The sequence below is a fragment of the Vulpes vulpes genome, chromosome 1 (assembly GCF_048418805.1).
Source record: "Vulpes vulpes isolate BD-2025 chromosome 1, VulVul3, whole genome shotgun sequence".
In the NCBI taxonomy this organism is placed as follows: domain Eukaryota; kingdom Metazoa; phylum Chordata; class Mammalia; order Carnivora; family Canidae; genus Vulpes; species Vulpes vulpes.
In genome coordinates, this window is record NC_132780.1 from 189,164,130 (window position 1) to 189,452,487 (window position 288,358).

Genomic DNA, 288,358 nt, shown 5'->3' on the forward strand with positions numbered 1-288,358 from the left:
TGAAATTAAAATCTAATAATCCAAAAACTAAAAAAAAAAAAAAAAAAATCTAATCATCCCTCTCTGGAAATGTGAAAACATACATGTAGGCTAGCTGGGTATATTTTTTGAGCCGAACTTTGTATTAATTATTTAAAAGCTAGAAAGGTAGTGTTATAAAAGTAAATCCTACAAACAAACAAAACAAAACAAATATTTGAAGGAAGCTTCTTACTGGAGAGAAATAAAGATGAGATGTTCTGCATTTGTGTAGTTTTTGTGAATAGTATCTACTGACTGTGAAGACAAAAATTGAAAGAGCTTACACTAAATAGTAGGTTACAAGAAAAAACTTGTAATTTTGAAAAATACCTTTGTTCATGTTTTGACACAGATATCCAGAAAATAATTCGTTTAGAAAGCATTAGTAGTCTTGCCATAAAATAGAAAGTAGCTAGGAATCAATATACATCTATTATAAGATAAGAGAAAGTACACCCTTACTGCTTTGCCTTGCTTAGTCATTCATTACTTATCCATTTATTGTTGTTTCTTCTGCTTTCTTTAAACATATGGTGAATGAAGTTTGGCAAAGTCACAAAATAGATATATATTTATTTTTACCTCAATTCGTACAGTTGCATTGTAAGTGTTGTTTCTAATTACAAAAATAAAATCAATTTCTTTTTTAATGGGAAAATTCAATAGGATATTTACATAGAATGTAGCTAAAACCTTTAATAAAAATTTAATATGAGAAGCAAATCTAATTTAAAAGAGATATTGAAGATCTACCAAAAAAAGTAAATGTCTGAAAGAAAGACTCAAATAATGGAAATTAAAAAGGAAATTTTATCAGAAATTAATAAAGTTAAATCTTGAGTTTTTAAAATTTCCATACCTGAGGACTCCTGGGTTGCTCGGTGGTTGAGCTTCTCCTTTTGGCTTAGGTTGTGATCCTGGGGTCCTGAGATTGATGCAGATTGAGTCCTGCATCAAGCTTCACAGAGGGAGCCTGCTTCTCCCTCTGCCTATGTCTCTGCCTCTCTCTGGGTGTCTCTCATGAATAAATAAATAAAATGCTAAAAAATGGATAATTTTAATATGTAAATCAGCAAAAAGCTACATAAAAGAAAGAGAGTCACTAAAGTGGATCAGGCCTCCAAATTTCTGTCATGGAATTCTAACATAACTTTAAGAAGCAGGAAACGAATATGTAAACTAAATCATGTAAGTATTTTGTAAATGTTGTAGAGGAATGTCTGTGCCATGGACCTCTTTTGTAATTTGGATAGCTATAAGATTTTATCTTTCTTAAGTATAAAATAAAATTCATAAGATTATAAACAAGCAATTATACCAAGTTACAAATATATTTTTAAAACTGTGATAAATTATGTGTTAACATATCACATAAATATCTAACATTTAATTTAGTAACTCCTGTTATTTTAATATTATAAAGTTAATCATAATTCAAAATATCTGTAGTATGTATAATTTCATATGAAACTATCTGCAATATCTATTAGTGGCAGGTCAGATTTATAGCTAATACTGCTACCTATTGCTGTCTACTTTCATGATTAACGGAAATACTAAATTTCAGGTTAGTGGAGATAAGATGTCATTTTTTTCCAGTCAAGTTTATGAACTCTCTGATATCTCAATGTAAGCTTCTTTACATCATAGAAGGGAAATAAAAGTTTTTAATTTTTAATATATTAGCACTAATATACAATATAGAGGGTATGTAAGACTATCTCATGTATAAGATAGCAATAACTAATCTAAGTAAGCATTACCCATCATAGTATCTGTCATTAAAGGCATACTGCACATACTATACTGATATGGAAAGATTGCTGTGAGCTGCAGAACATTGTATAGAATATCCCACCATGTGTGTAAAACACTAATGTGAGCACATATTCATATATATGAATTATTCATATATACATATATATCCACATATACATATATCTCAAAGTAGATACACAAGGAGGGAGAGGGGAACCTGGTGACTGGGGCATTAAAAGATAAACTGAGGGGATCCCTGGGTGGCACAGCGGTTTGGCGCCTGCCTTTGGCCTGGGGCGCGATCCTGGAGACCCGGGATCAATCCCACATCGGGCTCCCGGTGCATGGAGCCTGCTTCTCCCTCTGCCTGTGTCTCTGCCCCTCTGTCTCTCTCTGTGTAACTATCATGAATAAACAAATAAAAAATTAAAAAAAAAAAAGATAAACTGAGGCAAATTAAATTTTTTACAAATTTATTTGGGCAAACATAGACTCAAATATGGTAGCACGAAATTGAAGGTGCTTAGGAATGCTTCACTGACAAGAGCTAAAGGAGAGGTTTTTATTGGAACAAAGCAAGGAAAGCATCTGACTAGCTATAACTTAAATAGTTACTTTATTTCAGAAGGCCTTTTTAGCTATTTGTGATTGATTGGTCTTAAATTTCATTTTCTCGGATTCAGGTGCATTGACTGTGGCTTAGGTTTTGATTTGTTTACATAGGATACCAAAGCATTAGAGCAACTTCAGTCTAGTGGCCTCTCTGTTTAATTACTTAAAGAGGGAGGTGAGAGTAGACAATACATTCCTCATGTACCTTTCTTTTTTTCTTTTTCTTTTTGTTTTTTAAGGATTTAATTTATTTATTCATGAGAGATACCCAGAGAGAGGCAGAGACATAGGCAGAGGGAGAAGCAGGGTCCCCATGCGGAGCCTAAGATGGGACTGGATGCCAGGACCCCCGGATCATGACTTGAGCCAAAGGCAAACGCTCAACTACTGAGCCACCCAGGTGCCTTCTTCGTGTACCTTTCTTACCAAATGTCTAATTGTTCCTACTTTAAAAACTTACAAAACAATTAAAAAGCAAACAAATCATTACTGAAATCATAAGAGCCATTCTTCATTAAAAATAAAGGAATCGTCCTAATTATTGGAAATTTTATTTTTTATTTTTTATTTTTTTTTATTATTTTTATTTTTTTTCTTTTTTTTTTTTTTTTTTTCATTTATGATAGTCACAGAGAGAGAGAGAGAGAGGCAGAGACACAGGCGGAGGGAGAAGCAGGCTCCATGCACCAGGAGCCCAACGTGGGATTCGATCCCGGGTCTCCAGGATCGCGCCCTGGGCCAAAGGCAGGCGCCAAACCGCTGCGCCACCCAGGGATCCCAATTATTGGAAATTTTAAAGCAAAATATTAGGTATACATATGCTTCTAAAAATGTCTGAGTATTTTCTTTCACTTTGCTGAAGATTCTATAGGTATAACATATATATAATTCTCAAGCAAACTGATATGCCAGGGCATGTAGGATGGACAGTTTTGAAAAGGATAAGTAGTCCAAAAAAATTTTTTTTTAAGTTTTCATCAACAAAGCATTTGACAGTCCAGTAATAGCTGAGAGTGTGGCCTTGGGATATGTAAATATCTCCGTATGTCACTTTTTTGCAAGCCTACAGATTTCAGGCTAGTGACAGTATTAGGCAGCTGGACTTGTCGATAGCTTTCTGACAAAAATAAAACATGGCAAAGTACATGTTTCATCTATGTCTGTTCTGTCAAAGTCCAGTGTGTCACACTGCACAGGAAAGATGCTGCTTGGCTTTGGATTATGTTCATACCCACCAGTTTATAGGTGCCTGGAATAGAGTATTACAGTGAAAAACTGGTGGAAGCAATAGCATACACACTTTAGTTTTCTTCTGCTTAACGGTAGAAAATTAACTGTTCCAGCATGAGCCAAATTTCATTGAATGTCTTCCTTTTTTTTTTTTAAGCAGAAAAGTATACCAAAGGATTCATTAGCAGCAGACCAGTCCAACAGATACAGTTTTATATCACAACTGTGCACTACATAGGTGTGAGACATTTCAAAAATTATTGAAACTCCCTAAGCCTCAATAATCTCCTTTCTAAAATAAGGATAATTATATGTACCTCATGTTGTGGTAATGAGAATTAAATGATATAATATGCATAATCTACTTAACAGAGTGGCTGACACTTTGTGAGCTTTCAAGAAATGAACTATGTAGATTAAAGAATGTATCCTACCCTGAGACGAGCAGAATTTAAATCCTTGCTTCACTACTTACTAGCTATGTCACTATTATTCAGTTGGTTAACCTTTTTCTGACTCAGTTTACTTCTCTGCCTTACAGGTACAATAAAAGCATATGTCTCTAGGGAATTGAAAGATTTAGAGATTATACACACACACATGCACACACAATGATTAAATCAAGGTCTGACTTAGTAAATGCTCACCAAATGTTATCTATTATTATACCTCAAAGCACAATATTAAATCCTCAATTCATATTTCCATTTTAGTTATATATATCTGATTCAGACTTTTGACTCATCAGTCCCACAACGAAGACTCAAATAAATTAATATTTTCCAATTATTGCCAAAGTTTAAGCAGTTAAAATAGTTTTCTAGTTATTGCTAAAATTTAGGAACAAAGTATTTAAATTTAAGATTAAAGAATAGTAGACAGTTAGACATTAGAAAGATAATGCTTCAAGGAAAAGTTACAATTATGATTGCCAATATTTTTTTTTGCTATTATACAAAATATTTACCTGAGAAATCCAGTAAGAATAGTTTTCCAACTTCAGGTTCAATAAAGAGAAATAAAAGTGGTACAGTGCTATATCAATAATTGAGTGGTCTCCCAACATGTAATTTATTAACAGATATTTTCTTCAGCCAAAAATATGACTATATATATATATATATATATATATATATATATATATAGGCTTCTTTATATTTTTTCTACCATTCTTACCATGCAACAAATTTTATATTATCACTAGGTAAAATTCCATATTGCACATAAAGAAATGCCTCTCATTATTTGTGTCTTCATTACAAAGGACAATTATCTACTTTCAGAGATCCTACTTAAAGTTATTTTTCTTATTTTAAAAAGAAATGATCACTTTGCCAAGTTCCCCAAATAAGTACTATAACTTAGTATGTTATGCCGCTTATAAATTATTTTTATATTTAAAATAACATAGAAGTGAAAACCTTACTTACAACAAAGTCCTCACCAATCGCATGGGGAAGTATGAAATTGGGATGGCTCTCCAGAGTTGTTCCAGATTGAAAAAGTAGGCAGGGCCTTTTGGCAGCCCTCTCTCATGTTGACTAGACATTTATTATGGGCATTCAGAGGTAAAGGGTATATAACCATGAGCAAGACACCTCCGATTAGACAAGAGCAATTCATAGGGATACCTGACAATTAAGAGCATTAGTATCTAGATCTTGAAGCATGAATCTGGAGACACACAAATAGCATTCACGTTGTGGAATTCATCTGTTGAGAATATGGACCTTAACATACATACCTATGTACCTGAAAATGGTGGCCACCAAAGCAGTTCTGCAAAAGGTGGCATGAATTTTGAGATTGGGCAGCAGGTGATAAGAAAGCCATTAGTGGGGCGCCTGGGTGGCTCAATGGTTGAGCACCTGCCTTTGGCTCAGGATGTGATCCCGAGCTGGGGATCAAGTCCCGCATCGGGCTCCCTGCACGAAGCCTGCTTCTCCCCCTGCCTGTGTCTCTGCCTCTCTTTCTCTCTGTGTCTCTCATGAATAAATAAATGAATAAAATCTGAAAAAAAAGAAAGCCATTGGAGATTATATATGATTCTTTCCTTCTGTGCTAAAACTCATGGCAAGATTTCATCTGCTGTAATTTACAAAGCAGACACTTGTGGCTATAGTTCTGAGGGAAGAGTTTGAAAATGCTAAATAGGTAGTAGATGTTGTCTATTATTGGGGGAATTTTAGAAGCTAGAAGAAGGAGATGGACTCAGGGAAGGACTTGCCGGTTTTTAAGCAGGCATGAAAGATAATAGAGGGAATCTAGAATATAAAGTTTTTATAGGACTGAAGAATTCAAGTAATTTTAGATCCTAAATCAGAACAAATGGAATTACGAAAAGACTTCTATAGACAAAAATCCAGTAGAACTTGTAACTAAAATTAGTGTTTTAATACAAAGATCTGACTAAGGGTGCTGTTGAACCATAGGAAAAAATGGAACTTGGTTAGGAATATATGAACTTTGGGACACCTGGGTGGCTTACCAGTTGAGCATCTGCCTTTGGCACAGGGCGTGATCCCTGGATCCTGGATCTAGTCCTGCATCGGCTCCCTATGGGAAGACTGCTTCTCCCTCTACCTATGTCTCTGCCTCTCTCTCTGTGTGTGTCTCTCATGAATAAATAAATAAATCTTTTTAAAAAAGGAAAACTATGAACTATTTAAGAAAAGAGCATTACCAATACTATTGACTAAAAATGTTGTAATTGTGTTAGAAATAATAAAGTTCTCTTATTCTACTTGCACAGGTGACAAGTTGCTAAACTATGCTATCCTGCAAGAGTGGCCTAATCAACAACCTCCAATAATAGATGATGATGATAGATGATAGATTAGATAGATAGATAGATAGATAGATAGATAGATAGATAGATGAAAAATAGATGATAGCCTTTATTGCAGAATTTTTGTAATAGGAAAATATTGAAAAAATTGGTTGAATAAAATATAAAACATGCTTAAATGTTGAATGTTAGGAGATGGTTAAAAAAATGAAACATCCTGGTAAGAAAGGACATAAAAAGGTCACCAAAATAAATTCTTCAATAAAAAAATATGAGATGCTGTATTGGTATACTAAAAATAATTATTTGCTTTCTTCTATAATCTGTTCTTGAAAATATGTTGTATAGCAAATTTTTAGATAAAGTGAGTCTATAATCGATGCTTTTAAATGAGCAAATGATAAACTATCACACATTCAGAAATTACATTAGTATATTTATTACTTTTAAAATGCATTTCACTTCATACTTTTTTATCTATATATGTATATCATTAAACTGTGGGCCTGTAGCATATTTTTAAACTGTTCATCTATATGACAGAGAAACTCCAATGGCTTAATTGATGTTTTTAAATATTTAAGGAAAAACTTGTAATCTTTTACAAAATCTTCTATGTAATAGAGAAAGAGCAACTGCTTCCCAGCAGTTTTTGAGGCCAGCAGAATTTTGATGCCCAAATTGTCAAGTAAAGGAAAATTATATAATGAGAAAATCACAGGAAAATCTCTTTCATGCAAAATATCAAAGAAAATTTATGCAAAAATATTAAGGAAAATAGTAGATTTAATTTAGTAATATATAAAAAGTTAATACTTCAAGAGTAGTTGGGATTTGTTATGTATACTGTAGATTACATGAACATTCAAATAATCAACTAACATAATTTACCATGTTAACTTAATAAAGGAAAATATACAATCATCTCAACAGATTGAGGGAAGCCATCTGATAAAATTTCAGCACGTTTGTGATAATTTTCTTCAAATTATGAATGATATTTTCTTAATCTGATAAATAATACACCCATATGTGCATACACAGACAAAACCTTAGCAATGTTATTTTAGTGATAAAATATCAAATGATTTCCTGAAAGTTCTGAAATGAGATAAAGTCTTTTACCGTCACTTACATTTAACATTGAAATAAAACTCTTTCTAAAAGTGCAATAGGCAATAGAAAGAAATAAATGATATGTGTTTCAGAAAGGACAGATTAAAGTTGTCATTTACAGATGGCATGATTGTTTATATAGAGATCCAGAAGAATCTACAGATGTTCTATTAGAATCAATGAATTAATTTATCATGGTCACTGGGTACAAAGTACACATAAAAATGAATTTTACTTATACAAGAAACATAGCTTTTCTAAATCATACAATTTACAATAGTGTAAGAAATCTGTTGTCTAGGAATGAATCTGAAAATTAACCCTAAAAAGTCTATTCTGAAAACTATAACTTTATTAAGAAAAATTAAGAATACTGTACAAATAAGTGAATAAGGAACATAATATATTTATGGATTGGAATAATCCATATTGTTAAGATGTCATTTCTTCATAAGTACTGTATATGCTCTAATACCATTTGAAATCTCAGAAAATGGAGGTGCTGAAATTGACAACCTCATTTTACAATTGGTATGGAAATGTAATATTCAAGAATAGCCAAGACAATAATGAAAAGGAAAAAGAAACTGAGGCTTATAATACCAGGAATCAAGACCTAATTTTAAGATATGGTAATAAAGACTGTATTTTCATGAGTGAATAAATAAATTCATTAATTTATCATAATTCAGAAATACCCTCTCTTGCATCCATTGTTGCTACACACACATGATACCAACTGTACAGTGTAGTTGGGGAAAAGATGGCGTTTTCAATAAAAATGTTTAGGGCCAAGTATTAAAAAAAAGTAAAGCTTGGCTTCTGCCTTATCTTATACATAAAAATCAATTTCAAGCATATGAAAATGATTATTTCAAAAATGTATATCAGAAAACAGAGCATCTCCTCAATTTTGCAAGAACCGCCAACACACACACTCACACACACACACACGTACACACACATAACCACTATCTATAAAAAGATATGTTGAACTTCATTAATATTAAGAACTAGAGTTCATCCAAAAGAACCATTAAAACATTAAAAACTATAATCATAAGGTGGGACAAAATATTTGCAATATACATTTATGACAAAACATTTGTATCCAGAGTAGATACCTAAATCTAAGTAAAGGAAATACAAGACCCAACTAAGCCCAACTAAGAAAAATACTAGAAAAATATCCAAAGGACTAGAAAGACCTTCTACAAAAGAGACTATTTAAGTGGGTAATAAATACAGGAAAAGTGCTCAACTTCCTTAATCATCAAGAGAATGCAAATGAAAACTCTGAAATACCACACTACGAGTACTAGAATGGCTAAAATTAAAAATGATAGAAAACTGCAAAATAAGGCAAGGATGTGGAATAAAATAATTCATAATGATACATTAACCAATAAAATAGAACTTTTTAAAAGGATTTTAGCAATAGACTAGAAATGATATATTAAAAAAAGAAATTAGATACATATATATGTATATATGTATATGTGTATATATATATGTATATATATATATATACATGTATAATTTCCCTTTAACAAGTGACATAAATGAGTTCAGGATATTGACTTATGAGAAAAAAAGTGATATGCCATCTTTTTAAATATGAGACATTGAAAAAAAACAAATATTTAAGCCAAAAGTTTTATGCAGAAATTGAATATATTATTTGTTATAATTTTCTCTCACAGATGTAGATTGTCTTTTAGCATCTTTTGACTTACCATTGTAAGGCTCATAACCAGTAGAAGTGTCCCATGTCAACAAAGTTCATTAGACTTATGTTCCATTGAAAAATAAATGTTCACTGGGGGGGACACTTGACGGGATGAGCACTGGGTGTTATTCTGTATGTTGGTAAATTGAACACCAATAAAAAATTAATTTATTAAAAAAAAGAAAAAGAAATGTTGAAATATAAGGGCATATTTTGTTGAAATCCATCTGAACAATTTTTTTCTAAACTTTTAACCACATGGTATACCTTTTAAAAATCTATGAGACATGGTATAATCAAGTTGTTGGAAGAACAACAATATTTTCTGCAAGAAAAACTTTGAGGTGAGGGAAAAAAAAGTTTCAATGATGAAAAGCAAGAGCAAATAATTTGAAGGATTAGAATTTTCTCCCTCACAATTTTGATGAAGGTCCCAATGTTATTTTTTCTTTAAATCTGTAATTTTTAAATTTCCTATAATATTTTCTACTTAATATTTTCATTAACAAGAAAAACAAGATAAGAGTATTTCAGTTTATCACACAGACTATGCCTTTGTAGTACCTTTATCAATATATAACTAGAACTAATTACAGCTCTAGTAAGTTTAGCTAGTGAAGTCTCTGAAAGGGAGGAGATGCCTAAGCAAAACTTATTTAATAAATGCAATTGTCCTCCAATTAAAGATAACTAGGTACTGTAACATTTTTCCCCTAGGTCAATTTTCCTAGCTAAGTAATCACAGAAACCTTCCTAAATTTTCCTTATTCCTCTTGAAATTTCTATCTTTTATTTCCATTTCCTACTTCTTGCTACACACTTCTTTGGAGCCCATGATCTCTGTAACCTCAGTGCCCACTCATTACTGTATCGCTAAGTCCAGATTTGATGATAGGGGATCCTCAGGAGGCAGGAAAGTCAGTAAAGAGATAAACTTTAAACACATCCACAGTTCCTCATTTCCTATCTTAATCATGTTTCTCTTTGGGGGTAGACTTTTCTATTTGGGACTACTTCATATTCCTAGTATTATTGGTTTCTACTAAAGCTCCAATAGTGAAATCCTCAGAGTAGCCTTTTGAAACTAAGGAAAATGCTATTGTTTGTATTTTCTGTGATATTATGATGGCTATATCAGTCTTCTTATATACAAATAGATCTTAACACTGGCTGCTCAATAAATAACTCATGGAGCTCTATCACACATATACACCTCCCACCAAGAAAGAAAGATAATAAGAGTAAATAGCCCCCCAAATAAAGATAAATCTTATTCAATGAGTGGGCTCCAGGCATTTATGTTTATTTAAAAAGCAACAGGTGATTTTGGTAAAATAAAATGAAAATAAAGTACATGTAAAAATAATATATAAACATATAACATTATGTAGAATAAATATACATGCAAGTGAGTATACACATACTACATATGTAAATAAAATTAAGTTTATAATTCCTTCTTACAAAAGTAAGGAGAAAATAAGTACTAAAAATTAAAGAAGAAATCAATGAAATTGAAAATAGGAAATCAATAAGTAAAATAAAATAAAAAGCTAGTTCTTTGAAAAAATCAAAAAAAGTAATGAGTTTCTAGCCAGACTAAATTAAAAAGAGAGAGAGGATGAAAATTATTGGGTTATCTAATTAATATCAGAAATGATTGAAGGGACATCACAACAGATACTGTGGACATTAAAAGGATAATAGACAAACACGAGTGGGGCGGGGCAAGAAGGCGGGAGGAGTAGGTTCCCCAAGTCACCCGGCCCCACCAACTTACCTAGATTACTTTCAAATCATCCTGAAAACCTACGAATTCGACCTGAGATTTAAAGAGAGAACAGTTGGAACATTACAAGAGAGAAGAGTTTGCGTTTCTTTTTATTTTATTTTTTTAAATTTATTTATGAGAGTCACAGAGAGAGAGAGAGAGAGAGAGAGGCAGAGACACAGGCAGAGGGAGAAGCAGGCTCCATGCCGGGAGCCCGACGTGGGATTCGATCCCGGGTCTCCAGGATCGCGCCCTGGGCCAAAGGCAGGCGCCAAACCGCTGCGCCACCCAGGGATCCCAGAGTTGGAAGGTTGGAAGATGGAAAAAAAATAAAAAAGAATCAAGAGGGGAAGAGGACCCCGCAAGGAGCTGGGCTAAGACCAGGCACCGAGAGCCTCCAGGACAGCAAAGACTAGACCCGGAGAGGCGGGAACTTTAAAAATTCCCACCGGATTCTTCCCAGAAGGAAAGGCACTTAGCAGGGAACTGAGGGAGAACCGCAGGAGGGGCGGGGGAGCCTCGGGTCTCCGGGGTCACTAACAGAGGAGATGCGCCCCAGGGGTGAGCTTGGTAAAGGGCTGGAGGACACCTGGGGTGCCTTGGGGAGAAGCTCAGGATGCGGCTCCGGGGGAGGGGGCTGCACCCTGCTGCCTTCGGAGTCGGGGCGGGAGCGGGAGCGGGATTCCAGCAGCACAGGCCCCAGATCCCAGGGCGCTGGGGACATAGCCCAGGATCCTGTGCTCCCCCAGGACAGATGAAGGTGGGGAGGGCACAGGAGAGGACTGTCCTGCCACAGGGCGCCTCCAAGCTGTGTAGGTCAGTGCCCCCCACCGCCCTGGGAGCATCCAGGCCAATGGGGACAGCGGTAGTTACTTGGGAGCTGACTCCGGAGCTGGAGAGCTGGCCGCGGCCAATGTGGTTGTTCCTCCTGGCATCACCCTGTGCCTGGAATGGAGTGGGGCCACCAGGGAACAGTGGCCTCACGGGGTAAACAGCTCCCACTGAGCCATGCACCTGGCGGGGTTGGGGGGGCAGCTCCCAGGTGCATACACCTGAAAGTCAGGCAGCAGGCCCCTCCCCCAGAAGACAATCCTCAGATAAATTAGTTTATCCCAAAGACTGTAGTAAGAGATGAAGAGGGACACTATATCATACTTAAAGGATCTATCCAACAAGAAGACCTAACAATTATGAATATTTATGACCCAATGTGGGAGCTGCCAAGTATATCAATTAATAACCAAAGTAAACATACATAGATAATACACTAATACTGGGAGACTTCAACACAGCACTTTCTGCAAATGACAGATATTCTAAGCACAACATCTCCAAAGAAACAAGAGCTTTAAATGATACACTGGACCAGGTGGATTTCACACATATTTACAGAACTTTACATCCTAATGTGACTGACTACACATTCTTCTCAAGTGCAGTGGAACTTTCTCCAGAATAGACTACATACTGGGTCACAAATCAGGTCTCAACTGATACCAAAAGATAGGGATTTTCCAGGGCCAGATCGCTTCCCAGGGGAATCCTATAAAATGTTTAAAGAAGAAACAGTACCTATTCTACTAAAGCTGTTGCAAAAGATAGAAAGGGACAGAATACTTCCCAACTTGTTTTATGAGTCCAGCATCACCTTATTCCAAAACCAGATAAAGACCCCACCAAAAAGGAGAATTATAGACCAATATCACTGATGAACACAGATGCAAAATTCTCAACAAGATACTAACCAATAGAATCCAACAGTACATTAAGAAGATTATTCACCATGACCAAGTGGGATTTATCCCCAGGATGCAAGGCTGGTTCAGCACTCATAAAGCAATCAACATGATAGATCATATCAGCAAGAGAAAAAACAAGAACCATAGGATCCTCTCAATAGATGCAGAGAAAGCATTTGACAAAATACAGCATCCATCCCTGATCAAAACTCTTCAGAGTGTAGGGATAGAGGGAACATTCCTCATCATCTTAAAAGCCATCTATGATGGGGTGAGTGTCCCAAAAGGCCACAGTGGGAACTCCAGCCGTGGTCCAGGAGACGGAGGGAACAAAGACCACTGGAAGGAGCCGGATAGGAAAGACGGCAAAAAGGATCAAGACTCCCGATCTGCACCTGAGCCAAAGAAACCTGAAGAAAATCCAGCTTCCAAGTTCAGTTCTGCAAGCAAGTATGCTGCTCTCTCCATTGACGGTGAAGATGAGAACGAGGGAGAAGATTACACCGAATAGACCTCTGCATCCTGTGCTTTCTCCTAGTCTCTCCACCCTGGAACATTCGAGAGCAAATCAAACCTCTATCCAGACAAGACAATAAAACTCACCATCTCCTGGAAAAAAAAAAAAAGCCATCTATGAAAAGCCCACAGCAAATATCATTCTCAATGGGAAACAATGAGAGCCTTTCCCCTAAGATCAGGAACACGGCAGGGATGTCCACTCTCACCACTGCTATTCAACATAGTACTAGAAGTCCTAGCCTCAGCAATCAGGCAACAAAAAGAAATAAAAGGCATTCAAATTGGCAAAGAAGAAGTGAAACTCTTCCTCTTTGCAGATGACATGATACTATACTTAGAAAATCCAAAAGACTCCACCCCAAGATTGCTAGAACTCATACAGCAATTCGGCAGTGTGGCTGGATACAAAATCAATGCCCAGAAATCAGTGGCATTTCTATATACTAACAATGGAACTGAAGAAAGAAATTACGGAGCCATTCCCATTTACAATTGCACCCAAAAGTATAAGATACCTAGGAATAAACCTAACCAAAGAGGTAAAGGATTTATACCCTAAAAACTACAGAACACTTCTGAAAGAAATCGAGGAAGACACAAAGAAATGGAAAAATATTTCATGCTCATGGATTGGAAAAATTTATATTGTGAAAATGTCAATGCTACCCAGGACAATTTACCATTTAATGCAATCCCTATCAAAATACCATGGACTTCCTTCAGAGAGTTGGAACAAATCATCTTAAGATTTGTGTGGAGTCAGAAAAGACCCCGAATAGCAAGGGGAATATTGAAAATGAAAACCAGAAAAAGAAAAAAAATGAAAACCAGAGCCGGGGGCATCATATGTGGGATTTCAGGTTGCATTACAAAGCTGTGATCATCAAGACAGTGTGGTACGGCACAAAAACAGACACATAGATCAATGGAACGGAATAGAGAACCCAGAAACGTGCCCTTAACTCTATGATCAACTAATATTCGACAAAGCAGTAAACACTGTCTACTAGAAAAAGGACAGTCTCTTCAATAAATTGTGCTGGGGAAATTGGACAGCCATGTGCAAAAGAATGAAACTAAACCATTCTCTTATACCATACACAAAGATAAACTCAAAATGGATGAAAGATCTAAATGTGAGACAAGAATCCATCAAAATCCTAGAGGAGAACACAGGCAACACCCTTTTTGAACTTGGCCACAGCAACTTCTTGCAAGATACATCTATAAAAATGAACTATTGAGACTTCATCAAGATAAGAAGTAAGAAGCTTTTGCACAGCAAAAGAAACAGTCAACAAAACTAAAATACAACCTATGGAATGGGAGAAGATATCTGCAAATGACCTATCAGATAAAGGGCTAATATCCAAGATCTATAAAGAACTTATTAAACTCAACAGAAAAGAAGCAATCCAATCATGAAATGGGAAAAAGACATGAACAGAAATTTCACAGAGGAAGACATAGACCTGGCCAACAAGCACATGAGAAAATGCTCCATGTCACTGGCCATCAGGGAAATACAAATCAAAACCACAATGAGATACCACCTCATCCCAGTGAGAATGGCGAAAATTAACAAGACAGGAAACAACACATGTTGAAGAGGATATGGAGAAAGAGGAACTCTCTTGCCCTGTTGGTGGGAATGTGAACTGGTGCAGCCACCCTGGAAAACTCTGTGGGGGTTCCTCAAAGAGTTAAAAATAGAGCGATACAGATTCAGTGAAATGTCGGGACACCTGCACCCAATGTTTATATGAGCAATGTCCACAATAGCCAAACTGTGGAAGGAGCCTTGATGTCCACTGAAGGATGAGCAAATTAAGAAGATGCGATCTGTGTATACAATGGAATATTCCTCAGCTAGTAGAAACAACAAATACCCACCATTTGCTTCAACATGGATGGAACTGGAGGATATTATGCTGAGTGAAGTAAGTCAATCGGTGAAGAACAAACATTATATGGTTTCATTCATTTGGGGGATATAAAAAATAGTGAAAAGGATTAAAGGGATAAGGAGAGAAAATGAGTGGGAAATATCAGTGAGGGTGACAGAACATGTGAGACTCCTAATTCTGGGAAAGAACAAGGGGTGGTGGAAAGGGAGGTGGGGGGGATTGGGGTGACTGGGTGACGGGCACTAAGGGGGGGCTTGACGAGATGAGCACTGGGTGTTATACTATATGTTGGCAAATCAAACTCCAATAAAAATATATATAAAAAAAGATAATAGACAAATTCTATAAACAACTCTCTGTCCACTTATTTGACTAGCCAAGGTAAAATGGACCAAATCTTTGAAAGACACTGTATATCATAAATACACATAAAGTAACAATTTGTATAGGCTTGCATCTATTAAATAAATTAAATCAACAATTTATAACTTTGCAAAGGAGAGAATACCAAGGTCATTCAAGTTTACTGATGAATTCTAACATGTGATGAAAACATTAAGCCAGCTCTCTACAATTTTTGTCAGTAGATAGAAGCAGTGGAAATGTTACCTAACTCATTTGATCATGTCCATATTAACTGCTACCAAAACTAGACCAAGACATTTTAAGAGAACTATAGTCCAATATTGCTGATGACTATAGATATAAAAATCCTCACCAAAATATTACCAAATTGAATCCAAAACTGTATAAAAATAATTATAAATTGCGACTGAGTGGGGTTTATCTCAAGTGTGCAAGTCTGAGTAAACATTCAAATGTTGATTAAATGTTGAAGAAACACTTACAGACATGTTGAAAAGCACTGAAATTGTTCGTGCCCATTCCAGATTGGTGAGTTACAAAATTTAGAAGCTGTGTCTAGAATCAGCTGTTTAGAAATCAAAAGGGAATATGTTTTAACTAGCAAGAATGATCTACTGTGATATTTTGGGGGGAAAAGGAAGAGAAATTTTTCACTTGTGCACTTGTATGTGAGAAGAGTTTATAAACAGTTTATATGACATGTTACAGAACTTTTAAAGAAAAAAATTGATTAATGTAATCCATTTCATTAACAGGTCAAAGAAGAAAAATTGCATGATCATATTAATACATTGCAGAAAAAGTGGTTAATAAATTTGACACCCATTTCCCAAGAGACCTCTTGGTAAACTAGGAATAGAAGGTACCCTCCTTGCTTTGATAAAGACGATTTACAACAAAACAAAACAAAAACAGCTGACATCATATTCAATAGTGAGAAGGTGAAAACTTTCCTACTAAGATCAGGAACAAGGTAAGGATGACCCCTCATCACAGCTTTTCAACAATTTTTGCTAATGCAATAAGACAAGAAAAGGAAATAAAAGGGATACAGATAGGGAAGGAAAAATTAAAAATGTTTTTCTTCACTGATAACATGAACTTCTGTATAGACAATATGCAAGAATCAATCCAAAAAACTCACAGGACTAATAAGTTATAGCAAGATTGGAGGATACAAGATTTATATATAAACACAATCACTTCCCTACATATCCGCAGTGAACAGTTTAATCTGAAATTAAAAACACAATACCATTCACATTAGCACCTCCCAAAATAAATAATTAGGATGAATCTAACAATATATTTAGAAGATATATAAGAGGAACACTATAAAAATCTGATGAATTTTGTCAGGTAAGAATGAAATAAATGGAGAGATATTCCACATTCATGAGTAGGAAGGATCAAGGTCAAATCTATAGATGCAATGCAATCCCAAGGAAAATATCAGCTCATTATTTTGTGGATAATAAAAAACTGAAATTCTAAAATTTATGTGGAGAAGAAAATACCCTGAACAACGAACACAATATTGAAAAACAAAGCTAGAAGACTAAGATCATTTCAGTTCAAGACTTACTAAAAAAACTACAGTAATCATAACAGGGTGATCTTGGTGAAAGAATAGGCAAATTGATTCATGGAACAGAACAGAGAGCCCCAAAACACATCTGCCTACAGTCAACTTATCTTTGATAAAGAAGCAAAGGTAATAGAGTGAAGCAAAGCATCTTTCAAAAAATGGCACTAGGGGGGCTCCTGAGTGGCTCAGTGGTTGAGAGTCTGCCTTTGGCTCAGTCGTGATCCCAGGGTTCTAGGATCGAGTCCTGTGGGAAGCCTGCTTCTCCCTCTATCTATGTCTTCTGCCTCTCTAGGTCTCTCATGAGTAAATAAATAAAATCTTTTAAAAAACGATGCTGGAATTACCTGACATCCAGATGCATTACTATAAAGCAGAACTTTCAGACTTCACAAACATTAATTTAAAATAAAGCACAAACCTAAATATAAATATAAAATTATGAACTTCTTAGAAGATAATATTGGAAAGTATCCGGCTGTCCAAGTGTTTCATAATGAGTTTTAGATACAACACCAACAGCATGATCCATCAAAAAAATTACTAATCTAGGATGTATTTGTTTTAAAAAAATATTTTATTTATTCATTTAGAAAGAAAGCGTGTGTGTGAATGGGGGGAGGGACAAAGAGAGAGGGAGAGAGAGTATCTCAAGAAAGAGAGAATGCCTTCAAAATATTCTCTATTCTATTTTTTTACAATAAAATCTAAGTTGTAATGCTTTAGTTTGCCTGCCACTAATTTAAACTGAAGTTTCCAACATCTGATACAAAATACTTTTCAATTTTACAGTTTTTATAAAGAAATTTTTAAAATTATGTCAAGTTTTCTTAGTCTGAAGAAATAAAAAGTGCTGAAGACACTTGGATAATAATTTAAAGAAAGAAGTGGACTCACATTTCGTACTTTTAAATAAATCTAAAGTCTAGATAAAAATAATTATAAATATTTATTAGTAAACAAATTACATTTTTAATATAATAGAAAAGAGCACATTTAGTTTTAATGGTAAAGTCTTTGAAGACTCAAAATCTAGAAACCATTAAATTAAGTATTAATAAGTTGGCCTACATTTTTAAAAATAAAAATTATTTTAGAGGAACTGCATATGCACAGAGTCAGGGCCAACTTTCATATATGTATTTTTTTTTCAAAGAGCCAAGCCAATGAAGAAAGATAAATTACTGGTAATGATAGTAAAGTTTTTAATATTACTTTCTTATTAGCATTTTTGAAATCCTTCTGCTTTGCTAAGCTTTATTCTAAATGGGTTGAATATATTCATTTATATAATCTTTTATAGAAAAGTAAAGAGTGGGACAAAGGGGTTAACTTTTATTTCCAAAATCTTGCAATATTATTTGAAGTGTAGTAGAGGTAAATTCAAGATTAGATTCTTTTTGATAACTAAAATATAATATGCTTGTATGTGTGTTTATACATATATATGTGTATATATATATATAAACATATGATTCTAAAGATTCTTACCTTATGTACTGATGCAAATAAGTAAAAAATATAAGGCCTAAAAAGTAATTCACAGGAAGTGTGAATAAATGAATCATTGTCATAAGATAAATATAACTTAGAAAATAATGTATTGACATCTTTCATTTAATCAACACATTTAAAAAAATCAATAATATTTATTATCTCAACAAAAATATAGGCTAAAAGGAAACTTTCATGGATTATTTTTGGAATTGTAATATGAGGCACCCCTTGGGAGGCAATTGATAATACATACAAAAATATTTTTTCATGCATATTTTTTTTCTTTAGAAACCTTACATGTACAAATGTTCTCTACTAAAGAGTCAGGTAGTTAATGTAAGGTTCTTTGAAGTTGAATAGAGATGGAGTCAAGACTAAATAAACAAGTTTACTTTGATAAAAAGAGGTAAAGTTGTTTCCTTGAGTTCAGGGGGAAAAGAAAACGAGTAGAATTAAGTATTGACAGTGATAAACTGAGCATCTAAGGCATCTTCCTTCTGAGGAGAACTTTTCTCTTTTACTTTTTAGAAATTAAGAATGGCATGAAAATTTTTCCCTGAAAATCATCTACTTTTAGCATTTATGTCTACATGTATGAAATCTTGTGTTTTTTTGTGTGTATTTTGCAATATTCCAGGTCCAAACCATGAAAAAAAATACAAATATGTCATTAGTGCCATGACCCAAAAGGTATTCCTTTTGCAATAATTACTTGTAACCAATGTTCATTGAACCAAGATAAAAACCCTCCTATGGTGATGACTCCTTAGGCCTACAGTCTGCAGGGAGTGATTCTTGTGTGCTCTGCCTGAATGAAGGGATAGAGTCAAAGGCATTCATCTCTGCTGCCCTCTTGAAGAAAAAGAAGTGACTAATATTCAGTATAATATTCATCTTCACCCATGAAGGTTTTTTAAGAACACTTGCCAACATTGAGGAATGGCATCCTCTATATTAACTATCTTTTATAAAGCACTATTTCAGGGCCATAGTAATCATCAGTAAATGATGATCAAAGTCTTCCAACTGTAGTGAGATTCAAAACCATTAGGTAAATTTTATGGAAGAACTGCAGCTAGTTCTCTTTTTTGTAAAATGAATAATCATAACTCTTTCATTTTTTAACTATTTTAATCTGGGGTTCAACAAGTATGCAACAATAGCTGTATCCTATATATACAGACCATTCCACATCTCTGTTATTTGGGGACTATATTATTAGGACTTATTATTTTATTGTTAGACTACCTTTTGTCAATGTCATTAAGTAAATTTAACAGAGTTTACAATTCATTTGTCACATTAAAGGTTTTATATTCTCTCCAAAACACATATTAAAATACAAATATAACTACAGCATATACTATCTTACATTTTTTCTTGTTTTTCTTTACTATTGCTGAATTTCACCTCAGATTTCATGGAATGATGAATTACCAAAAGATTATAAAAAATAATGCATTGAAGAGTCATAGATTTTTGCAAATATACTTTTGAAAGTTTTTCACTTTCTCCTCAGCCAATTCTTAACCCAGCAGTCAAATATCAATTATATATATTAAATTATATTATCAGATCACACACCTGACCCTTATTCTCCTTGCCTTAAGGCTGTATATTAAGACCCCCATTCCTTTACACCTACTCAGATCATCCTTGGATCTCCTAGATCGTAGCTTCACCTACGCCCATCTTTCCTACTTCAGGAAGAATGGTGTACTATGAAATGACTCCTTGAAGAGAAGGGCTCTGCCTATCTAGATTGCTGCATCTGAAAATCTATCAGCTTTTAGTGATGATTAATAACAATTAAAAATAAGGAAACCATGACTAATTTAGAGAATATAGCCTTTCTGAACATTGAATGACATCAGCGTTGGTTTACAAACTCCAAGACATATAAAATGTAGTGATAAATCCAAAGGTAAGCCAGCAATAAATTAGTATTCATAGTATCATACTAAGAAAATATATCAAATGAATTAAAAGATTAATTTTTATCAGGATTCCAATAAAACTTGAAGCTCTCAAGATTTTGGCATCGTGCTTTGTAGGAATAAGTGCTTAATTTCTTTCTTTTGATTGAGCAATTGCATTCCTCATAAATACCTTATAATCTTTTGATAACTGTCCTCATAGGATGATTTCACTAATCACATATTTCATCATTTGATTTGCTTCTTATTTGCATCTTATAGCTGACTTTTCGTGACCATCTATTTATGTTTAGTTATCTCTCATAAACACTAGTCCATGATTAAGAGATTTTTCACAAGTAATAAACAAATACATCAAAAAAGAAAACATTTGCTTAATATCAAACAGACTCTGAGAGTTCATGCATTTATTATTTTTTTTAAGATTTTATTTATTTATTCATGATAGAGACAGAGAGAGAGAAGCAGACACACAGGCAGAGGGAGAAGCAGGCTCCATGCTGGGAACCCGACGTGGGACTCGATACCAGGACTCCAGGATCACGTCCTGGGCCAAAGGCAGGCACTGAACCGTTGAGCCACCCAGGGATCCCCAAGTTCATGCCTTTAAAGTGTTTTCTTTCCAGCATTAGGCTTATTTTCAGATTTTACCCCGTTGATCATACACAAACTTCCTGGCTGATGTGCAGTTGTTTTTATTATCTGAATTTCTAGGCTTATCAATGGGAAATTGTGGAGAAATTCCAGGAAATTTTAGATCAAAATGTCTCAACTGATCCTAGCATATACGCCAACAATGTTTAGGTCTACTGCTTTGACACTTAAGCAGATCTGTCTCCAACAATAGATCTGAGATATACTATATCATTGCATCCAGTGAGTTGTAACAGAGATGTGTCTAGGACACTTTGCCTACTTTTTTGTTCCTTCTAAATTATTCTGTTTCTAGTTCCTGAACTGCCTAAGAAAACGTTGGTTACTGTATTCTGCCTTTGGTCTTATATAACAGTATCCACATTCTATTATAATAACAAATTATCAAATTTAGTGGCATAAAAAATACTCACTTACTATCTATTAGTTCTGTAAGTCTGAAGTTCAGCATGGTCTCACTAGGATAAAATCAAAATGTAGGCAGGGCTATGTTTCCTAATGGAGGCTTTGAGTATGAACCCAGTCCCAAGCTCAGATTGTTAACAGAATCTGCTCTGTGTGGATGTAAGGCTGAGGTCCCTGTTTCCTTACTAGTTGTCAGCTGAGGGCTACTCCTACCTAGCTCCTTGAGCTTTCTGTTATTTCCACAAGGGCCCCTCCATCTAAGGACCCATGATAGCACACTGACTCTTACTAGGAATAGTTCTGACTTTACTTTCTGAGCATTTCACTGACTTCCTCCTATTTAAAAGGTCATGGAACTAGATTTGGTCCTTCTGGATAATCCACTATAACCTTCCTATTATAACCTTCCGGTAACGTTAATGACATCTGCAAAGTCTCTTTTTCCATGTAATGTTACATTTTCACAAATGCCAAGGCTTCAGTCATAGACATCTTTCAGAGGGATCATTCTGCCTATCGCAATTATATAAGGTCTCATTATACATTCGAACTTTTCTCTATAGTGTAGGGAAAGAAAAAGACACACTGTTGGTAACATTTCTTCCAAGTAGCATAGTGATTCTGAAACAAAATTCAATTAACTTACATTGGATGAATTGTCAGGATCTTTTACCTAAAGTGATTTAAGATTTCAGAATATTTTTCTTTGTTTTTTCTAATTAGTCACTACATTAAAAATTGTATTTTAATTTTATTTCTCAATAGCTGAATTATGTTCTCTGATTAAATGGTATTTTCCATGAAAATCCTTATATTCACATTATTTGCTGGAAACCATTTTTATATTGATTGAACATCTTCCAATTCGTTAATTATATGGGAGAAGTTTTCATTTAAACAGAAACTTAAAATCGTGAAAATATTGAGCATCATTTGTCATTTGTCATGATTAGAAAATTTTAATCATACGTATTTTATTCAGATCTTATCCTATGACTGAAGAAGGCTGAAAAATTATAGGTTATGTTATTGAAAATTGTATGTTATATTTAATGTATTGGTTTGATTCATAAGGAACAGGGAGATTTATATCTGAGTGATTTTCAAATACATGTCATTCATCTTATTTCTTTCTATAAATTAAAAGTGCAGAAGAATATTATTTTATGGGGATTATTATATTAATTTTTAGAAATTTTTCTATGCACAATAAGCTTAAGAATAAAGAAGCTAGAAATGCATTATACACCATAAAATATCGTTTTTACTCCCTGTGTGTACATACAAACAGACAAAACCACTCTTTATTTTTTGTACATCTAATCTTCTACATGAGCCCCAGTAAACTCTTATTCCTCCCTCAAAGACAAATATCCAAAAAAGATGCTAAATAAATGAAAAATACTTGCAATTCCCTATCTAAAGTATTATATTTAATGGTGGCATTTTTTTTCTGACTGCTTGTCCAGACCCAAAAGACAAACACAAGCATGTCAGCCCTCACCACTTAGACAAATGTCACCATTACTAAAATATACAATAAAGAAATTCAGTTCAGATTGAAAGAAAGAAAGGAAACTGTTCATCCATACCTGACATTATCATGTGTTTATAAAATCCAAGTTGGGAGTGGGGGAAGCTACTACTAAGGTTCCAGACATAAACATAAACATACATAAACACACACATTCAAAAGTAGGTTTTCAATTCACATTCCAATGCATTGCATTTTTGTTGTTGTTGTTGTTGTTGTTTGTTATGTCTGTGTTCTCATTTAGTTGAGGGGAAAATAGTTTGTATGGCATAAAAAAAATTGTGAGGCCAAAATACAGATGAGGAGCGTGAAGAAGGCAGGGTGTATTTTATCTTCAATTGGACCTTGTGGACTGGATATGAGCCCCTGTTGTTAATGAGAAGATCAAACATCCCAAGGGATCTTTCCTAGAGATAGTGAGATTTGGAGCATGAGCAGAAAATGGGATTTTGATGCTACCTTGCTTAATGTCTTTATATTTCTTGTATCTCAGATAGACTTTGATAAAATTATTTAGACCTATGTCATGATCAAAAATTGCTGAAACTACTAGTTTTGATATATGAGAAAGGATATCATTCATTCTTCAATTTTTTTTTTTTAATCTAAATCTTTACTACAAATGCTATTTGGAAGTGTCTCTCTCTAATTCCATATATATGTCATTTCCATAAACCTAATCATTCAAGCTCTTACACCACCTAATTTAACCAATAATATTTTGGAAAATTGGAAAATAGGAATACAGATTCCACTTGATATACTAATATTTTAGGTAGCTTCAGTAATTTCTTTTTTAGATTTTTTTTCAGTTGGCTACATTCATCACTTTGCTTAGCTGGGCTAGAAAGTCCTTGAACTTGATTTGCCCATCTGACTTCTGGTGCTCCACTTTTCACTCTATCCTGTAGTCTATTTGCTGCAGAGTTATAGGCTTTCCTAAAGAGAAAGTGGAAGCTATCAGGTCTCTTAGCATCTAGGTCTATACCAATCACAGTATAATATCCAGCACATTTCACATTTTATGAACTGTAGGATTTTTTACTAGATATAAGAAAATATAGACAGTGATTAAGAGCACTGGTACTGGAATCAGACAAATATGTAAATTTTGCTCTGGCATTGTTATTACTGTCTGGGTCATCTCCAACAATTATCTAAAATTTCTAAGGTTCATTTTCCTCTATTTTTAAAAAGATATTATTTATTTATTCATGAGAGACACACAGAGAGAGGCAGAGACACAGGCAGAGGGAGAAGCAGGCTCCATGCAGGGAGCCCGAGGCGGGACTCCATCCTGTGATCCCAGGATCACGCCCTAAGCTGAAGGCATACCTCAACTGCTGAGCCACCCAGGCATCCTTCATTTTTCTCTGTTATAAAATGAGATTTCAAACAGTTGATGTTAAAAGGAATTTGGATAGCTTCATCCATAATGGTTTATGGCAAATATACCTTTATATAAAATATTTTATTGTAAAAGCCATCATCAATAGTTTGTTTTAGCAAATTAGCATTGTTTAAATCAATTGGTCTGAAATGAATAATGTGAATAATGTGTCTGTATATTCCCTTCCTCTTTAAAAGGTGAGACCCATAGTCATTTCTTTGCAGTCCCATCATTTAAAGTTACTTAAAATGATGAAATGATCAGGGATAACTAAATTATTACTACCATAATCTATAAGACTTTAAATAAATAAGCAGCACTGTCATTTTATCCTACCTGACTAAATTGAAAAATAATACAAAATAGCATTCATTTAGTTCTCTGAATATTTTTGCTGTTGCTTAATTTTGAGTTGGAAAATCAGCACTTGAGAGCACAAATAGTACTGTATTTTCATTCAGTTCTGTGGGTTAATATGAGTGTGTCTTATATATATATGTATAAAGAAATGGAGACATTTAGTATTGTGCTGATGACATTCTACGCATTCACCCTTAAATATTTCAGAATACATTTTCCAAGAATCTATAACCCTGGAACAATTATCAAAATTATTAATTAGAACACTGACATGGTAATTTTATTAAATCAATTGTATACCTTCAAATTTCATAAATTTCTCCAATAATGTAATTATTAGTAATTTTTGTTTTCCTAGTGTTGGTTCCAGGTCAGACCATTTATACTTATTGCTATCTTTCTTCCGTCTTCTTCAACCTGTAAGTGTTCATTAGCCTTTCTTTAGCTTTTGTGAACTTGACACTAAAAAAAAATTACAAACCAGTTATTTTATTTTAAAGATTTTATTTATTTATTCATGAGACACACACACACAGAGAGAGAGAGAGAGAGAGAGAGAGAGAGAGACAAGCAGGCTCCATGCAGGGAGACCGATGTGGGACTGGATCCCGCGCTCCAGGACCACGCCCAGGGCGGAAGGCAGGCACTAAACCGCTGAGCCACCCAGGGATCCCCCAAACCAGTTATTTTGTAGAATGTCCCTCATTTTAGTTTTGATTCATTCTTACTAATGATCTCATTCAAATGATGTATTTTTGACAGCAGTATCACAGAAGTGATGCTGTATCTTTCTCAGTGGCTGGTAAGAGGGCACATACTGTCAGCTTGTTCTGTTACTGCTGATGTTAACTTTGATGATTTGCCTAAGGTGATAACAACTAGGTTAATCCACTGTAAAATTGCTAATTCCTACTTGTAAAAAAAAAAGAAAGAAAGAAAAGAAAAGTAATTAGAGAGGAATTACTTGGAGAGTATGTAAATATCCTGCTCCTCATCAAATTTTACCCTTGAGGTTAGTTCCCACTCATGATTTTGTCTCCTTTAATTATTATGATAGTTGCTAAATGGTGTTATTTTTAACTCTATCATTCCTTCCATAGATCAGGACTAGGACAGCTCTTTTTTTTTTTTTTTTTTTAATGTCCAGGAATACCTGGAAGTATGGAACTGACTTTTGGCCACAAGATGGGTGAGAATTCTAACTACTGATTTATAATATGATTTTTATTTTTTTTTATTTTTTTTTTTTAAGGATTTTATTTTTTTTAATTTTTTTTTTATTATTTATTTATGATAGGCACACAGTGAGAGAGAGAGAGGCAGAGATATAGGCAGAGGGAGAAGCAGGCTCCATGCACTGGGAGCCCGACGTGGGATTCGATCCCGGGTCTCCAGGATCGCGCCCTGGGCTAAAGGCAGGCGCCAAACCGCTGCGCCACCCAGGGATCCCTATAATATGATTTTTAAAGTTGGAAACTTTTCTGGTGTCACCAGGCCGGTTGGCATATTGATCACTTACACCTGGTGTAACCAGTTACAAGTTTGGCTCGGTTATGTGACTAGAAAGGCATGAAAGATCCCACTGGGAACATTTGGAAAGCTCTTATAAAACCAAGAAGACACACAAATTGTAGTGACACACAAATTCATATTCCAGAAATGCAGTATATCATATATGAATAATTCTAAAGAACTGTGCCTGGAAGTTTCTCAGGCTATTAATGCTTGTCTACATACTTTCCATATACTTTAACTTTATTAAGATACTTGTGAACATTCACTCTGAAGTCTATGAGTCTTCAATTATCTAGCCATGTGAAATCATTATAGCACTTTACAGCAGGGGAGATCTATACCCTCACTCCCACTTATTTATTTATTCCTATCAGTATGCACTCATAGATTCTTTATTTTACAAAAATTCTGTTACTATTACTATTTCTTTTGATACTCAGATTTTCTGCAGTCTATTGGGAGTTCTTCAAGTTAGTTCCACTGTATTATTGATATACTATTATTTTATATGCATTTCCCTATTTCTTTTGTTTTATGTGGTAGGAAGATGCCCATATTTATGTGTGTATATGTGTATGTGTATACAAAGTTTTTTCAATATTCCAATTAAACTCACAAAATCATTTATTCTTATATTTTCCTTCTTTCTAACAGTCTCTTTTCCACAATGAAAAACCAGCTTCTGATTATCCTCAATGCATTTACTCAATTGCCAAATCCTTAAATACACAGCACTTTCTTGATTGTTATCCCATACCTCTCTGAAAACAAATTTGTAACTAGATTTCCATATTTGCTTGTGGACATTTTTCTCTTTAGTCTGGACATACATAGAAAATTATTGTGTTTAATATGCAGGGTAGGTCTTTTTCCCCTTTTATGTCCTGTTATTTTTTGTTTTGTTTTTGTATTCTATATTAGTATTTATTTCATTTTTAATGCTTTAATTTGCTTATTTTTAAGATTGATAATCACATGGATCCAAAAGTCAGGATCTTTTATCCTGAAAGAAATGTTCACTTCCCTTTTAATTTCTCCCCTCCTATTCACACCCATCTTATAACTGTTGCACCATTTTGAATTCCAATCAGCCCATTTGCCCACAGCCTTGCCAATAGAGTTTGTTGTCAGGTTTTGCAAATTTTGGCAATCTAATAGGTGATAAATGATAATTCTTTTAGTTTTGCCTTTTCATTTCTCTTATATACATAGCAAAGTTGAACATTTTAAATTACTAAATGACCTGTATATAATTTTGCTTTGTTTATTATTGATTGTTGACTATTTTCTCAGTTTTTCTCCATTTTCCAAGATTTTAAAGGATATTTATATATTAAAGATGTCATATTTATCTGTGCTTTATGTTGTAAATATCTTTTACAATTGATTGTCAGGGCTCCTAGGTGGCTCAGTGTGTTAAGCGTCTGATTCTTGATTTAAGCTCAGGTCATGATCTCAAGTCATGATCGCAGGGTCATGGGACCAGCCATGTGTTAGGCTCTGTGCTCAGCAGGAAGATGCTTCTCTCCCTCTCCCTCTCCCTCTACTCCTTCCCTTGCTCTCTCTCTGTCTCTCAAATAAATAAATCTTAAAAAAATTATTGTTTGCCTTTAGAATTATGGCATCAAAACGTTATTCTTTTTCATTGTGTAATATTTTTAAATCATATTTGGATATATTAATTTTTTTCTTTTATTCCTTCTGGATTTTAAGTCATATAAACTCTTTCCCTACACCTAGAATATTCAAAACCTTATGTATGTTTTCTTTTGCTATGTGTGGTATTTGTTTTGTTATAGCTGTATAATATTTAGAGATTATTCTTATAAATTGTAACATATATTATCTTTTTCCAACCGGCTATGCAGTGTTCTGGACACCACTTATTAAAAAGTCAATCTATGCCTTAGTAATTTCAGATGTTATCTTTATAATATATCAAATGTCCCTTGACAATTCAGATCAATTTCTGGACTTCCTATTATATTTCATTGCTTTTTTTGTCTGTTTATGCATCAATACCACATTATTTTGAATAACATGGTTTTAGAGAATATTTAATTTTATGCCAGTCTTGCTCCTCATGTTTCTAGTTATACTAGTTATTCTAATAAAAGTATAATCAATGTGTTAATGCCCATAAAAGTTTGTAGGTTTATTTATTGGGATTATGCTAAATTAATAAAATTAATTAGGGAGAAGAGTTATCTTAGTATGTTGAGTCATTCTATTAAAGAATGACAGACATATTTCTTTATATTTGTGCAAGTCTGATTTGTTTCATTGAGAAGTACTTTAACTTCATAAACAGTTTCCATGTTTCTTTTTAAGTGTATTTATGTTTTCTCATCTTTTTCTTCTTCTTCCTCTTCTTTTTTTTTTTTTTTTTTTTTTTAGAGGGAGGAGAGACTGAAGAAGAGGGAGAGAAAGAATCTTAAGCAGGCTCCACACTCAGTACCAAGTCCAATGGAGGGCACAATCCTATGTCCCTGAAAATCATGACCTGAGCTGAAATCCGGTGTGGGATGCTTAACCAACTGAGCCAGCCCAGGTACCCTAGTTTTCTCATTTTTGATATTGCTATAGTGAATAGATTTTTCTCTACCATTGTGTCTTAGAACTGGTTGTTGTTCATGAGTAAGTAGGCTTTTTAAATTCTATATGTTAGTGTTTTCTGCTACTTTAGTGTATAATTTTACATTTATTTATTTATTATTTATTTATTTATCTATTTATTTTTAAAGATTGTATGTATTTACTCATGAGAGACACAGAGACATAGGCAGGGAGGGAAGAAGTCTCTGCAGAGGCAGGCCAGTGCAGGACTCAATCCCAGGAACCTAGGATCATGCCCTGAGCCAAAGGCAAACACGCAACTACTGAGTCACCCAGGCATCCCTATAATTTTATTTTTTAATCAAAATTTTGATTTCAGCTTTGCAGGTATACTATCCTAGAGTGTACAAATAGAAAGAGTTGTACTTCCTATTTTACAACTTATTGTTTTTAATTTGTCAGGTAATTTCAATATAGTGTTAAATACTGGGGGTCTTAGTTGGCATCTTTAATTTGTGTCTGGTATTAATGGAAATCCTACTGTTTCCTTATTAAACAAAATACTGATTTTACAACTAATTTGTTTTTATTTAGTTAAGGATGTATCAATATGTATCTTCTTAGCTATATTTTTATGAAGAGTGAAAATTTAAATTTTTTGTAATTATCATCTTTAGAGGTAATCACATGATTCTTCAACACACTGGTAGTATATTATTTAATAGATTTATAAATATTGAACCAACCTTGCAGTACTATAATAAATGCCAATTGCTCATGGTGAATTGCTTTCTTAAAGTGATGTTGAATACTGGTTGCCAAAAATTTCTTTAGGATTTATAATTAATATGGTAATTTTTTTTAATATGGTAATTGTTAATTTTATAGCAGTTGGGGAAAGAGATGGCCAGATGGTTGGTAAAACATTATTTCTGGATCTGTTTGTGAGGATGTTTCTAGAAGATAATAACATTTGAATCAGCAAACTGAGTAAAGATTCACCCCCACCCTCACCCTCATCATCTAATCTGTTGAGATCTCATATAGAACAAGTGGAAAAAGGGTGAATTCTTTTTATCTCCTCTTGGACCAAGATATTCATTTTTACCACCCTCTCATAACATGGCTTGTGTTTCGGGGTCCTTTGGACTTGGGACTTGCATCAACATTCCTACTCTGGGAAATATCTTTGGTCTTTGATCTTGGACTCGTAGTTACACCAATGACTCCCCTCATTCTCAGGCCTTTGGACTTGGACTGAATTATATAGCACCTGTATTCTTGGTTCTCTAGCTTGCAGACACCATTTCATGACATATGTCAGCTTCTATAATCATGTGAGTCAATTCTCATCATAAATCTCATCTATCATCTATCTATTTATCTATCTCTATCATCTATCTAATCTATCACCTCCTATTGGTTATGTTTCTGAGAACACTAACACAAATATTAAATCATTCATTGTAATTTTAATTTTTGTTCTCATTCATATTGGGAGGAGGAATTTATCAACTCTGATCTTTGTGCTTTTTTTTTTGTCCTCTTTTTTTTCCCTGCAGAGCCTTAAATTTCCCATTTTTGTCTCTCATTACCATTACAATTGGATATGGAAACAAATATCTCTCCTTTCCTTACACTTTTTCTTCCTTAGTCATGATGCTTTGTAAACTTACCAATAGGAACCATGCCTACTGTGTTCAGTCCTCTGAAAAAAAACATGTTTCTTTTTCAGAATTTTGACAGTTATGGTGGGATTTTTCTTCCTGGCAACTTTTTAAGTCGATCTTCTACTTGCTATCCTTTTTCCCCTGGACAGCAATGCTTTTTATAGTGGTATGACCAAAGGATGTGAGAAATAGCTGCTTATTTGGCATTTTTTTTCACTTACAGGTATTTTAATTGTAGTTTTCATGTCTTTCAGATGTTCTGAGTGTGAGGATTTTGTGTAGTTGTACAGGTTCTTATGGGGGATCTATATTGTTTTTTTGAGAATGTGGAGAGAGATGCAGATATTAGAGCCACCATTTTCCTTGGCCATCAACATTCTCCTATTTTTGCATGAGTAATTGGTGTATTCAGTTGAAAAAAAAACATTTCTTAAGGAGAGAATTGTTTTTATTTTGTCTATAGTTATCCCAGCTAATGTGCTCTCATGAACACATTATTATCATATAACCTAAAGGAGCCAAAATAGAGGTTATGAGGACAATTATAGTAATCTTAAGAGGTGAAAATTTTCACTGTAGTGTTGGAATAAAAGTCAGCAAATTAAATTCCTAGAACATCAGCTTGAGTTCTTTCATAGAAAAAAGTTCCAAAGCAAGTTTATTGAGTTTTCCTCTGGGACTTCTCCCAGATGTGCACTAAATTGGTGTTTATTGAGGAAACATGTTCCATGAAATCAGTTCCCCTTCTCCAAATTTTTCTATTTTTATTAAAATGACTACTAAATTGAAGGTAGAAATCAAATTGTTTGAGAGTTGTATATTTATTCATATTTACTCCTTATTTGGACCACCCATCTGCTTCATCTACCCACTTTTTAATATATGGCACTCAAATGTTGAGAGCAATGACAACTATATTCATGAACTCCATCTATGTATAAATGTGTAAATAACCATTTAACCTTTAAATATCTTGATAATCATTCAGCAAGCCAAAGGCATAGATGTCACCAGTTTTAATGCACACACTGATTTGTTCTTGGGTTTTATCACTTACAACCATTAAGAATTGAAAGGATAATTTATCTTGAAGGTTGAAGCATGTGTCTTTTAACAAAGTGTTATCTAGGGACAAAAAAAGGAACCATAAACAGATGGATTAGTTCTCTGTGCACTAAATCTAAAGGGTACTGAGCTGCATGATATGTTCTTTTTCGCTTTTTCTTTAGCTCAAGGTCACAAGTGGAAAATAGTAATTCTTCTCTGAAAGCCTCATACCCTATGAGGGTAAATTTTATTATGAGTATGCGAGCTTTATATTAATTGTTTTGTTTTTCTGCAATTATGCATAAAATTGTATTAATTATATTTATATTAGCTTATTGCTTTTCCCATGCTTTATATATTTTTAAAGGGTTACTTTATTAAAATAATATCCAATAAACCCAGGCAAGCATATAGTGCTGGACAGAATAAAGAACAAAAAGAAATAACATTTACTGAGAATATATATTAAATGTTATTTACTTTAAATAGCTAGCTCATTTAATACCTACAATACTCTTATAATTTAGATAATTTATGGCAATTTTATATATGAGGAAATGGAAGTTATATCCTCTATGCAAGTTGTACAGAGTCACAGTTTCTCTGTTAAGTAGCACAGCCTAGAATAAATATCAGGGTTATGTGACATTTTCTATAACATGATACTTGGTAGAATATTAAAGGATCTATACAAAATCTATATATAGCATTAGTATTTATAAAAATAGTTATTATGCACTATAAACTATTTTGAATGTGCTATTGGCAAAGAGTTGATACACAGATCAGTAGAACAAAATGGACAATCCAGAAATAGACCCACATATGAGTGGCAAAGGATTTTGGAAGGAGATAAAGGATAAAGTGTACCTTTTCAACAGTTTTGCGGGAATAAATGGACATCCTTAAGCTTATAATTAAATTCAACCTAAATATTACAACTTATACTCTTAACAAAAGTCTATTATAAATATAAATATAAAATTATAAAACTTTGAAGGAAGAAATGGAAGAAAAATCTTTGTGCCCTGGTGTTGGAGAGTTCTTAAATGTGATAGGAAGGAACAGACTAGGAGAGAATGTTTGCAAATCACATATCTAGCTAAAATAATTTTATCTGAATATATAAAGAGCTCTTAGTACTCACCAGTAGGAAAACAAAAACCCCAATTAATAAAAACACATAGAAGACCTGAAAGGACACTTCATCAAAGATGATATATAAATGTTTAAAAAAAGGACATAAAAATTGTTCAACATTATTAGTGAATATGAGTATGCAAATTAAAACCATAATAAAATACCAGTAAAACAACTTGTAGGATGGCCAAAAATAATTGACAATATCAATTGATAATAAGGATACTGAACATTTGAAACTCTCATGAATTGCCAGTGGTTATAGAAAATGGTACACCTACTCTGAAAAGAGCTTGACAATTTCTTATAAATACATAATTACTATATGGTCTAGAAAGCACTCTCCTTTGTATTCACCCTAAAGAAAGAAAAACTTATCTTAAAACAAAAACTTGTACATGATTATTTATGAAATTTATAATTCCCCCAAACTAGAGACAACCTAAATATTCTTCAACTTGGATGAATTGCAGAAGTGTTTTATGCAAATGAGAGAAGTCAATCTCAAAAGTTCACAAACTATTAGATCTCATTTATATGACATTCTCCAGAGGATAAATCTATAGTGGCAGAGAAGAGATAGTTTCCAGTGACCAGTAGTAGGAGGACAGTATTACTTAAGGATATCACAAGAGTGTTTGGGGGTAATGGGTCTCTTCTGCATTCAGATTATTATATGGTTATATACCTATACATGTGTTAAAATCCATAGAACCATTCACCAAAAAATATATTACAAAAGACCTATTGCAGTACTCAGGAAAGGTCAGTAATAGTGTCAGTGGTTTCAATGTTATTCATAAAATGCAATTTTGAATGATATTGCAGGTTATTATATGAAAACATAATTCCGTATGGAAAAAAATACCGTTCTCTGAAATATATCAATGATAAGGCCATAGGGACACATGAACCTAAGAAACAAATTAAGTATGTAAACATAAACCAATAGAAATTATCCTTATGATAATTTTTGATGTTTAAATGATCAATATTTCAATTTTCCTGTAATGTATTTGATTTTCCCATAAGATATTATTAATATTTAATATTTCTAAGTTCACAATACCAGCTATTAATATGTCTCACTTGAATAACAGACACTCTTTTAAAGAAGTTTGTTTTTGAAAATAATTTTAAATATACAATTTTTTTAATAAGTTCACATCATCATAAGATCAATTTTGCGACAATAAAAACTAACTTAAAAATAATATATTGGACAGCCCCGGTGGCTTAGCCGTTTAGCGCCACCTTCAGCCCAGGGTGTGATCCTAGAGATCCAGGATCGAGTCCCACGTCGGGCTTCCTGTGTGGAGCCTGCTTCTGCCTCTGCCTGTGTCTCTGCCTCTCTCTCTCTCTCTCTCTCCCTCTCTCTCTCTCCTCTCTCTGATGTGTCTCCATGAATAAATAAATAAAATTTAATTAATAATAATAATAATAATAATATATTATTTCAGCTTAGCACCACCTTTCACTTCCAAATGAATCTCAGTTTGGTTAGCATAATGTTTTCTTAATCTGTCTTTAAAGAAGTTAGTAAGGCTCTCAATTTCTTACTGGAACACAGAGCATTCATTTTCATACCTAATAAGATGCTTCCTTCCTTTCCTCCAAGTAGCTAAGTTCTCTCTTAATTTGGTTGAAATCCAGCTCCACTTTCTTTCGTACTTTTTTTCTTTGCTCTTATCCCCTATAGATCTTGTTTGAATGACCTTTTTAGCAATAGTCCATTGTTGCCTGATATTGTTCTATTCCATCATTTCTTATTAAATAATTCAAAAATTTCTTCAGAGAAAGAAAAATCTTTTATTTCCTTTGTACAGAGGCACAGTGTGCATATAGCATGGTGTTATTTTCTATGTGATGTTTGATGAATTTATGATGATACACCAATAACAGCAGGATAATAAGATTAACTTTTATTCCCCTAGGATGCCAGTCTGTTAATTAGGGGGGAAAAAAGATAAGATGATGTAGAGAAAATGCTACTACTGATACTCAAAATGTGTATCTCTTCCAAAAATAGGTTATGATATTTAAAAGAAACAGGTGAACTTAGAAAGTTAAGCTGCTTGAGAGCTGACAGCTGCCCTGTCTTATTATAGAGATATTTCCTGGGCTTGCTCAAATAAGCCCTAAGTGTCAGCACTGACTTGCTCTTATGGAGCAATTGAACAAGCTCTGAGTTATAAGACACGTGTCAAATTACCAGGGTACGCAGAGAGCACCCACATTCCAAGGTTACCACTGTAGGATGACCATGGAAACCAATGAGAAATGGCCCATGTCTATACATGTGTATGAGTTTTAGTTTGAACAAAGAAGAGAGTCTTGATGGGGGTGGGGAGACGAGTTTTCATATTTGGATAAGAAATCCCATAAATCCATTAGGATTAACACATTCTGAAGATAAATTAAGAGCTGTATTGCTTAAGATACTCAGCCTTATCCTTGGTTGTGAATGTGTACCTTTTGTTAGTAAGCAGCTGACTCAGCAGTAGTTAAGCGTTTACTAAGAAAGGTCTCCAGTTGTTTGAGACAGTCTATATATATATATATATACACACACACACACATATATATCTAAATGTTACTTCTTTTATTTATTTATTTTTTTAATTTTTATTTATGATAGTCACAGAGAGAGAGAGAGAGGCAGAGACACAGGCAGAGGGAGAAGCAGGCTCCATGCACCCGGAGCCTGACGTGGGATTTGATCCCGGGTCTCCAGGATCGCGCCCTGGGCCAAAGGCAAGCGCTAAACCGCTGTGCCACCCCGGGTTCCCCATGTTACTTCTTTTAAAAGCTCCTAAAAACAAACAAACAACCAAATAAATAAATAAATAAATAAATAAATAAATAAATAAATAAGTTCCTTGATGCTGATACTTATCTTTAAGTCTTTCGATACCTTGCAATATTATCTGTAGAGTAGATTGCAAATTTTATTGTGTGGAAGTTAAATAAATAAAGTGTAATTTATAGGAGTTGATTTTTAAAAATATTTTATTTATTTATTTGAGAGAGAGAGCGCGCGAGCATGTGGAAATGAACTGGGGGAGGAGCAGAAGGAGAAGGAGAAGCAGACTCCCCATTGAACAGAGAGCCAGAGGTGGGGCTGGATTCAGGGTTCCATGATCAGGACCTGAGGCAAAGGCAGAGGCTTAACTGACTGAGCCACCTAGATACCTTTCTAGGAGTTGAATTTTAAGACAGGAAATATCTTAGACATATAAGTAAATTTTAGCTCCTGCTTTTCATATCAAAGTGTAAGCATACCCTGAGTTACCTGCTATACTAAGGTAGGTCTGAAAAAGTAGAAAACTAGTTGAGATCAAGCAGAATTCATGATGTAACAGTTTTGTTATTGGTGGACACAATAAGATAAGGGTTTTGAAGAGAGACTTGAATAGTAAGCTGTTAGGCTTGTGAAACATGCTATTTTAGTTGGTTAAATATTTAGCCATATTTCCCAGGCCCACCTATTTTCTAGAGGAAGTAGTTACTTTGCCGAGAAGCAGATTATTCAATACAAATACATGCTTTCCTAAGTATCCCTGGTCACAGAATCACTTAACCCAAGGACAGGAAAATATATTTGGTCCTAGTATTGGTTTGGATAGGGACAGGAGGTTATGTTGTTTTCAGTTTTCATTATTATTTTTATGTTGTTGCTTCTTACTCCTCTGCTGAGCACTCATTTTTTGAATCTCCATTACACTTGTATTGAATCTTTCCATCCATTCCCCCGTGTCTAACCTTTCACTTACCATCTTTTTCTGTGACTCATTCTTGTGTTCTGATAGGATTTCTTGAGCTAATGCTCTCAATCAGTATATCTATTTTCTACAGAATTCAGTCTTTTATCTGCTGTCTTTGTAGATTTTTAAACCCTGTAATCATGTTTCAGTTTTGTATTTTTATGTTTTATTAGTTAAGCAATATTTTCTGATCTCATGCATCCTAACATTTTATATAACAGTATCATGTGATTAACCAGCCAAAGTATGTACTTTGTGTTAAGACTATGTTAAGATAATTATGTGGATATGAGATCATATCTGAATTTTTAAGGAAATAATAAATTTAGGCTTATGAAAATGCTGCATTTTCATGTGTTAGTAATTACATTTCCATTTTTGAAATATGAGACCTGTAAACTTAAAAGGTATTGTTTCTAGACATTAATTATCTGTCTAAATGAAAATTCGAAGGTACTTTTTTTTAAAAAAAAGAGTTGTTTCTTTTTCTGCAGGTAGGAAACTAGAAAAAGAATGAACAAAATGCTAGAGAACAGATGACTTCCCACAAATGTTCTATAGGGAAAAATGATAGTAATTTGATCTTATTTTAATATTATACTAATAAATATATTTAACAAAGTATTACGCAAAGACTTTGAAACATTCTGTTAAATTAGTTAATGGTGTTCTCTAGAACTAATACTTAATTTCAGATGTGTTTCAAATGTATCTACCCAACATCATTGATTGCTTTGAATTTTTTAATGCACTCTTTTTAAGTGCTGAGGGAAAAAATATTGCTTAATCTGGCACTGTTACATTTCCATTGCACTGAATTTTACTGCTTTCCAGCTTCATTTTGTCCCAATAGAACATTTCATTTTATGGCAGGTGAAACTTGTGTCACTATTTTTCTACCCCTGAAGCTTACTAGCTTTGTAATGCAGCATGTTCATCCTCCTGGGAAAGAGGACATACCTTACTTAATTGCTTTACTTCTAGGGAAAGCAAACAAGACCTGCTTTTTGAACTTACTCAATTGTGTGTAAAAGCAGAACGAAAGCAACAATATCCAGAATTATAAAATCATATTCTCAGAATTATCAGGTCACACGAGTATAAAGTTATACTCAACTAGAAAGTTTCTAAAATAAGACAACAGCTGGAATGTTTTCCTCCTGTAAAATCTGTAAAATTGGGAATCTAATTCTAAAAACTACTAGACTTGCAAAAAAGCAGGAAAATATGATTAAAATGAGGAGAGAAAGAGTTAATTGAAACTGACCCCAAACTGAACCACATATATATACATCTGAGCTCCATTTAGTGGGTAGTTATTATAATACAGAGAAGGCAAGAAGAAGCTGGGGCAGGAGAGATGAAAAATAATCATTTTGCCTTAGGCATGTTTTTAAATTGCAGGGTCATAAAATGAACATCCATTGAGAAATATTAAGTATCAATTTATAAAAGAAAATACACTAGAGGTTACCAAGGAGGTTTAAACATGAAGTCAGGCATCTGGGATCCAAGTTCTGAATATTAGAATTTTACTTATGCAGAGACTTGATAAGTGGAGCCCATATTTGGGACCCAAAAAGAAACAATTATATTTTTTCACTTCAATAATAACAAAGAACAGCCAAAGGAATAGTGAAAGGTCAATGATGTAGCCCAGGATGGGTTAGATGTAGGCCCAAAGTTTTGCCTTTCCTAAGTAAGATTAGAACAGAAGAAAACTCCAAGGAAAGTTGTGCCGACACCAACACCTAAAGCATTCATCTGACTTGAGTGGGATTTGTTACATAGTGATGAGGCTATAAAATCCAAAAAAGAAAATTATTTGCTATATCATAATCAGGAAAACATTAAATTGCAAGATTGCATTGATGCTCTGTGTGCTTAATAGATAATATTAGGAACGTTTTTTAACCAAAGGAGCAGATATAATTTTGATCTTACAGGAAATTACAAATTTCCACCTAGTACAAAATTAAGTTTAAATACCTATTTAAAGAAAATCAATAAAATAAAGGCAATATATTCAATAGAAATAAAAATAAGATAAGTCAAACATATGATTTGAAGAGGTAAAAAAGAAACAGGAAACCAAATGCTATTAATATGTGAAGAAATCCTCAACTTTCATAGAACTCGGAGAAATAAACACTAAAATTATACCACTTAATATCCATACAATGGTAAAAATTAGAACTTTCTAGGATTGAGGGGAAAAGATACCCTTCATATGTAGCTGAAGGTAGTATAAATTGATCAAACCATTCTGAAGACCAATTTAGAAGTACTGTTGAAATTTACTATACCTATAACCTCTGGACTATCTATTTAACTCTATGACACATTTAATTTATAACACAAGTAATCTATCACATGAGTCCATTAACAGATATCTAACTATTATCAATCTACTGTTTTCTATAATGGAATATAATTTGAAATTAAATACATATAATACAAGGTAATGCTAAGAAGTAATAAAATAATTCAAATGTAAATTACTGAGTGAATGGGCAAATATAACAAAATAATTTTTCCCAAAAATATGCATGTTTTTGGGAAACTATTACAAATCTAATAGTAGTTATTAGACGTGCAGAAATTAAATACACTAAAACTGGGCATCTAATATGTTGAGATGATAGGAAATTAAATGTGGAGAATGAAATGAATGGAACTGAAAGAAAATATATTTAGAAAAATAAAATAAAGGTTCTTATAAACACAGATGGTGATAGGGTGCTATGGAATAAAAAGTAAAATCAGTTTAACTTAAAGAATTTGAAGTAGATATTTAAAGATATATCATGGTTTCATACCTAAATAAACAAATTAGTAAATATTAAATGATAATTACTATCATTGTCATAATTATTTTGAAAGAAAATTTAAGGGTTGTCGTACTGATTTGGCAGAAATTGATGCCTGTGTTATCTATAATTATCTAGAGACAGCAAAACTTTATAGTTAAGAAGATGGGCTTTGTAGCTAAATTATTTAGGTTTCACTTTTACCTTGGGCGAATTAAATAATGCCTTTGACACTCATTTCCTCAATTTGAAAAATGCACCTAATATGATCATTTTGGCAGCTTATTGCCAAGATGGTCACCACCGATGCCTTCATTCTCAGTATCTGCTTTGTATTTTGTCAAATGAGAATGGAATATGTTCTTCCACCTTTGAATTTGAATTAGTCTATGATGGCTCTCACCATAAAATTTCCAAGAAGTGAAGTTATACCAGTTCCAAGTTTAGCCTTAAGGAAACTGGTAACGTCCACCTGTTTTGTTTTTGTTTTTGTTTTTGTTTTTGTTTTTGTTTTTTTAACTTACTCTGGAGAAAGGCAACTACAAATAAATTCATTTTGAGATTTCCCGCTGGAAGTCAAAGGTAGCAACTTGAAGAAGCTACCTGGCGGAAGGAAATCCTGACAACCTGTAGCTGTTCATCTATTCTTGGCTAGACTACAGACAGGTGAGTAAAGAAATGTTTATATAATTCCAGCTGCAGTTGTCCTCAGACTATAATATGAGAAATAACCAAAAGAATATTATCAACCACCAAACAAGTTATAATAAAATGATATGAATAGCTGAAGCAAAAGTGGGTGTCTTTGTATTTCTTGTTTCTGACATTAGAGGGAAAGCAAACCAGCTAGCAGAGAAAATTCAGAGAGAGCAAACTGAGAAGATAGATACATCATCATCATAACAGCATATACTAATAAGGCAACAGAAGTCATATACTAATAAGGAGCATGGAGAAAGGGGATTTTTAGGAATAATTTTTGCTAAAATAAGATTATTGACAGTAAACTTAACCAAAGAGGTGAAAGACTTGTACAATGAAAACTCTGGAACATTGATGAAAGAAACCAAAGCTGGTACAAATAAATGTGAATACATCCTGTGTTCATGGATTAAAAGAACATTAAAATTCCAGTCACAATATTCCTTTAAGCTAAAGCCTAATTCGGAGCAAAGTCTCTAACTCCATTCAATTCTATAAAGGCTGGAAGAGATGAGGTAGCTGCAGAAGAAAAGTTTGAAGCTAGCAGAGGTTGGTTTGTGAGGCTTAAGGAAAGAAGTCATCTTGATAACAGAAATGTGCCAAATAAAGCAACAAATGCTTATAAAGAGACTGTAAGAAGTTATCCATATGATGTAGCTAGGATATTTAAGGAATGTGACTACACTAAACAACAGGTTTTCAATGTGGATGACACAAACTTCTATTGGAAGATGCCATCTAGGACTTTCATAGCCAGAGAGAAGTCAATACCTGACTCTAAAGCTTCAGAGGATAGTCTGTCCAATAGTAGGAGCTAATGTAGCTCGTGACTTTTAAGTTGAAGCCAGTGCTCACTTACTGTTCTAAAAATCCTTAAGAATTATGCTAAATTTACTCTACTGTAGCCTAATCTAAGATTATGCTAAATCCACCTGTGCTCTATAATGGAAGAACAAAGCCTGGATGACAGCACATCTGTTTACAACATGGTTTACTGAATGTTTTAAGCCCACTATTGAGATCCACTGCTCAGAGGAAAAAAAAAAAAAACTTTAATTATATTACTGTTTGTTCATTGACAATGCACCTGGTCACCCAAGAACTCTGGTGGAGATGTACAATGAGATTAGTGTTGTTTTCATGCCTGCTAACACAACATTCATTTTGAAATCCATGGATCAAGGAGTAATATCATCTTCCAAGTCTTAATATTTAATAAATACATAAGACTATAGCTGGCATATATAATGATTACTCTGATGGATCTGGAAAAGGACATTTAAAACCTTTAGGAAAAATTCACCATTCTAGAAGCCATTAAGATTATTCATGTTTTGGGATCCCTGGGTGGCGCAGCGGTTTGGCGCCTGCCTTTGGCCCAGGGCGCGATCCTGGAGACCCGGGATCGAATCCCACGTCAGGCTCCCCGGTGCATGGAGCCTGCTTCTCCCTCCGCCTGTGTCTCTGCCTCTCTCTCTCTCTCTCTCTGTGACTATCATAAATAAAAAAATAAAAAAAAAATTAAAAAAAAAATTAAAAAAAAAAAAAAGATTATTCATGTTTTATGGGAAAAGAGCACAGTATCCACATGAACAGGAATTTGGAAAAAGTTGACTCTGACTCTAATGGATGACTGAGGGGTTCAAGACACCAGTGGAGGAAGTCTCTGAAGATGAGGTGGAAATAGTAAGAGAACTAGAATTAGAGGTGGTGCCTGAGGTTGTGACTGAATTGCTGCAACCTCATGAGAAACTTTGAACAGGTGAGGAGTTGCTTCCAATGGGTGAACAAAAAAAGTAGCTTTGTGAAACAGAATCTGCTCCTGTTGAAGATGTGAAAATTATTGAAATGACGACAAAGTATTCAGAATATGAAATAAACAGTTAGCAAAGTAGTGACAGGTTTGAAAGGATTGACCTCAATTTTGAAAGAAATTCTGCTATGGGTAAAATGCTATCAAATACAATACATGCTGCAGAGAAATCAGTCATGAAAGATAAAGTCGATGATGCTGTAAACTTCACTGTTGTCGTCTCTTAAGAAATTGCCAAAGCCACCTCAGCCCTCAGCCACCAGGATCCTGATCAGTCAGCGGCTGTCAACATTTAGACAAGACCCTCCTCCAGTACAAAGATTAAGACATACTAAAAAAGTTCAGATGAAGGTTAGCAATTTTTTAGCAATATAATATTTTGTTATGGTATAGATATTGTTATTTTAGGCAGAATGCTTTTGCTTACTTACTAGATTATATAGTATAGTGTAAATATAATTTTTATATGAACTAGAAAACCAAAAAATTCCTTTGACTTGCTTTATTGTGATATTTGCTTGGTTATGGTGGTCTGGATCCAAACCCACAATATCTCTAAGGTATACTTATATTGGTAACACTTTTTTTGAATGTCCCAGTTGAAACAAGTGAAAAATAGATATAAGTCAGCTATAATATAAGTAATACAAGAATTAATTATGTACATCTGCACATATCTATACACATACACACTCAAATACAAAATATCCTGATACATATTTATATCTAAAACACAATCATTTGAGATTAAAATATGCTTAATATATATGGAAGTATATTTTAAAGGAATACAGAGTTCAAGAAAATCAGAATGATTGATACTCATTGCTTCTATTTCTGTATTCTCTGTTTTTAGGTAATCATATCTTCAAAAGCTACAGGATATTTTATCTTTGGCCTCATTCTTTTTTTAACCAACTTGAACCTTATTCTGTCTGCCCAACACACCTCATTTTACCTCTTCCTTTTATATGCTCTCAGAAATTTGCTAGAGTATCAGGTCTCTTATGCTATATTCCAGTTTTCATACATAGGCTATTAAGTTCAGTAAGAAAGAATGTTGAAGGGGGATGAAGAGTTAGCTCCTTTGTTCTACAGGCTTTACATTTTATACTGAAGGAAAATAGTCCAACGTTTCCTGTCTTTGAATTTATACTGTTTACTTTTCTTCCTTCAAAATGTTTCTTAAAAGTTTGTCATTGTAGGAACTCAACTTAAGACGATATTCTTCTCTATAATTGCTGGACAGTGAATGCTATATAAAAACTAAAATACAAAGAATTATTTCACCTACCAAATGTCAATTAACAATTTTGATTGTGTTTTTACTGAATCAGCTAAATTGTTACATGTGTTCAGATGATCCAAATACAGAATAAATGGATTTATTCCTTTCATTGACAATTTCTTTTGATTAATTAAAATGAAACAAACCACTCTATTTTTTTAGCAGATCTTTTTGTCAAAATATTGTGAGATCTACTTGGCATAACTGACAAAATTTCTGCAAATACTGGCCTCTACGGTCAAGAGTCCTTTGTCCAGCCACATTATTCTTTGACATCAATTAGATTCTAAAAACTTCAATTATTACAATGATTATGTGTAATTTTAATAGCTACTGTTAGATTACATTAAATATGATGAAGGTTTAAAACTACCTTCAGAAGCATATGACTTTACCTACTTTTCTATACATTTGTTATGAAGTGTCATTAGCAATATAATTCATCAGTTGGCTTTGCCTATAATTCTTTTTTAATACTAGATCTTTAAAATTTGTAGACATAAATAATATTAATAATGCCATACATTTAATGAAATTTTCTAAGAAAACATAAAAAATAAGAAAGTAACCCAAACCTTCTTTTCACCTATCAAATGTGTATAAGCTAAAGATATTGATACATTATTTATTAGCAAATTATACTCTGAAGCACCTGATAAAGTGTTAACATTTGTACTATTCAAATCATGCCATAATTTTTCAAGAAAGGAAACACAAGCAAATATTAAAAGGGCAAAAAAGAAAAGACATACTTCAAACCAAACAACTCAAAATGATTAATATTGGAAAAGATGCTCAAATTTATTAAGCCAGAAATGTGCATATTAAGTTATACCTAAGTTTGACAAAAATTATTGTTATATGACTTATTCCTTTAGTAAATGGGAGGAAAGAGACATTTTAACTTATAGAGACTTTTTTTAAAGGTTTATTTATTTATTCATGAGAGACACACACACACACACACAGAGAGGCAGAGACACAGGCAGAGGGAGAAGCAGGCTCCTCTTAGGGAGCCCGATGCGGGACCCTGGAATCATGGCCTGAGCCAAAGGCAGGCGCCTAACCATTGAGCCACCCAGGCATCCCTTAGAGACATTTTAATTATTTTTTTTTCAAATCAATCTGTAAATAAATATTAATATAAAATTATAAATATACTGAAGCAAACCAGCTTTTGAGGATCCATTCATTCTTATAAATGCCTAACAGCATCAGAATATTTATAGGAGGATGTTATCTTTATAACAAATTAAAGAAGTTAAAAAATCTTGGAATATATGAAATACTTATTATAGGGGAATGATTATATGTGGTCTTTTTATTCCATATGATAGTATGAAGGTAACAGAAATGAATAAATTCACTGTATGTCAATGACTTAAAGAATTTCCAAACATAATATATAATGATGAAAGCCAGAAGCAGATATATATTTATAACATAATAAAATTTTATAAAAGAAATAACAGGATCAATTTATGGGTATGTGTTTATCTTTGCACAACTCTGAGGAAATTATGTAGAAACACATCGGATACTTAAAATTTATTGATAGATAAAATAAAGGAGGTAAAAAACATATGTATAAAGGAAAAAAATTACCCATGATTTTAAAATAGTGTTCTAATGGAGTTATTTATTCCAAATTATATGTTAGCATGTATAAAACGTGTAAAAAATAAGATCACTGTAAATATCAATGCTGGTTTTCTTATGGTGGATAACTTCAAAGGCATTTAGATCCTTAAAATATTCTTTAATATCCTATTTACTTTAAATATGATATCAAGAGAACGCTCATCTCATTTATTCTATTGTCTTATGTTTTTTACTATTCCATCATCACTCCTACTGTTTTATTTATCTCATATATATTTAATTCAAATGTACTGAAGTTCTGTAATCTAAATCTATTTTTTTTGCTTGTGATAATACCTCCATTAAGTCATAGAGAGGATTTTAAAAATGAAAATAAATGGGGGGTTGCTGGAGGAGAGAGAGGAATGGTGTGACAGGATGATGGACATTGAGGAGAACACATGATGTGATGACCACAGAGTATTACATGAGATGGATGAATCACTGACCTCTACCTCTAAAAGTAATAATATATTATATGTTAATTAATTGAATTCAAATTTTAAAATGAAAAAAGTGAAAGTTATTTGAGTATAATTTAAATATGGTAAAATAAACACCTTTGAAGTAAACAATTCAATGACTTTTAACAGTATTTGACAACTGTGTTTTCCCAGTTTGGGGTCATTATGAAAACTATAAAGGCATCTGTATAATTGGGGTCCTGATCAACAATTTCAGATCACTGATAATACTGAAGGAATAAAAGAGATAAAAGAAAAATCTAGTCCACATTGTAAAAGAAATTTTGTGAATTCAACAAGATGTTTTAGAATATCTTCTAAAAGGCAATTCTTACTCATGTTTTTTTTTTTATTAAGTGAGTTATAGGATATTCTCACATATTTTGAATATTAACATCTTAGAAGAGAGATGGCTTGATTTAAGGAAGTTTTTAGAGATTATGAATATGTGTAGTATGTTGGTTGTGGCAGTGGTATTATAGATATATGCATGTGTTCAAACACATCAAGATGTATACATCAAATATACGCATTTATTTGTATATCAATTGTACCTAGATAAACCTTAAAAAATAGGAAGTGACCACATTATATTAAAATAAAAGAAAAGGACAAATGAGTGCAATGTACTTTAGATTGATACTGAAGAATATATAATACCAGCTAAAATAATTGCTAAAATTGATTTACATAATAGTTACTCTTTTTAATCAGTATGTGAGTTTTGTGATATGAAGAGTAACTCTGTTTCCCCCTGAGAAATATTCACAATTCTTTCCCTGAAATAAGTTAACATCCTCTTCTCAATATGATTTGGAGTAAAATTAATATGACAAACTATATGGCACTTTATACCTCCTCCATATAAAAATACCAAGTGATTTATGGTAACAACTTTGAAAACTTTTGCACATGATGTTCTCTTGTTCTTCAAGCTTAAATTCATCAATTCACATTTGATGCTTATCATGAAAAGTCTAGTCAGTGCTTGGGAACTTTTTGGGGACATATACTATATGTCTTAATTTTTCTTAGTAATAGAGTTAATAAAATTTTCAGTATTTTGATAAGTAAAAATCAGTAATTTTTAATTTTAGAATTTTATTTTCAGTTTTTTTTAAGATTTTATTTACTTATTTGACAGAGAGAGAGCACAAGCAGGGGGAATACCAGAAGAAGAAGGAGAAGCAGATCTCTACTGAGCAGGGAGCCCAATGTGAGGTTCTATCCCAGGACGCTGGGATCATGATTTGAGCTAAAGGCATACCCTTACTGAAGACTGAGCCACCCAGGTGCCCCTATTTTAAATTCAATAAAACTCAAATTTAATAGTTAATCAAGTGTGATCAAGTTTATCTTCCAAAAAACGGCTGCAATAATGTCTCCATCCCACATTTCCTCAAGAAACTTCCACTACTCTAGGAAGACCTGAAGTCTAATTTCTTTCCTTTGAATTTGGGCAAGCATGTAACTTGCTTGTAACTTAAAGAATATGGTAGATATGAAACTGCAAGACTTTCAAAGTTAAACTATAATAGATGAGGCAACACTTACCTTATTAAATAGGTTACTTGTTTTGGGGGCATTCCATTGGTATTCACAAATTTTACTACTCAGACTCATTTACTGGAGAGACCGTATTTGGGGTTCAGGCTGCTGAACTCCCACCTGACAGCTCACCACATGAGCGAGCATTTTTTTAAAGATTTTATTTATTTGAGAGGGAGAGAGAACAAAAGCAGGGGGAGTTGCAAGTAGAGGGAGAGGGAGAAGCAGGCTCCTGCTGAGCAGGTAGTTGGATGTGGAGCTTAATCTCAGGACCCTGAGATCATGACCTGAGCCCAAAGCAGATGCTTAACTGATTGATCCACCCAGGTGCTCCAAGTGAACATTTTGGGTGGCCAACCAAGTTGAGCCTTAAATGGACTACCACTCCGGGCAATATTTGACATAATCTCATGAGACTCAAGTGAGAATTGCCCAACCAAACCTTTCCTGAATCTTGACCTAAAAAAAATCATAGGTAATATAGAAATTGTTTAAGTTTTGGAGTAATTTGCAATGTAGCAATAATAAATGAAATATCATTCATTAAATAGAAAGTGTGAAATGCGTAGGCAATTTGAGTCAACCTCTCACTTATCTTGAGAGTCCTAATTAGACACATAAATATTAGCAACAAAAGGAACGGTAGGAATAAGTGTAATTTTTCATTTCAATATTGAGGTACATGGCCTAGAGAAGATAACTACTTATCAGTAGATTAGGGACCAGAACACATTTTCATGATTGCTAGTCTAGCATTTTTCAGCATTTCTAAATATCTTTACATTTAGAGAGTTTAAGTAACGATAGAATATTAATTGATATTTTATTAATTATTCCTATTTTCTTTCTTTTAAAGAAATAACCCCTGCATATCTTTCTTTGATTCTCAAACTCATTCCCAATACCTATATTTAAAGTTTACTTTGTACAAAGTACTATATTAAATACTGAGGGATTAAACATGAAAATCTCATGTAACTGAAGTGGAAGTTTATTATTTAATATAGAAGATATTTAACTCTTAAAATTATGAATAAAGTATGATTAGTTACATAAGAGTTCCATTTTAAATATTCTTATAAAATAAGGAAGAAAATTTGATTCAATAAAACATCAGATTTATGGCTACCAATGGTGTTTGAATTAGCTTTCAAAGAGTGGATTGTGTTTTAATAAATAGAGGTGTATAGTTACAGCTTTTCAAAAAGAGCATATGCTGAACAAAGGCATGAAAACAAGTTATATTAAAGAGATGATGACTGTCCTCACATGCCAGGATATAAAATATGTTTGTGTATACTGAGTGGCAAAATGGAGAAGAGGAATGAGTCCTGGAAGATGATAATGGACATGTTGATTGGCCATATGGAAAAGTGTCTCTGATACTAAACTGAAGGGATAGGAGGGCAGTATCATAAATTAATCATGGTCAAGATACTTCTCAAAATATGAAAAACTTTTATTACTAACTCACCAGCAATAATAGATTAAACTTTTGATTGTGCTGTTTAAAATGTATTACTCTCCAGTTACTCTTAGATTTTTTTAGAATAGATCCATTTTAATTGTGTTTTTAATTTAACATAACCCGCTATAATAGTCAGCTGTGATAATACTTATTACCACTTTGGGTAACTAGTAACTTTTGATTCACAAGCATCACTCAATAACAAATCTAGCTGCTCAAGCAAATAACTCAAATAAGTATCTAAAAGGTAGATATGACATAGTTGCAAATGATCCACCCTGTTCTAGGAAATAAATGAGTATTTCATTTCTATAAGGCATTATTTGTTTTTATAAAGCAATTATTCCAAGCCAGGGAGTTTTATCCTAGAAATTTTACTTTTTTCAGAGCACAATTCCTTTTCTTAAAGAGCCTACTTATAGCGACTGGACAATCAACTCTTGCAGTGGTTTATCTAGTCAATTATTCAGTCTTTTCAAGCAAATACTTGCTATGTGCTTGACCCTCTATTATGAGTTGGGAAAAAAAAAAAGGCCATAACATCCCCTCCTGCCCTGACTCTTTTTTCTTTCTGTAAAATAAGTATGCAAAATGAAGCTCAGTAGGAAGTCAAAGATCATCTATCCAATATTAGGGCCAATATTTATGGCCAAAAGTTACCCTGACACAACTGGAAAGCACAGAGCAGAATTAAAATTATAATGTTGTCATTTTATAGAGAAAACATTTATTTGACCACTAGTATGTAAATTCACCAAAAAAATCTGTTCTGACAATTTTAATTAACTCCATTCTCCTACTCACAGAAATACCGTGCTTTATTTTTCAAGCCCAGTATTCCAGAAAATTAGTATATTTAAGAAATAGCTAATGAATATAGTAACCATCTCAAGTGAAGGTACATTTGAGCAATTGAAAATGCCCAACCAAAGGGGATATCCTGGTATCAAGAAATAGAGAAAATAAAGAAGGAAAAAACCCATTTTACAGGATAAATACAATCATTTTACTATAGGTATTTAGCCAAGAACCAAGTTGGCTTTCAGTTCATTAGCTTCCATAGCCTAGGAAATAATTTGAAATTGTAAATCAGCTTGCCCTCTATCTGAAAAAGAGTATAATGGACTCAATGAGTCGCACATATAATAGCAGGTAAAGGGTGTCTCGAAAGCATGCATGAATCTATCATTGTTCATTAAATCAGAATTTTCAAAGTGAATCAAAAGGAAGATGCATTTTAAAAATATTATGTATTATTGCAAATTTAACTTAGAAACAGAACTATAGATTGCCCAGGGTCTCTCTTCTACAAATAACAATGTGCTACAGTATGGATTAGCTGCAACATATGGAAAAATTCGAAGCTAAAAAATAATAAGCCTTGTTGCTTACTTTCATTAATTTCCTAACAATGAAGTAGATACAATAAAGCTAGCTGAGATAACTTTCTTACTCTTTTAATGCATGTGAATACTTTAAAAGATTCTTGAAAACCTTTAGGAGAGATTTTTAGGGAGTGTAAGAATTACTGAGGGGTGGGGTAGGAGTGGGCAAGTCAAACATCCTGGGGAAGCTCATAATCAGAGCCAGCCCTATTGCACATCAGGGAGAGAAACAAGCTCAATATGGTTTACTCAGAGTTCATTTACATATATATTAAATATATATCACTGCTTTGGAGATAATCACAGTTTTCAATATTTATAGTTTAGAATCAATGGCAACATCACTTGCTGTATGTGGCATTAGGACAAAAAATACTAATTAGGTGGAGTATTCTCAAATTAGTTTTATTTCACTGACTAGCTACAGGATAATTGGAATATACATGATGGAAGGGAAATATCCATATTATGCGAGACATCTAATGTTGAAACACTGAGAAAAAATAAGCAGGGACAACAGAATGATAGCGCTATGACTTGCATCTTTGTTGTGGCACAAGCTTATCACCCATACCCATGAAACAGATAATGTAGCACTTATGGCAAAAGAACCCTAATTTTAATTTTCCTCCAAATTCCAAACACCCTTGAAGTACTGACTATGGTAAACCAACCTATTATGTAGTGATTAAAAGTGTGAGCTCTGGAGTTAGATCCTCTGCATCCTAAAATTACCCCCACCACTTACTATACATGTAGGATCTTGGGCAAGTTATTTCCTTCTCCATGCCTTCATTACTTCATTTGTAAAATAATGGTATCGACTGTACCTATTTCATATAGTTGTTCTGAGATTTAAATGGATTGACTCTTATTAAGGATTTATAATTGAACCTGGCAGGTAGTATGCACACAAGTAATGTAATCTACTAATGTTACACTCTAAAATGCATTTTATTCCATTTTACTTGCTTTATCACTGATTTTATCTATGTATCTATCTATATATCTATCTAATTTTATTCTGGTTCCAAAAAAAAAAGTAGTCATCACATGGTTTTTTGCTAACAGGAAACACAGAAATTTCCTTTATAAACATTGTCATGCCATTCTAAGCTTTCCATGTTTATTAGAACAGTCTTTTTGCTTTTTGATATAGCCATCTAGTAATTGTCTTAAACAATAAATGTAAATTCCACGCAAGACATCCACGCAATATTGAAGAGAACTCCATTTCATTTTACACAAGAATACTGTATTACCTACTTTGAGCAGAAATGTAATCATACACATTTTTAATGGTTGTATAAAGCTGGAGGAGTGAGTTTTAGTCCAGATCCCAGTGAAAAATTAACTTTCTGCAAAAGTCACTTAAAACAATTTAATTCAAACTTGGGGAAAGAAATAGATTTTGTTAGAGATCACAGAAGACAAACAACACTTTTATTAATGAGAGTCATAGAGCTGCAAGATAATGCACAGTTTCAATCTTGTAGGTTAGGTAAGCAGTAAGGCTCTTTATGCAGATACTTTTTATGCTGAAGAAGAAGTGTTGAAAACAATGCTATAAAAAATACTTGATGGTTGCTCTCCAGGAAAGATGGGAATATAAGGTCTCGCTCATTTGAATAGACTATTTCATGTATACTTCAGAGAGACAGCTCCAAACTCCAACACAAACTCTGAACAATAGCTGATAAATAACAGTGAAACTTCTATAATTTACAGCAGATACAGAAATTTGTACATAATAGTATGCAGTATGTACTTTATGCAGTGAAAGGGGCAGGAAATAGGTGGAAGAAGTTACAAAGGACCCCGCCGAACAGGTCCCTTCTGCAGGCTGAAGGGTGGAGCACCTATGAAAGGAATAGAACAAACCTTCTTCCAGAATGGAAGGAGTGCTTAGGAACTAGCTTGCTGTCTGCCATTTTCTCACAGTGTAATGGCTTCCCTATTATGAATAATGTTTAGAAATGATGCTCAGCCATAAATTGATATCTATCAGTAGTCACAAAATGTCTAGCACTGAAGATCAATACTGACAATACTGAGAAACTTGCTCAAAATAAAAACCCTTACTCCAAGACCATGTACAGGCATGAATTTTCAATGTATATTATCTATGTTATGAAAAAGTTAATGTGAGCACATTAACATGCAGACTACTCCAGAATCACTAAAATACCCAAAACTATTGGCAAACAAACCCTAAACCAGTATCTTCCAATATCTTCATAAGACCTTAGCATTGTGCTGTATGTATGTGTACATGTGTTTGTGCATATGAAATCTAGGAAGAAATGAAACAAGTGAATAAATTGATGACTGAGATATTATAGAGGAAAATAGTCACAAGTTATTTGCTAAGATTAGCATCAGTGATTTTCTCCAGTAAATTAAAACTCAATTGAATCAAATAAATCCTACTATATAATACCATCTTATAACAACTCATATAATCACATATTAATATTTGTATAAGAAAAACAGAAAACATAAAAGAGAATGCAGAACTTGGACCAAAATTAAATTAGTTTTTTTTTAAAATAAGCCTTACTAAAATAAACCAGAACTTACAAGATTATTTTAAAATTTCATTGGAATAATAAAGATCTATAAGAAGTGAAATCATTTTTTTTTCAAAAAGAAGTGATTTGAGGAAATGTATGTCCTTTAAGTTTTCTAAAAGGTATGATAGTAGTAATAGTAATAGTAATAGAAAGAAGCAAACACGGACTGAAAACAGTGACTAATGAAATAGAATTGATAACTCAAAGACCAAATAATGGAGTTTAAAGATGTGATTTTAAATAGATACGCAAAGTAAGATTTTGTATATGGTGTTAGAGTAAACTCTATGGAAAATAAAAGTAGATTTCAATTGAAAATTTTGTAACCTGTATTGTATAGATACAGAATTCAGATATGTTAAAGATCTAAATGTGAAAGTAAAAGTAATGTAGCTGCTAGTATTTATGATATAACTATTTAGAATATATTCAGCCTAGTAGTGTGGAGAATTTCAAAAAGGGCTCTAGCATAAGACTAAATAAATAAGTGAATATATTCGTAAAGAAATATGATTCATTTGATTTCATCAAAATTATGGATTTCTGTACAAAGGGTGACTACATAAACTCAGTAGGCCATTAATGGCTTGTAAAATAGAATTTTTAATATAGACAATAAATAAAAGCTAATATCAAGATGATTTAAGAAACTTGTGTAAATCACCCAGAAACACAATGGAAACATAGATAAGAACATGGATAGGTAACACTCAGGAATGGAAACCTGAATGATAGTAAATCTATGAAGAAATTCTCAAATCATTAGAAATAGAAAAAATAGTATTTAAGGCAACAGTGAGGTAGATCCCAGTTTTCTCCATCATATTTGCAATATTAGAAAATTGCATGATGCCAGAATCTAAACAGTCTTAGACAACATAATGATAAAAGTGACATTCTAGCATCTTGACTGTATTCTGTTGATTAGGAGCAAGTCAGAGCTCTTTCTCACACTTCTTGAGAAGGAGATTATAAAAGGAAATGAATACTGGAAAGTCAGGAGCATTTGTGGTCACCTTGGGACTTGTCTGTCACAGTCTGCCCTCTGGCTCCTGAAGATTTAAGTTCCCACATATAAAATGTAGTAACTTCCTCCTAAAGTTCTCAAAGGTGATGGTCAGTTTCATAAGTCCATTTGGCCAGGCTGCGATTCATAGGTATTCAATAAAACAGTAACCTCAGTGTTGCTGTAAAGGTGTTCTATAAATACGATCAATGTCTACAATCACTTGACTTTATGTAAAGATCAGTTTAAAATCTGAGTGGGCCTGATTCAGTCAATTGACAGGCCTTAAAAGCAGAACTGAGGTTTACCTGAAGACAAAATTCTGCCTGTGGACTGCAGCTTCAACTTTGTGCTTGAGAGTTCCAGCCTCCCCTGTGGATTCTGGAGTTGTATACAGCCCTCACAACCAAATAAGTCAATTCCATAAGATAATTTTCTTTATATAGAAAGATACCTACTACTGGTTCTATTTCTCTGATTGGCACATCAAGATACTCATCACAAAAGAACATGAGCTCAAAGATCAAAACCTCATCATCTCAACAGCATCGAGACTGATGAGTTTTCTGGTTTTAATTCATTAAATATAACTCCTAGGGAGCACTATTCCTCTCAAGTTTTGGACCCATGAAACCAAAGAGAGAACTTATCTGTTTCCAACATACCCACCACTATAATGGTGCAACACAGGATAAAATCTGTAGACATTTTTATTGAAAAGAAGAGTGAGTGCAAGGAAATTTCCTCTTAATCTTTTAACCCGTTAACTGCAACAAAGTGTCCCCTCTCAAAGTCCCCTCAGATGCTCTATTGTGGAGAACCATTCATTATAGTTATACTTCTGACTTCTTTTCATATCCTATATTGATCTTTATTTCTTAGCAACCCTTTTTTCTATGTTATGATTTGAGGTTACAGATACATACAAAATTTGTGTAAAACTAAATTGCATTGCAATTGTTCACTCATTGTGGTTACTGGGTTAATTTTTGAAAGGGAGAAACATTATAAAGATATTTACACTCTACTTATACTAAAACTATAAACCTTATGCATAAATTATGGAGAAAATGTTAAAAGGAGATCAGGTAATAGTGGGAGGAACACATCAATATCCTTTTTAGAGGACTTGTTAGGAGGAATGCTTCCAGCACAGTTTGTAAAGTGAAAGCAAACAAATACTATAATGCTAGACAAAAAGTCTACAGGAATAATTTTTTAAACAATTAAACAGCCTATAATAGATTATACAATAGAATTAATGTTCCTGAAATAAAATCTTGAAGATTCAGAGGTCAAAGCAGGTTTCAATGTAATCAATAAGGAATAAACAACACAGAGATTTGTTGTTGACATTTTGAACAGGGAGTTTATAGAAACCCATTTTAGTGAAGGAAGATGCTCTACAGAATTTTAACTTGTGATCTTTTATTTTTCCTTTATCTGCTGTTTTTAAAAAGCTCCAGAGAGTGACTTTAGATAACTAGAAGGATAAACACTTTTGATGCAGGGATAGTATTTTGACTTGTGTGTGGGTGAGAAGTCAACAGGGATGAAGGAGACAAACCTCTTAATCTTTGTAATCTTTGCACTACATCGAGGCAGTCAAGCTCCAGAGATGGAAGATGATTTAACATTTAGTAGTTAATGGTTTTATAGAAAATACTGCTTTTTAAAATTCAATCTTATTTGAAAATTATTTTTTATTATTTTTCCAGGAAAAAAGTGAGATAAGTCCTTTTCATTTCAAAAATTGAAAAAAGAAAACAGATAAATGCCATGGAAAGATTCCATGGACTGGAATGGCATAAGATCCCAACAAAAGAGTGCTGAGTGTTTTGGGGGTAACTAGAATGGTGAGGATCACAAAGATCATGCTGTGGTCCTCCTGAGAGCCCAAAGCTTCCCAACAGGAATTCATTTGGCTTGGGTGGTATGGAGTAGGAAGGTGGTGAGGTGGGAGGGATTAGTTTTATTAATTTTCTCATGTTTCATGGCAATAAAAAGAACTTGATTGTGAAGTTTAAAATATGGGTTTCTTCAGAAAGCTTAAGGTAATCACTAGAAGAAAAAAAAAAAAAAAAAGAAAGAAAGACACATATACCAAGTAGTTAGATGGGAAAAGATTTCACCAAGGAAACACACAAAATGCACAAAATCTGGAAGCACCATTCAATGAACACTCCCAAGCCAAATTCAATGGTCTAATCAGATAAAAGGAAAAACACCAAGGACATCATGTCTATACTGTATTCCTTTTGAACTCCTTAATTCAGCTACTATTTTAGTGGCACAAAATACTAAACTCCAAGGAAAAACCTTGTATGAACTATCAGGGCTTTACATCATTCTCGCATTTTAAATGCACATTAGCTAAAACACATTAGTGACTATTTACTGTTTTAATATCACATTTTAATGTTTTCTATTTTTTTCTTTTTCTTTTATATGCACATATACACACATGTGCACGTGGACAATCATCTCCTGTCTAACCCATCAGAATAATTTTCTAAATATCATTTCTGTGAGTCAACATCAATTGCCTGGACCAGTGCAGCAGCATTCATATTGTCTCCCTTTTGCCACCAAAATTGTATTTTCTACAAGTCGGTCAGTGAGATTTTGAAAACCTTAGATCATATTATTCCTTTCCTTAACACTTTTTAATGAGGATACCTGGGTAGCTCAGTCAGTTAACTGTCAAATCTTGATTTTGGCTCGGGTCATAATCTCCAGGGATTGGATCCCAGGTTCGGCTCCATTGTGGGAATGGAGCCTATTTAATATTGTCTCTCCTTCTCCCTCTACCCCACCTCCTCTACCATGCCTGGTACATGCACACATGCTCTCTCTCTTTCTCTCTCAAAAATAAGAAAATACAACATTTTAAATGATTTCACCATTTCAAGTAAAATAAAATAAAAATTCCATGACATGGCCTACAAGGCCCAACATAATTTGTTTTCATAATGTTTTCAATTTCTGATTTACTTTCCTCTTTATTATGAAAATAATAATATGACAGCCTGCTCCTCTAACACTTTTCTCAGTATTATTCCAGTTCCCACAGAGAACAATTGACAGTTTGGTATATATTTCTAGGCAAATTTTCTATTTCCAAGTGTTTTAGTTGCCTATTGCTAAAATAAATTAACGCAATCAAAATGGTTTGAGCAACACAGATATATTATTTTATATGTCAAAAGTTGGCCATGGGTTGCACAGAATGAAAATATAGGTATCAGCAGTACTGCTTATCTTTCTAGAGGCTCTGGAGAAAAAAAAAATTTTTTTTTCTTGCTTTTTCAACTTCTAGAGACTTCCTGCATTCTTTGGCTCCTGGCCCCCTTTCTCTGTCTTCAATGACAGCATTGAAGGGATATAGTTTTTCCACACTACCATCTCGTATTCAGAGAACCAGACAAAAACTGTTTTTTTTTTTAAAGACCTTTTAGGACTCAAGTGATTAGATTGGGCCACCTAAATAATCCAGTATATTCTATCTCAAACTCAGCTGATAAACAATCTTAATGGCATCTACAACCTTGATTCTCCATTGCTGTGCAAGGTAACAGTCACAGGTACTAGGGATTAAGATGTGAACATCTGAGGCTTTTATTCTGCTACTACAAATATTATTTTTGTTTTAGTCTTGTAAGAAAAAATCAGATCAAATTGCTTGGCTTTATTAATTTTATCTCCCTATAATAATAACTGTTGGTTTTTCTATTTCAATACACAGATTTGCTTCATTATGTTTAAAAATGTATTATTCCAGAGTATGGCTATCAACTAATTTAATTACCAGTCCCTCGTGATGATTGGACATTTTTATAAATTTTGCCATTATAAACAATGATGCAAACATCAACCTCATGCCTATTTATAGTTTGTACATGTATTATTATATTTATTGGGCAGATTCATAGACATAAAGTTTCTGGGTCACTAGCAAATTTACATCTAAAATTGCTTTAAAAATTCAAGGTGTTCAAATCACTTGACATCCATAAAAGTAACTATTATGAATCATTTATTTTCTTTATCTGATTATTTAAAATAACTTTTACTTCATTGTTTGATTTGCCTTGTGCCTAATTACTAATGCAGAGAGACTTTGGCTCATATGGTCATATAAGATAAACGCCTCCTTATAGTTTATTGGCCATTTGACACTTTTTTGTAGAGGAAAATTTGGAATTTAGCTCATTTCTTAATTATTTTTAATTATGTCAATAATTACTTTAATTATTTAATCCTATCACATATATTTTAATTTTGATTTTAGAGCCTTTTATCTTACATAAAGTAGGTAGTCAATTTTGGAAGTCTTACTTTTATGCTTTCTGAGTTTGTGTCTTCCTTAGAAAGTAGTATGTTTGTGTGAATGCATTTTGTTTGTTTTCCCACATCAGGCCTAACAGGTATTTTCTTATGTTATAAGATTGTTTTTATTTTATTCATTTACATTTGTTTACTTTGGTATGTTCACTATTTTAACTTGTATTTATTTTTGACAAAAAATTCTTAAATACTTAAGGTATATAATGTAATGTTCTGATATGTGTACACTTTGTGAAATAATTCCCACCATCAAACTAATTAATGTATTCATCACCTCCCACAGTTACCATTTCCATTTGTGTGAATGTTGTGGATGAACCTGGATAAACTTATGTTAGTTGAAATAAACAGATACAGAAAGACAAATACTGCATGGTTTTACTCATAAATTAAATTTAAAAAAAAGAAAAGAAAAAAGAAAACATGCCAAACTCTTAGTAACAGAGAATAGAATGTCAGTTACCAGAGGCTGGGAGGTGGTGGGAAAGGGGAGATATTTATCAAAAGTACAAATCTTTAGTTATAAAATTAATAAGTTCTGGAGACCCAATGTACAGTATGATGACTATGATTGACAGTAATGTATTGTATACTTGGAATTTGCTAAGAGAGTAGATTTTAAGTGTTCTCATCACACACACAAAAAGTTGTGTTTTCTTTTTATTTAATACTTTAGTCATGAGTATTTTCCTTGAATAATGTTCAATAACATGATTTAGAAATCTGTGGTTTTAGAGTCAATAACTAATTCCCATGGACAATATACATTCAGTTCTGCTATAACACAACATAGGCATTCCTAAAAATCATTATGGTATGCATAATTGTTAAATAAAAATACAATCTTACTGGAAAAATGAGGTAGGGGAAACATACTAAAAAAGTCTGATCAGCAACACATAGAAACCCAAAAGTAAGAATCTAAGGAAAAACAATGACAGATTTCATTATGTATTAAATGGTTAACAAGCATAAATCCTAATAAATATGATACTTAATCTAGAAAACAAACAGTTTGCAGAAGTGAGCATTGGAAGGATTACAGTTTATGAATAATTTGAAGGGTAAAAGGAGGAGAAAATTCCAACACCAGATGTGCATGGGTATGGCTCATAATATACACAATAAACTAAGTAGCTGGTAATTGAAATGTGAGTGTGTTTTGTATATTCCTATAAGGCTCCACTTTGCTGGGTGCAATTTGCTGCATTTGTTTAGTGCTTTTCTAGGATGAAATTACACATGAGCAAATGGGAAATTTACATTATATTTCTTTTTTTTTCCTGTGATCTATCAATTATATTAGAACAAAGTCATGTTGTAAAAACAGGCATTATAGCAGAACTGACTATAATTAGAAATGTGACCTGAATCATAGCCTATGTCTTTTTATATGCATGAGTCACTTTTTGTGTACTTCCTCTGATCTGTTTCCTAGACATTGTCAGTTATAGTAATTAATTGTATCAATTATTTTTTCTTATTTTTCTTTTTAAGTACATTATTGGCCATTATTACACATTTTATGTTCTACCCACAGTTTAGAATGTTTTTTAGAATTTCACAAAATCTGGATGTGCTTTATCAAGAGAGTGTTGAATGTATAAAATGAGAAGTACATACTTTTACAACATAATGGTGCAGCTTTGCTGTCTCAGGTTTTGCACAATGGAACCCTCTGGCCTCAATCAGGCTACTAACTCTGAGACACCAGTCTGTGCTCTTGATTTACTTCAGTAGAGCATATTTCCATGTTGCCTTGGAAAATTTTTATTCACCCTACTATCATTTAAGAGCTAGAACTAGGCTGTTCTAGTACATCTCTGGGAAAATTCTGTGAATTGGGTTGAACTGGAGGGTAATTCATTCTAGAGTCTTCTTCTCATAACCCGTGGACAGTGAGTGCTCCTGAAAAAAGCATGACAATTCAGGGTCTGAATCTGTAGTTGGCTATATTAAATTTGTTCCAAGACAACAAAGTGAAAACTCCAAGGATATTTGATAACTTTCGAACTTAGGGATTTAAAGATTTAATTATGATCAAAGAAGAATAAAACAAATACAATAATAAGGATATAAGATGATAAGCTAGAATCAGAAAAGGAAAAACTAAATCTGACACAGGTGTCTAGAAAAAAATTTAGGGGAATAACAACTGTGCTAAATTAAGTAGTAAGTTATGCTTTGATAAGCAGAATGGAAACTGACATGATAGAATGAAAGAATATTATGAATGTATGTTTCAAGTAGTCATATCCATCCATTTTTCAGGAACACAGAGTAGTCCAGAATGACTAAAGTGTTATATATTTAGAAGAAAGTATTGAGATACAAGTCTCAAGTGCTGGACAGGGCTTGATAGTAGAGATCATGTGGCAAGCATCTTGCTTTGGAAGGCACTAGAACAAAATATGTTGGAAGTCATTAAATACACACATATGGCTATAAGACTTTTGTGAAAGTGGGACAGAGAAAGCTTTATTTGTTAATAAAGAAAAGCATAATACCCTATAAACAAATTATAAAACCAAGAAATGGGAATCGATGCATCATAGTGGTAAGACTGAGACTCACAGTGAACTTCATGGGCTCAAAGCCTTGTTCTACTATATCCTAGATGTTGTTAAGATCATAAGCAAGTTAGTCAATATTTCTATGCTCATGTTTCTTTATCTTTAAAGTGAGGGTGAAGATAACAATACTTTTTAGATTATTTTGAAAATTAGAATTGTATCCTCCAAAGCAGCTAAGAATATACAATGGGAAGAAAGGGAGTCTCTTAATAGATTATATTAGAAAAAGTAGACCACTCCATTCAAAAGAATGAAACTAGATCCCTATTTTGCACCATACACCCCCCATACACACACACACACACAAATTCAAAATGGGTTGAAGACTTGAATGTAAGATGTGAAACGAACTCATAAATTACCTAAAATATAGGAGGTACATTTGATGTTGGTCTTGGCAAAGGTTTTTTTGGATTTGACACCAAAAGCAAAGGCAAAAACCTCAAAAAATGAACAAGCATGACTACATCAAACCAAAACCACTTTGCATGGCAAAGGAAACCATCAACACAATGCTATCAAAAAGAACAGAGATAACAAGTATTGGTAAGGATATGGAGAAAAGGGAACCTTTGTGCATTGTTGATGGCAATGTAAGTTGGTGTAGCCCCAATAGAGGAAAGTATGGAAGCTTCTCAAAAAATTGATAATTTAATCACCTTATGATCCAAAAGTTCCATCTCTGAGTATATATCTAAAGAAAAGAAGATCACTATGTCAAGGAGACACCTGTTTATTCCAGGAGGCAATTTACAATGGGCAAGACATGGAAACAATCTATGTCCATTGAATGGATAAAGAAAAATATATCTATATCATAGAATATTGTATAAAACAGATGGAGGACAGGGAAGGGAAAGGGATGCCTGGGTGGCTCAGTGGTTGAGCATCTGCCTTCGGCTCAGTGCATGGTCCTGGAGTTCTGGGATCCAATCATACATCAGGTTCCCTGTGTGGACCTTCCATCTCCCTCTGCCTATGTTTCTAACTCTGCCTGTGTCTCCCATGAATAGAAAACAAAAAATAAAACAAAACAAAAAAACCCCAGAAGGTTGGAGGAAATCCTCCCATTTGGGACGACATAGATGTACCTTGAAGACATTATGCTAAGTGAAAAAAAAGTCAAACAAAGATATACATCTCACTTATACATAAATTCTAAACAAACAAACAACTCATGGAAACAGAATTGTTAAATGTGGTGGTATGGGGTGAAGGCATATGTAAAGGTGGTCAAATGTCTGAACTTCCAATTATTAGATAAACAAGTTCAGGGGATATAAGGCTCATCATTTTTATTATTGTTAACAGCGCTGTATTATATATTTGAAAACTGCTAAGAGAGTAGATCTGAAAAAGCTTTCATCACACACAAATGCAAGATTTGTAACTGTGAAGTGATGGTTGTTACCTAAACTTATACATATATAATATCATTATGTTGTATACTTTAAACTGATAAAACATAATATGTCAATTATGTCTCAATAAAACTGGAAAGATAAACAGTTAATGCACGTGAAATAGAAAAGTTTCTGGCACATAGTGATTCATAAATATTAATATGTATTTTTATTACCATTATCATTCCTGCAGTTTGTTTTCATAATGTCATTCTAAGGAAGAGGGCAACCACTTCACTTCTGTATTAATGACTCACATTCACTTAACCTCTTTGTAGATCCCTTCTATAATATTCATATTCATTCATTTCCTATTTCATCTTACTTTAGGTAACTACAAATGCAGGGCATGCTTATACAATAAGAATAAAATCTATTTACACATAAAACTTTAAAAGTATTATTTAAAAAAAATATTTGTATCTAGTTGGTTTGATTTGGAATACCCTGTTGCTTACCATCACACAACCTAAAGAAACCCTCTAGAGTCTTTCCCATAATAAAAATAAAGCCCTTCTTTATATAATTCATACACAATTTATGCTCAAATGTGATTTCCTGAGAGCCCTGTGTAATTTCTTTCTTAAATTTAATTCATCATTTCTCTGATATATTTAAATGAAGGAAAACTTTTAGACACTGGCTTGGATGAATAAACTTCAAAGGTATTTATGATAAATGTAAAATTGAACAAATACAAATCTTAGCTTTGGTTTAAATATACTGTAGTAATCAGGATAACTTAAAATATGACTGTCACTGTCACATTTAGATGCCCTTTGTTTCCTTTCTCCATACTCCCACTCTCTCAGATTATCCACATGAAAGCTTTGACTGTATTCCTTAATCTTTTCCCTACCTGAATCCAAAATGCCGTCTCCTATCACAATTGGCTTCAGAAAATGATAATAAAATTACAAAGAAAGGATTAGGATAATATGCTGAGAATAAGAAACAGACAGAAGGACCATCAAGAACTGAAACTCCTGTTTATTCTTATGTGTTGGCAATCACAATAGGGAGACCAACAAAGAAGGGGTGAAAAACAGTTTAAGCTGGCACACAGATATATAAGTACAATGTTTTTCATATTATATCTACATTGAATGCAGTTGGAAACTTTTGGTGGACTGTAAGCTTCAGCTTTCTAATTGCCCACTAGAATTTAATCGTATTAAACTTATTCATTATTCAGGAAACATCTAATGCATTAGAGTTTGTTATTGGAGTAATAGATAAATGGATATATTAGAATTCCTATTATATCTTTGTAAACATACTCATTAGTTTTTTTGTTTACTATTTGTGACCTACAAACTGAGAAAAATCTCCCTAGTAAGATTAAGTTACATAGAAATTAGTAAAGTTCTATGATTTTTTTTGTTTTTATTAATGATGTTGAAGAATTTTTTGCACATAACTGATTACTTAATATCAAGAAGTAGCAAGAATGTGATGGCATATACTTATTTTTTGAAGGAGATTTTGTGAAATGCTTTACTTTTGGATAAAAAATTGTTATTTTTTTAAGGTTAATTTTTTTCATAATGGGCCTTTAGTGGGGATAGACCATTTCCTTCTGAAACAGAACATCAAAATATATATCATAAAACAATGTAATATTACTAAATGAAAATTTTAAAAGAAAAACCTTTCTAAAGGAAAAAATTACATTGGACCAAACTTCTGAAATACAGTACACGTGTATATGCTATTTAACCTTACCTGCATCTTAATGTTTTATACATACACACGTACTCACACAGATTTGTCACAAATAGGAAATGTCTTTAATGTAGGTACTTAAAGATAGGAGTAAATGTATACTGCTCAAATGTAGAGTATTTAACAGTGTTGTCTAATGGGATGTCAAATTGTGACAGTTACAATGGACATTTTTATAAGTTGTCACAAAAATCTTGAATAATCTTGATTTTCCCGTTTTTTTTAAAGATTTTATTTATTCATGAGAGACACAGAAAGAGAGAGAGACAGAGAGAGGCAGAGGCACAGGCAGAGGGAGAAGCAGGCTCCATGCAGGGAGCCTATGTGGTACTCGATCCCTGGTCTCCAGGGTCACGCCTTGGGCTGAAGGTAGTGCTAAATTGCTGAGCCACCCAGGCTGCCCTATACCAAAATTTGGCTTTAATTCTGTATTCTTTTTTTTTTTTTTTAGGTATTTTTTATTTTTATTTATTTTTTATTTTTATTTTATTTTATTTTATTTTTTTAATAATAAATTTATTTTTTTATTGGTGTTCAATTTGCCAACATACAGAATAACACCCAGTGCTCATCCCGTCAAGTACCCCTCTTAGTGCCTGCCACCCAGTCATCCCCACCCCCCACCCTCCTCCCCTTCCACCAACCCTAGTTCGTTTCCTAGAATTAGGAGTCTTCCATGTTCTGTCTCCCTTTCTACTATTTCCTACCCATTTCTTCTCCCTTCCCCTCTATTCCCTTTCATTATTATTTATATTCCCCAAATGAATGAGACCATATAATGTTTGTCCTTCTCTGACTGACTTATTTCACTCAGCATAATACCCTCCAGTTCCATCCACGTTGAAGCAAATGGTGGGTTTTTGTCATTTCTTTTTTTTTTTTTTGTATTTGTCATTTCTAATGGCTGAGTAATATTCTATTGTATACATAGACCACATCTTCTTTATCCATTCATCTTTCGATGGACATCGAAGCTCCTTCCACAGTTTGGCTATTGTGGACTTTGCTGCTAGAAACATCGGGGTGCAGGTGTCCCGGCGTTTCACTGCATCTGTATCTTTGGGGTAAATCCCCAGCAGTGCAATTGCTGAGTCGTAGGGCAGGTCTATTTTTAATTCTTTGAGGAACCTCCACATAGTTTTCCAGAGTGGCTGCACCAGTTCACATTTCCACCAACAGTGCAAGAGGGTTCCCTTTTCTCTGCATCCTCTCCAACATTTGTGGTCTTCCACCCACAGTCCTGAGTTGTTTCCTATTTCCTCCTATCCTATAGCTCACAAAAACATCATTTTTACTTGCTTAATATGTGTTGAATTTGTCCCCTCCTTATGATCATCACTGCTGTTTCATTTATGTGGGACTTTATCCATTATTTCAAGTATGTATTTATATCCATACTGGATAATTACTTCAAGTCTCATCATTCCCTGTCTTACTTCATGAGGCAGAAGATAATTCTAAAATTAAAAGTTGATCATGTATTTCTTACTTACACTATTTCCATGACTCCTCCACCAAATTCTTAAAAATTTCCCTTGTTCCATACCTTAGGGAGATATATAAACAAAATGCATATTGAAATATATAAATTTATCTGATGATAAAGAAGCAGAATCTTTTTCTCTGACCTCTTGCTCCAACTCCATTTCTACTATACACAGAAATGACCCTCTTGGAATCTTCGGGGCTTCTTGGAATTAAACTTTGAAATCAATAGTAAAAACCATACTAATGCTAAATGCCGGTAACAGTATGACATAAAGCACAAATTAGACATAGCACATGTCACTTTTCATTGTCCAGCTTTGCTTTATTTTTATGTCTTGTCTTTACTACGTAGGACATTTAGCACTTATTTTTAGTTTCATTTGTTATTTTGTCAGCCTAAAGTGCATTCTCTCTTGGTATTATTCCTGGTTTACTTTTGCTAGAATTAATTAAAGTTAGTTGAAAGCTTTGCTATTGGATCTATACTAGAGGTTGTTGTATGTACAGTTCCTGTCCTTCTCACTATTTTTTCCATGTGGCTATTTTAAAATAGATTAATCAAAATCTTAGTTCAATATCACAGGCTGCAATATTCAAAGCCTTCCCTGCAATTTTTGAAGTTGGTTATAAAGAGAGCAAAAAAGAATGCCCCTTATTATTTAAGATAAAAAACTCTTGAGCTGTTAGATTTCATTCATTTTCTGTGAAACATTCTGCAACAAAAGAAAATAAACTGACATGTACGGCAATGAATGATGGTAAGAGAATTGTGGAAGCACTTGAAACCTGCTCTAGTGGTTCCTGGGTTTTGCTGCATCTTTGCCCTACCCATGAATTGAAAAGATTGAGTGTTCAGTCTTTTCTACACTCAATCTTTTCTTCTACTGTGTAAATTGCTTCAAATGTCCCTAGAATAAATACCCTTTTGCATTAGCTAATTTGAATTGGGTTTACTTACATCTAAAATATTTTCACATCTACACTATACCCACAGAACGTGGTAATATATTTAACAAAGTTAAAAATTTCCCTAGACCCTACTCAAGGATCTCAACTCGAGGAAATCTCTGCCAAAGTTCATCCACCTTTCCTCTGTGTTCCCATAGTTCTTCATTCAGAAGACATTTGTAGTTCAAACATGCTTTAACTCAGTTTACAGTTTGTCATTACTCCCCTACATACCCTCATCCTTGATTGGAAGGAATTGTGTTTTATTCATTTTATTTAATTCTCTTTATGATTATTATTTAATGTTTGAATATAGAATACAATAGAGCAAATTTAACATATGTGATACTCTGAAGATTACTCAAGATTTTTGAAAGTTAAGGAGAACATTAGAGGTTGGGTCATTTTGTGTCCTATCTGTATAAATATTTTCTATTCTTGAGATCCATTAACAGCTGGTTATGCACATCTGTTTAAATTATGGGGCTGATTTATGAGATAGTTTGTTCTATCAATGGATAACTATAGTTGATATAGATTAATACATATTTTCAATGCCAATTTTTAATTTCCATAAACACAGAAGATACACTTTGAAATTACTTTTATCACTTAGGGTTGCCATAACAAAATACCACACAAACTGTGTGGCTCCAACAATAAAAATTTATTTTCTCACAGTTCTAGAGGCGGGAGGCCAAGATCAAGGTGTCAACAGGGTTGGTTTCTCCTGAGTCCTATATCCTTGGCCTGTTTGTTTCTCTGTCCTCATATGGTCTTTGCACTGTGCATGTACACTTCTGATGTCTTTTTTCTCTTCTTAGAAGAAATCCAGTCATATTGGATTAGACTTCATTTAACTTTAATTACTTCCTTTCCTATTTCCAAATTGGGGGCTAAAACTTCAACATACAAATTTAGTGAGGAATGCAATTCAATCTATAAGAGTAACAAAAAGAATTATGTTTAGCTTAATTCCTGCTAACATAATTAGGAAGCCATATTGATATTTTGATTTTGAATTATGATCCTGAAAAATTTCACTTGGTTTATAAGTTTCATGTTGGTCTTTTTAAAATGATCTGTTGCTATTAGTAAGCCATTTCATGTCTGAATAACTTACAAATATCCTGATTAATCAGAACCAAATAAAGATTATTGTTTCCCTTATCACTTTTGTCACATTTTCTTCAGTCATCTTTAGGAAGCATGATCCATTTCCTACTAAATGATACAAATTTTATAAGTTTAAGTAAAGTAAAGCAGGAGAGCAATTTCTCTGAAAAGTCACTTCAATGTTAACAGAAAACCAGTCAGTGCACAAAGCACAACTGCTTAAGTTTCCACTGAAATCATTTTGGTTATAAATTACACAGAGTGTTTATTTGAAATCAAATATGCATATTTCATATTATTCTGAATGACAGTGACCATATGCAGCTTTTCAACCACATAAATTATATTAGATATGAATACACTAGCATGTCCAACTTAATGACATATGGTTAGAATCCTATTTCTTTCATTTTCAAAACTTGAATGTTTTTTATAATAACTAAAATGAATTTCATAATAATCTAAGGCTTTATTTGAATATATACCAGTAATGATCTCTTAACATTTATCCTATAGTGACTAAATTGATGCTTTTTGTATATATTTTTGGAAGTTGTTGGTAGGAATAACAAAAGAAATTTATGGTAAGCTATTTTAATGTAATTGATAAGGTGATTATAATGTTTTATTACTCATAATATTTATCATCCTCACAATTTAGAAACTACTGTTACTTCTGTATGCGTTAGTCACAGTACTAATTTCTACCTGAGTGCTGTGATACAATGATAGAAACTCCGAATTGAAGAAACTTTTCCCCAAAATGTATTGATAAACCTCTGCACCATTTGAGTCTAAAATAAGCCAAGGGTTCAAAATAATAGTTTAGATAAGAAAATCATTTTCACATAGAAAAAATGAAAAAGATTTTCTTTAAATTTTGAGAAATGATGTATAGTTACTATAATTTTTATATAGTTTTGAGTAATGCAGTACCCTTTGTGATTATGCAAAAGTTCATTTGAATTACATATTGCTGTATATTATCTTTTATATAATAATTTTTTACTATTTAGGTAAAAACCAACTTTATTATTATATAAGTAAATAAAGTTGAATAAGTGGGTTCTATAGTTAATATAAAGAATAAGGTTCTTATTTTTAACTTATTGGTACAAATTAGGTATGAAGCATTATTTGAAAAATAATGCATAAAGTGTATGTCATATAATTGAAAAAAACTTCTTTTTCATATAGAAATTCTATTAAAATAGAGACAATCCTTAATGATATATAATTAACACCTAAGTAATTCTTTAGCAATAAAGAATCTCTATTTTATCACAACCTGCCTCACAGTCTTGGAATTCTGAGCCTTTCCGAGTTACAGAAACAGTCTTTATGAGAGGAACCCTTTACACTGAGACTAGAAGGAAAACAAGTGGGCGAGAGTATTCAAATGGCTTCAAATCTTTGCTCCTCTCAGATGTTTACTAAAATAAAAATTGTTGGTAGAGGGCACGTTTACCTTTGGCTAAGACAATAACGCTAGAGATGTCTTTCTCCAGATTTTAGCTCCTAAGTATCTGTGTAAAAAAGTTAAAATAACCTTGAGAAGTCAGGTAAATATGTATACTTTTGGAGATCTTCTGGCTACTTGAGATCAAATAGATACACTCCCTGTTACAAATAAAATAATCAAGAGTTTCTTTTCAGTCAATGATATTATAATAGTCTTGTATGGTGCCAGATGGTAGCTACACTTGTAATGAGCATAGAATAATGTATAAACCTGTAGGATTACCATGATGTATACCTGAAACAATGTAATATCGTGTGTCAATCATACTCAATTTTTTTTCATACTCAATTTTTTAAACAACTATTTCTTCTCAATTTTTTTCTAGATATTTTTCAATGATGTTTTTTGGTGTTTTCCAATGAACTACACATTATATATATTTACAAATGTTAAAAAAATTTAATACTCTCCATTATCGTAGGTTATATGTATGTTGGCTTCAAAAAGTTTAAAAATTGTTATAGCAGGGAAAGAACAATGTTTTGGTTGTTTTTACTAAGGCAAAAGTTTAAGCTCTTTCTGAAAATTATTCCCACATGTAGGTTAAACTAGGTTACCTTTTCTGATACATATTTCTACAATTTCATTTAACCATTTAAAACTATTTTTTTTCTGAAGGGAAATCTAATCCAATATTATATTCAGACATGTTTTCATTTCTTGCTGGTAATTTTTACTAAACATTGAAATGAATCTATTGTTTGTGTAGTATAAATATTTTTATGTACTGTGCTCATGTTATTTGCTAATCAAGGGTTTAGTACACTTAACAAATACATGTTCTAAGAAAGCAGCTTTCCTTTCCCAATAAGAAGTATTCATGTGCTATTTTAAAATAAAATGGATAAAAACAAAAATTAAGTGAACATGATGAATGACTGCTTTTCAGTATGTTTTCTATAGATTCCAGATATGTAATGTCTAGCAGTTTTCCTTCTTTAGTGTTAAGTTCACTTTTTTTATTTTTATTATACAATAATCTGAACTTATCCTTATCCTTTACTTGAAGTAAATTGAAGAAAAACTAAGATAAGTAGTATGCCTGTAAGATATGGAGTATAACTTCTGAATATGTTTATATCTGATAGATTAAGAACATTAGCCAATTGTGAGAACATCTAAAATTTATTTTTAAATATTGTATATATATGCTATATATATTATGTATATTAATATTTATAATCAAGCCTGTAAAAACAAAATTCACATGAAGAAAAACAAAATAAGTTATTCAGAATATTTTTCATTACTCTTAGTGTCATTAAATATTTTTGTAAAGATTTATCATTTTCTGATTTTTTTTTCTGACTATTCTAAGCTTCTGAACCTATTCTGAACCTAAAATGTAATTCTAAATGAGATTCTGTGTAATAATATTAATTTACATAATCACAATTTTAAAAATAGCAATAGGATATTTACCTAAATTAACCAATGCGTTCAAACTTGTCTATAAGTACCTACGCAAACCCAAGCCAATAATAACTGTTCTAAATAAAATTAAAAATTTTAATAGAAAAACCCTAGAATTAGTGAAAGAGTGAAAAAAGGTTTATATTTTTTAGACATATTATTTATCTTTGGTTCAAACATTGCTTTCTGTAAACAGAATCTCTTTGGAGTCAATAATATAATGAATAATAGTCATTAGTATCAGCCTGCATTTATATGTGCTGACACATTTTTCATGTCACTGGTAATCTGCTAGTATTTTGCAACACAATGAAAACCTATTTGGTTAGAAAATTACAGAGGCATAGAAAAGTAGATTATCATCTTTCTGGGCAGCCTTTATTTATAAGGCAATTCCTTTAGCAGTATTTCTCATTTGATTAGTTTAATGTAGGAGTAGAAGTATAAATATTTAAGTACATTATGAAAACAAGATGGTAGGCAATTATTGGTAAGGCTTTTATTTTTATGATTAATTTCTAAAAGGGAATCGTTTACAGAATAATTTTTGAAGGATACAGAAAGACTGAGGTTAATAGGGCATGGTACTTTCTGCCTTATCAAGAGAAACCAAATAAAGAAAAAAATGTTGCTGTATGAGGAAAACATACCTTAGAAGCAGTCAAACTATCATCCTTCATTAACTTGGAAACTCTGAGTGGAAGAAAACAATGTCTAGTTCATGGGATATGAGCAATTGTGAAACACTGTGCAAATTAGAAACATAAGGTATTTTTTATAGGATTGCATATTAATATTCAAGTAACTTTTATACTTGTAATAAATCATGATTTTTATTTTAGTTAATATACATCAACTAATTTGCTCTTCACACCATCCTATGAACATCTTTGGTCTGTTTGAAGAATTATGTGGGAGAAAAATATCAGAGAGATGATTACATTTATAGGGAATTTTCTGAGAGCTAGTTCAGTTTTCTTTTACTCATGCCAGGATTAGAACTTCTACACCCTCTAGAGAGGGTGATAAGAGCTTTACTTGGGTACAACACCAAGAAATAAATATGTAAATTTGAACAAAAGGCAGAATTTTTGTTAGTAAATCAGAATGAACCATACTAGGAACCCAGAAGTAGCAGGCTTGTTCACTTAGCAATTTTCATTCATTGTCTATGAACATGGTTCATAGATACAAAACACTTCTTTGAGTTAAAAAATCAGGAAAATGAGATTGATATACCTTTTTATGCCAGTGGAAAGCATTTTTAGTCTCTTATTGCATTCTCTTTTTAAAACTCTGTAATATATAGTATAATCACCCTTTCTTACACAAGTGAAAAAAGTAAATAATATAGATGAAATGTCCAGTCTTAACTTCATGTAAATAGTGTTACAAATTTTCTCAATAGCTCCAGGATTGGGGGAAAAACAGAGAATTGTGAACTTCTGAATTTAGTTTTTATTTTTGTATGTAAACCCAAACTTTCAAGAATTCTTCAAAGATCTGGATATCATTTACTTTTGTGTTGAATACTTCAATTAATAATTAACTCTATTGATGGATGCAGCAAGATGCAGCTTTTTTTGTTTGTTTGTTTGTTTGTTTGTTTGTTTGTTTTTGGAACAGGCTCACGATTCCGAATAGAAGAAAAGCTTCTGAAATGAAGTAATGAGAAAATAAAAGACATTGATCTGCTAGGATCTGGGGCACACAGTACACTGACACAGTTCTTTAGGAACTTCAAAGAATATACATGAGGGACATTTGTTCCTGCTTTAAAAGACAGTTATGTAGGGTGGGAGGGAAAAGATGAAGATATAATTTGTCAGAAAGCAAACCAAAAGCGAGATACAGCTTTGAAACTACTGGATAATGCAAAACTTCAAAAATAATCATTAATCAAAAAGAAAAAAAGCCATGGACTATTGACATTTTTCGAGCTTATCTAAAAGTCAAGTGATGTTATAAGAACTGAAAAAAAAATGAGGTTTTCAGGAAATTATGTGATAAAAACAAAAATTCTGGCTTTTAACTTTTACTCCAAAGTCCTCTTAAAATAAATTCTTGGTAAAAGTTCTGACAAATCATAGAAATCTCAAGCTGCTAAATTCCTGTTATTTATATACAAATTAGTAATTTTATAAAATTATTAAATACGCCAGAATAGCACATGGCTTGATAAATGGCTCCTGACACTTATCTAAATTTTAAAAACTGTGCTGCTAATATGATATGTCAAGGTTATCACTGTTTATTCAAACTATGCCTTGGGACAATATTTTTCATAATTAAATTATGTAGCTGATTAGTACAGGTGAGAGGTAACAGAGAAATTTATGTGGGCTGGCCATATTTATCGTTAATCTTTTATTTTTTAATACAAAATTTATGTGTTTTATTACCATAATGTAAGACCTAATATTAAGGCTCATCTTTCATTTTGTTGAATAGATATTTTCACACATTCTGTGTAACAAATTGATCAGAATTCAACTATAATGTAAAGTATCATAAGAGTCATATATGAATGTATTGGAATGAAATGTACATAAAATATTTTGTTGCTTTTAAAATAGGTTAAAATGCAACCATCCTTTCTTTTAATGTTACTATTTGTAATAAGAAAAGACCGATCTATTTATTTCCATGATTATGCACATATGTAAATACGTGAGAGATGAGTCTAAAATTAAAACAAAAAGCTTCCATATGCTCTTTCTTCATGTTTATTTCACTTTCATCTTTTCTTGCCCCACTCCTTTCTTTACATTTCAGGTAGTAAGTCTACTCAGTGCCTCATTTCTTATTTAAATTTGGGGCACCTGTTCTCATACATGTAACTTTCTCTTCCAGTTTTTTTTTAAGTAATTATATTACACAATGTTTTACACACACAAGCACATAGATCCTTGTGAGGCTACCACTCAACCTAGGATATTACCTATTATATGGCTGAAATTATCTTTACACTCCTCTCTAATTTCATTCTCCAGCTTCCTCCTTCCCACACCCAGTCATAAACACTATCCTACATTTTAAAAATTATCATTTGCATTAATTTATTAAAATGATTAATCATAGTTATATATGATCAGAACATATAAATTAGTTTTGTTTTAAATTTATATAAGTGGAATTATGTTGTACGCATGATTAGAAACAGCTTTTTTCACCCAACATCATGTACATACAAGATTTACCCATATTTAACCTATGCGTTCCTGGCTCATTCATTTTCATCAATATATTCTATTTTACTTTGTGAATAAATCCAATTTAAAATTTTCATTTTTCTTACATTGGTTATTTGGCTGTTTTTTTTATAGTGGATTGAATAGTACCCCCCCCCCCCAAATTCACATCCACCTGGAACCTCAGAATGTGATCTTAGCTGTAAATACGTTTTTGCAGGATGTAAATTGGTTACGGATCCTGAGAATTAATTATCCTGGATTTAGAGTGTACCATAAATCCAATGGTACCCTCATAAGAAGAGAAGAGGAGGCAGAGACAAGAGGGAAAAAAGCCATGCAAAGCCAGAGAGGTGGGTGCTGGAGTTATGCTGCCATAAACCAAGGAATGGCAGGAAATACCGCAAGCTGGAAGATCCAAAGGATGCTCCCTTGGTCTGGAGAGACCATGGTTCTGTGCACACTGTGATTTCAAGCTTCTAATCTCCAGAACTATGACTGTGCAAATGTCTCCTGTTTTAAGCTCTCGGTGTATCTTCTATATCTCTTTAATCTCAATTTTATATTGTCCACTTTTCTGAATCTCTGGGCTTCACCATGGTTAACACCTTCAGGTTCATCTTCTTGCTCAACAGATACTTTTAATCCTATCTTTAGAGATGTTTCATCTGCTGATAAACCCATCTACTGAGTTTTAAATTTCAATAATTTCATATATTGTGTAGTTCTCTTCAATTTGCCATGAATTTTTATTCTTTCTTTTTCTTGATAATGTTTCTTATTCTATGCATTATTTCTTTAAGCCTTAGAAACATGATCATTTAATATTCTGCATCTAATAATTTAAACATTTAATTCCTTGGGGATTTATTTCTTCTTTCTCCTGGCTCTTCAGTGTTACTTTGTATTATATAATTTGTGTGCCAAAAACAATAGTGGATTTCTAATTTTGCGTAAAGATCTTGCAAGATTTTAATTTGTCTATCTATGCCCTTACTTGTAGGGACTTTGGTGATGATATTTATTTATTTTATTTAAAAGACTGTAGATAGTCCATTCTCTCTTTCTGTCCTTTATGTACTTATTTATTTTGTTTGCAGAATGAAATTTAAGAATAATTATGCCAAAAAAAAAGAATAATTATGCCAACAAACCATAGAAATCTTAATCGTTGCTCTTTTATGTGATTGACTTCATTATTAACCATGGGATTTTTATATATATCTTTGTTATATATATCTTAACCCAAAAATATATTAATGTCATTGCGAACATTAATATTGATACAGATATATTTTATATGCAATTTACCCAGTAGTTTCTCTAGACTTAGCAAACTCTGATTTATGAATAACTTGAATTTTTTTGCATCTTTGGATTATCTTAATGGACTCTGTCCCAGATGGGGCAGAGTATACTAATATAGTATATTAGTATGCATGATCAATTTTTTTCTGTACCATTTACCTATTTTCCCCACTCCCAGCTCCTGCCAATCACTTTTGTACCATCTGCTTCTATGAGTAGGACTTTTTGTTGTTGTCATTGTTGCTGTTTGATATTTCACATATAAGTAATACCACGTGGTTGTCTTTTTCTGGTTTATTTCACTAAGCTTAATGTCTTCCAAATTCATCCATGTAATGGCAAATGACAGAATATATTTTTTAAGGCTTGATATATATATATATATATATATACACACACATATATTTACACATTTATACATATATGTATACATATATCAAAATTTATGTATACATTTTTTGATCCGTTCAATATTGATGAATACTTAGGTTGTTCCTATACCTAGACTATTGGAAATAATCCTGTTATGAACATGGGAGTACATATATCTCTTTGAAATAATGATTTTGTTTCCTTTGGATGTATATCCAAAGTGGGATATACACAGTGGGATTGCTGGATCATATACCAGTTCTATTTTTAGTTTTTTGAGGAATCTTCATATTGTTTTCCATAGTGACCACACCAATTTAAATTCCCACCAACAATGCACAAGGATTCCCTTTTCTCCATATCCTTGCCAACACTTATTTCTTGTCTTTTTGATAAGAGATATTCCTAACAATTGTGAGGTGATATATTATTGTGGTTTTGATTTGCATTTCCCTGATAGTGTTATTGAGCACTTCTTTGTGTATATGTTGGCCATTTGTATGTCTTCTTTGGAAAAATTGTCTATTTAGGCACTTCACCTATTTTTATATTGGGTTATTTTTTAAATTTTATTATTGAGTTGTATGAGATCCTTGTATGTTTTGGATATTAACTCCTTATCAGATATGCGGCTTACAAATATTTCTTCCCATTCCATAGGCTGACTTTCCACTTTGTTAACATTTTCCTTGTTGTGCAGAAGCTTTTTAGTTTGATATAGTCACACCTGTTGATTTTTGTTTTGGTGCTTTGCTTTTGTATCAAATCCAAAATATTATTGCCAAGATCAATGTCAAGAGTTTATTCCCCTTGCTCCATGTTTTCTTCTAGGAGTGCACCATGTAGGTCTTAGGTTCAACTCTTAATTCATTTGAGTTTATTTTTGTGTATGGTGTAAGGTAAGTGTCCACTTTCATTCTTTTGCATGTGGCTGTCCAGTTTTCCCAACATTTATTAAAGAGACCATCCTTTCCCCATTGTATATTCTTAGCTACTTTGTTGAAAATTAATAGACTATAAATGCTTGGGTTTATTTCTGGGTTCTCTGTTCTGTTCCATTGATCTATATATTTACTTTTATGCCAATAACAGACTGTTTTGCTTACTATCGCTTTGTAATGTAGGTTGAGATCAGAAAGTTCAACACATTCAACTTTGTTCTTCTTAAATTTGCCTTGGCTATTTGGAGTCTTCTGAGGTTTCATACAAAATTCAGTATGCTTCTTTCTTTCTTTCTTTCTTTCTTTCTTTCTTTCTTTCTTTCTTTCATTTCTTTGAAAAATGCCATAGAGATTGCACTGAATTTTTAGATTGCTTTGGATAGGAGGGATACTTTAACAATATTAATTCTTCCATCCATGAGCATAGAATATCTTTTCAATTATGTGTGTGTGTTTCTTATTCCTTTCATCAGTGTTTTATAGTTTTCAGTGTGCAGGTTTTTACCTCCTTTGTTAAAGTTTTCCCTAGGTATTTAATTATTTTTAATGCAATTGTATGTGGGATTATTTAAATTTCTCTTTCAGATAACTTGTAATTAGTGTATAAAAGCATTACAGATATCTGTATGTCATTTTGTATAGCGCTACTTCACTAAATTCATTTATTATTTCTACACATTTAAAAAAACATTTATTTATTTATTTATTCATGAGACACACATGGGGTGGCGGGGGGGAGACATAGGCAGAGGGAGAAGCAGGCTTCATACAGGAAGCCTGATGTGGGACTCGATCCTGGGACCCCAGGATCATGCCCTGAGCCAAAGGCAGACTCTCAGCTACTGAGCCACCCAAGCGTCCCTCTACTCATTTCTTTAATGCAGTCTTGCATTAAAATACTATATATAGTATCATATCATCTGAAAAGAGTGGCAGTTACTTCTACTCTAACCAGGATGACTTTAATTACTTTTTCTTACCCAATAGCTGTGGTTAAGACTTCCAATACTATGTTAAATAAACGTGGAAAGAGCAGTTATCCCTGTCTTGTTCCAGATCTAAGAGGAAAAGCTTTCATTGTCTGACCCTTACTGTGATGTTGTGATGATACCTCTATGCTTGTCATCTTTGGCCTTTATTATATTGAAGTATAACCCATTTACATCCCCTTTGTTAACAGTTTTATCATGAAAAATGTTGAATTTTGTCATATTCTTTTCTGTGTCTATTGAGATGTTCATATGATATGTATATATATATATATTAATAATTTGGTTTGCTAATATGTTGTTGAGGACTTTGGCATCCACTGTCATGTGGGATATTGCCCTGTAATTATCTTGTAGTGTCCTTGTCTGATTTGATATCAGGGTAATCTTGGCCTCATAAAATTATTTTTAGAAGTATCCCCTTCTGTTCTATTTTTTTGGAAAAGTTATAGAATATTGATATTAGTTATTCTTTAAACATTTGGTAAAATTTATCAGTAAAGCCATCTGGTTCAAGACTTTTGTTTTTTTGGGGGGGTTGATTACTTATGCAATCTCCTTACTAATAATTTATCTATTCAGAATTTCTATTTCCGCACAATTCAGTCTTGTTAGGTGGTATATTTTTAGCAATTTATCCATTTCTTCTTGGTTGTCTAACTTGTTGCACATATTTTTTCATAGTTGTCTCTGATGATCTCCGTATTTCTGTGATATTGACACAGAGAGGAAGAGATGCCTCTTCCTTCATTATAAATTTATTTATTTGAGTCTTCTGCCCCCCTCCCCTTATTTCATTTATCTCCACTCTGGTCTTTGTCATCCCTTCCTTCTCCTAACTTTTGGCTTAGTTTGTTCTTCTTTTTCTAGTCCCTTAAGGTATAAAGTTAGATTGTATGAGATTTTTCTTTATTATTAATGTAGGCATCTATTGCTATAAATTTCTCTCTTCAGACTGCTTTTTCTGCATCCCATAAAAATATAGGACTTAACCTACATGTTAAACCAGATGAACTTAATAGACAAATACAGAATATTCCAACAACCAGCAGAACACCTATTTTTCTCAAGCACACATGAAACATTCTCCAAGATACATCATGTTAAGCCACAAAATGTCTTAATAAATTTAAGAAGATTGCTATGTTATCAAACATCTTTTCTGATCACGATGGTATGAAAGGAGAAATCAATTACAAGAAGAAAAGTGAAAAAATAACAAATATGTGGAGAGTAAGCAATATGCTCATGAATAGCCAGTAGGTCAAAGAAGAAATTTAAAGATAATTCAATGGGTATCTTATGGTTTAAGCAGTTAAGTGACTGACTCATTTTCCACTCATGTCACGATCTAGTGAGATTCATGAGACTGAGCCCCAAATCCAGCTTTGCCCTCAATGCAGTTTGCTTCTCTCCCTCTTCCTGTGCCTCTCCCTCTGCCTCCTAACTGCTTGGGTGCCCTCTCCCCTTCTCTATCTCCAAAATCAATCTATCTACCTATCTATCTATCTATCTATCTATCTATCTATCTATCTATCTATCCTTTTTTTAAAAAATAAATTTAAAAAATCTTTAAACATATTTATTTCTCAGTCATTTTTACCCTTCTGTAAATCTTAGGTATTACAGATGTGAAATAACTGTCTTTTCCTCCCTTCTATCTTTGTGGAGGCAAACAAAAATGAATTTCCCTCACTTTAGGCTTCAAACCAGAATTGATTTTGTTATAGAAATAACTTTATGATTGATTGTTAGCTCCACTGAATGGTTAAATATATTATCATATCCATAGTAATTTTGTGGACAACACGAAAACTTAACAACAGTTCATAAAATCCTTTTCTAGTCAAAGTATTTTTCAAACTACAATTTGTATTTTGGGGAATATAATAAATACATATGTAAATGCAGTTTTGTTGAGTAATTATGAATGCAATAAACTTACTTATTGTATATAGTTCTAACTATTTATAATCTACACTTTAATGTAAACATGTATAAGTATTGTTAATAGTGTTAGTTCTACTTATTTGTCAAAAATTTTGGTTATATAAGAAATGAAGAGTACAAAAACTCGATATTTTGCTGGTAAATGTACTAAATATCAATCAATATACACTTACCTTTTCATTTCGATGATACTGCAATAAACAGTAATTTTTAATAAACCATAATAATGCATTGAAACCTATAGCAAGTGAAATATACATAAGCTAAATTAAAACTATTTTCCCACTCAAATTTATAGTAGAAAAACATCACCTTTTGATACTTAAAGTAACGAGGGATTCAAAAACATGCATATGGGACAATTTCAGTTCTTACTTGACTAATTTTAATCAATTAATCAAAACTGTAGTTATTATGTTTCGTGTGTCATGTAACTGAAACTCTGTTTATATAAACAAGCAACCATGGATCCCAGCTAGTATTTAATTTTATTTTATTTACTTAAATTTTTATATTTCTTATACTGTACAAGATCTTGTTTACATACATTATCAGATTTCATATAACAATAATTTTATATGGTAGAATTTATTTCCATGAAGCATATAACAAAATTTATGTTTAAATTTTTAAGCTTGTAAGTTATTTCCCAAGGAGTCACAGCATTAAGTTGAAGATCTAGGCCCCGAACCCATAGTTTCTGAAAACAAACCCAGGCATTTGGCCTCTACTTTCTAACTTTAAACATTTGTCACTTTATTAAATAATTAGTTTATAATATTATTCCTATAAATGTACTATGCAGGAATATTAAATGATATTTAAAACAAGCCAAGATTTTTAGTAACATCTAGAAACTTGGTCTATTTATTTTGACAAAATTACCACCTTAATTAATATAGAACTAGATAATAACTACATATTTTCTTTCAAACTGGTAATTATTATTATTATTTGGTAATAGCATCATAAAATTACTGCCTCTTACTGAAGTTCAGTTTCATTTCGCAACATAAACACAGTACATACACTTTTAAATTGTGAGTATATATAGTATGCACTTCTGATTTTATGGTGAATGGAGATAGCATAGCCAACATACATCTTTTATCAAAAATAGCTATTGTCTTTCAGATATCTTACTCTTTCAGAAGAGTAAGTGTTGAGAAAACTATATATATATCATTGGCATCCCCACTTGTGAATGACAAATAGACTTAGTTATATTTGTTATGAATATTATTCTGATACTAAGTACTTTATGCTTTAACTGTTCTCCTAAATGACAGGAAAAAAAAAAAACATTGTTACCTTTTTAAAATTCCATCTTAATTTTTTTTTGTTGTTGTTATATAGAAATGGATGACACTAGTGATAAGTTAAAAAGAAAGAGCTCCTGTTTCCAAGGTAACCAATCTAAATTAATAGCAGGCCTACAGAACTTCATGTTCAGAATATAATGTAAAAGGTTCAATCTGTAGTTCAGAAATGAAAGCCAAAATTATTATATTTTTGGATTGGTTTGGAAACATTTTTAAATTTCAAAGTTTCAGCTGAGAATTTTAATTTGGATTAGGCAGTAATATTTCTTTTCTAAGGGAGAAACATTTTCTTTCTTTTCCTTCTTTTTAGAGAGAGAGAGCATGTATGCTCTTGAATGGGACAAGGAAGGGCAAAGGAAGGAGAGAGAGAATCTTAAGCAGGCTTCATGCCCAGCACAGAGCCCTTTGAGGGGCTCAGTCTCAACTCCAAGATTATAACCTGAGCTGAAATCAAGAATCAGATGCTTAACCAACTGAGACACCCAGGTGTCCCAAAGGAGAAACACTTTTTGATACAATTTCAGATTGAGGCAGAAATGCCACTGGCTAATCTATAAATTCATTATCTATACAACATATTATGATATAAGCATATAATAATTTTCCATGAAATATTCTGATGAAGAACTAAACTAACTCATTGTCCCCATAGATCATGTGAACTTCTCTTACTCTCATGAACATTTTTCTCTTCTTTTTCTTTCTTTCCTTCCTTCCTTCCTTCCTTCCTTCCTTCCTTCCTTCCTTCCTTTTTCTTTTATCTATGTATCTATCATCCACACACCTACTATTATATGTATACTATAATATATATATATATATACTGTATATGTATATATATATGCAGAACTCTTAGCCTCTATGCTACAATGCCTCACAGAAGAGAGTGCAGAAGAGTGAGCATAAGAATTGGCAGAGGGCAGGAATCATTCAGTACACTTCTACTTACTAAAAGAGTGTTGCAGAGGAAAGCCTTAAAATTTCAGACACTTAGTATTAAGACAAAAGCAGAGAGAAAAATCAAATAGATGAAAAAGGTGGGCAATTAAGACTATAGAATTGAAACTCTAGTGGCTTCCAAGGTAATGATGGTCAATACTAAGCTTATATTTTATAGTTTACCTTTAAAAAAATGATATGTGTGTGTGTATGTTACTGAGAGAAACTTAGTTAATTCTGCACATATAAGTTCATTTATATGACTGAGGAAACAAAAGGGTAGTATGCAAATAATTGTGAGAATTCTTATACTTCTTTCATTCCATTTCATATTTCTCCACTTTTCTGACATAAAGAGTCACATGTGATGTTTCTTTCTCCTATGGCATATATCACAGTACCAAAATACTTGGGATAAGTTCACAAATAAATACCACATATAATGTATTTTATTTATAAGCCAAATTTTATCCTTTCATAATGTAGAAGAATAAATTTAACAATGTAAGTGCATGAAGGAGCCTAAACATTCTACTGTATGATGTGACTTTTAAAAATTTACTTTTAATATTTCTAAAAGAATATCATCGTGCAATGTAATTAAGATGCAAACTCCATTTTAATTTCTTGTGAAATATTTATGTAATGTTGTCATGAATATCCTGTAACTAATTTAAAGCTAATTGTTAAATTTATTATTCATTGATGAATTAATTATTAATAGACAGACATTCAAATGGCAATATATTTTTGAAAGAAAAAACATGAAAATTGCCAAAATTCAATTCACCATAAACATGGTAGCCTCTAATAAATCAAGCTTTCAGTGGGGAGGTAAGCGAGATGATCAACTGAGTACTAAGCTAGATACAATTAAAATAATTTAAAGGTTAATAATAGTACCAATTTTATTAGATGATATATTCTGAAGTTATGAATGATGTAAGAATTCATTCTATGAAATATTGCTTGACTTTAAGTATTTAAATTACTTTATTCTTTTGCAATAAAAAAATTGACAACCATCGGTGTTGGCAAATATGGAAACAGAATCTCATAAATTGCTGATGAGAGTATAAAACAGTACCACTTAAAAAATTATTTGTTGTTTTTTTAATTTTACACTTACTGTATGATTTGGAAATCCTACTTCTAGATGTTTTAGAAAGGGAAATAATAGTATATGTTTTGACAAATTATTGTACAAGAAAGTTCCTAACACCCTAATTTATGAAAATCCCAAACTGGAAACAACTGAAATGTCCACTAACAGATGAATGAAAAAAAATTATATATCCATACAATGGAATATGTTTAGCAATAGAAAGGTATTATTAATACAGATAAAAGAATGAATCTCAAAAGGAATATTGTATTGAGTAAAAGAAGCTACCACTGGATCAGAGTAGGGACATGAACCTCTGATTGACTGTAGGAGGCATAAGGAAACAATCCAGGTGAAACTAATACTCTACATGTTATTTTGGTTGGTAAATTCATGATGGGTATACAGCTACCAAGTCCTATGAAAGTGAACACTTAAGTTCCATGCTTTTATGTTATATAAATCATACCTCAACTAAAACAGTGATAAAGCTTCTTGATAGTAAAATCAAGTATCACACAAAATATATGTTCATTTCTATACATTGAAATATTTTTCAGATTAAACATGCTTATGAAATTTTGTTTATAGAGTGATTCTTCTTCAAATTACAAAAATAAATTGGAAAATATATTTAAGTAATACCAGTAAACCAATATTATACTAGATGAAAAATATTGAAATATAGAGCTTTAGTTTTTCATTTGTATATTCAATTCTACCTGTATATTGATGAAATTATAACTTTATTCTCTAACTTTCCTTTTTAGAAAAATGTATTTAATATTTCAACCTGTTCAAAGATTATTTGTCTTGAAGTAGATTTCATCTATTGGGAATGTGACTACTTCAAAAAATTTCAATTGTAGGGTAAAATGAACAATAACTGAATAAAAATAAACAAACCAATACAAATAGAAATGTGTATAGGGACTATTGCCCATTTAATTTAGTTGACTTCTGAAAAAAAAAGATGTCATGGTTTTAAAATATCAGTCCTCTATATTAGAGATACTACTGTATAATTTATTATGCATAAAGTAAATCTGAAATAAAAATAGTATTAACTTCTACTGTATAAAGAGTTATGGGAGACTACAGAAAAAAGAGCTTCATTTTCCATCTACAAAATTAAGAGACAGAAGGAAGCTTAGGTGACTATTGACTGATGCTTGGTGAAAAATATATTATAGAACTTACATTTATTTATTTTAATATGGGAAATAAGTGAGATTGGCAAATAAATATGTTGCCTTTGATGTAGGACCGAGCTGGCGTAGACAGGGCTAGGCACGGAATGATAAGGGAAAGGCCCCAGAGTCAGGCTGTTACCCATCCCAAGAAAACAGATAAGAGAGTAAAAGCAGAAAAAATAAACCTGGCTCCCTAGCTCCAAAATGTCAGGGATTATTCCCTCTTTAATGACTACTAAGTAATCATAATCACACAAACTAACCAGATCACAAATAAATATGTCATTAAGTTGTTATCAATTGTTCTTGCTCAAACCATGATGGCAGAAGAATCTCAAGGCCATGGGCTACCTGACTAGGCTCACAGAATTCCCAGATGTAGAGAAATGTTATGGAGGAGATATTAACTTGAGAGGAGGGAACACTTTGTTTGGGCTTATGATGTTTACAAAAACATCTGGTTTATTAATATGATAGTTACAAGTCCACCATGTTTGTTCTAAATATCCACCCTGATATTGACAAGAAATTTACCAAGTACCCTGATGAGTTTCCTATAAAAGATAGATCATAAAACCCCTCAGTGGCAACCCTGTCAGGACCCCCTCACTTTTGAGAGCTTTCTCTTGTCTCTCTGCTTAATAAACCTTTGTGAGCTTTGCTCACTGTCTGTTGTCCCCAATATTCATTCTTCCACTCCATGAAATAAGAACAAGCTCTTCTGTCACCTTCTGTTCTTATGCAAATAAAAATAAGATCCTTTATAGTACATACATTATATATACCTAAATGAGGAAAGTAACATGTTTGTCATATTTCTATGAGAAATCTCTTTTGATTAAAAAAAATTAAGCTTACTTTCACTTTGTTTCTCTTAAAAATAAAAGAAGTATCTATTAAAGACGTTTCAATGAAACCAGGAAGATGTGATGTGATTTCACCACAGTTCATCATTTCTTTTTTCCTACAGAAGCTAATAAATGGAGTTGCAAAACTTATGTTCTCTAAAGTGATAGAGCTTGGCAATAGTTGTTGGTCAAGTTCCATGTTTACTCTCCTTCTTCTCCAGGAGAGCAAGTTATTCTTGCAGTATCAGTAGGCCTGGGCTTCCATGGTGATAATAATAATACTTACTTGGCAGTTTGTGTCTAGTACTAAGACCTTTACAAATATTAGCTCATTGGTTCTTCCAACATTCCTAACCATAAGCACTTAGTTTCAGAGATGTCATGGGACCTGCCTCAGGACACCTCGTTAGTAAGTGGTGGATCCAGGCTTCAACCTGCTGACAGGATCCAGGTGTCTACACTATACTTTCTGTGTTGTATGGTACAAGGAAAGCAGTGCATGTAATAAGAGAATATGATTTGGCATTAACTTGATAAAGAGTAATGGAATATACAGTAATTTTTTGAGCAAATGCTGCTCTTATTCTTGTATAGATTTAATCTCATGGCTTTAAAAAGTATCATCAAGTAGGCCTGGTCCAAATCAGGAGCCATTCCTGCTTTAGATACAGTTCTAAAACATCTCCAAGTGTTCTGGCCACTCTCTCATTTTTTATTTCTCTGGATATCCTATTATTGGGCTTATTCTCCCATGTTGTGGAAAGTTGTTCTTGTGGTTAAAGATGATTAAGAACTTTTTTACTTCTGTAGTATTAGTGTTGACACTTTTCTTTAAAGAGAACCACCTTCAAGAAACAATCTACCAGTTTATAAGCATCCAGAAGAAAAGTGCTACCATCTGGTTTAGAACATCTTTTCTAGCATTTAGCATGGTGCTCAGTATGTAATAGGCCCTCAATAAATAATGTAAAATGAATCTATAAATTAAAGAAATGTATGAATCAATTAATTAAACAGTGTTTTTCATTTTAGAGTCAATGTTTAATCATAGCTGATTGGTTAGCTGATATCAATAAGGTGATTATTGGTCATCTTAAAGATCAGTGAGCTATTTCCTTAAAAACAAATTGTTTCAGTCACAATTATCTCTTACTTTTCCAGTATTTCATATATCATGAATAACTGCACTAAAATTTACTTCCAATGAATTGATAATATAATAAATAGAAAAACTTGGAGTAAGGTTCATGTGTATATGTTACTTTGTGCAGTCTTTTGTTAAAAAAAGAAATATTGATATATGCTTGACTATAATAAGCTGTGAATATTAAAGTTTATAATTTGGTAAATATTTATACATGCATACCTCACGAAATGAATCTAAAAAAATTGGGGGCTTTAGTGATTATATGATAATGAAGACAGAGTAGTTGTAATAAAAGTAATTTGTCTCACAACACAAAGGATATCCTCTGGATGGTGAGAAATTCTAATGTAAAGCTTGTAGAGGATGTGAAAACTTGGGTGCCTGGCTGGCTCAATGGGAAGAGCATGTGACTCTTGATCTTGAGGTTATACCTTAAAGCCCCACATTGGATACAGAGATTACTAAAAAAAAAAAAAAAAAAGGAATAAGCTTTTTAAAAAATGTAAAAGCTGAAGACTCTTTAGGGAAAGGTTGAAGATCATGAAGTGAGGAAGATTGTTAAAAAGCAATGTTTGATGACAGAAAAACTGCTAAGGATGAAACTGTGAGAAATATTAGTTTTAGAAAATTGGCAAGAGGAGGAATACTACCATCAAGGGATTGAGAATGAGTGTCTAAGAAGGGTAGGTAATGATCCAAAAATAAATTATGTGCTGGAAACCAAAAAGGTGGGAGTCCAAAGAGGAAGAATGAATATTGGAGAAAACATGAATAAGATGAAGTTTGAAAAAGATTGATTGGCTTTGTCAGGAAGAAGCTTATCAAGCAGTTTATTAGAGTTCCATTTTGGAAATCATGGTGCAAGATCGATTTCAGTTGTCTAAGAAGTAAAAGGAAAGCCAGAAAGGATGAAAATTATTATAACTCTCAAATAATGAACAATGATGAACAAAGGAAAGACATAAGAGAGATGAGACTCTACTCTTTGAATAATTGATTTGTCATATCAAGTAAACACTCTAAGATAGTTTTATATATCATAAAAATGAATGGAACTTACCAAATGGTTGTGTCAGTAAGGATGGGCTAACATAGACTGCAGCTGTAGAATTTCCACAGATCTCTGTAGCTTAAAAAACATAGGTAGAAAGCTAGAAGCACCACAATTACAGAATTGAAGTTATACTATAAAATTGTAGTAATCAAAACAGTATGGTACTGGCACAAAATAGACACATAGAAAACCAAGAAAGGAACCCACAACTGTATGGTCAATTAATCTACAAAGAAGAAAAGAATATGCAATAAGAAAAAGTCCCTTCAGCAAACGGTGTTGGGAAAACTGGACAGTAATAAGCAAAAGAATAAAACTGGACTACTTTCTTACACCATACACAAAAATAAACTCAAAATGGATTAAAGGCCTAAATGGAAACCTGAAACCTAGTTTAAAATCCTAGAAGAGAACACAGGTAGCAAACACTTTGACATTAAGTATAGCATTTTTTTTCTAGATATGTCTCCTGAGACAAGGGAAACAAAAGCAAAAATAAACGACCGGGACTACATCAAAATAAAAAGATTCTGCACAGCAGAAGTAACTAAAAGGCGACCTATGGAATGGAAGAAGATGTTTTCAAACGACATTTCCAATAAAGGGTTTCTATCTAAAATATATAAGGAACTTAGAAAACACAACAGCAAAAAAAATAATAATAATAATAATAATCCAATTTTAAAATGGGCAGAAGACATGAACAGACATTTCTCCAAAGAAGACATACAGATGGCCACAGGTCACTTATCATCAGGAAAATAAATGTAAATCAAAACTACAGTGAGATATCAGTTCACACCTGTCAGAATGGCTAAAATCAACAACCTAAGAAACAATAGGTTTTGGTGAGGATGTAGAGAAAAAGGAACATTCAGGTACTGCCGGTGGGAATGCAAACTGGTGCAGCCACTGTAGAAAACAGCATGAAGGTTTCTCAAAAAGTTAGAAATAGCACTGTGTCATGATCCAGCAATTGCACTACTAGATATTTACCCAAAGGATACAAAAGTACAGATTTGAAATGGTATATGCACCCCAATGTTGATAGCTGCATTATCAACAGTAGCCAAATTATGGAAAGAGCCCAAATGTCCATAGACTGATGAACAGAAAAAGAAGATATCATATATATAATATGTATATATATATATACATATATATACATATTATATATATACTATTCAGATACTATTTATCCATAAAATAAATGAAATCTTGCCATTTGTATTAACATGGATGGAGGTAAAAAGAATAATGCTAAGTTAAATAAGTCAGAGAAAGACAAATGCTGTATGATTTAAGTCATACGTGAAATTTAAGAAACAAAACAGATAAGCAAAGGGAGAAGAAAGAGAAAGAGTGAGATCCTCCAAGATGACAGTGGAGTAAGAGAACTTTAGGCTTCTTTCATCCCAGGAACACAACTAGATAACTATCAAATCATCCTAAATACTCTAGAATGTAGTCTGAAGACAGAACAAACTCCATAACAAAAGGGAGAGAAGAGTCCATATCAAAGAAGATAGGAAGTGTGGAGACATGGTTTAGGGGAGAAGTGGATCACAGCTGCTGTGGAGAGGAGGTACCTGTGGCCAAGGAGAAGGGAGAGAGAGAGAAGCACACAGGGGAATGAACAAGAGAACATTTCCCCAAAACCATTGGCTTAGAAAATGAGAGGGACTGAATTTTGTGAGTTCTTGCAACCAGAGGGACTTAAAGTCTGGAGTTTTAAAGGTCAATGGGCTTGGCAGAGATAGAGCACTGAGGACACTGCCCGGCTCCTGGAGAGAAGGCAGGCAAGGCTCCTGGAGAGAAGGCAGGCAAACAACCGGGGGAGATGATCATGGAAAAAGCAATCGAAGAACATCTGGGAAACACAGTGGGGAAGATAATTCACTCATCTAGGAGAGTAATCCTGGGGGCTATGTTCACATAGATGCTTCTTTTTAAACAGGGGAGCTCACCTACACCATTTCCCTTTCCTGCCTCTCAGCATAAACACAGCCACTGATGGGAGGCAGTGCAGCACCAATGCTAGCTGCCTGACTTGCTTATGCCAAGTCCCACTATCCTGCACTCTGGCAAGACTGCCCTTTTAGGTCAAGCTTGTCTCAGTCCCAGTGTGGTAGGTCCCTCCCACAGAAGATCAGTGCAGGCCCATGTCTACACCATGACTCTAAAGCCTTGAAATTTAAATTAAAATTTAGTAGGTTTGACTGAGATAGAGCCAGGAGGGCACTGTGCTGCTTCTGGAGAGAAGGCAGACAAACAACCTGGGGCAGACAGTGTGGAAACAGCATCTGAAAAATGCCTGGGGCACACAGTAGGGGAAATTATTTGCTCTTCTCTGTGTGCTTCCCTAAGGGGAAGCATTCACAGAGACATTTCCCTGGAGCAAAGGAGATGACAATGAGCAACAGGATGGAAGAAACAGAGGAATTAAAAATGTGGAAGACAAAACAATGGAAAATAATAAAGCTGAACAAAAGAGAGAAAGAATTATGCAATGTGAGAATAGACTTGGGAATTCAGTGTCTCCATCAAATACAATAACATTCGTATTACAGGAGTTCCAGAAGAGAGAGAAAATGGAGCAGAACATTTATTTCAAGAAATAATAGTAGAAAATTGCCCCAATCTGGGGAAGGAAACATACCTAGATTAGGAGATGCAAAGAGAACTCCCATCAAAATCAACTCCCATTAAAAGCAGGCCAACACCAAGACATAATACAGTGATATAGCAAAATATAGTGATAAATCTTAAAAGCAGCAAGTTAAAGAAGTCCTTAATTTACAAGAGAATACTCATAAGGCTAGCTGGAGATTTCTCAGTGGAAGTTTGACAATCCAGGAGGGAGAAGCATGATGTATCTATTCAAAGTGCTGAATACAAAAAGCCTGCAGCCAAGAACACTCTATCTACGAAGGCTATCATCCAGAATAGAAGGAGAGAGATCTTTCCAGACAAAACTAAAGGAGTTTATGGCTACTAAACTAGCCCTGTGAGAAATATTAAAGGGGACTCTTTAAGTGCAATGGAGAGACCAAAAGTAACAAAGACAAGAAAGGACCAGAGAAAATCTCCAGAAACAATGACAAAACAAATAATAAAATGGCAATAAATATACATATGAATCAAATATTCTGAATGTAAATGGACTAAACATTCCAATCAAAATGTCAGAATGGATTTTAAAAAGACCCATGTATATGCTGCCTACAAGAGATTCATTTTAGACCTGAAGACACCCGCAGATTGAAAGTGAGAGGATGGAGAAACATGCAAATTGATGTCAAAATAAAGTTGAAGTAGCGATACTCAAATCAGACAAACTAGCCTTTTTTGACCTTGTATTGTTTTTATACTGCTTTGGTATCAGGATACTACTGGCCTTGTGGAATGATTTCAAATATATTCTCTGTATTCCATTATTTTTAAGATTTTGGCAAAGATTGCCATTAATTATTATTATTTTTTGATTGCCATTAATTTTTATTTTTTAAATGCTTGGTGGAATTCACCAGTGAAACCAGGGGGTCCCAGGCTTTTCTGTGCTGGGAGATTTTTGATTCCTAATTCAATATCCATTCTCATTATTGGTCTAAGATTTCCTCTTTCTTGGATTCAAGATTTTCTTGGATTCAAGATTCATGACACTTGTGGTAACCTGTGCATTTTTGGGAATTATTATTTTTTTTCTAAGTTTGTTGGTATGTAAGAGTTAATAGTAATCTGTTATCACACTACACATTTCTGTGTTTATCTGTTGTTTTCTTTTCCATTTCTCATTTTGATTTTTGAGATTTCTTTCTTTTTTCTTAGTTAATGTAAAGCATTGCCAATTTTGTTTATTTTTTAAGCTCATTATTACTTTCAATGCTATCTCATTGTTTATTCTGGCCTCTGTTTTATTTCTGATTTTTCCTTGTTATTTCTGCTTCTACTAAATTTCAGCTTTCTTCTTTTTCTAGCTCCTTGTGGTATAATATTAAGTTGTTAATTTGAACATGTTTTCTTAATATAAGTCTTGATAGCATATATTTCACTCTAACACCTGCTTTTGCTATATCCCATAGGTTTTGGAATATTGTTTTCTTTTTCTTTTGTTTTGAGACGTATTTTGATTAGGCACTTGATTTCTAATTTAGCCTATTGCTTGAGCAGTAGTGTGTTTAATATTTACATATTAAATATTTAATATTAAAAGAGAGAGAGAGACAAATCAAGAGAAAGGCTCTTAACTATAGAGAACAAGCTGATGGTTACCAGAGGGGAGAGGTGTGGGGGTGGGTGAAATAGGTGTTGGGGATTAAGGAGTGCACTTGTCCTGTTGAACACAGGGTGATGAATGGAATGGTTGAATCATTATATTGCATACTGGAAATTAATATAACACTGTATACTAACTAACTGGAATTAAAATAAAAACTTAAAAAAATAAAAAAAATAGGTGGATCTGTAATTTGAATTACACATACATTTCAGGGATACAAACTGAGTAATTCCAAATGAGTACCAAATTGCCACCTAAAAGTGGAAGGACCATTAGATTATACAGTTTAGAGTATGCCTAAGACAAAGAAAGGTCAATTTTTCCCTTGATATAAATACCAGACACCACACTGTACCAGATTTTTTGTGGCTCCAACAATGAAGTTCAAAGCTGTGTTATTGAGCTAAATTAGGTTTGCGACCTTCCCTTAAATTGTGTATCTCAAGCTTTAAGAGAGCTTAAATATTATTTTTGCCTATTAGAGACACAATAAATGCATATCACTCAGGTTTAGATTATCTTTCCAAGGTTATATTTTTAAAGATTTTATTTATTTATTTGAGAGAGAGAGCTTGTGCAAGAGAAAGCACAAGTGGGGAGAGGGGCAAAAGGAGAGGGAGAAGAAGGCTCCCTGCTGAGAAGGGAAGTTGATGCTATGCTAGATCCCAGGACCCTGGGATCATGACCAAGGTCAAAAGTAGACACTTAAGGAGCTAAGCCACCCAGGCACCCATTTCCAAGGCTATTTTGAAAAGTTGAGAAGCATCCTTATATGAAGTCCACCAACATCCCTAATATTGGCTCCATATTATCTTCAAATAATACATTAGAGGCAGAATTTTCAGTGAAATTGAACTTTAGGAAAGCTCTTAATATTGGAAATTGACATATGTAGAATTTTAATGACTTAAGGCTGGACCAGAAAATCAGTGGATTTAGGGCAAAGGGGAAGAGGTATTTAGAAATCAACTGAGTACCACAACAACATAGAAATGAAGTAAATAGATTCATTCATAGCTACACAAAAAAAATGCTGTCACGGTGACAAATTTCATCAAAAGGATTTAAATTATATATACAATGAATGAAAATTCATTCACTGTGACAAATTTCATCAAAAGGATTTAAATTATATATACAATGAATGAAAATTCATACTGTAGTAAAATAGTAATATGACACCTAGTATTTATAATGATTTACACACTTTTGTAGCTTTCAAATTCAAAGATCTCATGTGGGCACATGACCATAAATCACAAAAGCTTTAAAAAATATGTGATTATATATGACTTTTTTAAATAAATAAGTTTATTTAGTAATTAAGAATTCTAAGATAAGCATTTGGAAGTACCCAAAATAAGTCATGGTAGATAAGCTACTCTATTATAAATTATAGTTAATTCAAGAACTATGTTCAAGGAAAGATTTATTGTCATAGACATACTCATTATAAGAAACCACAGAGAAGCGAAATTACAGAGCAAAGCAAAGGTCAAACCCAGCACATCAGTTGAAAATAAATGGAGAAAATAGATGGAGAAATGCAGCAAGGTTTGGCACCAGATCAATAGCCTTAGGGGCTGAACAATTCTAGGAGAAATGTTCCTAGTAATCACAAGTTCTGAACATGAACAGAAGCTGGTTGGTGTTAGGATTATAGTTCAATGTATAAAAATGTGCTGAGACTGCTTCTAAATGCAGTATGAATTGCATGTACATTGAAAGGAGTGTGAATTTAATGGGAATTGTTGACTAGTGAATTATATAAAATTATTCACTGAACAATAAGAAGGAGTATTTTCCATTAAATAATTTGATTATTTTTCACGTCAATATTTTCTCTTTAAAACTGGATGACTGGATTTACTGACCCTGATATTGCTGCTGGAAAACAGGCTGACTGATTTCCGGCCTTTCAAGTTGGCAATTCCAGTTTATAGTTTTTAGAAATTGGGATTGGTCCTTAGCTCGAATAGCCCTAAATCTTAATATTACCACACAGAAAGTTTCTAAAACCTGCTGTTGATCTGGTTGTATAATGTATATGCTGATTTGTACTTATATATAAAGTAAGCCTAGAATACTATCTAAAAACTATTCTTTTAACTGTAAGAAGATCTACATGAAAAATAATTATGAAAAGATAAATCTGAAAAATTTAGAAGCTTAAACCTATTCATTGGCCTCTGTACATGGTAATCTTTGAAATGTAGATTTGCATATAATAAACCTGATTAAAATTCTTCATTGCTCTAAAAAAAATATTGGTCCAAACCATTGACCAGCAATTGATCAAGCAAAGCTGAGTTATTGGACTGAATGTTATTCATGGAGAACATTACATGGAGCAAATAATAGTTTTGTCTCATCAGGATTTACAATATAATATATGCAGAGTTTCATGACCTGAGCTCAATGATTTTAAAATAGCTTATCCTAGGTAGAGGACTAGTTGGAATTGAGCAGAGTTTATACAAAGTAGCTTTGTATTGGTGGAAAAGCCTTAATATTCAAAACGTTCATATGGGCAACTGAGCTAATTTAATTTTCTCATAGTCTAATCTTCCAGGAACAAATATTTGCTGGAGCATGTAGCTAAATTATTTCCTCAGTTACAAGTATTATTGAGCTCAGAAACAGAGAAGTTTATTTGGTCACAGAATTGTTTAGCACAAAGAGAGAATATAATTGATCCCTAATTGTTTCATATGTTGGTTCATATTCTCAGTTTCTTTTTGATCATTCATGACTAAGCCGAACAGTAGATCATTTCCATCACAGGATGTCAGCAATATAGCTTTGTATTATTGTCTGATAAGTCTGGGTCATGCATGCAGTTTTTGACTGTACTGTTCTAAACAGATTTTCTTGTTTTTCTTTAGAAGATAATTTATTGAATCATTTAGAGGACAGTGACTGTGTAGCAGCAATAAAGATCCTGGAGAGGATGCACACTTAAGTAATATAATATAAACAGTATTAGGAGAAAGATTAGGATTATAGTTTGTCACTGATTTCCAAACAGGGAGCAAGAGTGCTAAATTTAAACCACAAGAACTGATCCCATCCCTAATCTAATAATTTTTAGACTAGCCAAAAGGGCATTATTTTTCTGTCTGGACTGTAGCTATGATTACTATATCTTTATAAGTCACTTTATGGTTGACTTCAACTAATCAGGTAAAATAATGATTTCTTACAAGAAAATGATATCAAAAGAAGCTGGGGAGCACCTCCGAGTAAAAAAATCTCAACAGTTGGTCAATATGTTGTATGGTGCACCAAATCAAGAATAAATAATAACCAAGTATTGCACAAGAGAACAATGGAATGAAAAAAACAATATTGAAACTAGAGACATTGGAGCACTGGGTGGCTCAGTCAATTAAGCATCTGCCTTCAGCTCAGATCATAATCCCAGGGTCCTGGGATCAAGCCTCACATTGGGCTCCCTGCTCAGTGGGTAGCTCTGCTTCTCCCTCACTCCTGTCCCTCTCCCTATTCATTCTCTCTCTCTCCCCACCCCCTCAAATAAATACATAAAAATTTTTAAAAACTACAGATATCACTGATTTCATAATTAAGCAGTAAAATGCATCAGTTATTCTAGAAACCTTAACCAGAGAGCCAGAAAAATAAAAAAGAAAAGCACAAAGATTAAACATTATAATTTGTCTCTTATGCAGATCTCATTCTTTGCTTCTTGAGTAACAGTGGTATACTTCTTAATAGCCTTCTTGATTAAAATTCTTGGGATGTATATTAGTCTGTTGAGTTGCTACAACAAAGTACTACAGACTAGATAAATAACAGACATCTGTTTTCTCACAGTTCTGGAAGTGAGAAGTCTGAGACTAGAGTATCATCAGAGTTGCTATCTACTGAGGGTCAAGGGGGAAAGATCCATCCAGGCTTTTCACTATGGTTTGTAGATGGTCATCTTCTCCCTTCATTTTTATGTTGTCTTCCCTTTGTTCATGTCTTTATCTAAATTTGCTCTTATAATGACACCAGTCATATTGGATTATGACCCACCCTAATTACTTCATTTTAACTTAATTACCTTTATAAAGAGTCTATCTCTAAAAAACAGTCACATTCTGAGGATGCATGGATTAGGATTTCAACATATGAATTATTGGGGAGGGACACAATTCAACCCGCACCATTCTACATTATAACTCCCCCAAATTTGTGTTCTTCTCACATCCAAAATATATTCATCCTATTACAAAAGTCTTAAGTCCTTCTATCATCAAATCTTAGTCCAAAATCTTTTCCAAAATATTAATCAGATGTGAGTGAGACTTGAGTTATGACTCATCCTAAACTGTGAACTTGTAAAACTAGACTAGATATGTTTTTCTAAAATACATGGATGAGATAGACAGGCATAGGTTAGACACACCCAAAATAAAAGGGATAAATCATAAAGAAGAAAGGGATCACAAGTGCCAAGTAAATTTAAAATATAGCAAGGTGGGGCACCTGGGTGGCTTAGTGGTTGAGCATCTGCCTTTGGTTCAGGTCATGATCCCGTGGTTCTGGGATCAAGGCCCCACATTATGCTTTCTGCAGGGAGTCTGCTTCTCCCTCTGCCTATGTCTCTGCCTCTCCCTCTGTGTCTCTCATGATTAAACAAATAAAATCTTTAAATAATAATAATAAAATACAGTAGGGCAAATATACTACAGGTTTTTAATTTTTATTAAGATAACTTTTTAGAGCACTTTAAGTTTCAGCAAAATTGAGAGAAAAGTAGAGATATTTCCCATGTAGTCCCTGCCCCTTCACATGCAAAGCCTCCCTCATTTTTAGCATCCCTGCATCAGAATGGCACGTTTGGTATAATTGATAAACCTACATTGATGGACATAGTTTATATCCGTAGTTTATATTAATTTATAAACCAAATTAATTTATTTGGTGTTGGACATTCTATGGGTTTGGACAAATTTATGACATGCATCCAGCATTACACAATTATACAAAATAGTTTCTCTGTCTAAAAATCCTCTGTGTTCTAACTTTTTATACCTCGTTTTTACTGTCCCACATATTTTTGCCTTTTTCAAATGCCTTAGAGTGAAAATCATACAGTATATATATTATCTTTTTATATTGGCTTTTTTTTTTCACTTAGAAATATGCATTTAAGATTTCTCCCTGTCAAAAAAAAAAAAAATTTCTCCCTGTCTTTTCATGGCTTGATAGCTCATTTCTTTTTAGCATTAAATGATATTCCATTGCCTGGATGTACCACAGCTTATGTATACATTATCTACTGAAGAACATCTTGATTGCTTCCAAGTTTTGTTTTTTTTAAACATTTGATTTTTGTTTTTTTTATTTTTTTGTTTTTTATTTTTTAAAAAGACGTTATTTATTTATGAGAAACACACAGAAAGAGAGAGGCAGAGGCACAGACAGAGGGAGAAGTAGGCTCCATGAAGGGAGCCTCTTGTGGGACTCTATCCTGGGACTCCAGGATTAAGTCCTGGGCTGAAGGCAGTCACTCAAACACTGAGCCACCCAGGTGTCCTGATTGCTTCCAAGTTTTGTCAATTAATGAGTAAAGCTGCTATCAACATCCATATGCAGGCTTTTGTGTGGCCATACATTTTCGGCTCCTTTGGGTGAATATCAAGGAGTATGTTTCCTGAATCACATGGCAAGAGTATATTCAGTTTTACAAGACACTGCCAAACTGTCTTCCAAAGTGGCATTACCATTTTGTATTCTCATTTTGTATTTACCACAATGAATGTGAATTTTTCTACATCCTTGTCAGCATTTAGTATTGTCAGTGTTCCTGATTTTGGCCATTCTAGTAGGCTAGTAATAGTATCTCATTGTTTTACTGTGTATTTCCCTGATAACAAATGATGTGGAGCAAATGGTGTGGAATATATTGTCATATGATTACTTGCAAGATGTATTTCTTTGTGTTGAGATCTCTATTTAGGCCTTTGTTCCATTTTTAAATATATATCATATATATATAATAGTAGCCCTTTATAATCTGTGTCTTTCACAAATACTTTCTCCTAATCTGTGACTTTAATTCTCATTTTCTGAATGTTGTCACAGAGCAGTTGTTTCTTTCTTTGTTCTTATATAATGTCATCTTGAGACTCATCTTGTTTGTTTTCCTTCTATCAAGGATCACAGTTCTGTGTTGCCTTTGTCCAATTTCTGAAGACAGTTATTTCATGTATTTTATGAAGCTGTTTATAGTCAGTGAGAGCTTCACTCCATATAGTTCAGCCCACCTACTCTAGTGGTCTAAGGAGAGAAGGTTATGGAAATCACCATCTTAAGCAGTCAAAACCCTTCCCTGTTTTTCCAGTTCTTCATATTTGAAAATCTTTGCACTACCTTGATTTTACACATTAGGTCAACTGGATCATTGGTTTGAACATCTGCAAGTATAGAAGACAACTCTGATTATCTCAAGTAAAGAGAAGCAAGAGCAGAACAGGAGCAGCCCTTTTCAGATTTTATTTTTTTCTCAAACAACTATGCCAGAAGCCTCCTGGTCAAGATTAATACAGGCAGCCTGGGTGGCTCAGAAGTTTAGTGCCACTTTCAGCCCAGGGTGTGGTCTGGGAGACCCAGGATAGAGTCCCTCATTAGGCTCCCTGCATGGAGCCTGCTTCTCCCTCTGCCTCTCTCTCTGTCTCTCTCTCTCTGTCTGTCTCTCATGAATAAATAAAATCTTTTTAAAAAGATTAATACTACTAGCTTATTTATGGTGGTTCAAAAGAACTTTCCACTCACTACTTCCTTATCTTGATCCCCCCCACACACACACACACTCTCATAGTGCTTTGGGATCTTGGTGAAATGAGCCAAGAACACACTCTACTTTAGTATCTTAGTAGGATCCTGGAATGAAACTGAATTAATAAGTGAGAAATTTGCTTATTGAGACCAGAGGGTGTGAAAAGACCAAATTTCTTATTAAGATTTATTCTGATTTAATCAATCAGATGGAGGTATACTTTTCCCTAAGAGTTTTCAAGATAATCACAGTTATAGATTTTCATTCATTGTCAAAATAATAACCATTAAGCAGTCATCAAATAAACTTTATGTATGGTTGCTACAGCTTTTTGTTGTTGCTATCTACTTCCCAATTTTCCTCCCAAAAGAAAACTGAAATCTCTCTCCCTAACTTGTTTACTAATAATGTTGCAAATTATGTCTTAGGGCTGGATTTAGACAAATGACTAATCTCAATCAATAAAGTGTTTTTATAATTTTAAATTTTATAAGGACATATTCCCAAGTCAGGGATAACTTTTGGCCTCTTTTTTAATGAATTTCACTGATATGTGTAAGGAAATTTTGCTTATCTGAATTTGATTCTCACATATTGTATTTTTAGAATATACCTTTCTTTATCTTATCCACAAGTATCTAGCTGCATGCTACGCTTGTTCTTTTCAGTTAGCACCTCCCACACCTCAGATGTATTCTCATCTCTTTCATTATTGTTCTATGCCTCAGAGGTTTACCCTAAGTCACTGCATTTCTTGTGCTCCTTGTTAGCTAGTATGTTATTGTGTTCTGCCAGTGGGAGATATTGACAAGAGATGGGGAGGTGAGAGAGACAAGGAGAGGCTGGGATAGTCTTCCCCCTCTTGCCCTCTGTTCCAGCCTCTGTTTGGCAGCAGCTGAATCTCTCTTGCACTAATTTTATTTCCTTTTGTCCACTACTCAATAATTTTAGCTCTCTCTGGATTCCAAAAGTATAATTTCCCAAATTTATCTCTTTATTCTTAGAGGTGATAGCAATTTTTAGATATTGTTAGTCTGATTGCTTTAATATCACTTATTGGATGTCTTAACTTTTCCCACATGTCTAAAAGTTGTCCTTTTATTATATTCTCTTGAATTATTTGAACCGGTTTCTATTTTCTAATGGGATCATAACAGATACCTATACATCATATAAGATTCTATTTTTAAAGGGAGTAAGAAAGCAGCTTATTTTTGGTAGATCTAGAGAAGGATGCACTATGTCAGGGAGCTGTGGGAGAAAACCCCATAGTTAATTGTTTCCTTGAGTGACTCAAAGGTTCTGGTTACAGTTCACTCATCACCTTTATGTTTTTTATTTGTTTTTAATTCAACCCATTTATTCTCTCTTAAGTGATTTTCATTTACAGTGCCTCCTATCTTCAACACTTTTTCTTTAGTTTTGGTTCATTTGTTTGCTTGTTTTGTGGATGGTTTCTCTTCATGGCAGTTTTTTTTTTTTTTTTTTTTTAAGGAAAGCTTTCCCTGATCCTTCTGTATAAAAAAAGCATCTGCCCTTATCACTCTCTACTACATCCACCTCTTTATTTTTTCATCTCATTTACAATTTCTTTCCTTCTCTTTTTATGTCTCCTTATTTATTATTCATCTCTCATCATCTTCTGAAGATGCATAGTTCATGAGAGCAGAGTCTTTCCTTTATGCTCTTATTCATCATTAAATTCCCAAGCATCTAAAATGCAAAGCCTGCCACATAATCATTGTTCAAGGGAAACAATAATGTTTCAGGATACAAATAAATACAGTGTTTGGAGAAAGGCAGTTATTACCAATGCAGGCTTACATTTTGGGACAAAAATTTTAAGTATCTACTTTAAGGGTATCAGAATGTCTTTAGTTAGTGACTGTGTGGCTCCTTTAAAGTGGCAAATAGAACAAAGATTTACAAGCTGAACCACAGGTGTGAAGACAAGAAAATGTACCATTGATGTTAAAATAATCCTCACATTATTTGTACCCACAGATTGGTGAGATATGAAGGTGAATTGTACACTCTTAAAAATTAATTTTGACATCTAATTTAAATAAAAATAAGATAACGTTAAAGCCCATTAGTAATTTTATTCACTGATTATTTCTGTGCATTCTAATTATGATATCCAAAAATCAGCTATAGACTTTAGATTACATTATTTAAATGAATTTTTTTCTTATTAGAACTCTGATAAAATACTTAAAATACTTTTTTTCTCAGAAGTAATGAGTAGAATTAGAAATGCCTCTTTATGCTGGGTACAGACCTTCCAAACAGAGATGAATTAGTCTCTATGCTATCTGGTCCCTGAGCTCTATTTAAAATGATCAAATGTACTTATGATCACAGAAACTCTCCAATGAAGTTTTGTAGTCCATCAGTGCACAAAATCAGCATTTTTTCAATTAGCGTAAAAGACTGAGTGGCTGCACAAATTTATCTAGTAAGAGGAAGATGACTGAATTAGTAAGAAAGCTGGTCTCTAGTGGGAAAGCCAGATCAGTAGATGGTATTAACTTCATTTTTTTCTATTCATATCACTGCATAGTGAATTGAATAATAAGCGAATTGGGATATTGAAACTAAACCATACTAAAAGTATTTGTCTTATGAAATTTAAAACAGGAATGTATCTGAATAGTACATTTATTCTTTCTCTCACCTTGAATATACTATTACATAAGCTGTGCCAACATATTCTATATTAAGAAGTAGAATTTAGTGGGAAAAGTACCAAAGGATTTGGAATAAGGGGTGCCTGGGTTTAATTTACTCTATTCTCATTGCCAGGTCAACATAGTTATACTGTGCATGCATGCAATCCTGGTAGACTTACAAAGACAATTTAATGATTCCATTTTAAATGTGATATCCAGAAGAATTTATAAGTGGTGCTAAAACTGTGGCCTCTGTAAAATGTCCTTAACTTAGATTCACAAAGGAGATTAGAAAACCATTGTCCTGAATAGCTGCCTTTTAGGAAATAGCAACTACTAGATTTTTGTCAGTATTTCTCTTTGCTCAGATAATAAAATTCACAAGCAGATTTTTTATGCACTGCCTTTAAGTTTCACATTGAACCCCCATTTTATCCTATATTCCCCACCCAGTTCCCAGAAATTGCTCTCTTTTGTCTCTCACTGTTTCTTTACCTATGCTCCTTATGTTTGAGTTTCATAACATAGGAATTAAATGAATTGTTTTATTTGTAGTTATTAATGAGAAATGAAAAATAGTTATTAGTTTTATTCACTCCTCCTTCTACTCTAGATTAGATCAGGAATCCTCACACAAAAAGATTACAGTGATCCTATATACAAAACTCTAAGCAGTGAACAAGAGGCACAATGCTTCAGCTAATAAGACCTTTGGCAGCACAAAGTCATGGAGGCCTTATGAGAGGAGTCATCACTAAGAAAATAAAGTATAGAGGGAGATTGGTAACTTTGGCAGCAGTATTTGGTATGAAAGGTAGATTAATGAGATTAAGTTAAGGAAAAGATGAAGTATTTGAGGGAGATATAACAAATATTGGCTCTAGAATAAGAAGACAATGTAAAGCCATAATCAAAAAAGAACAAAATACCTTTTGGGGGGATGGAATTGGAGTCCAATGACAGAGTACTAGGATAAGCAAATCTGATCAAATATGAATAAATTCTGAATTCATTACTTACTGATAAAAAGACTTGTTCAAAATCTGTATGCCTGATTCATAAATCTGTATAGATGCTATATTGGCCTCTAGGTTCTCAAAACTCCCAAACTTTTCCCCATTTCTGAAGGCAATATCCATTTTCTCATTTATTTCTCCTACCTTACTTCGTTTCTTCCCCTTCCACCATTTAAGTTCTCCAATATCTGTTTAATCAGTCTCTTAGATTAAATGTTCTCTGTTGCGATAGCTAATGTAGTTTGTTTTTCTAACTAAACTGTCACTGATACCAATCCTCCTTCATTCTTCATTCTCTTCTCAGTTACCTCAAGAAAAGACAAAGCAAGATTCTGATGCGTTTGTGGTGGCTCACTCAACTCTCTTCAATCTACCTGATAATCCTGAAAGAACCCAATTCATGTATAAAGGCCTTTTCTGTTTAGAAGAACTTCAGAACTACACCTAGCCTAATACAGAGTAGTTGATTCTGGAGAAAATAACTGAGATCAAGGGCTAAGAGAAAATACTAATAATAAGTCATTTTTATTTTATTCTATATGTTTCCTTTCTGTTAGTAATAATACCATTTTCTAGAAGCAGTTGCATAATAGTGTCTGTCTTTTCAGGAGTGATTCTTCACCCCTGACCTGGCTACTCAATTTCAACTGCAGAGTAAACTCTGGGTGTGTGTCTTCTGTCCTCTCTTGTCTATGTGATAAGTGCAGTAAAATTGATCATATATTAAGCACTGTAAAATGTGACTGAAATTTTAGAAAACAGACATATAATTCTAGATGATGGGTCATGTAGAACTGGAAGTCAGCTTAGGTCTAGTAACCACCCCCCCCCCCCCACCCAGAGGGGAGAGGTGGTGATGAGGATGGTTTGGAAAGAGCCAAACTATGCTAGGAATTAAAAACCACTGCTGCAGCCAGAGAAAACAACATTGATAAAGTGACACTGATAGGAACCACAGGCATTGACAAGTCCCTTCTTGCCTCCATTTGCCTCAGTCTCCTCCAGTGCCTGTATTGAAAAAGCATTATGAGGAATCCACATGACAAAGAATTATACATTACAGAATCCCCACTGCAGTATAAAAAAGCAAAATATAAAAGTGTAGATTTAAATCTGAGATTTAAATGGTTTTATAACCAGCATGAATAAGACACAATTTTAAACTCTAATTAGAACTCCTAACCCTGAGAAATAACCTAGCTTTATGGATCAGTGCATGATAGAGATAAAGCACATTTGGCTTTATAGCTGCAGAGAAGGTAAGCTAAGTAGTGATAATTAAGCACCAAATAACCTAATATACTAATTAACTTATTACATTACTGTGAGCTATTTTATAAGCCCACTTTATAACTTGCTCTTCTTGAAAAGGGTAGGGGGTGGGCAGAGGCAAACACTAAAAATGGAACAGTGATACTGTGATATATTAGGGATGATCACATAGTGTGCGCTACCCCTCCACACATAGGTAGACTCTGATTCCCCTCTCTTGAACCTGGGCTGGCTTTAATGTATTGACCAAACAAATTCAGTTACAATGGGATTCTGGGACATAAGAATCTCTCCAGCCTCCACCTGAGCCTCACTGTCTTAGGAATTTCTGAGTTGCCATGGAAGAAGTCTGATTACAGCACTGGTGAGGCTTATTGTAGATTCTCTAATTGAGAGTCCCAGCTGAGCCCAACCTTCGAAGTGTTTCTGCCAAAGCACAAAACATGGAAGGCCAGATATCTTAGATCATCCAAAGCAGCTTCGCTGTGAGCTAAAAACCACTTAGTGACATCTTTTAAGAACATGTGGAATGGAAGAGTCAGTCTGCCTAAATTCATGACCCAAACACTTATGAGACAGAATAAAATGGTCACTGTTTCAAGCCAATAAATTTTGAGATAGTTTGTTATGCAGCAATAGATAGTGAGACAGATCTACATAGGATCAGAGATAAACAGAAGTCCCATGACTTTTTTTGAGACAGCACATGCAAGATAGAGTATTCCTTTTCCAGCTTAGTCCAAATAGCCTTTTCCATGTTATTCAAAAGGAGCGTAGACACTAAAATAAGAGGAAATGATATAGAAGCAAGTAGCATAGAGTAAATAAAACAAAAATAAAAAAATAAACAAAATATAGAATATACTTCTCTGTACTCGCAGGAGAAAAATGGACTCAGAATAAAACAGAAATATGGGGTAATAAAATGACAGGAAGAATTGGAAAAGTGGAGGTATATAATTTCTTAGATACAGAATTAAGGTCTTCTGATTTACTGTGAGGTAAAAAAAAAATTTGAAAGACCAATATTTCTAGAAACAACTTCAAAATTGGGATAATGTTTAAAAACAGTTATGTAGTTTTATCAGAAACCTAGATCCAACAGGACTAGAGGGGCAAAGATTACAAGGAGGGGATAATTTAGGAAAGGCCAGCTAATGATCTGCAGCTTTTTGCCTGGGAACAGTTGGTGATGCAGAAGCTGTGCAGAGTGGGAGATTTAATATAAGCCTAAAAAGACCAAGTAAGTGGAGAAGTTTTTTTTTTTTTTTTTTTTTTTTTTTTTTTTTTTGTAGTCTTACAGTTCTAGGAAGAAAGATTAAAATATAGAACCCTTCCAGAAAGGGCCCCTGGCAAAACATCGGCTCATAGCTGAAAGCCCTGGAGTATACCCTATGAAAAGAAGCAAAGCAGATATAAAATGAGCCTTACACTAACTGAACCCAGCTTCGATTTATCTCAATCCTTGACCGGATTAAGATGATCAACCCCCACTTTTCTCTGGCTATCAGTGAAAAAAGTGAGCCATCTCTAGAGACAGATAACATCATAATAGGCCAAGTCATTCAAAATATACTTCAGCTCAGCTACTGAATAATTTTGATGCTAATTCAGGTTCTTATTTTAGCTTCAAAACTCTTACTGTATTTATCATTTGTGTACAGGACACTATAAAGTGTTGCTCATGTTCCCAGTCTCATGATGGTCATGCCTTTATGTATTTCCCCTTCCTGGACCTGTAGCTTTCTTTGCGGGCCAGAGAACATGGCACCCTTAATTATGCCACATTAAATAGCACTCTGTCTTGCTAGCAGTAGCTCTCTAGTGATTTTCCTTGCTCTTTTTTTTTCTTAATATTTATTTATTTATTCATGAGAGACACACAGAGAAAGGCAGAGACATAGGCAGAGGGAGAAGCAGGCTCCCTGCGGGGAGCCCCATGCAGGACTCAATCCCGGATCCCCTGATCACGACCTGAGCCGAAGGCAGTCGCCCAACCGCTGAGCCACCCAGGTATCCCTCTTTCCTCTTTTAATGAAGTAAGTCATGTGGCAAGAAATAACAGGTGGCCTCTAGGAGCTGAGAGTTGCCTATAGGAAGGAAGAAGACAGGGTCCTCAGTTTTATCAAAAACCAAAAACCAAAAAAAAAAGAAAAAAGAAAAGAAAGAAAGAGGCAGAAGGGAAGAAGCAGGAGGAGGAGAGGAAGGGGAAGAAGGAAGGGGAGGGGGAAAAGGAAGAAGAGAATTATGCCAGCAGTCTGAGTTTAGAAATAGATTTTTCCTCAGTTGACCCTTTACATAAGAATTCATCTCTGGAAAACACTTGGCTTGTTGTCTTGTAGAGAACCCAGGTAAGTTATGGCCAAGCTTTGATGCACAGAAATTTTGAGATAATAAGTATGTATGTTTTATGGTACAAAGTTGGTGATACTGATTATGCAACAATAGATAGCTAATGCATAGTCTTAAGCATTTTAATATTTATATTTATTTGTTTAATGAAAGAGTCTTCTGACTTCTCCAGGGGCTCCCAAAGGGTACATCTATGTTCTAATTCCGGCTGGTGGTCTTTGTCAGTGGTTGCTTTTATTTTTCAGCTCATTGAACTCAGTTCTACTCGTTGGAATACTCCAAGTGGGGCGGCACTACAATAAGGTAGAGAGCAAAGCCGTCTCTTGCTGTTTGGCAGAATTATGGCTTGGCCATTGGCCACTTGCTAATGCTCTGAGTAATTCATGTCTATTTTCTGATACTAAAGTAGGACACTAACAAGTATCCATAATTAAGGCCTAGAAAGGCCTGCCACCTTCAGAGCTATGGAGTCTTGAACTTGAGTTTTTAGGGTTTTTTTTTTTTCTGAAGAATCCTTAGTAGCTTGGAGTAGAATTATGGGGTTCTTACTAGAAATGCTGACAGTACTATTCTAAAAAGGGATGTCAGCACTTCATCTTCATAACAGGTTATCATACAAGATGGTGTCTTGAGGGTTGATAGACTAATGCACTGCAGTGCATATACACCAATGTCCTAAATGCCAGCCTTGCCACGGAGTCTGCAGTGCTAAAGGTGAAAATGCTGAAGTGCTGGTGGTGAGAAGGAAATGGTAGATACAAGCTTTCTGTACAAGGACCAGTTGGGTTGATTAATTATCTCTGAGCTAGAGGCATCCCTTCCCTAGCATGAGCCACTGTAGATGACACAGAAGATTTATACTGGGCTGGGCATGGCCCAACACTGTTGCAGGATCAGCCCGAGGTAAGGGCCTGTTCTGTGGCAGGAAAAGACCTCCACATAAATGGTATTGAAGTAACCATCACTGGGAAGTCATCAGCAGTCATGTTGCCTTTATCTTTGGCAGTCTGAAGTCCCAGAGTAGGAGATTCAGGCTAGATGTCTGGAAGGGGTGGTGGAAGAGTAAGAACCAGGACATTAACTAGAAGGATGCTGCTCCATACAGAGTTGCTATAGCTGACTCCAAAACTGATGATACTTTCATGAGTGATAGAACCGTGGCTCCATGTTTTCACATGGCTAGATGCAACCAGCTCATTTTCATTTACGGCCTGATCTGCGGTGATCCATCTGTGGATCCACAGGAAGTAAATGGAAACCAGAACAGAGCATGTTTTGCTATCATGAAGCTAAAGAGGAGTCGTCAGCTGCGTTCAAGTTAATTTCCTATGAAAATCTTCATTGGAAAAATAGTCTCTGTCTTAGGAACAAAAACATCGATCCTATTTTTCACAGACTTTTCTCTTCCCAAGTTTTTTTTTTTAATTTATTCATGAGAGACACACACACAGAGGCAGAGACATACGCAGAGGGAAAAGTGGACTCCTGTGGGGAGCCCGGAGGTTCCAGGATCACAACCTGAATTGAAGGCAGACACTCAACCATTGAGCCACCCAGGCATCCCTCTCTCCCCAAGTTTCTGATTCATATTTCTGTACCTTCTTGTAGACAAACTATTCAAAAGTCATTAGTTTTCTGCCTTTTTAATTTTTTTATCTTGAACTTTCTGTGCCGTTTATTTGCAACCTATTCTCTTCAATTAGGTTTGAGCCTTACCATTCTACCAAACTAGCTTCTGTCCAGGTCACCAATGATCTTCATCTTTCCAATATGGATGTGCTGAGAATTCTCATCTTATTCTCACAGTCAGCAATTCTTCCTTAAAACACATTATTCACTTCACTTCTAGATAACACAGAAATATGTAGTACATGGCCCATCCATTTTAGTCATTCTTGCCCAATCTTTTTCTTCCCATCTTTAATTGTTGGAATTCACCAGACCAAAGCACTTTATACACTCTTCATTTACATTAATATCTTGGTAGTTGTTTCTAGTTCCAAGGCCTTGAAGTTCCATCTATATAATGATGACTCCCATATTTTAATTCCATCCCATATTCTTATCTACACCTTAGATATGTATGTACAATTGTCTATTCAATATGTCCATTTTGGTGTCTAATAAGGATCTAAAATCCAAAATATTCAAAACCAAGCTTTGTTTCCCTCACCTAAACTGTTTCTTCTCTGTTATTTTTTTTTCTCAGTAAGTGATGGCACAGTTTACCTACTTGCTAAACTAATAAATCCAAGAATCTTTATTGCCTCTCTTCAATCGCTTGTTTATCAGATATTGTTGTTTCTACCTTCAAACCATATCTGACATCCACCAAATCCCCACCAACTACTCTCTACTTCTCTGACTTTGTGTCCCTGTATGTGATCTTGAATTTGCCCCTGCTAATATCTGCAAGCTCATTTCCTAATTCTTCTAATCTCACTCATTCTTCTCTTGCCACACTAATGACCACCAGGCTACTTTAGCAATGCCATTACACCTTTCTTCTTCAGGGGCTTTGAGATTGCTTGTTTTTTTTTAATGTGATACTCTTCCCCATATATTGTATAATTTGTATAGTTCAGTCCCTTGTTTCGTTTGTGTTTCTTTTCATATATCACATCTATATAATGATCCTTCTTCCACATTCTTTCTTCACTCTCTGTACTTTTGTTAAGCTTCACTTTTATACATAGCATTTTGTAAAATAGATTATGATCATCTTACATTTTTGTTCATTTACTGTTTTCTCCTCTACTACATTATAATATATAATTCACAAGAGCATGTTATTCACAAGGTCAGAATACTTTTTAATTGTGTCTGTAGTTCAGAAATGAGTTAGAAGCTCATTACATATCTATTAAATGAACCAAAAAAAAATGAGCACCACAGTAGGAATCGAATTCATTAAAGCATTATTTTTGAGTAGTCAATATCCTCATTTAAGGCTTTACAAATACCTAATGAAAAAATATGAAAGTCAACTGATTGAAAGTATGAATAAATTAAATGGTAAGAATTATTTAATGTAATAACTTAGCCAAATATAGGTAATTCCTTTTTAAGTTTTAAAAACATAATTTTTTGAAAGTGACTGTTTATGCTTTTCTTATAATTTCTGTAAAATCAAATTTGTTAGGCACAAATACTTGAAGATAAACATATTTACAAAAACATATTTTCTCTCTATAAATATATCATTTGACTGAATAGTCAGTGATAACTCATTAAGAACTTTTTCTAATATGCAAAAACACAAAGGCAAATTAATTACAATGAAATCAATATTGTATACCATATCTTATTTTTTCTTGTCTCCCAAATTAAATGTGAATTATAGTTTCCTTAATATTTCATGTTTAGTACTTTTTAGTACTTTCACTTATATTTAATTTGACAGATTTTGTTGTTAGCATCTCTTAAATATATAGGCCACATGGCATGTGTGTTAATGCTCCTTGTTGAGAATCATAATGATCTATCATTTATTAAATGTGTATTTTACCTTATATTTTATAAATTCCCTATGGGCAAAGGACAATATGTTCTATTAATCACAAATTCTTGATACTAAATTCTGGTCCCTATAGAAATGTTTTCTTCTAGAATGAAATACAGATAGTGCACTTTTACTCAAAGGACTTCACATCTGTTTTCTCATTTAATTCTAAAAACACCCATGAGAAGGCCCTGATATTGCCAAAGATGTCAAGTGTCACAGTCACTCTGAAAAGAGCTATGTGAATTTGTTAGTAGGGGATCCAGTCTATTCTGCTGATTAAACACCACTTTCACTTTACATCTAACACCATGTTCTGGAGTTTCCATTATCTCATAATCTTAGATACAAGAACAACATCGAAACAAACAATAATTTTAAAGTAATAATAACAGTTTCCATACTATCTTAGTCAGTTTGGGCTGTCATAACAATGTAACACAGACTAGGTGAATTAAATAACATATATTTGTTTTCTCACAGTTCTGGAGGCTAGAAGATCAAGATCAAGGTGTTGTCATGGTTGTTTTTGTGGTTTGTTGGTTTGTTGCGCATAGAGAGAAAGAGTGAACTCTGGTATCTCTTATTCTTCTTATAAGGACACCAGTCCTATTGTATCAAGGACCCCTCCCCCCTCCACCCCTTACCTTCTTAAGTAGCTCTGCAAAGGCCCTGTCTCCAACTATTGTGACACTGAGAGTCAGTGCTTCAATATTTAAATTGAGGAGGCACATAGTTCCAGCCATAACACATACTAGAACAACTTAAAAATTCTTCAAAAGAATATGAACATCTTTGATTCTTTCTTTAAAACAAAATTCAGGTCAGCAATAGATAACTAGAAAGTTCACCTCGGTTTGCTAATTGGCTTTAATCAAAGGAAAAGTCAACTTATATCTGTGTAAGAGAAGGTAGTTATGCAACTTTTAAAAAAAATTTTATTTTATTTAAATTTAATTAGTAAACATATAGTGTATTCTTAGTTTCAGAGGTAGAGCTCAGTGATTCATCACTTGCATGTAACACCCAGTGCTTATTACATCATGTGCCCTCCTTACTCCCCATCACTTAGGAACGTGAAGCAACACTCTTTGAAGTTAGGTTCCTACCCTCCTATAGAAAACTGGGATATAGGGGCTCTATTATCCTTGGTGATTACATTTCAAAGAGATGGTTTTCAGGTCTTTCTTTCTTTTTTTCTTCTCCAAATTTTAATTTAAATTCCAGTTAGTTAATGTACAGTGTAATACTAGTTGCAGGTATAGACTTTAGTGATTCATCACTTACATACAACACTCAGTGCTCATCACAAGTGCCCATCTTAATACCCATCATCCATTTGACACATTCCCCCACCTTCCTCCCTTCCAGAAGCCCTGTTTGTTCTATAGTTAAAAGTCTGTTTCCTGGTGCCTCTCTTTTTTTTTCCCAAATAAATCTGTTTTGTTTCTTAAATTCCACATATGAGTGAAATTATATGTATTTGTCCTCTCTGACTGACTTATTTTGCTTAACATAATACTCTCTAGTTCTATTCACATCATGGCAGGGGAATCCTGCCAAACATACGAAGAGTTAGGGCACCTGGGTGGCTTAGTGGGTTAAGCATCTGCCTGCAGCTCAGGTCATCATCTCCAGGTCCTGAGACTGAACCTCACTTTGCTTCGGGTTTCCTGCTCAGCAGAGTCTGCTTCTCTCTCTCTCTTTCTCTCTCTCTCTCTCTCTCCCTCTCCTTCTGCCTCTCCCCTCCTCGATCTTTCTCTTTCTCAAATAAATAAATAAAATATTTTTTAAAAAGAAAGAAAGAAGAGTTAATACTTGTACTTTTCAAACTATTACAAAAAATAGAAATGGAAGGAAAACTTCCAAATTCATTCTATAAGGCCAGCATTACCCTGATTCCAAAACCAGACAGACTCCACTAAAAAAAGAGAACTACAGGCCAATATCCCTGATGAACATGGATGCAAAAATTCTCAACAAAAAACTAGCAAACTGAATCTAATAACAAATTAAAAGAATCATTCACCATGATCAAGTGGAATTTATTCCTGGACCATAAGTGTAGTTCAATATTCACAAATCAATCAATCTGATACACCACACTAATAAAAGGATAGATAAGAACCATATGATCCTTTCAATAGGTTTTTAGGTTCTTGAAAAAGATATTTCTGGGTAGTAAAACTGGCAAAAGGTTTTTTAAGGCATTTACATATCAAAGGGTCAGAGAAAGAATTCACGATTATAAGTTATCTAAAATTTACCTAAAAGATGTGAAGTAAGTGCCTAGAATTAGGAAGAAGCCTGTTACAATGGTATAAAATTGGAAGAGGACCCCAAGCTATAGAAGGGAACTCAGCTAACACCTTGATCGAAGTCTTGTTAGACCCTGAGCATCATGAAGATAACTGCTCAAAACAAACAACAGAGAAAAGAAAAAGAAAAGAAAAGAAAAAAAAATAAAAGAAAAAGCAACTCTTTAGCTATGGAACCACACTTCAGGGAATTATTGTTCTAAACTACAACCTTGGAAATGTAGCTTTAAGATTAGAGCAAAAAGGGTAATATTACAGTAAATCATAAATTCACTAATTTGATCTCATTTCACCTTAAAATCTATAATTCCTTGAACTTTCAGGATGGGAAATAAATTATCCATTATTGGCTTAGAATTTATTGACTAATATATTTATCTAAAGATACTAGTATATCAAAGAGAACATCTATTTACTGAGTCACTATATGTAATTCTTCAAATATAAACAATCATTACTTATTTACATAAAACATTCTATTTATGTTAATTCCATCCTAAAAATGTCTATTACTATTCTTTGTACTTACACTATTCTTGATTAGTGCTGGCAACACTAAATTTGAATTATAACATGAAAAATTATGTGGTTACTTGTAGAAATGGTTCTCAAAAATGTGTTCTGAAGTGACTGGAGATTATTTAACTTAGTAAAGAAAACAGGTGAATTAAAAGCTTTGTTCAGTAGTTTATATTATTAACTGACTTCAATATCAAAATTAAATATGCAAGAACAAATAATATAAGATTATACCTGTGACATCTTCCATCTAATGTCAATCAGGAATATATATTTGCAGCATGAAATATTTTAAATTTTCAACCAGCATGTTCTGATGATTACCTTTTAGATAACTTGTGTTACCACTTTACTGAATTAAGATTATCACCTACCATGATGGCTAAATCCTAAGAGAAAAATGAGAAAATGCTGAAAAAAATAATTATAAAGAGAAATATTCACCTACTCTTCTATTTGATAGTTGCTTGAGATATGTTGAAGAGCATATGTTATCAGCTGCCAGTAATTGGAATTTGAGGACTGCTTTACAGTCAGCAATGATGATCTCAGAAACAGTTTCAAATTTTTATCGTCCACAAATTTATTTTTCCATCCAGAAATAGAAATCTTGAAGGAAAAATAATTCTGAGGAGTCAATCTTTTAAATTTCAAAGATAGCCAAATTGATAAATACTGTATATGGACTAAATCTAATTTTTCTTAATTTCCTCTTGTGGGACTGGAGTATTGAGTAATTATCAGGCAAAAGAATATTGAATTGAGGAAAAACAAAGCCAAAATAAGGCATTCTCTAGAAAAATTTAAGTAGTATCACTGAAGGGAAAACTGACTTTTCTAGAAGATGCAAATATTTTAGCCAGCATAGCAGTAACACATGTTAAACCAGAAATTAAAAGCAAGGGAAATGGCCACTCATCACAGCAGTCATGATATGTCGGGAATTCTAAGCAGACTGGTATAGGTTGAAGTTCAGGCCATGTTCACAAGGCCAGAATTGAGTTTGTCAACTGTCAAAATGGTCAAGGTTGAAGTAGTTGCTTAGTAGAACAAAGCCGAACCTAACAACTTTTATATGTCTTTTATCCGACTTTAATGACATAACATTTATTTTTTTTCTGGTATTCCATCAAGGAAGTTTGCAGGGAATCAATTTGACTGCTGTATAAAGGTTCAGGTAACTTTAGTGAAAAAGTCATCATTAAAGAAGTTGAGAGAGGCCAAAAGCACTGGTACTCCTCCATCAAAATATAACAAGAACAAAAATCAGCCCAAACAGAACATGTTACATCATGTACTTCACACATTTTTAACACAGCAATGAACTGTTCATGGCAGTCAAATTATGCCATTCAACAATCTGTTATGCCTAGATGATGTTGCTCAATATAGGTCAGATTGCTTCTAGGCTATTGCCAATACAAGGTCATCTTTGTCATGAATGACTGGATCAATTGGCAAGATATTATTCAAATTAAGATATCAATTTTTGGAAGCCAAATTTTTTTGTAATAACTCTTTGCAGTATTATTTGGAAATATTTAATTATGGTAGAGAGGGCAAAACCAAAACAAACAAAACAAAAAGTAATATTAAATTCCTAAAAGGGCTAATTATAGATAGTAAATGATCTAATACCTTGTGATATATGGGTAGAAATCATAAGATATATGAGATACAGAGACTAAGTCAAAAACTTGTAAGACTCATTAAAATAGAATAAATGGAATATATGGTTAAAAGGATAGAGCAAAGAAGAATGTTACATATAGATGGGAAGGGATGGGAAGACCTCATCATAAAGTACAGATGGTGTTACTTCCAGATTATAGCTTCTTCCTCCCTAAATTGCACCTCCCATCCCTGACTAGTGACAACTGGTATGATGTTCTAGCCCCATATGTGTTGTTCTCCATAAACAGTTAAAAAGTATGACAGATCCTTAGGCTGTGCAAGGAGATACACCTGTGGCAAGAAGTTGGCCCTCTGTTCAATATGTGGTTGCTTTGTGCGTCTTCTGTCTGCTGAACCCTTTTGTTCATCCACAACTTTGATATTATACATATATGATCACAGGGGAAGCCTGAGGTGATGGACAGAGACACAGGATATTAGACATATTGGTTAATATGGGATTAAGGTAGAGTGTTCTTTCTACCCACTTTCACCTTGTCCTAAGTGTTAGCCAACCCCTCATGTCTGCTTTGTTGTTTGCTATGTCATAAAGTAATGTAATAAGCCGCATGATCTCTGCATTCTAATATGGTTTATAGCCCTGTCTCTCAGATAACCTGCTCAGTAATGTTCTTGGAGGCTATGGCAACATCAAGGTAACTTTTCAAATGACACTTTGGTTGCCTAACCAAAGTAAAAGGAGCTCCAGCAGGATTGTCATTTTTGTCTTTTCAACTTTTGAAACAAATTTATCCTTCAAATATTCTATATCTATTTAGCAAGGAAAATTGAAAATGGAATTGCCATTTGGGTAGTGAACCTTCATAGGTAGACTGATATATTTATGGTTGATTGGACAGCTTTTCTTGAAGTGCCACAGGATATAAGAATTATCACATGTGGAAATATTTTGGAAGATAAAACTATTATTAGCCTACTCTACAAGGTCAGGATGGGTAGCACTGGATAATTTTTTTATTGGGATAATACTGCCTTTCTGAATATTGAACATAATGCATGTCAGTCACCATGGCATATTATATAATTAGACGTTTTTTAAAAAAAGAAAAAAGAATTGTTATAGAGCATGTGGCTATTGTGAAATTTTATAAAAAGGAGACATGTAAGGAGAAAAATGTATTTTTATGTTTCCCATGAATCTACCTTTAGATTTCCTTATAATCGAGACTTGTAGAAAACTGAAATACCTCATTTTATTTTTTATATGAATGTAGGTTTAAACAATTTAATTCTGCTAACTTAAACAATGTTAAATCATGGTGACTTTTAATACTAGATATAAAAATAACCCTGACTACAATATAAAACTATAATTGATTGAGCTCATTAACAATAAGAAGAAAAACATAATCTATTGCATAATATTTGGGAAAACCTTGGATGGTTGGTAAGTTGTGATCAAAGAAAGGTAATTACTTCAAAATCAAACAAAAATTGCAGAATGGCACATAGAAAAACCTGAAGTCATTTTCCATATTAGCAGTTAAATAAAATGGAATAAAAATGACCTTTATTATATGTAAACTCTGCTTACTGATTTGTAATAGGCAAAAACAATTTCTTTTAAACCAATAAAACTCAAGCTAAACTTACATATGTGCTACTCTACATAATTGATGGCAAATTGCTCCCCCAAATGTCAATTGTTCTGTTATTTTTCCAAATGTTTCCTGCCCTACCTCTGCCTATTATGACAAAGAGATGCTTAATACTCTCCATAGTGTGTTCTTGAAAATAAGAAAATTCTGGGGAAAATTGCCCGATTAGGACTTGCTGTTGCTACAATATGTAGAGCTCTCAGAAAGTGTATTTTCAGATATTTAATACAGTATTTTATGATCAAATGAAGGATTCTCAAGATGTGCAGTCTTTTGTTTTGAATTGCAGTTCCCTGTCACTTCACTGTGTTAAGAGAGAAATTTAAGGTGATTGTGCATATACAGGTGAGCAACAAAGCAGTGATCTTGGGGAAAGGGCAGGCTGTGGGATGTGGGACCAGTTTGATCTCTGGCAGATATTGCAGTATATTTGGGGATGAATCACTGCTTCCTACCACTTTTCCCTGTTTGGAAGTCAGAGGCAAAGCACAGCAAATAAAAGTAGCTTTTTTCATCTGTTCACTGCTTTGGGGGTAGGAATAGCACACTCTATGAGGAGGAACTACCTTAAATTTGCACTTACTATGGGAACTTTATACCTTAATAGTCTTTGTCCAATATGACGACTTTTAACAAACCACTTGTTTTAGTTCATAAGATGGTGATTTCTCAGAATAGAAAATCCTCTTGGAGGTGGTGGGCCATATCCAGTCACAATATATGCTAAACCAGAATTAACTGTCCCACTCTTTCTCCCAGGTGATCAAATCACTTCCAGAGATGAAGGAGTTAAACTCCTAAAGACAAAAGCAGCAACAACCACAAGGAAAAGAACAAAAAGCAAAGAAGATGTGATTATACCCTTTATCCAGGATAATAAATATACTTATTCTACTTACTTAAAAATAAATAATAGAAAATACTTGGAATGGTTTACAATCACCCCCTCCCCCCCCCCCCAAAAAAAACCAATAAAACCCAAAATGGAAAGATCTGATAAAAAGTTTTTTTTGGTCTAAGGAAGAACAGATCTAAGAGGGATCTCCAAAGTAATGTATCGTTTTTGTAAAATACTTTGGAGTCTTATCCTTATATGGGTCTTAAAAAGGAAACAAAGAGAGTAATTCTACCCAGAAAAGAAAGATATGTTTCAGTAGTATAATCAGTAAGTCAAAGTTAATTTGTGCCATTAAACAGAAGAAAATGCAAGAACATACACAAATTCAATTTTTCTCAAACCTATAACTGCTATGGTATTTATAAGTAAGCCACTGATTATTAACTTATTATGCATATTCTATTTAATATGCATATTCTTATATATTATCAAAAGCCTTGTAATTTATGTTAGCTTGAATATAGTATCACTTAAAAATCAGTATAGGGCAGCCCCGGTGGCTCAGTGGTTTAGCACCACCTTCAGCCTGGGATGTGATACTGGAGACCTGGGATCGAGTCCCACGTCAGGCTCCCTGCATGGAGCCTGCTTCTCCTCTGCCTGTGTCTCTGCCTCTCTCTCTCTCTCTCTGTCTCTCTGTGTTTCTCATAAATAAATAATAATAATAAATCTAAAAATCAGTATAATATTATATGATTAGTCAATATATAATTATTGATTAAAATGATCTCAACAATGTATTTTTATTTTATTCACAAGACGAGTAATGGAAATTCAAATGAATTATGGCAAGGAGGGATCTTCATTTAATGAGGAAAACCTTGAGGTTATTTACTTTATTTCCAAAGTCGTTTAATTTTTAACCCAACTTTTAGGTATTCTTTAGGCGTGTGGGCATAATTTTAATGAAAATAAATTCTGTACAAAGGTAATTTTTTTTTAATTAGAAAAGAAGTCATGACAAATTATTTTTTTCAGAGAGACATAATTGTAGGAACATACATAGAAAGGACTTATAGGAGAGGGTCACCCTCAAGCTTACACATCTTGGCAGTCAATCTCTAGTTGATAACCAGCAAGGTTAAAAGGAACCTCAACCCTAAAACCACAAGAAACTGCATTCTGCCAATGTTTGAATGACTGGGGAAATTAATCTTCCTCTAAACTTTTTAGAAAAGAATGCAGCCCTGATTAAATCTTAATTTTAGCTCTGTGAAACTGGTGTAGGACTTCTGATTTAGAGCACTGTAAGATAATAATTTGTGTTGTTTCAAGAAGCTGCTTAGTTCATGGTAATTTGTTATGCCACAGAGAAAACAAATATAATGCCTAGGAAAGTATATAAAACAAGTCAAAATTTGATGTGTGGTCAGTTCTTTTCAATAATATTAAATTAAAACACTAAAAAACAAAACTACCATTTAACAAAATTAAAATAAGTGAGACATACCTATAAAATTTGAATCAGAACATCGGAATTTGAACTGTTTTTCTGTATATGTATATGCCACGCATTGTATTTTTTACACTTACTTGTGAATCACTTTATTCTCTTTGATGGCAAATACATTTTTTGTCATAGTCCTTGGGAAGAAAGCTTCCTTTTGTGTAGTCTCTTGTGTGAAAGAACCTTAAGCCTTGATGCAGAACCTCAAAGAGTGCAATTTGTTTAAAAAGAATTTTGGGAAGATTATGCCACAGAGTTGTCCAAGTTACTGTATCAGCGCAGAGTACTAGGAGTCCTAAAAATAATTTTTTCATTACATTTTTTTACAAAGGAAATAAAATGAAAATACGGAAATTATTAATTTCATGGGTTTTTTTTGTTTTGTTTTACTTTTGTTTTTGTTTTTGTTTTACTTTACTTGTTTTACAAGGAAGGAAGGAAAGGAAGGAACGTTTCTAACATGTTTTAAGTAGTAATATATTTCAGGCCCTTTAGCAGAGTTGTTAAAAATGCCACCTCATTTATCACAGGGCACTCAGGTATGCATTTTATGGAGAAAACTGAGAATCAGAATGTTCACATAACTTGCCAAGGTCACACGCCTCATACCTGATGGTGGGGAAGCTGTGAATGCAATCCAGGTTGGTCAACCTGCTGACCCATTCTCAGTCCCTCTATTAATTTGATGGTTTTGGAGAAAATATGTAGAAACTTGAATAATATTGAATAAATTATCAATGCAAGAACTTTTCAATTGCTCATAGAAATAGAAAAAGAGTAAGTCAAGGCAACTAAACTTTATATTTATTCACCAAATTTAATTTACTTCTAATAACTTCTGTTCTTCCTTTTATCCAAGGCACAGAAGGATTTTGGTTTAATCTCCCTGCCTCGAGGGAACCCTGGGTGGCGCAGCGGTTTAGCACCTGCCTTTGGCCCAGGGCGCGATCCTGGAGACCCGGGATCGAATCCCACGTCGGGCTCCTGGTGCATGGAGCCCTCTTCTCCCTCTGCCTATGTCTCTGCCTGTCTCTCTCTCTCTCTCTCTCTTTCTGTGTGTGACTATCATAAATAAATAAAAATTTAAAAAAAATTAATCTCCCTGCCTTGAAATTTACCCATAGAGGTGAAAGTGTTAATGAGAGTGAAATGGCCCAAAGGCAGACATCAGGAAGAGGGAGAAAAAGAGGCAGGGGCCCTGGGTAATCCAACCAAAAAATCAGTCCCTTAAACATTTGAAATACAACGGTTTGTGACACTATCTGTATCTTGTCGCCTGAGCTAAAAAGAGAAATTGAAGTATGATTTATAGTTTTAAGCTTCATCAACTAGGGAGTCAAGTTAGACTTTCATTAATCACTCAAGCAAGAATATGTATCTGCAGTTGTTTCTGGGCTTTTAAAGTCAAAAGCAGTCACTGCAAAGTCTCCAACACGTGCATTCTTCCCTTCCTTCCTGCCTACCTTCTTTCCTTCTTTCCTTCCTTTCACCCCCTCCTTTCTCGAATGCATGTGTGCAGTGGAAATGCCTTGTTTCTTGAATCTTTCCTCCCTCCCTCCATTCCATTTTTCTGTCTTTTCTTGTTCTCTCCCTCTCTTAATTCTGACCATTGGTTGAGGAACACTTGTATTTGTTTTTAAGGGTCTTAAATCATCTGCATATCATAATCAAAAGTGTTCTCCCTTACTTCTTATCATGAAACTGGCATTTCTACCCTTTATAACTATCACTATTCACCCTCCCAATCTGCCCTCAACACTGTTTAGCTAAGTAGTAGCAAGTAGTTTGGGGGAATGTCAGTCTAAATCTTTGCTATAATTTATAGATATGAGTGTAAAACATATATATATATATATATATATATATATATATATATGCATGCAAATATGCACACTTAGAATTTCTTTTGGGAGGGGATCATTCCAACTCCTATTTCAAAGATCAGTGTAGAACAAAAGCTTCTCCACTCTGGATTTTAAAAGCTTTTCTTGGTTGGTAACTTCAGTTAGTGTAGTCATTGCCTCGGGCTATTTGTGATTGCCTTTTTGTCACAGTATGCCCTAATCTATCCTTCTGCTAGATTTATTAGTTTTCCTAGATCTTGAGCCAACCTATTAAAGAGCAATATGGTATAATATGAATTTTATTTAATTGGAAAGAAAATATATACTTGTCAAGCAAATATATTTTATTTTTGCATTGAAAAATACTTCCTTGGACCAATTTACTAGGTGATTTAAATGATCAATTTTACTCTATTAGCATTAGTTTTCTTATATTCCTGTTCTGTGGAGGGCACCATCAAAGCTGCAATAACAAATCTATTATATTATGATGACAAATGATAGGAGACGTTGCTGTTGATCTTCAGATGAAGGCATCTGTCATCTGAGAAATTACACCAATGGAACAGTAGCCGCCACATTTGCTCCCATCCAGGCTCTCCCATAGGTCACAGAAAAAAGGCTCACTCTGAATTAAGTAAGATACATGAATCACACAAGTTACTGAATTATAGCAAAAATCCAAGGGAATAGAGAAAGGTAACAAATAATAAGAGAACACACTGATAGCGTAGTGTGTAGAAGTGGTTTGCTACCTGGACCCTTGTTTCACTAGTCATGTTCATATGTCCTGTCTCTCTCTCTCTCTACCTCTCCATTCCTTTCATGGTGAGGTTGACAAAGGGCTTAGCAGATAAAAGGTGCCAGCAGCCAGTACACATTTTCTATATGGATGAGACACAGGCAAAAAATATCTGCTGATCAGCTATTGGTTTTGTAGGGCAAAGGCATTCGGGGCCAGAATCAATATGACCAGAGTGGGAGTCACAAGTGGAGAACACGTTTATGCTGAATATATGTATGACTCGTATCTTACTGTGTCATTGTCAACTTCTTCTTCATGTGTCTCATGTAAGTGTATCCTGGATGTTTGTTACTTCTTGGTCTTTTTTTCTGTCAGTTTGGTACCGACATACTCTACTTATATTATTTATGTTTAACATCTCTCAAGTGTTTTGCTTCTATACTTAGTTTTATCTATTGTCCTAGTGGTTTTTATGTTCTTCATTTATGTATATGTATTTTTTCTTAAATAAATTAATATTGGGATTCGATAAAGTTAACCCATTGACAAATGTGTGTTTCTAAACTCATCCCCTACTTAAATCTTTCTGAAATACTTTAGAAAGCAAAGAGCTGAGAATGTCCTTTATTTGCCTTGCTCCTGGCTGTCTGATGGGTTTGCTTATAAAGTTTACCACAGATAAATATTCCATGTTGCTAAAACTTCCTCACCACCCTTAATTCTAGATATTTTTCTGTATTCCATTTTTAAGTACATCTGGCCTTGAGTAATGCTATTATGCACCCCAGTCCTGACAGAAATATTGCCATCCTATTGAAGGAGAGAGATTCTAATCTATCTTGTTTGTTAGTATTGCAAAACTCACACAGAAAGGTTTGTTCCCTCAGTATCTTGCCTACGTTTTGTCACTATTATTGTTGTTATTCCTTTATTGTTGTTTTTCATTGCATCATTACCTTATAACAATTTTTTTCAATCCAACCCTTCTGTGCTCATGGGTAACATGTTCTCAATTGGGCTAGCTATTAATTAGATGAACCTATATTATTAAGAAAAGCAAAGAATTATTAGACTTAAAAGAGAGTGCAGGTTTGGAATAAATGCATCTAGGCTCTTTCTTTAATTGTGATAGACTTATAGTGCATAGCCATATTTTGGGACTAAACTTAGGGTGTGGTGTTTTCCTTTTTAACAAGAAGCAAAAGAGTAGAAGTGTTATGGAATTGAAATCACTAAGAGTGAACCAAAATGTCTCCTGATACTCTGTGTGTATGTATAATAATACATTGGGCCTCCAATATTTGAAGGCCTGTTCTGTAATCTATTTTTTTTATCAGTTGGCCCTTTTTATTACTTTTTTGTGTATCACTATTCCTTTTCACTTTCTTTATGTGTTCATGATTGGAGATTCCATATAAACATATATACATGTATAAATACTTCATATACACACATATATACATTTTAATGTATATATATATTTAAAAGAGTTTATTTATTTATTTGAGAGAGAAAGAGGAAGAGAGAGTACAAATGGGGAATGGCAGAAACAGAAGGAGAAGTAGGATCCCCACCGGCCCCCACTGAAGCACTTTATACAGAATAAGAAGTAACAACAAAGGAAGTTGAGAAATGGTTTCCAGTGAGATAGAAGGAAAACCGGGTAAGTGTGGCATTGAAATCCAGGTAAGTGTGGCATCTAAGAAATCAAGGAAGGAAAAAAAATTAAAAAAAAAAAAAAGAAATCAAAGAGCAGGGAGCCCGACTGTGGGGCTCCATCCCAGGACCCTGGGATCATGACCTAAGCAGAAGGCAGATGCTTAACTGACTGAGCTACCCATATGCCCCAGATTCCTCATATATTTATTCAAAAAGTATTGACTGTGCACCTATTATATGCTAGTTATCATTTTACAGCCTGGGTATACAAAAAGGAATAAGCACAAAGTACTTGCCTGTATAGATATTATATTATACTAAGAGATACTTTAGATAGAGGGATAAATGATGATAGAAGATAGATAGATAGATAGATAGATAGATAGATAGATAGATAGATAAGAGATAGATAGATGATAGATAGATTGATCGATCTTTGGAGATCACGTTTGAGCAGATCTTGAGTGAATGAACGAATGAGCTTCAGGGCAGAGGACCATTCTCTTTTGCAGAGGCCCTGAGATCGGAGTAAGTTTGGCCTATTCAGAATAGAAAAAGGATGCCAGTGTGGCTAGAAAGCAATGAAAAATGTCAAGGCCTCAAGAGAGCAGTCAGAGTAAGCCTTGGGCAAGATCACAAAGATTGTCATGGCAGTTTACAGACCATGACAAGGTTTTTGGTGATGTTCTGAATTTAAATGGAAGCCAGTGGAAACTATGAATAATGATATAATTTGTGAAACTATGATAATGACATAATTTGAATGATAGTTCTGGAGTCTTAGCCTAGCTGTTGTGTGGAGAATAGAGCAAGAGTGGACTACTGATGAGGCTATTGCAGCGTAGTGAATGAAGGATAGCTGTTCCTTGAATTAGAAGAAAGATGTTGAGATAATGAGGAGTGGTCAAAATGTGGATGCATTTTGCAAGTGGAGTCAGTAAGATTTTCTACTTTTTGTAGGTAGGCTTACTATAGAGGAATTTAAGGGTTTTGTCTAAACAACTGGGTATATAGTCTTGTCCTTTACTGAAATAGAACTATTAAAGGATACTCAGCTTTGAGTAGTAGGGATGGGAAAGAGTTAGAGTTTTATCATGTTATTTTGAGATTCCTAGTAGAGATACAAAAGGAGATGTCAAGTAACACTTGGATTCAACTCCAGAATCCAGGGAAGAGTCAGTATTGAAGATAGTAATTTGGAGTAATTAGCATATACAGTTGGTATTTAGAGACTTGTAACTCTATGACATCACTTTCAGGGTAAATCTAGATAGGGAAGAGAAGAAGGTCAAAGATTGAGTTTTAAGGCACTTCATACAGAATAAGAAGTATCAACAAAGGAAGTTGAGAAATGGCTTCCAGTGAGATAGAAAGAAAACCAGGTAAGTGTGGCATGTGGCATTGAAAACCAGGTAAGTATGGCATCTAAGAAATCAAATAGATAGTATTTTAATAGGGAGCTAGAAAGTAAGCAACTGTATTCGTGTAGCTTGAGACAGTGACTAAGTTTAAGTGTTAGAATACAACACAGATTTTGTATTGTGGAATGCACTGGTGACTGACAAGAGCAGCGTTAATGGATTGAGAATAAAGAAAGCACACTCCCTGCCACCCCTAGCATTTTCTTTCCCGTTTAGATTCTAAACAAGTTAAGAAATAAAATAAAGAGCATAGTGAATGCAGAACCAAAATAACATCTTTATTAATTCTGAAAGCTAAAGTGGACCATATATCTTTATATCTTTCAGCCAGATGAGTTTTCTAACTGAATCTCAGAATCATACACAGACTCAGCCCTAGGTTATTCTAGAAGGCCTTCCTCTGAAGGACCAGTGGAATGCAAACATCTTACAGGCCACTCTTCTCCAAGAAGACAAAAAGATAGTTATATTAAATGACTTACCAAATAAGATTAATCAGATTAATCTCCTGAAGTGGAATAAAAAAGGCAGAGTGAATCCAAAAATACTAGCAAAGCATCTTTCAGAGGAAGGAAGCATCAGGCACAAAAAAAAAATCATTTACCATTAATAATAATAATAATATTCAATTCTCTGAGGGACTATATTTTTTTTTTTACAAAAATGAGCAAAAATAGCATCTGGCTAAAAAAGGAGCTGAGCTAAAGGAAAAAAAATTTTAAGGTATGAAATACAATAATCAGTTTGTGTGTCGTTCCATTTTTCTTCTTAAGGTACACAAATCCATACTGTTTGGTTATAGATAAACTAGATCCTTAAGTACCTGCCTCCTCCACAAGAATATTAGTTCCGTAAGGGTAAGGATTTTGTTTTTATCTTTTGCGTAAACTCTATAAGTATGCCTAGCAGGCATTAAGTATTTATTGAATGTCTTAGTGATTTATTGAGTATGCTATTATATTAATAATTTAATCTATTTGAAGGCACAGGGTAGTGTAATAAACACTTGACATAGAGACACATGTCTCTAGTAGTCCACTAGAGACACATGGACTCTAGTCACAGCTCTAACATTTATGTTATTTGGGGTAAACTCTCTACCTATATGAGTTTCAATCTTTTATTTTTCTTCTGAAAACTGAGGATAAATATAATTATGTTCTTTCTGACTTCAGAGGAGTACTTTAAAAAGCAATTTGTGTAATAATTGTGAGAACTCTCTGAAAAGATCAGTTGTGGGATATTCTTTCCCTCTGTCTCTGTGCACACAACTCTCAATTTGCCTTTAAATCAGGCAATGTGTTGATGTTGCTCATTTTTTTATGTTACCCATTTTTAATCAATCAAGCTGGCACTGAAGTTCAAACATTATTTGCAAATGACTGATTGGGTTATAAAATATATTTCTTAACAAGAGGACATCTACTTAGTCATGGCATGCTCTATATGTTTTTCAGTTATCTCAGCTTTTAGAATTAATCTTCATTTAGTACATTTAATAATTACAATTTCAATATGATACAAAATAGAATTGTTACTTCCCCATCTTAAAATTTGAATAATAAATGATAAAGAAATTCCTGATGGTGATGTATAAGCAGAGAAAACTGGGCATCCGTTATCATGGAGCAGTGTAGTATCCAATGAAAAGCATAGCAAGTCAAGGTGTAATTGGACTTTCTGAATACTCAGGTCTTTGTCCCTGGATTATATTTTTATTATTATTTCTCTCACCAGTAAGCAACACTGACTACAAATGTAATTCTGACTTCATTACTTTATAAAGTGATAGTTAAGTAGTCTAGACTCATTTCCTTATTTCCTATTAACCTTCTTCATTTGAATCCTGCCAAAAGACACCAGGAAGCAAATTTCTCAAGCATTCTGTAATTCCTATTGATTCTCTGCACTATCACTTTACCATCACCTTCTGACTACAAATTGGTTTGTATCAGATGGGGTTAAGATAATGAGTCTGGATTAGAATAAAATCCTGTGGACAGCAGTCTGTTTCTTTGAATTGTAATTGTGATAACACAGTCATAATTACTATTGCTTGACCAAAAGAAAGCTATAACATGGGTAAACAGGAGTCAAACAGAAGTGTTTTCTTTATATTTCACACGCCTATAGTAAATAAATAAGTAATTAGCATTAACAAAAAAAAGTACTGAGTGGAATAACAAATCTATAAGATGTGAGAGCTTAACCTATTTTCTTGCCAAAATATCTTGACTTAGCTCTTGGAAGGAAATGTGTAGTGTCACAGCAAAGGATTTTCTGGTCAAAATAGCTAATGAATCATGCATACATAAAATAAAAATAAGCCATGACCTGAACTCATCACTGTATTTTTTCAGAGACTGCCAAAAAACATCTTTATACCATGGAGTGAAACACTAAGTTCTTAGGAAGCATAAGAAAAGGTTCTGGGATATGGATGAAAGATCCTCCCCACCAAAGAACTGATGAAGTAAGGTGATCTTGATTTTGCTTTTCCTCCTTTTCCTGTAGACTTTCCATGCCATATACCTTCATTCCTTTTTAGTATTTATCTTAAAGCTTGAATCCAGGAGTTGTTGACTCTAGTGCTGCTGGTTTGTCCTTTATTCTCTGACCAGAGAGGTACCAAAGTGCAGTGACCAGGATCATACACTGCAGCCCTAAATAAAGCTAATTATATGGCTTACTGGGTAACTTAAATCTTCCTATGCTTCATTTCTGCATCTGTAAGATAAGGTTAATTATACTATCTCTCTCAAAAGAAATTTGAGTATTAAATAGCATTATATTAAATTATACTTATGAAGTCTTTTAGAAGTGCCCAGGAAAGTGTGCTCTATATAACAGAATACAAAAACATATGCTGCTATGCATATGGTGAATCTGAAAGTTTGTAAGGCCTTTTAAAAATCCAGACCATACTCTTTAGACAGCAAAGGATTTTCTACATTATATTTGTATTGCATCTGCCACTTTAGACAGTATAATAAAGAGCAGCGTATATTGATGACATGGAGAAAAGCTTCTAAAATGAGGAAATATGTAAAGGAATAAAAATGTTGACTGATACAGTCTTTCATTAAAATAAAACTATTTAGCATGATCATCCAATAAACCTTGACAATATTGATTTTGATCACAGATTATGATGGTGAAGATTGTCTGTGAGATAAATTGCTTTCTGTTTTTCTCTTTTAGGAGAAGAAAGTAGCTTAATTTTAGCTGTTACAAATCTGTGTCCTTGTAGTTGGGACATAAATTCACTTTGTGAAAGAAATGAAAAGTCAAGGAATCAGAGATACTGAGAGACATGATTGATTTGTAATAGGCCCAGGTCCTCTACAGGAAAGACCTTAAACCACATGTACAATGTAGGTTCAGAAATCTGTTGGATTTTTTCAAGTGTCTGCTGTGGCCCAAGAGGTTATACCACATGAGCTTAGCTTGTCCAGAGATCATTGCATTAGTGAGCAGTTATGAGTTCTGATAATAGTAGCACATCATCCTGCTTAAGTGTGCAAGGCCTGTAAGTAATACCAGGAAGCATCTGTTACATAATGCACTGAAGCACAACATCCGTGGCGGCACTGGGCAGCAGTGTAGACAGCATTTGAACATTCAGTATTCTTCTAAATCTATATCCTCCTAAACACTGGTGGCTATGAGCAATGGCCAGTAATAATTAATAGAGAACATTATACATTAGAGAACATTAAAAAGTAAATTTAAGGTAAGTGATCTCTGAAAAATCCAAAGGTCCTAAGCCAAGTAAGTGAACTCATAATACAGCACCATTTATACTCAGAGACTGGTTATATTTTATTTGGAGAAAAGTGGTAGGCATAATTCTAAGAGGGCTGCATGATCACCACCTGATTTGCGAGTCTCCCTGAATATGACTGACTGTGAATATGACATAATTTGCACTTGTGATAAGTTTAGGCTTTATTACAAACTGTTTTGCAAATGTAACTAGTATCCCAAATCCATTGTCTTTGTGTTATTCATTAGGAAGATTTTACTGGGAAGACTTCTCTTGATCAAGTAAATGTTTAAAAAGGACTTAGTCTTTCCTAAAGGGAGAGATTTCAAAAAGAGAAATTCTCCGTCTGTACTTGAAGAAGCAAATATTCATGTTGTGAATTGGCTGTGGAGAATGGGTGCCACGTGGCAATGACCTGAGCGTGATCACCAGGAGCCAAGAGTGATCCTTAGCTGATAGCCAATAAGAAAACAGGGTCCTCAGTTCTACAGTGGCAGAAACTGAATTTCTCCATCAACTTGAGGGAGCTAAGAAGCAAATTTCTTCCTCATTAAGCCTCCAGTTCGATCCTCACTGGCCAACGCTCTGATCTCAACCTCATGAGACTGAACAGAAGATCCAGTTAGCCAGCTTTGGGTCCTCCTAAACCACAGACTGTGAAATAATAAATTTGTATTGTTTTAAGTTACTAAACTTGTAGTAATTTGTTATGCAGCAATAGAAAACTAATATAAGGAGTAGTAGAGGCAGCCATAAATCTCTACTGGAAAAGTAAATATACTAGTCAGTAGTGACCTAAGAAATTCAAACAAAAGACAAGAAAATGCTGTTTCATGCTTCAAAACTTATGCAGGATAAAACTGATTTTCAAAACCTCCATTGCTACCACCTAGTCCAAACTGTCATCACGTCTGGCCCAAATAACCACAATATTTTTTCCAATCTTACACCTAGATGTACTCTTTCCTTTTTTCGTAACATATTTTAACAAAATAGTGAAAGTGATCACATTAAAGTGGAATAATATTCTTTGTGCTTAAAATCCTCCAATGACTTCTTCTCAAGTAAAATCTAAAGCATCTAACACCTAAATGTCCTCTCATTTCATCTCCCAGGTAGTGGTCTGCCATTTGCATATTCTCATACTGCCTGTGTACCTTTCTATTTCTCTTTTCTATTTTCTTCCAGAGAAATATAAATTATCAGGCTTTTTTTAATCATTTATTTTGGTTTTTGTTTTCCCATCATGCCCCACCCCAGCCAGTTATAATGTATGCACCACAGGAGCAGAGAAGTTAGTCTGTTTCATTCACTAATATAGCTTTAAGTATCTAGAAGAGTATGGGTGACAAAACTGACACTACCAGTATTTGGTGAATGAATAGAAGTGAACATTTATTTTTTTCTAGGAAATATTCCTTTAGAGAGGAAACAAGACAGGGTCCAGTAGCATCCTGCTTAGCGAACAAATGATTATATGGACATTTACCCATGTACAGATGGAGCATATTTTCCTTTAAATGTTAAGAATGGAGGGGCCTAGGTGGCTCAGCAATTGAACGTCTGCATGAGTCCTGGGATCGAATCCCGCATCAGGCTTTTTGCATGGAGCCTGCTCTTCCCTCTGCCTTTGTCTCTGCCTCCATCTCTCTCTCCCTCTCTATCTATCTCTCTCTCTTTCTCTCTTTCTCTCTGTCATGAATAAATAATCTTTAAATAAATGAATAATAAATCTTTAAATAAATAATCTTTAAATAAATAATCTTTAAGTAAATAAATCTTTTTAAAAATGTTAAGAATGGAATGTCTGCATTCTCTATATGACAGAGAGGAGATATTTCAGAAAAATTAAAAGGAGACATAGTTACCCTGTAGTTATGTGGGTGTGACTTTGTTCTTTAAATCAGAACCAAATTCTGGAATAGCTTACTAGTGCTCATGGAAGGCACTAGTAAGCTATTCCAGAATTTGGTTCTGATTTAAATGTGAGTCACTCGCTAAGCCTATCATACTCACTCATATGCTAATTAGTGGAGGAAGAAATGTATCTCATGATCATACCATACAATAGCAAGCAGCCAGGGGGCTATTTTGAGTAATAATTTGCTCCAATTCTGCAAAATACCTAAAGATGATGTAAAGGAAGAAATTAATGGAATCACAAAGATTAAGGACTATATACCCAATATGTCAATTTACATTCAGATCATCACCTCTGTGATGCATCAAATTATGCAGATGGCAGACCACAGACAATTGTTCAGCACTGCCAAAGAGAGAGCAGTGCTGTCCAAAGACTGACAGACTGCTGAGTCAAACAATGCTGCTGTGTATAGTGCCACTATTCTAACAAGTCTTTTGGTTTAAAATAACAAATCCAAAAAACAAAAAACAAATCCCCTCTTAAAAAATAATAGATTCAGATTGTATTTTTTTTATTTTGTCAAATCCATAAAGAAGAACCATTCATTATATGTCAAATACACAGGTCAGATACTGTAGGACAGTAGACCTGTGTTATGGCATAGACACCCAGCTGGGGGTCACAATCAGATGCTGCAGCTACCCGTGTCTTGAAAAGCACTGCAGACTCCAATTTAAATGGAAATGAGTTAATCATAAATATTTTGACAAATATGTCAAACTGATAATCAGTGATGTTTGTTTTATATCTAAATAACTGTCAGTTGTCTTTATTTATTTAAATTCCTTTTGTGGTTTAAGTCTAAATGTTTCTAAATCAATACACCCGAAGAGGGATTTTACCTAATGGATGTGAATCTACCTAACGGGGAAATTTCTCCAAGATGCTCCTCAGAGGGGCATCTGGGTCCATTTTTCCTTAGGTCTATGTTAGAGCTGTGATAGAAAATGGACTTTACAATTCAAATCGATGCTGAGTCCTTTGTTAGCTACCAGTGAAAACAATTCAGTTGTTTGAATGTGAGTATAAAACAGGAAGTCTTTCTTGTATTTAGGTCACATTTGGTGTATGTTGCATTTTATCTTATATCCATACAAACAAATACTGTACATATATTCCTGAAAACAAATGAAAACTGTGTTCAAATAATTAAATCCAGTAAAATGTAGCCAAATTTAAGAATTGAAATGTGACCAAATTTAGAAGTTATTCTAAATACAGTTTCTAATACCCAGAGAAGACTCCATAGAGCTTGAGACTATTTTGCATGACTTTGTTTAATGTATATCATGATAAAATAGACAAAATTTTCTTTTTGTTACCACTCTTCATCATTTTAAGGAACACTACTTATAAATGCCAAAGTATTTGAATTAGAAAAAAATCCGGAAATGGATTTTAAATATATACTATCTTTTTTGTATACTCCCTGAAATTTATTGGAATTACAGCTTCATAGAAAGTCTCACAAATTTCAAAGCCTTAACCTTTCCTATTGAGATATTATTAGTAGTGTTAATCCAATGATAGAAAGGGGAATACAATGTATTATAACAATTCTGGTTATAATTCTCTTATGGAACTTAAAAGCTTATTTTCTAGCTATAGCTTTTGTCTTTATCAGCAAAATTAATATGAATGAAATGAGAACTTTAGCACTTTTGTGTACCTTTTCTGTAATTGAAGCATAGAGTAAACTAAAATGTAATCACACCCATTAATCTCAGAGTTTTAGACTTCTGGAATTTAAAAACAATATTTTTTACACTTTTGATTGAGTCATCTGAGTACTTATTGAGTACTTAGAAGAGATTAATGAAAAGCCAGCATGTGAAAAACTGAACTAACCTTCCACTAATTAGTTTTCCTAACCTCTACGACAGCCACAAAGAGAATAAATGCAAAGTATATGACAGATGTCTTCTTTTTCATTGCATAAAACTTGATTTATGTATTTTTGCTTTAAACTTTTTATATTTTCATGCAATCCATCACAATAAATATACAAATTAATCATAAATAGTTCTAACTAGGTCCAAAATAGGCAAAATTCCATGTTGTTAAGCTTGATAACTAAACTAAAAATTCCAAGTTTATGGTAATTTTCAAGGGCAAAGTAAACCAAAGTATCTCCTAAGACTTTTATCAAGTAGGAAGAATTTAAGAGTAATTCATAAAATTGTGGTACATTTTACCTAGAGATAACTATGACTCCATTTTAATCACCTTTGTAGAGAAATCTAAAAATACTGCTTTTCAAATGTTATATTTTGAGACTACTAATAATTCTTGTGTTTTTACTCTGTAGTTGATTCAAGTTTCCATATCATTCTCTAAGAAACGCACACACACACACACACATACACACATAAAATTCTATCCAGTAACACAAAACCCAAGTGAAAGTGAGGATTGGTAGTCTTCAAACCCTAGGGAAGAATTTGAGGATCATTTATTTTCTAACTTTTTATTAGCTCTTTCTTGTGAATACAAAATTATTATTTTTTATTTTTAATATAAATTTATTTTTTATTGGTGTTCAATTTGCCAACATATAGAATAACACCTAGTGCTCATCCCATCAAGTGCCCCCCTCAGTGACCTTCACCCAGTTACCCCCACCCCCCGCCCACCTCCCCTTCCATCCCCCCCTAGGGGATTTACCCCAAATATACAGATGCAGTGAAACGTGGGACACCTGCACCCCGATGTTTCTAGCAGCAATGTCCACAATAGCCAAACTGTTGAAGGAGCCTCGGTGTCCATTGAAAGATGAATGGATAAAGAAGATGTGGTTTATGTATACAATGGAATATTACTCAGCCATTAGAAACGACAAATACCCACCATTTGCTTTGACATGGATGGAACTGGAGGGTATTATGCTGAGTGAAGTAAGTCAGTTGGAGAAGGACAAACATTATATGGTCTCATTCATTTGGGGAATATAAAAAACAGTGAAAGGGAATAAAAGGGAAAGGAGAAAAAATGAGTGAAATATCAGAAAGGAAGACAGAACGTGAGAGACTACAAACTCCAGGAAGTGAATCCAAAATTATACACACGTCTAGCTAATCCTAAGAGAAATGCAAAAACGAGATTCCCCTCTCCTGTGTGTGTGTGTGTGTGTGTGTGTGTTTAACAGCATCTGATTCTTAAAACTTTTATACCCAAATATCTTCGTATCTTCACTTATTCTCAATTTTAGGTATCCTTAGGTTCTTTCCAGAACTTTACCATGATTAATTACTCTTACTATCTTTAAACTGTCTCTTCTATGGCTTTATAACAACACCATGATGATTCTCTGACCTCAAGGGTTAAGATTTAATTTCTTTTGGTGGCTCCACTCTGCCAATAATGACATGGACTTTCTTCACAGGAGGCGGTCTCTCCTTTCTTTCTCTCTTAGAAATTCAATTCATATCTACTCTTTCAACAATGATTTGTCATAAACCTGCTGCCAATTCCCTTATTGGAATTTCCTCATTCTCAGTATTTCTTATTTGACCATTACAAACTAATTTTTATTACACACCTATCCTGAGTTACGCCCAGATATTCAAAATTGGATATATCATTCTTATCATAAAATATTTTTATTTTTTAAAGATTTTATTTGTGAGAGACACACAGACACACACACACACACACACACAGAGAGAGAGAGAGAGAGAGAGAGAGAGAGAGAGAGAGAGAGGCAGAGACATAGGCAGAAGGAGAAGCAGGCTCCCCATGGAGAGAGCCTGATGCAGGACTCCATCCCAGGACCCCAGGATCAGGACCTAAGACAAAGGAAGGCACTCAACCACTGAGCTCCCCAGGTGCCCCCAAAATATTTTTATACTACACATTGAATTATTGTAAATTTTGTATTTATCAGTCTCTTTTTGTTGGATTAAAGTTTTTAATAGATGTGTGCCAATAGCTATTCAGTTTCTGGAAACTACTAAAAACCCATTAAATGTGTCTTGAATTTTTTACAATCATTATATAAAAGGTAATTATTCCATTTTCCTCAAATATCTCCTGCATTCTGTAGGCATCATTTCCTTTAATACTCAAATAAAATTACTCGTGTTCACATTCTGGAACCTGCTTCCCCTTAATATTTCTGAGTAAATGCAGTGTGAAGTTATTAGTTGGGTGGTAAATATTTTAAAATACTGTCTTTGTCAATCAGTACTCCAAATTCTGATACACTTGTAATATTTTTTTTTATTTTTACTATCTCATCTAAAATCTGATAAAAGCAATGCTTGCATTTCTGCATTTTTCACCAACTTATAAATAATGTAGTGTTTTGAAGGAAAACTAATTTTACTGAAGTTTTGTGGATAATGGAGGGTGACCAAAGCTCAGAATAGTATCCAACTTAAAATTCAACATTAATCATTATGGAATATAGACTTCTGAATTATTTCCTGCATAGCAAAAGTACTCACTGGTGGACTTCAGATTACTGGGGTTTCTTCCATTATGGACATCATTTATCTTCTGGGAAAAAACTCCAATATTTCTGTTAATCTATGTGACAGAAGAATTGTTCTTTTCTTTGTTTCCTCATCTTAATGTCAAATTTACAATTATGGGGTATTTTGAAACAATGTGCTAATGAGTAACCCTACTGGCCATGTAGCAGAAACTGTAAGCCGCATTTAAACTAGGGAATGAAGCTGTATTGCTTCCTAAATTTGACCCTCCTTATTAATCTAGAGCCAGGCCATTAAAACTGTAAGTGTGCATAACAAAAGCATCAAACACTTTGACTAGGACTCTGCCCAGTTACAGAGAATTATGGGAGTCACTGTGTTTTTTAGAAGACTCCAATTAAAATACACTGGAATGAAAAGAATAAGGATTACTTATACAACTCCTACATGAGAGTCTTTGTTCCTTAAATGAGCCTTTAATCGACAAATCTTGATTCAGATAGTGAAAATATTGTTCCCTTCATCTCCATTTTGAACTCATTCTTTAGTGCATTTGCCCTCCAATGACTTAGTTGGGATGAGTTACTTTATTATTTTTTAAGTAAACCAATGCCCAATGTGGGGCTCAAACTCACAACCCTGAGAGCAAAAGTTGTATGATCCACCAACTGATCCTGGTACGCCTAGGATGAGTTACTTTAATTTAGCATTCAGTTCAGTGTGCCTTTTGCATCTCATTATAACTCACATCTGTTTCCCAGAAATGAGAATTTTTCTGTGTAGCCTCCTTCCTTTTCTTGTAAGTGAAAAACATCATTGTAAACACAATATTAGGCCTTCTTACTGAATGCTTTCAATGGGCTACTACCAGTCAGTTCTCTTTCTCTTTATGGTAGATCTCATGCTTTTAAGAAGTGCACTTATTATGGGAATACACACAGATATTGATACATATAAAGGAAGCAACATTCATATATAAGAGCTTATATGTTTACTCCGTAAATATCAGAGTAAAAAAAGTCAACATTTGATAACAAGAGAAAATAGGTGCTTCTGTGACTCATTATACTAGTTACCAAGGGCTACAAAAACAAAATACCAGAAATGAGGTGACTGAAAATAATAGAAGTCACAGTTATGGGGGCTTTAAAAATCAAAATGCTGACACAGTTAGTTACTACTGGACTTCAGAGGCAGACTCTGTGGCATAATTCTCCCCTGGCTTCTGGTAGTTGCCAGTAAGCATTGGCATTCTCAGCTAGCTGCATCATTCCAATCTCTGTCTTTACTGTCACATGAAATTCATCTGTGTGTGTGTCACCTTAGTATCACTGTTCAAATCCTCCTCTTTTTTCTACTATAAAAACACCAGTCATTGGATTAGGGCTCGCTCAAATTCAGAATGACATCATATTAACTTGATTACAGATGGAAAGTCCCTATTTCCAGAAAACATTACATTCATAAAAATGCATACTGAAGTCACACTTTTCTACCTTTTACCTACTGGATTTCTACCTGGCTTTCATAGTAAATATAGGAGAAAAAAATCCCCTAGCAATTCCAGCAAGGACAGTGAAAAAGAACCATTTTGTAATATGCTAGAGCATTTTCTGCTTCTCAGGAGCAACTATTTAACCAGAGTATAACTGGTCAAGGTTTTATTAGACCCAACACTCACCAAGATAAGCCATATTCTGAGAAAAAAATTATCAAATTTTGGAATAGAAATTATACAAAGAATATTCTCAGGTCACTATGGAATTAAATCACAATGAAATTCTATCAGTAATGAAATGATATGTGAAAAATCTTAAAATATTTAAGCATTAAACAAGACACTTTGAAATAACCTATCAAAGAAATGTACAGATGGAGTTTTTTGGTTCTTTTTTTTTTTTTTTTTAAAGATTTTATTTATTTACTTGAGAGAAAGAGTGAACATGAGCAGGGGGAGAGGGAAAACTGCTGAGCCAAAGGCAGATGCTTAACCAACTGAACCACCCAGAACACCAAGACAAAGTTTTTAAAAATTGTTTTAAATTAAATGAAAATAAAAAAAATAATAATAATAAATATGTGATATAGTGAAAGCAGTGCTCAGAGAGAAATTTGTAGCATTGAATGAATATTGAGAAAAGAAGAATCCTAAAGTCAATAATTTAACTTTCCATCTTAGGATACCAGAAAAAATAGATAAAATTTAATCCAAGATAACTAGAGGAATAAAAATAAAAATTAGATCAGAAGTCATTTAAATTGAAAACATGAAATCAACAGGAAAGTTAACAAGGCAAAAATTGATTCTTTGAAATAATAATAAAGCTGATAGCTCTAGTCATGAAAAAAGACAGTATACACAAATTATTAATATCAGAAATGAAAAAATAGTGTTCACTACTGATCCCATGCACATTAAAAAGATAAAGAAATATTATGGACAATTCTCTACTCACACCCTTGATAATTTAGATGAAATGGACCAATTTGTTGAAAAACACTACCTACCAAAACTCATACAAAAATAAATAAATAATCTGAATAGATGTCTTTTTATGAAATGAATTCAAGCAGCAACTAAAAATCTTCCAAAACTGAAAGAACAAGACCCATATAGGTTACCCATAAATGACTGTTATTAAACAGTTAAGGAGAAATGATACTAGTTCTCATTATTGTCTTCTGGAAAATAGAAGCAGAAATAGCCCTTCCTAATGCATTCTATGAGGCCAGCATTAATCTAAAACCTGAACCATAGAAAGATATTACAAAAAGGAAAATACAGATTAAATCTTTCATAAACATAAATGTAAAAATTCTCACCAAAATATTAGCAAATAGAATCTAATAATGCATAATTGAATTACACACCATAATTATTGGGATTTATTACAGGTATGCAAGGCAGTTTCAACATTTGAAAATCAGTAAATGTAGTCATATTAACAAATTCATATTAAAGAAAAAATCACATGATCATTTCAATAATTTTTTTAAAAAGCATTTGATATATTCACCACCCATTTGTGATAAAAAAAAATCTCAGCAAACTAGTACAGAAAAATTTACTTAACTTGATAAAGAAAATATACAAAAAAATCTATACCTAACATTGCAGTTGATAGCAAGGGACTAGATGCCTTCTGCCTAAAACTGATAGCAAGGTAGAGATGTTCATCTTAACACTCTCATTCAACATACTGGGAAGTCTTAGCTAGTACAATAAGATGAAAAAAGAAAAGAAAAGGTATACAGATTGAGAAGGTAGAAACTAAAACTGTTCTTGTTCACAGAAGATATGATTGTTTATGTAGAAAACCCAAAGAATAAATAAAAAAAAAAACTCCTTGAACTTAAAAAGTGAATACAGCAAGGTGCAAGACACAAGGTTAATATATAAAAAAATTAGTTGTTTACTCAGTGAACATTTGGAATTTGGAATTAAAAATACAATGCAATTTACATTATGACCAAAAAATGAAATGTTTAGGTGTAAATATACCCATTGTAACCTGACCTGTATGAGGAGAACTATAACAATCTGATGACAGGAATGAAAGATCTAAGTAAATGGAGAGATATTCCATGCTCATGGAGAGGATTCCATGTTCATACTGAGAACTGAATTTTGCCAAAATATTAGTTCTTCACAACTTGATCTATAGATTCAACATAATCTCAATCAAAATCCCAGGGAAGCTATTTTGTGGATACCAGACTGATTACAAAGTTTGTATGGAAAGGCAAAAGACTCAGAATAGTAGACACAATACTGAAAATGAAGAAATTCAGAGGACTGAGACAACCTGATTTCGAGACTTACTATAAAGCTATAATCATAAAACTGTGGTATTGGTGAAAGAATAGACAAATTAGTAAAACAGAATAGAAAGCCAGATAGAAACCCAAACAAATATGGTCTACTTACTATATTTCAAATATACAGTTGAGTTCCTAATATGCATATGCCAAAATACTCCTAGACCCAAGTGGAAACTGAAATCTGTAAAACGTTCTTGAGAACTTTAGGTCCATGAAATCTACCAATTGCCTCTCTACTATGCTAAATCACTAATTGATAAAAATGTTGCTATTTTAGCAGTTTTGTGTAAGTAGTTTTATTTAAAAGAAAAAAAGAAAAATATGAGGAATACTTGGATCTACAAAATACACATTTATGGCAAAAAGTTTTCAAGCTTATCGAATAATTAGCATCCCATGTCCCCAATAAGATTTTTCTAGTAAAAATGGGTCATTTCTTTTCTTTTCTTGCCATTTTTTTAAATGATTCCACATAAGAATGTAGAATGTTTTTTGAGGTCACATATAAAATTTGAGTCCATTTTGTTAAATCAGGATCCATTTACTCAAGATTACACTGTCTTTAGAATAGAGAGTATTACCATCCTGTCCTATTTTATCTTATAAAACCAAGATACATTGTAAAATGAATATAGTTCCTTTTCTCCACAGATAGCATGTAATAAAATAAGAAAATATATCATACTGGCCAAGAACAGCTCAATTACAGGGCATTTTTCAACTAAAAAATTGCAGGACATTTACCTTATTACTTAATAGCATAGTACTATACAGCTGCCTTTAAAATAAACAATTGGCATAATGTTACATAGATTAATTCTGCCCAATTATAAAAATATAGATTTCTTTTAAAAATATTTTATTTATTAATTTTAGAAAGAGAGAGAGAGAGAGAGTGCATGAGCAGGGGGAGGGGTAGAGGAAGAGGGAGAAGCAGACTCCCCACTGAGCAGGAGCCCAATATGGGACCGGATGCCAGGACCCTGGGATCATGACCTGAGCCAAAGGCAGACACTCAACTAACTGACTGATCTACCCAGATACCCCCACATAAAAGCCTTCTTAAGTAAAACTACAAAATTTTGGTGACTTTGCATATCAGCTATTAATTGATTCAGCATTTGGATTATGTTATAGGCCAGGAAATCTGTTGGGACTGGAGTAAAAAGTTATCTTTGCCATGGGTACTTAGTAGTGTTATAGTGGAAAGAAAACCATCAAATATAATTATAATAATTCCAATAATACACAAAATATTACCAGTTTCCAATTTTGTCTGAGTGACAACTGTACTATCATATGTCCTATAAGTATATCATCAACAGAAAATAATATTCCATAAAATGCAAAAAACTTACAAATGTCTCGGAGCATAAAAGGTGTGTTCATTTCAGCTGAAGTACCAAGTTTAAGAGGGATGACAGCAGTGGATGAAGCTGAATGTGTAAACTGAGGCTAGATTATAAGGGTATTTATATCTGGCTACCATTGAGTCACTCCAGTAAGACTCAGGTATCTCAGTAAATGAACCATAAAAAAATAGCAGCTACATACATATAGCCTCTGAATATTCAATAAACTGTATTTAAAAAGCATTTGAGGAAAAATTTTAAGATACTACCCATACAGCTAAAACTATGAACAATATTTTTATATCAAAATAATACTACAGTTCAAAGGAATTATACTTACATGCATTGGGTCCATTAAAAAATATTTTTTTCCAGATATTTTGGAGTTTTTGTTTGCTCACTTGTTTAGTAACTATCTCCAGAGTTTTCTAAGCCCTATTATTCACCTACCTTGAATATAGTGGTTTGCTGCCTCCTTAAAAAAATGAAATCTATAATCTAATAGTTAAGATATAGACTCTAGCAAGATGTTTAAAAGAGGATGTTACAGTTTTTATGGCTAATTTTACCAAAAAGAGGGAATAACATGATTATCATTATAAAAAGTGTAAGATCCCTGCCTATTCCTAATTCAAAAGTCAGAGAACCAGTTACAACTTGAATGACTGTAACTATGTTTATTTAGTAATATGTGAAATATACATTTAGTAATAAAAATAAGATGATAATCCCTTCGTTCACCCTCAAAACTATAAATTTAAAATTTAAGTCAGTGATCTAATGCTTCAAAGAAACAAAAGATATCTAAATATCAAACTTATCTCACATTTTCTTTAGCTTTTTTCAAGAAGTTTTATTTTGAAATAATTACAGAACCACAAAAAGTTGCAAAAACCATATAGAGAGATGCCTTGTGTAATTTCAACAGTTTTCACCAATGTAACAGTTTCATAACTATAGTGCAATATCACACCCAGAAAATTACCATTCATTCTATCTACAAAATGTATTCGAATTTCCCCAGTTTTATATGTACTTATTTGTGTGTGGGGTGTGTTTGTGTGTGTGTGTGTGTGTGTGTGTTTGTATCTAGTTCTACACAATTTCATACCACAGTCAAGGTAAAGAAGTGCTCCATCACCATAAGGCTTCCCGAACTACCCTTGGGGTGCCTGGATGGCCGGGTCAGCTAAGTACCGGACTCTTGATTTCAGCTCAGATCGTGATCTCAAGGTCTTGAGATTGAGCCCTTTGCTGGGCCTTGAGCCTGCTTAAGCCTTTCTCTCTTCCTCTCCCTCTGCCCTTCCTGTCAAACTAAGAGAAAAAGAAAAGGCTCCCCATGCTATGCTTTATAGCCACACATACCCAATTCTTTAGGTGGCAGGACTGAAGTTAGAAGTCATATGCAACCTTTGAGACTGGCCTTTTTCACTTAACGTCTTTGAGCTTCCTCTAGGTTGTTGTATGTATCAGGAATTTGTACCTATTTCTTGCTACATAGTATTCCATAGTGCAGATGCCCCACACATTGTTTAATCATTCACTTGTTGCAGGATACTTGTTTGTTTTTGTTTAATCATTCACTTGTTGCAGGATACTTGTTTGTTTTTTTTTTTTTTTTCCTATCTGGGACATTACAAATAAACCTGCTATAAACATTTTTTGTGTAAGTTTTTGTGTGAATATAAGTTTTTGTGTCTCTGGGATAAATGCCCAAGAGTACAATATCTGGGTTGAAATAGTGACTATACATTTAATTTTGTTAAGAAAGTATCAAATTGTTTTTCTGAGTGGCTGTGCTGTTTCACATTCTTACCAGCACTATATAAATGATTCAGTCTCCCTGTAACCTCACCATTATTTTATATAAAAATACTGCTACAGGGGACACTTGGGTGGCTCAGCAGTTGAGCATCTGCCTTCGGCTCAGGGCATGATCCTAGTCTCAGGATCGAGTCCCACGACAGGCTCCCTGCGTGGAGCCTGCTTCTCCCTCTGCCTGTGTCTCTGCCCCTCTCTCTCTCTCTCTCTGTCTCTCATGAATAAATAAATAAAACAAAATCTTTAAAAAATACTGCTACAGGTATTAAAAATAAATAATTTTATTTTATAACTGTGCCTAATAATACTAGATTTATTTGGGGTGTCAGAGTGGCTCAGTTGGTTAAGTGGCTGCCTTTGGCTCAGGTCATGATCCTGGAGTCCTAGGATTGAGCCCTGCCCCCCAGGTCCCTGCTCGCTGGGGAGCCTGCTGCTCCCTCTCCTCTGCCTGTGTTCTCTTTCCCTCCTTGTCTCAAATAAATAAATAAAGCCTTTTAAAAAAAATACTAGGTTTATTCAACATAGTTCAACTTGAAAATTAGTATTATTATTATTAATAGTATAATTTATAATGTTTACTGGTTAGTTTTAATAGAAAAATTATCATAAAACCCTGCACTTAAATTCTCTGTTCTGAATTTTTTTACGTTTCACATACATGTCATCAATTTCTATAAAGCAGTACAAAATATAAGACACCATGTTAGTTAAGTTTATGTATGAAAAATACCTAAAGGGTGCCTGGATGGCTCAGTTGGTTAAGCATGAGACTCTTGGTTCAGGCTCAGGTTATGATCCCAGGGTGAAATTGAGCCCCAGGTGGGGCTTAGGGCTTAGCACAGGTAGCTTGAGATTTTTTCTCACTTCTTTTCTCTCCTCCTCTGCCTCTCCCCACTCTCTGGCCCACCCTTTTTTTCTGTCTGTCAAATCAATCAATCGATCAATCAATCTTTGAAAACATGAAAACTTAGAATAGCGACAGGATTACAGTATAACCATGATGACATTATGCTTCCTCATGTGATCATTCACCTTTATTCCCTCCCTCCTCTTTCTCAGCATGTCACTATTTATATCAGTGTCTATTTGCCTATGTTCCAGCATTCAAGATTTCTCTTAGGTTTCAACTATTCTATTAATCTAATCTATGTTAATTATTTTTGATATATTAATTTAGCATTGTATAAGAACAGTAAATCAATTGTTCTCTTTAGATAATATGATAACCCCCAATAATAACTCTGATAATTGGTATTGCAAAGAGACAGAACTTAGTATCTGTCAAACTGAGGTTAACATTATTCCTCACAGGACCTCCCTTGTAAATTAATTTTATTGAAATTGCAATAGATCAATAAAAGCAAAAGTGTACTTTAAAATTATATGGAAAACTAAGAAAATAAACATTTAATATATTACTGTACGTTTGTTGATATCTGTTATATAAGGCAATCCTATATAAATTAGTGAAAACAGATTAGACCCTAGAGATATACAACTTACATGTCAGTCATCAGATACAAAATTAATATATAAGTGATTACTTAGTTTCTCTAATTCTAGATGAATATTCATACTTGTGTAATACTGATATATTCTTATGTGGCTGAAATGGTTTATTTATTTACCATGTATCTTATAAAACCTAGATAAAATCTGATTTTGGAGATAAATTATGAAAAATTAAACCAAAATACAAAAATAGGTAAATATAGGAAATCGAACCAGATTTTAAAAGAACACCTCTATTATTGCTTTATGAACACAATTCAATTTAGAAAATAAAAGGTTAAATATCACCTTTCCCATTTGCCTTACTTGAATTACTACAGTGCAATGAAAAGGACACTGAATTTGAAGAAGACTGCTGGCTTACTTAATTAGAAGACTCGCTTGTTTTTTTCCCACTGATTGTGTGGCCTTTAAACAGGTACTATGCTAATTTTTGACTCCATATTCCCTGGATCTGTCTCTTCCACTCTTATCTGACTTTTGTGACCCTTTACCATTATTATGGGTCATAGCTTCCTTCCCTTCCAAAATATTATCAGATTATATCCATTATTCTGAGCTCTCTAATGTACTTTCTAAAACGTCTATAATTTAAAGTGCAGTATCTGTGTACAACTATTTATTTTCTACCATAGAACTTCAATGACAGAAGTATTTTGTTTAGAATCACATATTATACCCTCAAGCACCAGACACATGCAATGCTGGGAATGCATGATAAATAAAACATAATTCTTTCTCAATAAATTATAACGTAAATGTAAAATATAAGAATCCAAAACTTTTCATGGAAACACAAAAAGTACTTCAAATTATCATGTTGAAAGTAGAGGAGGGGTAGGCTTCTGGGAAAGATTGAATGAGAAGGTAAAGTGTGGGAGAGATGTTTTGAAGTACGAATCTAAATTCACCTGGCAAAGAGTCACTCCTGCAAACGTTATGATGTCACAACAGACAGCAACTTCTCTATGAATTGTTATTAGAATATGTCATAAAAATTATCCAAAGCTTAGAAATAGATATCTTTAAGTGAATTAGTGGATGTTTTTAAGTGAATTCTGAGCTTGACTTTCTATTGTCTGGGTTGATTTATGGCTCTGAAAGGGAAGACGTTAATTGATAGATTTTTGTCCTGTCAAGTTAAAAATAATTTATTTTCAATAAAAGCAAATACTCTGCAGGTTGTATTTTATGACCTTGTTAGTCATTAATTGGTTTTTAATTTAATCCAGCAATCTATTAAATTGCCTTATATGTACCTATTTTTTCAAATGCTCCTTGAAGCAATTTTTAACATCTTGCTGATTCTCATATCAATTAATGAGTTGAAGATAATATTTTTCATGAGTTTATTTTGTTTAAAAAGAATCACATTTTATCTTTTAAAAAATATACTCTAATAAATAAGACTATTTTGGTCTCACAAATCGTTAATACAATGCAACTTCTCTAAATACTGCCTCGTAAGCATTAGGTTTATAAACTATGAGGACAGGAATAATAACTTCTGAACAGAAATGACATGAACATTTTTACCTATCTTATTGACCAAATATTTAGAGCCAAGGGCAGATCAGAGATTTTACATTTAGTTATAAGAAGAACACAACAGCATTGTAATCTAAATCTTACCCTTACTCTGTCATTGAAATTTGTTAAAATTTAGCCTATCATTCAAGACTTCTTTCAAATGTTATAAATATTTCTTAGTGTATTAAAGTGAAAAGTAAGGCCAGAAAAGATGAGCCAAACATGCTTGAGTTTATATCTCTGTTCTATCAAAGAAAGCCCATATAACTTTGCACAAATTATTTAAATATAAAATTAGATTAAAAATTAGATTTGAAATAATACTTAGAATAATAGATAATCAAATTCTAACTTTTATGATTATTTCTGTTTTTAAAAGGCAAATTAGGAGACAAAGGCATATTTGCTTATATTTGAATCTGTCATTGATTCCCATGTTGTATTTTTTCTCCCATTCACTTACATTTCCACAGTATAGCCCATAGCATGAACTTACTATGTCTTTGTTGAATGATATAATAATTAGGACGATTTAGGGTGCAAGCAAATAAATAAAAAACAAAAACCTCAGTGAGTGAATCCAATATGATATTTTGCTACCTAACATAACAAATTCAGAAAGTTCCATGATGAGTTAATTCAGCAGCTCATTTACATGATGCTTAGAAATGCGTTTTATTAATATATAAAATAAATGAATTATGTAAATGACAGCTCAGTATTATAGCTTATCAAAAGTTGAAATGCTATTTCATAGTGTAAATATCATTTGGTTATTATTTTACAAGATTCAGTCAGTGTGGACATAAATATAACATCTGTATAACTAGTTCTAAGTTAATGTCTTTCTAGCTAAATTTCCCTTGTCTACCAAAAGAACAATTATACTCAATTACTCTTAACAACTATTTCAATTTCTAAATTATCTGATGTAGTTCATAATTGGTTAATATAAGTTAATAGACTTATTTTTCTCTTTCAGTAGAATTTAAATGGAAAAAACATTTATGATAAGACTCGACACTGTAAATAACCAAAAATATTGCAAATATTGTATATATTTTAGACTATCCCATAAAAGAAGGAATCTCTCAAAGAGTCGTATTTTGCATGTGCCAACTATTGACGAGGGATTATCTTGGTAAAGAAAGAAATCTGTGCTTCACTCAACCTATGCATTGTCTGTATGTGACACACATTTTCAGGTTACATGGTACCAGCTTTTCATTTTTTAAATGATACTAGCCTTATGAATAAATTTTCTTTTATTTTTTTACAAGCTATTTTGCATCTCTGTTAGTAGTAGTGGCTGAAAAGGATGCAAAGTCTGTCCTGTCCTGGTGTTTTATTCCCACCCTGAGGCAAACCAGTTTTGTCTCCACTTTCATATTTGTTTAAATATTACTGAACTATAAAGGTATCTGTTCTTCAGATTCTCTTTTAAACCACTTACAACTTTTGTCTATTTCCTTCACTGATAAGTAAGATAAAATCTTTGGCATATGTTCATTTTTTAATTTTTGTATGAGATTCATGATTTTACTTTTTATGGAAAATGTATCTTTTAATACTGGAAACTACATATATATGACTGAGACACAATCTCTTGACACATAAATAAATTTATGAGGAAATAAAAGTACAACAACAGTGTTGTGTTGGTGGTCAAACAGACCACTTCCATGTGATGACATTTGAAAAGAAAACCTCTTGGTGATGACATCGAGAAGAAAATTAAAAGTTAAGCACCTTGTTAATATTTATAATTTAATTTGGAGAGATGATTCTGTCTGTTATATGGAGAGTGTGCTGTGGTGCAGCAACACTGTAAGAGGGGTGATCAATTAGAAGAGTTTTTTAAACATCTCAGTGGGAGATGATGGCAGCTTGGATTGGTGTGCTAGCATAGGAGGCAGAGGAAAGTAAACAGTGTAATGAATGTTGCAAGGGCAATAATGGTGGAGGTTTATATATTATGGCTGAGGCAAAGTGATGAGAATGACAAAGAGATTTTGGCTGAGCAAATGAGGGAGTGGTGCAATTTACCAAAACGTGATATCTGCAGTGTGCATGGAGTCCTTAGTAAGGGGATTAGTGTCACTGCATAGTTGTTTGTTTTATATAGTCAGCCAAATATTTATTTTGATTTTACCTACAGGATTGATGAATTTACCAATCGTACAGGTGAATCATCAAATTCCAGGCCATTGCAATGAGTTTATTGTATAGTTTTTATATGGTATAAAATGTTCATGATGCCAACTACACAAAAGTAGCATCATTACTGTTTGACCTATATCAAGAACATAGTAAATATATTCCCAGATAAAACATTTCTTTGGCAAACTTAAATGTCAAAGTTCAAATTTGGGAGTAAATCAATATTCAGAGAAGTTATGATAGAAAATAATATTGCTAACAAGGCCACCGAAGTAATAAAAGTGTTGAACAAATTCTCTCAAGAATTGTAAAATAATGCGTATATTTTAAATGGGTGATGTTGAGAGTGATAAAGCACAGAATATGTAGGAAATAAGGAGAAGTGAAAAGAGAATGCTATTTTGAACATGAACAGATTGCTTCTACAGGCATTTATGCAGAAAGCCTTTTCTAACAGCTCTCAAATACACACCCACACTTTACAGTTCAGTGAACTCAATTTGAACAATAAATCTATACCATGACCTGAAGCTGAAACTTCTGTAAACCAAACCAAAAAATAAACATAAAAAAATAACTATACTTCCTTAAATTCATGTTAATGAATATTTGTGTTTCAAATGGGTCTCCATCAAATAAAACAAAAGTGTTAGCACACCAATTAGAGTAATTATTAATGATAAACTGAATGCAAGAAATATCTAAGATGCTTAGGAGAAAGTCTTTGCTATAGAGATTTTCTCCTTCGTAAGAGCAAATATTTTAGAGTCCATTTTCAGCATGGGATTTATTAGGTTTAGTGGTTTTCATTAAATTAAATCCTAAAAGACTGAAATTAAATATCTTTCAAAGTTATTTAAACCTAGCAGTACACCAGGCGTTTGGTGGACCAAGATTTCCTCAGTTCAGAATTTTCTGTTTGGTGGAGGGATCAGAAAAGTATGAAGCAGGATGTAACAAGGGGAACACATTGGTAAAGGTAACTACATTTTCTTCTCTAGCATAGCTACTACACTTCTCAGTTATAAAAGAAAAAATATAATATATACATAATATTTATGCATACATGTATGTGTGTAAAGATGAAGTGAAATATAAAGTATGTAGGTGGCTTTTTTTTTTTTTTTCTGAAACAATATAGAAAGAACACTGCCTGGCTGGCTCACTCAGTAAAGCACGTGACTCTTGATCTCTGGGTTGTAAGTTAGAGCCCAATGTTGGGTGTAGAGATTATTAAAAAAAAAAAAAATATATATATATATATATATATATATATATATAAATAAGTGAACTTTGAAACAATATAGGAAAGTTAAGGACTTAATATTCTTTTATGAACTCCTTTCGTATAATACAACCTACAACAATGCTCTAATGATGGGGATGCCTGGGTGGCTCAATGGTTGAGCATCTGCCTTTGGCTCAGGGCGTGATCCCAGGATCTGGGTTAGAGTCTCACATTGGGCTCCCTGCAAGGAACCTGCTTCTCTCTCTGCCTGTGTCTCTGCCACAGACACTCTCTGTGTCTCTCATGAATAAATAAATAAACCTTAAATAAAAACAATGCTCTAATGAATCACATAATTACTATTACTCAAACTTCAAATCAATACCAGGTACATTCCTGCAGTGCTAAAGCTAAAATTTAATAAAATATGGTGGTTTATATTTCTTGAATAATGGTAGGTAAGGAAGTCTTCTTTGAAATAGAAGAAATAAGATAATTCTGAAAAGATTATTTTAAAAATTCATAGAAGTTTCCCACAAGGAGAGAAGGTGTGTGAGGGAGAGAAAAAAAGAAATACAAAAATGTTAACATGTTCATATATTTACTTTGAAATTTCCTACCTGCTGTTAGCTTCTTTGTTATAAGAGAAAAAAAAAACCTAAAAGAAAAAGAAAGTTTATAAGTTATCAAGAAAATACTAACATATTTCATAATGACAGGAAAAAATTTACGTGATATAACTTTACCAGTGCAAAGATTTTTGAAAGTAAAAAATATTCTTTAATCTTCATTTTATATTACACTGTGATTGTAAAAATGCTCTTATTCTAGTTCCTTTGTCTCAGAATAATCTCATAATTTGAAATATATTTACAGATAAATTTCTTACATTTAACAGATAATAGACACTTTCATACAATGCTTCAAATATTTTTATTCAAAGATACTTTTTTAAGCTGTCAATTAATTATAAACAACACTAAGCCAGGCCCAATAAAGTATATCAACTATATCAGGATAGTAGTTGTCTACATTAGGACATTTTGTTAGCTTGTATTATGAAACCATAGAATTTTACAGAAATATTTTATGTGCATAAAATATAAAAGCTGGTTTCATTTTTTAATTCTCTGTCACATTTGCACTTGTATCTACAGCAATAAAATGTTATAACATTTCTTTAATGTGTATGTGTCTATTGAGTCTTTAAATATTTAACATAGATTAACAAAATAGTTTTAATAAACATTTCTTAAACTGTGAAGCTAGAAATATCTCAGTTTCTCTACCACACTACCCTCATCTTACTAGCCTGCAGTATTGGTCTCCAAACACATCTCTTTATCTCCATTTTCATCTCGCTGCAGTCAATTTTGTTTACAGCTGGGATTATCTTTTACAAGAACTCTATCACAACACACTACTCCATCACATTCAGAATACAGTAAACTACTATGTTCCTGCTACGTCAAGTCCCACCAATCTGGTCCCTTTTTAATTCTGTGATCTGTTCTCCCTTTACCCTTTACTAACCCTGACCATGTTGGCCTTCCTGTTATTTCATACTAGATTACTCCAGGTTTCTTTCTGCTTCCGTACTTGAGCATCTTCTGTACACTGCACCTTAAACATCCCTCTCACATATCTTCATATCGTCAAGAATGGCTTGATCTTTGCTCAAATTTACCCCTCAAAGAATTACTTTCTTATCATCTTTTCTAAAATTTTCACTGTTCAATCACTTTCTACTATCCTACCCTGCTTTTCTTTTTAACCCACCATCACAATTATTATAAAGGTGAACTAATAAATAATGTCAAATAAATGACAGGGAAAAGAGCTTAAAGTTGGGAATAGAAACAGTTTTGTAAGTCTCAGAGCAATGAAAATAAAGAATACATTAGTCATGGACCTTGGATCTTCAGACACCAGTGATGACAAAGGTAAAATATTGTCCATGGATTTTTTTTTCAGGAAAGTTAAAATGCATAAAACTACCAATGAGAAGGAAATGAGGAAGTGGAGAGAATATATGGGCCTATCGTTGCTTTGTTGCATGTTCGGTTGGTTGGTTTTATTTGATAAATATCTTTTGATGATGTTTTTATAAATTGAGGAATTTGTGAGTAGCAAAAATAGTTGACTACACAGGAGATAGAAGTGATTTTGATGAAATAGATATTTGAGAAGATTCGAAAGAAAAGAAGTCTGTGCAAGCATGGGAACAATGGCCATGAGGAGGAGGCACTCTTCATCCTAAGGCTACAGGAAAGCACAAGGATTATATGAAAGATACAGAGAGAGGAGTTCTAGCCCATACAACTTCATGCCAAACTGTTGGAAGTTTTGGGGACCCAAATGACTATGGGAGTCAGGTCAAAATGTCTTATTTGTTTTGGTGTTGTGGTTATTTTTCCTTGTAGAAATTAGCTTTCAAGGTATAGAAAAGAGAAAGAGGATTGGGGGCTTGATTCAGTTTGGATTTTATAAGGTAAAGTGGTTTATAAAAAACAGAAAGAGGGAGTCAAGCATCCTGGTACAGACTCAGTAGAAGAAATGAGGCCAGAAATAGGTCGAATACATTCTCTCAGTTTGCATGGAAGAGAATTCCGTATTTTGTGAGAAATTAAAAGTAGAGAGGTAAACATTTTGGTATTAACTCTATAATTATCATCATCATCGATAATATCATTATTATTTTACTAACCTTTCTGTTTTAGATATATAGTAAAACTTCAAAGATAGCACAGAGAATTACCATCTACCTCACTCCCACTTCCACAGCTCCCATTACTATAGTACATCATTATAGAGAATACATCCTGTCAAAATGACTGGTCACTGTTGATGTCGCACATGATTACCTGGCTGAGAGAGTGTTTTTCAGATCTTTCCATTTACTCTTTTCCTTCCAATTCCATACTCTACTTTTTGGAAGGAAGTCACTTATGTGCCCACACTTGAATGGGATGTTATCAGCAACTTCCTTAAATGTGGAGAATAAAGTATTTGGAATTTTTCTGCATAGTAGATCGTCTCTTCTTTCTCACTTATTATGTACTCCATTTGTTTATATTATTATGAATATGTGGATACTTATATTTTACACTGGGTTATAATCCAATACAATTTTTTTTTTGCTTAAATTGTTCTGATTTTGCCCATTGAGAGCTCTTTCATTTGGATCCCATATCTCTTTGTCATATTCCTATAATCATAGTACTTTTGGGTAATTGTTGTTTGTTTCAGTACTTCCTTACTTTCTGGAACTATAAGATGTCCGGGCCCATCTCATCTATTTTCCTGATTTTAGGATTATTGATTTATCTAGAAATTTCTTGTTCTCATTTTGAAGAATGCTATTAGAAATAAAGATGTGAGCACTAAGTGTGCTTCTTGCTACAGAAGTATCATTGTTTCCAGACACTTTTATCTAAGAGAGCAAGAAATATATGTTTTTCTGATCAGTGTTTTTACAGGCATTTATAAATATTTCTATGTGTAATCAATCATCTTCATGTATGTTTAGCCAAATATCACTCATGGTGATGCTTCCAATTTTAATCCACCACCTCCTGGATCACGTAGCCTTCTCTTCTTGCTTATCTGTAAACTTCCACTCCAACAGTTAGAAATCTATCTCTCACAGTCAGACATCTACTTAATTAAATTGTTAAATTCTAATATACATCTATAGTGGTTTTAGAATTGTTGACCCATATCCTCACAGGAAAATACTTTATCACCTAAAGTACAGTGCTCATGCATCTCTCCTTTTGCCCATAGTTTGTAAGACAACAGTAATTTCCAAAATGACTTCAATCAGCATCTTTTTGGCCTCTTCCAATAATAAGACTTTTTCACACCTCTTTAAGACCTCAGAATTATTTTTTATGGTTTCCTGTACATCCTGGGACTCCTTGATTTTTCTAATTGCCTTTTTAAAAATTCACATACATGAAGGTTCAGTATGGGTTCTGTATGGTTCTAATGTCTTGGAAAAATGTAAAATGTCATGTGCCCACCATTTACCATGTAAAAATGCACTCAACATGAAAAAAAAATGTATTTTGCCTTTTAATTACCATCTTTATGTCATGCAGTACAGTTTCACTAAAAATGCTTTTGTGCTTCATTTAATCTCCCTTCTCCTCAAAACCCTGGGCAACTGTTGATGTATTTTCTGTCTCAATAGTTTTAGCTTTTCCAGAATGACTAAATGTTATTATACATAATGCAGCCTTTACAGACTATTTCACTTAGCGATATATACTTAAGAATCATTTAAGTTTTTGTGCAGATATATTATTTATTTATGTTTATCACTGAATAACATTCTACTGTATGGATGCACCATAATTGCTTTATCCATTCACTGGAAGTCTGTTATCTTTAACGTTTCATTTCCATGTACATTTCTAAATGTCCACTGATTCTACCAACACTTCCTACTTACCAGTCTTCATACTCTTCACACAGACACACATACATACACATAGACACACCACCTATCTAGAGTGGAAATTTAGCAATCTCATCAAGTAGGATAAGCCTCTATTATTTCTCTACCTCAACTATATAAAAATGCTTTGATGAACCCACAGAAGCCACACTGACCTTCCTCAAAATCAATGTTTTAACTTGAATTCTGCTAAAAATTCAAATCAGATCTCATTATATCCCCTGCTTACCATAATTCAAAGGCTTCCTATTGTGTTCAGTATAAAGAAAAAAATCCCACATCAAGCCTCTTCAAAGCCCCATGTAATTTAGACCTACTATAATATGTTCAATATTTTGAATATAATAGATAACAATAAAATATGTGACATACATAATGATATATTTTCAATATTTCTAGTGACATTGCCTTTGATAATTAAAAAATATATATATTTGAATCACACCTCATTTATCTTGTAAATTCCTTGTTGTCATAACTCCCTAAACTCTTCAAAGATTGGTGGTGAGTGGAGGGTATTTGAGGATGTTATGGGGTTTTGTTTTTTGGGTTTTTGTTGTCGTTGTTGTTTATCTTGTAACAACTACACAAGAACTCATGACTTGATAATGTGAATTTGATTTTTATATTTAACTTGAATTTGGAACAACTCTTCCTGTTCTAGGTGATGGCTATTTCAGAAATGGGTCTATGGCTCTTCTTTAATTTCTGCCAAAAGCAAACAAAGACTATTTAGCAGACCATGGTAGCAGATTTTACCGAAGTTTTGGGGTCACAGAAACATTTAAATTTATTTTTTTATTTTGTTTAAAGATTTTATTTAAAAAAAAAATTTATTTATTTGACAGAAAGAGAGCCAGAGAGCACAAGCAAGGGGGAGGGACAGAGGGAAAAGGAGAATGGGGCTCCCCACTGAGCAGGAGGCTCCACATGGGGCTAGATCCCAGGATCCTGGATAATGACCAGAGCCAAAGGCAGACACTTAACCAACTGAGCCACCCAGGCACCCACCATTTACATTTAATAAACGGAAACAACAATAAAAAATAAATAACACCCATGTAGACCATGGTTTCACCAAGCCTCTCTTCCTGTACCTCTGCCCTTCTCTGGCTTTTAGGATTTTCATTCCTTTTTAGGAGGGACACTACTTTTGCTTCCTCCCTGATATTTAATTATCTGCTGTTTATAATTGAGAGCCATTTATCTCTGCACACCCTATTAAGTTCTTTATATAACTGGCATAGCAAAAGACTCACTAAAATATGGCTGTCATTTACCCAGAAACCTATTTTTCTGAGAACAAAGAAGTAGGAAAAGTTTCATTGTTCCATCTCCAACTGTTAGAAGCCAGTGTGAAGTAAAAAAAAATAATTAGTTCAGGGAATTAGTTTGAACTAGCATGAATTAATGATACTTCATTTGAGATGAAAATTGTCAGAGATAATTTGATTCTAAATTATGCTTTTCCCTCTTTGCCAATATTAGATTGCTTCAAGGTACAAAAATTTTTCTTATATAAGTATTTTATATAACTATAGATGAGAAGCACTTATACATATATTGTGCTGGAAAAAGTTGATCAAAAATTAATTAGATGTAGGGAGAATAAATCTTTTGAGTTCCTGGACCCAACTCCAGCATGTGAAGAGGAATTTTCCTATACCAGCAAGCAATCCCCAGACACCAGCAGGGTGTCCTCTTGCGGTTTGTGACTTGGCACAGTAGCACATAGAAGTACTCTGGTTTCCCCAACCTGGAAGCTCTATGAACCCCCTGCTTTTGGATTTTTATGAAATCTTCATTACATGGTCACGATTGATTAACACTTTGGCCATTGGTGATTGATCCAACCTGTAGCACCTGCCCTCCCAGAAATCAGGTGGTGGACTGAAAATTCCAACCCAATAATTTATAATTGATTCCCCTAACAACCAGCCCCCATCCTTGGAGCTTTCCAAAAGTCAAATCCATTAACATAAACCCATTCTTGATGCAAAGTGCCTTGTTATGAATAACCACATACCCATTTCCCTGGCTCTGAAATGTTTTCAGGAACTGAAGACTAAAGATGCTCCCATTGCTCTTATTTCTCAGAAAATTCCAAGGGTTTTGGGAGCTGTGAACCCTAAATTATGGATGAAGACCAAATATATATGAGGAATATATTTTGGTGTATATATATATATATATAATTTTCATATATGTACACACACATATTTATCTTATAATTCACAATACTGAAGTAAAGATGAGGATCTTATGGATTAACACATATAAAGCACTCAGCACAGTATAAATATATAGTATTAAGTCAAATAAATCATTATGCTTTATTTGACTTCAGGTATCATATCATAATCTCATAAGAAGTTTTCAGCTATGGTGTAAATATGGTTTAAATTTGAAAGCAATACAAAACAGAAGTAAAAATAATTCACTATACTATAGTTAGCAAAAAGTAATTCTAAAATATATACACACATATATAAATTATAAATTATAGGATAAATTCATAGGAAAAATATCCCTTCTTGATTGCTATTCTAGTTTTTATTCTTGAGTTTCAAACCACTTAAAAGCCAAAAGGGGTAATCTGCACTTCCACTCACTCACAATATTTATTTTAACATTTTGTGACTTACATCACTCTGCTTGTAACAATGTTTGAAGTTTATATATCCTGAATGATTTTTAGTTTACTATTACTATATGCAATTACTGCAATTTAGCAATATTGTTCCATACACTTATGGATTATTTTTGAAAATATTGCCATCAGAATTATCGAAGGTATAAAAAATATATATGTATAAAACTATAAAGAAATAAAAAGTAAGTTTTATGTGAACAAGGAAAGTAATTCTTCCCCTTTTCTTTACACACTAGGCAAATATAAACTGGATTGCCCTTCAATCCTTCACTGGATTATGATTTGGGGAAATCTTTATATTTTTATTATGGAAGGCGGTACATGGATGAAGTGGGTTTGTTATTAATGTGAAATGTTTCAATCAGCACAGAATATTTCATAATTAAATTGAATCTGATATTTACTAATGAATTAGCATGTTATTAAAAAGTTGTATGCCTGTGATAACTTTCTCCGAGTTATTATAAAATAATTTCCATCTAAGATTCTTAATCAGAAAACAAAGCAGGACAGTGAGTCATTTTTGATAAAGTGGGAAACTAAATCAAAAGATCAAGAGCCACACAAAACGGGACACCAAGAGAAGATTAAAAGAGACTGTGTTGGTAGAATAGGTTTAAAAGATTAAAAGCTGAATGGAATAGAATTCTTAGATAAAAAGAAAACCACAAAGAGACATCAGGAATATGACAACAAAGATGCAGTAGAAGGCACAGTCAAAAATTAAATGAAAATGAAGGTGAATGCATCTTTTACAAAAATCTAAAGAAAGAGAACAAAGAAAGAAACGCCAGTAAAGGGAAGAGAAAGATCAAAGATAGTCATATTAGAAATACAAGACATTAAGGAGAAAATTTAACTTAATCTTTCAAAACAAGATTCTTGAATGCAAGTGAATACATCAGATCACTTATGAAGTTCTCCAAAATGAATAGAACAGTTCTTTTAAAACACACACACACACACACACACACTCATATATATACATATATATATATACACAGATATATTTCATATATATGAAAACAAGTTATTTCTTTTCATCTTTCCTTTTTTATTGTGATACAAACCCTAAAGTTTGTTATATTGTTAACTACCGGCATTATGTTATATAGTAGATCTCTCGAACTTATTTATCTACATAACTGAAATTTTACACATACCTGATAAATAACAACTCTCCATTCCTATTCCCCTCATCCCCTGGAAACCACCATTCTACTCTCTGCTTCTATGAACTTGACTATTTTTACATACCTTATATAAGTGGAATTTAATACAATCTCAATCAAGAACCTATCAGCGTCTTTTTATTATTTTTATTATAATATATTTTTTAAAGTTTACTTATTTATTTATTCAGGAGAGACCCCCAGAGAGAGAGAGGCAGAGACATACACAGAGAGAGAAGTAGGCTCCATGCAGGGAGCCTGATGTGGGACTCAATCGCTGGACCCCAGGATCACGCCCTGGGCCAGAGACAGACACTCAACCACCGCCTATTATATATATTATATCCCTTTTATAATATTTTTGAACTGGGTAAGTTACTCAAAAAAATGTGGAAATAAAAAGTCCAGGAATAGCCAAGATAATAATGAAGAAGAAAAAAGAAGGGACTGGTCCTACAGAAATCCATGGGGCCTATCTGGGAACATGGAGATTGAAACAGTGTGATGATATGCAAGAATAAACACGATGAATGAGGAACAGAGTAGAGAGTTGGGAAACAGGCTAAAGAGAAGAAGAGATTCATGGAATACTAGAGGAAGAGTTAATTGGCACTTCATTTTGAAGGGCTACTTGGCAATACTTAGCAAGCTGGAAATACACATTTCCCTGGAAAACAGTTCTATCTCTTTCCCCATGGAGGAAAGGAGTTAGTCTGTGCTTTCAACACAAAAAGTTTCCCGTAGGCTTTGCTTGTGAAAGTGTGCTGACAGGACCCAGCATAATCTGTCCTTCTGGGAGCTAGCTAGTAAGAACAGAGACGAGCGTTGGGTTGGCTGACACTCATCATAGCCACTCCTATTGAATAGCACAAAGCAAGTGGATAAATACACCCATCTCTTAGCTTCTCCCTGGGATAGGAAAGAGTTGCTCCATCCATCCAATGCCCCAGCTCTTCTGGAAGATGCCCAAAGGATTAGCATCAGTTTTGACTATCTTGGAGTGCTAAGGAGACCTAGCATATTCTAGCCATCGGGGGCCAACAAGAAAGAAAGGTGATAGTTTGATCTAGCATGCAACTTGTGAGAGCACCCCTCCATGGCTTAGCACAGAGCAAACAGGCAAACAAACATACAAACAAACCAAACCCCAACTTCTCCCTGAGGAGAGAAATAGATGGACCAACTCTCCCATGACTTAACTTTCCTGGGGACTGCTCGAGGAAGGGACTTCAGTTCCACTTATCTCGGCATATTCTAGACACCTAGGGACCACGAAGAACAAAGAAAGTGGGTTGAATAACAACAAGTTTGAAAGACCTTTAGAATCTGTAACCAGCCTGATTGGTGACAGGCTACTGCTGTATGAGCTCAGTTCATGAACACCGGGAAAAGTGGCTGTTTCGTCTTTTGTGCAGACACCAATGTAGAGAGACAAGGAAAATAAAGAAATTAGGAAATAATTCCAAACAAAAGAACAAGATAAATCTCCAGAAACTGACTCTAATGAAAGCAAGATATATGATTTACTTGGCAGAGAATTCAAAATAATCTTCATAAGGATGCTTACCAAGGTCAGGAGAATCTGTTGTTGGTTCTTCTTAATATTTCTCATATTCTTGTAATTTTTGCTATATGTCTTCAGAGTATCGCTGTCTCTCCAAAGCTCTATAAAATCTCTGCTTAATCATTCTGAAGCAATTTCTGTGGAGATTGTAATCTCTGCCACATGTCAGCTAATAAGGAGTGACTTTTCATTTCTTTATATCTCCTTGTTTATTCCAACAATAATTGTGGGTCCTCCACATTATTCATATAATACTTTTAAATACCATGTTTTCATCAAATTTAAGTTACCATGAATTGTAACACCTGCCCTCTTTCATGAACCAGAATAAAAGAAAATATACTGTCAACGTATTCTTTGTTATAAATTAGAAATTTTATGCTCATTGGAAGAACTCTTAGAATTACATACAAAGTTTTATAATACTAACTTGTATACATATCACAAGGATAATGTAAACAAAATATATTTTTAGGATATTCTTAAAACTTTTATACTTTCAGAGTCTGACTCTTCTAGATCACCTTTTTGTGGATCATCTATTGACTTAAGAGACACTGGTATATATACGTTTATGCACAGGTTGTAATATTCTGTAAAGCTCTAGTGATGCAATATTTCCTATGATACTAGTATTCTCTTAATATGTTTCCTAAGATACTGATATTTTCTGCATATTTGGATACTATTGCTTACCTGATGTTTCTGGAAGATTTAATAAAAGGTTTTCAGATAACAAGTAATATTCATATTCTTTCCCCAAATGTCTTTATTTAATCTCTTGACTTTTATTTTTTTAATTTTTATTTGTTTATGATAGTCACAGAGAGAGAGAGACAGAGACATAGACAGAGGCAGAAGCAGGCTCCATGCACAGGGAGCCTGGTCTCCAGGATCGCGCCCTGGGCCAAAGGCAGGTGCTAAACCGCTGCGCCCCCCAGGGATCCCTCTCTTGACTTTTATAACAAGGAATTACAATTATACTGTTGTGCCAATAAGACAATCAAGTGCATGCATGAACAGGCAATGAAAATTCCATAACTGCTCTCTAACCAACAACTTGAAGGTAGATGCCAAGGAACAATGCACTCTGGTGTTAAATGTGGGGGAAAAAAACAATATATATATTAGGACTTTCTACTCGCCATTATTATTCTTAAACATCAGACTCCTCACTGGCTTACACCGCTGTATCGCCCAATAACTACACCGACGTCTGTTAGAGACAAAAATGAAGACTACAGCAATTTGACATCTACTGCTATTTATTATTAAATCGGCACTCTGTTATTGATATTGTTTTGGCTCTTTTAAATTATAATATAGTTCTTGTTGTTTGGCATATATTTTGTGTAACTAATCTAATAGAAGCTCTGCTTTGCCCCTCACACTTATTTATGTTAGCACTGTTAGCCTTTATAGTGATCTCTCCAGATTTGAGTATAGGTTTAAGTTTTACCAGAGGCCACAGGAAGTTCATTAATAGTCACATTCAGAAATGAACTTCAGCAGTGGCTATCACTGTAGTCTAAGTGTTTGGATTGTTTTCATCCTAAAGGTCAATTTCCTGCTCCAAATTTATTGGCATTTTTTTTCTCCTTTCTTTCTAAAATTCATAGTCAACATGTCTAAGGAAACCAAAAACTTCCCAAAGTCAAGTACTTGCTTCTCTGAGCAAACATTGTATGTTCTCTTGCAAGGAAGATTGAGCTGAAGAATTCTCTAAAGTCTCAAATAATTGAGTCATTGTCACTCCTTCTTCCCTAGAGCCTCATAGTATATGTATCTAGATTTATACCTTCTTGTGCTACTTATATTTTGATTTTTCTTTACATCCTTGTATAAATTATGATTCTCCTACAGCAGGACAGTTACTGCATGTTATTGTACCTATATTTAGGAAAAAGAAATACTTTCTAAGTACTTACTTTTTTATTCTGAGTACATCAAATACACCTATTTTCAAATCTCCCTTTTCTCTCTCATCTCTTTCCCCTGATTTTTCCATTTCCATCTTATGTTTTTCTTCTTCTTTTGTCCCAATATATCTTAGTTTTGTTCTTATTTTCTGTCATTCACTTCATTTTTTCCTCTTGTTGCTCAATGTACTATGTTCTTTGGGGAATTTGCATCAATTTCAGGTTTCTATAACTTGGATTATGACATATTTGGAGCATCAACATTGACAGTTCTCCAGAACCCAAGGTCAAGCTGAATTTACTTTTATAAAAGACACATATACTGAGGAAAGAGTGTACTGCCCCAGGTTGGCCACTAAGAAAGAACATTTTTTTCAGAAGGAAGAGGACAAAATGGTAATTAGCCTGCACATGTAACACAGCTTTAGAAAAATGAATAAAACAAACTCAACAGGTAGTTGTACTGCACGCTAGAGAAGAAAAATAGGAAAAAGCATGCATTGACCCAAGATGGGCTGTTAAATATGCTCCTCCAGATGGAAGAAAAATAAAAAACTAAAAGAAATGCTGGCTTAAAAATATGTTTTTTCCTCTGGGGTAATACTGCTATTGAGAAAGATCTTTTGAGATATACTGATACATTTGCATTATCTATGCATAATCACTAGCCTCTAATGAGACCTAAAATACACATTTATGAAATAACCAATAGGTAACATTGTTCTCTGTTGGCACTGAAAACACAGATTTAAGTTGCTTCTATGGATAATGGATCCCTTATTGTGGTGTAATTATTCTGAGGTTCTATACATTAGATAAGAGGTATATGGACACAAAATATTTACTGATTAATTAAAAAATAGTTATTTTAATTTTACAAAATATGCACTTAGTTTAACATGTTTTCCCATCTAGAAACACGAGTACATGTGCAAAAGACTTTTTCTAGTTATTCAACCTATAACAATTAACTAATTGTTAACTAGATCTAGTTTCTCCTCTGGCTAATTAATTTCCTTAGGGAGACTATCTGTGGAAATTTAAGATCAATCACCCAATACATTTGATCATTGATATTAATCCTATAGATTTTGCTATGATCAATCCAATTGTGCCAGCATTATACCATATGGAAATTGCATTATGAGTTAGGCTGATAATTCTAAAATAAATTTCTCTATATGCATTGTCTCAGATTTTCCCAGTAAGCAAATCTTGAGAATAAACAAAATGTCATAATGAATTGAGGTGTAAATGAAGATCCAAGTCTCAGTTTTGGTTTCCAAGTCTCTCATAGGCATGGTTTATACTCAAGATTTTACCGGCATAGGTTCCTACTGACTGTCATGCTTTTTTTTTTTTAAAGATCTTATTTATTTATTCATGAGAGAGAGAGGCAGAGACACAGGCAGAGGGAGAAGCAGGCTCCATGCAGGAAGCCCAATGTGGGACTCAATCCCAGGACCCTGGGATCATGCCCTGAGTTGAAGGCAAACGCTCAACCGTTGAGCCACTGAGGCATCCTGACTGTTATTCTTTAATATGAAAGATGTGGATATAATAATAGTTAAGGGTATTAGTATTAATAGTATTCAGGTCCCAATACTGTATTTTGTAGATGAAATACAACACATGTGTAGAAATTATACATAAAAGAAAAACTTGAACTGGAGAGAATATTAGATGATATATATTTAGATCAATCAAATATTTAGTACAAAATGGTTATTGACATATATAATTATAACAATGGATAGGCTTGAAAATGTGACTATATATACAAAGGACATTTTCCATTGAATTGATTATGAGAAATCAATCTAAAATCAAATTTAATTTTTAAATACTTAAATTTCTAAACACCCTCTTTACTATGTTTGTTATTTTTCATATATAAACTAAAAAATTGATACTGTATGCAAATGGTTTTTATACTTTGTTTTTGTATAAAGAAAGTCATAATAAATCTAAAAGATAAAAGTTTAACATAGAGGAGCTAACAACTTTAAACATTATTTTCTTTTAGAGAACAAACTCTTTCTTCTTTCTTTCTTTCTTTCTTTCTTTCTCTTTCTTTCTTTCTTTCTTTCTCTTTCTTTCTTTCTTTCTTTTTCTTTCTCTTTTTTTTGAAATATATATATTTTTTTTATTCATGAGAGACACAGAGAGTGAGAGGCACAGACGTAGGCAGAGGGAGAAGCAGCCTCCATGCAGGTAGCCCGATGTGGGACTCGATCCTGGACTCTGGGATCATGCCCTGAGCCAAAGGCAGACGCTCAACCACTGAGCCACCCAGGCATCCCAATTTCTTTCTCTTTTTCAGATTTATTTATTTCTTTTAGAGAGACAGAGGCAAGGGACGGTGGCACAAAAAGAGAGAGAATCTCAAGCAGATTTCCCCCACTGAGTGCAGAGCCAGACTCTGGCTCCATCTCATACTAAGATCATGACCTAAGCTGAAATCAAGAATTAGATACTCGACCAGTTGAGCCATTCAAGTGCCCCATGAATGGATATATTTCAATATCATGATTCTAATAGTTCAATATCATCACTTTTAGCCTATTTTATATTTTCTTGTTTAATATGTAGAGTCACCAGGAGGCTATTATTGAACAGCAAAGGACTAATTCATTGTTTAATGTCCATTGGAACAAATACTGTGCACATTAGGCATAAATTTTAAAATATATATCTCATTTATGAAAAAGATAATCTTAATTTGATTAATATAATTTACTCAAGAGACAAGGTTTGCTGTTGCAAATAGCAATACCATGAATAAAACACATCTGTGTCTTTAGACTTATACCTTTTTCTACTTTTATCACAAGTTTGATATCATGGTGATGGCCATCAGGGATAGTAAAGTAGTAATCTTTAGGAAGCAGAGAATGATAGTGTTTTCAAGCCGTGGCAATTCATCTTTCTAAAGAGTAATCTTGTGTTAATATCAGGACAGCCATAGAAGAGTAATAAGAACTTTTGTTTACGCTACCAAGTAGTGGGATGCAAACAGGTTAAAATCTTTGTGAAAGAGGTTCTACTGGGAAAAGATCTGCAAGAGAGAATAATTCATTATTGAATATTGCCAATAATACATCAGAGCTCAGTGGAAATCTGTACCAGACTTTGTTAAAGTGAGTCATGAAGCCAAAGCTAAAAATTTCCACCACTGTCCCTAATGGAATAGTTTGAGGTGTGGCAGCATCATCACTAAAAGTTGGTTCTTCAAGTAATCTCATTCTTCAAATATTTTTTGACAACCTTACAACTTATTTTTTCTAGATATAGATCTATTTTTTATATAAGCTTTTTTGTTCTTTGACATCCCATATGGTCATTTTCACTTTTCACTTAAGGTATTTCATGACTAGGTTTTTTAAGAAGCATAGAATGTCTTTTCCTTCAAGGAAATAAAATTGAACATTTAATCTTTTATTATTTTTACTTCTACAGGAATATGGTGAAAGAAATAGATTCAGTGACTTAAAGAAAAACAGCATTGAAATATAATCTATTTATGATATGCTTACTTGGATTTGTATCTAAGAAATACAATGCAATAGTTCACTCTTAAACTGGTATATTATCAAGTTGATCTTTATATTTTTTTAAAGATTTTATTTATTTATTCATGAGAGACACAGAGAGAGACAGAGACAGAGAGACAGAGAGACACAGGCAGAGGCAGAAGCAGGCTCCACATGGGACTGGATCCCGGTTCTCCAGGACCTGGGCTGAAGGCGGCGCTAAACCGCTGAGCCTCCTGGGCTGCCCAAGTTGATCTTTAATATAGAAATTGTACTCATAAAACTTGGATTACGAGAATTAGTCCAATATTGACTAATTGAATGATTGCAATTTCATTTTACTTATAGTGAGATCCTTACTTCTTGATCATGGATTATGTAAACATATATAGCTCCTCTCAAATTTATATCCAATTCGTTTATGGACTCAGCATAGAAATGACAAGTCAGCATTCTAGGCTATAAAGTTAGTATTTTGCTTAATAAAGTATATATTGTTTTAGTAGTAACTTTTTGATGTCGTTTTTGGTAAAAAAAAAAGATGCACCCATATAATGAGTAATTGTTAAATAATTCTCTTATTTCCTTTAGCGCTAATCATTTTGCTTTTAATATGTCACTTATTTTTTAGTTGACTATTAAAAATTAAATTTCCAATTTGAAAAATAAAAATTTAATATCTGTAATATTAGATTATTATGTGAGGTTTTTGAGAGATTAAATAAAACAGGCATTTTCATTCTTTTTTTTTTACAAACAAGAGGTATTCAAAAGAAACTAGATATTGTGAAGAAATATTATAATACTAATAATAACTAAAATAGAACATTTTCTATGTACAAGCTAATCTGAGAATTTTTAAAGTGTTATTTCATTTAAACTTCATATCAAATATACAAGAGACTTTATATCTCTCTTCTCAGTATTCAGATAAGGAAAATTCTTAATGAGCATAAAGTGATTTGACCAAGTAAGTGGATAGCTGATATTTGAGATTAGGAAATCTGATTCCAGAAATCAGTTTTTGAATGCTGCCGTGAAACAGAAATACTTAGACCTTTTGTGACATATTGTAACAGTTTACAAATCTGTTGTAAAAACTGAATAATTTGGTAGAAGCAGCGGCTGAGGTTTTCAGGTAGAAACTGTCAGAAAAATACAAATATGGACTTAGATAAAGAGAGACTTTACTCAAAAAAGTTATTGCAGTGAGAACACTGTGATCTCAGAAATCTGCAAGCACCTCAAAATCAAACAGTGAAATGCTTAGTCCTAGCAAAAAGGAAAAGTTGAGCATGCAAGGCAGAATGAGCAGACAGCATGATGGCATGGTTAAATTTGTTTTTCCATGGCAAGTTGATTTTTGGGATTTGTTAATGTGTGTGGAGGGAGGGTGTAGAGTAGGCATTTTAGCATTTGCTCAGGCTTGAGGGATGTCAGGGAAAGAAAAAAAGCTTACTTAAACCCGGAGCAAGACATAGCAAAGGGTTAGAAATTGGCAATTGTAAACACTTGTTTGAAGTATAATAGGTGGATTTGAATGTTTTTAACAATGTTTCTTTAGCAGCATTTTGCGCACATGGACACACATGCCTAATGAGATTGGTTTTAAGGAAAGTGAATTAGTAAATCTTAAGATACATGCACAATGTTTAGGGAAAGAAAATAGTCGTCATGCAATCCATTCGTTCTCTTTACAAAGGTACAAAGGTATATATCCCAACTGGAAGGATTGAAGAATGGTGACCTGTTGAATCTCCTTGTAAACATATCAAAGGCACAATTCTTGCAAATGCAACAATATTTGTGCAGTGATACAATTTTTTTTAAATATTTGGACTTTGTGAACAAATCTGGAGTCTGAAGGTTATTAGGTTATTAAGGTTCCTTGGAAAATATCTTGTAAACTATGTAACTATTGTAGTAAAGAGTGGAGCTTCTTCATAACTGAAACAGTCCTATCCATGTAAACACTTGTGATAATCATACATGACTCAGAGACGTCATGTGACACACCCTGGACAGTTTGAGTTCTAATGCAGAAATGCTGGGATTCTTCAACTTCTCCATATTCACTTGTGTTTTACAATTATTTATATCTTTAAAATTGTTTGTAAGCTAATAGTGAATAGTATCACCAGTCTCTGTGAGTTTCATTGGAAAATACAATTCTATTTATTATTATAGCTTAATTAGTGTTTTTATTGTACAGGTTTTTTGACTAAATATTTTAATTAAATAGTTGAAATAAATTTTATTCAGTATGTTTTTCTCTAAAAAAATATAATACAATTGAAAGTTAGCTTTAAAAATCTTTTGGCATCACCAATGAATTATATAGAAGAGATGTAGCTTCTCTAATGAAATAATAAATGCCAATGGAGCAAGAACATATTGAAATGGAAATTCAAATGGGTAGAATAAGAAAAGGAGAAAAAAGATATGGAATAATGGATTTAATCTTCATATTAAGTAGTATATAGCAGAAGTAACAGTGTGGAATATTGGAAAAGTAGCAAAAAGTTCCAACAAGTTATTTGCTAAGAATGTAGAGGAAAGGAGGTAAGAGAGGAAGTCATTATCAGCTTCTGGAAGCACTGCACTTCTTGGCTTGTGATCCTCATTCTCCCATCTTCAGAGCCAGCAATGGTAGATTAAGTTATTTTCATGAATCTCTCTAATTGACCTCCTCTACTTATTGTGGAAGAAAGGGATCCTATGAGTAGACTGGGAGTACTTGGATAATCCCGAGATACATAGACCTTCGCATTTGGAAAGTTCCTTTTCTCTTATAAGGTGATGTAGTCATAGATTCCAAGGATTAGGATGCGTTTTTGGGGACTACTATTTTATCTACCACATCTCCTAGGTTAGTTGGCCTCTTTGTACCACAATTTCTCGGATATGAAATGGTGATGCTATGTTTTTTTAAAGATTTTATTTATTTATTTATTCATGAGAGACACAGACGCAGAGACATAGGCAGATAGAAGCAGGCTCTGTGAGGGGAGCCCGATGCAGGACTTGGGATCCTGGGATCATGACCCGAGCAATAGGCAGGTGCTCAAACACTGAGCCACCCAGGTGTCCCAATGGAAATACTATTATTGCATCATTCAGAGGTGCTTTTGTAGGTATAAAATGAGTTACCTAAGCAAAAAAATTTACAATGAAGTATTACATATAGTAAGATTGCATAAGGGTTAATTATTGCTCTTTACATACAGCATAAACATGAAACCATCTCATTCTGTAACATTATGAGCAAACCCATGTGATGGGTACCATTCGGTTAATGCAATGATTATTAATAGCTTCTAATTTTAGTAAAAATGACTTGCTTTGGCAATCAGGCAAAAACAGAGGTAGGATGGATAAAGGATAAACAGATAAACTTAAGAAACCATAATTATCTAAACATAATTGACAGAAATACATGAAGATTTTAACATCTAGAAACTAGAAAGTGGCTTATATATGATTTTTTTTGTTTCTTTACACATAATATATTCTAGAATATATTGCTTTCCTAATTAAAAAGAAAATATAAGTGAATTGCCTAAAATAGATCTGAGACATTTCCACCTTTCTCCTATTTAAACAAGATAACATAAATTATTAAATCTACCCTATTTGTGGATAATCATTTTTGATCACTTTTCTTCATAACATGGCTTCAGCGAATCATCATAGTTTGATCTTAACCACTGAAGCCTCAGCAGATATCATTCTTCATTGTACTGTCAGAGTTTTTCCTCAGCTATTCTCATTTAGCTGAGTGATAAAGAGCTGATTGCCTTCAATAGAATTATTTCTGTAAAAGACGAGAGCCTTCCTTTATCCTATTTGTTCCTTCTTCTTTTGAGCCATGGATTTTATTAATTTTCTCAATTTACAAAAGGAGAATAAGTCAGTAAAACTCAGAAAATTTGATTGTCCTGGACACATTTTCTAACAGCTAAACTGATTCTCTAATGATGATTTTTCATCTTCTAGTAATCCTCTGAATATTTATATATTTTACATATATGATAAATGTTTAAATGATGTCTAGTTGCACCTTGCTGGTAATGGATATTCAGCCATTACTCTGGTATTAATGTTAATTGAAAAGCAAAATACACAACTAGAGGAGCAATTTTACTCTCTAATTTGACAACTAACCCAGCGTTAATCTTCCTACAACACTGTTAACAAAACAAAGATTGATACTTCATTAATTGATGGATACAATTTGCATTATACATACAGCTATTGTTTTTTTAACACTTTTCCGCTGTTTATAACAGCTTTCCAAATATTTACAATATTTTACACTGTTATAAATTATCACTTATAATTTTTTTCTAGTTTGTGGTTTTGGGGAAAATAAATAAAAACCCTGTTACTATACTGTTTATTAGAGCCTGCTGTACTGATTAAGGGGTCAAATGCTTTATTTGTCATAATAGTGGATTATAAAGGTGGGAAGTGTATTGAACTGTCTTGATGCTGGTCTTGGATGGTGATATAACAGGACAAATTGCTACTCTTTAACAATAGCCAGGCATTATCAAACACCAGCTGTGCTTAGATTCAAGTTTTCTATTTATGTGCTAGCCACATAATATTTTTATTATTGAGATATCTTCAGGAAAATAACTTGATTTTTACAACTTTAAAACATACTAGATTTTAAATTATTTTTATGTCACTAATTATTTTCATAGTATTGTATTTTCTAATAATATGCTTCTTTAAAATGAAACGAGCATGGTACCTTAGAAAAGAGTTTACATCCGGATACTTCACTAGTTCTTATGTATTTTTTAAGAAAGGTTTCTTCAATTTCAGAAAACAAAATCATCTATCATTGGGTTAATATTATGTTTCATAACTAGGTTAGCTTTATATGTTTTCAGACATTCTAATACCGAAATATTTGCCAGACCCTAATATATGACTAGTCCACTGTTTCTGGCAGTGTGCTTTGCACATCTTATATCTTGATGTTTAATTGCATATTGCCTTTATACCTATAGAACAGTACTCAACTCTTTGCAACTCCAACTGAGCCAGCTAATCTCACTCAAACCACCACTGTGTATGTCTGTTTTACAGTAATAGACCCACAATAGTTATGTATAAAATGGTAGGTGAAGTAATGTCATATGTGCAACAAAATCTTATATAATGTAACATTCAATAAAATATTTAATTGAGAAGTCTATTTTATCTCTTCATACAATGGAATTATTTGAGAAATTTAAATTAAAACAGTAAGACACTACTACACATTTATTAGAATGATTGAAATTCAAAACATGGAAAATATCAATTCCTGGAAAAAATGCAGAGGAAGAGGAAATCTCCTTAATTCCTGGCTGTAATGCAAAATGAAATGTCCAGCTTGGAAGAAGGTTTGCTAGTTTCTTAAAAGATGAACAATATCCTATCATGTGATCAGGCAGTTGGAGTCCTTGGTATTTCCCCAACTGATTTTAAAACTTATGTTCACACAAAAACTTGCATGCTAATGTTCATAAGAGTTTTATTAATAATTACCATAATCTAGAAGCGGTCGAGTTGCCCTTCAATAGTTTATGTATAAACAAATGGCAGAAATAAGCTAACTAGCTATTTTAAAAAGTTGGATGAATTTTAAATGCAGATTTCTGAGTGAAAGAAGCCACTCTGAAAAGGTTGCATACTATATAATTCCAATTAGTTGACATTCTGGAAAAGGCAAAACTGTACATATAATAAAATGGTCAGTTGGATTTGGCGTTTGGTGTTAGGGAGAAGCACATATGGGTGGAAGTCAAAAGTTGTTTTACAGTGTGAAACTATTGTGTACGATTCTGTAGCTCTGGATATATGACACATTTGTCAAAACCTGGAGAACTGCAGTATTAAGAATAAATTCTTAATATATGCAAGTTTATTTTAAAAGTTTATTAAAATCATTAAAGGTCAGGGAGTCTCAGGATGAAATGCAGAATATGACACAACAATGTATCACTATTACAAATGTATGAAATAATCTTACTAATAAGGTGGGGTGAAAGCTACAGACCTAAGTAACTTAGAGTGTTCCTGGAATCTGAAAGCTACAAGATACCAAACGTAAAAAGTATTCTTTAGGTGATAAAGTTGTTTTACCGTGGGGTATGGGTTAATAATTCTGACAGTTCCAATATGATAACCATATTTATTAGAACTGAATAATTAAATAAATGAATAAAAGGTAGTGAAAGCCAGATTTCTCAGTGTTGGAGTAGCAGGGTACAGATAAAATGAGGAAGCTGAAATAGTGTATGTACTAATGATTTAGAGTTTCAGACATCAGTGTGATCTATGTTTAACTTAATATTGATACAGCTGTATAAAAACTTTTCAAATTATATATGTGTGTGTGTGTGTGTGTGTGTGTGTGTGTGTTAGTACACACACACATATTTCCTTGTAGGTTACCTGAAAGCCAGTAAGCAATAACATGCCATTAGCAATGAGTACACCTAGCACTCAGGTCTTGGTTTCTAGTACTATTCCTTAGTAAAAGGACCAGGTCTCCTTGGAGAAATGGTTGATTCTAGGACTGAGAGACTATATACATAATGAAATTAGAGCATTTTGTGGTATCAGAAAGTAAATGTGCATGCTACACTCACACATACAGAGTGATATGTCACAGGGAGACTAGAACCAACTAAAGGAGGTCCTAATGGCCAAAGCTGGGACAATTGAGCTATAATAGAAATACAGTATTATTGGAGGTACCTGCATGACTCAATCAGTTAAGTATCTGACTCCTGGTTTCAGCTCAGGTCTGACGCTCAGGGTTATGTGACTGAGCCCCACCTTGGGCTCTGCACTTACCCTGGAGTCTGCTTGAGGTTCTCTACCTCTCCCTTTGCCCTTTCCTCTGTTCATACCCACTCTCTTTCTTCGTTCTCTCCCTAAAATAAATAAACAAAATCTCTTTAAAAAAAGGAAATAAAGTATTATTGAATTATAACTGGAGCAACAAAATAAACATCCATGAGTCTGAGCTGATATAAATGATTTAATAAATAAATGATTAAGTGGGACAGAGTAGACAAATATTTTGTGCAAAAGGATTCCAAACAATTTATCTTTATATTGTCTTCAAGATGGTAGGGAATACCCTCATTTATTCCAAAGAGTGTGATTTAGAAGATGGAAGAGACAGATTAACTTTGTAATGGAGAAACTTGAAAAAACACTACCTCTGCTAGGTCAAGTTCAGTACAACAGGGTAAATCCTGCTGATAGTATGCACATGATATGATGTAATGAAAACAGCATTTTATCCTGGTGAGTTTTCTCACCCAATGCAGTATCTGTAGTCTAATCATGAGAAAAACATCATGCAAATCCAAGTTTGGGGAATATTTTACAAAATGCCTAACATGTATTCCTCAAAACTCTTCATGGTCTTAAAAAAAAAAGAAAGTCTGAGAAGCCGCCATAGTCAACAGAAGCCTAAGGAGAAATGACTATTAAATGTAATATGATGTTCTAAATTAGACCCAGAATCAGAAAAAAAATAATGTTAAGTAAAAACTAAAGAAATATAAAAAAACTATGTTTTTTGATTAATAATAATGTGTCTGTATTGGTTGATTAATTGTAACATATACTATACTAATAATGTGAGATGATATTACAGGAGAAACTAGTTTGAGATACATGGAAATTTGTTCTACTATATTCAATACTTTCTTGTAAACCTATCATTGTTCAAAATAAAAAAAGTTTCTTTAAAAATATAAAGGGAGATGTCTAGTAAAAAAAAAGAAAAAAGAAAAGAAAAATAACAGACTGACAGGATCTTTGAAGTAGCTACATCTGAATTCTATGCCTGGCAAAATTATAAGGGAAAAGTTGCAACTTTTATCAAAGTAACAGAATATCTACTATTGGGAAAAAATTTACTTGTATAGCCAATGAAATACAGAGCATGATACATTTTAATACATCTGAGATTTCAAAGTTAGCTTAATATGTAGTATAGAATAATTGAGCTGAAATTGAACAGGTTTTATTTTTTTAAAGATTTTTTTAATTATTATTCATGAGAGAAACAGAGAGAGAGGCAGAGACATAGGAAGAGGGAGAAGCAGACACCTCATAGGCAGCCTGATGTGGGACCCCAGGACCCCAGGATCATGTGCCCTGAGCTGAAGCCAGACGCTCAACCACTGAGCCACCCTAAACAGATTTTAATAAACTATTTCTACAGTCAAAATATTGCCGGGATAGGCATTTGTTCAGAACAACTATGAACAAGAACTTTATGAAGAAAATACATTTCTTTTCATTTTATGCTTTATCTTAAAATTTGCACCTAGAACGTGATAATAGAATGAAATATTTTTATTATAAGTGATATATATCTTCATTTTATATTTATCAGAAACATGGGCCATTGACATTAAAGGAATTGTTGGCTCTGCCACTGTAGTATATGACCCTAGATAAAAGAATAGACAGTATAACAAACTGAATGTGAGGAATGTGAGAATGGCTTAAAAATTCCTGTAAGATACTCTGACAGTTCAAATATGAAGAAATTTTATTTTAATAGTATAATTCGCTGGAATCATTGTAAATGTGTGATATTTTCATTGGTAATTATAATTTTATGAGATAAAATTTTATGGGATATTCCGAAAACACTTTACACATATTGTGAAACTCACCGAACAAACACCTCTAGGAACACTATTACTTAAAACAAAATATTTATTTACTAATTGTAAGGGACCTGGGATGTATCTCAATAAACAGAGAAGGGTCTTAAAAGATATGTGATTTTGGAGCATTATTAAAGTAGTATGGAAAAGGAAGATGGGTTCAGGACTGGACTAGATGTGTTAAGAAGTAATGGAAATTTGGTGATTAGGTGTTTTATTTTTATTTTGATCTAGAGCCAAAAGTTTTAAAGTATGGCCAACGTCATTATCAAAGAAGCTAGTCAGACGAGGGATATTTTAGTCATTTTTATGGTTGCATAGTTTGAGCATAGTTTATGTTCAGTTAGGAACTTCACAGTTTGCCTGCAGAAAGGGCCTTTTTCTGCTTTCTCACAAGTACCAGTACTCATTGGCAAGATAAGAATCATTCTTGTTTTGTTTTCCTGATTGTGTCTTATCTGGACCCAGGAGATCCTTATCATCAAATTTAGAAAACAATACTGAAAAGCGAATCTAAAAGAAAAATGACATAATAATGGCAATTGATGCTGATCAGAACTTCAGGATAAAGTAACAACTGAGAAAGATAGTGATTAAAATTTAATATTCTCTGGGTAAATACCCAATAGAGGAGTTACTGGATCATATGGTAATTCTATTTTAATATTTTGAGGAACCTCCATACTGCTTTCCATAGTGACTGCACCAGTTTGCTTTCCCAACAATGCACTAGTGTTGCTTTTTCTCCATATTCTCACCAGTACTTGTTGTTACTTGTGTTTTTTTATTTTAGCCATTCTGACAAGTCTGAGGCAATATCTCAGCGTGGTTTTGATTTGCATTTCTCTGATGATTAGTGATGTTGAGCATCTTTTCATACATCTGTTGACCATCTGTATGTCTTCTCTGGAGAAATGTCATGTCGTCTACCGATTTTTAATGTGTTTAATTGCTTTTTGATACTAAAAAACTTATGTAAGTTCTTTATATATTTTGGATACTATCCCCTTATCAGATATATCATTTGCAAATATCTTCTCCCATTTTGTAAGTTGTCTTTTAGTTTTGTTGATTGTTTTGATTCTTTGTTGATTTTTCTGTGAAAAATCTTTTTATTTTGATGTAGTCCCAATGGTTTATTTGTGCTTTTGTTTCCCTTGCCTCAGGGGACATATCTAGAAAAAAAAGTTGCTATGGTCAATGTCAGAAAATGCCTGTGCCCCAATTTTTATGGCTTCAGGTCTCACATTTAGGTCTTTAATCTATTTTGAGTTTATTTTTGTACATGGCATTAGACAGTGGTCCAGCTTCACTTTTTTTGCATGCTGCTCTCCAGTTTTCCCAGCACTTGCTGCATTTTTTTTTTCTTATTGCATGTTCTTGCCTCCTTTGTCAAAAATTAAGTGACCATGGGTTTATTTCTGGGCTTCCTATACTGTTCCATTGATCTATATGTCATTTTTGTCCTGGTTCTGTACCGTTTTGATTTCCACAAATATTGAAATCTGGGGTTGTGATATCTCCAATTTTGTTTGTCTTTTTCAAGATGATTCTGGTTACTTGGGGTCCTTTGTGGTTCCATACAAATTTTAGGTTGATTTATTCCAGTTCAGTGAAAAATACTGTTGGTATTTGAATACGGATTCCTTTAAGTCTGCAGATTGCTTTGGATAATATGGACATTTTAATATTTCAATCCATGAAGAATGAATATCTTTCTATTTGTGTCATCCTCAATTTCCTTCAGCGACACTTTATAGTTTTGTGTGTTTAAATCTTTTACCTACTTGGCTAAGTATCTTCATAGGTATTTTGATTTTGGTGCAATTGTAAATGGGATTGTTTTCTTGATTTCTCTTTCTGCTACTTCATTATTAGAGTACAGAAATGCAATGGATTTCTGTATATCCTGTGATCTTACTGACATCATTCATGAGTTCTACTAGTTTTTTGGTTGAGTCATCAGGATTTTCTATATACTGCCTCATGTTATCTGCAACTGGTGGTTTTATTTCTTCCTTACCAGTTTTGTTGCTTTCATTTCTTTTTCTTCTCTGATTGCCATGGCTAGGACTTCCAGTACTATGTTGAATAAAAGTGGTGAGAGTGGGCATCTCTGCCTTGTTCCCGATCCTAGGGGTAAAGCTCTCAGTTTTTCATCATTGACTGTAATGATAGCTGTGGGTTTTCATATATATATATATTTTTTTTTAGGTTGAGTTATGTTCCCTCTAAAACAACTTTTCTGAGAATTTTTATCATGAATGGATGTTGTACTTTGTTATGTGCTTTTCATGCATGGAGATACTAATTATTAAGAAAATTTCACTTTTACAATGTCTCATGAATATTTTCTTCTTGAGATTGGTATACCTATGTGGTAAATTCTAGAGGTCTGAGCAACAAGATCAAAGGAGGACTGAGTGTAATTTAACTGTGATACTACTTATGAATAGGATAAAATATGGTTTTAGCCTAAACTTTTTTCATTAAAAGAGGTTGTACTAAATTTATATTACCAAAACATGTGTATAAGAATATTAATTTACCTGAAATGTCTATAAAATTATTTTTTTTGTATTTTTCCCTCTGATTTACCCTAAAATGTGTTTTTTATATTCCTTATAATAGGTTAGAAGGAGGGTATATAAAATGCCGAATACATTCACCTGAATCTACTATATATTTTCATGAATACTAAAAAGAAATTGCCTTTTATAAAAGTTTAATAGTGTAAAACATAGAATGCATATATTTACATGTGATCAATTTTTTGCTAGAATACAAATTGATATTTATAGTTATAAGCTATTGTATTTTTACATGGGTATAGGTTATTTCTCATCTTCAATGTTATTGCTGTTTTCTTTATTGAAGTGTTTAAAAGATAGACCTAAAATAAAAGTGGTCCAATTCTGCAGTATGGGTCATAAATTATTTGAACCTTATTGCAGCCTCTATGGGAATCAGTGCTAAAAGAGAATCAGACTCTGATAAGGAAGGATATTATAATTATGAGACTGAGAATTTAAAATGACTATGATTAATATATTAATATAGTAAGGGATTTAGTGTATAAAGCATAGAGCATAAAAGGAAATATGAGAGATGTAATTTAAAAAATGAACGAATATTCAAAGAACCAAAAAGATGAAAAACAGTATGGAGATTCCTCAAAACAGTTCAAAATAGAATTACTCAGGATACCTGGATGGCTCAGTGGTTGAGTGTCTGCCTTTGGCTCAGGACATGATACTGGGATTCTGGATCAAGTCCCACATTGGGCTTCCTGCATGGAGCATGCTTCTCCTTCTGCCTGTGGCTCTGTCTCTGTCTCTGTTTCTCTCTCTCTCTCTCTCTCTGTCTCTCTGTCTCTCATGGATAAACAAATAAAATCTTTAAAAAAGACTTCATTAAGTTTAAAAAAAAAACAAAACAGAATTACCCTATGATACAGCAATCATACTACCTGGTATTTACCCAAAGAATACAAAAACACTAATTCATTATAGCAACATTATTTGTTAAGGACCAAATTATGGAAGCAGCCTAAGTATCTATTGATAGATGGATGAATAAAGAAGGTGGGACATATATACACAATAGAATATTATTCAACCATAAAAAAATGAAATAACTATTTGTGAAAAGATGGATGGATGGAGCTAGAGAATTTAATGCTAAGTGAAATAAGTCACAGAAAGACAAATACCTTATGATTTCACTTATCTGTGTAATTTAAGAAACAAAACAAATGAGTAAAGGGGGAAAAAGACATAGAGAAGGAAAAACCAAGGAACAAGCTTAATTACAGAGAACAAACTGATGGCTACTAAAAGGGAGGTAGAATAAATATGTGATGAAGATTAAGGAGTGCACTTGTGATGAGCACTGGGTGATGCATGGCATTGCTGAATCAATATAAGGTACACTTGAAACCAATAGAACACTGCATGTTAACTAACCAGCATTCAAATAAAAACTTAAAAAATAAACCCTAGAACCAAAAAGAAATATTGGAGATAAACACTGTAACAGAAATGAAGAATGCCTTTTATGGGCACATTATAGACTGGATATGGCTGAGGAAAGTATCTCTGAGCTTGGGGATATCTCACTAGAAACCTTCAAAACTGAAAAACAAAGTAAACAGAAATGGGAAAAACAGCAACAACAACAACAATAGAATATAACGTTCAAGAACTATGGAATGCTGACAAAGGTGTAATATATATGTAATTGGAATACTAGAAGTAAGAGAGAAAAAGAAAAAATAAATATTGAAAACAATAATAAATGAGAATGTTCCCCCCAAATTAATTTCAGACACCAAACCACAGATCCTGAAAACTCAGAATATAACCAGGATGAATTTTTTTTAAAAATTATACTTAAGCATTTCATTTTAAAACTACAGAAAATTAAGGATAAAAAAATCATGAAAGAACTCAGAGACAAAAAATACTTTACCAGTAAAAGAACAAAGATAAGAATAACTAAATTTCTCAGAAATCATTCATGCAAGAAGAGAGTGGAGTAAATTAAGATTTTGAGAAAGAAAAAAAATCCTCCACCAAATTAGAAATTCTTTACCCTACAAAATTATCCCTCAAAAGTGAAAGAGAAATAAAGATTTTCTCAGACAAACAAAAAATTGAGAGAATTGTTGCCAGGAGGCATGCTTTGCAAAAATGTTGAAAGAAGTTCTCCAGAGTGAAGGAAAATGAGACAGGTCAGTAACCTGTATCTATATCAAGAAAAGAAGAGCAATGAAGATGGAATAAGTGAAGATAAAATAACTTTATTTTCCTTATTCTTAATTGATCTAACAGATAACAATTATACTCTACCTAAAAAATTATATATATACACATATTAATACACACATATAATGCATACTTATTATACATATAATATAATAATATATGATAATATATATAATTATGTATGTATATGTATATATAGTGCATGCTTATTATAAGTAAAATGGGTGAAGCAATGATAGGGAAGGGAAGAGAGATTAGGATTAAGAAAATGTTTTATTATAATGTCACATTCTCCATGAAGTGGTATAGTGTTATTTGAAAGTGGAATTGAATTAGTTGCAAATGTATACTGCAAACTTTCAAGCAAATACTTGAAAAAGTAATATGAAACTACAAATGACAAGCTAAAAAAGGAGAGAAAATAGCATTATATAAGAAGTTCAATTAAAACCAAAAAGGCAAAAGGAATGGAAGACTAAGAATAAGGGCAACAATAGAAAACAGGAATGAATTAGTAGATTTTAATCCAACTACAGCAATAATTTCTTTTAACATCAGTAGTCTAAATGCACCAAATAAAAGATTGTTAGAAAGGATCAAAAAATAAGACACAACTATATGTCTACAAGGAGTAGCTGTATTAATTTCAGACCAACTGGACATCAGAATAAGGAAAGTTATCAAGGACAAAGAGATTCATTATTTAATGACAAAGTGATCAATTCTGCAAGAATATATAATGAACCTTAATAGGAATATTTCTAAAACGACATCAAAATACATGAAGAAAAATGGATAAAACTCTAAGGAGAAATAGATAAATCCAGTATTACAGCTGGATACTTCACTCCTCTGTCAGAAATGGAAAGCTATCACAGACATAAAATAATTAATTGAGCTCAAAGAAAACATAAACCAACTGGAAATAATTGGCATCTATAGAGAACATCATCCAAAACAATATCAGCAAATTTTGAACAATAGAAATCACACAATGTCTGTTCTCACACCATAGTGGAATTAAACTGGAACTCAGTAACAGAAAGGTAGGCATAAATTCCCGAAATTCTTAGAGATTAAGCAACACATTTATAAACTTGCATCAAAGAAGAAATCTCAAAAGAAGTTTTTGAAGTATTATAAACTAAGCAAAAATGAAAATTTAACTTATCAAAATGTGTGGGATGCAGGGAAAGCAGTGCTTAGAGGGAAATTTACTGTAGTGAATACACATATTAGAACGAAGAAAGATTTGGAATCAATAATCTAAACTTCCACACTAGGAAACTGGGAAAAGAAGAGCAAATTAAATCCAAAGTAAGCAGAAGGAAAGGAATAATAAAAATTAGAGCAGAAATCAACGGAATTGAAAAAGGAAATCACTTGGGTAAATAAACAAAGAACAAAAGCTGTTTCTTTGGAAAAATAAATAAAATTGATAAGCCTCTAGACAGACAACCAAATAAAAAAAGGGAGAGGTCATAAGTTAGCAATATAAGAAATGAAAGAGAAGACATCATGACAGATCCATGGACATGAAAACAATAATAAAGGAATAGTACAAACAACTCTAAGACTCATTATTTGATTACCTAGATGAAATAAGCTAATTCCTTAAAAGACAAAATCTACCAAAATTCAAGCAAAAAGAAATACATAATTTTAAAAGGCCTGTGTCTATTAAAGACATTGAATCAACAACTAATAACCTTCCAAAACAGAAAACACCAGGTCCAGATGGGTTCACTGGTGAACTCTACCAAATATTTAAGGAAGGAATTTTACACATTCTCTACAATCTTCTTCAGAATATTGGGGCAGAGGAAATATTTCTTAACTCATTCTATGATTCCAGCATGACTCTAATGTCAAAAACAGAGAAATTACCAAAAAAAAAAAGGCCCCAAAAAGACTATTATGACTAATATCTCTCAAAAACATAGCTGCAAAATCCTCAACAAAATTAGCAAGCAAAATCCAACACTTTATGTAAAGGCATTATATACCATGAAGAGTGGACTTATCCCAAGCAATGTATCACATCAACAGACTAAAAAAGAAAGATCCTATGATCTTATAAATAGACACAGAAAAAGTATTTAACAAAATTCAAGATCCATTTGGGTTAAAAACTCTGTAAACTAGGACTAGATGTAAACTTCCTCAACTTGAAAAAGTATTTAACAAAATTCAAGATCCATTTGAGTTAAAAACTCCATAAACTAGGACTAGATGTAAACTTTCTCAACTTGATAAAAAAATACCTATCCAAAAACTACAGCTAACATCATACTCAATGCTGAAAAACTTGCTGTTTTCACACTAAGTTTAGGAATAAGACAAAAATGACCCTTCTAATCACTACTTTTGCACATTGCACTGGAAGTCCTTACTAAAGCAATAAAACAGGAAAGGAAATAAAAAGTAGACAGTTCAGGGAGGAAGAAATAAAACTGTATTTGTTATCAGGCAACATGATAATCTATGTAGAAAACCTGAAAAAATCAGCAAAAATTCTTTTTGAACTAATAAGTGATTGCAGCAAGGTTGAAGGATGCAAGGCAAATATACGAAATCAATTGGCTTTTTTATATACCAGCAGTGAACAAGTGGAATTTTAAATTAAAAACATATTTACATTAGTACTGCCAAAAATGAAATACTTATGTATAAACCTAACAAAATCTGTACAACATGTATATGAGGAAAACTACAAAACTCTGATGAAAGATAGAAGGACTAAATAAATTCAAAGATATTCTATGTTTGTGTATCAGAAGATTCCATTTTTCCAAGATACTGCTTCTTCCCCACTTGATTAATAGATTCAATGTAATTCCAGTCAAAATCACAGTGTCACTTTGTAGATATCAACAAACTGATTCTAAATTTAAGTGGTAGTTCTTTTTTTTTTAACTTTTTGAGGAACCTCTATACTGTTTTCCAGAGTGGCTGCACCAGTTTGCATTCCCACTAATAGTGCAAAGGGTTCCCCATTCTCCACACTCTTGCCAACACCTTTTGTTTCTTGTGTTGTTGATTTCAGCCATTTTGACAGGTGTCAGGTGATATTTCATTGTCGTTTTGATTTGTATTTCACTGATGATGAGTCAAAAGATTCAGAAAGGCCAACACAATATTGAAGAAGAATGAAGTTGGAGATTTATGCTACCAAACTTTGTCTTACAATAAAGCTGTAGAAATCAAAACAATATGGTATTGGCAAAAGCATAGACAAATAGATGACTGGAACTAAACAATGAGCCCAGAAATAAATCCACATAAATATAGTAAATTGATCTTTAACAAAGCAGCAAAGGCAATACAAAGGTGCAAAGATTTTTTTTCAACAAATGGTGCTGGAACAACTGGATATTTACATGCCAAAAAATAAAACAAAACAAAATCCACAGAAAATGAACAAGTCTGGATCTAGGTGGAGATTTTACACTACCTCACAAAAATTAACTCAGCCTGTATCAGAAACCTAAAAGTAATATACAAAACTATAAATCTCCTAGAAGATAACATAGGAGAAAACCTAAATGACCTTGGGTATGGTGATTACTATTTAGATACAAACCAACGTCATGATCAATGAAAGAAACAACTGATCAGTTTGACTTGATTAAAATTAAAAACTTCTGCTTTGCTAAAGATAGTGCCAAGGGAATGAAAAGACAAGTCACAGCCTGGAAGAAAATATGTGTAAAAGACACAGCTGAACTGTTATAATGAATATATACATATACAGAAAATGAACTGTTATAAAGAATATATACAGGGATGCCTGAGTGGCTCAATGGTTGAGCGTCTGCCTTTGGCTCAGGGCGTGGTTTCAGTCCTGGGATCAAGTCCCACATTGGGCTCCCTGCTAAGAGTCTACTTCTCCCTCGGCCTATGTCTCTGCCTCTCTCCCTCTCTGTGTCTCTCATGAATAAATTAATAAATCTTTGTTTTTTAAAAAGAATATATATTTATATAGAAAACTCTAAAACTCAACAATAAAACACAGCACAATTAAAAATTGGGCCAAGGATCTTAGCAGATATCCCACCAAAGAAGATACACAGATAGAAAATAAGCCTTTGAAAAGATCCTCCCCATCATATGTCATCAGGGAAATATAATCAAAACAAAAATGGGAGATACCACTACACATTTATTAGAAAGGCCAGATTCTAGAACACTGACAACATCAAAAGCTGAGAAGGGTGTGTAACCACAGGGACACTCATTCCCATTACTGCTAGGAATATTAAATGGTAAAGTCACTTTGGGAGACAGTTTGACAGTCTCTTACAAAATTAAATATATTCTTATATAATCCCTCAATCATGCTTTTTGTCCACACAAAATCCTGCACACAAACGTGTTTAGCAGATTTATTCATAATTGCCCAAACCTGTAAGCATCCAAGATATCCTTCAGTAGATGAAAGGCTTAAGAAAATCTGGCTGGTACCTCCAGACAATGGAATATTATTCAGTGCTATCAAGCTATTAAAAATACGGAGGAAACTTAAATACATAATCCTAAGTGAAAGAAGTCAATATGAAAAGGCTACATACTATATGATTCCAAATATATGATATTCTGGAAAAGGAAGAACTATGGTAGACAATGAAATATCAGTGATGACAGGTTTTGGGGAATATAGGGAGGAACAGATAGAAAACAGAGGTATTTCAGGGCATTGACACCACTGTATGATATTGTGATGGTGGATACATATCATTATGTATTTGTCTAAATCCATAGAATGTACACCAAGAGCAAACCCTAATGTAAACTATGGAGTTTGACTGATAATGGGGTAGCAGTGTAAGTTATTCAATTGTAATATTATCCTTTTTAAAAGGATTTATTTATTTATTCATGAGAGACACAGGAGGTAGAGACACAGGCAGAGGGAGAAGCAGGCTCCAGTGGGGAGCTGGATGTGGACTGCAGGATAACACCCTGGGCAGAGGGCAGACACTCAACTGTTGAGCCAGCCAGGCATCCCTCTTCAATTGTAATAAATGTACTGCTCTGGTGGGGAATATTGATAATGCTGGAGGCTATGAAGGAGTAGGGGCAGTGCTGTATATGAAAATATCAATACCAAAAAAAAAAAAAAAGAAAGAAAAGAAAATCTCAATACCTCCTATTCAATTTTCTGTGAACCTAAAACTGCTCTGATAAAGGACCCTATTAGGGGAAAAAAAAAAGATACAGAGAAAAATGTCTTAGATTCACCTATATTCTTGAATTGAATAAAGATTTCACTTTCTCAATTTTAATGATTTTTATATCAAGACCCTTGCAAATATATATAATAAATGTACAATAATGTTAATGGTACCATTTATGTAACAACATAAATAGAAGGGTCCTGAGTGTCTTGCAATGCTAATTATATGCAACCTATTTATTTAATAGATTCCCACTAAGCAGTAAAAAGAAATATGTTACATCATTTGCTTCATAAGCTTGTAATTGTATGATTCTCACAGGATTGAATATAAAAATATTTTAAAATCAAGAGGAAGAAAAAAAATCAAGAGTCAGAACAATTATATATATATAAACTTTGATAATCATTTATAGAAGTAAAAAATATAAAGAGATTCAAGGAGAATGATAACTTTCTGGCAGTTACCTTTGAGAAGTTAGGAAGGTAAAATCATTGGAAAGGAATTTGTAGTATTGCTCATTTTTTTTCTTAGATTTTTTTTGTTGTGCTATATTTGCATCTTGTATAGCTCTTAAGTGTTATAAGTTACTTTTTAAGATGATTTTTAAGCTTTCTAGTGTTTCTTCTAATGTGAGATGTTTTAACCGCAAATTATGTCTTAAATATTTAAAGATCAGAAATTAAATCTAGGAAATCAGAAATAAAAAGCCTACAAAATTTTCATGAAGGAGGTAGAAGAAGGATGGAGGAAAAGAGAGAAGAAGAGAGACAAAGAGGGAAAAGGGAAGGAAAGTGTGGAAGAGGGAGGGGAAAGACAGAATGAGAGAGAGACTGAGATTGAGAGAATCATGAGAGATTAAGCAGTAGTATCCTTTTCATTACTCATAGAAAAAAGAGAATTTTCTACTTGAAAGGATTTCCTTAAAGGAAGCCTTGCATGAAACAAACATGTTTAATTGGAATTGCCAGAATCAATGCGAGAAGATAGAACAGTTGCAATCTTGAAAGAAGCAAAATTGTGAAGCTAAAGTAAAATTTGTTTGCTGTAAAATAGTAAAATGGTATGGCAGTAAGTCATTATGCAATGACTATGTTATTCTGAAGCAATGGAATGGGAAATTGGTGCCAAGGAAAAACTAAAAGGGTCATTGCATATAACCTATTCTGGCTTTGAAAACTGTTCAAGTACTCCTGCTAAAAAAAAAAATCTAAATAAAAATACATATTAATCCAAACCCAGCATGAATAACTAAAATGATAATATAATGGGTCAAGTAATCTCGCGACCCTTGAATGCATTCGGAATGGCATGCATTAAAATGAGTCTTGATAAGCAGTTAAAGTTAAAGTTTAACTACCCTCCTGGTGTGATATAAGAGGGTTGAGTTTAGCTTTCAGATGCCCTAAAATTGAAGGTTGGATAGAGGCAAGAGAAAGAATGTCTTCAGGAGTATCTGCTCTTCATCACTGTTGGCAACCTCAATAAAAAAATGATATCCAAGGCATCTTTGAAATAAAATATGTGTGCAACTGAAATGTGAAAATGGGAATAGTTTCACTCTGGATGTTAAACCCTCACTACATACGGCCTTAACAAAAGGGTAATCTTAGGCTTGACTTTCAGCATGGATATTTGCCTATGTCTGTGTGTACATGTGTATGTGTATGTGTGTTTACATTTGGACTTGAATTTTGAAAATAATTTTGCAGATAGAATAGATGAAGTGGACTCTTACCATATAAGGACAAATACAAGTTAACACAAGAGCCTTAATTCTCCCCTCTGAATATAAGGGGAGAGATTTGCCCACTTTCCCTTTTCTTAGAGCATTTATTTACTTTAGGAAACATATGATTCTAAGTCCTTTCTCTGTATCTTTGAAATGCATATAAGTCTCTTGAAAAGCTAAATAAACTGTTGCCAATATGAAGGGATATTTTTCTCCAGGACTTGGGGATTCTTTTTTTGAAATGTACTCATAAGGAACATAGCACCCCATCTCCCTATCTCCCAGTTTCTGTGGAAGAGTAGGAGCCTAGGTCTGCAGGGCCTTGCTCCAAGTTGTGAAATTACCTCTTGTAAACATAAGACAAGTTAATTCTCTTTTGTATAAAGCCAATTAGCTGATGCAGATGGTCACTGCAATTATCAAGTGAATTTAGGATGATCTATCTGAGACAAATGGTGCTACATGTCCTTTTGCTTGAGGACTAGTTATTGTTTATCTTGAGAATATGCAAGTGATGGGTTATATCTGCTTTGCTATTTAAAACGGTGAGATTTTTTTCTGTCTTTGCAATCTCTTAGCAGAGTGCTTGCAATGCACATCACCTGCTGGCTTAATGCTTATTCAATAATAAAATAGTTTTCTTTCCCTTCTATCTTTGTGGAGTGATTTTCTGAGTTGAAAGGAGATTTCTGTCTTGCTTTTAATTATATTTCCCATCACCACCATCGAGTATATACTCTGCAATTAATTTAAAAATTAAAAACAAAATCTCCAGTAGTCAAATTTCTAATTCTAACACTTATTGTGAACATTAAGAATGAAACAAAATCTAATCATGACTTATTTCCTATAATACCACAGGGCATTGACGTAGGAGGCACTTGTTAAAAAGCCATCTGTCTTTATTGAAATTCAGCTTGCAAAAACTTATAGCCTATAAAGATTACAAATATACTCGGGTTCTTTTCCCCCCTAAAAGTAAGTCATGTAATATTTCAAAAAAAAAAACTTTAATTACATTCCGTAATCAGAAACTACTGGATGTTCTCTTTCCACAATCAATGTCCATGGAAGGAAAACAACCAGGGACTAAAGCTGATGTGTCACTTTTTTTGTTCCCAGGCTCTATTCAGCATGACCATAAACTGTTAGGAGGCTACTCTCTCTAGTGCAGCAGAATTGTAGGCTGATGCTTGTATGGTTATAACTGTGCTTATCCTTATGGGTAAAACCTGCAGCGAAGAAGGTTGTAACTCCTCACCACTGTTTGTGAGGATTTGGATGGAAGGAGAATGGAAGAAGAGGCATTAATATTCCATTACATGATGAAAAGGATACTTCAGTGTTCAGCACTCTGCAGAGAATAACTATTATAATTAAACAAATTTTAAAAGACTAGGTATCTGGTTGCCCAAACTCCATAGCAATATATTCTGGCTGCTTAAATTAAGGGAAATCTGTCAAATCCAAATGTAATATAAGCGATTGAATTATAATTAAAAATATTTGAACTTGCTGTCATTCTCCCCATTACTTACCCCTGTTCAAATTATTTTTAAATTATTTAACCTAATTCTGATTATTTCAGTGTCTGGATAATAAAAATAGCAAAGGCAGAGAGATGCATGGTCCTTAAATTAATGAATTATATGGCTTATTTTTTGAAGGTTAAAGATAGTCTCAATATAAAAATAGCAAGAGAAAAGAGGGAAGTATAAATGCATCATGATAAATAATTGTTCTTAATTTTCATGAATATTTTAGATTATACAATTAAATTTAATTAAAAAGTATATTTATGCACAGGAATCTGAAACACTAACTTGTTTTCTAACAGATTTTCTACATGCAGTTGTGTGACTGGATCATTAGCACTCAAAGGTCCTAAAACTCAATATCTTCTGAAGAGAGAAGCTATTTATATCAACTCATCTCTACTCCTTTACCCTGTATCAGACAATATAAAAAAAAAATCTGATTCATCTCGTCTACTACTTTTTGACACAGCAAGTTCTCTAAAACGTATCTGAACATTACTTATTTTGCTATTTTACCCCCAAGCAGTTGTATCAATTCAGCATAAGAGGCCACTTCTGATACATCTACATGGGGCCGGTGGTAGAAACTAGGTGCCAAATTGTTGCATTAGTTTCTGGCCATGGAGTAAAATGAATGGCTCTATATATTTTTATGATTTTTCTCTTAGTTTTGTGTAAGAATAACTTTATATGGAATAAAAGTGTAGATCAAACACTATAAAAATAAATCGGTATAAATATATTTACTTTTAAATCATAGGAGAGGTTTAACTAAAATAAATAAATAAAGATTATATGTAAAGTAGCAAAGAAATTTTTTTCAGCTTAGAAGCCTACCTGCCATTACTGTTGCCATATATAAATAAAATAAAATCCAACATTTTGTTTTCAAAAAATAACTTATGTTCTAAAATACCAGAACATTTTAGAGGCACCTGGGTGGCTCAGTCGACTAAGTATTTGAATCTTGATTTCAGCTCAGGTCATAATCTCAGGGTTGTAAGATCAAGCCCCTGGTTGGGGTTCACCATGGGCATGGAGCCTGTTTAAGATTCTCTCTCTCCTGCCCCCTCTACCCCAGTTCCCTGCCCCCCCCCATACACACACACTCTCTCTCTTTTAAAAACAACCAAAATTTTAGTGACCATAAAATTTCAAAATTTGTTCAAAGATCCTGATGATTTAATAGAAAACACAGTAACAAAATAACATTTTTATGAGGTTTCAAATCTTAATTCTTGAATTAGTTTTGCTAAAACTTTTACATTACACACACATATAGATACATATAGATACATCCATATTTATTTTGATATATTATGCATACATTTATGGTGAAATTAATATATCTTTTGCATTCAAGTACTCTGCTAGATACTTAGTCTGCACTTTTATTAAAAAATGAATCTTAGAAGATTAATATTGAGACCTAGAGGTACCTGAATTTTTGTTTTATGAATTACAGTTCTGTTTTCCCCTACCTCTCTGAGCCTCAAATCCTTTGCTTTTAAAGATGATGTATGCTAAATATCTATCAGAAATTTAATCTATGTGACAGATTCTGTTTACCAAATATCTTCTGTTCATTCATTCATTCATTCATTCATTTAACAAACATTTATTGAGAGCTGACTGTATGTCAGGTACTCTTCTACATGCTTACAATGTATCAGTAAACAAGAGAAATAAAGATTTGTGCCTTCATGGAATTGCCATTCCAGTGACAAGATACCCAAAATGCAATAGATATAATAATTATGCAACATATAAGTATGTTAGATGATTACAAAAGTTATGGGGAAAAAAACAAGGACAGCAATATCAGAGGAGGTGGGGATAAGAGTAGTTGCAATTTTAAATAGATGATCAAGTGAGCTTTTATTAATATGCATTTAAGCAAAAACCTGAAAGAGGTGAGGAATTAGCTACACAGATAATTAAGGAAAGAACACTACAGGCAGAAAGATGAGATATTACAAGTAAAATGAGTTGCTCTTTCTGTTATATGAATAATACATTATAGGACAACAAGAGTGGGAACAGTGGTATAAAGCAATGGCAGTATGCAGCTAGGAGTGGAACAGGGGAGCTGAGAGAGACTTCCATGCCTGACCTAGGTTTATTTAAGTAGGACCTGATAACTTTTGTGTCCAATTCAAGAAAAAGGAAGATACATAAAATAAAAAAAATATATAAATAGAATAAAAGGCTGAACACACATAGCCTGGGCCCTGCTAAAATAAAGTTGTTGTGGTGGTGTTTTCTTTTGTTTTGTTTTTATATTATCTACCCTTTAAATCATTAAAGCTTGCAATGAACTGAATCTATTACAGAAAAAAAAAAAATCCTGGTGCCAGTTTAAAATGCAGACTAGCCTGACAGAGAAGTCATGCATTTCACTGAAGTAATAATTACTTGTCTCTATAGTCTATGTGGTTCACTTTCACACAATTGCTAATATTTAATTTAAAAAAACCTGCAAGACATAGAAGAGGCAAGAAAATCTGACACAATGTCAAGAGATTAAAATATTCAAAAGATTCAGACTGAGAGAGATCACATATGTTAGAATATTCAGGCAGGGACTTTTTTAAGGTATGAAAAATTCATCAAAGGATATAGTGGAAAAGGCAAGAAAAATGTATGAACAAATGGGAAGTTTCAGGAGAAAGATAGAAACAATAAAAAGACGCCCAATAGAAGTAGAAAAGTTGCAGTAACAGAAATGAAGATATTTTGATGGTTTTATTAGAAAACTGAAAAGAATGGAGAAAATGACCAATTTATTTGAAGACAGGTCAGTGGAATTACCCACACAACACTGAAACATGAACAGAAAGAGAAAGAAAGAAAGAAAGAAAGAAAGAAAGAAAGAAAGAAAGAAAGAAGAAAGAAAGAAAGAAAGAAAGGAAGGAAGAAAGAAAGAAAGGAAGGAAGGAAGAAAGGAAGAAAAACAATTGGACAGCATAAATATTTAAATAGATAACATTTCCCCAATAGTTGAGAAAGTTCTTTTCATACTGACTTTCTCACACATAGCTATAACCTCTAGATGAAACTACAATCAATCAATAAATTTTTAAAAGCAACCTTATAAATAGAAATTCTTAATGTTAACACATCCATATTTACCTTCAGTTCCCTTTCAGGTAGCTGCTTTTGGGGATTACGAAATTTTTCTTACATATAGAATATAAAAACAGTTTCATATGCCTCTCAATACTTTATTAATTTAGGGGCATAGCATGAAAGTGAAGTCTATTTTTTTCTGTATGGATACCTATTTGTCTCAACTATATTTATTGAAATGTGCGTATTTTGCCAATTGCTCTGTAGTGCCATTTTACTATAAATGATATGTTTATATTCATGAATCTCTTTTCAGATTTTCAATTTGGTTTGATTACTTGTCTGGTTTGTATATTTTTATATCAGTACTGCACTGTTTTAACTATTGCATTTATGTTATATTTATCTTTGTACTTCCATGCACATTTTATAAGCAATTCATTGCTGTCAATTTTAACCCCTGCCCTCCCCCTTCCCCCCCCCCCCCCCAGAAAAGAGAGAGAGATTTTGACTTGAATTGCATTGCATCTAAAGATCCATATGAAGGAGAATCATGATCTCTGCAACAGTGAGTTATAGTTCTGAGTGGGTTAGTAAAGGGTAAAAGGCAGATGGAATTACTGTGCTGGAAGGATTATAAATTGTACAGAAAAGGAAGAGAGGTTGAAATTTGAGATAGTAGATTTGGAACAACTATTGATGATGACACATCCTAGATATAGCCATCGAAGTGAATGGATAAGGTGGAAATTAGGTAAAAGCATTTAAAATGCAGGAATATCAAAAAGAAAGAAAGAGGAAGAGAGAATTTGAATGAATTCAGAGTGGATTATATATTAATACTCTCTCCAAGGAAAATAGAAAAGAGAAGACCTGATTTGGAAGCACATAAGCCAAATTCAAAGTCCAGAGAATTAGAGGCTTTGATTGGGAGATTTATTGATTGTGTTTACAAAAAGTGTTAGAGAATGAATGGAGTTAGTGTCAAAGCAAAATGATGTTTCAGAAAAGGGGAAATGGGGTATTTGGGTATAAGGAGGACAGTGAATATCAGCTGTATGTAGAGTGTGAGAAAGAAAGTAATGACTCCTCTAAAACCTGATTTTTTGTTCAGTAAGGTGAAAAGATGAATGGATTCTTCAGGCAAACATTTGAGGAGGTAGAGAATATACGTACCACGGAATAAGGGGCACAAGGAAAAGGTTTGTTAGAGGGCAGAGAAGTGCAAGAATGGCTCAGAAGAGCAAAACCTGTTGTTAATTAGGGTATGAGACAAGTGTTAACTTTAAACAGAGCACAGAGCAGTTTTATTTAGGTAAAAATAAAAATGAGCTTATTTGGGAAGAGTGGAGGAATCGCAATAAGGACAAGCAAGCCATGGTGAACCATAGGCAAGTCTGAAGAAACAAAAGAAATGTTTTATCAGGTTTAAGGAGGAAATCAAGGAGGGTTGATTTTTAGAAGAGTGTTAAATTTTTAGAACAAACAAAAATTTGTGGAAAAAGAACAAGAGGGGCCCTTGGGCGGCCCAGTGGTTGAGCCTCTGCCTTTGGCTCAGGTCATAACCCTGCGGTCCTGGGATTGAGCCCTGTGTCGGGATCCCTGCTCAACATGGAGCCTACTTCTCCCTCTCCCTCTGCTGCTCCCCCTGCTTATGCTCTCTCTTTCTCTGTGTGTATGTGTGTCAAATAAATAAATAAAATCTTAAAAAAGAAAATAAATAAGAAGGAAAGAAAGAAAGAAAAAAAAGAAAGGAAAGAAAAAAGAAAAGAAGAAAGAAAGAAAAGAAAAGAAAAGAAAAAAGAAAGAAAAGAAAAGAAGAAAAGAAAAAAAGAAAAGAAAGAAAAGAAAAGAAAAGAAAAGAAAAGAAAAGAAAAGAAAAGAAAAGAAAAGAAAAGAAAAAAAAAGAAAAGGAAAGAAGAAAAAAGAAGAACAAGAGTTTGATGTGAAGGTTTCTCCTTGGTTGCAGGCTATAGTTCGTGTGTAGGGGCAGGGTTGGATCTTGAAGGCAGGAGGTAAATTCACCTGTGAAAAGTGCCCTTCCCACTGAGGGGGGCACTTGACGGGATGAGCACTGGGTGTTATTCTGTATGTTGGTAAATTGAACACCAATAAAAAAGAAATTTATTATAAACTTAAAAAAAGAAAAAAAAAGAAAAAAAAAAAAAAGAAAAGTGCCCTCCCTTGTTGAAATAATTATCTTCCATTTCCCTGCTGGTTATGTGGGCTGCAATAAGTGGGATGTATGTGAGTACTTTCCCTTTGGGGCTTCCTGACTCCATTTTAAGTGAGATTTCCTTTTCTATTTTCACATAAAAAAAGTGTGAAATTTGGGTTTGAAAACAAGGCTGCCAGAAAAGGCAGACATCTTGGGTTGAGTGGGCACAAACTCTCTGGGAATGCCTCAGCTACTCTAAGGGTGTTGTTTGGGGTTGTGAGAAAGTTCTACGAGCAGATCAAACACTAGATAAGTTGCCTCCTAAGAATAAAAAATTAAATTAAAGTCCTTGTGCTTGAATTTGAAACCTGAAGCAATTCTGCTTAAATTGAAGTTATAAACTTTTCAATGTTACATTTTTAAAGGAAGATTGTTGTGTTTATACGATTTTCTAAAGGTGAAATAGTTTTAAAAATTTGATTCTATTTCTAAAAAGTATACTGGAGTTTACCAAATATTAAATCAGAAACCTAGATTTCAATATGAGGCTTCACATAAGGTAAACCAGTATATTCAAACTGTGTATTGCTCAAAATAATTGAAGTTTTTTAGAAGTGTTGTTTCAACAAGTGCAGGGCTGTTAACAACTCCTAGTCGAAGGAGCAATTCTGCCTGCTTACAAACTTGAAGGTGTTGACGCTCATACTAAAAATAAAACTAGTGTATTATGGTACACATTGAAAAATAAAAATAAAAGGCACAAGGATGAGCTAGAGATAGAAAAATATATTAAGTGATATTTGACTCGGGCTTTTCTTGAATAATAGAATAATTAAAAGAAGGTAATCTAGGGGCAACAAAAGATATAGATGAAAGAAGAGAGGTTTGTTTAGAGGAAATTTTTTAAATGGTAGGAATAGCTGTTGCAATGGGCAGATTTCATAAAAGGAAAAAAAAAGATATCAGAATTGCTTATTTATGTAAAGGTTTGTTTTAAATATAGGGGGTCATTAAAATGAATCTGTTAAAGAGGATTATACTGGAGAGGTGATAATTAAAAATAGGCTGTTCTTTTTTTCCCCCTATGAATTCAGATCCCAGCATTGTCCTCATTTGCAAGTTTATGAATTTCTAGTCATTTAACCTAAGTTCTGCCTATTTCAATCATTAGTTCTTTTGTCAAAAATTTCTGATACACTGAGACTTCAAAGTATATGTGTATACACGCATACACACCACATCACACTTATAGCAAATGCATGATAAATGAGTTCTAAAATTTTATTAATCAGTTTCTGACAACCATATCAGAGGTATGGAGATAGAACGTATGATTAAAATAGACATTTTTTCTGGATGACTGGGTGGCTCAGCGGTTGAGCGTCTACCTTTGGATCAGGCCTTGATCCCGGGGTCCCGGGTTCCATTCCCACAGCAGGCTTCCTGCATGGAGCCTGTTTCTCCCTCTGCCTATGTCTCTGCCTCTCTCTCTGTCTGTCTCTCATGAATAAACAAAATCATTAAAAAATAAAAATAAAATAAAATAGACTTTTTTTCAATTTATGTTTTTTTAAGGATTTTATTTATTTATTTGACAGAGAGAGAGAACACAAATAGGCAGAGAGGCACGCAGAGGGAGAGGGAGAAAGAAACAGGCTCCCTCCAGAGAAGAAAGCCCAATGTGGGGCTCATCCCAGAACCCTAGGATCATGGCCTAAGCCAAAGGCAGAGACTTAACTGACTGAGCTACCCAGGCATCTCTTCAATTTACTTTTTAATGTAGAAGTACAATTACCTAAATTAAAGAGTTCATCTACTGAGGACGTGTATTATAAGATTTATCCAAGTTTAACCATGCATTTGAAAAGGAGGAATATGAAAAGATGGACCAAAAGGTTGATTAAAACAGTGTGTGAGATGCCAGGTAGTATTTAACTCAATAAATTGATATTCTAGATGGAGTTTGATCTCTATTGGTCTCAATTGCTTTGTTCTTCTAATACCACCTTATTCTGAAGACTCTGGTGTCTAAATGTGTCTAGTTTTAATGCAAGAGACTCTTAGATCCAAGATAACTGCAACCGGTGCTCAATAAGGAAACGGATATAATAGGATAATCTGGATCACATGCTGACCTATTACCTACTTCAGATGTGAACCTGTGGTCCATAACAGAAATAAATCAAATGTTTACTTCAGGTCCTTTCTTCTTCTTTTTTTCTGCAATAAAATTATTAAATATTTAGGAATGAAACATTTTTTCAAACAATATCAGCTCATTATATTACCATCACGATAAGACACGGTGCTTTTTTTTTTTTTAAGATTTATTTATTTATTCATGAGAAACACACAGAGAGAGGCAGAGACACAGGCAGAGGGAAAAACAGGCTCCATGCAGGGAGCCCAATGTGGGACTTGATCTCAGATCCTGGGATCAGGTCCTGAGCTGAAGGCAGACACTCAACCACTGAGCCACCCAGGTATCCCCACATGGTGCTTTTTTAATGTATATTCCAACATTTCCAAGGACCCCATGAGTAGCCACCAGTTACCATAAAGAAAAAATGGAAGACAGAAGAGATATGAGTCTCATTTTCCTGTATGCCTGCTTCCACCAGAATATTTTTCACCAAATATATTTCACTTGTGATTTTGTTTATATAAAGGATATTTCTACATAACAAAATAAAAATGAGTGAAAAGTGGAGAAAGTATCAGACATTTAGTGAGGACTACTTTTCTGAATTCAGGACCAGATTTCCAGAATGTATAGATTCTCTAACTATTGTTTTTTTTCAATTTAGAAGTATAGAAGTTGGTGGTTTTGTTACTTTTTATACGTAACTTCAAATTTACTTGTTCATAAGTAATATGAGAGGAACATTTTCTATATTCCCTTTACTTATTTTTTTTTCAGATGCTTAATTAGGTGGATGTCTTACCTACATGTGCATAGAAAACTTTATACCACTGGAGTCTCTGCCGTATGTTCCTCACACCATCATAAAGTAGCTACTTGTCCTTACCTTTATTAAGGTCCTTGCCTTTATTAAGGCAAGGTCTGTCTTCGGCATTTATTGCCAGGATCCAGCCTGTACAGTTGCAAAAAATCAAAGAGCTCTAGATTGATAATTTCATTGTCTCAGGATCTCTGCCTCTTTCCTGCTTTTTGCATTCTTTTACAAATTCATGGAGCCTTTGCCTTTGGTTTTGTAATACAATTTTAGTGCCTTTTCCCTTACTTCATTGCCTAATCCCTAAATTTGTCATACTGCTGAGTATCCCACTATTTCTTGAATGGGGATATTAATGGTGAGTTTTACTCCTTCAAATTCACCTTGAAAATCTGACTAGATTTTTGCATCTTACATATACTTACAGTCAGCTGGCTCGTTAACCTGATCCTGACCACATGCCTCCCTAATCCTCTACTATAGGCTGCTGCCGAAGCCTCCAGATTATCCTTCTGCAGGTGTGAATCTTTGGTTCTCTCTGCTTCCTTTTTTTTTTAATTTCTCTCTTTTCATACCCTATTGTATTTGTGGAGTCCCATGGTTTTGGCCTCGGTGACCCATAGCACCCATCTGAGATCCTAGTACTCATATTTCCCCAAATTTGATACATTTCCAGAAATTCATGTGGATGTGGATCACTCATTGTTACGACTAACTTTATTGTTTTCTTGTCACTGTCTGCCTGTTAATGTCTTGACCACCTGTGGATCCTATTTTCTGCTTTCAAGTATATAGAACAAGTGTGAATTCAGTAATGAGACAATGCCATACTCAATCTGTCAGCAATCTGGATAACCTACTTTAAAACCATATAGAGAATGCTACTCTCCAATTTTACCTGTTACTACCCAGAACTACTCTGCCATTTCTGTTTTTACCTTGATTAATGCAATAGCCTCTTGAGTGGAAATACTCCGTTTTCCTCCTTCTGTATGGGGAAAAAATATCCCAGCTCTCCTCTACTGTGTTTCTTTATCCCATGAGTCTTTCTTTATGCTCACACAGAACACTTTACTTCTGACACTTCTGGTCACTAAATGTGTGTGGATTTTTCCTCATGACAATAAGCAAGTCTTGGGCACCAGGTGAGCATCCCACAATATAATTGGATACAAACACTATCCAGATATGATATCAGATATGATATCAGCCCCTCAAGGCTCTCCACAAATGTTTCCAGATCAAAGTAGGTCTGCTTCTTAGAGAGTTATATAGAGAGACTACACCAAGTGGGGTTGCCTCACAAAGTCATCTTTACTTGCAGCAAATAAGGAGATCATGGGGAGTAAGTTATAAAGCTGTGACTCCCTGACAGGGATCATAGGCTCCTCTTACTGGGGTTTAAGACGATTATTCACAGGGGGATTTTAACATTATAACCAAGCAGAGGTAACTATCTAGTACTTTCTGATTCACCTGTGCTGGTGTTGGGTCCTCAAATATTTCTTTTCTTGTTCTATCAATTTGTTAGTTTCTAAAAGATAAAATTAACAGGAAGAAGCTTCTAGATGTTTCCTGAGTTCAGGAGGTCATTTCTGAGTCCAAGGGTCAATTCTGAGTCCAGGGAGTCAAGGTGTCTCATTGATGACACCCTCACCCCCATTTTGGATGCCAGTTGCAAACCCAGGTTGTCACCTAGGCTTCTACCAACATATTATAGATCAGAGGTTCTAATGACCCCTTCCTCAGTTTCAATTACTTTGATGGAGTAGCTCACAGGTCTCAGGGAAGCACTTATTACATTTACCAACTTATTAAAGAATATGATTACAGATGAATAGCCAGATGAAGTGATATATACGGTGAGGTCTGGGAAGGTCCGAGTGCAGGAGCTTATAGAATCTCTGTAGAGTTGGGGTGCGTCCCTCTTCTGGTGTGGTGTGTTTGCCTATCTAGAACCTCTCTGAAGCCCACACTATTGGAATTGTGTGGAGTCTTCTCACATAGGCATGATCAATCATTAAATCCATTGCCAGCCCCTCTTCCCTCTCTGGAGAATAGTTGCGATGGAGTTGAGAACTTCCAAGCTTCTAATCATGGTTTGGTCTCTCTGGTGACCAGCCAGCAACCCATCCAGAGTTGCCTCATGAAAATAAAAGACACTCCTAGCACTCTTATCACTTAGGAAATTACAAAGGTTTTAGGAGCTCAGTGCCAGGACTCAGGGGGTAGATACCTATATATATTTTCTATTTTTCAAACCTCTTTCTGCTTCTCCTCTTGTAGCACAGTTTCTCACAGCACAGACTCCAGAAAGAACCCACTGTAAGCCAGATTGTGTCATCCCTCTGTGCAAAACTCTTCGATGCCTTCCCATCTTACTCAAAGGAAATGTCCGAGATTGCTAATATGACTTATGATCTGGATCCATTACCTCTCTGACCTCATCTCTTCTGGTCCCCACACTGTAGCGCTCCAGCCACACTGTCTTCTAGCTTCCCCAAATCTGCCAGTCATTCTCTTCAGTAGGTCCGTTGAGTGGGGAAAGGTTAGCATATTTTCACAATGCTTTAACAAGGTGCACCTTATAAGATAATTATATGGCTAGGTTGACTCATTTTTCTACACATGATTCATCCACTTTCAGTGTTATGTGAGAAAACTACAAATTATTCCTATTTAAGGCCACACTATATGAACTTTTGACCTTCAGTTTCCTAATATCAGCTGACAGGTATTTCAAGTACTAAAATTAAATTTAAAATATGCATTTGCAAAGTGTAATTAAAGTGGTAAATCTGTTACTGAAGGACAAAGTCACAAAATCTGTTTCATAGACCGAAATTATTTTTGTATTACCTGCTGTCAGACTAATTCCAATCACTCATTTCAATTGAAGTAAGATGAGAGTGAATTACACGTATAATTACTTAAATGGTCCATTTTATTCTTTCCATATGGATAAAATTAGTATTAGATAGATTGCAGTAACTATTTAGTAACTGATTTGTTAACATTCATAGATAAGACATTAATTTTCCATTTTCTATGTTATTCACTTAAGAAGTAAATGAACATGGAGAGGGCACAAGCTTTATGGGAAATCTTCTTAATTCTTTTGAGAAAATGGTGATTCTCTTCCATTATAAATGAAGAGAATTACTTTTGTCAAAATGAAAAATCCCTCGCCTGTTTTCTACAGGGGTTTTCAATATCACTACATTTATAGAATTATCCACTTACAAAATAACAGGAAATTCATCTCATCAGAATGCTATTATATAGTAATAATTTTGCTTAAAAATGTTCATATGTTATCATGAATTGCTTTCAACAAGGTTTTTTGAATATATGTAAAAATTCATATTAAGATGTAAGATTATTGTTTTATGAAATACTTCTTGTCCTAAAATTTCTGTCCTACTGCTCCACAGAGATAATGAATAGTTTCAGATGGCACAGGAAAAATTTTATAGATACAGTGTTATCTAAATGCCCAAGAAAAAAATGTATTCCAATCAATGATGAAAACTTTTTTCCTGTGACCTTTTCCTTTTTTTTTGTTCTTCCTGTGACATTTTGTTCCTGTTGTGACACATCACATACTACCTCGAATTAAAGATCTGGAACTGATTGTCTTCACATAATAACCTATCCACATTATAGGTCAGTATTTGATAGTGATAGAATATTCCAGTATGTTAATATGTCCTTGTTCATTTAAAACCATTTCTCAATTGATGAACAATTAGGTTGTGACCTATATTTTTGTTATATAAATAATTCTGCACTGAACACTTATTTATGCATAAACTTTCACAGTGTTTAGCAATTGTAGTTTTAGAATCAGCATTACAAATGATGGATGACACAGATATGGCTAAATCGCCTTCCAAAAGGATGTTGCTATTGATACTTATGAGCAGTGAATGGTCTCAGTCCAGTTCTCTAGCACTTTATCCAGGTTTTATCTTTCTATGGATTATTCTTGTGTACATAGCTTCTTATATTTGTCTTTGTTAAATTGTTCATCTTTTGTTAATTATCTCTTAAGAATTAATTATCAATACCCAAAAATGTATTATCATATATGTGTACACTTTTTTATGATATAGTTGCAAACATTTAATTCTGGTCAGTCACCATTTTAAAAATGTGTTCATGGTGTCCTGCATCTTACATTTTGTGATGTGTTATACCTTATAGATATTGTATTAATTTATCCAATTCTGCATAGTATATAGCTCCAAAACATAGTGGCTTAAAACAAACAAAAAGAGTAATTTTTTCTCAGTTTCTCTGGGTCAGGAATCTGGACAGGCTCAGTTGGTCCACTGACTCAGGGTGTCTGTCATTCGAGGCTGAAATCAAGGTGATGGCTAAGTCCACAGTTTTATCTTCAGAAAAAACTCAGAGAAGACACCCTTCTAAACTCTTTTGCAAGGTTGTTAGCAAGATTCGCTTCTTCCCACATTGTTAGATAGAGGGCATCAATTTTGCACTGTTTGCTGACTAGAGACCATCTATGACTTGTGGTTTCATGCCTTGCGGCTCTCCATGGGGCACCTTACTTGGCAGCAGATGGCTTTCTTTTGAGTATGCAAGTGAGAAAGCAAGGCAGAAGCCAGAGTCTTTTTGTAACCGAATCTAAAAAGTGATATTACATCATTTTTGCCATTTTCCATTCCTCTGAAGCAAGTCACTCGGGCCAACTCAAATTACCAGAGAGGAAATTATACAAGGGAATGAATATTGGGAAGCAGGGATCTCTTTGAGAGGCATCAGAGGCTGTGCACTACCAATGTTAAATTTTTATTTATGCAAAATTGTCTGAATTTCCCTTTATTGTTTATAACTTGACAGAAAAAAGCTTTGTGGCTTTATAACTCCTTTACTGTGGCAAGAATAGTGTTTGTAATATAATAAACACTCATGATATATTTGTTGAATAAATGCACAGATAAGTAGATATATAAGTAGATATATATAGTAGATATATAGTATATATAGTAAATGCACTATAGTGATATAGTAGATATAGCACTAAAATATTGAATAAGTTCTAAAAATATTTGATTTAGTGCTCTAGATGGTAGAATGAATAGATAACCATAATTCCCACTCCTTCCTATGTTCATGGCACTTGCAATGTGATTTCACAGATCCTTCTATCCAGAATCTGGGTCAGTTTCATGATTTGCTTTTGGAAACAGAATGCGGCTTCAATGACAGTGTACTAGCTCTGAGTTAGAGTATAAAGAGGCTTTTTCTGATTCTACTCTCTCTTCTTGAACTCTGCTGCTACCATGTGACCAAGCCTGAACCAACATGCTGGAAAATTAGAAATCATATGAATAAGACACAAACGGTATAATTTTAGGGATCTACTACCAACCAGAGCAGCAGCTCCCTGATTATCAGAAAGTGATTACAAACACAGAATTGTGTTTGTAACCAATCAACAACATAAGGACCACCAGCTGAACCTGACCCAAATTGTTGAACCATAGAACTGTGAGCCGAATAAATGTTATTTTCAGATGGTTTATTAAACAGTGAGATATAAATAATATACTCCCATGAATGCCTTTCAATGTCTTTTATTATTAGATAAAATTCACCAGAGAAGCCATCAGGTCCTAGACTTTTGGTTGTTGGGGGGTTTTTGATTACTGATTGAATCTTCTTGCAAGTAATCAGTCCGCTCATTTTTTCTATTCCATCATGATTTAATCTTGGTAAGTTGTATGTTTTTGGGAATTATCCGTTTCCTCTAGGCTGCCCAATTTAATTAGCATATAACTGTTAGCGTATGATTGTTCATAGCAGTCTTTCAAGGTCCTATGTATTTCTATAGCATCCATTGTAATGTTCTCCCTTTCATTTCTAATTTTATTTACTTATATACATAACTTTCTTGGTGCATACTTTCATTATATGTCTAAAAATGTTCCTTCATTGTTGTTTCATTTTATATGTCAGCAGTAAAAAGTGTGATAGTAGGTTAATTATTTTACCTGTATAAGTTATTTGATTTGATCCCTTGTCTGGAAACTTTGAGGATTTAACCTTTGTCTTTGACTTTTAATAGGTTTACTAGAATATGTCTTAGAGTTGACTATTCTTAGATGTTTTCAACTAGTGAGATCTTCAGAAACCCTAATAATATAAGTAACATTCTTTCTTTCTCTATCTTTCTGACTCTTTTTTACTTCTTTACATCATTTTTAACCTATTGGTTGTTTTCCTGCCTTTTTACAATATTCTTTATTAAATTTTTACTTGAATTTTTTCTACTTTGGGCAATTTGTAATATAATATTCATTTATGAGATGTTTGTATTTTCTTCCATTTCCTTTCCTTTCTTTGCCCATTTCTATTTTTAGTTTGAATTTCTGATTAGCTGTTCATATGTCAAATGCTTTTTGACTATATACCAATTTTTTAAAGCATTAACATTTTTCTTTAGTTCATGGAAATTTTATTTTTCTATATCTTTTATAGAATCAATTTCCTTCAGTTGTTTCATGATTTTCTGTATTAGTTTACTAAGGACTTTAGAGGTTTTATTTAGATTTTATGATATTGGAGTATTTTACATGATTTTTTTGTTTAACCTTGCCCAAGTGTATTGCTTTTACACACAATTATTTTGCAGCTTCAGCAGTCTGTTTTCTAATAATATTTATGGTGTGATTTCCAAAAATTTCCATAGGTACAAGGTTTTTATCATTGAGGAGGAAATTTGGGGAGGTATTTACTACAATACCAACATTGTCTACAGCTACTCAGAATTCCTACTACAAATTTTTCACATTTATTTTTAACTTTTTATCTTTGTTGTTTATTTTTATAATCAACATTCCTAACTTTTAAAAGTTAAGTTCCTTTTTGTTCATGATTTAAGGACGTTCTTTAAACCCTTGATAATTTAAGGAACAATGGGACATAGCTGTAAACTGCTAGAGCTTCAGGAAACATCAACTATTTCACTAGCTATAAATGTCTAAAAGTAGCGTCTGGAGGCATTTTGTTAAGGGTTTAGTAGGTAAATGAATATTGCTGTCTTTACTCCAAATGAAAGCAAATTCTTTCTTTTAAAACAGAAACAAAATCAAGTTCACATATGAAAAATTGCAGAATCATCAGCTAAGGAATTACCCTGTGAAATCTCTCATAATCTAATTCCAGACTAAACTACCACCAAATAATATGTATATTTAACATACAATTTAATAACTCATGTGTCAAAACCCTTAAAATATAAATGTACTTTCACATATTTTACCTAAAATATTGCTGTATAAAGGCAGTTAAAGATATAGAATTGGGGAGGGGAGGAATTCTCCAAATCTATATGTAAATAAAAAAATATTTGGTTATACCGTAATACCTTGTGTTAGATGAGGGTAAAATAAACACAGCAGGTCATATTTTACTCTCTTTAAAAACAAAGCACTCAACTTGTTGAAATAAACCTTGAACCCATAAGGAGTTAATTTTAAAAATATAACAACTTAAAATACGTAGATTGAATTGTAATCTGATATTAAACCTTGGTTCTCTGTTTTATCTTTTATTCTCGGGAATATGGCACATTTGGTCACATTGCAAGTTCTCAGTACATTTGTTTATCAGATGATGGGACCAATAATTACAATCTAAGATCAAAGAAATGCAAACAAGTCAAACTGGGGAGACTTAAGGGACAGGTATTATTCAAATTGGATCATGAAAAAAAGGTTGGAGTTAGAGAAAGAAAGGAAGAGAAATAACATGACAATGGTAGAGAGCACTGTATTGCCATCAGACTTAATCTTCCCCTTCTGTATAGGCCAGAACTATAGCTGACCATATAGACACCCGTATTGAAAGTACACTTTAAGTCTTTCTTTCAGGTGGATGAAGCCATATTATTAAGTTCTTGTCAATGAAATATAAACAGAACTGAAATAAGTCACTATCAGCATTAATCCACCACTGGGTATGGGCTCCTCTCTATCCTTTTCTCTTCCAGTAACTTAGATGTTGGAAACACTAATGTGATCATGAAGATGAAAACAAAAACCTTAGAAAATGATAAACAACATAGAAGGAACTGCATGGCTGAGTGACTGCGTAAAGATGCCCAGCCTATTCAGACTACTTACTCTGAGACTAGTACATGAGAGAACCAGATTTCTAGCATCTCTAAACCACTGTGTTTTAGGGAACTCGTTTTTAGAAATATTCAAACTCTTAACTAAGGTTAACTAATCTTAAATAGTATAGTGAACCCAAATACAAAAAGGAGGAAGCACCATAAAACTTTATGGGCTAGGATTGGATTAGTTGATTATAATCTTGAAAAAAAGAATTGACTGGAGCACCTGGGTAGCTCAGTGGTTGAGCATCTGCCTTCGGCTCATGGCATGATCCCAGGGTCCTGGGATGGAGTCCTGCATCAGGCTCCCTGCAGGGAGTCTGCTTCTCCCTCTGCCTATGTCTCTGTGTATCTTTCATGAATAAATACATAAAATCTTTTTTTAAAAATGAAAGAATTTGGGTAAGGGAAATGTGTATATGAGCTCTGTGAGAGTATCTTCTGAGAAGCATCTTCACAAAGGGGAGATGTGCAAGTTGAATCTAGAAAGGATATTTAGGAGGGGTGGATTAAGATGATGTACAGAATCCAAAATGTGGAGTCTCTTAATACAAGGCTGAGGAGTCTGGAATATCCCCCTTCAGACTTTGGTTCATAAACCTTCAGGCATTACTGAAAGAGGTAGGGTGTAATTAGCAAATTAGAAACATAGAATTCACTTTCACTTCCATAAATTAAAAATTTTTGGCACATTTGTTTGAACAATAACATTATCAGTCTGTTTTTCTTTGTTTTCCTTTAGATATAGATATAATTACAAGAAACATTTCACTTCATTGCTAACTTTGCTCAAGGAAAATAATGTAATGTTACTATGAGTAACAATTGACAGGCAACCTTCTTATTGAGGAAATAATAGCAGAGCTCCGCCTAAAGTGGGTAATTGTCTGTTAATGCTACCTGATTTGTGCCGTATAGGAACCCTGGCTCAAATCTATTTTCTGTCATTGTTTGTATCTCCAAGATAAACCAGAAATCTGGCTTTAAAACAAAATTTCCTTAAAAAAAAAAAAAAAACATAAGATTCCCTTATCTTAAAATTTGCTAGAAAATTGTAGCTTATAATGCTGGGCTAACCTTTACCATGACAACCAAACCGACCATGTCTGTAGGCCACATTTGGTCAATAGTCCTCCAGCCTATGCTTTTTTGAGCACTTTCCAGTAAGGGAGAAACAGTGAAATTATAATCTTAAAAAGAGCAACCCGAATGATGCACAGATGATTTAAAATCAACAAATATTATTTATGGTGAGAGAAAAGAAAGGAAATAATATTTCTTGTGCTCAAAACAGTCATTACATAAAATGCTTCACGTAATTTATTTCATTAGGTTCACAATTCTGTAGTTCAATATTTTCTTTTCTACGGTAAGTAAATTGAACCTTAAGGAAGTCAAATACCATACTGTTTTGGGTTGACCAACTCAAGAGGCAGAGGCTGAATAAATATATTTGTGCACAAATAGTTTATTTGGGAATTAATCTCATGAAGCACTGGTAGGGAATTGAGGCAAAGGGGAAATGGAAAAGAAGTCAGAAACACCAGAAGCAATATAGGTTTTGATAGCAGAATCTGGTTGTACATTGCTAACTAGCACTGGAAAGAATAAATCTTGCCAAGCAACAAAACAACTTGCTATCTGTATCCTCTCTAGGTAGAAAAGGTGATTTTGACATAGAACACATGCAGGGTCACAATATGGAAAATAGGTTTAGTAAATTCACACCAACCTCAGAACGATAAATGAGACTTGCATTGTCTATTACTTTGCCCACACTTTTCTACTTAAAAATTAGGTAATGTGTTACTTTTGTCAACTAGCTATTTTGTTTTGTCTTGTTTTTGGCTTCTGAAGTTTAACATTCTGCGTCTTTAAAAACATCTTTCAATCAAGAAGCATAAAAGTTTGTCCCAAGTCTTAGGTACATGACCCGTGAAAAAAGTAAAGAACACTAGATCTGTCAGAGAGAGAGAGCTGTTGCTTAGTAGCACATACCGGAGTGTCACTTTAGGAAAGAAAGATGTATTTATATGTGGAGCTAGATTTCCCAGAGAAGCAGTTTACACCATGCTCTGCAAAGTATTTATCTGGCAGTCAATAAATGACAGTGATGATGGTGATCTGTTAGACTTGCAAGAGCACCTGGAGGAACTATCACGCCTGACTGAGAAGCTGAGAAAAAACAGTGAGAAATAGAACTGGGACCATGAGAGCTCTACTTGATGAACTGCCCACAGCCCATAGTCCATGGAAAAGACAGAAGTTACTTTGGGGGATTAATCAATTGGAGATGGCAAATAATCCTGGAATTCCTAAATCCTTACCATCCTGCTAATAGATACTGCTTAATGAACACTCAATTTACACTTTGCTTCTCAAATTATTTTCCATTAAGAAATGGTAGGAAGGGACACCTGGGTAGCTCAGTAGTTGAGCATCTGCCTTTGGCTCAGGTTGTGATCCCAGGGTCCTGGGATCGAGTCCCTGTGGGGAGCCTGCTTCTCCCTCTGCCTGTTGTCTCTGCCTCTCTCTCTGTGACTCTCATGAATAAATAAATAAAATCTTAATAAAAAAGAAATGGTAGGGGAAAAAATCTACCAAAGGCCAACTCATCTTAACATAAAATGTTACCAACGTAAAATGACCAAACCCACTCTCTGTTAAGATATTATGTCATAAGATGTTTTAGTAGTGATTATGGTGAAGGGAGAATAAAAACGCAAAACTGAAAACGGAGATTTCTGAAAGAATGGAAAGTGATATCAACTTAAGACTAATGGTTGACAATCTTTATATATCAGTATGGAAAGTATGACCTATCATTTTATCTTATGGTTTGCTCTAAGGGGTCCTCTTTAGTATACAGATATACTAAACTCCCTGATGTGAGGTCTTATCAGTCTGCAACTCCATGCTGCATTAAATTCAGCAGGCTCAATGTAAAGAAAGAGGAAAATTCTCACAAAGCCAAATCATACAGAACTTCACCAGGGAAAAGAATGTGAAACAAGTTCAGGATAAGGCAAAGAGCTCAGGGAAAACAGTTGAGAAAAGTTTCATCTATAAATAAAAGCAGCAGTACAACGTTGCCCCAATTTATATTTGAAGAAACTATTCTTTGATGATTGCTCATACAGCAGTGCCAAGGTTTGACTCCTAATAGATTTACAGAGCATTCTTTTGCACTTGTTCCATTCTCTGTTTAATTCTGAATTTCAAGCTTCTGGATAACCTAGGAGAGTTTATTGCCATGGCTACAGTGAGCCGTGATTGTTAAAATAGATCAGAGTGTTTATTTGTCTAAGTATTCATTTTAAGCACTTGTTTACAGCTTCTCTTTATTTTCGACTTGTTCATATAGTACCATTTTAGCTGCCCATTTCCCATTGTTTTTCCCACTTACACCAAAGCAGAGATTTAGCTATTATGACTAAAATTGCCACACTCAAAATGGATGCTGTAAGTATTACCCTTGACATTAGCCACCTTTATTGCTGTAAGACTCTCATCTTGGTTTATATTAATATTGACCATAGCTTTAACAAGGTAATAAAAAATTATTATCCCAACAACTACATTAAGTCAAGGAAAGATATGCATCATGAAACACATTAACTATTTTCAGCTTTATTATTATGCTAACCTGAATTAATTATACAAGTGTAGACCTTAGTAGCAAGACAACAGAAGTAGGGATATACAGAATATGTTGGAAAACACTGCCCCAAGGTAGACTCCCCTTAATTCTCTTTCTGGGCCTTAGAAATCTGAGCATAAGAAGTGTAAGTGTTCTAACTTATTCGTAACTTGAGAAATGTATTTTATTCATAACCATTACTGATAATGCTAACAAAGTATATTTAGGATGTCATAGTTTATCTATTCATAAGTAGTTTTTAGATCTCATAGCATTATAATGAGTTTGTAATGTAGATATAAATGTGCAGTTACTTCTGTATTCCAGATAAAACCCAGTAGTCCCAGATCTTATGTTAATATATGGCAAATTCAGGATTAGAATTTTGCTGATTGCTTTGCTTCTTGCAACAACCAGAGTCAAGCAACACACTTGGTTTAAGCGAATTGGTAAAAATCATTTTATGCTTCATTCAGAATCTGGCACAACAGACACTGAAATAGTAGAAGAATGGATGTTTAGTAATGAAGGACTGTTATCTTTTCAACTATATCTTTTCACCAAAATGTTTTCAAAATGGTTTGGCTTGGTTCCTCTTTTTTTTTTTTTTTTTTTTTAATCATATTAGAGTAATCTCCACAGAGGTTAAGCCCCTACCTCCAGCTTCCAGTGTAACATCTGTCACACAGTAAAAAGTCAATGTAGATTGTTTTGAGTGAATAGATGGTTGGATGGCTCTCTGATTGCCTGTTCGGCTAGATGACTGCGTTTTTTTATTTATATCTTGGGATCTTGTTATTTGAAATTATTATCGGATTGTCTAAAATGAACAATGAAAACGAAGGAATTATTCACTTCATCTACAGCAATGATAATTGTGAGGATTAAATTATTCATTTCTTGACTTCACTTCTCATATAATGATTCAATGTGTCTAGATTGGGATACAGAAATCTGCATTTTAACACACTCAAATTTATACTAATGCAGGCTGTGGATTATGTTTTGAGAATACTCTTACATGGTTTATAGGTCTGATTAGAACAGACCTTGTTAAAAATTCTTGAGCAAATCTAGGACAAAATTGTCAGATTTCAGATACCATATATCTTAAAGTACTAAATTGATCTCTGAACTCTCGGCAGAAGTCTCACAAAGCCAGTATTACTATGAGCATTAAAAATAAAAATAAGAAATCTGCATTGAGCATTGGACATGTGCAGGGCTTTAGGGTGTAAGGTACAATTCTTGATTCAGATAACTGGGTTAAAATATTAGCTCTCTCCTTTAGTAATTGTATCTCCTTGATCACATTATCTAACTTCTTTCTTCTTTAAGGTTTTTTTGTTATTACTTTTATTTTGGTACAATGTAGAAAAAAACACATTTTGGGTTATTTTTTTTTAAAGATTTTTGAAACAATAAAATGGATCTACTAATGCAATGCATCTAAAACAATAGCTGACACTTTATAATCTCTTACTCAGCAGTATTTTCTCCCCAAAATCTATATTCTTCTCTCCCATTTCCCTGATATCCTTGGGATGCTAAATTAGAGATGCATAAAAATAGCAACAACAGCAAAAACAAACAAACAAACAAACATAAAACCTCTTCATCTTATAAATTACAATCAATTAGGTTGAAAGATCAGACATCTACCTGGAGAGAGGTGTGACTAAAGCTCCAGATTTTCTATGCTTCCTGTTTTACATTTATCTTTCTTTTTTTTTTTTAATTTTTATTTATTTATGATAGTCACAGAGAGAGAGAGAGAGAGAGAGGCAGAGACACAGGCGGAGGGAGAAGCAGGCTCCATGCACCAGGAGCCTGATGTGGGATTCGATCCCGGGTCTCCAGGATCGCGCCCCGGGCCAAAGGCAGGCGCCAAACCGCTGCGCCACCCAGGGATCCCTATCTTTCTTTTTTTATTTAAGATTTTTAAAAAGATTTTATATATTTATTTATTCATGAGAGATACAGAGAGAGAGACAGAGACATAGAGGGAGAAGCAGGCTCCCTGTGGGGAGCTTAATGCAGGATTTGATCCCAGGACCTTGGGGTCACAACCTAAGCCAAAGGCAGAAGCTCAGCCACTGAGCCACCCAGGCTCCCCTTACATTCATCTTTCAAAACACATTTGTCAACCACTGACTGCCTAGGCTTGACCCCAGAGCTTTAGAATGAGCACTTTTTTCTTGGGATATGGGGTGTTATAGAATTCACAGAATCATAGACTGAGATCTTTCAGTACATGAAAGCTAAAAATGCACCATAAGCCAACTTTCTATTTTCTTGAATAAGCTAATAATATTTACTGTATACTTATTTACTGTGTAAACAATAATTCATGGGATATATCCATTCACCTTACTGAAGACAAACCTTTTCTTGTCCATATCCTTGATTAAACAGATGGCAGACTACAGAAAAAAAAAAAAAAAAAGATCATTAACATTCAGAAGAAGAAAAACCCTGAGACGCCTGGGTGGCTCAGCAGTTGAGCGTTTGCTCAGGGCATGATCCTGGAGTCCCAGGATTGAGTCCCACATCAGGCTCCTGCAGGGAGCCTGTTTCTCCCTCTGCCTGTGTCTCTGCCTCTCTCCCTGTGTCTCTAATAAATACATAAATAAATAAATAAATAAATAAATAAATAAATAAATAAATATATATTTTTTTTTAAAAGAAAGAAAAACCTTTATGGGTAAAAATAAATGACTGAAAATTCCCTGTACATAGAATAAGGAAAAATATAGAAATATCCATTTGACAGATTTCTGCCTTTTGTTATTCTGATTTGTTCTGTCCTTGATTATTTTAAGAGCATTGAAATCAAATTTCATTAGCAATTAAAATAAGTACATCTCTTAATCGGGGGGAAAAAAAAGGTTAAAGCAACTGCTCACTAAGGTATCACGGACAATATAAAGATTGAAATTTACTCATAAATAAACTAAGATCATTTTCAAAATAACTAGAATTTTTCATGAATTTTATACCTGTGTTCTATCAGACATGCAAGAATGGGCTTTCTCTACTAAATACTCTGAAGAAACTTTATCTAAGACTTAAAAATCACAGACAAAGCTACACATAGAGATAGCAATACAAAAAAATTATGAGAGCTTCATCCTTTTTATCACATATCATACCCAAGAAAAGAAAAGGAGAAATAGGAAAGGAATAAGACCCTGGAATTTGAAATTTGGAAGAAAAATCAGGATTCCTTTAGTCCACTGATGCCATTTTATAGACAAGTAACTAATCAATGAATATATATCTAGCTATATTATAATAGCAACAGATGCCTAGATCTCTAACACTGTATAATTCATGTGCATTGCAATGGATATGCTAGCCTTTTATATAATTGAAGCAATAAGTCCCAGGGTTTAACTAAATATATCATCACATTTTTAATATATGAAGACTATAGAATGTCCTATATATTAACATAATGTCTTTAACAAAATATTTAATTAATAAATACTATATGAATTATACATAAATTTATATGATTACATAACAACAGAAATATAATACCACATTTTATATATACACTCATTTTATATGTATACACACATAATTTATACAGCAGTACTCAAACAGAGCTCTTAATATTCTTTGATTGAAATAAACAGAAAAGTTATCTTAACCAATCATTAACAGAATAGTACTGAAACAAAGGTTAAGTCTCTTTGCCATTTTTCAACATGAGTTGCTTTTTCCCAAATTTACTAAAGACTTATTCTAAAGTTTAAAAGGAAAAGCAAAAGAACCATATTAGCTAACACAATTCTAGTGGAGAGAAAACAAAATCAGAAGACTGACACAACAGAACTTCAAGGCTTACTATAAAGTGGCTGTGATCAAGAAAGGGCAGTATTAGCAAAAGAATAGACAAATAAGGGATCCCTGGGTGGCGCAGCGGTTTAGCGCCTGCCTTTGGCCCCGCGGCGCCATCCTGGAGACCCGGGATCGAATCCCACGTCGGGCTCCCGGTGCATGGAGCCTGCTTCTCCCTTCTGCCTATGTCTCTGCCTCTCTCTCTCTCTCTCTCTCTGTGACTATCATAAATAAATAAAAATAAAAATAAAATTAAAAAAAAAAAAGAATAGACAAATAATCAAATGAACAAAATAGACAGTCCAGAGATAGACCTGGATAAATATCGACAACTGATCTTTGACAAAGGAGCAAAAGCAATTAAATGGAGAAAGGAGAGTGTTTTCAAAAAATGGTACTGGAACAACTGGACATCCACATGCAAAATTAAAAAAAAAAAGAAAAAAATTCTTACACCGTTTACAAAATTAACTCTCAAAATACATTAAAGGTGTAAATGTAAAATGCACAATGATGAGTCTACTAGAGGATAACATAAAATCTAGGTGATTTGGGTTTAGTGTTAACTTTTAAATTTAGTACCAAAGCACTATTGAAGAAAGAAAAATCTATTCTTTAATATTAATTCATTCATATTCATTAATATTAAAAACTACTGTGCAAAATACATTTATTTATTTTAAAGATTGTATTTATTTATTTGACAGAACGAGAGAGAGCAAGAGAACACAGCAAGGGAAGTCGCAGGAGAGGGAAAAGCAGGCTTCCTCACTAAGCCAGGGCTTGATCCCAGGACCCTTGGATCATGACCTGAGCTGAAGGCAGACACTTACTGACTTAGCCACCCAAGTGCCCCGAAAAACACTATTTAGCGGATGAAAAAAACAAGCCACAGATTTGGAAAAAAATATTTGCAAGTATATATCTGTTACAGGACTGGAATCTAAAATAGACAAACAGTACTTAAAACTCAAAACAAGGAAAGAACTTGATTAAAAAGAGTGCAAAAGTGAACAGATACCTCACCAAAGATGATAGGTGGAAAATAGCATATGAAAATGATGCAAAAAGAAAAAGAAAGAAAATGATGCTAATCATGACATCATTAAGGTACAATATAATGATGAGATACACCACAAATACTAGAATGTCTAAAATCTAACACCAAATACTCGTGAGGATGTGAGTGGGATTATAAAATGTTACAGTCACTTTGGAAGATGAGTTTGGCAGTTTCTTACAAAGCTAAACATATACTTACCATATGATCCAGCATCACATTCCTTGGTATTTACCCGAGGGAGTTTAAAAGATGTCCACAAGAATCCTGCACGTGAATGTTTAGAAATTTTATTTATAAATGCAAAATTTGTAAACAACCAATATGTCCATCAGTAGGTGAATCAATAAACAACTGGGGTGCATTCATATAACAAAAATTATTCAGCACTAGAAAGAAATGAATTATTAAGACATTGAAAGACATGGGGGGACCTTAAATGCATATTGCTAAGTGAATGAATCTCATCTGAAAAGGCTACACATTGTGATTTAAACTATTTGTCATTCCTGTAAAGGTGAAGCCTTGTAGACTATAAAAAAGATCAGTGGTCGCTAATAGTTCAGTGAAAGGAAGAAGCAAAGAGGATTTTTTGGACAGAAATTATTCTGCATGATATCAAACTGGCGGACACATTACACTATATTTTTGTCCAAATCCTTAAAATGTACAAGACAGAGTGAACTGGAACAGAAACTATGGATACTAGTTAATAATAATGTATCAATATTGGCTTCTCTTTTATAACAAATGTTCCACACAAAAGGAAGACACATTTCAATCATTTTATTTTATTTTATTTTATTTTATTTTATTTTATTTTATTTTATTTATTTTATATTTATGATAGGCACACAGTGAGAGAGAGAGGCAGAGACATAAGCAGAGGGAGAAGCAGGCTCCATGCACTGGGAGCCAGACGTGGGATTCGATCCCGGGTCTCCAGGATCGCGCCCTGGGCCAAAGGCAGGCGCTAAACTGCTGCGCCACCCAGGGATCCCCCATTTCAATCATTTTAAAGAGAAAGAAAGAAGTTTAAACAAATTAATCAGTTACCAAACTTCTTTATTATCATTACAATTTAAACAAAAAATGAATATTATAAAAAAGTTTTAGAGTTCACAAAAATTGCTCCAAGAACCTCTTGAAAACTGTAGTTAATAAAAAATTTTAGAAGAATTTGGAAACACACACACACAAACTATGACAACGCTAGCGAGTTACACAATTGGGGAATTTTTTAGACTTTATTTAAATAGAAATTATTAATACATTCTGAAAATCAGAGTAGTTTGAGAAGATTAGTGTATTTTTGTTTTGTGATTTGTAATTTTATTTGAGTCTAGTTGATACACGTTACGTTAGTTCCAGATATACAGCAATGATTCATCATCTCTGTATTTTATACTCTGCTTACCACAAGTGTAGCTACCTTCTGTCATGGTGAAATGCTATTATAATACCATTGACTATATCTTGTATAATGCCTTTTATTCCCATGACTTATTCATTCCATAACTGGAACCCTGTATCTCCCACTTTCCTGCATCTGTTTTGTCCATCTCCCCACCCACCTCCTCTCTGGCAAACATTAGTTTGTTCTTTGTATTTTTAGATCTGATTCTGCTTTTTGTTTGTTTTTTGGATTCCATGTATGAGTGAAATCATGTAGTATTTGTCTTTCTCAGTCTGATGTATCTTACTTAGCCCAGTGCTCTCTAGGTCCATCCATATTGTTAGAAATGGCAGGATCTCAACATTTTTTATGGCTGCATAATATTCCATTATGTGTGCATGTGTATAATGTCTCCATTATCCATTCATGGACACTCAGGTTACTTAGGTTACTTCTCCTTGGTTGTTATAAAAAAATACTGTAAAAAACATACAGGTGCATGTATCTTTTTGAATTAGTGTTTTTGTTTTCTTTGGATCAGTACTTAGTAGTGGAATTACTAGGTCATATGACTTAAGGAAGGCCACAACATGGTTTTATTTTTTTACAGACCAATATGAAGTACAATTATATTGTCTTTAGAGTAGAAAATAAACAATGCATGTCTAGTTCATTGCTTTTACTATTTGAAAATATAGCTAGATTGCCTCTAAACTCATTAATTTTCTCTGCCTCTTAAAATGAAATGGTGTCTCATATAACACCTGAACAAGAGTGAATTATTTTACTTCAGAAGATGAGGAGAAATAGTTATGCCCTATTGAACCTTTAATATAAACCAGCTGCACCTTGAAATGCTTAATGATTACAGAAAAGACCTATAGAGAGATTCCAGACTCGATCTCTCTTAGAAGAATAAATAAAACAGACAAGTAATTAAAAGCAAATTCAGTTCTTGCTCAGTATGTATGCTCACTAAGGGTTAGCTGATCAAAAGTAGTAATGCAGAATACCAAGCTAGAGAGAGTCTCTGTCTGGTAAATGACATCTTTACTATTTTTCACTGTGAAAATCTCAGCAATCAAAAATCGTCAACCTAAAAAAAAAAAAAAAAACAAAGAAAGAAAAAAAGAAAATCGTCAACCTTTATCAACAATTCAATACAAAGCAGATCTACTCAACAACTAAATTTTATAACATATGAGTTAAAATGATAGGAAATTTGTGTGTCTGTGTGTGTGTGTGTTAAATTGCTTCTTATTTAGAAGAAGCAAGCTTCATGCATATGTATAAGAACATGTCAGGAATTTCCTAAGGGCAAATATTTGAAAATTAGCTCTTTATTCAAATATTTAATAATTCTCAATGCCTAGCCATGTTTCAGACATATTATCTATAGAAACAGTTGAACTTCCAAACTTCTGTTTCCATTTAATAATCCTGGGCTGCTCAAATGCACACCTCTTACCTTTGTTTCACCCATGATTCTATGGATAGAATGAAAGTAATTTTGACTTTAATTTTCATTTGACTGAGTCAGATGGACTTGGAAATGCCTCCTATAGGATTTGTCATTTTCATACTTCCTAATTCAATGAGTAGTACTTACATACTAAAGCAATTTAATGTCCACTTCCCACCCCAATCCTGAAAGTTGTGTTGTATAATTTTGACATCCAAATAATCCAAATATACTTGTTCTGACTAGAATCTCTTACATGGCATCCATGGGATCTTACTGAATGCAGTATGGTTAATTGGCATTTGGAGCACAAAGTACTTATCTAACATCCATTTTCTCCCCTTACTTCTCTAGAATCAGAACTCTGAATGACTTATTGCCAGATATTTGCCTCATTTCTTAATTTTATATTGGTAGGATCAACTGGATATAAGAATTACTGGGTTGATTTTCCAAGAAAGCTCTTTAAAGAAAGATGATTTTTAATGCCATTTTTAAAAGCTTATTTCAGAAAGTCTTATTTCTGTTTTTGTTTGAAACATGGAGGTGATGACTGAAGCTGCAGAGGAAAACACATGACATAAGATGATGAGCTTGACAATAGAACAATGTAATTAAAATGATGCTTGTGAAAGAGGAAACTGGGATGTTGATTATACCATAGACCTTCCATAACAGTTGTGATGGACTCCCTACTTTGGAACTCCTGTTCATGAGAAAAATATCAACCTTTATCTTTCAATGTTATTTAAATAATTTATTCTAGGAGATAAATATAATTCCCAATGAATACAACTGTTTCATGCTCATCTTAGCCTATTGATAGTAATGCTACTGGCTAGAAATGCCTGAAAGCATTCACCTGGCTTGCAGTGAGCTTCCCACAGACATTTTCTCTTTCCAAACCAGTGTTACACAACTGGACTGACCCTTGTGGTTCTTATTATGCTTGCAAGATGCCCTTCAGCAACAACCATCAGGAAACTTTGAAAAAATAAATGTTTATTACTTACAAGACCTGAAAATTACTAATACACCTGGGGCTCTCTAGTAGAAACAGAGAGAGAGAAAAAGCTCAGGCCCTGGGAATTCTGCTTTTATTGGGGTCAAGGGTGGGAGCCTCAGGTTTCACAGGCTCACTCTTCAACAGGGAATTTAAAATATAACAGTGGGAATTTAGAGTGAGAGAAAAAGAAAAGACTGGTGGCTCCAGAGGTTAGCAACTGAAATCAACCAAATTTTCCATAACACAGGAGGCCCAAACAGGGGGGAGTTGTCTGGCTCTTTATCTAATCCTGAGGCCTGTAAAGTGTATATTCAACATAGCCCTCTTTGAAGTGGATGCCTCTTTCAAATGGATACTAGCAATTAAAGCTTAAGTCATGCATTTGCATTACAAAAAAGGGAAAAAACCCTTCAGGGCTCATACTACAACAGCATTACTTCAGTTCCAAAAATCCAAATCATATCATTTATATAAATTTTTAAGTAGCCAGCACATACTGGGCAAGGTACAGTTAATTAGTAAAAATGGAGGCTAATACAATTGGAGATGAGAATTATTTTCAGGTCATTCTTAGTATGTGAACCTTCATAATTCTCAGTAGAATCAAGAGTCATAAAGCTTTCAACACCGCAGTACAGATTGGAAAACAAGTAAAAAAAAAAATCACAAGCAATAGATGCAACTCAAATCCTGCAGAGAGCATATATACAAGGAGTATGTATTAGGAGAACTTATATTTAAATTTTCAACCCTTAAAAATCATAAATTAGAAAAATGAGAATTGCTTCAGATTGCTAACAAACCACTTCAGTTTGTAAATCTCGAAAAAGAAAATCTGTACCTATATCAAAACCACTAAAAAAGTTGAAGTTTTTGAACATAGATCTGGAAGTCCCTGATTCCCAGATCCTTTTGTCTTATTTATCTTTGTTACAGCTTAAAGATCAGCAGAATTAATAATGGTAAAATGTTTAAAGACAATTGATGAAAGTTAATTTTCTTAGGAAAAATGACAAATGACTTCCATATTCATCATAGGGAGAAAAAGTGGTGGTAGTGATAAAGAATTCACAAAAATCAGAGGCACTAGGGTAGCTCAGTGGGTTAGGCATCTGACTTTGGCTCAGTTGATGATCTCAGAGTCCTGGGAATTAGCCCCACATAAGTTCTGCATTCGGGGGGAGTCTGCTTGTCCCTCTCCTTCCCTCTCTGGCCTTCCTCTCACTTGTTCTCTCTCTCTCTCTCTCTCTCTCTCTCCCTCTCTCTCTCTCTCTCTCTATCTCTCTCTCTCTCTCTCTCTCTCTCTCTATATATATATATATATATTTATACATATATATATATATATAAAATACATGAAAACAAATAAAATTTTTAAAAAAGAATCTATAAAAATCATGGCTAGAAGAAGTATTCCAATTTGTCCTGCAAAATAGTTATACAATTCAAATTCATAAAAACACAATCATAAAGGCTTTACTGTTTTCTTAGTTTTTGCTTTTGATACAAAGTATGACTAATTATTTAACAAGAGTGAATATCACTATATAATTTTAAAGTGTGAAATGAAGTTTGGAAATAAATAGATCGAGATATGGTATAATTGATGCAGGCAGGCCAGTTGAGGACCCAGCAGGAGTGCTATAGGACTAGCCAAGAGGGTCCTTAGTATCACTTAGGTTGGAAATCAAATGTGAGCCAGCAGGAGTGAAAATAGTGTCTTTTAAAGATATATATATAGCAAGAGTGAGAATGGTTGGAGCATCCAGGAGACTTGGAAAGGAAAAATGATGAGTTTCTTTGCTTGGAGTCTGGGGTTTTTATTGGTTATTGTGGTCTGGTGCACATGTCCCTCTTTGGCATCCAGGAACTGTTCAGAATAAGGACAGGGTCCAGGTGTCCTTCATAAATCACTCATTCCCTGAAGCCAGGGGTCTTGGTGTCAAGGTGTTTGGAGTCAGTGGTCTTGGAGAATGTTTATGAGGTCCTCACCCATTTATGCCTTAGATGTTATTTATTGTGCTCAAAGACTCCAAAGATATCATTATCTCTTTGTTCTTTACAAAGATGACATATACTATTTGCATTTCAAGGCATGTGTACAGTGGGGCGAGGATGCAGGTCCTAGCAAGAATAGAAACCAAATAAGTAAAAGAAAAAAGAGATAGCTTTTTTTCTCTCATGAGGTCCCTTCAGTTTCCCTGTCTCATAATTATGTCAGCCATGATTGAATGATTGCTCCAATTCTCTCAATTTTATAGTCATCCCTTTTAAAATATATTTTTATTTTATATAAATAAAATAGCCACTGAGGTGGCTCAGTTGGCTAAGCCTCTGACTCATGGTTTCAACTCACGTCATGATCTCATGGTTATGAGATCAAACCCCTTATCAAGCCGTGGGCTTAGCACACCCTCTCTCTTTCTAAAATAAATAAATAAACCTTTACAAATAAATTAATAAAATATATCTTTCCAGATCCCCCTATCAAAGGCAGTTGAACAGTGAATTATTGTTTATAATATTCAGGGTTTTTTTTTTTAAAGATTTTATGTATTTATTCATGAGAGACACAGAGGGAGAGAGAGGCAGAGACACAGGCAGAGGGAAAAGCAGGCCCCATGCAGGGAGCTCCATGCAGGACTCCAGGATCACGCCCTGGGCCAAAGGTAGGCACTAAACCACTGAGCCACCCAGGGATCCCCTATAATTTTCCGTTTTGAAGTGTTTTAACACAGAGCAATATTATGGCAATAAATTATTAGTACAGTAGCCTACAATGGTTACATCATTTTGAGACACTAAGAAAAGGTTGTAATTGTACTATGACAAGTTGAATTATAGTACTTTAATACAGAAAGTAGAAAGTGAGTTTAGCAAACATATGGGTTTAGTTACAAATTTCATCATTATTATCTATGTAAAAATAGGGGTACCTAGGTGCCTTAGTCGGTTAAGTGGCTGACTTTTTTTTTTTTTTTTTAAAGCGGTGACTCCTGATTTTGACTCAGGTCATGATCTCAGGATTGTGAGATCAAGCACCCCGTCAAGCTCCGAGCTCAGCACAGAGAGTTCGCTTGAAATTTTCTCCCTCTCCATCTGCTCCTCACCCCACTCATGCATGTGTGTATTTGTATGCTCTGTCTTTCTCACTCTCAAAATAAATAAATAAATTACTTAAATCTTTACTGCCTATGTAAAAATAGAAAATTAGTCAGCTTTTTGTGGCGTTACTTCCTTGTCTGTGAACTGGCCTAATAATGTCTACCTCATTGGTATTGGCAAATATACTTACCTGCTAGGAACAAAACAATTAAAAACAAAATAATATAAATCATTTTTAATGCTTTAATCATTGACCCATATGAGGATTCTATGAACTAACACATATGCTAGGCATCTAGCACTCTTAACTAAATGTGTTACAAAAAATCACTTTAATACCATTTAAATATCATCTTCATCATCAGTAGTTAATAAATGCTACTAAAAGTTTTTAAATTCAGAAAATGGAAATTATTTTAATAATCCTTTAAAGAAGGAAGAGTTTAAATACTAGATTCACATGTTTTGTTATTTGAATTTAATACAAAAAGATACATTGATAGATCATATATTTTTAAACATAGATAAAATAGATCCAGACTTTTAAAAGACATGTTAATATATAAAACATCTAGTAAGTTTTTGAAAAACATATTAAAATTCTATTCACACAAATAATATTGCAACCAAGACCTCAGTGACTAAAACCAATTACATTATGGATTCCTAAGTAAAAAATAATATTAAGTAAAATTTTATATTACAGGATATTTTTTCAAAAGCAATTATTACTCAGAACATATAAAAGAAAATAAATATATTATGTATAACAATTATACTCCATGACCAGGTGTGATTTATTCCACAAACGCAAGATTGTTTAAATATTCAAATTCAATCAATATAATCAACCACATTGATAAACTAATAAAGAAAATTCACATTATACATCAATTGATAGAGAAAAATCACAGAAAATCATGAGGGACAAGCTAGAAGTAATAATCTAATTCAACAAAGTCACAGGACACAATAAAAACATACAAAAATCAACTGTGTTTCTAAATATTAGAAATGAACATTTGGAAACCACAATTTAAAATACTATACCATTTAAAATAGTTTCAAAGAAAATGAAATACTTAGTTTAGATCCAACAAAAAATGTACAGAATTTATATGCAGAAAAAATACCAAAAAACCTGATAAAGGAAGTGATATATTGTGCTCATGATTTGGGAGATTTGACAGAGTTAATGTATCAGTTCTCTCCAAATTGATCCTTAGGATTGGCAAAATGCCTATTAAAATCCCAGCAAGGTTTGCGTTTTTTTTTTTAATATATCAACAAACATTTTTTTTTAAAGATTTTACTTCTTTATTTAAGAGAGACAGTGTGTGTGTGTGTGTGTGTGTGTGTGTGTGTGTGTGTGCCCCCGCGCACAGGAGCATGGGGGAGGGGCATAGGGAGAGGGAGAAGCAGACTCCCTGAGCAGGGAGCCTGATGTGGGGCCCAGTTCCCGGACTCAGAGATCATGACCCCAGCTGAAGGTAGTCACTTAATCAACTGAGCCACCCAGGAGCCCCTATCAACAAACAATTAAATTTATATAAATTAAAATAGACTAGAATGCCTAGAACAATTATTTAGAAAAATAAAATGAGAGGAAACACTCTACTTAATTTTAGGAATACTACTTATCTACAGTAATCAAGACAATGTGGTATTGAAAAGATAGATACATAGATCAAAGGAAGAGTAGAAAAACCAGAAATAGACCCACACAAGTATGCACAACTGGATTTGGCAAATTTACAAAGACAATTAAATGAAGTATGAATGACTTCAATAAATATCAAGCAAGGCATCTCACGATCTGTAAAAGAAAATATTGATAAATTGCACTTCATCAAAATTTAAAATGCATGCTCTGTGAAAGATCCTGTTGAGAGGATGAGAAAACAAGCTACAACTGGGAGAAAATATTTGCAAACCGCATACTGGACAGAGGATAAGCATCTTAAATATTTAAAGAACACATGATATTTAGAAAAAAATAGGAAATTCAATTAGAAAATTGGCAAATACCATAAACAGATATTTCATCAAAGATGACATACTGATGGCAAGTAAACATATGAATATGTTCAATACCATTCAGCAGTAAGGAAAAGAAAATTAAAATCATGGCATATTAGAAAGATTGAATTAATAAGATAGCGAAAATATTGAATGTTGGCCAGGTAAAGGATATACTGATTTTCTCACAAGACTGTACAATGGTATAACACTCAGGAAAATAGTATCTTATAAAACTAAAATACACTTACTATATGACCTAACAGTTTCATTCCTGGGATTTATGTCAGAGAGATGAAACACAAAAGAATTGTACCTGGATGTTCATAGAAGGTTTATTTTCAATAGCCAAAATTTGCAAATAGCCCTGTTATTCTTCAACTAGCAAAGGGTTTAATAAACTGCTGTATCTATGCCGTGAAATATCACAAAGGAATCAACAATTGACATTGACACATGCAACCACCTCCAGGGATCTCAAGGTGTTGAGTGGAAATGCCAGTCTCAAAGGGCTACATACTACACGTTCCATTTATGTAAGATTTTGAGCCAACATGGGGATGGAGAACAGACTGGCTGTTAATGTAAACAGTTTAGCAAGAGTGGGGTTCGTACAATTACAAAGTGATAGTGCAAGGGAGTTTCTTTGCTTGTGCAGTGGTGCTAGAACAAATGTATATGTGCTAAAATTTCACTGAATTACACACACACAGACACAAATGAGTGCATGCAAAAAGTGTTGAGATATGAATAAAATCTGTAGTCTAACATTATTGATTTTCTTTTTGTGCTATAGTGTCGTAAGATGTGATTATTGGAAGAAGTAGGGAGATATATAAACAGGACTCTCTCTACTGTCTTTGAAAATTGTTGTGTACTATGATCATTTCAAAATTAAAAATACACTCTAGTTTTTTTAGATTTTTGTGTTTGAATGAACCAGAATTTGATACTTCAAATTTGTTCATCACCAGTCAATGGAGTTTCCTCAGATGCTACCCGTATTTATAGCTAACGAAGGATACCTTATCAACATACTTTTCTATCCCTGTAGCATTTCATATTCTATATTCTTTTCTTTCCATCTCCTCAGGTGGCTGACTCTTAAAGTACAGACGAATATAACCCATTCTGGAAAGTTCTCTTAGTCTTACTGTAAATGATACTGTATTCTAAATCTACTATGAACACTTCTCCTCACATCTGTGTACAAATCTCTACTATGAAACTTGTTTTGTTATTACAGAGTATATGTTCCTGCAAGGATTAGGGTACAATACATGAGTAAGAACTGCTCTCGATAGTTCCATCTTCAGTGGTCCATATATGTAGGTTGATAATGACAGATTAAATGAATGAACACAGTATTTTGGAGGGACGCTACGATCTAAAAGTTGGTTGTTTAATTATCTGGTTTAAAAGATAGGTCTAATTTTTCAAGTGGATCTGGAATGTGTTCAACATAACATTGACTTTCAGATTTTTATTGTTGTTGTTATCTACTGTGAAATCCTGCAGACACTGATTTATTTGGTGAATCAAATAATTAAATATTGAACTCTTAGGAAATATTTTTATGAGTATTTTAACCACAATTCTTATACCACGTATGTCATTTGACTTCTATAGTTCCTTAAATTATGCATATAAATAAATCTTCTGTGAAACTGTTTTGGGGAACCTCTAAATGTGAGAACACTTATTTTACTTTTTAGTGAAACTATATCTGAAGAGCTTAATTCTGAAGATCATATTTGTTGTGATATACCGTCAATTACAATATACATATTTTATTGTTGTTTTTGTGCATTTCCAATGCTTATTTTGCAATGGTACATCTTCATCTTGATTTTCAACTCAAAACCACAATTTGCTTCTATTTACTGTGAATTTTATCTAAATCTATCTACTGGGGATTTTAAATTTAAATTTGTACACTATAAATGGAAAATTCAGTGAGAAGTTTTCTTTCTTATTCTTCATTCCAATATCTTCACTTGAAGTTAAAAGAAGTAAATTCTTTGTTTTCCGGAAATGTTTATATAGCAAGATGTTATTTGTATCACCTGTCTAAATTTCACATTCCAGTAGTTTAATAGAACAGCTAATTTGTTTTTAATTATGCAGATCCTTTTTACATACTGTAGTTTTGATGTACAGGTACAGCAAATTGTAACACAGGAGGGTTTTTTTTTTAATTGGACAGACGCTAAGATTACAAAACTTTCTAATAGGAAAATATTTGGGTAAAACACGACTATGCAACTAGAGTCTACAAAAAAGACTGTTGAAAGCTGGAAAGCCTATGCATACCAAAATGTCTAAACACATAAGAAGATAAAGGTTGGTCTATTCCCAGGTATCCTTGTAAATGTGATACGTCTGGGAATATTTTTATATACACATAATTGAAAGTGAATAGTAAGTAAACAAATATAGCAACTATTCTATAAGGATTTGGGAATAGCACAAGCTCTTAAGGGGAGAATTGAGTTTTTAAAAAGTGAAAAGGAAACTTTATGACATTTATATATGTATTTGCTGATAGATATAGCTTTTATTTGTTTTTTAAATTTTTTCCCACTTTCAGATGGTAATGCCATTTGGATATTGTGAATGCCTGGTGGATAATTTAAAAAGTAACAGTGCAGTTTAATGCAGGACCATATTGCAACTAAATAAAGAAATGATCTCTGCTCTCAGTACTCACTGCTCACATATGTGCAGGGAATGGACTTGGGGTCTGTCTTCCTTCATTATATTTTGGAGACCATGGTATCAAACCAGACTTTACCACCACCTGGAATTCCTTTTAAGTCCCCTACTGAGGTTCATTTTCTATTCCCCACACTAGCTCTTTCACTCCTTTCCCAATCCCACTAAATGCAGTTTAATCCTTCACTCTCAGATGACCTTTCTTCTCACTTCAGACAGAAAATAAAATGCATTACATAGGAACTGGATCAACTTCTTCAAAAAGGCCAAAAAAAATGATAAAAGAAAGAAAAGAAAAGATACATACATGGATAAGTGTTTCTCTTGCAACTAAAATCTAATTTCCTCATCTCTGCCTTGATTCAATGCTCTTCTGTCTTCCCAGGGATTTCTTTAGTAGCACACTCTTATCTTTTATTCACTTCCTGTCTTCCGGATCTTTTTGTAAGTATTTGAAAATATTCAGGTTGTTTCATGGATGAAAAAAAGTAAATACTGTCCCTCCCTAGATAACTTACCTGTTACCTGGGGCCCATCTGGCAAGCTGTCAAAACCCCTCCTTTGTTTTACAGCCACTTTGCTTCATGGTACAGTTTAGTATACTGGTCATGTCATGTGCACTGCTTTTCTTTTGCTTCAGGTGAGAAGACACACACAAACACACACCACTCACTCTTCTTACATCTCTGGCCACTCTTGTAGAAACATTTTTTTAAAATATTTTATTTATTTATTCATGAGTGACAGAGAGAGGGAGGGAGAGGGAGAGGCAGTCTCCCCATGGAGCAGAGCAGGGAGCCTGATGTAGGACTCGATCCCAGGACTCCGGGATCATGACCTGAGCTGAAGGCACGTGCTCAACCAACTGAGCCACCTAGACATCCAGAAACCTTTTTTTTTTTTTTAAATCCACCCCCACACACACACACCACGGGCACCTATGTGGTAAAGTTGGTTAAGTGTGGAAGTCTTAGTTTTGGATCAGGTTATGATCTCAGGCTGGTGAGATCAGCTCTGTGTGGGGCTCCAGGCTGAGCCTGGAGCCTGCTTAAGACTCTTTCTCTGTCTTCCTCTGACTCTCCCCCTCTTTAAAATAAATAAGTAAATCTTAAAAAGAAAGAAAGAAAGAAAGAAAGAAAGAAAGAACAAAAGAAAGAAAGAAAAAGTGAAAGTAAGAAAGAAAAGGTACCTTTTTCTTTCCCAAACTTTGATTTGTTTTTCTTAAATGTATTTTCTAAGTCATCTTAATACTATAAATTTTTCCTGTCTCATTGATTTCCATGGCCTCAATTTTCGTCCATTTTTTAACTCCTCCAAAATTTATCTTTGCATCACAGCATCTCCTAGGTTTAGTAATGGAATTTTCAACTATGCATTAGACACACTCTTTGGATGTTAGGAAGGAACCTCAAACTCATCATGTTCACACTGAAATCTGGAGTTTTTGTCCCTGAATCCATCCTCCTATGTCTCTGGCTTAACACAGGACACCTGTCAAATCTGAAGTGACTAAAATAGGGGGCATTATCTGGAATCTTGTAAAAACTTCCTTAATATGATCCCTTATGGAATATTTTACAATTATGTAAAGTAACTTTTTTAGAAAAAATACAACTTAATGTTCTGTCTTTTCTTATATTCTTCTATGAAGTTAAATTAGTTCTTTCAATCATTATTTTTAAAATTTTCTCATTTTGGTTAAAATGAAAGAAACTTTCATTAGATTTTCTGTGGAAAAAAATATCATAATGGTTTCCTGATTCAGTAGAGTTCATTTTTGGTCAGCCTGGCTTTCTGTTTTTTAGTCTTCTACTGAGAAGTGAATACTTCAAATAGTTTTCTTAAGAAACAATAAAATAGTATAAATCATGCTATTTATATTTATAATACCATTCATTATGGATATACCAGCAAATATATTTTTAATTCTGATCATCCATTATTGATACACATGAAACCTGCATGCAAATATGAACTAAACTAATAAAAATTTATATCCCTGTTTTTAATCCATGAAGTGCCTGTCTCTTTTGCGTGATTTTCTATTTGTTTTTTTATATTATTTTTCGTGTTGATTTGTTACAGTTGTTCTGAATACTAAACTTTCTGTACTAAAAGTTTTCCCCACTATCTGAAAGTGGAATGTTCTTATGGAACCTCTTGTAAACTGAAATGGTGTAAAGTGAAGAAGCAATTACCATTAATTTATATGGAGAAAGTTTTGAGCGTTCCCAGAGCCAAAACTAACCTCTCTTAGGCTTTTCTGATCCTTTAGGACACATCTTGCTAACAGATGCACAAAGTAAATCAAGATAAACCACATATGCTCAGGGATACTATACAAAGCTCTGGCAGCTTGATGCTGAGAGGCTGCGTGTAGTTCCCAGGGAAAGAGTTAGGTGGTGCCAGTCTCACAACTTGGGGTAGGTGCTGCCTCTGTAATGCTTCACTGCAAAACAAACTCTGAATTTTTGTTTTTTGACTTTTATCCTTAAAGTAAAAAATCCTCTTTGGATTTCTTTCAGATAGCAGAGGATACTTGTACTAAAGTAGGGTTTTTTTGTTTGTTTTAAGTAGGTTCCACACCCAGAGTAGAGCCTAAGGCCAGGCTTGAACTCTCACAACTTTGAGGTCAAGACCTGAGCTGAGGTCAAGAGTTGGATGTTTAACCGGCTGAGCCACCCAGGTGCCCCTAAGGTAGGTCTTTTCTAAAGGCCAAGTGATATAATGTGACTTTTTGAAAAGTGGGGGATACATGTATTTTCATATTTATCAGTTTTTGACTTGTCTTTTAAGCTTTTGAAAAGATACTTATAATACACATTTATAAGGAAAGTATAAATCCATATTTATGGACAATGCTACCATACCTTTGCTCATTTTTTAGTAGAATTTAGAGCCCTCAGAGCAGTAACCAGTGGTATTTCTGATTTTACCTTTCTCTTTTCCTTCAGTTCTACATTTGGATCGATAAAAATGTATCCATTATAGTTCTTTTATACTTGGAGGAACAACTGCTTCTCAAATAAATAAATATATATCTGCCTCTTTAAACATGTTGTTCTTTAATGACACATAATTATTTTAATATTCATCATTAAAATTAGTAATATGTCAAAATTAATAACTAACTATATTAATATTAATATAGTATTTTAATATTAAGAACCAATAATTCAATAAATGTATACAACACAAACACAAGAAATTGACATCATAATATCTCTGCCTCATGGAAACACAATAACTTTCCACAATGCTTTGTTTGTATTATTCTATATAATTGCTTTTGCTACCCCAGTAAGAATCATATCTGCCAATATAGTTTTTAGTGTAGTATTATATATAGAGATTTAAGAAATAATGTTTTTATTAAAATTTTCTTTGTATGATCAAAACTCTTTATTATTTTATCTTCAGATGCATATTACCTCTCATACTTGAGTCATGCGTGTTATATGAAAACCTCATCTAAAAACTGTTATGCATAGAATGAATGGATATTATAAATCAAAACTATGTTGCTGGCACTACCTCAAATATCTGTTTACGCATATAAATGATTACAGGTTCTCAGTACAAAGAAAAATTAAAATAAAATATACTGTATACCCGTTCTGATGTGTCAAATATAGCCTTTTTTTTTTTCAAAACTCCAAATATTATACAAAGTATATACATTTAAGAGTACTCTGATATTAAAACGTGATACTCATATCTTCTTTAAGATATTTATGAGTGAAAAAATAGAAGATTAACTTAAATCTCTATACTACCAAACATCTGGTACATTCCTGTTAAAGTCAGTATCAAAGCAACAATGGCTCTTACTACTATTACTATTCATTACTGTTCTACGATTCATTTTTTGCTAATGCAATAAATAAGATAAATAAATGAGATTAATAAGCTAGAAATGAAAATAGTTATTATTATATACATATTATGTATGATCACCTAGCAATAAATCTCAAGAGTCAACTAACCACTAACCATAAATAATTTAAAAAATCTATAAAATGGTAAGTTAAAAAGTCTATACAAATAATATACAAAAAGTAAAAATAATATATGAACAAAAATAAAAAATTTTCTTCACTGTCCTAAAAAAAGCCTGACTAAACATAAAGCCTTAACATACTACAGTTGTCAATTATTTGCACATTATACTAAGTTATCCATAAATCAAATTCAATCCAAACATAATTATATAATCTGTGGAACTCAACACATTAATTCTAAAATTAATATTGCAGATTAAAGGGCTAAGAATAGCCAAGAAAATCTTGAAGATCAGATTTTTTGGCATGAAATTAATCATATTTTAATATATCTCTAGGAAATATATTTTTTCAGCATTGATTTTTTATACTTTTCATCATTTATTTCTATTTTTATTTTTTAGCATGTCATTTTTTTCATATCATTCTTTTTTACTGATCTATGGAAGTTCCTCATAGATTAGTGGTAGTACATTTTGTTTATTGTATATAGAAAATGCAATGGTAACCTACCATTCTGGCTTGTCACTTAACTTAGTTTATAATGTCTTTTCTCAGGAAGATGGTTTTAATTTTCCTTCAAGACTTTTGAAGAGATTTTGCATTTTGCTTGGGGAAGACTTCTGTATTCCATGATTATGTTATATGGTATTTGTATTGTTTGGGAAATTATTAAGATTTTTGGCTTAATACAAGGTCCAATTATGCCACTATTTTATAGGTCTTGAAAAATAAGTGCATTTTTAAAATATTATACAGACTTAATGATTGATGCCTCCCATTGATTTTGTCTAAAAAACTCATTACATAATTTTTCTTTGTAATTTGATGACCATAACTGTTCAGTGTACACAATTTTAATGACTACAGCATCTTCTTTGTAATGTGTCACAACAGTATCATAAAATTTCATTGTAAGAACTACATTATTCAATCTTTTTTTTAAAAAAAATAAAAGATTTTATTTATTCTCAGAATATTTATGTATTCTGTGTGAGAGACACACACAAGAGAGGAAGAGACATAGGCAGAGGGAGGAGAGGAGGGAGGAGAGGCAGGCTCCATACAGCCAATGTGGGACTCGATCCCGGGACTCCAGGATCATGCCCTGAGCTGAAGGCAGAGGCTCAACTGCTGAGCTACCCAGGCGTCCCAACATTTGTTCAATCTTAACTAGAATTTATTTTCTTCCTATTGCTTCTTAAACTTGTTGCTATTTTCTTTCTTTAGTTCATTTTTATGTTGCTAGGTAAAATTATCAATGTTTTTTAAGATATCATGATTAAATTGATCAGTTTCCAATTTTTTGCATATTTAAAAATGCATTTATTATCCATTTTTTTTCTATTGAGGTGTAAGTGAAATACAGTAAAACACACAAATCTTTTTTTTTTAAGATTTTATTTATTTAGTCATGAGACACACACACGGGGGGGGGGGGGGAGAGAGAGAGAGAGAGAGTCAAGACAAAGGCAGAGGGAGGAGAAGCAGGCTCCATGTAGGGAGCCTGATGTGGACTCGATCCCAGGACTCCAGGATCACGCCCTGAGCTGAAGGCAGATGCTTAACCTCTGAGCCATCCAGGCATCCCAAAACACACAAATTTTAAGTGTACATTTCAATCAGTTTTAGAAATGCATATGCCTATGTGACTGACACCCTTATATACATTTATATCACCTCAGAAATGTCACTCAAACCCCTTCTTCCCCAATTTCCCCATCATCGCAAAGTGGCCACTCTACTAATGATTTTATCACAGATTAATTTAACTAGTCTATAATTTCCTATGTATTCTTTGTTCTTTTTCCTTCAAATGTGTTTTTGAGATTAATCATGTTGATAGATTTAGCATTTTGTATTTATTTCTTGCTGAAAATACTCCATTTTATAGGTATACCATAGTTTGTCAATTCAGTCTCCAAACTGAGATATTTGAACTTCTAATTTACCATTTTTATTTCTGGATCTAATTTTTTTATTTATTACAGGATAAATTTCCAACTTGCTACTTTATATGTTCCTGATGAGGAAAGCATGATTGGCCAGATGCCTTTTCAGGTGGTAGTTTAGTTATCCTAATATTTATTCCATTGTGTTAATTCTGCACCTTGTCTTGCTTGTTGTAGTTGTTATTATTGTTGTTGTCTTTATGCTTGGAATTTTTTCTGAACTCTGCTGACAAGAATGTTCAATTTCTTAGAAATCTTTTTAAATTTAGATTGGACTTTGGGTTTCTTTGTTTGGTTCCTCTTTCTCTTCTCCTCTAACTTCTTAGTGTTTTCCAGAAATAATTTACATTCTCACATTCACTCATGGCTCCAATCCAATACTTATATAGATTTTTAAAAATCTTTCTATCATTTCAGTGGGAATTGGATAAGGGAGCAAAGAGAAAGTTATTCATTCCATTTGCTCTTTTTAAACAACAAGCTACCTCCTCATTGCATGCTCCTTATTACTTTTTATTGCAATTTCCTATGAACACGTCTTTACCTTTCATTATCCAATGACCTCAGTGAGTATAAAGCCATGTTTATCTTTTTTAAAAAAACACTTTAGGGGCACCTGGGTGGCATAGTCAGTTGAGTATGGACTAGGTTTCAGCTCAGGTCATAACCTCAGGGTCCTGGGATCAAGCTCTGCCTTGGGCTCTATGCTCAGTGTAGAGTCTGCTTAAGATTCTCTCTCCCTCTCCATATGCTCCTCCCCCCTCTCTCCCTCTCTCAAATAAATAAATAAATCTTTAAAAAAATACTTTATTGATGTATGTATTGACATATAAAAAGCTGTACATATTTAATGACTACAATTTGATGAGTTTGGAGATAAGCATATACCTTGAAACCATAATATATATGTATATATATATTACATTATATTATACTATTAAATTATATATATAATGGATACAATGGAATATATTGTATCAATATAATGTAATTGGAATATTACTCAACCATAAAAAAGAATGAAATCTTGCCATTTGCAATGGTGTTGATGGAGCTAGAGTATATCATGCTAAGCAAAAAAAGCCTGTCAAAGATAAGTACCATATCATCTCACTCATATGTGTAATTTAATAAACAAAACAGATGAAGAGGGGCACCTGGGTGGCTCAGTGGTTGAGCATCTGCCTTTGGCTCAGGTCGTGATCCTGGAGTCCTGGAATCGAGTCCCACATCAGGCTCCCTGCAGGGAACCTGCTTCTAAAATCTGCCTGTCTCTGCTTCTCTCTCTGTGCGTCTCTCATGAATAAATAAATAAAATCTTAAAAATAAAAAAAAATAAACACATGAACATAGGAGAAGGGAAAAAACAAGAAGGAAGCAAACCATGAAAGACTCTTAACCATAAAGAACAAACTGAGGGTGGCTTCAGTGAAGGTGGGTGGGGTAATGGGCTAAATAAATGATGGATATTAGGAGGGCATTTGTTGTAAAGAGCACTAGATGTTACATGTAAGTGATGAATCACTGAATTCTACTCCTGAAACTAGTATTACAACTAGTATTACACTACAGGTTAACTATCTAGAATTTAATTAAAACTTGAAACAACAACAAAAAAGAGAATAATATAAATGATAGAAGGAAAATGTCAATAGTTTGTTTTTTACAGTATTTACCACCCTTTAGGAGAAAATAGCATATTTTGGGAGCTTTATATTTCAAGAGAGAATTTGGGAACATTCAGATGGCATTATCTTTATACAAATTGTTGACGTAGAACTTTATGTTGTTATAGTTGTCTCCTTGCTATTTTTACTCCCAAGATGATGTTATAAAAGATTTATCTAAGATAATCATGTGGCAAGACCATTTTGTGTTATGTAAAAGTCTAATTTGTTGATTAAATTTTTTTATTTACTATGCTCCTTTGTTTTCTTTTTTATAAGGATTTTGATTGTTTAATAACAATTAAAAAGGGCATCAAATGTGGGTCACAAGAAGCCAAAAAGTTCAAAAGAATGACTAAGAGAAGCCCTTGTATACATTTTTGATTATGAAAGATTAGGATACAGATGTATAGTAGCAAATTTCTTCTTATTATAGGAATTATAGGGTAGGGATTATATATATGTACACTTGGTAGTGTGTAGGGAATATATATATATATATAATATACATGCACACATACTTACTTAGATGGCCCTTGTGTATTTACACAAATAAATACACAAGTAAAACTTTATTCTTATTTAACAGTAATAGCCTCAATATATATCTATGTAGTTCATTTCAACTAATTTGTAGTAAGAACAGAAATGAGACATTATACTTGTCAGTAAACATGCTAAGGCATATTCCCTAAAATAAGTGATAGTCATGTTAGCAATATGACTGTGTAAATTGTTCAACCAAATTTATAGAATAAACTACTTTAAAGGAATTTTGTGGTTTCTAGCTAAATCCTACTCTGGTCTAAGCATTTGAAACCCTCCAAAACTCTCTGACAAGTGATCTTACTATCTCAAATTGAGTGATTACAAGCATTAGCAGAGTAACTGAAGTCATTGTTGCCAAGTGGTATCATTCTGCCTATTGTGAACTGAAATCACTTCCGTTTAAATGGTATTCATTGCCCCTTGCCATACTTCAACTCTTTAAAGCCTGTTGTAATGAATTGCAGGAGGAGAATCACAAAATGTCTCCCATAGTGAAAATAATATTACACTTTTCCATCAATAACCATGCCTACACTGATTAATATCTTCTCTTCATATATATTTTTGTTTCAAATATGAAATATAACTACTTTTGGCCTCAGTTACATATATATATATATATACCTTGTAAAACACATTGTTTGGATTTGATTTCTAAAACATATTTTTGCTGTGTCTGAGTAAACTTGGGAAAGGTAAACGCAAAATTATTTTTTTGCATGACAAAACTAATTCCCAAAATTAAAATTAAGATAATGTCCAATATATTTGGGCTATAACAATTATGAGACCATGTGAATTTTACATATTCTTTATTGGATGAACTTGGTTATTCTTTTATTTATATGAACATTGTTTTCTCCATTTTAACATTACTACTTTATTTTCCTCTTATGTAAAAATTACTAAATTGTGTTAAGTAATTAAATCTAGCAGTATATTTAATCTTCACTTGTGATTTGATCTGAGTAGCCAAGGTCTTTTAGATAAAATTTAGGCTCTCTAAATGTAGATTTTTTTTCCTTACACATATTGCAAATATACCAAAACTTTCATACATTTTTATTACTAAAAGAAAAAGAAAAATCATTTGATGATACTTGCTCTGTGTCAGGAACTATTCCAAAATCGTGACCTACATTAATACATTTAATCCTCTCAAGAGATGTATGAGATACGTGCTGTTATTTTCACATTTTACAGATTTGAAATGGCAACAGGGAAGCTAAATAACTTGCCTAAGGTGACATAACTGGTGTAGTTTGGCTAATAGCAGTCTGTTTCACTGTCCAAGCTATAGTCACTTCATTATACTAAAGGTTTTTACATTCAATTCCTATGAAAAACAAACAAGCTTGACATGACCACTGTATGATCTCTTCCCTTCCCTTCCTTGCTACTATTTTGAATTTGAAGGTAACATTTAATTAACAAATTAATTTGGTATTTTGTAAGAAATGGACAGTTCTAAATTAATGATTCTGAAAAACAGAAAGCCCCTCTAGATAAACATAGCCTATAAATCATGAACTGTTTACTATTTTTTTTATCTAGTAGAGTTTGTTGCATATAATTGCAAAATAAATACCCGTCATCATCATAGCTCTTCCTGGCAGTTTTGGAGAGGTTAATGTATTTCTGACAATGGAAATTTACAGGAGGAGTAAAAGCACATTTTAATCTGAGTACCAGGCATGAAGTTAAACATTTATAAACTATAGTGGATCGGTATTGCATAGATTAAAATCAGGAAGAGTATTCTAACAATTAGATATTCAAGTCTGATTGAATATTTTTAGGAAATAAAATAAAATAAAATAATTGGCACTATTAATAATCTTATTAACAATTTTTGGTCTCGATTCTGTTAATTTTTTAATGAAATATGCATAGTTTTTTAGAATAAAGATAACCATTTGAACTGAAGATTTAATATAGTTAAACATTATCTTGTTATAACCCTTATCCTCTATTACAGGGAAGAATCAAGGTTTATAGCCCTCAATATTTAGCAATTATGTAAATTGACTATTAGAACTATTACAAATGGTTTTCATGGTAGACAACAAAAACATTTTTTTAATACTCTTCATGTTGTTGAGGCGCCTGGGTGGCTCAGTCGGTTAAGTATCCAACTCAACTTTTGCTCACGTCATGATCTCATGAGTTGTGAGAACAAGCCCCAGACTGTGCCCTGTGTCCAGCTCCATGCAACTGGAAGTCTGCTTGAAGATTGTCTCCCTCTGCCCCTTCCCCTACTCTCTCTCTTCCTCTTTTTAAATAAATAAATAAATCTTAAAAAAATACCCTTAATATTGTCTTTTGATTACAAGTTTTTTCATTTTTTAAAGTTTCACTTACCATTTTATTTTCTTTCATTATTATTTCTGTGTCTTGAGAAATTTTTCCCTATGCACATAGTTGAGAAGATAATCCCCACATATTTTCTTCTAGGAGACTTGTATTTTTAGTTATGTTTTATTTATGGTATTTTAAACTAACTTTTTGTATCATGTGAGATAGGGGTTGAGATTCATTAATTTTAATATGGTCATCTAGTTCTAGCACCAATCACTGAAAAGATTTTCCTCCTTCATTAGGTTATTTATTTATTTTTAAGGATTTTATTTATTTATTCATGAGAGACAGAGAGAGAGGCAGAGACATAGGCAGAGAGAGAAGCAGGCTCCCCTCAGGGAACCCAATGTAGGACTCAATCCCTAAACTCCAGGATCAGGCCCTGAGCTGAAAGCAGAGCTTAATGGCTGAGCCATCCAGACATCCCCTCCATTAGGTTATTTAATGCATATGTGGGAAATCAATGAATTATAAAAGCATGTAAATAATTTTATACTTAAATACCATACTGTTTCAATAATTGTTAGGTTATATTAAGTATTGAAGTCAAGTAGAGTTGGTCTAACTATTGTTCTAGTTTAGGACTCGTTCATGACCCTTAGCTTTTCACATTTTTATATATACTTTAAAAGCACTCAAACTTAATTCCTTTAAAAAGGCCCTCAGAAATTTAGTTTGGAATTGCTAATATTAAACCTGCACATCAATTTACAAATAATTGAGTTTTTAACAATATTCCATCAACTAATCCATGGACATTATAAATCTTAACAATATTTTGTGATTTTCAATGGAGAGATATATCACATATTTTGTTAAATTGATCTGCATTTTATTTTTGTCACTATTGTAAATAAATTATTGTTTGTATGCATAAATACAACTACTGTTAATATACTAAGATGCAGGGGATCCCTGGGTGGCTCAGCAGTTTAGCGGCTGCCTTTGGCACAGGGCATGATCCTGGGGTCCCAGGATTGAATCCCACATGGGGCTCCCTGCATGGAGCCTGCTTCTCCTTCTGCCTGTGTCTCTGCCTCTCTCTCTCTCTCTCTCTCTCTCTCTGTGTCTTTCATGAATAAATAAAATCTTTAAAAAATTATATACTAAGATGTATGTAGTTTGTATACTGAATTTTATCTGTGACCTGGATAAATTTGCTTATTAGTTCTAGTACTCTGATTATAGATTCTTTAGGATTTTCTACATGAACAATTTTGCTTTTTGTGGATAAAATCTGTTTTCTATCTCTGCAATTTTTGTGTCTTTTATTGCTTCCTCATGACTTATTGCATGGACAGGAGCTGTAGGTACGATGGTGAATAGAAGTGGTGAGAGTGGACAGTCTTACCTGGTTCTTGATCTTAGAGGGAAAGGGTCTAATATTTCATGATTTATGTTTGATGTTAAATGTAAGTATTTTGTATGTGCCCTTTATTATATTTCAGAATATTTTTTATATTTCTAGTTTGCTGATAGTTTTTATCAAGCATGGGTATTAAAAAGTTGTCAAAGGCTTTTTTCTGCCTCTATTGAAATTTATTTTTATTTTTTTTCTCTTTGGCATATATATTAACTTCCATTGTTTTATTTTCAAATATTTTTCTTTATGTTTATATTAACATAAATTAAGTTTGGTTAATTTTAAAACAATTTCATACTCACAGAATAAACTTAGCTTGGTTATACGGTAGTATCCTTTTTATATGTTGTCAGATTTGTTTTGCTAAGATTTGTTTAGTATTTTATCTATATTTATAGGATGAAGCCCCAGTTAGTTATGATGTATTATTATTTTTTATTTCTTGATGGATCTGATTTAATAATGTTTTAGTAAAGGATTTATGCATGATGTTATGGGGGATTGTTATATGTATTTTGTTCTTATCATGCCTTCATTGACTTTGAACTCAATGTTGCTTGGCTTCAATAAACAAGTAGAAAACTACTCTCTAAACTTTCTAAGGTGTGTAAAGTTTGTTTGTTTGTTTTAATGCTTGTTAGAATTTATAATTAAACACTCCCCTCACATGGAAGACTCCTGACTCTGGGAAACAAACTAGGGGTGGTGGAAGGGGAGGAGGGCGAGGGGTGGGGGTGACTGGGTGGTGGGCACTGAGGGGGGCAAATATATGTTGGCAAATTGAACACCAATAAAAAATAAATTTACTATAAAAAAAAACACTCCCCTCCTGGAGTTTTCTTTGAAAGACATTTTGTTGCAGCTGCTTTTAAAATGCATTATTTTATTTTTTACATTAGGCTATCCTGATTTTTGGGGGGAAGACATTTTGTTGCAGCTGCTTTTAAAATGCATTATTTTATTTTTTACATTAGGCTATTCTGATTTTTGGGGGGAGATTAATTTTGATAAATTGCTTTCAGTGACTATGTCGATATATTCTAACTTGTCAAATTTATTGATTTAAAGTTATTTATAAAATTTCCTTTGCTTATATTTAAAATCTGAAGGATCCATATTTCTATTTCATTCTCATTATTAGTAATTTGTGTTTCTTTTCTTTTTTTATACTAACTTGTTAGATTGTATACTTTTTAAATTAATTGTTTAAAAGAACCAACTTCTTAAAAAATATCTCTACCATTTGGCTATGTCTTAATTTCTTGATTTCTAATGTTAGTGTAAATTTATTTCTATGTAATTACTTTATAAGTTTATATATTATCTTTAACATTTAGTACATTTAGTAAAAACAGTTTGCAATTTTTGAAGAATGCATGTATTCCTTTTTGAACAACGGGTTAGTTATAAATGTGGTGTTTAGCTAATAGCATTTGTGGCTTTTCTAGACATTTTAGTAAGAATCATTTTTATTTTTATTCAGTTTTCTGGAAATATCAAGAATTGCTTTATTGGCCAGCAAGCATATAGTCCATCTTTGGGAACAGTCCATGTGGACTTGAAAATATTATTATGCAATTTTGGGGTGAAATGTCTGTAAGACTCAATGAAACCAAGAATGTTGATAGTGGTATGTAACTTTACCTCATATTTCTCCACTTTTTTCAATCAAATAATGAGAGAAGCATGTTAAAATCTTCAGCAATGATTGTGGGTTTTATTTCTCATTCTACTTAAGGGTTTATCTTTGTATTTACTATGAAGCTCTAGTACTAGCCAAACACACATATATTATTGATTATTGTCTGCCTGATAAATTGACCTTTCATTATAAAATTTCCCTTTCTATCTATGGTAATACTCCATCATTGAAAGTCTATTTTATCTAACACTGATACAGCCACATCATTTTTTATATACTTACTATTTGATACAGTGTAATTATTTTTCTTCTTTGTCAATCTTTCTAGGTCTCTATTTCTAATATGTGTCTATATTTAATGTGGATCTTGCTTTTAATTCAATCTGACAATTTTATCAATTTTATCTTTCAATTGCAGTCTTCATTCTCTATTTTATGTAAAAGTTGACATAACTCGGCTTAGATCTACAATTTTGTTCTTTTTAATTTTTCTTGATAAATTTATTTGTGCATTTGGGTTTGTTCAGATTTCAATTTCAATTCATCATACAAACTATGCTAGTATTAAAATCATCTCAATAACATATGTATGCCTGTGTCAAACCCACTCTTCCTTCCCTTTTTACCCAGACCAGGAAATTACTCCTGGACTTTAAAGTGGCAGCAAGGTTTGATTCCCCTACCAATGGCTCATCCATCTCTGGAACTTAATTTATTAGCCATATGAGAATATGTTAAGGAAACCTAACTCAAAATTGGAGTCAGGAAGCCATGAAAGGAGAGCTGTCAAGCACATACCATTCTGTGTAGTTCGCATAGTCCAGCAGAAAGAGGGAAGATTTACTCTCAGGGCAATAGCAGGCTATAGATACACTGCAATAGTCAGCTGCCCTGGCCTGCACCCAATGAGAGGGCACCACCACTTCCAATTGTCATTTTCTTCCAATGAACTTTTCTTTAAAAAAACCTCTCCCAACTTCCTCTTTTCATCTATAAAAGGAAGCTCTCCTCTGTTCTCTAGACTTGTCTATAGTTCACCACAATTTGCTTGTAATTGTAATTAAATTGTAATTCCTCTGTTATTTCCTAATAAACTTTATTTTGCTGGCTAAATTGCTTACCTATTTCTTTTAAAAGGTCGACAGCCATCTATACAGCTTTTAAATAACTTGAAACAAATACATTATTTTCAAGTATATCTTGTCCTTTCTTATTGCTACCAGAGCTATGGTCTTTTGTGACTTTCTACATTATAATCAGACATGAGTATCTTATAATGAGATATATCCTCCAGCAATTTTTAAAAGAAAGTTATTGTCTCTTATAGACAAACAAATAAAATGAAACAGAGTTTATAGTCATACAGCCCTGGGCTTGTCTCTTAGTTTCTTCATTTTCTACCTGTGACATGGAGAAGTTACTTAATTTTCATAGCTTCAATTACTATACCTATAAATCCTATTTCTTACAACCAACCATATATGATTATGAATATTAAATGAGATCTTATATGTAAATTACTCAGACTATTCCTAGACTGTGGTAGAAACTCAACAAATATTGAACTCTTGTGCATACATAAATTTAGATAATTCTGCATAAGTTTATATCATAAAATAATTACAAAAATATTACCTTTTCTAAAACTTAAAATTGATCAAAGTCTCATGCCACTCTGTGCCCCATGCCCACAACTGTGGTAGGGCATGAGCAATGGCAAGGCCCTGCTCAGCCTTCCTGCCCAGCTCCTCCACAGCCTCTACAGGCACCCGTAGCCACACCCACACCGGTAGCTGTCCACATCCACGTGTCTTCTCACACCTTGTCAGTAGGCAGTGCCCAGGCTGAAGAAGCAATTCCACAAAGCCACTCAGAAATGAGTGAGAAGTTTGGAGGGATAGAAGGAACCAAGTTAGATGATGACTTCAAAGAGATGGAGAGGAAAGTTGGAGTCACCATCAGGGCTGTGATGGAAATAATTATCAAAACAATGGAATACCTTCAAGCAAACCCAGCTTCTAGAGCTAAACTGAGTATGACCAACACCATGTCAAAAATCTGCATCCAGGAGAAAAAGCCATGGTATATCCAGGCAGAAGTGCTGCTGGCAGAGGCCATGCTCAAGTTTGGAAAAAAGTTTGAGATGATTGTAACTTTTACCTAGCACTTGGTAAGGTGGAGAAGCCATTCAAAATCTCTTGGGGGTTTAAGACTCTTTGGTCATGGAAGCGAAGTGGAACTTCATTGACCTTCTTCAGAACTTTCTTGGCAGAGAGCTGAGGGAAATTCAGCATCATCTATAGAGGTTGGATGGTTGAAGCCTGGACTTGGATTATGAGAAGAAAAGACAAGGCAAGATTCCAAATGAAGAGCTCCAGGAGGATTGTGAGAAATTTGGTGAGTCTCAAAAAGTTGCTGAGCATGTTCAACAGGTGAGCCAGCTTTCTGCACTCTTCCAAGCCCAGCTGGAGTACCATAAGTGGACAGGCCAGATCCTGCAGCAAGTTACCCTCAGATTGGAAGAAAGAATAAGACAAGCTTCACCTCAGCCTACGGGGAATATATTTTTTGTCCTAAAAATATAAGTATTCATGTTAATTCTCTTTAAATTAATTCAAAAAGAAAATCCCTGAAATTATATTTTTGATACTAACATTGAAATAAAGTATTATCCTCATTGTTAAATATATCTTTACTTCATCTATCTCTCTACTTTTCGCCCAGCCTTTATTGGAAATAACATATTCTCATTTTCTGATCATAAAATATTTCAACCCCTAAGTCAAACCTACTATGACATATCAAAAATATTTTTCTTGGGATGCCTGGATGGCTTAGCACTTGAGATCTGCCTTAGGCTCAGGGTATGATCCCAGGATCCTGGATTGAGTCCTCCATCGGACTCCCTGTGGGGAGCCTACTTTTCCCTCTGCCTCTCTCTGTGATCTCATAAATAAAAAAATCTTCAAAAATATTTTTCTTTAATAATTTAAGTAGAATATTATTATATTTATTTGTACATAGGAAAATTAATAGTTATGTTTTAAGACAACAAAACAACAATTAACATTTGTAACAAGGAAGTCAGTTAACATACTTAAATATGGTTTAAGATATATTTCCTTAGGAAGGTGGACTTATGTTTGCTTAAAATCTGAATTTGCCTTATTAAAGATATTAGTGGAACAAGCAATTGAACATTTGAATTTCACATGTCTTCATTTCAGAATAGATATATGGTTATAATGAAAACTGCTGTCATAGTAAAATAACTCCATACTGGTCTGCAAATGGAAATATAAAAACAATTGAAATTAAGAACTACATTTTTTTCTGTGTCTGGCAATTCAACATACTTGCATGTATTTGTTTTCATGCAGATACAGACAAAAACCACACATGTTTTTGGTTATGGTATCAGAGTAACAGCAAAACCAAGAACACTTGCTTTGAAGTACATAGTTCAGATATGTCTCTTTAACAATTTAGAAGGTCATTTTAATTCAGAATTATCTAAGGACACATAGTATTAAATAACAATAAGCAAGCATTGCATAATGAAGAATATGTACTAATACTTAATTATGCATATGTATTTGTGTATGAATCTGTATACTTAGTAAATTACTGTAGGTATGTACTTATAAATAGCATGTGTGACTGGGTTAAGAATCCTCTCTTCCAGCTAATGGGCTCCTGACATCTTTTGTCAAACTCTGGCAACTTTACACTCTGCATATGGGGGCAGCAATGTATTTGGAAGCAAGGGCACACTAATTGATTTTTCCTAAAACTGATTATAGAGCACAAACACGCTTTTTATTAACTTTACATGTTTACCTCTAGTGACTTTAGCATGCAAAGTGTGATACTCTTCTACTACTCTTTTTTCCCACTACCCAGGGAGCAACACGTTTCGCAGCCATTACAGACAAGTGAAGCCAGAAATTTCCTTCATTCTGATTAAAATTCTCTTTTTTTTAGTTCTCATACTTCTGTTTCCTTCTGGATCCATTTTGATTATTTCTAATCTTAGTGATAATGTTTTGATTATTCTCTATTTATAGCTATAACCCTTCAGAGGTTAATTCTTAAAGTGCAGATGTTATGTCTCACTTGTAAACTTCAGTAATCATGTTTCTAATGATACAGCTATTTTAATTATTCAATTTTTAAGCTTACATATTTTACAAATTTTTGAAAGAACAGCTTCAAGAGACTTATTTCAAACTCAACAGGCACTTGTCAACCTGATTTTGGTGTAGGGCAGTCTTTTTATGTATAATATTTCATTTATTCTTCATAAACTCTATGACAAAAGCATTGATAATCATGTTTCTCATATTAGATGTGAACCTACTGCCCTGAAATTTTAACTCATCTGAAAACCTGTGAGTACTCACTACTGTGCTGTTGTATATATATATATATATGGCTTTATGATTACAAAGGGGATATCCTAAGTAAACCATTGTACAAAAATAGCCACTGCACTACTAAAATGCTTCTTTCTAGATATTTTGCTAAATAGTTCTTGCAACAAATTATTCTACTGCAAATGAATTGTCTATCCTGAGGCTATTTTAATTCCTAATACCAGCACTGTACTGACATACTAAATATTATGAGTTCCTATTGTCTCCTTCTGTTACTGCTTTGCTAGGTTTTCTTGTTTCATTATGATAAATCTACCACATATGGAAATAGTTTCCTCTTGCATGTATGCACACACATTCACACACATGATGGGACATGTGTACATGCACACAAATTCACACACACACACACACACACACACACACACTTCTTATTTTTTTGATCAAAATATTTGGATATAGTGAACTAGGTTAGGAGAAATCCAGTCTCCTTTGGGTAAAACCCCGCAGATATTTGATAAATACTACAATAAACCTTAAGTCAACACTTAGTTTAAAATGGAACATACTCTATAAAGTTGAAGCTTATGAAGAACAAAGCAAATGTAAACAATATTCCAGATCTCCGGCCAACTAAAATTTCACTGACATCTTGTAGGTGGAGAAAAAAGTCAATAATCTCTATAAATCTTACTGACTTCATACCAGAGGGACAGCATCATTTATTAAAATGCTGAGAAGTTGATAATGATGATGATGATAAGCAAAATGGATAATAGTGTCTGGGATTTTGGAGGCCTTCCACCTACACTTTCTGCATGTATAAAGAGAAAAGCAAGCATCTGGCATACCAGATGGTTTATATTTGTGATGCCCAAGGAAAAAAGACTATGGAAGACAGAAAGACATGTTCCTACTGATACTAATAGTTTGGTATTCAAATTATGCTATAAGCATTTTTTCTCTATAGGAGATTAATGTTACTATGCATCAAAAAGAAATTTTAAAAATGAACTCTTAAGGCAAGAAGCATAGTGAATATAGATGTATTGTTCTTTGAAAGAACTGAATTCCCTAATTATCTGAGGAGGTTTACTAGTTCTAACAGTATTATTTTTTCCAACTTCTGGCCAACCACAGCTCAGTGTAGAATGGCCCCTGTCAGTCTTCACTCTGCTCATGTTTCTTCCTTATTCAAAACATGACAGATTGATCACCCTTATTTTGTGACATATTTTAATGTTTGTCTAAAGAAGGATTTTCTCGCAAAATATATAGGCTACTATGTTCTCCAGTAGGTATTTGGCTCAGGGCACTTCTCAGGGCACACAAGTCCTGTATTTTAGCACCCATTGCCGAGTAAGACTCTTCCCTGGGAATTTTCTCAAACAATGGGATGCTTGAACACCAGCCACTTAGGCCATCAAGAACACAAGGGGTCAAGCACAAAAGGGATTTTAGGTTCTTTTAAACATTTGATAAAAAGAAAATGAAGAGAAAATTGACCGAATTTGGTGAATTCAACACTAGACTTAGTGTGGTACGTAAGCCCAAATAATTCAAATTTTGGAGTGCAGGTAAATATTAGACTGTCATATGATATTTGGTTGAGGTAATATGGATAGATCCTCATGAGTGATGGTGACTTTCCTCTAGAAAAATCAGTGTCAACATTCAACCATTCACAGAAGTAAGTGGTCAAGACTAAGGCAAAACATAGGCTAAGGCTGACAAGTAGGTTTAGTGTCAGGGGCAGTTTGGGCGAACACTCTGGCATAGACAAGTTTGGGGAAATTTCAAATTAGGGGATGAAACTTTCCTTAGTTACATGGAGCCAAGTCAGATGGAAGTAATGAGCCAGTCTTTGAAGAACAACTAAAGAAATAGTAATTCTCTGTTACTTACTGCATTATCTTTTCCTTCTATTCCTTAAAGTCTTGAAAATACTTTTAGACCAGTGTGTGCTGTGATGTGGAGAACTAGGAAGTGCCTGTTCTCCATTCAGGACTAAGTGAAATCTTGTCATTCTTCTTCATCGTCTTCTCCCTTAATGCATTTGCTGTGGTTTATTGGCTAGGGTCTTTTTCTCAAATATTTTCCTCAGATGAGTTGCTTTGATCAGATATTCTCTGTCATTGTGATGATCTCATTTATCTTCCATCTACCCTGATAGAAGAATGATATCTTGGCTAGAGACAGGATTCTAGGATTGCAGTCATTTTTTTCTCAGTAGAGTATAGATTCTCCTATCTTTTCATCGGCTTTCAGAATTGAAGATGAGAAATGCAATCATTTTTTTTCCTCATTGTACAAAAAGTTTTCTTCTGCCGTAGGCTTATAATATTTTTTTTCTTTAGGAATAAATAATTTTAACCTATTTTAATCTTAAACTAAGCCTAAGTAAATATTCATTCTTTTTTTTTAAAGATTTTATTTATTTATTCTTGAGAGACACACACAGAGAGAGGCAGAGACATAGGCAAAGGGAGAAGCAGATGCCCCACAGGGAGCCTGATGGATTTGATCCCAGGACCCTGGGATTTTGACCTGCGCTGAAGGCAGACCACTGAGCCACCCAGATGCCCCATAAATATTCTTTTTTTTAAAAAAAATCAATTATTTTGACTACATAAACTAATTCTTCAGGCACAGGTCTGCCCTCTACTTAGGGATGTTTCTTTCCAGTATTTCCTGATTTTCTTCCTAGCCTTTTAACTACTTTTTTTTTTTCTTTTGAAAAACTTAATTTGCACAAATGAGAGCCCTTGAATTTATTGAACACATCATTACTCCCTTTCTCATAATTCCCTTTATTTTTTTCTCTTCTTTTTGAGATCATTTTAAAATTTCCTATTTTGTATAATTATTTCTAGCTTCAACAGTGTATATGTTTCTTTTTGGTTAAATTACTAATTTCTTATTTGTTTTTAGTTTGAACATATGTTCTTAACTTTTCAGGATATACTATTTTCTTAATATAAATCTTCAGAAATGATACATATCTGTACCTATCTTTTTAATCCAACAATTTTGTTTTGCACTTCAAAGTCCATTTAATCTCTCTGGACATTATTTATCTCTTTAGCATAATGGAGTCAACACATCTTGACTGGACATCTTAAGATTGAATTTACTGTAGATGGTGAGAGGAGAAAATGATTCTTGTAAAGGCTTCTCTTGTATAGCAGGAGAAAAGTCAGCCAAAACTATTAATTCAACCTTTATTTAAAATGTTATGATATGGAAAAGGTCAAGTCGAGTGTTCTACAGGAAATCAGTGGCCTAAAGTATTAATGGGATAGATTGGAGAAAGTCAAAGTTGAATGTTGTTCTGATAATTGTTCAGTGTTCAATTTATTAAAGGTATGAGAAAAATAAGATTGTGTTAATTGTAAGGAAGAATAAACAGTAAGACTTGCTAAGAGTCAATTTGGACTTAGAGGGGAAGGAATACAGGGTTGAGGTTAAGGTCTTTTGTGCATCAGTAAAAATTTTCATTTCTCCAGCATATTTCACACTTGTTTTCCAGCACAATTGAAGCATTAAGACAGGGAAAACTCAGACTAAACCTTCAGCACTATTGTGGCCTTTTGGACATCAAGGCCCAAAAGAACTACCAAAGTTGTAACTTTTTTTAAAAAAAAGATTTTATTTATTTATTTATTCATGAGAGACAGAGAGGGAGAGAGAGAAATGCAGAGACACAGGCAGAGGGAGAAGCATGCTCCATATAGGGAGCCGGAAGTGGGACTCAATCCAGGGACTGCAGGATCAGGCTCCGGGCTGAAGGCAGAAGCTAAACTGCTGAGCCACCAGGGCTGCCTCAAAGTTGTAACTTAATCTTCCTCTGTGTGATTAGAGATCCCTTATTATCAACTCTTCCAAAAACTCCTGTTTCCCTTACTGGATTCAATGGCTTTCTGTAGGGAATATCTTAGGAATATTCATAAGCATGGAAGGGAGCCCCTATCAATTCTCTCTACAGAGATCTATTTCAGTAGAATCTTTATTCATATTAATTTTCCTGCATTAAAACTGGCAAGTGTTTTACAGATGGGTATATTAGGAAGAAAAGCTCACATTCTGTTCACTTGTTTGCAGATTTCACAATTCTTTTGTTTTTGTTTCTTACCTGATAATATGTTTGATGATTTCTTGTAAATGTTACCGTTTTGTTACTACTTATAACTTAAAAGACCTGGAAATGCATTAGTAAGTTGGCATCTCATATGCCAAAACGTTTGACTACATAAACAAATTGGAAATTAATAGTGATAACACATTAACTATTTGGAACTGAGAGGAAAATGTGGTTAAGTCATAAATCATATATTTCATTAAACAATCCTATGAGTTTTCTTGCCTTATGAAAAATATGTATTCATTTTAATAAAGTGCATTACTTAAGAATTAAAGATGGCAATTTTCACCATGGTGTCAAATGTCTCAAAGTAACAATTAAGTTTAAGTCATGGAGTGAAGAAAAATGAAGACAAAATAAAACAGAATAAAAATAAATCCATTTATTTATTTGTACTAAATATGGTTAGTATTTCATTTCTTACTTTTTATTTTGTCACATTAATGGAAAGTTTTTAATAAAATGCAGTGCTTCTAACATGGTGGATTTATTCTTTCCATCAATGGATGTCCAAAAGCTTTTACAATTTAAATGAATTTTTTATGAGAACACATACACTATTTTACTTATACAAAAGAAAGAGATAAATATTTACCAGACTATAGGTGGCTACAATGACACTTTAAAGAGTCACAGAATATTATAAGTTTTTGTCCTTGACTTGACAAATAATTGCTAATTTTATGTTGTCAATAAGTATATTGTTATCATGGAATAATGCAAGATTAGAGTGAACATTTAAGACAGTAATTTTTAAAAATAACTGAGCATCAATGCCTATTATTTTAGTTAGTTAAGTTTACAGATTTTAATTAAGGTCATTTTTTTTTTTAATTTTTTTTTTTTTTTTTTTTTTTATGATAGTCACAGAGAGAGAGAGAGAGAGAGGCAGAGACACAGGCAGAGGGAGAAGCAGGCTCCATGCACCGGGAGCCCGACGTGGGACTCGATCCCGGGTCTCCAGGATCGCGCCCTGGGCCAAAGGCAGGCGCCAAACCGCTGCGCCACCCAGGGATCCCTAATTAAGGTCATTTAATTAGCATTGTTTAGATAGTTCAAGAATAAAATATTTTATTATCATTCTATACTGAGCCTGGCATATTTCTGAGGACTACAACTGACCTTTGATCAATACAGGTATGAACCACATGGATCTGTTTATATGTGGATTTCTTTGGTAAATACAGTACTTACTGTAAATATATTTTCTCTTCCTTATGATTTTCTTCACATTTTCTTTTCTCTAGTTTACTTTATTATAAGACTCAGGATATAACACATATAACACAAAAATATGTGTTAATTGACTATGTTATCTGTAAGGATTTAGTCAGTAGTAGGCTATTCGTAGTTATATATTGGAGAGTCATAAGTTTTACATATATTTTCAACTGCATGGAGGCCTCACATTTATATTTTCATGTAACCTTAATTAGCTTGTTTTAGGGTCAGTATCAACATGCAGTCGTATGAGGGTTAGGACTTTAACATATGAATTTTGAGGGACACAATTTGATTCAAGTCCCACCTTAAAATACATGCCAGAGATATTAAATGCAAGCTCACCATAGGATTTGTAACATTAGAATAATTTATAAATGGTTGAGGGGTTTAATTTAAAGTAAGTTTTAAATAGTTTCATGCATAGGTACCAGAACAAATATTGAATGAAGTTAAAAATCAGTCATTACAATACATTAAGATGTGCCATATTACTATGTGAACAGACTCCTGTGTAATAAAGATTGCTATGTAGATTTAAGAGAAAAAACTGACATGCATTTTTGTTACATTTTAAGATAATTTTTTAATTAAAATGTAAAAAATATGATTTGGAGATTTTGCTATGTAATACACGTAGGTTATCTCATTAATTCAGAATTCCCAGAGGGGCACCCGGGTGGTTCAGTTGGTTAAGATGTGACTCTTGATTTCAGCTCAGGTCATGATCTCAGGGTCATGAGACTGAGCCCTGTGTCGGGCTCTGCACTCGGCATGGATCCTGCTTAAGATTCTTTCTCTTTCCCTCTCCCTCTGTCCCTCCTGCTCCCTGCTGTACACACTCTCACTCTCTCTAAAAAGAAAACAAAAACAAAGACAAAAATTTCAGAATTTCCAGAGATATTTTCATACAAAACCAAATAACTTCTGGAGATGGGAGGAGGATGGGTGAAATATATGAAGGGGGGTTAAGAGTACACTCATAATGAGCATTGAGTAATGATGCATAGGATTGTTCAATCACTGTACTGTATGCCTGAAACTAATAGAACACTATAGGTTAATATACTGGAATTAAAATAAAAAACCTCATACAATTTTAAAAAGCTACAATAATTTCAGTCTTAGTCTCTGATTCTACTTCAGTTATACCTACCAGTGCCCAGTTTTCAATACTCTCACCTCCCAATTTTTAGATTTTGCTTATCTGCTTCTATTTATTTATAAATTCAGAAAATATATGTAATAGATATAATTTAAAGTTTTTAACATCCCCTGCTATTAAAGAGTCAGAGCTCAAAGTGTTACACAAAAATGAGAACAAGGGAATCTACGACTCACTGTCATTTGATAAATGCTATGAAAGAGGATAAAGGATGCATGATAAAAGCCCTTTAATATATTCAAGGATGACATTACTAAAGCAGTAAGCTTTGGCTGAATCTTAAGATCTATTGTTTAATAGGTAGAGGAGTATCCACACTCTGGCATGAAGTCTTGAGCAGGACAGCATGATTTGGGAGTACTGGTAGCATTATGAAGGAAGGACTCAAGGGTACAATAAAAGTAGGTAGAATGAAATAGGAGGTATCTTTAGTATTCTGGATAGCATATCCTCCTTGATTTTTCTATGTTACTCAAAATGACAGTTTTCTACCTCAATTCTTTTTATGTGGCCAGATTTTTAAAATTAATTAATCTCTGCTTGGCTGGAAAAATACCTGGATCCTAGATCCTCTAGGCTGTTTGTTCTTTAGCATAACCTGTCTTTAATGTTGAACCATCCTGCACTGCTGCTCACCATGGGAGTACAGGCAGATAAGGTCAGAAGTTAAATTATTGTGAAGGAGCATAATGTGCCTGTGAAGAAGGTTGGAATGTCAATAGCCCAGAGTCACAATCTTGGGAAATGCATTAGTTAAGACATAAATTCCAAGAGAACTTGATTTAAATGAATCAAAAAGGGTAGGAAATAAGTTCTTATCTGCAGAAATGTGATTAGCAAGATTTAGAACTTAGAGATAGAGATAGAGATGATAGAGATAGAAATAGAGATAGAGATAGAGATGATAGAGATAGAAATAGAGATAGAGATGATAGAGATAGAGATATAGAATATTATTCAGTCATAAAGAAGAAAAAAGAACCTTGCCATCTGTGACAACACAGATGGATTTGGAGGACATTATGCTAAATGAAGTAAGCCAGATACAGAAAGATAAATTTTGTATGATCTCCTTTATTTGTGGAATCTAAAAACAAAAGCAAAACAATGAAAGAAAGAAAAAGTGTAACTGAAAGAATAGCAGTTGCTAGGGAATGAGGCAGAGTGGAGGAAATGGGTAGATGTCGGTCTTAGGCATTCATTTTGACTTAAAAATAAGTCATTTTTAATCTAATGTACAGTATGGTGACTATAGTTCATAATACTGTATAGTACAATTGAAATTTGCAATTTGCCAAGAGAGTAGATCCTGAGCATTTCACTACACACACATACAAAAATGAAACACAAAAAATGTTTGCAAGGTGATTTATGTGTTAACTAACTTTGTTGTGGGAACCACTTCACCATGTCTACATATATCAAATCATCATTTTGTACAATTTAAATATATATAATTTTATCTACCAACTCTACCTCAATAAAATAGGAGTGGGTTGGAAAGGACACAAATATGACCTCTAAAGCTAAAGACTGACACATTTGACCATAATACACATACATACATATTTATATTCATATTTATGTATTTAATACATATAGACTATAAAATTTACATATATAAATTTACAAGAATAGAATAGCACTGATAAAAATTGTATCTTAGAAACTAACTAGAAATATTTGCCAAATATATGACAAAGTATTAATTACTCTAATACATTTTCAAAACTTATAACAATGATTAAGAAAAAGAGACAACAAAAAGTGAAAGACACAGGACACTTTTGAAGTTGTTAACTATTGTGGTAATGGTATCATCACAGGTGCATACATATGTCTAACTTCATCTAATTGTATGCATTAAATATGTATGGTTTTTTATATATCAATAATACTTCATAAAGCTGTAAAAAATATATTACAGGAAGATAGTTTCTTAGTTTGTTTTCCCCTTAAAGCAAAGAACTTTGGTACAGCACTGTATTTGAGAGATAATCTCACTAGACAGGAGTGGGCGGACATGGAAATAGATACAGGAAAGGAAGGGAAGCTGATATAGGTAGGGGTCTTTGATGAAGCTTGATGATAAGGACAAAGACTCACACTGCTGGAACCTCTGAGAAGCAAACAAAATGTCTACCAATTTTTTCTATGAAAAAGACAGGAAGCTGGAGGATCCTAGACCTAGTAGTGGTTCTTAAATTCCACTGTTAGGAAGTTGGCCCTGAGGATTAACTCTAGCATTTCAGGGCAGTGCTTGAGAATTCTGCCCTGGCCTTTAGAAACCCCTGAGGTGGAATACATAAAGTCTATTACTGCAATCTTGAAACTAGCTGCTGGTTGTGTGAGTTTGCATAGAACTGCCCACTAAACTTGGCAGTGCTGAAATCAGAGATGAGTCAAGGGGATGCGACCTATACAAGAGGCATCTTCTATAAATACGAATGAACAATTTTCAGAAGTGTAATCTCAAATGACTAATAAGAATATTAAAATAATACTCAATATTTTTATGATTGGTAAAATAAAAATTTTAAATAAGTAGAAATAATATTCAATTCTTTAAATATTAGCTAAAAATAAGATTTGAAATAATCAGTTAATGGGATTTGTGTAGAAATAGTAACTCTCATGTACAGATGATAGAAATGTAAATTGGTATAAGCACTTCTATAAGAATTGAAATGAAAAGCTAAATAGAATAGCTTCTGATCAAACAATTATCCTTTGGGTATACCTAAAACTAATCTGAACTATGATCTCCAAAAAAAATGTTGTTTATATGATAGAAATAAAAAGTAAAATGAAATAACTTGATTTATATATAAAATCATAAATTTCAAAATTACAATGGATTAAAAGAACGTTTTGTAGCACAGAAAATATATCAATTATATGGTTTGAAATCCATGTAAAACTGAAATCCATGTATAACAGTGAAGTGCTCTGAAAGGGCCACAAAATCATGACAGCAGAAAGAAGATTAATAATGGGGAAGTCGGAAAAAAATAGTGGATTTCAAGGTAGTATGTAAAATTTTATGTCTTTAATAAAATGTCAACCGTATTTTAAAATAAAGTATCATTAAAGAAAAACTAAAACTATAAAACAGAGGTTCTAATAAATAAAAAATGCTTTTAGTTTTAGCTTATTACCTTATCATTATTGTTCTTATTTAATATCTCTAGCTTCAAAATGAAAAGGATGTTATATTAATTTTTTATGGTTCTCCAGAGAAATAGAACTAAAAGGATGCCTATAATCTATCTATCTATCTATCTATCTATCTATCTATCTATCTATCATCTATTATCTATCTATCTATCTATCTATCTATCTATCTATCTATTTATCATCTATCTATTTATTTAATGGAATGGCCAGTGCAATTATGCAGGCTGAGAAATACCAAGATTTGTAGTCAGTAAGCTGCATTCAGACAGCTGATGGCATTGTTCCATTCTGGATCCGAAGGAATGAAAACCACTAGAGTCAATAGCATAATTCCAGTCCTAAAGGGGGCAGGCTCAAGACCCCAAAAGAGCTGATGTTTCTCTTGGAATCTGAAGGCATGAAAAGAGCTACCTTTAGGCTCCAACATTAGGAGCAACCTCTTAGCCTCTTTTTTTTTTTTTTTTTAAATTAATTTTTATTGGTGTTCAATTTACCAACATACAGAAAAACACCCAGTGCTCATCCCGTCAAGTGTCCACCTCAGTGCCCGTCACCCATTCCCCTCCAACACCCGCCCTCCTCCCCCCTTCCACCACCCCTAGTTCGTTTCCCCGAGTTAGGAGTCTTTATGTTCTGTCTCCCTTCCTGATATATCCCAACATTTGAGGCCAGCATCACCTTAATTCCGAAACCAGACAAAGACCCCACCAAAAAGGAGAATTACAGACCAATATCCCTGATGAACATGGATGCAAAAATTCTCAACAAGATACTAGCCAATAGGATCCAACAACACATTAAGAAAATTATTCACCATGACCAAGTAGGATTTTTTTTAATTTCAATCTTCAATTGCTTAGATGAAGCCCATGTACATTAGAGAGAGCAATCCTCTTTACTCAGCCTACAGATCCAAATGCTAATTTCATCCAGAAATGCCCTCAGACTTACCCAAGAATAATATTTGGCCGAATATCTGGGCACTTTGTGGCCCAGTCGAATTGACATATAAAATTAACCATGACAGTCCTATTCTCAGTTTTTAAAGATTTAGAAATAATAATAATAAGTATGGTAATATGATAATTAGTTTAATCAGAGTGATAGATCCAGAATCTCTAGCAGAGTGAAAAAGTCATGATAGGAGGCTCTGCAGCCAGAAGCAATGTAGAATGGTAGGGGCAACTACTCTGAGAAAGACCCCAAGTGCTGTGACCATGGGCACAAACCCAGCAGCTCATCCTGCGAATACTGATGCGTGATCTCAGACACTCTGCTAACTCTGCTAACCCTGAAAGCCAGATGTCTTTGCCAAGAGTTTGACAGAAAATTGCTTTGACAAGGCACAATTGTTTTTTTTTTTTCACTTTATGTTAAAGTCCACATCTAACATGGGGTAATTGGACTAGCAATGCTTATTTCACATAACTATGACCCAATGGTACATGAGATGAATATTATGGATACCAGGTAAGTACAACGATGCATCAATCTGGAGTTTAGAGAAAGGTTCCAGACTGAAGATGAAAAATCAGGATTCACCCACATGTAAATCGTATGTATGCCATGTGACTGGCCTGGATTGGTAAAGGAGAAAATATAAGGGAGAAGGAAAAATGGTACCAAATAAATTCCTGGGAATCCATACTTGGAGTTCAGATAGGAAAGAAATTCTCCAAAGCATCTGACAAAGATTAGTCACTGGGGTTGGATAACGCTCCCCAACCCTGAATGTGTGAGACCACAAAAGTGAAGTTAAAACAGTATTTAAATCGGAGAACAGAACTGTGCTGAGAGTCTGAAGGGTAAAGCACAGGCCAAAAATATTACCGACGTTTTTAGTAAAAGTCGATGGCTAGTTGGCTGGCTGCAAGCTCCTCACTTCATGGGCTGATATAAAGAGAACTGGGGGGAGGAGTGAAGACAGCTAAGAGCAGATTTATTACCAATAAAGCCTACACTTTAGGGCACTGCTCATGTGCTGGCCACACCTATATTAGCTGTCTTTAGGTGTCTCTGAAGAAGAAAAACTCCATTTATTTTATCTTTTGCATGACTTTTGATACTAATCAAATCACTAACACTATAGAAGCAGGTAAAATGTTAAAAGTTATGTTTTCTTCCTTAAGACTTTTCCCAGTGAAGCTTTGAACATAAGGTTTTATGGAGATTGACGTTTGTTTAAATACATCTACTCAAGTAATGTAGCATTACCCTTGTTTCTAACGCCGTGAGATGCACTACCACTGTGTATTTTATGCCTTTTTTTCAATGATAATAACAGTTGGCCCTGAAAGCCTGTTTAATGACCTATAACTCCTTCGGAGAAAAATTGCAAATGTTGCACTCAAAACTGCTAAGCTGTTTTTCATATCACATCTGACATTTTAAAATGCTACTGTGTTTTAGGAATAAATCTATTTAAGTAAATTAACTCCCAAATCCTATGTAAAATGTATCTGAGTGTAAAACATATTTAATTGTAGTTCAGAAAACAAATTTAGCACGTTTGTCAGCTCATACATCTTTTAAAAAAGGTAATTGTGCTGTATAGTCAGTCAGTGTGTCAACATCTGTCTGGGAAAACCTTAAAACTATTCCAGTAGTGTCAGCAACAACTCCAAATACTGTAAAACTAGTCATAGGTTATATAATACATTGTTGTCACTATAAAATTTAATAAAATTGATAGAGGTTTTAAGCAAGCTCTCTGAGTTCTTGCAGAAATGAATATGTAGGAAAAAGTAAGAGAAAAAAGAATACAGGTATGAAAAATTCATGTTTTATTCAGTATAATCCAATCACCATTTAACTAGTATGACTGGATGCATAGTGTCATACAAGATGCTTTATTTTAGTGTACTAAACCCTCTACCTTAAGAAAAACAATAGGAGCAAGAACTTATCTTTTCCCAATAGCATTTAAAACTAAGTAGAACACATTTTTTTTTTTAGTACTTCTATCCGTGGACATTTTCCCCTTTTCAGGCCAAGGATGTAACTAAGTGCAAAGAAAAATCTAAGATTATTGAGTTACTTGGAGAAATCACATTAATGTAAATAAATATATACATACATATATAAATTTCTAGTTTCTTAATTTAGTATTCTTGTTCCTAAAAACAAAGGGTATGGAAGGGAAAGACCGAATTTCAAGGAGGAAAACGTGTTTTTTATTTCTAAAGTTGAGACAAGCTCAAGCTTATTATACATATGAGATCCATTGCATATGGTATTGGCAAATGCTTTTTAACTAAAGGTACATTATCTTGATCGTTGTTTATTGTAAAATAAGCTTCTCATTCACAATGTAACAGAATAGCAACATTTTTGGATACTTGCAATATCTCCTTTGCTTAGAACAGTTCTAAGAATCTTATTAAAACCTAGCTTTAAAAATCTAAAACAATTCCAAAATTGAAAGCTTAAAAGAACTGAAATAAAATATTGTGCATTTTATATTTGGACATTTTATATTAATGGCCACATGATATTACCTGCACATATCCATATGTTGGAGTAATACACAGTCTAATCCATGATTAGGCTGATTTGTGTGATTCTGATCCATGGCTCCTGACCATGTTTGTGGTTCAAGGGAGAACCAATACCTTTAATGCTATATTGTAGAGATAATAGGATATTGCACAGAGGAAATGCCACATACATGGTTAGAAGTCTGACAGGGTCTGTTTAAAGTGTCTGATTGGCTAACTTACTTCCTTGAACTCAAGAATGATCTCTTTTGGAGGAGTTTTGCAGATGCCTGGTTCCTTTGTTAGTCCTACCTTTTTTGACAACCTCTATGCTTTCAATGTTAGAGAATTCACACTTTATTTCTAGCAACAATTTTTACCTTATGGACCAAAGCTTTCTTGGTTCTGCTTTTCTGACTAGTTCCAAGTAGCTATGGGCTTCTAAGCATCTTCATTAACATTTATTTCATACTCATCCATTCTGAATAAGGCCATAGCTAGGACCCATTCAAAGTTTCCAAGCTCAGGCCAAGCAAGGGTACCTCTGAAAGCAATGGTCCACAAACCTAGGAAACAAGCCAGATTCAATCAACTCTGGCTTACATGTAATGCATTAGTTATGCTTTCTCTCTACTGCCATAGTAGTCTGTGGCAGTCCCAGCACCTTTGGCCTGTCCAAAGAGTTGATGGGAATCCAAATTTCAAGTTCTTTTTGTATTACTTTGTGGTAAAGAATCTAGATCTTGAAAACACCAGAATCAAAGACATGATGTTTGATGGATCAATATGAACTACTTTTCGATGTAGTTGAAGATGATTCTTTCTTTGGAACATCAATTAAGATACTCTGGCTGTTTTAATAAACCTTGCTGAATGCTTTCCTTACTTATATCCTATAACTGGTGAATGCTTGGTGTGCTGTGATTTGCGTAATTCTTCCAGAACACAAGCTGTGATGTTTTACATTGTCACTGGCATATGGGTGCAGTTTGACAGTAAATTCCATATATTTAGTAGGTATGTAGCTAGAGCTAGAGTCAAGGCAGTCATCAATTGCTACATCAATTTGTTTCTTAAGCACTCACGGATAGCCCAGAGAGACTGCAGGCATTTAGTTATTCTGTTCCAACATGATTTTACCTTCTTCATTTGATCCTAGCAGCATTAGTTTTTTCAAATTGTGTTATCATGGGAAATTTTTAAAAAATCACCCTCTTGTTTCTTCTAAGGGAGTTTTGCTTGTTACTATCCTAATTCATTGTCATATATAGCCCTTTTAAAAATCTAAAGCATCCTATCTGAAATCTCTATTTCCACTTTATTTTTTTTTTTTTTAATTTTTGAGAATCTGGCTGTTAATATCAATCGGTTCTTCAACTTCCTTTTGCTGGCATATTGCCATCCATTCTTTCAAACTGTTTACTCAGGAATTGGAACATTCTTAACTCACATTAATTAACAGCTTACTTGTTGAATACTTATATATACTCTTGTGGGGAGAAGGTAGTTTTGATTGAGATGACTAATTTGCTGTTTCTGCTACTGATTTAAGCTATTTATGCCTTTTTTTCAGTCCACTTCAGGTATCACAACAATAAAAACAAGATGAAATTGTCACCCCATCAGAAACAGGTATAGGTCACACAAGTTTCTAAATCTGTACAAAAGTTACTACCTTTAGGATACAGCTGCTTTCCAACTTTCCCAGAATTTTGGCAATCTAATTATTTGATTGTCTCCTTCACTTAGTGATTTCTCATTTCCATCTCCATAATCATCTTTTCTTAGTTAGTTTTTTAAAGACAATCTATAATGATGTTTCTAAAGGTTTCTAAAGGATATCTTTTAAAATCTAAGGCTTGAAGTTCCCAAACCCTACTAAAATTGCTATGTAGTACAACCAAAAGAATTCTTGTGTATGAAGGTGAACCAGGACGTGAGGAAATCCCATCATGCCACAGGCACCAGCTCACAGGAGAACCTACCATGAAGTTCGGGACAGGGTCTGGCACCCACTAATATCCAGCTGCCTCAGAGAGGCTCCCAAAAACCTCATCACAGACTGTAAGATAATGATTCTAAGCCTTCCACTAGTCCTGGGTTGAGTGCACTATTGTCACTTCGGTGGCTGTACTCCACTGACTTGCCACCACCAGGAATAGTCCTCCTTTCCCTCTTAACATTTTGCATGTGTCACATAGAGGATATTGGGGAAACCTAACCTCTTTATCCTGAAAGTTCCATCAGCATTTTATAACATTGACTAGGGTAAGAAATTTAGTGTTTTGAAGCCTTGTGGTCATAGTTTCCTGTCCTGGCATGCATTTGAGTATATGGGAAAGCCAGACAATTATTTTTATAGAATCTATTCTCTTTACTAACCTTGCTAATTTAGCAAATGTGTTTCTAAATCAATACCATCATTTTACATATATATATATATATATATATATATATATATACACACATATATACATATATATATAAACTAAAACTGTAACCGTTTACACATAAGACAAACTTATATATAGATTATTTAATGTATGTGTATATATATATATATATATATACACACACTATAACAAGGCCTATAGTAGCAGAAATACTAGACAGAAATATTTGACATATTTCTACCTCTACCCCTAAGCACTGGCTCATTTTATTAATCCCATTAAATTAAAGCAACTTCTGGATCATCTTCCAAAGCAAATTAATAAAAAAACTTGATCCTTTTCAGATTTAGGCTATGTCTCATGCATATGTACTTATCTAATTTCTTGCTGTGCTTCTATAGAGTATTGGACCAATATTAGAATGACACTGGCTGAAAACTTTAAAATAATCTGCTCACTTTCTCATAGCATGGATGGGTATTCATAACCTTCCTGGTTCCTCTATAAATCTTTATCACTTGAGGCCTCAAACTAGGCTTGAAGTTAGCCCTCAGGCTCTGCTTTAAATCAAATCAAATGCTACATTTTCCCATCCCTTATTGAAATTGATTCCCCTGTAGCTGTGGGAGGAAAAAGTCCTTTTTTGTCTTTGCTTCCTAAGTATGTCTTTAGTATTGTTAAAAAGGAAACAGAAGAGTATAAAGAAAGTCATGTCTATTTTGCTCTGAATTTTCATTGAGCCTAAAGCAGCCCATGTGGGATAACATTTATAACTTTCAATTCCTTCCTTCTCATTCTTAACTGCTCATCTTGCAGTTTAAGTCTTTTCTCCAACTCAATCACCTTTGTGGCATTTATTTAGGAAAAAAAAAAAGAGTAGTTCTGCTTTTTTTTTTTATGTATAGAAAGCCACATGAGAACCTTGTTCCCAATCAGACAACAGGTAAGAGCTTGATGATCTGAAAATAATCGAACTGTCTCTTGAGCCCATCACAACACTCAGGTTATGAAGCAACCATAATTTCTCAAGAATGACAAGCTCCTTCTAGGAGAGACAGGACACACAAACTTTTACTTTGGGTATGGCATGAGAGGAAGTGACAGCCACTATATAAACATGTAATGATAAATAAGCTAAATTTTTAATTAATTCTTAAAGAACTGTCTAAGGATAAATATGTCAAATTTGAATAACTGGAGCCCCCCACACAAGAAGAATGTGCGCTCAATATCCAGCTTCTTCCAATAGGTCCCTGTCAAGTAGCCTCCATTCCCTGCAGAGAGCCTAACATGGGACTTGAAATTATGACTCAGATCAAGATGTGAGCTGAGATCAAGTGTTGGTCATTTAACTGACCAAATCTACCCAGGCGCCCCTCCATCAGATACTTTTAAGAGAAATATTAGGGTCAGGGTAGGATTGAAAAAATCCTATTGGAATCAAGAAGTGGAGTAGGAAATTCCTCAGGATCCAGACAAAGATACAATGCTACTAGAGAAAGGAGTAGAAGCAACAGCCATCAGGTGCTTTTGGAGAGACATGAAATATTCTTGAGCCCAAATTTCTGCCCCAAAAGAAAGGCTAGCTCTGCTACCACTTCAATACAGCAAGAAGATAAAACAATTACAAACATTCATGTATCTAATGGCAAAGGATCAACATATTTGAAGCAAAGACTGAGAGAATTGTAGGGACAAATAGTTTTAAATTTTTTTTTTTTTTATGATAGTCACACAGAGAGAGAGAGAGGCAGAGACACAGGCAGAGGGAGAAGCAGGCTCCATGCACCGGGAGCCCGATGTGGGATTCGATCCCGGATCTCCAGGATCGTGCCCTGGGCCAAAGGCAGGTGCCAAACCGCTGCGCCACCCAGGGATCCCAAATAGACAGTTTTAAAATAATAGTTGGATACTTTGGTATCCTTCTCAAAAATAGACAGAACAATGAGATAGAATTTGAGGGAATAGAGAGCTTAAAGAACACAATAAATTATCTAGCAGACATATATGGAACACTTTACCCCCAAACAATAGCCTACATATTCTTCTCAAGTGCACATGGAATATGTTCCAGGATAGGTTCTATGTGAAGGCTGCAAATTAGTCTCAATAGATTTAAAAAGGTAGACATTATACAAAGTGTACTTTCTACCACAACAGGATGAAGTTAGAAATCAGTGACAGAAGTAAAACTGGAAAATCCACCAATTGCCGGAAATGAAATACACTCTTAAACAACCAATGGATCAAAGAAATCACGTGGGAAATTAGTTTTAAGATTTAGGAAGATTTTTCAGATGTCATTTTTTTGATAGCCTCTGAAACTTTACTTTTCTACTTAAAATTGTTACTATGTTTTTAAAATCAGAAAATATTTAGAAATGAATGAAAACAGAAACCAGAATATACCAAAAATGTATGCAGTGGTGTTAGGGGGACATTTATAGTCACAGATGGTTATATTAAAAAGACAAGAAAGGTTTCAAATACAAAGCAAAGATAAACACTAAAGCTAAAGCCTGAAGAACAAATTATACAATAAAGATTAGAGCAGAGATAACTGAAATAGAAAAGACATAAGCAATAGAGAAAAATAATTAAACCTAAAGATGCTTTGAAAAGATAAAAAAAATTGACAAACATTTAGCTACATCGACTGAGAAAAAGAGAGAAGATTCAAAATACTAAAATCAGAAAATAATACCATATGATCCTGCAATTCCATTTCTGGGTATCAAATAATTGAAAATAGAGTCTTAAGGAGGTTATTTGTACACTCATGTTCATAGCAGCATTATTCATGAAGGTAAAATGTGGAAGCAACTCAAGTGTTCATTAATGGATGATGGATAAGCAAAATATAGTATATACATGCAATGGAATAATATTCAACCTTAAAAAGGAAGAAAATTCTGACGTATGCTAAAACATGGATGAATCTTGGGGACATTATGCTGAATAAAATAAGCAAGTCACATAAAAGCAAATACTGTATGGATGCACTTACAGGTAGTTACAGTAGTCAAAATCAAAAAGAAAGTAGAGTGGTAGTTCTGGGGTTAGACTGGGAGGGAATGGGAGTTATGGTAAATGGTTATAAAAGTTTCAGTGTTACAAGATAAAAAGATTTATAGAGTTGGGTGGTGATGGCTGCATATCGTGAATGCATTTAATCCTACTGAATTGTACACTTAACAATAGTTAATATGGTAAATTTCATGTTACATGTATTTACCATAATATTTAAAAATTAGAGAGAAAAAAAAGCTATGGGGCATTATCAAAGTGTCACACGTGTACTGGGGTCCCAAAAAGGAGAAGAATGAAAGAACAAAGCAGTGCTTTGGAGGAAATTTAAAGTACTCGAATCTTACATATTAAAAATATATATATATTTTGAATCAATTAAGATTCTACCTTTGAGACTAGAACTGTCTAACTAGCTCATCCTAAATGCATCAGGTTGTAGGAACTGGTTCAGAATGTCTATTGCCTCTTTTCAGCTTCTAAGTACTTAGTTTGAGGAACATGCAGGAAATTACTGTTTCCTTGATCTCCTCGGCCCTTTCCTTTTCTAGAATTCTAGGTGCTGTAGCCAGGAATTATCATTTGTAGAGCCTTCTTCAGAAAGCAGTGGGGAGATTTGGGGTAGACATCTCCTTAAATTTATCATAGAATCAAAGTAGATGTCCTGACTCTTCAGAGTGTAGTATCCATAGAAAAAATATTTTTAATTGCTTCTGTTATTTTCATATTCTCATTTTTTATGTGCTAATTTGAAATGTATTGATTTTTATTTTGTATAAAAAACACTCATATTATTAATGGGCAAGTTTATATTTTTTTCTAGCAACTCTAAGTTACTCAGCATCTCAATCCTCTTTCTGAAGAACAAGAAAATGAGTTGACCATATTATGCCCAATAAATATGTGCTCCATTCTCCCAAAATACTTTGCATATTTTTAGAAGTTTAATTCCAGAATATTTCTAAAGAAAATAGTTTTTATTATCAACTTTAAGTTGTACACACCTGTATACTTTGCCCTTTCTTTACGTGTCTGATTTTTCCCTGCCCTTGCTAGGTTCACTTCTTTTTTTTTTTAATCCTGAATTTTATGCTTCGGTAGTAGTTTCAGCAAATAATTAATAATATATTAGTGTGTATTTCTGAAAAATGTATTTAATTTACCCTCACTACTGACTTATAGTGTAGGTAGGCATAGAAATTTAGGGTGACTATTATTCCTACAGGATTTGTGGCTCTTACTCCATTGTATCCTCAGGTCTCTTGTTCTGCTGAGAGTTACTATCAGCGGAATTTATTTCTTCATAGTAAACAATTAGATTTTTAATCTCCTAGTATTTGTATTTTTTCATCCAATGTTCTCTTTCAGTTGGGTTTTTGGTGAATTCCTGATTGTCTTTGGCCATGTCAACTTTACAGTTTATCCTCCTCAGAGCATCTTTATCCCAATGATTATAAATGTTTGTATTACTTGTAGGTTTCAAATGAGCTCTTTTTCAGTTCACCTGTTATTTTATATCTGATTGCTATTGTTTCATAATTTTCATTCATTTTAGAGTTGGCATCCTCTATTTCTTTGAAAATTTCAAGTTACTCTGTTATTATTTTTCTGAAATCATCTTATATATATAATTGTTTATATATATATAATTGTTTATATTGTTTGTGTCAGATTTTCTCAAAAACTTTCAAGTATTGGCTAGTTGATTCATTTTTACTGTTTTCTCTTTTTTTCTTTTATATTTACCTCACCATCACTACTTATTTAACAGTAACATCCGTCTGGACAGCCTAGGTTCCAAAAGGAAAGTCAGATCTTCTACTGGTGGGTTAGGGATGAATCATTTTATGTGATTAGATACATTATAGTCACTTGGTTCAGGTCCTTCCTGGAACCCTGTGTTTGGTTCCATTTTTTTTCCTCAGGAAGGAAGCTTCAAATAAGTTGTTTCCTCTTGTCTGAGTTCATTTCATGGATAAACAAGCCCCAATAAATTACCTGGACTTGACTGGTAAGACTGACACATGCCTTCCATGTAAATAACGACATTTGGTCCTCATTTCCCCACAGAATAAGTATACTAGTTGCTCTGCTTGCTTCTAATTTTTTCGTTTCTTTCATGTGTCTGGCCTATGTATTTTTAATTTGTCTTTATTTAAGTAGGTATAAATATAATTTTTCTTTCAATGTTTTATCTATGACTGATATGAACGTGGAACAGCAGAGTCCCTCTTAAAGTGTGAATTTAAACCACCTACCTAGACGAAATTCCTTGTTTCCTTAAGAATTTCATTAAGACACAGATATAGCAGCAAAAATACTAGTTGACTAAATAATTCATATATCCACCTACTTTTCCAAAAACTACCCAAATGTGGCTAGGGAATTATTTCATTATTGAACATTTCTAGATAAATCAAAGCTGTTTCCTCCTTATCCTTCTCTACCAATTATCATTGTTACTATCCGCTTATAAAAAATTAACAATTACCAAAAATCATTGGCTACTAAGCAATATATGGAATGTCTGTAATGATTTGAAGAATGTGCAATACTGTTCAGTATGGGTCCCTTTGCCCATTTGTTTAGTTCTTCGTATTTTGTTTACATTTCTCTTTTTTTCCCTGGATTTATTATACATAATTATACTTGGAGATTTCTGTAACATCAGATATTGATTATAATGCTACTTGTTATTATTAGTGTTCTTAAATATGTTCTCTTATTTATATCCAACAGGAGAATTCTTCCAGAATAAAATATCACATAATTTTCTACATTTACATAGCCTTCCAACTAATTACATAGTCCTTTTCGTTTAGTTTGTGATTTTCTCTTCAACATTACATAATTTTTCATAGCCAAAGGAAATACCTTCAGTTAAGATTGTCTTTCCTGGCATCTTCTGTGCAATATTACTTTCTAGCTCTGCTCCTAAACCAGTCTTGCCTTTTGAACCACTCCTTACTTAGGTCTTTTTCTTTTTCTTTTTTTCTTTATTTTATTTTCTTTATTTATTTTTATTATTTATTTATTTAGTTAGTTAGTTCGTTAGTTCTTACTTTTTCTATCATATAGCCTGATCTTGAATTCTCTTTTCTGTATTCCTGGTAGGGATCCCCATCCCACCTGACTTTGTTAGCTTATATGAGACTTCACAGATAGGTTTATATATAAATAAATAAACATTAAAAGTGTAGTGAACATACATTTTAAAATGAGCTCACATAATGCCTAAAGAGTATTGATGATAGGAGAGAATTTTGTTTATTTGTTTCTGAGACTTCCTTGTTACATCAGCTACCATTAATTTCCACAACTACTATATAATATTGTTCAATATTCATCTATTATCAGACAAAATCAGTGATGCATCATTAACTAGACTAATATTATTATTATTATTATCAATTTTTAATGGTTACAGTTATTGTCAAACACTGTAAGAGTGTCTAATTTATTTAAGAAAGTTTTTTTTTTTTTTTGGTGAATTAAAGAACAGAAAAATAAGTAAAAGTGCAATCATTGAAATCTTTTCCTTGCCTTCACTCAGAAAAATCACAAAGAACAAAAAATCTAAATTTGAGTACCGGTCTGAGACTAATTACCTTATTAGTACTCTGATTCAGCATGTAATATGAAAGGTACTTGAATTAGACTTTCTAGTAATTTTTACTGTTTAGCAATTTATACTTTTTAAGCATTTCATTTGGTGGTATGATGGTATTCTTTTAAAATACTGCTTTTTAATATTATTATCAATATAACTTTAAATATTTTGAAAGGTACAACTGATATAAATTGTAAAGTTTCTAAAATGTACTAGAAAAGATATAGATGCAATGTAACAGTTTTAATATATATTTGTTTAGGAATTTAGCCTCAATATCACATCTTAGTTGCCAAGTATTTCCAAATATACTTTTGTTCCTATCTATTTATATATTTCTCTAAAACACTTACAAATTTAAAGCTGATTAATCACTGTGCATTAATGACAGAGTGTATCATCTATATGCTGTCTTTGCTCACCTGAATTATTCCACTGTAAAAGAGAATTAGTTTAAAAAGTCACTTTGCCTGAAGAAATACAATTTGTAGGGCAGTGGGAGTTCAAGATTGACACTACTAAAAGAGCAGCAAGCAAAACATTAAAGAATACTTCTTATCAAATGTTCCTTGAAAATAAACTCTATAGGATACACGGGAATGTAGTTAAACAAAGAGATGCTAAGGGTAATTTAGCAGATTCTTTGAAGGAATGAGAAGTAGGCACCATACTTGCTTTGTCAATTGTGTGGAAGAACATTTAACTTGAGCCCCTGCTGAAAATAAAACTATTTAATTACATTTGAGACGAAGAGAGAAAAAGTTCTTCCACTGAAGTTTCAGATTTACAATTTTATTTAGAAGACTAAAATTGAGGACTGCAACAGGGTAAATAGGCAAAGCATTTCTAAAATGTATCAAAAATTGAAATATATACATACATAAAATTAGATAATTTATAAAAGTAATCAATAAAGAGTATAAAATCAGGAAAATACACTATGGAAAAATATTTCTGAACTGAAAATAATAATATATAGCCAATTCTAACTCATATTCAATATCTGCTAAATTTTGATAGCATTGTAAACTTTTTAAAACATCTTTCTATGTTCCAACTTTATGGTAACAATTGATTATAACATAAAACTCACATTTCTTATCTTGGCCTTTAGGATTCTGACAGGTCCAAATTGTAGCAGTTATATTATATTTTATTCATCATTATATTACAAGACTTTTGTGCTATTGCTATGTTAGTGCAGTTACTAAGACCAAATAGAGCCTATATTTTAAGGCCTATACATTTTGGCTCAAGCTTTTAACTTTCCATGAAAATCTATGCACTTAATGCTTATACATACTTGGCATGAGGCACACTCACTCTGCAATTACTTTTAATTTTTAATTAATTTTAATTAAAAAAAATTAGAATGCTAATCTTTTAGATATCTACATGGTCATTCTCCTCACTTTATTCACATTTTTATTTTAAAGTTCACAATTTCATTGGGGTTTTTCTGACAATCTAAGATCTCCACCCTCCCTTTTAATGTTCCCTTTCTTGGTTTATGTTATTTCCTATCACTTATCTTTTACCATGCTAGATATTTTAATTATTTATTATTTTCTTTTTCTTTATTCCCCACTAGGAATAAGTTCCATAATTGTAGGCATTTGTTTTGTCTCCTACTGTACTCCCAGCTCCTAAAACAGTTCCTCCACATTCATTGGATAAATAAATTAGTATTGAAACATGACAAAAGAACGGGGATGGGATAGGCTTGAAACTTCAGAAAACTAAGATACTTTAGATAAGCCCTTCGGAGAGATTTACGGTAACACAGGTGGTAACATGGTCCTTGCTATTTCCAGCTGTATCTTCTCATTCTTTTGGGGGATCTGCAGCCTTTCTTTTTCTGACTAAATTGAGGTAAATTTCCAGATGCTTATGATACCAAATCATCTGGATATTTTAGAGTCATATAGCAGATCTAGCCTGCAGTCAAATGTGAGCAAATTCAGAGCCTTCTAATGGGATCTGGTAGCACATGTTCTCCTGTCATTTATCCTCTCTTATACTATCCTATTCCCACAACTGCACAGATCCACATCCCATTATTATATATCACCCAGGATCCTGGACTCTATATCTTGGGAATCTGGGAATGTTTCATATGTAGGACCCAAGGCATCTGATTGAACAAGAATTGAAAGTTTGGCAAAATAGAGAAATTGTTGAACATGAAAAATAGATAAAAGGTCAAATCTATAAGATTTGGTGATTTATTCTATTTTATTTTATATTTATTCATGAGAGACACAGAGAGAGAGGGAGAGAGAGAGAGAGAGAGAGAGAGAGAGAGAGAGGAAGAGACACAGGCAGAGGGAGAGGCAGGCCCCATGCAGGAGCCTGATGTGACTTGATCCCGGGACTTCAGGATCATGTCCTGGGCCGAAGGCAGGCGCTAAACTGCTGAGCCACCCAGGGATCCCTAGATTTGGTGATTTAATTGCATTTTAGGAGAGGAAGAAGGTATAATACTGGTTTCTCAGGTCTCTATGTTGAGCAAGTGGAAGGATGTATAATGAAGGTGCTAGTCAAGAAACATGCCGGACTAGCTAGATGAGTGGAGGTGTATATGTATACACATGTTCTTTCTGAGAAATCTACTACAGCAAGTTTCAGCAAACTTTTTTTTATTAGGGTCAGATAATAATATTTTAGGCTTTGTAGGCCATATAGTATTGCTGGCCCTCTGCCTGGTCATTCTCCTCCTCCAGCACCTCTTCCTCCTCCATTTTTCTTTTTCTTTTTTTTTTTTTTTAAGATGTTATTTATTTATTCATGAGAAACACAGAGAGACAGAGACAGAGACAGAGAGACAGAGACAGAGACAGAGACAGAGGGAGAAACGGGCTCTATGCAAGGAGCCTGATGTGGGACTTGATCCTGGGACTCCAGAATCATGCCCTGGGCCAAAGGCAGGTACTAAACCACTGAGTCACCCAGGGATTCCCTCCATTTTTCTTTTTACTCTTCATGCTTTTCCTCTTCTTTCTTTTTCTTCTTCTGTTTATTTTTACAGTCTTTTAGAAATGTTAAAGATGGGTTTAGCTTGTGAGCTAACAATAACCACAAAGAGGTGTATAGTTTGCTAAGCTGTCTCCTGGAGAATGGGCTTCATACAACTAAGAGATGATGTAAATCTTGGGGAAAAAATCAGATGGTGAGAATTTCATTTATCTAATTCCAAAATTAAAACTAAAACAGAGGTAGAGTTATAGGATGAGAAATAGGTTTTGTAAATATTTTCTTTTATGACAAATTAGAAACCTACAATTAAATATATGGGAAAAGGGATAAAAAATTGGAGAAGTAAAATGAAATCACCGTTATTACGTAGTATAATTAATAGATGGAATTCAATGTTCATTATTTAAAATATGCAGACCAAGTAGTAAAAGATCATGTTTAATATGGAAGAAGAAAAATAAACAAAAACAGAAACAGAAGAAGTGATAAGGTAAACACTAGAATAATAGTAACAACTAAACTAATATTGCAATTAATATTTCTTTTTTTAAAGATTTTATTTGTTATTTCAGAGAGAGAGAAAGAATGAGCAGAGGGAAAGAGAGGGTCAAATGGAGAGGGAGAAGCAGACTCTCCACTGAGCAGGGAGCCCACTCCACACTCTGAGGGACTCCATCCCAGGACCAGCCTGAGCCAAAGGCAGATGTTTAACTGACTGAACCACTCAGCACTCCTAAAATGTAATATTTCTATTAAAAAACATAAATCACATAATATAAACAGATGTAGAACATTTAATAAGCAATACCATCTTGAACATAATTAAGATTTAAAATTAGTAACACTTCACAATGATTTTGTATTTTGTTAGTTGAGTGAACTTACTTGATAAAATAGGCAAAACAAACTTTTTTTTCCTACTATTATCTTTAAACATTTCTTCTTATACTCTTAGGATTATTCCCACAGTTCTCTTAATATAAATAACTTGAATTAGGGTGTTTAAATATATTTTGGGCAGTATAGGTAAGGAATCATGGTATATTTGAATTTTTTTGTACAAAGTAGAATATGATTGAACTTGAATTAAAATGCAAACTTTTAGAAATGTAACTTCAAAACAGACATGCATATTGGTTCATCTCTATCCAACCATTGCAGAAGATGTAGCATCTCAGTAAGATCTCCATTTTACAGATTATTCAAAGATGAATAGATGAGAATAAAGAGAAAATTACTTGTTTCTGATGATATTTAATGAATATTAAAGATACTTTTTGCTGTTAGGAGCTATTAAAGTTTATTAAAACCTCCTCAAATATATTTCTACTCCTCATTAATTTACACGTTTCCCAAAGGACCCTTGCATTTTAGTAATAAAATATTTTTCAAAAGCTTCACCCAAACAGTCACATACTTAAAAGAAATCCATCATGACCTCTACAAACTTATGAATAGCTATGTAGCTTCCATATCTATATAAACTTTACAAGTTTCCATGTCCCTTGAGTAAGATTCTATTTGATAATATACAAACTATTAGCAGTTGCAGAAAATGTTGACCAGTGTATCATGGTGCAGGAGGAAGTCATCAGGAGGACATGATCCCCAAGTTGACCCTAGAGCTGGAACCCAGCAATGGGCAACTTCTCATCCCTTCCCTGTCCTTGGAATGTAGGCTTGTCCACTCTTCCCACAAATAGAGCCCTTTTCAAAGATACAGCCTTTGGAGAATAATGTGTGTTGAGACCATCTGAATGATAGTGACAGCATCCAAGTGAGGCCATTATATAAACTTTTAAGATTCTGGTAGTTGAGTACAGAGATCTACTCATCTTGCAGCCACTAAGACAAGCCTTCTGCATACGTTCTCTAATTAAACCTATGACCTACCCATCAGTAGTGGCCTATCTCTTTTTTCAGTCTCTCCTCACCCTCTGCATGGGGCGTAGTTTCTGATTTCACCAGGGGAGGCTTCCAAGGTTGTAAACCAATGCATAGCTGTAAATAGGCTGCCTAAGAAAATGTACTCTTTTAGAATACAGACTGTTCAATATAGATACATCATAATGCTAAAATAAGAGCTTCAAAAATAAATTAAGCCAAACACTATTGTACAGATTCACTTGAAGAAAAAGTTCAGTCCATACATGTAAGTCAGGATGGTTTACATGTGCCTGAGATGGGTACTAAGCATGGTAGGCATGAAGTCTTTTGGCCGCCTTTGGAATAAATGGCAATATTTTAAGATATGGCATTGGGCAGATTCTTAGGGATTAAGGATTCTTTAGTCTAAGCCTCCTTCCCCACCCTCAATAGAAAAATCAATCAGTAGTGAAATAAAACCTGTTCAATGTATAACTAGTATGAGCTAGGGTCACATATATTTATAATATGTTATTTCTGTATAGCAGTATGTTTTTTTGCAGGACATCATCTCCATGTTATTAAATTCGAGACTCCCAATAATTTTATCCCATGTCTAGGGATAATCATTGCTAAGAAACTCATTATAGTCAAAGATTTTATGTCTTAGAGAGGTCTAATAGCTTATATTCCTCTAATAGAGGAGTAAGTCTCCTCACACATATAAATGTGTCAGGACTTTGATCCAGGTTTTCAAGTGCCAAGCTGCACTCTTTAAGAAGCATTCTAGCATTCTGGTGTCTTGAAACAGAAAGCACATTGAGTGTGCTATTAGACAAGTAGAGGTTTGTGTCCAAAAAGGACCATGCGAGAAATAAGGATTATTATCAATCATGACACAGGAGTTATAAGGGATAATCTCTTCCTCAGATTGACACAAATAACTCCATGAATAACTGTGGTAATTAAAGTAAACAATAGCAATTATTTAAAATAGATAGTCCTCTATTAGCTTCCTTTTTCACTACACAGATTGTCTCTCTGTGCTCTCCTGCCTTGTAAGCAGTGGTCTTTTTCATACCAGGTTTTTGCCTAGAGAGTGATAAGTAGGATTTGAGAATCAATACTTACTAACAAAATGTAATTAAGCATATTGCAAAACAGCAGAGCTTTTTGGAGGTGTCCTGTACTTTTATCATGGAAGAATGGATTTCTAATATAGTAATGGAGACTTTAAACAATTCTTAGTAAGGCTGTTACTTCATCCCATTGATGCCGGCAAAGAAGTCTACTAATGCACAAGGTAAATTGTATGTGACTAAGAACTCCAGGGTTTAAAGAATCATGCATTCTCTTTGTTTAAATCCTGATGCAGGGCAGCTCGGGTGGTTCAGTGGTTTAGCATCGCCTTCAGCCCAGGGTGTGATCTTGGATACCCGGGATGGAGTCCCACGTCCGGCTCCCTGCATGGAGCCTGTTACTCCCTCTGCCTTTGTCTCTGCCTCTCTCTCTCTCTCTCTCTCTCTCTCTCTCTGTTTCTCATGAATAAATAAATAAAATCTCAAAAAAAATCCTGATGCATGAAGAAGCTAATGCCTTTGTGTGCTAATCACAGAAGATTCCAGCTCCTGACTACAGTGGAAGGAACATCACCCGTTTGATAAAAAAGAGCTTTGCCAAATTCCTAATTGTTCACATGAGGAAGAAACGCTGACATGAAATAAGAAAAGATCTTAAATGATTGTAAATAGCACGTCTGAGTCTCCTGGATATTTAACACATGAAAACATTAATGTATGGATATGAAATAATCCATAATATTAATATAATCAAGACACAATTAATCCATTAATTAATATAATCAAGATGCAAATGAAACACATGTAAATAATATGATATATATAATATGATACAATATATGATCATATGATATATATATAATACTAAAAAGATGATGCACTGAAAGGAGGGACAGATTCCTGGAGATGCCCCTGACCATATAGTTTAGAGCAAGTCAGAATGGAGTTGAGCAGATAACATGATTGGATCGTTGGTCGATGAATTGGAACTATGTTGCTGCCATGATGTTTATAAGAATGGAATTTAAACCCAAGGAGATCTACAGATATACAGATTCATATACTTAAAATGAATTATCCTGAATTATGCATTTTATTTCAAAATGGATTTAGTGTTATGTATTATAATGTGATACACATGTCAAAAAATGAACCCTTCACTTCTGCCCTTTATAATCTTGAATTTTATTTTGTCTGTCTATCTATCCACCCATTTATCTTTCTATCTATTTATCATGTAATTTGAAATCAAATGGCCCAAGTGACTTATTTGTGAAATAATTCTCTGGGTGTTTTCAATTAAAGTAAGAGAGGAACTTAAAATCCTTATTTTGCTTTGGTCTGTAGCGTGTTCGAAGGTTTAGTGCCACATACATCAGGTTGAAAATATACAAGTAGTGTTACTACTTTATACTCTGCCTTTATTTCTACCATTACTATTACTAATATCCTATATTTTCTATCTAAATAAAAATAAAGATCAAAAGGTATAAGTCACATTCATAGGACACAGAAATAACAATATAGACGCAGATTTTGTTTAATTTTTAAATCATAGGCTTGGTTTGTGTGCATGCGTGGGAATACACATGCACGCATGGCCATTATTGCTAGTTGTTGACTACCAGCCTGCCCATAGACCAGTAAATTATTCCCTCTAGCTCTGTTTCTTCCTCTGTATGATGAAGGCTGTATTGAAATAGATGATCAGTGATTTCTTTCAATCAATTTGAAATTGAAATTTGCATTTCAATAAGGAAAGAAAAAAGTGGATGAGCAACTGTTGCTATTTAAGCATAAAATATATATTTAGTTTAGATCCTCTTCTTTTACAGAACGAACAATTCCTCAACCAGTAACATCAACTGACAAATATTTGTATTTTATTAGTACATGTGTATGGAGTGCATATCTTAAAGAACAGCTTAAGTATGTGGTATTTGTAATAAAGGAATTTCTTAAAAGAATGATATCTTCCATATTTGTTCATGTGAGCCTAAGGATTTCCTCAAGGAAACATTTTAGTGGTGGTCTCAAAGGAGAATTGAGATTGTATATAAGTTCCCAAAATTTAATAAAGACTTTTGGATATAGCTTAGCCTCCAAGTAGAATTTGGTTTGAATTATAAATAAGTCATAAAAAAGAGTAACTATTAGTTAATCCCTTCAAATCTAGTCGAAAGATGATCAAAATGGCAACTACTGCTATTCCTAATTACAATTCACCAAGTAATATTTCCCACACTAGACTGCTGATTGCTTTCTCTGTTTATTCTGTTGGGCGGAGAAGAGAACTGACAACCAAAAGTCACCCCTAGCCAGGAAACCAGAATGGAGTTCAGAACTGCTGACTAGTCTTGCCTCGTCATAGTTTTTCCTAAGTTTTTCTATATATACTCCCATTGTACTGCTGTTTAACCTCTTTTACCCTCAGATTATTCAAAACTAAATATGAAGTACATGATTTGGGATTCAGTTAAAAATACTTCAGTAAGCATTTCCAAAATTAGCACAATTATTCTCAAGAAAGAACATCAGTAGCTAACTTTTTTCACAGTATTTGGCATTCATACTTCCATCATATCTAAAAGAAAGCATAATTTTAAAGAGCAAAGGAAAAAAAACAACAGAAAAAGAATTAATAAGAATCCCATAGTTTGTCTTTTTTTTTTTAATATGGTATACTTTGGTATGGATGTTATCTAGCTAACTATCAGTTTGTTTTTTTAAGGATTTTATTTATTTATTCATTAGAGACTCAGAGAGAGACAGAGACAGAGACAGACATAGGCAGAGGGAGAAGTAGGTCCGATAAAGGATTGGATCCCAGGACCCCAGGATCCTGCCCTGAATCAAAGGCAGATGCTCAGCTGTTGAGCCACCTGGTGTCCAGTTTGTTTATTTGTGGCATTTGCTCTGTTCAGTATTCTCTGAATTTCCTGGGTCCGCTGTCTGTCATGAATTTGGAGACATTTTCAGTCGTTGCTTCTACAAATATTTCTTCAGCTCCCACCTTTTTTTTTCCCCTTCTGAGATTCAAATTACACTTAAGTGAGGTAGTTTGATATTGTCCCACTGCTTTAGGATGGTCTGTTTTATTTACTTATGGTTTCTTCTCTTTGTTTTTTAGTCTAAGTAATTTGTATTGATCTCTTATTTCATGTTCACTGATTCTTTCTCAGCTGTGTCGTTCTATTGATGAGTCCTTGAAGGGATTTGTTCTCTCTCTTACTGAGTTTTTCATTCTATCCTTCTGATTCTTTATTATACTTTCCATAACTCCTAAAATCATCTAGATGATTTTGCATGTGGTCCACCTTTCCTACTAGAAGCTTTAACATATAATTAGTAGCTATTTTAAATTTCCTATCTGATAATTCCAGTATCTGTTTCATATAAGAGTTAGTTTTGATGATTCAGTGGTCTCTTAGGAATGTGTCTTTTCACTGGTCCTTTATGTATTTATTTTATTTTATTTTTATTATTATTTTTTTATTTTTTTAATATTTTATTCATTTATTCATGAGACACACACACACACACACACACACACACACAGAGGCAGAGACACAGGCAGAGGGAGAAGCAGGCTCCATGCAGGGAGCCAGTTGTAGGACTCGATCCCAGGACTCCAGGATCATGCCCTGAGCTGAAGGCAGGCACTCAACCACTGAGCCACCCAGGGATCCCCCTGTATTTTTTTTTTAATTGAAAATCAAGCATCTTATGTAGGACAGTCGAGATCATGGTAAATATATTTTATGCTTTGAAATATGCATGTCTTTCTTTCAGAAAGAATTTAACTACAGGATTTGAGTTAACCTAATTCATAGTTGGATTGGGTTTGAAATTTGATATTGCTATCGTTATCTTCAGTATGTTGCAGCCTTAAATTCTTGTAGTGATTCCTTATATTTAATGTAGAGGCTGATTTAACAAACTTTTTGTTTGTTTTGTTTTGTTTTCTGAGGTCTACCCTCAGTTTTAGGTCTTCCCTTTGTGCTAAAACATGAAGGGATTAGGCTCTAACATTTCACATTACTTGGAGACTTTTAGTATCACTCTAAGGGTAGACTCTCTCTTAATCTAATCAAATCTGAGTTGGAAGCATGTACCATGTTCCTGGATCTTGACTGTGGCCTTTTCCTCTCCCTCTCTTGGCTGAAATTCTGAACCTTTGACTTTTGTTGCTTCTTCCCTATGAGTAGATGGTTTTGTTTTATTTTTCTGTTCCTCTCCCTAACTGTGATGGTTTTTTAGCATCATCCTAAGGTCAACAGTGTCTGTTGTCATTCTTTCCACAGATTGAGGATTTTGTTCCAAAGGGGAAGAGATCCCAAGGGAGTTTTGTACTGTTCCTACAGTAGCTGCTCTTTAACTCCCCCTGGCCTGTACTGTGACTGAGATTTCCTCAAAACTCATTGGACTTATCTGCAAGTGGCCAGTGAGGTTTGAGCCTGGATGAAGGTGGAAACCCCCTCCCCCCCATATTTGAAAAACCCAGAGGCTTTATCTCCTCTTGTCTGTGAATGCTTGACCTCTACCGATTCACCCACTGTAGCTAAATCCAGCTGTGTTTTGACCATGAAGGGCTAAAACAAAACAAATTTAAAACAAGAATTTAATTCTCCTTGTTGCAAAGAAGGAAAATGATCCCACTCCCTTTTCTTATAAATTTATGAGTTCTGTATATATTGTAATACATGCAAATCTTTTTAAAAGTTAAATAAGCCTTCTGCCACTTTTAAGACCCAGAAATGTCTTTATCAAGGACTTGAGAACAATCTTTTGGTAAATGTTATCATCAAGGAAGATAGCACTCCTGTTTGCCAGTCTCTGTAGGAGTGTTGGATCCTAACCTCAGAGGGTACCTCATCTAAGGTTCAAAACTACTTCCAGCTATAAAGATAAGAGTTTATTTTCCTTTGGGTAGGACAGATGGTCATCCTAACTACCAGATAAATTTAGGATGAACTATGTATGACAAATAGTGCTTCATGTCCTCTTATTTAAGGACAAGTCCATTATTGTTTATCTTGAGGACATCTATATAATGAATTTTGCGTGTCTGCTTGGCTTTATAACAGTGAGTTTTTTCTCTGTTTTTGCAAATCTTAGTAAATTTCCTGTTATGCACATCACATTCTGATTTAAAGCCTATGCAATGATAAAAATGTTTTCTTTCTCTCTACCTTTGTGGAGAAGTTTTCTGGGTTTGGAGAAGATCTTACTTTTAATTATATTTCCCCAACAAACCCAAGACTCATGCCTAGTCATTCCTTAAAGGCAATTGCCTTTCATAGGCTTCTGGCCAGTTGTCCTATGACCTCAATATTCAGAGAGGAATAAGAAATATCATGAAATTACTCTTTGTTTGACTTTTCTTGTAATATTGGGAACATTTTTCTTTATAATCCATACCCCAGGTCCACCCTCAGTAGAAATAGGAAGTACCCTGGTGGCTTTTAGATTCAATTAGTTGAGGAAAGAAGGAAGGAAAGTTGCTTGTTTTTTTGTTTTAAAAAACAGAGTCTCATTCAGTTGGCCCTAGTAAAGGATTTTATAATAAAGACCTAGAAATAGAGGGAATGGAGATTTAAGACATCTCTGGGCAGAATTCAGAATATAAAATCAGGCCTCACAGAAAGAATCCATCTTAGAGATATTGGTCTCAGGAGATAATGAATAATCTCAAGTGACTTTAGGGAGAGGGTTTTCTTTTTGGAATCCTAGCAGCAAGGATTTATTGATCATGCAACATTACTTGATTCCACTTTCAACTGTCTGTTTTTACCTCTCCTATAACTACCTGCCCCTAAACTCATATTCTACTGGCTAAAACTTTTTGTTTCTGTTTGGTCCATTCGTTGCTTATATAAATTCGGCCTACCCCTGTCCTTGAATATACATTGTTCTGCTACTACAGTGAACAAAATAACCATCTTTATAACACATCACCAGTTCAGATTTTCAGAGGAGAAAGAATATATGATTGACACAACTGAGCACATTAGCCTATTTAGATAATGTCTTTCTCCATACAATATAAAAATCTACTCCACTGTTACAGATTAACTGTTCCTAGTAAAGTTGCAGCCAAGGGAAATCTTAAGGAATCAGGGCTTGTCCTTCAACACGTGCAAATGCAGCAATATCTCATAGAACTGAACTGAGTACGGAAAACACTGCTAGTGCCTTCTAATATATACATCAAAAAAATCCATTTTAGAATTTTTTTTTTTGCAGTTTTGTATGTAATTTAATCACATACAACTACTACAATCCAATCAAGAATCAGCTCATGTCCTTTACCTTCTCTGTACTTGCACTCAGGTTGCAAACCATTATTAGAGAAAATAACATGATCTCGTATCTTGACATTCATGTCTCAAAGCAGCCATTCCGTTTTCCTACAGCAGCCCTCTATCTTATACCATGCTATTTCAAACTTCTTCAATCATCTCAATCCTATTCATACCAATTTCCCTTTGTTTTGAAAAGACTGCGTTTCTTCCTTACACATAGCATGTAGACACAATGAGATGCATTACTCAACACTCGGATGCTAATACTAAAAATGTTGAATCTGAATTCATTCTCTCCTCATCCCTTCCTGTTACAGTAAGACACCATGATTAATTGATCATCAGATTTCACTTATTTTTGAACTCTGTCCATTTACTGGTTCTGATCATCTATACACATTTGAATCTTTTCCACTAACAAGGAAATTTTCACTTGACCATCTGGCGTCTCCGGCAGTACATTGTCTCCATGACTTCTTTCCTACATGTGTAGATAACTTTCTGAAAGATTTAGCTTTCAATCCTTGATGTGCATAATTCCTTCTTACCTCAACCCTCTGTCATTTGGGCACTTCCCAGAGGAAGATGTCTCATCAAGATTACCATTATCTTTCTTTTGACTAAATCCACTGGGTACATGTATGCTATTTAAACTTTAAACTCTCAAATGGTCTGTTTGATATCATTGGGCACATTTTTATTTTTGAATATAGCTTTTCTCTCAATTTTTGGATATCGTTTCCAGTCTCTTTTGAGAATTTCCTTTCTATACATGTTCCTTATAATTATGTATTTTCCAAGAATCTGCCCTAGAATTTAATCGTTGATCTAAACAGACTTCATGAGAAATCTCATCCATAACTTTACCCTTAATGACATAGTCTGATTTTCAAAATAATATCCATTTTGTATTTTTTTTCTGGCATTTACAGCTCATGGAACTCCATATTGCAAAGCTCTTTTAGGATGTCCTATCAGCTGTTGCTACTGACTATGTCCATACCCAAGCTTTGAATATTTTCCCTCAATATCATTCTTCTCTTTCCAAATGTAATGAATGATGCTCCTATTTTTATAGTATGGTTTGACATACAAACATGCAAATACAGTTATGTATATATTTTATATGCTTCATATATTTTATTGCAAAAACACATAATTCCTTTTATTTTTTTAATAAATTAATTTTTTATTGGTATTCAATTTACCAACATACAGAATAACACCCAGTGCTCATCCCATCAAGTGTCCCCCTCAGTGCACGTCACCCACTCACCCCCACCCCCCGCCCTCCTCCCCTTCCACCACCCCTAGTTCGTTTCCCAGAGTTAGGAGTCTTTATGTTCTGTCTTCCTTTCGTTAAACATCCATATCACAGACTCTATGAATTTAAGATCCTTTCCAAATATGAAACTAAGATGGTGGAGTAATAGGAAGACCCTTTGCCTCATCCCTGGAACACAGCTAGATAACTATAAACTCATTCTGAATACTCAAGAAATCAATTTGAGCACTGACAGATGAAACTGCACAATTAGGGAGAGGAGGCCACTCGTGGAAGTTAGGAGGTGTGGAGACATGGTTTGTAGGAGAAACAGATTGTGGGTGCTGCAAAGGAGAGTAAGTCCTGGACATGGATTGATGAGAGAGAGAGAGAGACAGACAGAGAGAGAGAGAGAGAGAGAGAGAGAGAGAGAGAGAGAGAGAAAGTATACAGGGGGTCGTACAAGGAAAAAACTTTCCCAAACCCATCAATTTGGAAAAAATAGAAGGGCTGATTTTTGTGAGTTTTAAACCAGGTTGGCTCAAATATGAGTTTTAGAGGTCTACTATTTTGCTGTGAAGCCCTGATGGTGCTGTAATGTTTCTGTGGAGAAGGCGGGTATTTAGCCCTAGGGGGCAGATCCCCAGGGGCACACTGGCAGAGATGATTTCCCCTTCTTGGAACACATCTGGGAGAGGTGGCATTGCCTTTCTGGGGAAAAAGGAGCCAACAGGCACCATTTTACTCTCTTGTCCCTTAGCAGAGGTGCAGAGACACCTGCTGAGAGTGGCTAGCTTGGGTACTGGCCCTTTGCTATGCTTTACTGCAAATCCCATGCTCCTGTACTTTGATGTGATTACCCTTCTGGATCAAACTTGCACCGGTCTCAGCACAGAGACACCCTCCCCCAGAGGACCGGCATGGGTCCCTGCTATGCCAAGTCCCTAAAGTTTGAAATTTTAAAACTCAGCAGGCCTAGCTGGGAAAGAGGCCAAGATTCACTGTGTTGCTCCAGGTGGGCAGGAGACCTGGGTACAGTATAAAGGCAATGATCTGAGGGATGCCTGGAATGCATAAGGGGAGATTGTTCATTCATCCAGAGGGCTTCTCAGACAGCTATGTGCGCAAACTCCCCTCTCTGAGGACTAGGGAGCTGGCTACTGCCATTTCCCTCCCATGTCTCTTAGCACAAACAAACTTCAGTAAACAGCATCTATGGTGCTTACACCAAGCCCCATCCCCCTGTGCTCTGCTGGTACTACTTTTCTCAGACAAATGTGCTTAAGGGCCAGCACAGGGAACCCTTCCCCCAGAAGATCAGCACAAACCCTTTGCATGCACCATACCTACTGACCATAGACTTCTACAAAGCTTCAACTCCAGTGGAAATAGCATCAAGTCTCTTTTAACAAACAGACCAGAGCACACCTAGTTAAAACTCACCACATTCTGGCCAAGGTCCAAACACTTCACACTGCAAGCAAGGAGAAACTCTGCAGAGGACTGACCTGAGGAATAGAGCAGCTAACACACAGCAACAGAGTGCATAGAGTAAACACCAGAGATACTTCCTGAAGTGCTAGGCCTTGGGTGGTATAGGATCTCTTTTTCATAAACCCATTACTTTCAGGAGCAGGAAACATAACAGGCCTTCCTAACACAGAGAAGACAGAGACCTATACAAAATGCCAATATAGAGGGATTCATTCAAAAAGAACAATGAAAAGTCATGGCCAGAGATCTAATTGAAACAGATATAAGGAACATGCCTGATCCAGAATTTAAAGCAACAATCATAAGGGTACTAGGTGGGCTTTAGAAAAGCATGACAGACATTAGGGAGACCCTTACTACAGAGATAAAAGAAATAAAAACCAATCAGGCCAAAATGAAAAATATAATATTGAGATTCAACGATGTAATGAGCATAAGGATGGAAAGAGCAGAGAAATGAATATGTGATATAGAAGATAGAATTATGGACAATAGAGGTACCTGGATGTCTCAGTTAGTCAAACATCCAAATCTTCATTTATGCTCAGGTTATGATGTAGGGTTGTGAGATGGAGCCCCATCTTGGGCTCCACACTGGGTGTGGAGGCTGCTTAAGATTCTCTCTCTCCCATTCTCTCAGCCCCTAATATCCTCCTGCTCACTCTTTCCTTCTCTCTCTCCCTCTCAAAAAAAAAAAAAAAAAAAAAGAAAAGAAAAAAGAAAAAAGAAAATAGTGAAGCTGCACAAAACTCCCCCCCAACAAAAGTCCAGAGCCAGATGGCTTCACAGGGGAATTCCACTAAACATTTAAAGAATTATATCTACTCAAACTATTCCAAAATATAGAAATGGGAGGAAAACTTACAAACTCATTCTATGAGGCCAACATTACTCTGATTCCAGAACCAGACAAAGACTCTACTTAAAAAGACAATCATACCTGCCAGTAGGAAAGACTAAGAAATCCAGTTTATTCGTCATTGTAAAATTTGGTTTGTTATATGTTGGCCTAAAACAGAAGAGTTCTTTTACATGAGTCTGTATATTTATTTATTTATAAGTGGACTTATAAATTTTTCCCAGCATAATTATATAAAGTAAAAATTGCATGCATTGAAGTACAATGTCTTTTAATATATGTAATACATTGTAAAATGATTACCAAGATCAGGCTGATTAACATATCTATTACCTTACATACAATAATTTTTGAGGTAAGGACACTTAAGATCAACTGTCTTATCAAATTTGAAGTATACAATAGAATATTATTAATTATAGTCACCCTACTGTATAGATTTCCAGAACTTATTCATCCCGCATTACTGAGTATTTGTGATCTTTGAGTAACTATTCTCCATTTCTCCCACCAACCAGTCTGTGACATTTCTTATTCACCTACTTAGAATATCAATAGTAATCTTCAAGAAAATGATGTTCCTAGGAAAAGAAAACTGTTAGGAACTGAAGGTTCATGTCCCCCCAATTTTTATATATTTTATATATTGCAACTCCCAAGGTAATGTTACTAGGAGATGAGGGCTTTGGGACATTTGTAAGATTAGAAGAGGTCTAAGGGATATTTTCATTGAAAAAATCTTTAACTCTTTTGTAGCTATTGCATGTGTAACAACACATTTTTGTCTACAGTACTGTGTCATTAAAGCAATCTCAATTTTTTAGTATCTGCAAATCTTAAATTCAGATGAGAGGTACAGGTTAATTCAATTTTTTCCAGAGCCATTATGACATGAAACATGATTTTGAAACATATTTACTTTGTATTATATATAGTACATTTGACAGGAGTAAAATTTTACTGAACAGAAATCTGAAGGCAAATTATTTATCTTAATCTGAATAAATTTTGCGCTATTAATTCCCTGATTACAATGTCACACCAAAAGCACCAGGTAACACAATTTCCTTGACAATGCTGCTTTTAGGTGGGTTGTTGCTATTCAATGGATATAAAGTTTCAGTTACACAAAATGAGTAAATTTTAAAGATCTGCTATAAAACATAGTACCTGTTAACTAAAACTGCTTTATGCACTTAAAAACTCATTTTAAGAGTAGATCTCACTTTAGTTGTTTTTACCATAACAAACAAACAAACAAACAAACAAAAAAAACGGTAACTAAATAAAATGGAATAATTCATAAAGAGCATTGGACTTTTTGAGAGAAATTATGTAAAAGAGCAAAATTAAAGAAAGGGCTATTAAAGGAATGCCTGAGTGGCTCAGTTGGTTAACCACCTGCCTTAAGCTCAGGTCATGATCTCAGCGTCCTGGGATCTATCCCCAAGGCTGGCTCTCTGGTCATCAGGGAATCTGCTTCTCCCATTCCCCCTGTCTCCACCCCTCTAGTGCTCTCCCTTGCACTCTCATGCTCACTCTCACTCTCTCAAATGGATAAATAAAAAAAAAAAAATCTTTTTTGAAAAAGGGCTATTGAAAATGAAAGCAAGCAAACAAGGGCTGTTATTGGTGTTTCCTTATCTTATCATTTATCATTTAGTGTCTTCCTATCATTAAAGCCCCTGGGCCTCCAGAGATGCTGTTTAGACAGAAATTCTCTACAGTTAACTGATATTTGCGAAGTATTGCTCTTTTACATTTACGTAGAAGAATTACACATTGGATTGGCTTTTTTGGATTCTTATATTAAAATAATAGATAAATAGTAGTTAAAATTAAAATAAGAAATGTTATTTAGCTTTGCTAATTGTTTAACTTTTTAACTTATATAGTGGTTATAGTAGTTTTATGTAGTAGTTGCTTACAATGGGGACCTTAATATGCAAAAAACCATGAATATTCTAAATATGATTTAATAAAATACTACTACTTTAGGGCAGAGACAAGCATTGTACATTTTTATGGTCATAACACAAATACTATCAGTTTAAGTGATTATAAATATATGTGTTTGTAATAGTAATCTCAAATATACTGCTTTTATTTACTGCTTAATATTTTCTAGTATTGTATACCTCTGATGTAAAACTGAATAAAATGGGTTTTCTTTTAATGAGTTAAAAAGCATTTTGATTTTCATCCTGTAGCCCATGGCATAGCTGAATTAAATTATTTCCTAGGAGCAACTGCCCATCTGAATTTATCTGGAAAAAGCATCACTTTCTTCTGAAGAAATAAGAACTGGATTAATTTCTCCAGAGATTTCTATATTATAATATCATTTACAATGTAAGAATACAATACAGACTCACTTAAAGAAAAGGGTTTAGGTTTATTCAAGTTATTTAATTCTATAAGAATTTAGGGAGTGCTTACTGCTACAAACTACTACTTGTGAACAAGACTGGACTAAGATGCTCTCTGAAGAGTATCCTCAGGGGTACCAGGGTGGCTCAGTGTTTGAGCATCTGCTTTTGACTCAGGTCATGATTCTGGGGTCCTGGGATCCAGTCCCACATTCGGGTCCTTGCAGGGAGCCTGTTTCTCCCTCTGCCTGTGTCTCTACCTCTCTCTCTATGTCATAAATAAATAAATAAATAAATAAATAAATAAATAAATAAATAAAAAATCTTTAAAAATAGTATACTCAAATCTTCAAAATACTAGTTACGTCAAAGGAACAATTTGTTTTCCAATATAAATGTGTTTCCCTCTTTCTGAAGAGACAACAAATCTCCCATATGCAGAAATACTAAACAAATAAATAGAACTTCAAATTCTTTATTATCAAATGCAGATAAAAATGTCAAGAAGCAAGTAATAATAATCAAACTATAGTTATATTCATTGGTGTTGATCAGTTCAAGACAATAAGGGTCATAAAAATATTATAGTCATTTCCAGAAACGAAAGGAGGAAAGGACTGCTTAAATAGATTTCTCTGGAATGATTTTTTTACTTGCTCGATTATTCTGTATTCTATACTTTATATATGTTATTCCTAATTATTAGATTTTTTTATGACTTTATTAGTATAACATAAGGACACTTTAGGACTTCCATTAGGCTTTAGAGACACAGTAAATACTTAAAATAACAAAAGGAAATCAAGACTAAGAATTTATTACTTAGAATTCTTCAAAGCAATTTCAATATATTGTTCACAAATTTGATATCAAAAGCATAGTTATCTCATAGTAATTTGAATTATTGAAGCCCACTTCAATTTTTGGTGTATTTTTAAAGACTTTTTGTTATAAATGATACGATCATTTTAAACTCATATATGTAAAAACTAGAAACAAAAACTCAAATTTAAAGTTTTGTAAATATCTTCAAAGTATCTAGTCTATATATCCTAAATAATCATAAATTTGTTTCTGCTGTATCTCTTTCAGTAATAATATTACGTCTTTAAAAATTCAGAAATAGGGATCCCTGGGTGGCGCAGTGGTTTGGCGCCTGCCTTTGGCCCAGGGCGCGATCCTGGAGACCCGGGATCGAATCCCACATCAGGCTCCCGGTGCATGGAGCCTGCTTCTCCCTCCGCCTGTGTCTCTGCCTCTCTCTCTCTCTCTGTGACTATCATAAATAAATAAAAAATTAAAAAAAAAATTCAGAAATAGGGGATCCCTGGGTGGTGCAGCGGTTTAGCGCCTGCCTTTGGCCCAGGGCGCGATCCTGGAGACCCGGAATCGAATCCCACGTCGGGCTCCCGGTGCATGGAGCCTGCTTCTCCCTCTGCCTATGTCTCTGCCTCTCTCTCTCTCTCTCTCTCTCTCACTGTGTGCCTATCATAAATAAATAAAAAAAAATTTTTAAAGAAAAATTCAGAAATATATACTTGTATTTTAAAAAGGAAAGAAATGTAATACTTAAAGTGAAATTGATTACACTAATTTTCTTTATAATAGGTAAGAATATCTAACATAATTAAGTAATAGAAATAATTTTAAAATAGCGATAAGGTTGATTATGTTAAACATTAAAGATTTCTTTATCCAAAAACATCATTCAATATCATTAAGATATTGAAAAGGTAAGCCATTGAACAGGAAAGATATCTGCAATACATACAATCATTGCATCCTAAAAATATAAAGGACCCTCAAAAAACACTAAAAAATTCATACTACTAGAAAATGATCCAAAGACTAGAACTGGAATATTGCAGCAAAAATATTGAAATACTCAATATACATTGAGAAAGATACTCAAGACTCATTATTCATCACAAAAGTACCAATTGAAAGCATAGTAACATATCACTACACATTTCTTATAATGCTCAAAGGTGTAAAGACTGGCAGTACCAAGTATTGGCAAGGATGTGGAGCACCTAGATGCTCATGTTCTTCTGAGGCAATTGGTACAATTACTGTGAGAAGCTTTTTCAACAATAAGAGGGTATGTATATTTGCACTCAGTAATTTCACTGTTGTGTATATACACAATAGATGTATTCATATAATAAACATTAAAAACATGCAGTAAAAAACAGGCAATAAGATATTTGTGGCAACTATAATCATAATAGCTCCAAAGTGGAGAAACTTTTATCTTCAACAGTAGTAACGTTGGCTAATAAACTTTGGTATATTTTAATAATAGAGTAACATATGGAAATCAAAATGTCAGGCACCTAAAGAAACCTAACACTATGTAAAAGTAGCCAGACACAGAAAAACATTTACTGTATGTTCCTTTTTTAAAAAGATTTTATTTATTTATTAGAGAGAAAGTACAAGCAGGAGGAAGGGCAGAGAGAGAAGGAGAGTACTGAGCAGGGAGCCTGATGTGGGGTTGGATCCCAGGACCCAGGAAAGGATTGATCTTGAGGTTATTATTGATAAAATAGTGATGTTCACTTTGTGCTAATTCATAAATCATTGAATCCATAATTTGCATATATATTTGTGTGCATAGCTTTAAAAACCCAATAAAATATTTATTAATATAATTATAAATAAAATCATCAGATTACCTTGTTAGATATAGAAAATAGACAGATATTAACTACTAGTTTAAAATATTGAATATTTCTCCCAATTTAACTCAGTATCACAGAATAGCAGAAATAGATCTATAAATTAAAATTAATAAAGGCTTCAAAAAATTGAAGAAATGTGTAAGCAATATTGTCAAAAAGTTCATAATAAGGGATATTTCTATCTATTTTACATCCTTAAATTTGGGCTGTCAAGTATTCGCCCCAAGTTGAACCAGTTATAAAAGATTTCAGGGGGGATCTAGGTGAAGTACTTTATAGTTATATCCTTCATATAATGGTTTATTTTATTGCATTTCTCAATAGAGATTCTAAAAATTATATTCAGGCCAAATACTCTTTCAATAAAGAAATAGAATCTGTATCTTAATAACCAGCAACACATTGCTCTGCTTTCTAAGCAGTCCCTAGCATCCAGCATACATTATACTTTCAAATTAATGCAATATTATGACAAGATTACTTTAAAATTACTTGTGGGATCATCAGAGTTAAACTTCAGTTTGTCACAAAGCACTATATTTCTTCTCTGGTAAATGCAATTTGTTCTAAAATTAAGCAACCCTTGACATATCTTCATCAAGTAAAGATCAAATCTTCCTCTTCCTCTTTTTCTCCTTCTTCTCCTCCTTCTTTTACTTTTTTCCTCCTCCTCCTCCTCCTCTCTTCCTCCCTTCCTCCTCCTTCTCTTTCTTCTTTTTAAAATATAAACACCTGTCTTAGATGTATCATTTATCAATAATTAAAATCCTTTAGTTTGAAGCAAAATATGTCTCATATTTTTAAAAACACTGTATTGGGGTATATTGACATATAAAAAGCTGTACATACTTAATTTATAGAACCTAATGAGTTTCGAGATAAATATACACCCATGAAACCATCACCACAATCTATGCCAAAAACAAAACCATCCCCTCCAAAGTTTCCTTCCATTTTTAAAAAATAATTAATTTTGTGTGTCTTAGGAACACTTAATATTTGATCTGCCCTTTTAGCAAAATTTTAAATATACAACACAGTATTGTTAACTACAAGCTACTACACTGTATAGCAGACCTCTAGGACTAATTCATCTTGTATCAACAAAGCTTTTTACATATTGCCTAATAATTTTACATTTCTCACTCCCCTGCCCCTGGAAATCACCATTCTACTCTCTGCTTCTATGACTTTGACTATTTTAGATTCTTCATGTAAGTGGTATCGTGTAGTATCGGTCATTTTGCATCTAACTTATTTCACTTAGTATAATGTCCTCCAGGTTCATCTATGTTGTTGCAAATGGCAGGATTTCCTTCTTGTTAAAGACTGAATATTCAATTGTATGTATATACCACATTTTCTTAAATATGACGATAAAATGAGAAGGAAAAATACAATTCATAAGTGCTTCAACTGGGTAGAGGGATATTTATTTACTTACAAATTTTAAAGAAAATCATGTGACCTCTCGAGGAATAATTTCTTAATTGGTCATAGAAGATGAATTCTACTCTTCTCCACAAAAAATATGAATTTTAATTTATAAAGTATTTTGATAGGGAATATTTCAAAATATTCAAGATATGGGAGCATATTATATTGATTCCCTTTGCAATGACTCAGATACTACTTGAATGGCAATGGAATAAATCAAGGTGTTTTGGAAGTCCCCACCCCATCCAGACCTTACTGTCACCTAAAGGAAAAAAATCATGTTTTGACTTATATTATTTAATTGTTTTTCTTTAAATGTTGAAACTTTAGCAAATTATAAAATGCACACACACTATACATGTTAAATCATATATTCATAAAACAAAATTTGGAAACACAATTTTCATCCACGCATCTTTAGAAATAATCACACATACTTTTGTATATATGTATATACATATGTATATATGTATATCATGGATATACATAGTCAGATGCTATGCAGTAATACTGGAATAATAATCAAAGGAAAGCATATAACAATTATTTAAAAATCACATTATTACATGTTTGAACGAAATGCTTTTTCATATTCTTTTTTACAGGGAAAAAATGTTGTTCTGTAAATCAAGCAAATTCTGAAGAACTACTAAAGAAGATTCTTCTTTCTGAAGAGTTTGGTCACCTGTAAATGCAATAAATTCAATTAGCTTGTAGATATAGAAATAACACCCTTCTTTAAGAGCAATGAAAAGAACACCATTTAATTAGAAAGCATCTATAGTTCTCATATAGAAATATCCTTTTCTATCACTCAGGAAATATGTATTGGGTGACTGGTATGTTCCAGGCACATGACACATGCATGGAATATACTAGAGATGCATTGGTGCTCATACTCTAGTGAGGAGAACTTTACTCTAGTAGAGGAGAACTCTACTCCTAGTTGTAGTGCTCTAATTGTATAATGAAGAGACAGACACAGTGGAATTGCAATACTTAAGATATTGGCAAGAGAGCAGTGAAATTATAAACTATCTGATAAGCCAACTCAAAAAGGATATAAAATGAGAGTGATGATGAATGATTTTTTTTAGAAAAAAGATCAAAGCTGTTGAGATTAAACAACAATTAGGGTTATGATGAGTAAATACTTTTAAAGGATATGAAATTGTGGTCACACAGTGAGAAGTAAGTAATTTTCTATATGACAATGGAGTTGAGTGACTAAAGAAAAGTGAAGGCACACATCCATTAAAATGAAAAGAAGAATGATATTTTGAAGTGGTTAGTGAGTAGTCAGCATGCAAATTAACAAAATACAGGATAAATGCAGGAATTGGTCAAAAATTCCTGGAGGAATCCAGGTTTCACTCAAGGACTGGAGATATAAGAAATATTCAGTGAAAGGAACGATGATACCATGGACTTTTCCAGAAGAGATGTGTTTCCCAGAACATAGAATTTTCAGAGCTAAACTGGGCAAGTCCTGGGCAAGCAGGATACATTGGCTATCTTAAATGAAAGTCAAGGGCTACAGGTATAGGAAATATCGGTGAAGAGATTGATGGAATTTGCATATGATGAATTGGATACTGGAAGGTTGGAGAAAGGAGGATAGAGTTTGTTAGGGAAAAGTAGAGATAAGCAGAGGCCAAATCATAAAAGCGACTTTATGTCATGCCAATCAGTTAAAATGGAGGCATTCTTATTCTTGTTAGGAGATTTAAAAAAGAGAGAGAAAGAAAGAAAGAAAGAAAGAAAGAAAGAAAGAAAGAAAGAAAGAAAGAAAGAAGAAAGAGAAAGAAAGAAAGAAAGAAAGAAAGAAAGAAAGAAAGAAAGAAGAAAGAGAAAGAAAGAAAGAAAGAAAGAAAGAAAGAAAGAAAGAAGAAAGAAAGAAGAACCATTCCAAAATCTTTGAAATAATGAATAAAATAATAAAAGGTTTATGTAAATTTCATATAACTGTGTAGGATATAAACTATATCCTACTGACAAAACTCTGTTCTTACCTCTTGCAACCCTCCCTTACTGGCCAAGATAAAAGTGGTGGAATTTAGGATGTGTACTTTAAATTCCAAAGCTCTCCTGGTGATCCCTAGGGCCAAAAACACACCTGCTGGGAAATTCTGTGTTGAATTCTCCTGAAGTAAGATTCGTCACATAGATTCTAGATCCTAGTGGTTCAATTTAGAAATAAGCAAGGCCATGTGTGAATAAGGACCTGAAGAGCTTGTACCCGTATATCTCTCTGCCACTCACTACTTGCCTGCACTCTACTTCTCTTGCTTTACTGTGTCTTTGTTTTTAAGTAAAAGCCTTACTTGAATATGCTCCCTGGAATCTTGTGAATTTGCCAAAATATTTGAAGTGGTGAAATCTTTATACTCACTACATGAAAAACAAATTATATTTTCACGATATGCTTTATGTTTATATGTAACTCCTATACATTTTATGTTGGGTTTCACTCATAAAGCTCCTATTTCCCAGACATGAAGGAGAAAAAACAGAGGGGAAGAAGTGTTAGAGTTATTATTTATTTGTGATATTTCACAATTATATTCCTTATTCTAAATAGTTGATAAATTTTCTAAAAAATTCTCCTTAACCCCTATTCTCCCTAAAACTACCTTGAGTTAATTATCATATTCTTATATTATCATAAGTCATCAATGCTAGTAACATGGAGTGATCTCAAAATACATATTAAACTGAGGACAGAGTTAGTAGAGGGAGTATTTTTATTTATTTATTTATTTTTTAAAGATTTTATTCATTTGTTTGAGAGACAAAGAGAGGGAGGCAGGGACACAGAAAGAGATAGAAGCAGGCTCTATGCAGGGAGCCTGATGTGGGACTTGATCCCAGGACTACAGGATCACGCCCTGGGCCGAAGGCAGGCGCTCAACCACTGAGCCACCCAGGCGTCCTGAGGGAGTGTTTGAAAGACAAGACTTCTGTCTTTTCTTTTATGGAAAGGGTAGATACTTTGCTGACAAATTAAAAAGCCTTATGTAATATGTAATTTCATTATTGGATATTAAATTTTTTTATTAAATATTAATGACTCAATAAGTATTTCATACCTCTTACAAATAAAGTTTAAATAATTAGGGTTTTATTAATATTAAGGAATTACATGAGTATTGCACTTCAGAATAATGATTATTATTATTTTAAACATAAAACATTGTTATATGAACAGTGGGATCCCATTAAAGTAAATTAAGGTATAGAAAGACACAGTAAACCTTGTGTTTTGGAAATATTTCATTGGCTAAAATAAGGAGAATGAATAGAAGGGGCATAGACCTGAAATCAGAGACAATGAACTAGAGTTAATGGGGCAAGAAATCAGGGTGAGACTTAATACGACCTAATGTGGAAGAATTTACAGAAAATAGAGAAATACTATGTTGAGGGAGAAATCTGAAAATATGAGTAAAGTAAAGAAGGGCTACTGGGAACACATGAGTGAACTTTATCTCTTTATAATTTTACAAAAGTCTAACTCTACTAATTAAAGTCTAGAGCAGAGTTTGGCAAACTAAAGCCTGCAAGTTGGCCACTTGTTCTTATAAATAAAATTTTATTGGAAAGCAGCCACACCCATTGGTTTATGTGATGTCTAAGGCTACTTTTTCCACAAAGGCAGAGTTGAGTAGTTGAGACAAAGACCAAGACACATGTAAAACATAAAATACTTACTGTGTGGCCCTTTACAGAGAATAGTTAGTAAAGGTAAAATCTTTAATTTCTGGAAATATTTTGTGATGCTTCAAAATATTTCTGATTTATATATTAGCATCTTCCAAATCCTATACGTATAAAGGTAATGTGAACTGAGGGATTTTTATTTTTATTTATTTATTTTTTATTATTTTAATAATAAATTTATTTTTTATTGATGTTCAATTTGCCAACATACAGAATAACACCCAGTGCTCATCCCGTCAAGTGCCCCCCCTCAGTGCCTGTCACCCATTCACCCCCACTCCCTGCCCTCCTCCCCTTCCACCACCCCTAGTTCGTTTCCCAGAGTTAGGAGTCTTCATGTTCTGTCTCCCTTTCTGATATTTCCCACCCATTTATTCTCCCTTCTAAGGGATTTTTAAAAATTGAACAAACAGAGAAGTAATATTTCTAGTCTGAATCATACAGCACTTTAAGTAACTTTTCTCACAACACTGACATTATTGCATTGTAAAAACTAATAAGAATTGTAATTTCTTTTTCAAACTAATTTTACACAGCATTCCCAGTTAAGTCTAAACTTCACCTCATTTACATATGATTCGCTGGAAGTTTAAATGGATATAACTTTGAAAAAATTTATCAAAGAACACATCAAATAATAGTTTTAGTAGTTAACAATGATTTTATAACTATGACACTAATTGAGTTTTATAAAGTTCTTCAGACATTTATAAAATTACAGGAAATGCATTAAAATACATAAATACTAAAAGAATTTGGGCTCAATGGAATAAGAGTTGAACTTTCCAATTAATTGTCTACCAAGCCCTTGTATCTTCCAATCAAATGAAAGGGTAAAACTAAACCCTATCAAGGAATGTGAAAGAAAAGGAAAAGTCATTTTGATAATGTTATTAACCTAAATGGATAATCTACAGTCTTAATCATTGCCCACTGTTTTTTATTTATTCTGAAAAATACAAACTCTCCTACTTCCTACTCTGGCCTATCAATTAGGTTGTCAAATTGATAAAATCTTAGACGTGTTTGATTAACAGAAATTTTTTCTAAAAATTGTTTTTATTGAGAAATGTAACAAATGCTTAAATGCTGCATATAATAGAGATATATAGTTTAAAGAGAAATAAAACGAAGCCTTGTATTGATGCTTTCTTACTTAAGAGACATTAAGTGTTACCAGCACCCAAATATTAACTCACACACTTCTTTCTCCATTGTGTGAAATATTCTTTTAGTTCTTTTAAAGGATTTGCCAAATAAGTATCAATATTTATTTCTCCATGTTTTAAATATCTTTAGAAAACAATTTTTACATTTCTGAGCTATTTTTTGCTCAATATTTGCTTTGAGCTTCATCCATTTTGATGAGTGTAATTGTAGTTCATTAATTTTCAATGCAAATAAATTTCATTTGTATTATTACAATTAATTTATATTTATCCACTCTACAGTTGTAGAACATTTACATTTACATTTCATTTTTTAAGAAGATTTATGAACCAATCTGTGAATAGTCTTACACATGCCTCCTGGTACAAAGCACAAGAATTTCTCTCTAGGTTAAGTTCCTAAAAACATAATTTCTGTGTTATAGGGTATATGCATGTTGACTTTTCAAATAACTGGACGACCAGTAGCATATGTGAGTGCCTCTCACTCTGCACCCTCACTTACACATTTGATAATGTTTCTTAAAATTTTTGGCTTAATTTGTGATTGTTGAATATTTATTTATTTTCCACAATTATTCTTTTTTTTTTAATTTATTTAGCTCTTCTTTCTCCAGTTTTCTAAAGTAGGGGCTTAATTTGTTGACTTGAGATCTTTTCCTTTCTAATACATATATTTATCACAATCAGTTTCTCTTGAGGCCTTTCTCTTGAATGATGGGTTATTTTATAATGCATTTCTGAGTGTCAACATATGGGTTTTTTTCAGGTACCTTCAGTTTATTGGTTTCTAGTTCAATCCTGTTGCATTTTGGGATCATAGTTTGTATGATTTCTGAAACTGTAAATTCAAGTAAGGTCTGTCTTATGGTTGAGGATATGATTTATCATCACAAATGTCTGATGTGCCCTTCTGAAGAACTGGAATGTTGCCACTGTTAGATGGAGTATTCTATACATATGAATCAGAAAAGTTGACTGATTGTGATGTTCGGTTCAACTACATTCTTATTGATTTTCTACCAATTTTCTCTCTCAATTACTGACAGAGGGATATTATAGTCTCCAATTCTAGTAGTGGATTTGCTTATTCCTCTTTTCAGGTCTGTCAGGTTTTGCTTGATTTATTTTGTCACTAGTCACATCTTGTTAGATGCAAATTTAAAATTGTTATGGCTTTTGGAAAACTGACTTATGTTTAATTAGGTAATGACCCTCGTTATCACTGATAATTTTCCTTATCTGAAGGTCTGCTTTGCCTGAAATTAATATAGACTCTTGATCTTCCTTTTTATTGATGGAATATCTTTCTCCATTCTTCTACCTTTAACTTATTTGAGTCTTTATACTTAAAGTCGGTGCTATGAAGACATCATGTAATTAGGGGTCTTTTAAATTTAATCTGACATTCTATGTCTTGCAAGTAGTTGGTTGAGATCACTCACATTAAAGT

The 288,358-nt window shown here is 33.6% G+C and overlaps 1 pseudogene; it reads left to right on the forward strand.

Annotated features, from left to right (window-relative positions):
* Window positions 1-39,812: 39,812 nt before the first annotated feature.
* Window positions 39,813-235,682, forward strand: LOC112925108 (endophilin-A1-like; annotated as a pseudogene).
* The last annotated feature ends 52,676 nt before the right edge of the window (window positions 235,683-288,358 follow it).